Source organism: Hemitrygon akajei, chromosome 19, assembly GCF_048418815.1.
Source record: "Hemitrygon akajei chromosome 19, sHemAka1.3, whole genome shotgun sequence".
Lineage (NCBI taxonomy): Eukaryota > Metazoa > Chordata > Chondrichthyes > Myliobatiformes > Dasyatidae > Hemitrygon > Hemitrygon akajei.
Window position 1 is genome coordinate 18,011,363 of NC_133142.1, and position 265,855 is coordinate 18,277,217.

The following is a 265,855-nucleotide window of genomic DNA, read 5'->3' on the forward strand; positions in this document are numbered from 1 at the left end:
CCTATTTGAAACTATCTGTATTCCTTGGGATGTTTGCTCTGTCTTCTACTGTGAAGACATAAAACATCAAGTAAAACAAAACAATAGAAGCTACCTTATTAAATATATTTAAGACACAGTTACATAGATTTTTGCACGGCAAGGGAATTAATGGTAATGTGGAAAAGGTGGAGCTGAATCCATGTGCAGATCACCCACGATCTTATTGAATGGTGGAGCAGGCTTGATGTCCTACTCCTGTTCCTGTATTCCTGTGTTATTATGTCACCTCTTGCACCAGTTGCACTCTGGTATGAATGGGGGTTTGTTGCAAGCCAGATTTTTCTGGACCAAATGGAATTTTCATTGTGCCAACCTGAGGGAAAAAACCACCAAAATATAAGGAAATTGTGAATGAACTACAGGGTTTTCTATCAAACTTGGGGCCTCTTTGTAGCTTGAACCTAAATGAGGTAAGGGCACCAAGGACTGACGAATGGCAGTGCTGTTTGTACTTCTGTTAAAGTTACTTTGTTGTTCTTGGTTGCTAACCAAAGTGTCTGTTTGCCTCCTATAATTTCCTTCCCTCTCTTTATATGGCTTGGTGGGACTGTCAGTATTTTGTTTCCATTTCTTATCTATCTGAATATAGTCACAATATCACTCCCTGTGCTTTTTCTATCTACCCCTAGACAACCACTGAGGATCCATGGTGTTGTGTAATTAATATTTCAGTATTATCTGAGTAATCCTATATATGTTGATTAAGCTATCTTGTTTGTTTAAATAATTGCTGTTTATATGTAAAAATACTTTAATTGCATACGTTATCACACTACCCTGTGATATATGCTTGCCTCACTTAAAGCAAACTTGAACTACACCTGTATTTCCGTACTCCTTTTATTAATTAATGTTTTTAAGTTACACAATGTAGCACATCTTGGCCCTCATTTTCCCTCACCTATATGTTACGCTCTCACAATATCATTGACATAAATAAAATCAGCCTAAATGCCTGCCTACCTTCTGCATAAAAGATACACTGGCTGAACCCAGATTTGGACAAGCCATTACTTTTTTGCTAGATCATCGGAAGGTCCAACTTGTCATCTTCTGTGGTTGCTACTAACTCTGTACCTACAATATTTCCATAGAGATACTTGTGAATCCTTCAGATACGGGGGTGCTAAACCCTCTAACAACTGTCTATACATGAACAAGACTGGTACAGTTTTGTTAATGTGGCAGAATTTTTTTTTATCTCCTACTCGCTCCATGAGAACCACCTGCTTCAGCTTAGGTCACCACTTACGCTGTTATTTCAACACCTTTGCTGCTGAAATTCTTGTTGCGACGGGCCAAATGGCCTAATCCTGCACCTATGTCATAAGGCTTTTTTCATTGACTGAATTTTCTCATTATCAAAATGATTTTTTATTTCACTACACTCCTGATCCAACTTACCTAAAACTCTGCTAACTAAACTATACTGAATCACCTCTGCTCATCCCTTATACATGATACAACTGCTCTTCATAAGCTGTCTCCTAAGATATATAGTTTTTATCCCTGTGTTCGGATTACCTATGTTTTTGTCCCATTGTATCTTTAACCTTCAGTCCTGTTTCTCCATTCTTCTACCTTTAAGCTGTTATGCACACCTTGGTCTCCTCACTGGTGATTATGTTTTTGGAGTCAAATCCCCTATAGTGGGGGATTTTCCACCTCCCTGTACCTCTGTAACCACTTCCTTCCATTTTCTTTAAGATCCTGTTTAAAACAGAACTCTATGCATTTAACAATTTCTCCTAATGCTTTGAACTTGGTGCCTGTTCCGGACTGTAGTTCTTTGTTAAAGGCATAGTTGTGCTGCATGTTTCTCTTCCTTAAGTCTGGAAATGAAGGGACAGAATTCTGAGTGAGGGCTGGAATTACACACCTGCTTAACAGGATCTAAAAGGTAATTCCTCTTTGACAACCCCTCTTCCTCAAATTGAGAATTTCTGGGATCAAAGAATTTACTGATGCCTCCATGGGAAGGATCTTCTGGGATACATTTCTCATGCCATTTCCAAACTGCCTCAATACATTGCAACAAATTGTGAATTCTGCGCACTATCACTGTCTAATAGATTTCTCCCTAATCTCTCATTTATTCTAATTACAGGCTTGGAATGAAGCTGCAGATACTCCTTGGCTGTGGAGGTGAGGCTAATTAATTACTGTTGCCTGTATTTGCAATCTGTGCGGTAGTTACTACTGCTTTTTGTTGCTAAGGCAGGAAGGTGCATCCTTTCACTTTGCTTGTGTTACATCATGTCCCCTATTGCTGAATAAGTAGTAAGTACTTGTGAATAAAAAGACAATTTACATTTGCTTAGTGCTGTGGTTGACATCTGGATGCTCCAAACCCTGGACATATGCTTTTGGAAGTACAGTTGTCTTTGAAATTTAAGAAATCTGCCCCAGTAACAATTTGATACTGGTTTTCATGATATTGGTTGAGTGATAATGTTGGACAAGCCTTTAAGGAGAATTCTGCTGCTTTCTAAACAGGTCAGGGGTATCATTCCATCCACCTGGGAAGTAGAGGAACTTCTCTCTAAAGGCAGCAGCTTCAGCTACACTGTCATTGAGGTTTTGGACTTATTTAGACTTTCCAACTTGGAGTGAGAGCACTACCCAATGAGATATAACTAACACATCGTCATAATTTTTTGTATTGTGGGATTATTGCATTTGATCATAAGTGCAGAGGGTAACAATTACTTTGGTGAAGCCAGTATTGACACACAATTTTAATGAGAACCTTTCTGTCAACCTCCCAGACACTCCCAACCCCTCATCTCTCGAAAAATGCATCTTAGCCATCTTGTGAAATGGTATTCATTTCCAAAGTGGGCTTTGCTTCTCATATAGGCACCTATTTCTCCAGGTAGGATTCTGCTTCTCCCACAGCTAAATTACAAGATATATTCCCCATTCCTGTACTCTCAATGTGGTTGTCAGTCATATCCTTCTCCAGACTTCCTTCGCTCATTTCTAACTTTGAGGCAGAACACAACCCTGCACCTCCCCTCCCAGCATTAGGTTGATATGGTTGATGGTACCATTCCCTACCCATCTCTATTTCCTAGCTGAACGAAGTTGCATCATTTAGTTTTACCATGTCACATTGCGCTGCAGTGATACGTTAAGAGATGTCTTGCAGCTAGAAAGAGTAATTGTGATGGTGGAACCACATCATAAATCACATCCAGCAATCACCCACACCACCACCCCTAGAGTCCATCAAAGACCCCTTTCTGACTTAAAGTCCATTTTTTATTATATGTGTATGTGTGAAATTTTTTTGTATAAAGCTTTTATATAGTCATTTTATGCTATTTTCTCCTCTCCTGCACTCTCTGTTTCTACCTTATAACTCTTGGTTTGCTGCTAAGGAATGGTTTCATATGTATCAGGCGCCTCACATTAATTACAGTTGTCAGGGATGACAATTCAGCAGTAGCAGGGATTTGAGGAGATATTTCATAAATCTCAGTCAAGGCACCTGAGAGAAAAGTACAGGTACATACAAGCTACCTTTTTGTATCTTGGAGGTTGAGACAGGGAAATAGATAAATGTAGAGATACTAAATATTTTTTAGCATGGTAGAGGTCCCTAAAAGCATTTTGATAATAGATAATTAAGGGGGCTATACGGTGGAAGGACTTAAAACAACCTCTATCATTTGTGGATGATGTAATGGGTGAACTAATGAGCTAAGGACTGAGAATTCTCTGGGTCTGATGGACTACATGTTAAAGGAAGTAGCTACAGATTCAGTGGATTTTCAGTTGCAGAGTAACAAAATTCCCTAAATACTGGAGCAGTCCCAGAGGATTAAGAAATTCTGCAAATGTTGTTGTGATATTCAAAAAAAAGACTTAGGAGTTTATAGAGCAGTTAGCCTAGTATCTGTCATAGGGGGAAATGCTGGAATCCAACATTGAGCATTTAGAAAGCCATGAGGCAAGCAAACAGTCAAAGTTGATTCATGAAAGTGAAATCGTGGTTTATTAAATTTGCTTACAGTTCTTTGAAGAGGTAATAAACAATAGATAAAGGGTTTATTTGGATTCTCAGAAGGCATTTTATAAGGTGCCATGTCACATTTTACACTAATATGTAGCACTCCAGGTAATATACTGGCAGGATAGAGGACTGGCCTATGAAAGGTCAGGACGAGTGACTAAATCTAGGCTGTAGAGTTTCAGGATACAATTTTATCTATCTGAGGTGGCGATCAGATACTTCTTTGGACTGTCATGGCTCTTTGGACTTCTCCACCCCAGAGGCTGTGGATGTGGAGTCATTAATAACATTCTAGTTGGAAATCAAAGGAAATTTGAACTATTTGGATAATCAAGTGATAGGGGAAGAGCATGGGAAAAAGATTTTGAGGTCAAGGATGGATTGACCATGATTTTATTACATGGCAAACTGGGTTTGAGGGGCTGATTGTCCGCCTTCTGTTTTATTTATATTGTCCTAATTCACTTTATCCTTATCTGCCCAGATGGTGATCTGAATCAAAAAATCTGGTTAACATTCTCCTTCCTTAACTTGGCGACAGTTTATGCAATTGCAGCTTGGCCTCTGATTTAAAGCATTCTAATGAAAAGTCATTGATCTGAAATGCTAATTCCTGTTTTCCCTCTTCACTGATGCTACTAAACTCCTAAATCCTTTAAGCATTTTCAGCCATTTCAGTGTATGACATGCAAGCTTAAATGACCTTTAAATTATAACCAAATATAAATTACAAAGCAGGAATTTTCTAGACATTTACTGATTGTTACGTTCCCCAGTAACCGGGTAGTTTTCCAGCAAAGATAGATGGGTCCACCGAAGCCTGATGCTACTATTTTCAAACGTTTTTATTTATAAAGGGGCACAAACGTATGGTTAATACAAAACATTCAGATCATATACGTCATCACAACTCAATCTAAAGCACAGGTATAGTAATAATCAATCAGAAATAAGCTCTATCGTTGTCTAGGGGTAATGTAGATATATATTGTTTACTGGATATTTAAAAGTCTTTTTGCGGTCACTACAGTTCCACCCGCTGCCGTCGTTGTGGTGTCGCGTTGGTGCACTTTTGTTAGACAGAGAGAGAGCGGGGGGATGAAAGAGTTACCCGACAGGTTTTCCAACCTGGAGGAGTTCGGTTTGTCGGAGCCTCGTTGGGGGAATGAACGCTCATCTGTGGCCTCCCCTATAGCTAAGCCGTTCTTCCATTGTGGGGTCGCCAATCCCAGGCAAGGAAAAGGCGCACACGAACCCCACCACCGGCTGTCGCTATCAAAACGCTGTCACAGTATCTCAAGCGCGTCTTCTGGTGCGTCTGAGGCCCCGCCTCGGCAGCCCACCTTTTATCTGACTGGCAGGGTTGTAGATGTCCATCAGGGTGGGGGGGCGAGGCAATCCTTCCCCCATCACCCACCTCACATTGCCCTGAGATTTTGCACGTAGGCCAGTTCCTTATCCCACAAAGGTGTCTCCCAAGACAATGGCTATGTCCGAGGCTTTTGTCTTGTTGAGCAACCAGCCCACATTCCAAACCGTAAGGCTCTCTCGCTCTTGCGATTCTCACAAAGGAGGGGGCTGAGGTCATTACACCTCCCCTTTTAAAAGTTTTTTTACCAGCGGTTAAAAAACAAGTTGGTACAGGATTTTTTTTCCTGGACTCTAACATACTACACAAGCTTTTCTCTTCACAGGGTACTACTGTTATACATTCCAGTCAGTATCTAAACAGGTAACAATTACAGTGCCCCTTTCTTTAATATCTTAACATCACGTACCGTACTAAAGTCTGGTAGCACCAAACTTCAGCTCAATAACCACCTATTTTTATTTATTTTCTTCAGCAACACAACTAAGGAGGTGTGATCTTAGCTTAGGTGCATCTACAAAAGTTTATACAAATACTAATTGTTTCGGTCGTGTTATTTCACCGGCAGGTCTCCAAAAGGGTTGTCTTTATTAGTCACCGGCTTGGGCGCAAACCCGTACAACCGGCGTCGCTGTTTAAAAATGACAATTTCTATTAACCCTCTTCTCTTTCCCGGGGAGTCCCCCCGTGGGGAACTTGAGTAATTTGGCGAGGTACTCTCCCGCCTTTCCTTTCGAGGGTTATCCTCTTAACTCCATGTCCCCAACCTAGTCCATCATGAGAATTTCCGCCCTTTTCCTTAATGCTACACAGGTAGTTAACCCTTTTGTCAAGACCATACAGGCTGATGTGTTTTAGTTCGGCAGCCCACATTCCAAACCGTAAGGCTCTCTCTCGCTCTTGCGATTCTCACAAAGGAGGGGGCTGAGGTCATGACATGATATAGAATTGATTGATAATTTAGTGAACATTCTTTTGAGTAACGTGAGTGGCACTCAGTACTGATAATTCGTCTTTTCGAAAATTAACCTTTTTAGATGTATATCTGAGAAGACAGGCATTCTTTGTCCCTTCTTATTCACCATGAGAAGATTGTGGTGAATTGCCACCTTGACCATCACAGTAGTAATGCACCCAGGGTAGTATTCCACAGGGGATTCCATGATGTTGACCCAGTGACAAGGGAAGGGCAGGGTTGTGCGTGTTCAAATCAGTACAGTGTGCAACTTGGGGATGTTGTTCCCCTGAATCTGTTGCCTTTGTCCTGCTGGGTGGTGGCAGCAGCTGTAGACTTGGAAATGTCCCAGTGAATGCCTGAGAGAGTTGTAACAGTGCATCCTGAGGATGGCATGCACTGCTGGAATCAACGTCAATCAAGTAATCTGCTTTATTCTGACTGTTCCCAAGTTATCATTGCTCAGACAGGACAAGTGAAGTGTATTCTATTACAATCCTGCTTTGCAATAGAGAAGGCAGAATTACTTTTCATCCAGAAATCTCATGTCTAGAATCTGCCTTGCATGGTTGGAACCTTTTTTTTAACCCATGTATGGAGAAATTGTGAGTCTATAGTAATGTTTAATTAAACCATTCTGAGACAAAGGAGGACCAGCCAAGAAAAAAAAACTAATTTTTATTTTTGGAATTAAAATAAGCATTACAGAAAACTTGGGAGTGACTGAGTAATACAGGCAATCCCTGTGTTATGGCTGTTCAGGTAATACAGATATGCCCAAAAATTTGAGAAGCAAATAAAATACACTCTCACAGAATTTATGTAGGAAAAAACTGTAAATAAATCAATGGGGTGGCACCTTAGCATAGTGGTTCGAGCAACACTTTACAGCACCAGCAATCAGCAATTGGCGTTCAATTCCCACTGCTGCTGTGCGTTCTCCTCGTGACTGCCTGGGTTTCCTCTTGGTGCTCCAGCTTCCTCCCACGTTCCAAACGCGTACAGGTTAGTGTTGCCCCTCAAACTGTGTTGGTCGTTGACGTAAATGACACAGTTCACTCTATGTTCTGATGTTTCAATGCACATGTGACAAGTAATCTTCAAAAACAACAAAATGTTTCCTTCAACTTGCGTTTCTTGATGCATGCACAGATGATGCAGCTCCATGTTATGGAAAATCACAATAAGGACAGTTTTGTAAGAATGCCACACCGCCTGTATCCTCCTCTCCCTCATTACTTGAGGTTTACGTAATGTTTCGTTTTTCTCAATATTTGACTGTATAGAAGACTATGTCTGGAGAGATGGATCTTCTGCAGTCTCTCAAATGTAGATGATGGAATAAACTCCTGGAAAAAGTATTACTTGCATCGTTCCAAAATAGAAGAGCGCATGGTATCAGGGCGTGGCACAGCTGACTATACCTGCACAACCTTCAGGGGTCACAGTGGTAAGTGGCAAAAAGCCTGATTTGTTGTTGTAGTAAGAGACAGTTTTTAATTTGTCTTGTTGTATTTTTGTTGATTTGTTTCACTTTTTAAAGAGTAGAATTTTACAGAACAAGAGTGTGGAGAGGAAAAGGTCTGTCTACTGTCTACTCCAAAGCTAAACATTTCAAAATGCTACTGCGTGAAAATTAGTGGAGCTTAATTTTCCAAATTCCTGCAGCCAATTCTATCAACGACTTAGCTAACAAGCTGGAAAACAATCAATGTGGATGGTTTTTCTTCTCAACACATGGTTGTATAATGCAGACCCTGATGTGGAAATGAGTTAAAAGAGCTTTTTGTGTTGTTAAAATATAATCAATGTTAACATATTAAGCTAGAATTCCCATCCATCTTCCCTCTCCCCATCCAGCCACTGAAGAATTCTCTGATCCTAGCTTTATTTCTGGTCCCAAACTCATGTAACAACAGTCGACACACTTGTCATCCTCCCACTAGGAAAGAGTCTTTGACAATTTTTCATTATTTCCCCACAATGTAATTTCCAGAACTCACTTATTTCATTTGCAGCATCCTGTCTCCTGCTGTGGCTTTCAAGTTACCATAGTTCTGTGGAAACTGTTGAGACTTTACTACTTGCCATTCTCCCTGGTCCTCTGGTCTCCAATCTGTACTTAGGCTTCAGTCCCTTGATCTTTGTACTACAGGTTGAGTACTCCTTATCTGAAATGCTTGGGGCCGGAAGTGTTTCAGTTTTCAGATTTTAGAATATATAAGGAGATAGCTTGGGATTGCTGTCATTTACGACTCTGAATTATTGTGCTACTGGTAAGCAGTCTTTGTCTTATACTAGTTCATCACACATATGTACTATGCAGCCTTTCAGCGTGTTAGATTTTCATCAGTGACAATCTCAGCAAACCCATCTATGAACTTATCTGCTGTTTCAAGATCAACAGCCGATTTATCACTGCAAATCTTTAAAAATTTAATGCCCTGCCGTTTCTTAAATTTCTGCAACCAGTTTTCTGAATATTCACAGCTACTTTCAATTTTCAGTTTGTTGAGAGATCCTTGCTTGTTTCATGATCAGCAGCATGTTCATTCCAATGCTGACAAATGCACTCTTTCAATATATGATCAAGATCTTCACTTTTTGCTTTATATAGTGTTTTTCTATTTTTCATTGACTTCTGTTCATTATGAGTGTGAGGTCACTTTTCAGAACTGTCTGGTTTCATATTTCAGAGGCTTTCATAAGGGTTGCTCAGTAGTTCCATGTTCAGGCTCCACTTTTGAACCACTTTCCAGTCTCTCTTTCTGCCCTTGCTTCCATCTCCCATTTCTGTCTTTAATCTACTTACACAGTCATTTGGCTCCTGCTGCAACTGAACTTTCCCTAAGTAGCAACCAGGTTGGTTTTGGTGTTACCTGCAGTGAGGATTAAAAACCGTTGCATATGGGAATTTGAAACGGCTGGGTATTTTGGCACTGTATCTGAACTACTTTAATTAGCCAGGATGGGATGAAGTTGGCATTGAAGAATTGGAAAAAATTGAGCTGCAAAGAAAACCAATCCACATGCTACTTTGTAAATAGCTACTTTGCTCTTAAGAAATGTTATTTATGCTCTTATCTTTTTTTCCATCTTTAAAGGTAGGATCACTGGATTGCAGTACTGTAGTAATCCTGACAATCAGTTTGAAGCTAGGGCTTGGAAATCAGTGGTTTGTACAACATCTACAGACTGTACATTGCGAGCATGGAGCATTCAGGAGGTTGGCTCACTCTTATTTAAAAAACTCCATTTAATGTAACCAAATACTCTTCAGAATTAACACCCTTAACATTCCCAAGAATGAAAATGGGGTATTTTACAATATATATGTGGGTCTCAGGCTATGTTGGGCTCTGTGTTCTCAGTCCACCTAGGTCTTATTGTGACCCTCATCACCGCCTGTTGGATAGTTATGGTCTCTTTGGCTGCACAGCTCTCTCCAGTCCACTGACCATGTTAAAATGGATAAATCGTTGGACTGCAGCCAAAGATAGGGGCAGGGGAATTGGCAAAACACCAGTTTCCATCATATCCAGCAGCTAATGAATGAGACTATGGGATCCAGGTAATTTGAAACACATGGAGTAGGTGTTGCTGATCCCTAACATAAGACACAAGATCAGAATTAGGCCATTCAACTGACCAAGTCTGCTCCGCCATTCAATATTGGCTGATTTATTACCCTCTCAACCCCATTCTCCTGCCTTCTCCCCATAACCTTTGACACTAATCATGTCACAACACCGAGTGGTGTACTGTTCACCCTGGCCAACCCAAAGGCACCCCGAAGGACTCTCTCCTCACTGACCTGAGGTCCATTCTTTACTATGGGATTGCCAGCCAAAATCACCAGTTTGCATAAGGTTTTAGCGAAACAATCTGCAGCAACCAAGAGTGCAAGGACTTGCATTTGGTTTTTGGCATTTAGTTTGCGGGGGAGCAGTGGGACAGCAGTGCAACCAGGTTGGCACAGCGTACAACTTGATTGAATGACCTCTTTTTGAAGTATTGGTGTATATACCTGTGCTTGCTTGGTCTGGATCACCAACAGCATGAAAGAGGATTGCTGACCTGTGGGGGGAGTACCAAATGGGGAACAATGTCAAAATAAGACAGTTTAAAAGATTAGAAAACTACATTAATTGTCAAACATCAAAATGGACAAAATTATAAACTATATTTCATAAATGTTTTAGCCCCTTTCTGTCCCAAGATCTCAACCAAAAACAATGGAAATGCTGGAGATCACATAAACTGTAGCACATTAACTTATGCCTGTCACTTCCTGTATCATTTGTCATGAGTACATACACTGCTGCCTAAGTTAATCTATTCAAAATACAATGAAGAGGTTCTGCTATTTTGTGAACCTAATAGGGATGAAGCACTGTCCCTAAATTTGAAAAAAAAGATGTAGGGGCAATCTAAAAGATTTGGACAACCATTGTACATTTTTATTCTTTTGAAACTTAAGAAGTTGTAAAAGTTATATACAACCTCCTTAAAAGGAAAAGAAGAAGAAGGGATTATTTGCATCATTAAGATAATAAACAGATTAAATGAAGTTGATGTTCAGGGATACTAAGAAAGCTCAAAATTATGATAACACTGTGAAGTAAATTTCAGGTGAAGAGTCAATTATTTTGAGAATTTCGACCAAGTATCATTCAGCGTTTTAAACATCTGCTGCACTAAAGCATACAGTATGAAATCCATTATTTCAGTTCAACCAGAAAAAGAAAAAAAGAACAAAATTTGGTTGTGTAGTTGAACTAGAGTTTTATCCTTTACATTTGTGACATTTTAAAATTGATTTTGCACTTCCAAATAAATGCAGAAATACTGCAAGTTAAAATATATATATTAAAGATCTTTTGCTGGAGGATTCATTACATCACCAATATGGCAGTAATGATCTTTTATTTCAAAGGGCAAGCAACTATGGTCAACAGCAGTACAAGAAGAACCTCTGGTAAAATTATCAACCCTTCCACAACAAGGCCTTGTGATCACTGCGGACTCCAAAGGAAACATTAAACTTTGGAATGGACGAACTGGAGAGGAACTGGCTGTTTTCGCAACTTCATGTACAATTTGTAATTTGGTGACCTACAACATGGAAGACCAGCACTGCTTAACTGTATGTTGTTCATATACTTAATTATCTTTGTGTACTGAAAGTATGGAATATGCTTATCACCTGTGTCTTATTCTAGTCATATACGAGAAAACATTTTGTCAGATACAGTATCAGGCTTACAATTTATTAAACAGCAAATTACTTGCAACATTTTTTGAAATGCTTTATTCTTAGTAGTTCTATTTGTCTTTTTCTACTAACACTTCATATCCATAGTTATTTTGTTCCTAGAGTGGTATTGGATAAAGGGAAGTTTGAAATGGCTGTGATCAGTAGACATAGTTAAATGAGGGAACTGAGACTCCTTAAAACAAAATCATCTGTTGCATGTAGCTATCAATATTTAGCTCCCTCTATTTCAGTAGACTATTAGGAAGTTATCAGTATTAGTTACTCTCACATTTTTAATGGTAGCAACTAAAAATAAATTTCTCTTCCTATATGATAGTCCAGCTGAGAAGTTATGACACTGATTGTCAAATAGACAAGTCATTCAGAAGTTTAGAAATATTCTTTTTGTATGGGGGTTTTAGATAGTTAAGTATTCTACTATGTTTGTCCTCTTAACTTGCCGAAAGCAACAATGCATGTGACTTGATAAAAGGATGGTGTGCTTGACAAATAAGCGGACAGTACAGAATTGATTCTTTAGCAGAAAATGAAAAGACAGGTAAACTTTGTACTCAATTCCAATAAAGGGAATATGGCACCATTTCAGATGAGGCCGTAATCTGGACCACAGACACTGCAGATGTTCAAAAACTGAAACTGAAACAGGACATAGTTCAGCTGCTGGAAACACTCAGCATTATCAGACAGTGGAGAAACAAAGTTAACTTGGCATCGTCTCCTAATGTCATTTTCTGATCTAAAATATCAGATAATAAATTGGAACTAATTCACACTGGTCCAAATTACTTTTTCTGTTTCGGATGTATTCAAAGTGACCTGCCAAATAGGCCTGTTTCTTTTGAGTTTTATTCTTAGTTGATATAACTAATCTTCCATGGTAATTCTCATGGGGAGTAGTTGTAATCTCTCTATAATCAGTGTGAAAATTTATATAATGAAGGGAGGGAGAAAGCTGGAAAGACCTCAGGATCAAAGGGCAGAGGCTTGAAAGGAGATACAAAATCAAACACATGAAATGATTACAAACACACTGGGAGTAAAGTTAATACTGTAACTAAAGGGTGCTGATAAATTGAGAGGACTGCACAAGAAAAACTTGATTGTGGTGAAGATATTCATTAAGAGCATTGAAAAACTGCCTCATAAGCCAATTTACGATGTGAGTAATAATGGTAAAAATATATATATTTATTCCAGATTTACATAATTGTTCAACATATTTCCATAATTTCACTGCTGCAGTTTTAAAAGTACTGTCATTAAAATTTATTCCACTTTAGATGCCACAAAACAATAACTTGGGGTTTGCATTAGTATAATTCAGTGTTCTATTATAAATGTAGAAAATCCCTTATTTCATCATTAGTATTCATTTTTCAGAATATATTTGGAGATTTTTTTTTATACTTCTGTAATTCTAACACTTCCTTGTAAATTTCATGTCCTAAATGTTTCCCAATTTTTTTTTTCTTGAATTCAGTAATTCTGGTATAACAAATATAACAAACTTAATACCAAATTTATCTTTGGTAGATTAAGAATGTAATGTTTATTTAAAATTAGATTTAAAGAAAGTAGCATTGAATAATGTGGTGTTCAATATTTTTCATTGCAGATTGGCACAGGGGGAGGAGCACTTATCACATTAACTATTCCCAATCTCAACCAGATCTCTCGCTTATCACTAATTGATGGCAAACCAGTGGATTTTTTACTGGTTTCATCCAATCATCAATGGATCATTTGTGGTACAAAAAATGTCTCTGCTAAGGTAAACATATACTTCACACCCTTTAAGGTTTTTTACCCATAAAATACTATATACAATAGGGATCTTTAAGAGACTCTTAGATAGGCTCATGGATGGAAGAAAATTGAGGTTTATGGACAATATGGGATGGACTAAGTTTACATAGATCAGCATAATATCATGGGCTGAAGGGCCATACTGTGCTGTAGTTTGTTCTGTTTTCAAATTATGTAACATCAAATTTAATGCTTCAGTGAAATGTCGAGCACTTTGAAGTACTATTGAAATCACATCTGTTGTTTAACCATTATACTTATACACACATTAATGCACAGCAACCTTAATCCAGTTTGATTGAGAATAGTGAAAATAGGATTTGAAATGATGCTGAAATTGCTCTCTTCTAATATTAATTTGGAAAATAAATTTATGATTGGTTTCATGCATGTCTGTAACAGCCATGTGACTCTGCATGTTGTGCTTTATAGGCAGAAGCATTATCTTGAGGTTCAACGGTCTTAAATTTAAAGCTAAATATAGCAGATGGTAAACATTTGAAAGAAAAACAAAGCAAAAATGCTGAAAATAATCAGTTGGCCAGCAGTTCTAAGGGTAGAAACAAAATTAATGGTTCAGCTCAGTGACATTACATCAGAGTATTTCCTGGGTTTTGCCGATCATACTTGTTCATTGCTTGTTACATTGGTTATGAAGGGCTTTGAGTTGTCCATAAGAACTATAGAAGAAGCAAGTTTACCCAAACTAAAATGGAAAAGAATGCAGTTTTTTCATATTTCAGTAGTAGTGGCCACGGGGTAATTAGGATTAGGGAGGTAAGTGCATGACTCAAAGCATGGCATGGGAGAAATAGTTTCTGATTTGTGGGACACTAGCACCAGTATTGCCTCAGCAAGTGTGGTTAGAAATGGGGATTTAGACAAACTAGGAGGGGAGAGGGATCCAAGAAAAGAATATTTAATAAATCTGAAGGAAAATAAAAGAGCAGTGGCACAGAATAATGAGGGAGAAACTGGCATTCAGCACGAGATGGACCGGGCAGGTATTGTATAGAAAAAATATGTAAATCAAAACAAATTCTTTTGAAGATGAGTGGAAGTCCTGTCCGGTTCTGTTTAAATCTAGATTTGGTTCCCTTACCTTCAAAAAATAGTAACATTGGAGTTTGTACAAAGGAGGTTTACTGGGCTAATTCCTGCAATGATTGTGTTGTCCTCTCAAGAGGTTAAATATTACTTGGAGTTTAGAAGAATGATGGGTGATCTCGTTCATCCATATAAGATCCTAAGACAGCTAGGCAGGGTAGATGTTAGGATGTTTTTACTAGGGGGAAAGAGTCTTGAATGATGATACATAATGAGATCAAGTACTGGTCATTTAAAACTGAGGCATGAGGAAGTTTTTTCTCTCCGAGGGATGGTGAATGTCTGAAATTCTCTGCCCTGGTGGGTGGCAGAAGCTGGATCATTAGAAGTATTTAAACTGGAGGTGGATAAGCATTTGATACATCGAGGAATAGAGGGGCATGGAGTAATGTCACAGAAAAGAATTTGAGGCTAACCTAGTTCAGCCATCATCATATTAAAGCAACCCTGAAGGACTCGTAGCCCAAACCTGCTCCTAATTTCTTAGGTTTACAGTAAATTTAATCTATTGTATGTTTATTGATAATAGCTAGGGTCACCTGTCTTGTAAAGACACTGCCCAGAAGATGGCAATAGCAAACCACTTAATGTATGTAGAAAGATTGCCAAGAACAGTCATGGTCATTGACCATGATTGCCCACATCATACAACGTGGCACATAATAATGATGTTAGTCCATTATTTAGAATACCGCAAAGACCTTAAGAGAAAATTAATCTATTTTCTCTTAAGGTCACATCCATTTCATTGATTATTAGTATCACAGAGCTCACTGTCAAACTTGCTCAGCTTTTGACATTGTATACAATTTCCAAGTAGTCAGACTGATGACCTGGCAAATTAATTTACCAAGTTCCCCTTAGTTCTTTTTGAATTTGGATCTTAAATTGGATATCTGGTTTTGTGAGAGAATAATTTAATAATACAATAATACAATAATACAATAATAACAGAATGAGGTATTTTTTAAAAATTGTATATCAACTAGTTAATGTTATTTTTAATACTAGACAAATATTTTGATGGATTAGGAGCCAATTTTATTAAATTGAATATGCAACAAAATGCACATTGTCCAATAGGAGAAACAAAGCTACTAAACCAAAATGCATTCCTTACAGGTATTGCGGACAGAATATTTAATGGATCGTGATGATGATGGTAGACTGCCAGTAGACACCCTACACGTAAACAACTGCTACACAGCTTGCTGGTTACCCAAAGCACCATCAAGAGTGGTTACTGTGGCCAACAACAATGCTATGGTTTCACAAAAAAGTATCATTACTCTTAATGTATGTCAAAAAAGAAAACATAAACTAGAAATACAAGGTATTAAGGTTTTTTTCATTGGCATAAGAATATGAAATGACATTTAAACCTTAAGAATATACATGAAACATTGCTACTGTAAGCACTGTGATTTGAATGGTGGTCATTTTTATTATATTTTATTCAGTGGGTTTCTGCTTGGTTTTAAGCAAAATCAGTAGATCCTTTTGCAATTGTTTGAGTTCAAATTTTCTGTACATTGAAGTTAATCTGAGACCTTCAAATTAACTATTTGATGTACTATAGTCATCCCATGTAATACTTATTCCATCCAAATTATCTCAAAGAGGAGGCAGTTGGGGTACAGTAATTAGCTTCAATGCCAACTAGAATAAAATTTAACAATTCCCTTTTCTAACATAATCAAGAACGTACATTTAGAAACTGGGTGAATATACTATTGTAATCACTGGTGAGATTAAATTCTTTGCTAAATATTCTGCCTTGCTCTTTTATGGTTCATACAAGAACATTGTGCATATTAATGAGGTACTGGGTGAGACCAATGTACTTGGATTCAAGCCCAAATAATTATTATAACCAGTTTGATCTTGCAGCTGTTCAAATTTCAGCATGATTTATAATTCCATAAAGCTGCCAAAACTGATATGTCCATTATTCAGATGTATTTGTTGAGTAAATATATGTAGTTAGGACCTTTTTGCAGTCCATTTCCTCGTGAATAATTGATATTTAGAATGCTGCCATTTTGAGCTGTAGTACACTGCTAACTTTATTCTTTGACATTAATTTTTGGAAGGTGAACAAGTTGGAAGTTTCATTTATGAAGAGGCTGGCAGGAATGATATACTTGTAGAAGGCCACGGGAGTAATACAATTATTATAGCACATAAAACAAAAATGAATCTCTTTTCCATTGATGGGGTACACCTTGCCAGTTTTCAAGACCACAACGATACTATCAGTGGGATTTCTCTGGTATGTTAATAATCCAACAGATTACATCAAGTAATGGTGCTAGTTTTTAAAGCATTTTCAGTGGGTTTTTTTCTCCCCCAAAAAGGATCCTTTCCGTGTGGTCACTGCCTCAATGGATTTATCCCTTAGAGTATATACATGGAAAAGGCAGTCAAACAAATGTCTCCATCTTGAAAGTAATTATCACTTACTTGGAGGATCCCACATGAAGTCCAGGTATTGTCTTATTTTGCTGTTTTCCATGGTTAATAATGGGGAATGATAATATGCTTTTAACATTGTGAAGTGTCAAATGTTGTTATTTTGCAAAGGATTAATCTTTAGTACATTGGCATATGTGACGGGAAATGATAGTAAGGTGAAGGAACCATGACTGATGAGAAGTAGAATATTTATTTAAGAGGAAAAAGAAAACAAAGTTTAGGATGCAAAAATCAAGCAGTGTTCTTGAGAATTATAAGGTAGCTATAGAAGCGGCTTTAAGACTTAAGAGCTAGAATGGGACACGAGAGGCCTTGGTAAGTAGAATTAAGGAACCACCCAAAGCATTTTGAAAGTACTTGAAGGGGATGACAAGAGTGAGGGTAGGACTGCTCAGGGATAGAGGGTAATGTGCCTGGAAAAGGAGAAGATGGGGAAGCTTCTTAATATTTTGCTTCAGTGTTCACCTTGACAAATACAAGATCAGCATAGAAGAGGAACATGTTAAGGTTAAGAAAGGAGCAGTATTGGAGCTTCTGAAAAGCATTAGGACAGCTAAGTCACAGGAACCATTTGTGAAGCAAGGGAAGAGATTGTGGGGGCATTGATATTTACAGCTTCCCTGGCCACAGGTGTGATGCCAGGTTTGGAGGAAGGCAAATGTCATTCTGTTATTCGATACAAGTAACAGGGATAATCTTGGGAAGTATAGTCCAGTGAGCCTTATGGCAGTGATGGGTGAACTATTCAGGAGGATTTACAAGCATTTGAAGAAGCATGGCCTTATTAGGGATAATCAACATGACTTTGTGAAGAGCAGGTCATTCCTCACGAGGCTAATTGAGTTTGTCGAGATGAAAAAATAAATTGATGAAGTTGGTGGTGGATGTGGACCATATATTAGGAAAATGGTTAACAGGGTTGCCCATGGTAGGCTTGTCCAGAAAGTCATGAGACATGGAATCCATGGAGACTTAGGTGCATGGATTTAGAATTAGTATGTTTGCAGATGACATGTTATAAGGGATTTTGACAGGATCCAGAGCTGGGCAAACAAGTGGCAGATAAGGTACAAGGTCAGTAGCCGGATTCTTAGCACTGTGGAAGAAGAGGGATCTTGGGCTTCAAGTCTACAGATCTCTCATAATTCCCATGCAAGTTAAGAGGGTGTATGGTGAGCTGGTCTTTATTAGCAGCGCTATAAAACTCTGGTTAGACCACAACAAGAGCATTGAGTTCAGTTCTGGTCAACTCATTATAGGAAGGGTGTTGAAGCTTTAAACAGGGTTTAGAGATTTAGCAGGATTCTGCCTGGATTAGAGGACTTGACTTATAAGGGAAGGTTGAGTGAACTAGAGCTACAGAGAATAAGAGGCAACTTGATAAAGATAAGTAAGATTGAGAAGCACAAGAGTGGAGAGTCAGCACCTTTTTCCCAGAATGACAATGGCCAATATGTGAGAATGTGAATTTAAAGTGAGCAGATGAATCTTTAATGGAGGTGTCAGAGAAGTTTTTTTTAAATAGTGTTGGGTACCAGGAACACACTACCAGGGATGGTGTATAATAGTAACAGCTAAGAAAGATAGGCACATGGATGCAAGAAACATAAGGTTATGGGGTGTGTAGGATAGAAGGGTTATATTGATTGGGGAGTAGGTTTATACTGTATATGCCAGCACATCATGGACCAAAGGGCCAGTACTGTTCTATGTGATGAATATGGCCTAAGAATCCATTACATTAATTCCAAAGTAAAATTTAAATTATTGCCTTGGAGATAGACCAATATTCTTCACCTTTAACACAGGTAAATAATAAAAGGGCAGAGATTTATCAGGATGGAACATTTCAGTTACAAGGCAGAGATGTCCAAGAGGTTTTAGACACAAGGACATGCATAGTTTTGGGATAAAATGTTAAGAGACCCAATGAAAAATTTTATTCACCCAGAGGATCCGAGTGGGGTGGTGGAGGCAAATATTTTGATAGCACTTAGGCATCTAGATCAGGGATCCATGGACCCTCAGTTAATGGTAGGGGTCTATGGCTGAAAAAAATTGGGAGACCCTGATCCAAATAGATAGACAATACCTTATTATGGGGATGGGATTTGCTTTAAACAGGCGTTATCTTAACTTTTCATAATGCAAAGCTGTATCATCTGCTGTAGCAAGAGACAATGAAAAACATCTTTTCCCGCAAATTCTATGAAAATAGTGGGCCAAAGAGCTTGCTTTTTTATGTTATATGATCTTATTGACTCAAATCACAAACTAGAGAGAATTGAACGATTCACTTTAAAGACTTAAATTGATTCCATGAAGCTTAAAAATATGAACTCTCTTTTCACAGGGGATTTACGAGTGTTGTCTGTGACTACGTAAGCATAGTGGGTGCTGTCGAAACGAAGGATGGTAAAGATGTTCTGAAAGCATACAACTTCAGCATGTAATTTAGTATTTTTAATTGATTTGCAAAGTCATTGAAGAATGAATTCTACAAAATCAAAAGTGTTATCATGTAAAACAGCAAAGCAGGTAATTTTGTAAGTGACTTGACTGTATCTTAGTCACTAAAGTTTTTCTGCAAGATTAAATGTCAAAATTTTCTTGTCCTCCTTATTCCAATTCTTTCTATTTTTAAACCTGATTTGGCTAGTCTCTTTTTTCAATCCAGAACTCTAATTAGTGCCCAGTGGTGTTTGAAAGCAAGGAGTAAATTTTAGAAAAAGGAATTATCAGCAGAAATATAAAAGGTGAATATGTACAGATGTAATAATGGGGAAAAAAACTTGAAAAACAAGTTAAAATATCATCTTGCTGGATATGTAACTATTTTCTCACCTCTACCTTCAAATCTTCAATAATTCACTTTAAACAACAGTTCAAAGTTTCTTTTACCCTTCAGAAATGAGAAAATATTTTTTTCTCATCTCTATTTCAAAATAAAGTTCTGTAGATTCAAGATGGGCATTTTAGTTCTATATTCTCCACACGAGAAAACATTCCATTTTCCACTTTATTAAGAAACCTCAGGGCTTGTATATATTAAGTTGCTTCTGATTTCTTCTGAATTCCACTGGATACAATCAGAACAAATAAGGTTTTCCTCAACAGCAATAGGCCCATTCTAGATAATACTCTAGTAAACCTCTGGCCTGTTTCGAGGTAAGAGCATATTTTCTTAAATATGTGGACCTTGTTACATATAGTATGACAACAATGCTTTTGCCATTGCCCTATACAATTGAAATAATCTCCCTACTCCTGTATTAAGTACTGCTAGCAATAAATAACTTTCCTAATAATATGCATTTTAGCATTTTGTAAATCATGCATCAGACCTCCCTGTATGTACATCTTACAGACTTCAGTCTTGCATAATTTAGATATTTTTAAAAATTTCCTTTCAAAGTGGACATTTATATTTGATTTGCAAGATTTTAACAAGTATTTTAATTCATTCAGGGATAGGGAAAGGGTAAGTGACTGGGCGAACATTTGGCAAATCAGGTGTTTTAGTGGTGGAATAGAAAAGAATTACAGGAGAAATGCAACTTCTCATTCATACACAGTAAATGAGAATTCCAGATAGGAAAAAGATTAAGAATGAGATGGTGTTTAGTAATAATGAATGCCTATTCATACACCATTTCAGCAAAACCTAGGTCTTATCTAACTACATCCTCATCCCATTTATTCCAAACTTAGAGGTGAAGTCAATTTCTGAAATTGTTCATTATATCTCAAGCAGTGAAGGTACTCCAGCTACTTTTTTCCCCCAATAGCCCTCCACACAATAATCATACAATGCAGTTATGTAACCCGTTTCAACTGAACATTTGCTATGGTTGTAAAACACTATTCGTTACAAATCACAAAAAAAAAAACAAATTTTGTAAAAAAAAATTTTTATTGAAATAAAATCTGCAAGTGACAGCAAAAAAAATTCACAAGTTAATACAATTTTCTTTCTATCAAGTCAACTGTAGATAAATTGGTGAAGTTAGCAAAATCAGAATGCAATTATAAATGCAATTTTGGTTAAATATATTCAGAAATTTACATAGTATAGATTCTGTTCCATTATACATCACCTTTATAGAGTAAATACACATTCATCCATTAAATCTGTAGAATGATTAAGATGTTCTTTTATGGTAGTTTGCATGATGCCCTAGGAAAGGCAGCAAGTTGTATAGTTATCTCCTTTGGGCCAAAATCTCTGTCCTCAAACTATGCAACCTACTACCTCTACCCAGGAGCTCACCATATTGTCCACATATCATACTGTAGTTCTTTTCTGTAATAGAAAGTTAATGAACTATTTTGAACACTATATATTGAAATTATCATGGAGCCTCAGCTATCCCATTTTCCTTACTAAAATAACAGTTCACTGCTATCAAGGCTCTAGAGCTGCATTATAAAACATATATAAAGCATATTATAACTTTAAAAATATTATATGAGCCAAAAATAAAATGTTCTTCCCACTCACCATTATTTTTCTCCCTTTACTGAAGGCTCCAAATTCTTGATATTGCAAGTTTATGAACGGATGATCACCCTTTGGTATTTTGCCAAAGTGCTTGAGAAACTCAGCAATAGTCTGTTCAACTGTAGGCAGTATTGTAACTAAGACAAACCCTACCTTCAAGTTACCCACACATGCACTTTAGCAGTAGTAACCTTCCCTGCTCATTCACTCTATCATCTTGACAGAGGTAAATGAATAGAGTACATCAGAAGTATGCTGGAATCTGCTAACTTTCCTCCTTACAGCAGTTCAGTTGTTAACTGGATACTTCACTGTGCCATTCTAAAAGAACAAAATATTGAGACCAGATTAAATGTAACAAAATTAGAGGCTTCGGATAATAAAATTACAGAGGCATTTCAATAAGGTTAACACAAGGGAATACAAGCCAAATACAGAAGATGTGGTAGTCTACAATTTTCACAAATTTACACCTGGATAAAAATAATCTAAAATATGTGATGAAAATAATGTAAAAAGCTGAAATCTGGAGTTAATAGAATATGCAAAAAACTGCACTACATTTCAAAAATTAAAGACAGTGATAGTTATTCCAATTCCTGTGCAGACTTCAAAAAAACTGCAAAGAACACAAGGGAAAAAGTTGAAAGCCAAGAAAATTTGTATATCACGAAGATATTCTGCTACCTTGGGAAAGACAGTAGATTGTATAGTTATCTCCCAGTGTGGGTGTGACCCTAAAACTATACAACCTACTACCTCATCACAAAGTGCAAATTTTATTCCTGATCCGTTCATTGTAAAGAATTAAAGCACTGTGGAAGCAGGTGAAATTCATTACTGCGTGTCAAATCAGAAAAATCAAACTTGTGCATATACAGATAGACATTTTTACATAATTTTGATTAAATACATAAAAATGTAGAAAGGCAACATGATTATTTACTATGTGATTATTTAGAAGTATGGGAATAATTATACCCTGTCCATATCAGGATTTCTGTAGAATAGGAGTTTGCTAATGAATTCCTGTTTAAATGTGTATTTTCCAGTAAGGACTGTTCAGAGAATCAAATCCAGCAGCATTCTTGATTCTGATGTTGAGACCACCAAAAGTATAACAGAAAATAGTCCAAGCTTAGATTGCATTTTTCCGTTAGGAAATACAGCTCACTGCGACACGGATTGCATCAGGAAAACAACTTACAAATGCACACTAACATAGCACACTACTTAACATAGTTTATGAATCCATCGTTTATTTCTAGACCTGTTCAATAAGTGACATTTCTAAAATATGCCATCACACTATTAATATAATTTAGTTACATTACATTCGAAACTTAAATGAATTGGATACATGTAAAATAGTTGATTTACAAATTAATCTTAAAGGTTATTTTGTGCACACATCTGCATTTTTCTCTCTCGCTCTATTCAAAATCCCTTACTATTTTGTTCTCCTAAATGTGTCAATTTTCTAAATTTGAGGCTTCATTATGCATGAACTATAGATACAAAATATTATTCAACAAAATATTTAGCTATATTTGCCACCCAGAAACAAGATGCAATGGTCTTTATATTTGTTATATATCTACAACTCCAATGTCAATATTCTCACATCCTACTCTGCACCCCAATGACAGCTGCCTTAACAATCTAGAATAATTCCCAAACCACCAACATACTTGATTCAAAGTACTCACACCAAATTCCAACCACTGTGCACGAAAATGTGCATGCTACCAACATTCTTCTTTGTGTTTCAGCTCCTTTCCATCAAGTCTGGCACATTTTAGCTATCAGATTTCTACAAACATTTCATTCAAACCACTGCATTGTTATTTTCTACTATCTATGATTTATGTCATCTCTCCTAATTGTCCAGCATTTAATTTCTTAAATGGCTTGTGTCATTTACCATGTTTAAAGCACAATTCAAATGCCACTTTGTACATGTATGAAAATGGTGGCAAATGTGAAATTTGATTCTTAAAGCCCAATTTACAAAAAAAAAGCTGAAGGAATTTAATAAGTCAGGCAGCATTTGTGGACAGAAACGAGCAGTTCATATTTCAGGTCTGTTCCCTTTATCTGGAATGAACACAAGAGGTTGTCATCCAAGAGCCAAAAATATGAAGAAAATGAAGTTACATTTAATATATATTTCATTAACTTCTGCAAGTCTCTTTAGATTTTCACAATAAAAGGTAAGTCAAAGAACTTTCTAAAAATTCTAAATAAATCCACAATGAAATTTAGATAAGACACCTTTTGTTCTACAGCACATTTCTATGATGAAAATAAATAAAATATTCTGAATCTTTGCATCTATAGTCGGTATACATACTAGGGATATAGTACTAAACTACAAAATGAAAACTATGAAATATACTTTAAAATTTTAAGTACAATCTAGAAGTGTTCAGATTGCATAGGATAATAGTTATTAGAAAGAAATCAAAAATGATCATTTTCCAAACACGGGACTATTAGTGAATGTCTATTTGCAGACTACTTAAACCGAAAAGTTAAGTAATTGGCTCTCTTCCCTTTTCAGTAGCACTACATGTTGCAGTCAAAGTTATACTTGGGATAAGATGGGAATGAGAAATGATCACCTCCGTCTTAATAGCACTTCTGTATTCATATTCACTGAAACAAATCCAGTAAGTACAAATGGTTAAAACTACATTTCCCATAATTGCACTCCAAGATGCCACCTAGAGTTTCCTCACATTAAGGGCTAATCTTGGATGGTTCTGGAAATTTTACCACTACAGTAAGAGAGTGAACAATATGCATTTTTTAAAGCCCTTGTTTCAAGAATGGTGGCCAAGATGGCAAGCTTATTTGACATAGTGTTATCAAGCCATTTGAATAAGCCTCATCTTACACTGTAAATCAAAAAGAATGAATTGTCCTAAAATTGAAACTGTAGCAGCCTATTGGAATTAAATGCAATATACTACATTTTTAGATAATGATTAAGCCCCATTGGGAATGATTTGTTAAGATGAGTGGAAATTAAGAAGACATCTGTCTACTATGGAGGAAAATAAATAAATGCACCAGTCAAAAGAACAACACAGATTTTCCTGTTTAGCAATCTGGGATTTGATGTACTATCATAGGATGTGTGAAACAGAAAATCTGAAAATATTTCACAATCACAGTAATGCAAATTAATTGTTTCTAAAAGTGAATAATTATTTTACAATGAATATTTTTGAAATGAACACTGAAATTATTATTTACTGCTTAAGTTCAACAGCCTTACTGCAATTTTAAAGTTGGAAAATTTTATGAACGATATGTTGTCATGGTTAATACAAGTATTTCTGCATCAAAAGTCAAAATAAATCAAACTGATCTCTTAGTAAACGACTACTATTTAAGTGGAGACAAAGAGGCTGCAGATACTGGAGTCTAGAGCAACAAATTATCTGCTAAAATTACTCAGCAGGTCAAGCAGCATCTGTGTGGGGAAGTGAAACATCAAAACTTTCGGTACAAAATAATGATGCTTTTATAAGTAGGGACTGTGAAGTAACAGAATGGATCTTAATTGCCCTGAAGCAAACCTCAGTTGAAATTTTGTTTTTATGCATGACAGGTAAAGTCAGGACTCTGCTTAGCTGGCAAGTTTTTTTTGTATGTGATTCAGTACTACTACATAACGAGTCCAAAAGAATTCAATAGAAGGCACTTAGGAACAATAGCAGCCAAGAAATCAAATTTCAGTACAAGTTAATGCCATAAATAAAAAAAAGAAAAACTTCTTTAATAAATATATACAGTAGCTGGATTATTTTAAAATGAAAATTCATAAAGAAACCTATCTTTCAAAGAGTAAGAGATAGAATACATTAACTTACAGACTGAGATTTTCCACGGTTCCTCAAAACCTTGTTTTAGGTGCAAGAGCTTATCAAGTTGTGAAAAACAGTGGAATTAGGCATAATTCCACCCTCCCCCATCAACTGTTGTTTTTATCTATAAAAGTGGAGAAATAACGAAAAACAGAAAAATATTATTTAAAAATTTAAAGGTCGTGCTCTGTAAGCCATAAACTATATCTAGGTTCTATAATTTGTATTTATAAATTTGGATAATTGTTTCTGCACAGTTCATTTTCACTCAGCCAACACAGTTTAGAATAAAATCTGGCAGCCTTACATTGTACAAGATCATTCAGCTCAGTGAACAGCCATGTTTGTTTTGCGTGCTGTTTTCACTTTCTCTGTACTTTGCACAATCTATGCTGTTGAATATGGCTTTACACCTATATTTTAAAACAATTCAAATTGAAATTTCTGAAAACTGAGCACCAAAAAGGTGGTATTCGCATTTTCAAATGCACATCTGCATTGCAGTATTGTCCCTGGATAGATCACAACCATTCACTCGCCATCTTTTTTTTTTATAGCCACACGAATAGCAAATTACTTTGTTATTTTAATTCATGGAAGTTATTCATTTTATTCTTATTTTAAATAAACTTATTTTTATTTGAATAGAGAAAAAAATGCTTAACGGTTAACAAATTTTTAAAAAATGTCCTCACTAACATATCACTGGCTTTGTTATTACGTCCTTAAGAAATTTAAAACATTTAGCAATTCAAGTCATAACATCTAAAATCAAAAGCATATAAAAACTCATATTTTCGCATACTTGGCTCAGAAATCAAAGCGACTCACTAGAAATGGAAAAATCGTAACATGACGCTGAATGTTTACTGCCAAAATCTGGATACTTGCCGCACTTCAAATGCAAGCCAAATAGGGACAGGGAATCCTTTCCTTGGCATGATTCACTCTGTAGAACAAAACGTGAAGCTGTAAGCTTCTTTTGTGGAACACTGACTGTAAAAAAAAAAATGGGAGATAGACGTAAATGTTAGAATTGTTAAAGAAAGTCTCTTTCACCGATTTACATTAGATACATTTGACAGGTACAAAAAAATCTAAATAACGACAATTCACATATGAATTTTTCCAAACAAAACATACAAATCTTTACACAACAAGCTTTGATGAACAGACAGGCAGCACTTCTGATGCATGCTAACGCCTTTACAAAACTAGCCTCGAATTCATTTACATTAATATTCAAAAGGGCGCATGTCGTTCCACAATCCAATGTGGATACATATACAAATTCCAAAATTTTAAAAAAGCATAAAGTCATCAGATATTCTTTGCCTTCTTACACTGATTTTTCTTTTTTGCTAAGATACAAACAATGAATTTTACTTAATCGTCTATTTATTGTTTGGTCACAGCTTGGCATCTATCCCAGTCTCGTTCATATGCACTCTTTGCACCCCTCTGCCTGTAACCTTCTCCAAAGAATTTGTTTTAGTACTGAGCACAGATGGGAGCAAGTACTTGGCATAAGCAACACCCAAATGGATACAAATTAGGAATAGACTGGCAGCAACACAAAAACGTGAACGTTGCAAGGAACTGGCACGGGGCCTTCCTCGGATTAGCATTTTAGAAGGCGGCGGGATGAGAAAAGAAAATCAAAACAATGCGCCATTACAATACATTTTTAAGCAGAAGAATATTTCACTTGCCTTTGCATCATTTACAGATCAGTCGTACCACAAAAAATGTGCAAGGTAATCAAAGCAGTGCTTGTTTCAGAAAGTGCTGTGATACATATCTATTTCACTGTTTCTAATGAATATCAGTTGCTGGGTAAATCACACAGCAATACACGATTCTAACTACTGCACTTACATTTAGATTATCTCAAGTAGCATAGTAGTTTCATTGGGAACAGCTTGTATCTCAATAGTAACTAAAATATTTCTCAATTTTAAATAATAAAAATTGATCATTTCAAAATTAAAAACATGATCATTAACAGTAAAAAGTTATAAACCACACTAATTGACTGTGCTAACACATTAATATCCTCAATTGCTGTCTAAATTTACATAAAGAGCATTGATCATATTTGAAAAAATAGAAGGAATGTGTGCTTGTTGTGGCTTTGTGCAGAAATCCTGGGCACATGACACAAGAAAAACTATCTTGTTACAGCTTGCTGCTGCTTTTTGTGTTATTGAGTGTGGAATAGGCCCTTCTGGACCTTCAAGCTGCAGCACCCAGCAAACCCCAATTTAAGCCTGGCCGAATCACGGGACAATTTACATGACCAATTAACCTACTAACTGGTACATCTTTGCACTGAGAGGGGAAACTGGAGGACCCTGAGAAAAACGTACACATTCCACAGGGAGGATGTAGACACCTTACAGATGACAACACCCCAAGCTGTTATGGTGTTGTGTTAACTGCTACACTACCGTGGCACCCAAAACCACTATCTTCTGCCCTTATGAAACCACCTTGCTGACTGATGCAACATGAAAACATAATAATATCGATAACTGGGGATACAGCCAGCAGCAAAAAATGCTCATTCTTTTGTAACAAATATTTCATATTATTTTCTTTTTTCACCAAAGTGAATTACATCAATGGATACTTGATGTTTAAAACAAAGTTACATATTTTAGGATTTTGTGTGTGTTGCTTGAATTTCCAGCATCTGCAGATCTTCTCGTGTTTGCACATTTTAGGAACTGGACGATCAGACATTAGCACACTGAAATATCAACACCACTGTGGTATGTATATAGTTAGGAGAATGTCATTGCACTGAGTTGCTATTTTTATGAACAATCTAAAAACAAAGTTGATTTTCAGTTTCTTACTGATTTCTTCTAGATTACTGAAACAATTAGATAAGCAGTTTTTTTAAATGCATCTATTTCAGAAATAATTTTACACAAACGCTGAAACTTATGCACACTTACCATCCTTACTCAACTTCCTAGGCCGAGGCCCAATGCAAAGTACAGAAAAAATACACTTGAGTAGTTGACAACCCAATAGTATGAGCATTTAATTTTCCAATTTCGGGTAACCTTCACATGTACCTCCCCCATCCATCTTTCAATCCTCCTATATTTCCTCTATATCCCAAACTCCCACTTTAGCCTCTCATCACCCACTTTCATCCCCCTCCTCTTCCTGGTTCCATTTACCTACTTCCCAGCAGTTTCCCCTTCACCTATCTCATTCCATGTGCCTTCATCACTCCCCCAGTGGTTCCCATTATCACTATTCTTATCAGATTCCAGCACTAGCAGATACTGTGTTCCTGCTCATCACCCTCTTAGCTGTGTCCGCCTTCACAACTGCCTTCGCCTATCTGGCTCCACTTGCTCTTCTTGTCTGTCCCCACCTCTCATCCACATGGCCCTAAAACAAATCCCTTCAGCCCAACATACAATTCCTCCAGCAGATTGTTGCACATCAACATAAACATATACAAAATTGAAATTATCAAAATAAAAATAATTCTAAAACATGTGGCTGATGTTTAAATATTTGGTACTTTCCATTATTTTATGAAAATCGCTTTCCACTGCGAATTGCAATTAAGGAATAAGCATCAAGTAGGTTTTTAAGGACATAACTGTCTTACAATCAGTGGAGGAGACCTTCTGATCAATTTCCTGGGATGAAAGGACTTGTCTTTAAGAACAAAAGTGATCTCTCAAAAGGAGCGTACAATTTTAGAAGGTGAATGTTGAGAGGTTGTTTTCTCCAGCTGAAGAATTTAGAACAGGTGGGGGAGTGGGGCATCGCAGGGAACTATGTGGCGTTCACACTTCAACTTTTATTCTTGACAATTTGCCCTCCAAACCAAAACCCAATTTATATTCTAAATGTTACAACACCAGATAATGCCTTAATGTGGATATTTTACTCAGTTTCAAAAGCTTATGAACAAAATGCACAAATAAAGTATACAACGAATTGCCTGAAAGCTGAATACATTTTTACTTTTACTGGTAAGTACAAATCCATGGAAATTAAATCTCTGTATGACCTAACATCATAATTACATTTAATCTATAATGATCTGTGTACCACTCAAGTCCGTGTGCTAAAAATAAGACTGTTTCTCTTATCTGTGTTTAGTGTACATTGGCTAAGTAACAAAGGTAAAATGTCTACTCTTGTACTACAGAAATTGAACTAAATGTTGTCTCCTCAATTTGGATACACATTTACGATACTGGCCACTTCCTTCCAGAAGTAAAAACAACAAAAAGCTTACATTATCAAATAGAATATATCAGATGCATATCAAAATATATTATTTAAATACAACATGTTTTGCCCTGCAAATAAAATATATTACAATGATGTCCTTCTGATTCTGTGCCTACTGCTGATCGATTACATCACATCAATGTATTGAAATTGCTTCAGTTTTGATCATTCTTTTGCTTTAGGTGTTATCTGCTTCTAATCTAACCATCATTTTTTGATATTGGTTATTTCATCCTGTTCCTGCATCATTAGAGCTGTTACAAAAATCAAAATTTCCCTTATTCCTTTAATCATTCCTCAATTATCCCTAATATCTGCAAAGATCGTGCAAAAATAAAAACCATTGTACATTCAGCCCCACAGTCTGTGTTAACAGTTTTCCAACAGCCATATAATTTAAATCTATTCTTTTGATTTCTCCTGATAACTTTGAATGTCCCATTTATATCTTGAAATGTGCAGGTTGAAACAGGCAACATAGAAGATATATATATATAATTATATATATATATATATATATATATAAATAAAAAATCCTGCCTCAGGCCCAGTACTTTTGCAGAATGACTGTGACAAAAATCTGCAATCACAAGACTACAACCCTTTCTATCATCCCTCTCTTGAATAACATCACACTAGGACCCACATAACAACCTTTCATACAAATCAAAGAAACTTGGACAGGTAATGGACTTAAGAGTTCAACAGATCCCACCCCCCCCCCCCCCACCACTACCCCAAGACATTACTTAGCTGTGTGCTGTAATTTATATTTGTGCATAAGTATAACAATGCAAGATAGTAATATTAAAAGCAGTTAATGAGTAACGTATGTATTTGCCAGGCTGCATTTCTGCAGTTACTTGCCTGAAGAACGCAGCTAGTAAAGCTATTCTGATAGATTCTTTGAATTCTATAATCTTATTTTATTTCTTCCCTGTGTGTTGCTTACATCAAATGATTTGTATCTTTTCTGGAGGTGTTCCTTTTAGTGCCGTAGGAAGGATACATCCTTCAGTCAGTTCTTTAAAATTCCGCTTATGGATGATCAAGCTCCAATCTGCAGGATTATGTTGATTTTTAAGCATTTCTGTTGGACTGCTGCCAAGAATGCAATCCTTAAATAATGGTTCAGGCTTTTATTAAATTCCCATCAATTGTGCAAACATTTTCCTTGGTAACGGTAAGCACAGGACATTATATAATCAATTAACATCAAAAATATATCAACAAGTTTCCCAAACTGATCATTGGATCTCATATATTCTATGTCATTATTGCAGAATCTATAATTATGAATTCTGACCCAAATAGTTAAAAATAGTAAGCATGACCACCACAAATAATACTGTTCTATTTGAGCAAGCCATCTGAAGAATAGTAAATGTAGAACACTAAAAATTACAGACAAAACCCAAATGGACCCAAAATAAATCAAGAAAGTGGGGATAGAGAGAGAGAGAGAGCGCAAGTGTGGGAGAAGAGTGGGAGATCCTAACAAGTAATCATCAACCCCATCAAACCCCTATTTTTAAAATTTAAATAGCACTTGAAATGTCTAATTCACATGTATAACTTAGTGACTTTAACAATCTTCATACTATATATAGACACTTATCAAAATAGAAACAGCATAACCAACAAGTCGATAGAAGGCAAACAGCAACGAAGTTAATTAGTAATACTAGCTAAATATTTGTACTTAATTGAATGGTTGAGGCCAGGATTAGAATGTTAGGTAGTCTGCAAAATGGATTTATTTCTTAGCTCTGGGTAACAATTCTTTTCCTTCATATGAACATAAAAACAGGACCAAGCAAGTGTGCCTCACAGTTTTCACCATTATAGAGAAATACTTGAATGGGCTTGTAGTGAAAGCAGATTTAACTGTAGCAATTAAAAATGACCTAGATAAGATTCTGAAAGGAGAAATATTAGAGGACTGAAGGAGAAGAAGAGAGACATCTGGATTGCTCTTACATTGACCTGGAACAGACTCGATGGGCCAAGTGCACTCCTTCCATGCTGTAACTATTGTGATTCTGTGAACAAAAATGAAATACTTCTGAAATAGGCTTTATTTTCAAATAACTATTAATGTTTCAGCAATGATATAACTTAAAACTAAGGTTTCATTTTATTAAAAGGATTTAAACAGAGACATCAATAGTGCAGCATGTGTGTTTTCAAGAACTGATTATAAAACAATTACAATCTTAAGCTTTTCCATATTCAATTATGAAATCACAAACTACTGAAATCAGATAATAAAAATGCTTGCTTGAGCTGTAGAGTTCTACAGATGTACTAACCAACATAAAATTTCATTTCCTTTCAATTCTGTATTTATAACTAAAAGTTAAGATTTTGTGATACAAGTCAAAATGTTTTCACCAGCACTTTTCAATAATTCTGTGATTCAAAACCGACATATTTAGACATTAAGGCTGAAGCAAGAATGTCTTAACAGTAATATCAGAAATTTGAAACCTTTTGCTTGCAATTTCAATAAATAGCTTAACTTGCACTAACAGCTAAAGACTAAACATGAAATTGATATTAAGTGAAGGCCAGTCAACACATTCTCACAGTTGAAAAGATTGATAAGATTGAAGGGCTTGCTGATTTGTGACTAAAAAAACAACAGTCATGTCTTTGATCACTGATTCAATGAGTAACAAAGAATGAAGCTTTTGGATAAATTTAGCTCAAGAAAATAAAAAGTACCAAAAACAGAAATGAATTATTAATTATTTTAATTTCTTAAAAAAGCAAAAAATGCTGGATATAGATCAGATCAGGTGGCATCTAGAGAGAATAAAACAAGAGTTAATGTTGTATGTCAAAATGACAAAATTTTCTCTTATAAATATGAGCAAATCTGGATTGATAGCAAAGCACAACCGAACGTCCTGGTTTCTCCAACTTTTCCATTTTAATGGGAATTTCATGGCTACGAGAAAGTGAAGTAGAAAATAATAATAAGCTACACATTTTAGAAAAATGTTTCTTCAGAATAATGTACTTAATTACATAAAGATAATTGTTTTCAGTTACACTTTAAAATAATTTTTAAAGTAGTCTGCTTATTTCATTATTAATAGCTTCGAAATGCCTCTGAACAAAGATTTTAATAGTTCAAAAAGCTAAACGGTTTTGATCGATTACAAAATTGTGAGGATAACATAGTCACCTGTCAAAGGTTCTATCAGTAGTTTCATATGAAGGGCTCATTCTATATTCTGCCCTGCTGAACTCCTTACCTACCATCCAATCATCCAGCAATCCAGGAAGTCACACAATGCCCTGTAACTGCACAATACAGTACAAACTGGAACCAGGTGCACCAGACAAACAAATTCAGCTCTTCAGATTTAAAACAGACACGTGCAGGTTTACGGCAAGTGCAGATGTCAGGAGAGTTATCATATTTCAAACGGAATATTACACCAAGGCCACATCTCAGAATCAAGTTTAATATCACTGACATGTAGTATGTCATGAAATTTGTTCTTTTACAGCAACTGAGTATGTCTTCAAGCTCCCGTACCTCCTCCCTGATGGTAGCAATGAAAAGAGGGCATGCCCTGGGTGCTGGGAGTCCTTAATGATGGTGCCTTTTTGAGACATCGCTTTTTGAAGATCTCCTTGATGCTGGGGAGGTTAGTGCCTATGATGGAGCTAACTGAGTTTGTAACTTTATGCAGCTTTTTCCCTCCATGCCAGAAGGCAATGCAACCAGTTAGAGTGCTCCCCACTCTACATCTGTAGAAATTTAAGTATTTGGTGACATACGAAGTGTCCTCAAACTCCTAATGAAATATAGCCGCTGTCATGCCTTCTTTGTAATTGTATCAGTATGTTGGGCCCAGGATAGATCTTCAGAAATCTTGACACTCAGTAAACGTGAAACTGCTTATCCATTCCATTGCTGATCCCTCGATGAGAATTGGTGTGTTTCCTCGACTTTCCGTCGTAAAGACCACACAATCAATTCCTTGGTTTTACTGATGTTGAGTCCAAGGTTGGTGCTGTGACACCACTCAACTAGCTGATCTATCTCGCTCCTTCATAACTCCTTAACACCATCTGGTATTCAACCAACAATAGTTGTGTGCCCAGCCAGACAGTCGTGGGTGTAGAGAGTAGCGCAGTAGGCTAAGCACGCATCCTTAAAGTGCGCCAGTGTTAACTGTCAGCAAGTATAATCATATAACAACTACAGCACGGAAACAGGCCATCTCAGCCCTTCTAGTCCATGCCAAATGCTTACTCTCACCTAGTCCCACCTACCTGCACTCAGTCCATAACCCTCCATTCCTTTCCTGTCCATATACCTATCCAATTTTTTTTTTTAAAAAATGACAAAATTGAACCTGCCTCTACCACTTCTACTGGAAGCTCGTTCCACATAGCTACCACTCTCTGAGTAAAGAAGTTCCCCCTAAACTTTTGCCCCTCAACTCATGTCCTCTTGTTTGAATCTCCCCTACTCTCAATGGAAAAAGCATATCCACGTCAATTCTATCTATCCCCCTCATAATTTTAAATACCTCCAAGTCGCCCCTCAACCTTCTATGCTCCAAAGAATAAAGACCTAACTTGTTCAACCTTTCTCTATAACTTAGGTGCTGAAACCCAGGTAATACTCTAGTAAATCTCCTCTGTATTCTCTCTATTTTGTTGACATCTTTCCTATAATTCGGTGACCAGAACTGTACACAATACTCCAAATTTGGCCTCACCAATGCCTTGTACAATTTTAACATTACATCCCAACTCCTAAACTCAATACTCTGATTTATAAAGGCCAGCATACCAAAAGCTTTCACCACCACCCTATCCACATGAGATTCCACCTTCAGGGAATTCTGCACCATTATTCCTAGATCACTCTGTTCTACTGCATTCCTCAAAGCCCTACCATTTACCATGCATGTCCTATTTTGATTAGTCCTACCAAAATGTAGCACCTCACACTTATCAGCATTAAACTCCATCTGCCATCTTTCAGCCCACTCTTCTAACTGGCCTAAATCTCTCTGCAAGCTTTGAAAACCTACTTCATTATCCACAACGCCACCTATCTTAGTGTCATCGGCATACTTACTAATCCAATTTACCACCTCATCATCCAGATCATTAATGTATATGACAGAACACTAGTCACCGGCCTCCAACCTGACAAACAGTTATCCACCACTACTCTCTGGCATCTTCCATCCAGACACTGTTGAACCTATTTTACTACTTCAATACCTAATGATTGAACCTTCCTAACTAACCTTCCATGTGGAACCCTGTCAAAGGCCTTAACTGAAGTCCATACAAACAACATCCACTGCTTTACCCTCATCAACTTCCTAGTAACCTCTTCAAAAAAATTCAATTAAATTTGTCAAACATGACCTTCCACGCACAAATCCATGTTGACTGTTCTTAATCAGACCCCGTCTATCCAGATAATTATATATTCCATCTCTAAGTATTTACCCACCACTGACGTCAAACTTACAGGCCGATAATTGCTAGGTTTACTCTTAGAACCCTTTTTAAACAATGGAACCACATGAGCAATACGCCAATCCTCCAGCACCATCCCCGTCTCTAATGACATTTGGAATATTTCTGCTGGAAATATTTCTACACTAACTTCCCTCAAGGTCCTAGGGAATATCCTGTCAGGACCCAGAGATTTATCCACTTATCCATTTCCAAGTAGGAAATGTTATTTTCTGATCTGCAAAGATGGTGGTCTCGTGGTGAAGAAATTAAAAATATGGTTACAGAGGCCCAGGTTTTGGAGCTTGTTAATTAGTAGACAGTATGATTGTGTTGAACGCTGACTTTTTAACAATAAACAGCAGCCCGACATAGGTATTACAGTTGTCCAAGTGATCCACATCTGAACTGCAAGCTAGTGAAATTGCAGCGAGTCCAGATCCTTGCTAAAGCAGGAGTTAATACTAGCCATGACCAACCTCTCAAAGTACCTCATCATAGTAGATGTGAGTGCGACTGGATGATAATCATTGAGGCAGCTCACACTAGTCTCCATAGGAACTGTTATGATTGATTTCTTTTTGAAGCAGGTGGGAACCTTTGACTGCAGCAGTGAGAAAATTAAGATATCCTTGAACACTCCTGTCAATTGGTTGGCACAGGTTTTCAGAGCTACCAGTACATCATCAGGGTCTCACGCCTGGCAAGGGTTCACCCTCTTGAAAAATGTTCTGATGTTGGCCTCCGAGACACAGATCACAGGGTCACCAGATGCTCCAGGGATTCACACAGGTATAGTCCTTTTCTCCTTTTTAAACTGTGCATAAAAAGGTATTTTCACCTGGGAGTGAAGCATCACAGCCATTCATTATGTTAGGTTTCCTTTTGTAGAAAATAATGGCCTGCAAATCCTGCCAGAGCTGACATGCATTCAATTCCATCCTAACCTCAACTGAATTTTTTTTTCGCCACTCTTAAAATATTCTTCCATATGTCGTACCTGCACTTCTTGAATAGTTCTGGATCATCAGTCTTGAATGCCCCATATCTAATCCTCACAGACCACGAATCTTCACGGCTTTCGATTTGGGTATGTCCGGTATGTTCTCAAAAGCACAAACTCATCCACACAGATCTGGAAGAAGTCGGTGACAAAGATGGTGTTTTCATTTGGATTTGAAGATGAATCCCTGAAAATTGCCCTGTCCACCAACTCAAAGCAGTCCCGTAAGCATTCCTCTGCCTCCATCAACCATACTTTTTGGTCTGCACCACTGGTGCTGCAGTCTTTAGTCACACATCTGTCTCTTCAAATAGATGCAAATGATCACAGGACATTTGTTAGGAATCATTCTGGGATTATTAAACAATGGACATGAACTAAAATGAAACTAGTATTTGGGAGATAAAACTTGTATATAATTTAACTTCCAATTAATACTTTGTGGCTAGTGAAACCGATCATTGGGTGTGGAACATTCTCTGTCCCACTGAAATTACACAGGGAAAGATAATGGATGAATGTTGCTGCTATTAACACATTGTTAAAAGGTGTATTCCTGACACTTAAGATTGTTATAGCCGGGATTGGTAACAGTGACAAGCCCCCACTACCTATTAAATGCTCCCAATGGCGTATGCCTCAAATAGCCTCTGACAACCAAGACCAGCTCCTGGCCTTCACGTGTGGCTTAGCTACTAAGTCTGGCAGAACTGTTTCTACTTACAGAAGGGGCAAAAGTGGGTTACTGGCACCTTAAAACCAGTTGCTTTGGGCAGATGGGGCTCATCAGTCATGGTTGGCAGAAAACAGGGCAAAGTGAGTATACTTATTTATTCAGTAAATTATGGGTCAAAGTATTTGGTGAGTACATTTCTAACTTTTCTGGCTTCAGTCTTGTTGCCCTCTGTTCTGAAATTGTTAGGTTGTGTGGGGGGTTGCATTCAAGAAAACAATGAAATGCCACCATCTGTTCCGGCACGTCATGACAGCGTTTCTAGATATCTCCGGTTACCTAGTCTACACTACTCTTGCCCAAGTGGTGTTTTCAAATTTACACTCTGGAGAGCATTCTAGAAAAGCTCCGATTTTGGGGGAGGAAAATGCCATTTCAGTGTGGACGGAGGGTCAAAACAAAGAGAAAAAGCTTTGGTTACGGATTTATCCAGTCTAGTGTGGACATAGCCTTAGATTCCTGACACTAATGCACTGTTGAAGACAGATATGTCTCATCACTTAACCTTCTGGTTAGTTGTATATTCACGGACCCATCCTTTAACACTATCGAAAGGGGTACAGTTTGGACATCCGCAGTTTATATTCATGAGGCTTTGGACACCAGTATTGAATATTCAAAGTGATTCTGCTAGTTGGGGCATGCTACCATTGTAAATATGTAATTCTGTAAATTTACCTGAGTATATTCAAAATGTTAAAGTATGTGATTATAACAACTGAAACTGTAGTTAATTGTTTATTGTCATCTTTGTATTGAAGGAACAAAAAACACTGCTTCAGGAGAGTGTGATTCTTTTGGATTTTCCTGGACATTCATCTGCAGGTTTGCTATGTGAATAAAGACGTGTAAATTTCCCAGATATAGTGCTGTACTTCTCTATCACTCTATACAACTTTACTTGGCCTTAATTTTTGTCAGTCACAACAGGTGCAATTCAAATTAGACCATGGGAGTTCTCCTGGCATCCTGGCTAACATTTATTCATCAAACATATTTCATTCCTATTTCAGAAACATTGCTATTGCAGATTAGCTGATGTTTTTGTACATTGCACCAATGATTACATGTCAGAAATAGTTAATTCATACAGAATAGGGTTAGGATAAATGTAACTGGAACTTCTTTCTCTGTGAATACTCTATGGTGTTGTCCAACAGATATCAGGGCAGTTTATGGGAAGAAGTTGATTATTCTATCACTAGTCACATGAAGAGGCAAGTCACAAAAGAAAATGGTGCCAGGAGAGGAAATTGTACAACTCATTGAACAATAGACAAATAACAGGATATAGCTAACCCCTTCTCCCACATCTCCCCTTCCCTACTATATCATCTTCTTCCCAGCCCTGCATCTAATACTACCACAATACTTCCCTTTAATGTACATACCATTGATCCAATATTATGTCAACCTCTTACACCAAGGTTAAAGGGCCAAGTGTGAGAATGAGGGATGTGACCACAATGAAGAGAAAACTTGGGAAGCAGAGGATTAAAAGCAAGGTATGTGAAAACACAAGAGAAAAAGAGTAAAAGCACAAAAGATATGCTCATTAACAAAATAGGTATAATAATATGGAAATAAATGGGTTTAAAACTCATTTCATGTCAGAGACATAACTACATAGCTACCTAAAATAGGAGATGAGCAAGGTCTCAAAGATAACCAACAATCTATTCTAGAAACATATGAATATGAAAAAAGTATGAAAATCAGATATTAAAAAACAAACTATGACAAAATAGTTTGATATAAATAATGTCAGAAATTTGGCTGTGACATAAAACATGTAGAAATTGTTAAATGGAAATGATATAGATGTAGGCTTTTATTATGTATACACAGCTGACCCGACCAAAATACTCTATAAACAAGAGGAGACCACCGGACACCTTGAACTGCTCTATTATTTAAGGTCACTGCTAAACCTCATCTCTGAATTAGCACCTACCTACAGTACCAAAGAAATCTCTGCTTCCACCACATTTTGAGAAGAGAGTTCCAAAGATTTTCAACCCACTGAGGAAGGTTTTTGGCTCACGTTCCTTAAGTGGGGTAAGCCCTTACATTTTAAACAAAGATCCCCTACTTTTAGACTCTCCCTCAAAAGGGAACATTGCCTTGTCAAGACTTCCTCAGGATCTTATGTTTCAAACATATTCACTTATTTGTCTAATGTCAATGAATAAAAGCTTACCTCATTTGACAATCAACCCATTCCAAATAACTGTACAGTAAACCTTCTCTGAACTGCTTTTAACACATTTCCATTACTCAGTAAATAAAGAGACTGACACTGTAACCTGTACCCCAGATGACATCTCAACAGTCGATATTTAAAAAAATTCCAGGTGCTGAAAATCTGAACGATAAACAGAAAAGGCAAATACTCAGAAGGCCTGGAAGTATCTGTGGAAAGATAAACATGGTGATCTGTCCAAAACATTAACTCTTTCTCAAAGTTCAAAGTCCATTTATTATCAAACCTTGAGATTTGACTCCTAACAGGCAGCCACAAAGCAAAGATACATAGAAGAACCCATTAAATAAAAGAAGACCGTCAAACAACCAATGTGTAGAGAAAAAAAAAATCAAGCAAACAATAAACTCAAGCAAGTAGCCTTTCTCTCTTCATAGATGCTGGGTGACCTGATTGCTTCCAGCACTTTGTTCTTGAAGGTCTCATCAATAACCTTTTTAACCGAAGGTCAGCCTTCCTACTTTTGCATTAATTTCCCCAGCCTTCCCCCAGCAGCAAGTAAATGTTTTTCCCCCCTCATAGTTGTGACATCTAATGCAACACCTTCTCAAAATTTGGGTACAGATCATAATGAATCAAAGATATTGGCAACACGAGTGAATCTGCAGATGCTGGAAATAAATAAAAACACAAAATGCTGGCAGAACTCAGCAGGCCAGACAGCATCTATGGGAGAAGGTAGTGACGATGTTCTGGGCCGAAACCCTTCATCAGGAGGGTCAACGTCACTACCTCCTCCCATAGATGCTGTCTGGCCTGCTGAGTTCTGCCAGCATTTTGTGTTTTTATTTTTTTTAAAATCAAAGATATTGTTGTTTTATAGCTACAGAAGGGCTATCAACAGATGAACTGTCAGTTATTTTGCATGAAAATGGACAATGCAGTCCACCATATTCATACACTAATTAAGTACTTGTCTATACTAAGCTACTTTTTCTCTCGACTCCCATCAACCCTGCCACCCACCTACAATATTTGCCAACTGACCTACCAACCAGCACATCTTCATCTGAGAGGAAACCAGAGCACACAGAAGCAGCTCACGCAGTCAGACAGAACATGCATTCTCCATTTAGGAAGCACGCAGGGTCAAAACTGAACTGATATATAGTGAGCCAGAGATGAAAATAAAATGTAATGGTAAATTAGATCCTAACAGTCCATGCTTACTTTATGTTTGACTGATGAATAGACAAATTTGTCAGAATATAATAATGAAAGCATTATTTAATAACCAATTTTAGGGCCAACAATACAAAGCCATTTAAAAGTTACTACTTCATCTTATTGCTAAACAGTTTCCAACAAGGGCACTTCATGCTCATCAATTTGTTGAAAAACTAAATTTTTTGTTTTAAAGGACTATTTAGTTATTAGCCTATTCAGATTAAACCAGTTACAAGACCTTCATAAATTTTTGCTTCAGGTAACATTTTCATAATAGGAATACAAGTTAGATGTGCACTTGACCAGTCAGACCATCAAAAAAACTATAAAAGGTTTCAAAACATTCTACTGCAAAATAAAATTTGAGGTATTATGACAAAATTACTACTTTTAACATGTCCTCCATGATTACTGAAATGTGCCACCAATTCAATTGAATAATGCCAATAATTACATGTTTGGATTGTAGACCAATTTACAGAGTTTGTGCACAACCGAATCTGCACATTTCATTGGTGAATTACATAATACGAGAAAAAATTATCCATTCCGCCAGAAAAAGTAGTATGATAATAGATAAATAACAATACACTCCAAGACCTATGGTAAAATGAGTCATAAAATAAAAATATATATTGATTAATTATTAAAGCAAATCTAAATATTTTTGGAAGATATTTGTCAGATGCTATAAATTTTATCCATATAGCCACTACTTGCTTTGTGGTATTACAGAAATAAATTTATATTTCATGCTAAAAAGTAATCTCATATACATAGAAATAGAATACAAATTGAAAATATTTTACTTTTTAAAATATTAGGAAGAAATAGTGGGGTCTCAAACCCTCTGACTGAAATGATGATGGAAACAGGAACCCAGATGACAACTAGGAAAAAAATTACCTGCATGAATGCTTGAAGAGCCATGACATATAAAACGCTGCACTAAGAGATGGGAAGCACAAGTAACTTAAATAGCTCTGTCTCTGGCTGGCGTGGACACAATGAGCCGAATGCCCTCCTTTGGTGCTGTCAACTCCTATTTTTCTATGTGAAAAGAGTAAAGTCAGCAGGAAAACTGGAAGAACAACGAACTACCACAGAAAATGTATTATCTTAAATTTAAGTTTTGCTAAAGATTTAAGTTATAAAATCTTAATAATACCCCAAACTTACTGATACTTGAGTTTCTTAACATGCAAACTATTTTATAATTACAAACTAAAATAACCAGAATTTCATTTTCCTAATGATATCAACAGAGCAGGTCCTTGTATTTCTTACATACTTAGTTCCAACTGAATGCGCTGGTGCTGGAAATCTTAATGCCTGTTCAGTATTTGTAAAGCTAGTGATGAAATAGCTTTTGTGAGATTAATACTAAATTCAGTAACTAATTTACAACTCAAAGACTGTATTCAGTAATTATAATGCAATCGTAAATTTTTTTTGGCTTCCATCATTCAATATGCTAGGTATAATAGAAAACTAAATCTTTGTTTTCAATAGCAACCAAAGAAGTGTAAATATTTAGTCATTAGAAGCCTTCTCAAACTCACTTTCCCCATCTAATCATCTTACCATTGTAGCAATTCTCATCAGCATTCAACACCCAAATCTGCCTATCATTTTTTCTCTTAATAGCAAGATACAGGAAACATTTTCCACCCTTTCCTCTTAGCTACCTGGGAACATCAAACATTACAAACTAAACATTTATTTTTGCTTTTTAATTCAGTGCCATATAACATACCTGTGTTCAGGATTGTGGTCCTTTAAAGGACATTTTCTTACCAAATGATTAAAAGTAGCAACTCCTCTCTACAAATTTTGGTAACATAACAAGCGTTAGTTACCTAGGTAGCAGGCAGAACACCTCTTTAAAGCTTAATTGCATCTGCTAAACATTCAGGCATAAAGTTTGTGTAAAAAGGCACCTTCTGTACAACCCATTACCAAACTCTTCTTGTACTATATCAAAGCCAAAGCGGTATCTTTTTACTTAATTGCAATATCAGACTTGAAAGTAAAGTCAAAATAGGTGATGCACAATTCATCTAAAGAATGCAAAAAACATTCTTATCAAATTAATAAATTTATTTTGTTTCACTGTTACAACTCTAGAATAAAGATTAATGCACTTCCTGAAGGATGAGTCAAAAGTTCATTGCAAAGTAGTATTATAAATCATAATTATAATAACGTAATTCCAGTTAAGTTTAAAGGTCACAGTTAAGCTGTGATCTTCCTTGAACAGGAGTGGGCTGCTAGGTTAATTGTGCCTCAGGTAGCTAACGCTTGAAAAAAATAGTATAAATGTGCATGTTTGAGAAAGTAGGCTACATTAAAATTGCGGGGAATGGGAGCAATGGGACTGCTCTTACAACCAATATACTCAATCAACTAAATGGCCTCCTTCTATACTAAAAATTTAAGAAATAATGACTATCATTATAAACGTAAAACACCTATATTCTGTTCCTCTTCCTCTACTCCCCACTCTGGCTTTTACCTCTTCTCACCTGCCTATCACTTGCTCCGGTTCACCTCCTCCTCCTTTTTCTCCTATGGTCTACTGCCCTCTCCTATCAGATTTCATCCTCTCCAACTCCTTACCTTTTTCACTCACCTTCTAGCTACCCCCTTTCCCTCACTTCCATCATCTTTTTATTCCCCTTCCTTTCCAGTCTCCGCCCAAAACGTTGCCTGTTTATTCATTTCCATAGATGCTGCCTGACCTGCTGAGTTCCTTTAGCTTTTTATATGTGTATTGCTCTGGATTTACAGAATCTGCAAACTTTTGGGTTTACCTATACTCAGTTACTAACCAAATACTGATATTCACTTAAACCTGCTGACAGAACAGCATTAAACACTGGTTAATCTACTTATAGATGTCTGCAAAAACATGCAACTTTGCTGCAATGATACAACTTCTCTTAAGTACATGATAGGAAATACATAACCAAACCATATTGGAACCTTACGCTGTGCTGACCACACTAAACATTGAATTCCATGGTCAGTTCTCATTGCCAACAAAAAGAAAAGAATCACATGCTGGAGGCAGTACAGAGAACCACAGAATCTGCACCTTGGTGTCAATATGAATTATGGAAAATGACTGGAAAAATTTTTGCTGCCATAGAATATCTAAAGCATAGAACACATAAGATATATCAAAGTCTCAAGATGATCAAAGGACTAAAAAACACTTTAAATTGCACAGGATGGTCTCGAGACTTGGGGTCAAATTAGAAAAAGACAAATGCAATTGCAATATGAGGAAGTTCTTTTTCACTTGGATTTTAATACAGCAACATTTGAAACCCCCAGATACTGGGTTAGTTTTTAAAAATATGCACTTTAAAAAGCATTTAGTTCCAGGTTTTTCCCTTCAATCTGTCCAAACATTGCAGAAGTATAGCAGGTAGACTGGCAGAGATCTCAACACTCCCTCCACATCCTGCTCCCACCCACTCCAGTAAGACACCAATGGGAATGCCTGCTGAGATTATTTTTGTTACATATTTTTATTTAAAATAACATGGGAAAGGTTCCTACTCCAAATTCAACTCTATTCCAGATAATTTTAGATAAATAACTAATGCATTTATCAATTCATATCAGCAACAGTATAGTTTATTTTTTGTTTTGCAGACTGCCTCAAAAGGGGAACAGGACCTCAAAATTGAATACACTTGATTTACATTACCGTACTTCTTTCCATAGGTTTTACATGCCTATCACGTAGCAAAACCTACTGAGAACTCTAAATGTTTTGGTCTGGCTTTAATGCTTCAAAATCCCAGAGGCTCTAAAACCCTATGCTAATAATGGCAAACATTTGAGGCAAATAAATGCAGTTTAAACACATTTATTGTTCATAATTTTAAGCTATTAATTTACATTCTTGCCAGTTAAAATATCTTAAAAATGAATATTTCACTAACAGACACAACAGTAAATGTCAATATACAATGGACTACTTTAAGCCCAAGACTACATTCTGCCTTTGAATTCTATTATTTCTGAATGGAACAGCTACCATTCACCTAGTCCAGGAGTTCCCAATCTGGGGTCCACGGGCCCCTCAGTTAATGGTAAGGGTCTATGGCATAAAAAAGATTGGGAACCCCTGACCATCTGGCATCTTCCCCCTTCCACCTCAGTCCTAAAGAAGGGTCTCAGCCCGAAACGTCGACTGTTTATTCATTTCTATAGATGCTGCCTGACCTGCGTTGTGTCTGTGTTGCTTTGGATTTCCAGCATAAGCAGACTTTGTGTTTGTAAGTCAATACCATGTTTTTTTCCCCACCCAGATTGCTCCCCAGATTTTAAACTGTACAGTGGTACATCTCTATCTTACTGAAATTCCACAATATATTAGAAGTGAACAGGATCCATAATTCCAGTGGAGGTTGCTCTGGCTTCAGGATAAATGGGCAGATTTTTTTAAAATATAAAAATATTACAGTTTCATGTTTTTAATTATTTAAATTTGTCTTATATGGTTTTGTTTGATTTAAATTTTAATTCTTTTATTTTATTTTTGATAACTTCATTCAACTTTTTTTATATCCTCGACAGCTTTTATTGCCATGTTGGCTGCAAAAGCTGGAAGGGAAATTTTAGTTTTGGGGTTCTCTCTCTACATCATTCATGACAGGAAGGTGCTACAGGGTAACAACATCACCTACTAACTCCAGATCACGTAGATGTGATTAGCTGTGATTACACGCAGCATGACAGCAAAAAGAGTAAATTTCAGTGATATTCAGTGCATTTTGTCTAAATGTCTTTTTGGCAGACTATAATTAAAATAGTTACATATTTCAAAATAAAGTGCATGGATCTTTGAACCATTAACCTGGAAGCAAAACTAATTGTCACAATATACGACTAATTGAGAACTATTCCAATCCTGAATGTACTTACACTGCATTTGTTGTAGGCACAAGAGAACATATTAAGTTTGGTTAAGTTTGATAATAAACATTACTTGGACTTTCCATCTAGAGCTTTTATCTTAATTTTCCAATAATATGGACAGTATGTTTAAAATAAATGGGGTACAAAATGTAATTTTTTAAATAAGTTGTTTAATTAAATTTGTCCAATTAATTGTTTAATTATTGTGTTGTTCATATGCTTTCACCCTGCTAGACCAGGTTCTAAAAATTTTATTTTTCTAGATTCTATCACCCTGCTTTGGGGCAAAATATTGCATATTTAATGGCTTCCGTTAAAAAAACATGAACACATCGTATTTTGTTTAAAATGTGTTCATGGTTTCAACAGAATTAAGCATACTATGCCTAATTAAATAAGTTATTACAATAGTTTATCAAAACTGATTAAAACTTACATGTTCTTATCAGTACACTGACATATGAAAAAGAACAATGGTACAATCACTGGAATAAAACATCTTTAAACCTATTCCAGTCTTTCAAAATTGTATTACGTTTCATTCCATTCTCACATTGGCTTACATTAACATCTCCTGACATGCCAACTACAAACACTTGTACAGACATGACACAATAACTGGTAATGTTCTTAGATGCAGCAATTATTACATTTTATAGCAAGTTTAAATCAAATCATACTGGAACCTTATGCTGTGCTGACCACACTAAAGCAATACATCGTGGTTGAATCCATCCTCAAAATGGTGCTCTTAACTTTCTTGAAGGTCTTAATGATTTTATCTACTTGCCTAAATAATTATGTCCCTTGATTACTAGTTAATCTTAACATGGAATGTTTTCACTGTTCCTTCATTAATTGATCAAAAAGTTTGGAGTTCCTTCAAAATAGACCCTGCAGCGGTTGAAGGAACAACTGATCATGAATTGAGCAAAATGTATAGGCCTCGCCAGTTATGCCAACGTCCCATCAATAAAAGCAGAATATGAATTATGAGCAGAAGCCTCCACCATCAGATTGATCTGTTGTACAGCCTACTGATTTTGTATTAATGTTATGTCAATTACTGTAAGAGGACATGCAACCCAAATCTCTTTCAAATGATCTTGCAGTTAACAAGTTTTTATTACAACTGAATTTGAAAGGCACATTTAAAGTCAATTCACATCAACGCAAACGTGCAAGATTATGTAGATTTTTTTTTTGAAAAGTTAAAATCACCCCTTAATCTTTATTGTATTTATTTTTTCCCTCATCGTCCTTCATATGAGGGAATATTTTAGAAGCAATCTTGCATTTTATTGTTTCCCCATTCATACTGATCCGCTATCTTACCTTCTGGCCGGGATCTAATCAAATTTATATTTCTTGCTGATGAATAGAGTACTAGATAAAGCAACATATTTAAAACACAGGACAGCCTTCACACGCTAGCTTCAATTAAAAATATGCATATCTATCAGATTAAGAGAAGCTATTCCTTCGGATATGTGTCTACCAATCACTAGTCAATAACCTTGTGAATGGTGCATTAACAACTTTTTTATGCTCTTACCAGATTTCATTTTGTAAAAGCCATTTATTCCCACTCAGTGTGCAAAAACTATTTAATCATATGCTGTTTATTCTTCTTCTTTAGAATCAAAAGACAATCCAATTTGCCGCTACGCACAGCAGCAAACAATTGCCCAAGGCCAAGGTCTTCGCTTCTACCTAACTCAAGGGCGGCAGTGATGTCAAGACAGAGTGGCTGACAGATTAATCCAGCGAATCAGAAGCTGCGCTGAAACTAGAACCAGCGAGAAAGGCTCGTCCCCGTGTTAATCCGCGAATCACAAAACAGACAGGGCGGAACATCCGCTGTCAAGTTAGGTTACATACCAGTTCAGGCCAGTAAGCGTGACTGCCCGGACAGTAAAACTGGTGTCGGCGCGAAGCCGAGGATCGGGCGCTTTCCTCCTACCACACCCTAAATACCGATCCCACGCTCCAACACAAGATGCTCACGGCCGCTGTGCCGACAAAAGCTGCAGAGACTGCGCGCGGCCAAAAGTCGGTGGAAACTTTCCGCCTCGCAAAAAAATGGCGACTTTTTCCCAGCGAAAAATGCAGGGTCCTCGAGGAGGGGGGAAAAACCCCGCTCCTCTCAGGCCGGGGCGAAGGAACGTGGTGATTCTAATGAGAACCCGGCTGCGCTCGGAGTAAAAGCGGGCTGGCTGGCGGCGGCCAGCACCATGCCACTCACCTCACACCGCCGCCGAATACCCCGTCCCCAACCCGGGCTCTTCAGTACCCGGATGCCAGCCTCAGTCTCGAGCCCACGAGTATCAGAGGAGCTCCACGTGACCCGAGGACGCAGCATCCTCATCCCTTCGGTGTGCGCTGCTGCCTGGCCCCTGCTCCGTGCCGCTTTGCTCTTATGTAATGACAACCCATGGCGTCAGTCAGAATCTCTCTTTGTGCCTTAAAAACATGACCTCCTCGTTCTACTTAAAACGTGATCGTTTTGAATGTGTAAACGGAATTGCGAAGCAATATTAATTCACGTTATATTTCCTATCTTTTTTTTAAGGTCATGCCTCCATGCCAATCCTTGCGGCGTGGTTTTGGATATAATGATTTTTTTCCCCTCCTTTCCGACTGCAGGCATACGTATTTCGCCATTGTGCAGTTTTATTAACCAGTTGTTGTGCTGGAACCCAGCTCAACACTGCAAGCCAGACAGCGCGTGTGGAAAGAGAAACAGTTTACATTTGAGGTATGCGACCCTTCATTAGAACTGAAAGAGAGAGACAAGGTAGTCTGTGTAGCAGGAAAGATGAGGGAGGGCAATGAATGGGGAAGGCGATTTAGGATGAATCCCCTTCCAGCACTTTGTATTTTCAATTTCTGGTATTTATTTCTTTAAAATTTCACTACATTTATACCTGTTAGTTCATACTACAAAATTCTCATTTATCACACTTGCCTTCTAATTCAATAAACCTGTGTTCTCCTTACATCTGTTTTTATCCCCATCTCTTTTTATCACATTCTGCATGTTAGTTAATTTGCAAACATTGAAATTAAGCCTTACATCAACCAAATCATAACCATACAGCAAAGATACCAATTCTGAAAAACAATACTTAGAATTTTTTGTTCATCTAAATTTGTAAAGACTTATTAAAATTAATTTTTATATCACCTAAACACTTTAGTTCACTTGTCAGTTTATCTCCTCAGTTTGATATTTTCTCCAGTTGTCTGCCATAAACAACATCAACTGTTTCAAACCACACTTCATTCCACTAACAAATTCCAAGGAAAATTTGGCAATTGTGGACAGTCTTAATTCATGTAATAATCTTGGATGCATCTCTCAGTGACTTCCCTACTAGACATAGGCCCCAAAAATGATATCACACCACATCAAATATGATGTAATCATATCACAGTATTCTGCTGTTATCCTATAGCTGCATATAATTCTTTGCATTATGCATATATCTTGCTAACTAGATAGTTATATTTGGTCAAGGTTATGGCATAAAATACAGAGTATGGTGGTAACCCAGTGACAACCTGTACTTGTTTATGAACATCTGACTTATGTACAAATGAGCTCCCATAATATTAAATTCAAAGATCTCTCCCTCCCTTTCCTTGCTGACTTACTCATTGGGAGACTACAGGCAGAAGGGGTTAGGTGCATCTCCACCTTGATGACAAAACAGGTGCATCTCAAGCATCCACGCATAGCTTACTGCTCTCAGCACCCAAGCACCATCTATAAATTCACAGAATGCAGCACAGTTGTTGCTAAAATCTCAGATGGCAACAAGGCAGCTTACAGGAGTGATCAGCTGGTTGAATGGTGTCACAACAATAACTTGAACTTAAAGTCAGCAAGACCAAGGAATTAATTGTGGACTTCAGGCAGGAGAAGTTGGGAGAATATGTACCAGTCTTCAATGAGAGCTCTGCAGTGGAAAGGGCAAACATCCAAGTTCCTGGGTGTTAACATCTCTGAGGATCTGTCCTTGGCCCGACACTTCGACGCAATCGCAAAGGTGGCACAGCAATGGCTCTACAACATTAGGAATTTGCAGAGATTTGGCATAAATCTCACTAACGGCTCACTAATTTTTGTAGATGTATGGTGGAGAGCATCCTGATTGATTGCATCACAGGATGGCAAGAGGCTGCAGAGGGTTTTGGATTGAGCAAGCTCCATCACAGGCACAATCCTCCCCACCACTGAGGACATCTTTAAGACGTGGTGCCTTAAGAAGGCAGCATCCACCAATAAGGACTCTCACCTCTGGGATATACCACTGTTACAACCATCAAGGAGGAGGTACAAAAGTCTGAGGACCCAATGATCTAAGAATAGCTTTTTCTACTCCACCATCTGATTTCTGAACAGTCCATGAACACTTTCTCATTATGTTTTATTTGCAGTATTTATTTTGTAATTTATAGTAATTCTACTGCTGCAAAGCAACATACAGCATCTCATTTCATAGAAAACAGTGATAACACACTTGATTCTGGTTCATAATTGAATATGTACAGTATTTAATTCTATATGTGTTGGTGTATTGTTAGAAGCAGGTAAAATAGTTACTTTTAAAAAGATTTTAGATAGACAAATCTATATGCAGAGAATGGAGGGTTATGGAATACATGTATTTGGCACGGATATCAAGAGCAGAAGGGTCTGTTCCTGTACTGTACTGTCCTGTGTTCTATAAGTATTACATATATGCCACTTTATTAATTTGAAATAATTTAAATCCATTCATAATTGAGTAATACATATTTAAACCTTTCATATTTACTAATTCATGGGATGAGATGATAACTGGCAGGACTAATACTTACCACCTCCCTCCAAATGCTCTTTTACTAAACTACTCGGTAGGTTATGTCAGAGGAAAAGGAATAAGCACATTGGAGTGCCGCTAGTGTGATGTATACAGGAAAAAAATGGTAGCTATCTTTTCCTATAGGATATTAGTCAAGAGATGGGGCTTTTATGACAATCAATGGCCACCATTGTAGAATATCTACATGGCCACCATCTTTTGATGTTTATATTTGTATTGTTATACTTGGGATTAGATTATGTTGGATATGTGGTGGTCTTTACATTAGTTTCACTGACACAAACAAATATTCACACCCCCCCCCATACAAAGGTGAAACAAAATTGTTTCTCTGAGCTTATTTTTGTAAATAAGGAACTTAGTGTGACCTTCATTAATGCAAGGTTGTTTAAACAAGGCAGCAATTGAAACATGATGTTCTGTGAAGTGAACCATGCCCATGGTGCTGATTTCATGTTCAAACCATTATAACATTTTTAAGGGCGTATGCATTTCAGAAATCTCAACAGTTGGATCCATCTTCCATCAGTCTAAAACATTGGCTTCAATGCTAATTCTGTGCTATAACACAGAAATGCATAAGAAAAACAGTGAATTTTAAAAATCTGCATACTGAAGTTTGTTTTTAACTATAAAGTCACATTTTTTTAACTAAAAAGGAGTCCTTGTCAGAAAGCGGTTTTATCTGGCTGAACCAATATTTGAAAAAATGTCATATTCATTTAACTTCCATTATTCACTGGCTTGAAAATTTCAATTGTATATTATTCCACAGATGATTTCACCCAGAGCCCCAGATAAGAATGAGCTTAAAATAGAATACCCTGACCTCCATGCATCCTATTCCTCTGCATTTTGCTAAAGTAGTTCATTTGCTTAAAAAAATTAGAGCGATTTCTTCGATTAACTTTTGAAATATTGTCCAATTAAAATGCTATTCTCAGGCAGCAGGGTTACACATTTTTTCTCTTTAACTATATCTCACCCCCTTCTAAGCTATTTCAAAAGTACACAGAATTTTGGTATGAATCTACTTTTTTAAACTATTTGCACACTTATACAGCCCAAAAGAGGTCAACCAAAGCACCCTCCAGACTTCAAAATTTCTTTTTTATTTGCACTTCCAATGTGATATTTAATTTCAGATAACATAAATAACCTTTGTATTTATCATAATTAGCATAATTTGTTGACAAATTCAGGGTCCCATTAAAACAACTAAATAACTAAAAACACTGAATAATAGTGCAGTGCAAGTGACAGCAAGTTGGGGAGAGAGAATAGAAAGATTCACAATGCTGTTGATATACAGTATATAAAATCTTACCTATAAGTTTTCATGTTGTGATTTATGTTCAGCTATGCAACAATAGCATCCCTGACAATAGTCATGGTGTAGTTAATGTTCGCTATGCAACAATGGCATCCCTGACAATAGTCATGGTGTAGTTAATGTTCACTATGCAACAATGGCATCCCTGACAATAGTCATGGTGTAGTTAATGTTCACTATGCAACAATGGCATCCCTGACAATAGTCATGGTGTAGTTAATGTTCACTATGCAACAATGGCATCCCTGACAATAGTCATGGTGTAGTTAATGTTCACTATGCAACAATGGCATCCCTGACAATAGTCATGGTGTAGTTAATGTTCACTATGCAACAATGGCATCCCTGACAATAGTCATGGTGTAGTTAATGTTCGCTATGCAACAATGGCATCCCTGACAATAGTCATGGTGTAGTTAATGTTCGCTATGCAACAATGGCATCCCTGACAATAGTCATGGTGTAGTTAATGTTCACTATGCAACAATGGCATCCCTGACAATAGTCATGGTGTAGTTAATGTTCACTATGCAACAATGGCATCCCTGACAATAGTCATGGTGTAGTTAATGTTCGCTATGCAACAATGGCATCCCTGACAATAGTCATGGTGTAGTTAATGTTCGCTATGCAACAATGGCATCCCTGACAATAGTCATGGTGTAGTTAATGTTCACTATGCAACAATGGCATCCCTGACAATAGTCATGGTGTAGTTAATGTTCACTATGCAACAATGGCATCCCTGACAATAGTCATGGTGTAGTTAATGTTCACTATGCAACAATGGCATCCCTGACAATAGTCATGGTGTAGTTAATGTTCACTATGCAACAATGGCATCCCTGACAATAGTCATGGTGTAGTTAATGTTCGCTATGCAACAATGGCATCCCTGACAATAGTCATGGTGTAGTTAATGTTCGCTATGCAACAATGGCATCCCTGACAATAGTCATGGTGTAGTTAATGTTCGCTATGCAACAATGGCATCCCTGACAATAGTCATGGTGTAGTTAATGTTCACTATGCAACAATGGCATCCCTGACAATAGTCATGGTGTAGTTAATGTTCACTATGCAACAATGGCATCCCTGACAATAGTCATGGTGTAGTTAATGTTCACTATGCAACAATGGCATCCCTGACAATAGTCATGGTGTAGTTAATGTTCGCTATGCAACAATGGCATCCCTGACAGTTAGGAGGGGGCTAGGCAGGATTGGGGGGGGGGGGGGGGGGAGAGAGTGAGATGGCGGTGGTAGTAATGGTGTGAGGGATTAAAAATTAATATATATTTGTATTTACACCAACAATTTGTTCATGAAGTTTCTTTATCAACTGTAGTCTTGCAGATGAAGAACTGGTAATCATGCAGAGTGTGGCAATTAAAATCTAAAGGTGAGGACACCTGGATTCCATCCCTACTCCCCCACACATTTGTTAGCAATCATTTGCAGAAGTTGAAGACATTATTATCTGCCCACCCTAAAACAAAAAATGATTCTAACACAGGATATTCAATCCAGTGACAGGGTGAAAAGAAAAATAGATCTTATATCCAGATGCAGTATATACTTACAGACTTACCATGACATTCTATTTACTAAATCAATGATGCCCACGCAGGCAAAGTGATTTGGATATTCAGTTGGCAGTGGCTTTGAAGGATGGGAAAATGGAATTATTGGAGATAAGGCTTAAAAATTCGGAGGTCTGAGGGGTATTTTTACATATTTATCTATTCATACAATGTGGATGCTTCAAGCAATGCTGGAATTTACTTTCCAACCTTAATTGCTCCTGTATCAAGGAGACAATCAGTAATTCAAGTTATATATAGACCTATCCAAGTAAGCACATGGCAGATTTGTTTCTCTGAAGAACAAATGAATTAAATAGATATTCAAACAATAAAACCGTGTTTCACAATTTACCAGGCACTATATTTTATTCAATATTTATTTAAGTTCCATTATTTGAATTTAAATTCTTCAACGGTCCCTGAAACACTGCTCCAAAACTCCAGCTGTGAAATTCCAAAAATACACAGCATCTATAGAGATAAAAATCGTAATTAATGTTTCAGGTCAATGATATTTAATTAGAATTGGACAAAGGAAGAAATCAAACTAGAGAAGAAAGATAGGGTTGACCAAACAAAGGGATATTCTAGCTCCTGATTCAGTGACTTAACCTTATTCCTATTGATGTGAAGAGATTCATGACTTGTTGCAATTTTATAGACGAGAATTCTTCTCAGTGATTGTGTCAACTGGGAAAGCTACATTAAACTAATTTCCTAATGGCTAAAAGTTTCTGCCTAGTGATCAACACAGAGTGAAAATGTTACACTGCAATTTTATCAAAAGGGAATCCATTTTTAACCATGCAAAAAATGGACTTCAGGCCACAAATACAATCCATGGATATAGAGATATTGCAGGTAAATGTTGGCACGTTTTAAATAAGTTTTCCCATCAGGAAGACTTTACGTTGTATTATTCAGACATACAATACTGTGCAAAATATATATTTAACTAGGGTGCCTGACTTCTGCACAGTACTGCATTTGTCAATGTGAAGCAGAGAGCATGTTTGTAAATCTGGTGGGAACAGAAGATGTTGGGAATGGTGAAGATGGAGTGGCATGGGAGGAGTGTGGGATAGGTAGCAGAAAAGGAGGGCCAAGTGCTAGGGGTGGTGCAGGTTCAGACACAAACGGCCCTAAGACACCAAGCAAAATCATTTGATTCCAAACAATCAGTTTATTATCATTACAGAATGTCTCTCTGGTGCTTCCCAGTCCCTCTCCTCTCCCTTCCCCTTTTGCCAAACATGATTCCCCTCTCCCTGCCCCCTTCTCACTCTCAGTCCACAATAGAGACCCACGTCAGAATCAGGTTTATCATCACTCACATATGTCATGAAATTGGTTTGTTCTGCAGCAGCATTACAGTGCAATACATAAAATTACTACAATATAATGCAAAAGTCTTAGATACATGAGCCAAATATATTTTTATATATATGTAGACTTTTGTACAAAACTGTACCGTACCAAGCAACAATATTTTGAATTATGTCACTTTAATATTAGACAGATATTCCTATGTCAAAATGCCTATAATCCCATTCATTGTTTCCTTGTAATACCCACAAGATGTATCAAGCTCAATAATTTTATGATTCACTGATCACAGTTCCACCACTCAACAGAATAGTGATTCATATTTTCCACAAAAAGCCCTGTGAAAATACACTGCCTACATAAAACCTTTAATTCCCAATTCACAAATTTTAAACAAAATTAAAACATTTAAAGAGTTATATATTTCCCAATAGCATAATTATATTATTCCTTATTTTTGGCTGGAGTTTCTCAGAATACATCAATGTTGTTCAAGGCCATGAAGTCCACTGTAGGACAACCTAGTCAGTTTCATTCCTCTTTTCTATCCCGGTAGTACTGTAAAATTATTGCCTTCAAGAGCCAATGCAATTTTCTTCTAAAATCAGAGGGAGCAACTTCAAGATCATTACCACATGCTGTGTGAAAAGATGTTTCCACACATCCCCCTGTATCTTTTGCCTAAAACCTTAAATCTGGTCTCTATGTATGATCTGTTAAACAGAACATGCAACAATGTACATGATACAAGCCTTCAGCCCATGATGTATCAATATATATAAACCTACTTCACAATTAATTTAACTCTTTCCTCATACACAACCCATATCCTTCCATTTCTCGTACATCCATGTGCCTATCTAGGTGTTTTTTAAATATGTCCATTGTATCAGCCTCTACCACCAATCCAGAAGGGCATTCTCGGCACCTCTTTTTTTAAAAAACTACCTCTGACACCTCCTTTAAACTTTACTTCATTCATTTTAAATTCAGGTCCTCTGGTATTGGACCTCTGAGAAAAAGGTGCTATACATATACTGAATGACTTGCCCTCCACAGCCAACCGTGGCAATGAATTCCACAAATTTACAACCCTCTAGCTAAAGAATTTCCTCCTCTAGTCTGAAGCTATGCCCTGTCATCCTAGATTCAGCCGCTATAGGAAATACCCTCCCTTAAATCCACTCTATCCAAACCTTTCAATTTTCGACAGGTTTCAATCAGACTCATTCTTCTAACCCCTAGCAAGTATAGGCACAGAGCTATCAAATGCTCCACATATGTTAACCTTTTCATTCCCAAAGTCATTCTCGTCAACCTCCTTTAGACTCTATCCAATGCTAGCACATCTTTTCTTAGATAAGGGGCCCAGTACTGCTCAGAATACTCCAAGTGTGATCAGACCAATACCTTATAAAGCCTCAACATTCCATCCTTGCTCTTATGTTCTTGTCATTTCAAAATGAATGCTAATGTTGCATTTGCCTTCCTTACTACCAACTCAAACAGGATTAGAGAATCCTGCACAAGGAATTCCAAAAATTCATAAAATTCCTTTATTCCTTCTACCAAAGTGCATGACCATACACTTCCCTACAGTATATCCCATCTGCCACTTCTTTGCCCATTCTCCCCATCTATCTAGATCCTTCAGAAGACTCACTGCTTTCTCAACACTACATGCCCCTCCACCTAACTTCACAACGTCTGCAAACTTGGCCACAAAATCATCAACTCCTTCAAACAAATCATTGACATACAATGTGAAAAGAGACAGTTCCAACACCGACCCCCCTGGAACACCATTAGTCACCAGCAGCCAACCAGAAAATGCTCCCTTTCTTCCCACTCTTTACCTGCTGACAGTCAACCAACCTCCTATCCATGGTAATATTTTCCTCTAATACCATGGGCTCTTGTTAAGCAGCCTCATGTGTGGCACTTTGTCAAAAAGCCTTCTGAAATTCCAAGTAAACATCAACTGAATCTCCTTTGTCTATCTTGCCTATTATTTCCTCAAAGAATTCCAACAGTTTTGTCAGATAAAAGGGAAACCATGCTGACTTTGCCCTATTTTACAAAGTGCCTCCAAGTACCCCAAAATCTCCTCTTTAATAATTGATTCCAACATCTTTCTAACCACTGAGGTTAGTCTAATAGGCCTACAACTCCTTTTTCTTGTCTGCCTCCCTTCTGCTTAAAGTGTGGAATGACGTGCAATTTTCCAGTGATCCAGAACGATTCCAGAATCCAGTGATTATTGAAAGATCCCTTCACATTCACTTCAGCTACCTTTTTCAGAACCCTGGGGTGTTGTCCATCTGGTCCAGGTGAGTTATCTACCTTCAGACCTTTCACCTTCCTAAGCATTTTCTCCTTACTAACAGCAACAACACCCAAGAGCAATGAAAACTACTTAATCAGCTTGTCCACCATTTCTTCGTCCCCCCTCCCTACATTACTACCTCTCCAGTGTCATTTTGCAGCGGCTCAATATCCACTCTCACCTCTCTTTTACTCTTTATATATAGTATTGATGAAAGACTTTTGATATCTTCTTTTATATTATTGGGTAACTTCATATTTCATCTTTTTACTCCTCATGCCTTTTTTTTCCAGTTGCCTTCTGTTGGTTTTAGAAGCTTCCCAGCCCTCTAACTTCCCACTATTTTTTGCTATATTGTATGCCCTCTCCTTTGCTTTTATGCCATCTTTGACTTCACTTGTCAGCCTCATCCTCCCTTCAGAATATTTCATCATTGGGATGTAACTATCCCATGTCTTCTAAATTGTTCCCAGAAATTCCAGCCATTGTTGTTCTACCATCATCCCTTTCCAATCAACTTTGGCTGGCTCATTTCTCATGCCTCTGCAATTCCCTTTACTCCACTGTAATACTGGTACATCTGACGTTATCTTCTTCCTTACAAACTGCAGGGTAAGTTCAATATTATGATCACTGCTTCCTAAGGATTACTTTACATTAAGCTCTCTAATCAAATTTGATTAATTACACAACACTCAATTCAGAATTGCTGATCCCCTAGTGGGGTCAACCACAAGCTGCTCCAAAAAGCTATTTCGGAGGCATTCCACAAATTCTCTTTCTTGGAATGCAGCACCAATCTGATTTTCCCAATCTATCTGCATGTTTAAATCCCTCTTGACTATCGTAACATTGCCCTTTTTACATGCCTTTTCTATCTCCCTTTGTAATTTGTATCCACATACTGGCCACTATTTGGAGGACTGTATACAACTCCCATCAGGGTCTTTTTACCCTTGCAGTTTCTTAAGTCTACCCACAAAAATTCTACATCTTCCAATCCTAGGTCACCTCTTTCTAAGGATTTGATTTCATTCTTTACCAACACAGCCACACCACCCCACCCCACCTGCCTGCCTGCCTGCCCTTTTGATATAGATTGTATTCTTAGATGTTAAGCTGCCAACTATGATTTTATTTCAACCACAACTTAAGTGATGCCCACAATATCATATCTGCCTCTCTCTAACTGTACTATAAGATCATCTACTGTATTCTGTATACTGCTTGCATTCAAGTGTAATACCTTCAGTCCTGTCTTCATCACTTTTTTTGATTTTTTTCCCCATATTACATTTCAGCTCATCCCACTGACTGCAATTTTCCCCTATCATCTGCCTGTCCTTCCTCACACTCTCACTATACACTACACCTACTTGATTACCAAGTGACATATCCTCAGCCCTATCATTTTGGTTCCCATCACTATGCCAAATTAGTTTAAACCCTCTAGACTAAAGTTTTGCAGGGCTGAAATGGCTAGCACCAAAGGGCACAGTTTTAAGGTGGTTGGAAGTAGGTACAGAGGAGATGTCAGGGGTAAGTTTATTGTTGTTTTTTAAAAATAAACACAGAGAGGGGTGAGTGCGTGGAATGGGCTGCCAGCGACAGTGGTGGAGGCAATAAAATAGGATCTTTTAAGAGACTCCAGGACAAGTACATGGAGCTTAGAAAAATAGAGGGCAAAAAATAAATGGGTAACCTTAGGTAATTTCTAAGGTAAGGGCATGTTCGGCACAACTTTGTATTGAGTTGTAGGTTTTCTATGTTTTCTCCAACAGCTCTAGTAAACCTGCCCGCAAGGATATTGGTCCCCATCAGATATGTGTAACCTGTTCTTTTTGTACAGGTCTAACCTTCCCCAGAAGAGATTCCAATGATCCAGAAATCTGAAACCCTGCCCCCTTCACCCATTCCTCAGCTAAGTATTCATCTGCCAAATCATTCTATTCTTACCCTCACTGGCATATGGCACAAGCAACAATCCAGAGATTATTCCCCTGGAGGTCCTGCTTTTCAGCTTTCTACCTAGCTCCCTATATTCCCTCTTTAGGACCTCCTCCCATTTCCTAGCTATGTTGTTGGTACCAATTTGTACAACTACTTCTAACCCCTTTAGAATACCATGGACCCAATCAGAGACATCCCTGACCTGGCACCTGGGAGGCAAAATAACATTTGGATGTCTTAATCAGGTCCTCAGAGTCGCCCTGCTCCCCTATCTACGGAATCCCCTATCACTACTGCACTCCCCCCTTCCTTCTGAGCCACAGAGACCTGCTCGCTGCGGCTTCTCCCTGGTAGATCACCACCCCCCGCCCCACCGCAACTGTATCCAAAGCAGTGTACTTTTTTTTGAGGGGAACAATCACAAGGGTACTCTGCAATGGCTGCCTGTTCCCTTGATAGTATGTCTCTCATAATTTTATACATCTCTATGTCACTCAATCTTTTACATCTCTATCATCTCACTGCTCATCCCCCTTCACTCCAAAGAAAAAAGCCCTAGCTTGGTCAACTTGTCCTCATAAGACATGTTCTTTAATCTAGGAAACATTCTCATAAATCTCCTCTCCCCTACTCTAAAAATTCCAAATCTTTTCTATAATGAGGGACCAGAACTAAGCACAATACTACAAGTGTGATTTAACCAGAGTTTTATATAGCTGCAATTTTACCTCACAGCTCTTGAACACAATTCCCTGATTAATGAAGGTCAGCACACCATAAGCCTACTTAACCATGTGTCAGGGGGCTGGAGCAGGGATCCAATCGCAGACCTAATACTGTGCACACAGTGATATTAATTGAGTAACAAATTCCGAGGTACAAAGAAAGTCAGCATCAAAGTTCAGGCAGAGATCAAAACATCCAGGGAAATCTCAGGGAGCTAAGGACTTGGACTCCAGCATCCCTCTGATCCACCACACTGCAAAGAATCTCAAAATTAGAATCAGGTTTATTATCAAGTTCACATTAATTATCATTCAACCATAGATGAATATAGCAAAACAAACAGCATTTCATCAGTAATCACTGACATGTGTTGTGAAATTTACTGTTTTGTTGCAGTAGTACAGAGAAAGATACAAAAATTATAGGTTACAATAAGAAATATAATGATAATAAATATTGCAAATATAGAGCAAAATGGTAAGGTAGAGTTCATGGGCCATTTAGAAATCTGATGGCATAGGGAAGCAAGCTTTTCCTAAAACATTGAGTGTGCGTCTTCCGGTTCCTGTACGTCCTCCCTGATGGTAGAAATGAGAAGAGGGCATGTCCTGGCTAATAAGGGTCATTCATGATGGATGGCATTCTTGAAGCATTGTCTTTTGAAGATGTTCTCAATGGTGGGGAAGGTTAGTGCTCATGATGAAGCTGGCTGAGTCAACAACCTGATGGAGCTTTTTCTGATCCTATACACTGGAGGCTCTATTCCAGACAATGCTCTCCATGGTACAACTATCCTAAGGTTTTTCAGAAGCTCAACACTACCTCTTTTTTCATTTCAAAATGCTCCAGTGCATTAGCATTTAAATAACATTTCCTAGTCTATCTTATCTAAAAGTAATACCTGGGCACACCTCAAGGCTGCATGCTTAGTGTCCTGCTCTAGTCTCTCAACACCCATGAATGTGTGGCTAGGCACAGCTCAAATTGGAATTTCTATTAGATTCAAGATAAGGAATATTTCAAAGACAAGGAATTGAGGGTTAAGGGGGACTGGCACAGTTGAGGGCGCACAGATCAGTTCAGATGATATGCAATACTGGGGCAATTTTTATGGGGTGGTACATGACTTCTGCCCTATTTTCTTCTACTCTTGTGTGATCACATAGCTGTAGAACAGTAACTTATTTTATGTTCCATAAAATTCTGAAGCAGAATCATGATTATTATTACTGACATATGACATTGTTTTGTGGCAGCAGTAAAATGCAAAACATAAAAAAATACTGTAAGTTGCAATAAAAGATAAAATAAAATAATGCAAAAGAGGAATAATGAGGTAGTGTTCGTGGACTGTTCCGAAATCTGATGGCGGAGGGGAAGAAGCTGTTCCTAAATCATTCATTTTGTGTCTTCAAGCTCCTTCACCTCCTCATTGATGATATCAATGAAAAAAGGACATGTCCCAGATGGTGAGTGTCCTTAACGATGGATATTGTCTTCTTGAAGCACTGCCTTTTGAAGATGTCCTCTGCAACACTGGAGTCTCCAAACCAGGCTTGATGCAAGCAGAGAAAATGTTCTCTACTGTAGAAATTTGCTAGTGTTTTTGATAATGTACCATATCTCCTCAAAATCCTAATTAAGCAGAGCTGCTGGTGTGCCACCTTCATGATTGCATCAATATCTTAGGCCCAGAATAGATCCTCTGGGATGTTGACACAAAGGACCTTTAAACTGCTCATCCTTTCCACTGCTGACACCTCAGTAAAGACTGGAGTATATTCTCCCAAACTGAAATGCTTGGTGTTATTCTTGATGTTAAGATTAATTCTTTAAGGAAACTAAACTGAACCAAATGAATCAGAGGATATATATTTGTGGGACAGGAAACTTGCTGAACATTTACTTACTAGCGCCAGTTGCTGCACTTAGGTGGTCGTTAGACACTGTACCGTGCTTAGCGGGAACAGTTTTTAAATAGCATCAGTTGCGTGTGTTTGTGTTCACTGATTTGTCACCGACAGTTGCTGAGAAATAAGCAGCAAGACAGTTCAGAACTATTTTGCTCACTGTGGTTTCAAGGATTCAGACTTGGAGATGCCAGAAATGGCTGGGAGTGAAAATGAAATATTTTCACTACTTCAAGTAGAGACTATGAAGAATTTGAAAGTATTGACAATAATCATGAATATTGCAATTAAATTTAAGATTTGGCAGATTCAATTATTAAAAGGGCAGTCCATTATCTGCACTAGGTGTCTCAGCTGATTTACAGTCAAAAGTACACGGCAGCGTACACTGGACAAATTCCTCTGTCAATAACTATTAGGAATTAATACACAGCTTTATAGTACTCTAGTGGTATTGCTTGTGTTCTAACTTGTTCTGTATTTCATTTAAATACATAATTTTTTACTCAGTTAAAAAGCAGTTTGTCTTTTTTAGACAATTCTAACAATTACCCTGAAGCTTCAGCTAATTGGAGCATCAGCTTAATTGGTCAGAAATGTAGCAGAGGAAGCATATTCATATTGAAAGTGCTGCAAATTATAAGTTGAACAATACATTGTCTCTTTTAGTTGTTTTTATTTACTTGCAGTTTATCTTATTTTGTACATTGGTTGTTTGTCAGTCTTTGTATATGTACAATTTTTTATGAAATTCCATTGTATTTTTCCCCTGTGAATGTCTGCAAGAAAATTTGTTTCAAGGTAGTATATGGTAACATATACATATTTTGATACTAAATTTACTTTGAACTTTTAATTCATCTTTGTCATGCTGAAACTGCTAATTTCATTTTTTTACATACTGCATTTAGTGTTTTAGTACTTTTATATGGAAGAAAGCAATGCAAAGGAAGGGACAGATTTACAAGTACAAAATTCAACATAACATTTCATTATCAGAGTCTGTGAGTTCAGCCAGGTTATAATTTTCCTTAAGTTTGTCAAAAACAGCATAATAAATTTAGCTGCTATCAATATTATACGCTCATTCAATTAACAGAGTTTGTCCAGGAACTTCAATGGCTAAATTTGACCTTAAGATGATTTTGCTGTCACAAACTGATTAAATTTCATTTACAACACTTGTGAAACCAGACCTAATACTCAGGAATAGGCTGTTAAGCTGCAAACAACATTCTTAGCATTTACATGCCAGGCAATAACCACCTTCCCTTGATATTCCACTGCAGTCCATTGCTAGTTTCTGCATCAGCCTGGAGGTAACACTACATTGCATACAAAACAGGACCAGCACAAGAGCAGAATAGAAGCTGAGTTTCTTGTTACAAGTGACTTCTGAAACCCTGAAGTCTTTACACCATCTGCAAACCACAATAACCTCATTTGCCCAAATGAGCATACTGTAGCTCCATCAATAATCAGAAGCATGTAAAACACAACAGTCAACTTAATTTAAGGCACCTCAACCTCCACCCTAAACTTTCACCTGCCCCTTCTGGCATATTAAAACTGCAATGAGTACAACCTTCAGAATTCACTGTAGTTATTCCCTAAAGTCCCTTCAACACCTCCCAAATCTATAAACTAGAAAAATGATGGCAAAGATAATGACAGTGCATTCATGCTCTCCATCCTGTCTAGACTTGGAAATCTATTACCAATTCTTCATGTTTTGTGAAAGTTCTTACCTTTGACCAGTATGTGTAAGTATTTTCATCAGACAGATGACAGCAGTACAAGACAGCAATTCACCAAAGTGAATCAAGGATTGAAATTGATATTGGGCTTGTTAGTGACAGCCACATCCTATAAGCAAATTAAATATCCACTCTCAAAACATCAACTTGGCAGCAAACTCATAGCTGACAGGACACAAGGACAATATCACAGATACGTCTCCAGTATCTCAGAGCACTACATTATGGAGATACATAGATAAAACGCAGTATCAATCTACATATGGATGCACCTTTTCTGGGACAGAATTGAGGGAGTTCCAAATTCTTGGGGAATGCAAAAGGATAAATCACATATAGTCTCCAATGTTTATTGCAAGCATTCTGAAACAGATTCAAAAGCCTTCTCACGAAAAAGATGGGCTGCATCATTCCAGACAAACTGGAGTTCATAAGTAGAGATGATTGCAGGGCAGTTGATAAATCAGTCAATGTGCCAAAAGCCTAGTGTTCCAGTAACAGTAGGCAATAACCCAATAAAATTGGAAACACTTTCAGGTCCACTGCACAAATTAAATAAATTGCATTTTTGGATCCAATATCCAATTTTTGCAAAATCAGCATTTTTTAAACCTCAGTAGCAATTAACCCGCATGATTGCTGTCAATGGTACAAAACATCCATTATTTATCAAACCATATTCAGATTATAGTGTGCCACTTTTCTCCATTGCTGCACAGTTAACTTGGTTTGAATCTATAAGGCTGAACTTAGTGGTCAAGAGGACATGTTTAGCCAGTTGTGCATGGTACTGGGGTCCCATATCTGATGTCAAAGCTGCAAAAAATATATTTTGCATCTGTTAGTGGCTAGTGAGTATGAGCACTGAGTGGGCCAAAGAACCTGTTTTCAAGCTGCATCTCCATATGAGCCTGAAGATATTTAGAGATTCATCAGCATTTTGAGTAGATTCTATGAGTTAACTTCTCAGCATAATGTGTGAGACAATATTAACATGTTTTTAGTCTGCCACTGGAATCTTCAAATTGGGAATTTCCATGTTTGGATTTGCATGCAGCCAAGCCCACCATATAATTGCCAGTTTTTAACCAGCAAAATTCAGTGCACAACATTAAAACACTGAAAAGGATAAATATTTTCTATTTGATTAACATTTATATTATGTAAAATTGCTAAATTATACTGTTTTAATATAATCCTCACACAATCTGGAAACTAGCACTTCTTGAGATCAGGCTAAAAATAATACAAGTGATATATCCAGCATACTTACTTGTGAAAAAATGTAGATGGAGTTATCTCACACCAACTTCAGTGATAATTAAAATACTTCAAGAAAAATTCAATTTAATTCATCCCACCAATAAAAATAATTCAATGCAACATGATGCTCCAAGCATAACACATTTTAAACCCATTTATTAATATCTTACTTACACATTTTATGATATTTAAAATAAATTAAAAATTGAATTATTAGAACAAATCAGAGTTGCTTGGGAATGTACTTATTAAAAATCCTTAAAGCCAGTCTAAACCATCAAAAGTTCTATCTTCATACACTTCCTAATATAATTCCTTATTTAACATTGAATTATAGCATTAAACAAATCTGACATGGAAAAATATTCAGCACATAAAGCATGGTATATTTCAGACAATATTAGTGTAAACATTAAATGACTTAAAATGAAAACACCTTACCACATTTATACATGGCATTTGAAATCAAAGCATTTTCTTTAAACAAATATACCTCATTCTAATTTGGTGGCTAGTTCATGTCCAAGTTCAAAATCAAGTTATATTTTTTCCCATTTATAAACCTTGGTTTTTAAAACCAAATTATGTATTTTTCTAAAATTACAATATGACAACAATCAAGTGTGTGTATTTAAATTCACTCTGATCTAAAATATTGCATAATTATAACACCCTAATTTACAATATAGAGCTTCTATAATACTCACTTTCGTCTTTAACCTTCTGGGGAATTATAATAACAAGAACAAAAAAACTAAATTCTTACTCAAGATATTTGCAAACCTATATTTTGTTCACAATCATTAGTAATTTTGCAATCTGCAAGTTTGGCTTGTTTTTCTTGTAGGATTGACTTTAAAATTGTCTTGAGCGTATTGTAAACTTCAGGACCCTCATCAGCATCAAACCTGACCTAAGGAAAAATACAACAGAACACTTAATGTTAACCAAATAATATATTATAAAAACTAGTGCACAAGTTCATATTACTTCTGGAGCAGATAGTCACATTGAGATTGGACTTAAATACCGTAACTATGAGAAATTTCTTTTTGGGAAAATCTAAATTTGTCTTTCTTTTAAATAATCTTCCTTATAGTTTTCTTAACTCATTGATTAGTTATTTAAATACTGTCCCATGTACATCAGTGTCTAAGTCAGGTCTTCCCAACCTGGTGTCCACAGACCCCTCAGTTAATGGTAGGGGTCCATGGCATAAAAAGGTTGGCAACCCCAGTCTAAGGTCTCTTAATTAGGTGAATGCTTTGACAATGAACATCAGCAGGCAACTTGGCCAAAGGACAAAATTGTCCAAACAATATATCATGATTAACATATACACAACTCCAGTAGCAAATCCTATATAGCAGTCAGGAGCTTGAACCTTGGTCAAATGTTCACAATCACACTGAATATCCAATAAACCTTATAAGAAACTTCCAGTTATAATCATGTCTCTATAAAACACCACCCACTTCAAATAATTCCAGTCATTTATTTAAAAAAGCAATTCTAGTTTAATTTGTAAAAAAAAAATCACCTATCCAATTGCAACATCATTCCAGTTTCATATTAACCAACAAAATTCATCGAGTATGCACAAGAAAAAAATGCAATTGGGTACTAGAGAGAAAAAAAAACCCATTATATTGGTAAAATGATCAGCATCCAAGCATCTATTCTATATAGACAAGTGAACCCAGAATACTTCATAATCATTGAAAGGTGGGTCATTATTTCATCATCCAATGAAAAGTTCCCACTGCTTTGTTCTGCTAATTAAAAGTATGCAAAATTGCAATCTGGAACATATTATACTGTATTTTTTCATTTATAATTCCTTCTTAATTTGGTTTGACATGGTGTATTCCAACTACCACTTTACCACAACTTTTAAGAATTTATAGAACAGTACAGGATAGGAATAGACCCTTCAAGCCCACAATGTTGTACCAAACCAATTAAATTCGTAATCAAATGCCCAACTAAACTTAATCCTTTCTGCCTACACAATATCCATATTCTCCTGTTCCTCCACACTCATGTGCCTCTCTAAGAGCCACTTGAAAAGCCCTATCAAATTTGCCTCCACTATCACCCCAGGGAGTGCATTCCAAGCACCCATCATTCTCTGTGTAAAGAACTTGCTGCAACAAAGTTATTCCACAGTGAGGTAATGTTGCAGCTATATAGGACCCTGGTCAGACCTCACTAGGAGTACAGTAATGTGCTCAGTTCTGGTTGCCTCACGATAGGAAGGATGTGGAAACTATAGAAAGAATGCAGAGGAGATTTACAAGGATGTTGCCTGGATTGGGGAGCATGCCTTATGAGAATAGGTTGAGTGAACTCAGCCTTTTTTCCTTGGAGCGATGGCAGATGAGAAGTGACCTGATAGAGGTGTATAAATGATGAGAGGCATTGATCGTGTAGATAGTCAGAGGCTTTTCCCCAGGGCTGAAATGGCTAGCACAAGAGGGCACTGTTTTAAGGTGCTTGGAAGTAGGTGCAGAGGAGATGTCAGGGGTAAGTTTTTTTTTTTTTACGCAAATAGTGGTGAGTGTGTGGAATGGGCTGCCGATGACGGTGGTGGAGGCGGATACGATATGATCTTTTAAGAGACTCCTGGACAGTTACATGGAGCTCAGAAAAATAGAGGACTATGGGTAACCGTAAGTAATTTCTAAGATAAGGACATGTTCGGCACAGCTTTGTGAGCCAAAGGGCCTGTATTGTGCTGTAGGTTTTTTATGTTTCTATATGCAGCATTCCATGGCACAGATGAGCAGCTTTCCAAGTCTGTGTTCTGGTTATGAACTATTAATTCTATACATCCTGTAGTTTTTGATCTCATAGTTTTAAGCACCTGCAAATCTATATAATATTCATTTCTATTAGTGCATTAAAAGCATGGTTGTGCTGCCTTTATGGCAGTTATTTAGTTTATAATATTTTCGCGTAGTAATTTGTTAGCATTTTTTTAGTTAAAGTTAGGATTGTTTAAATCAATTGATTTGTCTGTAATACATTGCAGCTGCGATGACGTCACATCCGGGTTCGCCGCGTCTTGTGGGAAATTAACGGTTTGAGATTCACGCAAGGGTGGGGGTCACTCACATGTGCCGCCATAACGCCGACTAGGGTCTCTCTATGCACCAAAGACACAGTGAAAGCAACGCTGTAAGTCATTAGATAATCGATATTTTGAGTTAAAATGTTAACGCCGATTCTGTTAAAAGTAACGACGGTCGGTAAGGTTTACCTTTTTGTCAGTTAAAGAGTCGGGATAGTTTGTATTGAAGTGTATCTAAAGCAGCCAATGGAGCAGCTAGATTCTGACTGTATGCTGCACTTTAATGTAATGTAGTTATTGTAGTTTTACCTTTGCAAGTATTCACAATGTAAATGTGATATTTAGAAGGAAACAAACACTGTACCAATCTTGTATTGTTTTTCAACAGTTTTCACCATGCGTTAATGTGAAGAGTGAACAGTAAAAGGTTAATCTTACTGCGGTCTCGTTTGCATTGATTCTGGTTTATCTCGACGTTTACCTCGGCGTTACGTCACACCCGAGCGAGAACGTTACAATGGTCATTATCTTCTACTAGTCTATTCTCTTTATAATCTGGATTGCTATTGTAAAACATAATAAACTATCATTTCTAAATGCAAGTCACTAAATATTATAATATCCTAAAATGTATTAGCAGAAACCTATATAAAATTTTAATTACCCATTTTAGAGACATGGATTATATCCTCTGACAAATATTTTGCCAAACAAAAACCAGTATACACTTTAAAATTAGTTCTTAAATTGTTGATTTTTCAAAGCTACATTAAATATAATTTCAAATCTCCTTTTGAAAATAAATTGACCAACTGGTTAAGATAAACCATTCAAACACTTTCACGATACAAGTAATTAATCATGTTTGATAATTGTGACATTACTTTTAGTACTACATTCAAACACTTCTCACTGTTGCTACTTAGACAGGATCACTGAATCACTTAACACTACTTCAAGATTTCCATGTTAAACTATGCATGTGGGGAAATCCCAAGTTACCATCACTTTCAAACATAAACAGGCCAAACACACTGACAGTATTGCTATTGATATTGCGTGGAGCAAAGCTGAAAAGGGCATGTATCTGTGTAACTGTTTATAACCTCAGTTGTCCCAAACCACATTATATTCAATGTATGAAAGTATGTAGCCAATTCGTCCACAGAAAGCACCTTCAATAAGCAACTTAATACTGTATGACCAAATAATCTGTATAAGGAACTGGATTGAGGGATATCAGGCAGGTTACTGGGGCAAATTCCCCTTTTCTTCTAAATATGCTCTGGAACAATAAATGGTGACTTGATTTAATGTATCATCCAAAGACGGGGGTCAAAAGCAAAAGGAATATGATAATCAAACTTAATGGTAAAAATACAATGACTAGCCAAAGTTGATCATCAACTATGCAAAGAACAGATTGTTGAATAACATCACTTTTTGCATTAAAGTAATTAGTTCTGGCTGCTGATACAACATCTGAAGCATCAACAATTAACTTATGTGGCAATGCCAAATAATCATTTAGAGTGCCGAGGGTACTAAATGCCAAGTCATATCTATTGAAAGTCAGATGCAGAGAATTAATTGATAAGATTTGCATTGACCAAAAGCAATGAATTACCAAACAAGTTCACAGACTTTGTTTGAATCTTTTGATTACTTCTTGTATCAGATTTGCAGACTAGGTATAGGGATAAGGCGGCAAAGGGGAAACTTCCAACAGAAATGGATTCAGCATTTAAACCTACAGTGGTAATCAATTCTCAATAACCACCTCCACAGTTATTCACTAAATCTTTAGAATAATGACACTAAATCCAAGTACAGTGGATTCTGATTAATTAGTCCATCGGTTAATGGAAACAGCTGGTTATTTTGGGAAGCTCTGAAAGAACAAAAACGAATTGAGAAAATAACTGGGATTTCCTTCATTTATTTGGGTCACTATGCTGCTTAACTGGGACAGGAAACTGTTGCCAAACAGTTTCTAACTAGCATCAATCAGACACATAAATTTGTATGGCTGTACACTATTCAGTGCTTAGAGTGAACAGATTTTAAACAGCATCAGTTACATGTGTTTGTGTTCAAAAGCAGTGATTTTTGTCACAGATAGCTGGTGAGAAATAAGCAGCAAGACAAATTAGATTTGGTTAGCTCCCTGCTTTTGAAGGATGCAGGCTTGGAGATGCCAGAAACAGCTGGGAGAAAAAAATGAAACAATTTCACTACTTCAACAAGTTAGGGACTATGAAGAATTTGAAGCTATCAACAATCATCTAGAATGTTACAATGAAAATGAAGATTTGCAGGATGAAATTGTCGAAAGCATTTGGGAAGCGAGTCCATTATTTGCACTAGATATCTGTACAGTTAATCAAAATAACAGTGCAGTGTGTTAGTTGTCTGTCATATTCGATGATGACAGTGAAACCTATGCGGGACATTTTTTAAAGTGGAAAAGCCCTTGCACTGGGAAAATTCCTTTCTCTCAACATTGGAAGTCCAGGTCCTGTGGTACGAGTAGTTGTCACAAACTAGGGTCTTCAGTGATTGCAGGGATAACTGTGACTTGAGAATCAGAATCAGGTTTACTATCACTGGCCTATATGTCATGAAATCTGTTATTTTGTGGCAGCACTACATTGCATTACATAATAAAAAATCTATAACTTCCAAGAAATACAGTATATAAAAAAATTAAATACATAGTGCAAAAAGAAAGGAAAAAAATAAGTGAAGTAGTGTTCGTGGGTTCATTGTCCATTCATAAATCTGATGGTGGAGCAGAAGAAGCTATTTCTAAAACAATGAGTGTGTGTCATCCTCCTTGATGGTAGCCATGAGAAAAGGGCATGTCCTGGATTTGTGGGGTACTTACTGACTGATGCTGGTTTTTTAAGCCATCACCTTTTGAAGGTGTCCTTGATGCTGGGAAGGCTACTGCCTATGATGCGGCTGGCTGAGTTTACAACTTTCTGCAGCTTTTTCTGATCCTCTGCAGTGGCTCCTCCATATGGTGATACAACCAGTTAGAATGCTCTCCATGGTACATCTGTAGAAATTTGTGGGTGTCTTTGGTGACATATCAAAGCTCCTCAAACTCTTAATTAAATACAGCCAATGTTATGCTGTCATTGAAATTACATCAATATACAGAACCCAGGATAGATGTTCAGAGATTTTACACCTAAGACCTTGAAAATGCTCACCCTTTCCAATGCTGATAATAAGGACTGCTGTGCATTCCCTCGATTTCCCATTCCTGAAATCCGCAATCAGTTCCTCGGTCTTACTGATGTTGAGTGCAAGGTGGTTGCTGCAACACCATTCAATCAGCTGATCTATCTCGCTCCTGTGTGCCTACTCATCATCATCTGAAATTCTGCCAGCAATAGTTGTGTCGTCATCAAACTCACAGATGGCATTTGAGCTGTGCCTAGCACACAGTCGTGGTTACAGAGGCAGTAGAGCAGTATGTGCTTTATCATGCCCTTCGCTCCCCATAAAGCTTTGCAGAACTACCTTCTTGGGTGTTGGATCTCACTGATGATTTCATCTGCCCAGTCTGCTGTAGCTGACTTCACATGCTATATCCTTAATTCACTGCGGTATGAGGCCCTCTGGCTTCCTTCAGCCTACCTGTTGAAGCAGTGTACCGGGATGTGGCAATTGTTGTATGCAAACAATTGAAGCCTCAGGTGAGAGCTGAGTGTCTGGTGGGGATCAGAGGTGCGTGAGCCAGCCAGGAATGCTATCCATTCCTAAACACCCCAGACACAGCAGCATACGCTGGTTGAATTCCTCTGTCAATAACTGTTAGGAACTAATGCAGCTTTATAGCACTGTAGTAGCTTTGGTAGTGTTCTAAATTGTTCTGTATATTATTTGCATACATGATCTATTACTCAGTTAAATGATAGTTTTTTTAAAATTTCTTTTAAATTATTTCCATGAAACCTCAGCTAATTGGAGCAGCCACTTAATTTGGCCAAAATGTACTGGTCTCAAATACAAAAGTACAGAATCCACTGTACTTTTAACTTTCTTTTCAAAAGACAACCAAGATTTCATAGAGTTGAGTAGAATCCGCAAGGCATTCTTTGTGCTGTTCTTGCATCAGGAAAGAGGCAGGACTGGAAGCTCAATGTTCCAGGATACAGATAGTGAACATGTGACACAGGTGCTGGTAAAAGAAGAGGGGGATTTGCCTTTCCTCCTCTTTTAAAAGAGGACACAGCAATAGTCCTAAGAGAGGATATTCTGGAGGGATCATTTAGTGAGGCCATATGGGTAGAACTGAGAAATAAGTAGGGGACAGTCACTCTGATAGGATTGTATTACAGGTCCCTCATTAGTCAGCAGGAATTGGAGGAGATATACAGAGATTGCATCCAGTTGTATTTAAAAATATTTGTTCCTTTTTAATGTTAAACTATATTATCCAACACATCGCTAACTGTACATAATGTGGCCAAATTATTCCTCAACTAACCATAGAAAACTAAAAAATACATGAAATGTTTATTTATCTCATTACATTTTAGAGGCATTTTAATGCATGAATTACTTCCTTCATTGGCCTCCATAAATAACTAACTTCAGAAATAATTCATCAAATCTGCAATATTTTGTGACAACGTGAAATAAAAATGTTACCTCATAAGCACAAGCTCTTATTTCAATGCAGATAACTAAAAGGATAGTCAGGGTTAAACACTGAAACAAAATACAACATCTCTGTAAACTCAATATAATATTTAGCTCTTTTTCTAAGGTGCAGTACTTGCCTTTGTAAAAGCTCTAATTGCCCGAGTAAGTATAGCATCTTCTACATCAAATGGCAAGTCACGCAATTGTGCCATACAATCAAGAATGCAAAGCAGTGACTGATATTGATTCTGGTTAAAGTAAAATAATAAAATACCATGTCAGTAAAGATATTCTGCTTTTATACATATTAATGATTAGCATAATAGCATAATTATACTATTTTATTGTAATATCCCACACTTCAAGCAAATGAATCACATTTTACATACAATTATATCATAGCCTGGGTCAAATAATTATTCTATCCATATACAAATATGTATGTGTAGAATAATTTTTGACACAGGCTATGATATAATAGTTATACCTTATAGGTTTCAAAAATATTTCTATGGCCTATTTAGTAGGTACGCCAGTACACCTGCTTATTAGTGCAAATATCTAATCAGCCTGTCATCTGGCAGCATAAAGCATGTAGACATGGTCAAGAGGTTCAGTTGCTGTTCAGAAATCAAACATCAGAATGGGGAAGAATGTGATCTGGGCAACTTTGACCATGGAATGATTATTGCTGCCAGATGGGGTGATTTGAGTGCCTCAGAAACTGCTGATCTCCTGTGATTTTCATGCACAACTGTCTCTAGTATTTACAGAGGATGTTGCAAAAAACAAAATAAAAACCCAGTTCTGTGGGGGAGGTCACTTTGTTAATGAGAGAGATCAGAGGAGAATGACCAGACTGGCGCAAGCTGACTGGAAGGTAGCAGTAACTCAAATAACCATGCATTACAACAGTGCTGTGTAGAAGAGCATCTCTGAATGCACAACGTGTCAAACCTTGAAGTGAATGGGCCACAGCAGCAGAAGACCATACCAGGTTCCACATTTGTGGCCAATTTATTAATAAAGTGGTGCCACTGAGTACATGTATGAAATAAGTAACACAATCACTCACCATTCTTCAAAACTTCAAAATGTTTGTAATTCAACATTTCCTCATCAAACTATTAGTTCAAAATTTACATTGGCTAATACATAAATTGACAATACATAGCTCTAAAAATATAAGGTAGTTGAAAACTTACATTAAAGAAACAATAATTTTTGCATTGCTGAATTATATGCATGCAAATTCACTAAGCCATAATTATTGGCATAATTGCATTTTTAAAGCCTATATACATTTCAGTTTTTATTTTAATTGCATAATCTGTTCTAATCTTCCATGTGGCTTATCATTCCAACAAATATTTCTTAAATAAAAGAAGCTTTAAGACGTACCAGTTAGTTGGTTAATTGATCCTTGTAAACTGTCCTGTGATTAGGCTAGAATTAAATTGGGGTATTGCTGGATGGCATTGCTCTAAAGGTTGGAAAGGCCAATTCCATACTGTATCTTGATCAATTAATAGATAAGTAAAATTCAATATATGCTCCAATTTATTTGCTCTGTGTAAAGTTTTGGAAGTTAGTGGAAAATTGTCCTTTTTACTTCTTGGATTGCTACATTAGAATATTTTACTGCAATTAGCTGCTCAACCAGTTTGTCAACATCACTGTTGTTGCACTCCAAGAATCCCTCAGAATAGGTGCCTGATAGAAACTGACATTGGAAAATTAAGATGCCCACCAGAATCATTGGATTGCCAATATCCGTCAAGGCCAATGATGAGCACCCCACCTTTCCACTGAATCCAAATCAATTCTATGCATTCTTGAGTGTAATAGAAAGCCTAGTAAAAATTTAACTTATGATGATAATCCGTAGACACCCATGCAAAGAAATGTTAGATTACCTTTTCTAGTGAGTAAAAAGCTTTATTGGGATCCATATATTTATGTGCTAGGGCTTCTATATCTGCCCTACTTATAACAGGTTCTTTCAGCTGTTCAAGCCAGGACCACATAAGACTGCACAACACATATGGATTCTTCTCCGTACAGATCCTTTCCCAAGTTCCTTCTCGGACATTTAATTCATGCTAAAACAAAATTAATATATTGGTTACAATTAAATGTAGCAATAATCTTTTTCAGATTTGTAAATTTTGTCTTCAATATTGCAATACCATTAAAAAATAAATTAATGTGCATATGTAAATGAGAGCATATAAGTAATAGTAAATCAAAGCACAAGTTTAAATTGGTTTGCAATTCCATGTACAATCAACCCTGCACTACAGAAGTTCCGGTAACAGAAATTCGCCATACAAAATTCACAAATCACTACCAAAAAATCTGGGATTCAGTACATCCCATCAGGCAGAAAACACAAAAGCTTAAGAATACATGTCACCAGGCTCAAGCAAAGCTTCTATCCCGCTATTATAAGACTCTTGGATGGAGTCTCTATATGCTAAAGATGAACTTTGATCTTTCCATTTACCTTACGGCCCTAACACTTTGTCTACCTGCACAGCACCTTTTCTGTAATTGTAGCACTACATTTTGCTCTGTTTTCTTTACCCTGATGTACTTATGTATGAATGAGCTATCTGGAGGGCATACAAACAAAGCTTTTCTCTGTAACTCTCTGTATCTCAGTACATGTGATAATGAAAATCTAACTACTGATTGAATAAACCTCTTCTTCTGGCTGCTTGTTCCGGGATATACTCACAACCCTCTGTGTGAAAAAGTTGCCCCCACTCCCTGTAAAATCTATGTCCTCTGGTTTTGTACTGTCCGAGCCTGAGGTAAAGACTGTTATCATCCATCTTATCTATGTTTTTTAGAATCCTAAAATGTCACAAAACATATTTTTAGGTTATAGCTGGAATACCAAAGTTATTAACGCCTTTTTAGAAAAAGGCAAGAGGGGAAAGATCCTTTATCTACTAACAAACAAGCAAATTTGTAATTAAGAATTTCACTACAAATGTAACTTTAACTAATAATCTAATTAAAATTTTCATGTTAGCTTGAGATGGTTCTTAAAATTTAGTCAACAGAGGCTCACTCAGGATTGAGAGGAAAAGCTTAAAAGGAATTATTCAATCAGTAGATAATATAGGACGCAATGCTATTCAGTAGAATATTAATGCATTTGATCTAGTTTAAAATTAAAAAGTTTAAAAGAACATACAGTAAGGCCAAAGAAACACAAGCATAGAAGGTATCTCCAATTGAAAAATATAGATTAGCATAAAACATGAAGAAATAAAGGACTTGGTTCTACACAAGTTTCACCTTCAATTTTCTGGGCATGAATTGCTGAACAAGATCAGGTAAAATGGAATTCAGGAAAGTTCTCTTACAAAAATATAACCTGATCAACAAGTTTATTACTTCAGCTATGATTCCATAGCAATTTCTGAAGTAGTAATAGTAGGTCTGGAACAAATCCATTTTTAGGAATAGATAGGACATACATGCTTCTTTGAAATATTCCATGTAAAATTAACTAATTGTATAACTGATGAAAACTGAATTCACAGGAGTGAAACCCCAACATACAGCTCTGGGGAGGACAATCGCTTATGTAAGGAACTCACAAAGGAATGCAATCAATAATGCAATATCCATGCTATAATGAACCATCTCCACTGACTCCACTGGTTTTCTCGTTGTGAGTGTATTCTAGCATTAAGTTAGAAAAATATATTTTAAAAACTGCAGATGAAGAAAATTGGAAATGGGAACAGAACGTACAATAAATACTCAGCAGGTCAAGCAGCATCTGTGTACAGAGAAACAGCTAACATGTCCATTCAAAAGCAACACACACAAAATGCTGGAGAAACTTAGCAGGTCAGGTAGCATCTATAGAAATAAGTAGTTGACGTTTTGGATAGGAAAGGAAGCAGAAGGTGCCAGAATAAGCAAGAGGGGAGAGGGAGAGGAAAAGGATGATGAGGACAAGCTAGAGGGTAAGAAGTGAAGCCAAGTGGATGGGGGAGAGGGGGCACAAAGTAAGAATCTGGGAAGTCATAGGTGGAAAAGGTGAAGGGCTGAGAAGAAGTACTCTGATAGGAGAGAAGAATGGGCCATGGGAAAAACTAAAGGAGGAGGGGCACCAGAGGGAGGTAATATGCAAGTGAGGAGAACCGGTAAGAGGCCAGAATGGGAAATAGAAGAAAAGGAAAGGGGGAGGGGGAAATTGGAGAAATCAATGTTCATGCCATAAGGTTGGAGGCTACTTAAATAGAACATGAGGTGTGTTCCTCCAACCTGAGAGTGGCTTCATTGTGGCAGAAGAAGAGGCCATGGACCGACATGTCAGAACAGGAATGGACTTAGGAATTAAAAAGCTGGCCACTGGGAAAACACACTTTTTACAGATTGACTGACGGTGCTCGACAAAGAGGTCCCCTACTCTACATCAGGTCTCATTGGGAGCACAGGCTTCAGTAGACAATCCCAACAGATACTCAAGTGAAATGTTCCCTCACCTGGGAGGAGGCAAATGGCCATGGTGAAGTGGCACTTCTGCCAATTGCAGGTATAAGTGCCAGGAGGGGGATTAGTAGAGAGGGATAAAGGGACAAGGAATTCACAGAGGGAACAATCTCTGCAGAAAGCGAATAGTGTGGGGGAGGTAACAACGTGTTTGGTGGTGGGGTCCCGTTAAAGATGGTGGTAGTTGCCAAGAAAGATGTATTGGATGTGGAAGCTCATGAGGTGGTAGGTGAAGACAAGAAGAACTCTATCCCTGTTAAAGTGGCGAGAAAATGGGGTGACCATGGATACCCAGGAAATGGAGGAGATGTGGGTGAGTACAGCATCAATGGTAGAGGAAGGGAAACCCCGTTCTCTGAAGAAGAAGACATCTCTGATGTCGTGGAATGGAAAGCCTCATCCTGAAAACAGATGTGGTGGAGATGAAGAAATTGAGTAAAGCGAATAGCATATTTAAGGAGACATGGTGCAAAGAGGTATAGTCAAGATAGCTGTGGGAATCGGTAGGTTTATAAAAGGTATGAGTATACAGTTTGTCCAGAGAGAGAGCGAGAGCAAGACAGAGTGCGAGCGAAAGAGAGAGAGATCATAAATGGACCACGTGAACTTAAGGATAGAAATTGAAGGATAATATTAATGGGTTCAGCATGGGTGCATGAAGCAGCACCAATGCAGTCTTCAATGTGGAGCAGAAAGAGTTGGGGAGCATTATCAGGAAAGACTTGGAATATAAACTATTCCAATCAAAGACTTCTTGTCAGAACTACGGAAAAAAGAGAAAACAAGTTGGTTAAAGTTGAAGAAAAGGTGGAAGATGAATAGATTGGACAAAGGGAATATCTCTGATCATTTAATGTCAGGATTAGACCATAAAACCATGATATAGGAGCAGAATTAGGCCATTTGGCCCAACATGTCTGCACCGCCATTTCATCATGGCTGACCCATTTCCCTCTCAGCCCCAATCTCCTGCCTTCATATCCTGACTAATCAAGAGTCTATCAACCTCTGCCTTAAATATATTAAAATGACTTGGCATTCACAGCCGCATGAGGCAATAAATTCCAGGTTCACCACTCTCTGGCTGAAGAAATTCCTCCTCATCTCCATTTTAACAGGATATCCCTCTACTTTAAGGCTGCACTCTCTGGTTTTAGACTCCTCCCACCCTAGAAAAAATCCTTTTCACATCCACTCATTCAAGGCCTTTCAACATTCAATAGGTTTCAAGGAGATCCCCCGCAGTCTTCGGAATTCCATGAAGCAAGGCATTAGCATGGAGGTAACAGCAAGCAGGGTCGTCCAATCAATGGGTAATGAAGGGTAGTTAGAGAAAGAGAATAAGAAGAGAATATGTGAAAAGCAGCCCATACACCTACCACGTGAATTCATTTTTACTAACCTTACACTGTCTACATCCTGCCCCAGGTGGATATGAAGCTTGCGCTCAATGAACAATGTTCCATGATCAGTAGACTGAGTACACTTGAACTGAGATTTGTTCATCGTAGCCAGCGACTTCAACCAGGCCGCTTTTAAGAATGTGCTACAAAAATAATAACCACACATCTTCTGTCCCACCAGGGGCCCATATACCCTTGACCACTGCTCCACCACCATCAAAGATATCTGCCGTTTCATCTCCAAACTGCATTTTGGAAAATCAGACCATCAGATTGTGCTCCTTTCTCCTGCTTACAGACAAAAGTTGAAATGTGAGGATCTGGTGCAAAACGTCATACAGTGCTGGTCTAAGGAAATATACAAGCTCCTGCGTATGGAACTGCTTCAGGTTGGTGGACTGGTCCATATTCAGTGGCAACCTAAATATCACTGCCATCACAGACATCATCAGCAGGTGTGTAGAGGACTGTGTACCAAAGTCAATCGAGTATGCCCCAACTGTAAACCATGAAAAAAGACTAGGTGTTCAAATCAGGTGACTCTGACCTATACAAGAAATCTAGGTCCTCAAACTAGACTATGAGACAAACCATCAGTTGTGGCAAGGCTTGCATTCTATAACAGTGTACAAAAGAAAGTTAGGCAACAACTCATCTCTCCCCAATTGAGTTCAATGCATTCTATGCACATTTTGAACAGTCAATGAAATAACATCACCTGCCTCAAAAGCCTTCAGTGCACCTGAACCCATGGTCACTATCACAGACATCAGATTAGCCTGCCTGAGAGTGAAGCTGAATAAAATGACTGGCCGAAATGGAGTCCCTGACCACGTCCCCAGATCCTGTGCAGATCAGCTGCAGGAAGATTTGCAGATATCTTTACCCTCTCTCTGCTCCAATCTGAGATTCCCATCTGTTTTATGAAAACCAAAGAAAAAAAAAGAATCCTAACGACCGCCATTTAGTGGCTCTGACAACCATTTTCATGAAGTGTTTCTAGAAGCTAGACGTGGCACACATCAGCTCCAGCACTCCAGTCCCATTTCAGCTATTGCCAAAACAGGGCCATGATGGTCACCACCTATAGCCCTTCATTCATTTATGGAACATCTGGATTACAAAAACACCAACACCAGACTCTTATTTATTACTACAGCTCCATTTTTAATACAATAATTCCAAATAAACTCAACTCCAAACCTCTAAACCTAGGACTTGGCATCCCCCTCTACAAATGAATCTTTGACTTCCTGACCAACAATCTACAACAATAAGGCGATATGATTATCTTCAGCCTTGGTGTTCCATAAGTTTACATCCTTAACTCTTTAATTTATTTCCTATACACTCCTGACTGCATGTCCAGTTTTCATGGATGCTATGGCAAGAAAACGCATCAAAATCTCTATTTCCCCAAAAGTCTAAGGAAATTTGATGATCCTCACCAATTTTTACAGATGCACTATAGAAAGGATCCTATCTAGATGCATCACAGCTCAGTGAAGTAACTGCTCTGATTCAGTGCGGCCCAGTACATCACAAAACACAGCTGCTCCTCCATTGACTGTGTCTGCTGCTTCCCACTGCCTCAGGAAAGCAGGAAACATAATCAAGCCTAAAGGATCCCTCCCCACAGTTCATTATCTCTTCTCCCACTTCCCTTCAGGCAGAAAATTTAAGGACATGTATCACTAGCCTCAAGGTCAGCTTCCATCCCAGTATCAAAAGACTCTTGAATAGTCCTCTTGCAACATAAAGATATCTTGATCGCTCAATCTACCTTACTGTGGACCTTATATTTTAGTTATCTACCTGAACTGCACTTTCTCTGTAACTGTAACACAACCTTCTGCATTCAGTTTTTCTTCTCCTTTTCATACTGTTTCAATTATGTATGGATGAAGGGTCCTGATGAAGGGCCTCAGCCTAAAATGTCGACTGCTTATTCCTCTCCATAGATGCTGCCTGACATGCTGAATTCCTCTGGCATTTTGTCTATATTATTATGTATGGAATGATCTGGCTGCATGGCATGCAAACAAAACTTTTCACTGTATCTTGGTACAATAATAACCAACCACCAACCCAAACAAAAGAACATAAAAACAACAAAATGAGGGCAGATAGAACACTGAGTTGGGATATTTGCAAATTGCAGAGACCTAGAACATGCCAGCATGTGCTAACAGAAAGAGAAAAACTGAGCCACTATTACAGATAGACAAATCAATTTTGATTAGGACAAAATGGGTTTTTAATAACCTTTCAGAAGTTAGAAAACTTCATTAAAATTCAAAGGCTAAGCAGCTTTAAAGATAACTTCTAATTATCTAAAATTTTGTCCAATCATCTATAATCCTGCTAAAAGGTTTAAAGGGGCAAGGTTTCAGGTTCGTGAATCATCGGGATCTCTTCTGGGGGAGGTATGACTTTACAAAAGTGAAAGGTTGCACCTGAACCCACAACCAATATCCTCACAGGCAGATTTGTTAGAGCTGTTGGGGAGGATTTAACCTAATTTGGCAGTGGAGGAAAACCAGAGCGAAGGAACTCAGGGCAGGACAAAGGATAAAAAGTCAAGTTAGTCCGTCAGCAAAAGCAGGCAGATGACAGGACAAAATTGCAGCCAGCAAGGTGAGTATCAGTACATTAGGGATGTAGAATCAAAAAGGGTAGCAAATAAAGTACTCTAAGTGTTATATCTCAATACATGGAGTATGAGAAATAAGGTGGATGATCTTGTTGCACTATTACAGATTCAGGTATGATGTTGTGGCCATCACTGAATTATGGCAGAAAGAAGATTGTAGTTGGGAGATGAATGTCCAAGGTTACATGTTGTATCGAAGGGATAGGAAGGTAGGTACAGGGGGTGGTGTGGCTCTGTTGATAAAGAATGGCATCAAATTAGTAGAAAGCTGTGACATAGGATCAAAAGATGTTGAATCCTTGTAGGTTGAGTTAAGAAACTGCAAGGGTAAAAGGACCCTGAAGGTAGTAGCTCGATGTGGACCACAAATTACAGCAAGAAATAGAAAAGGCATGTCAAAAGGGCAATGTTATGATAGCCATGGGAGATTTTAACACGTAGATCGATTGGGAAAATCAGGTTGGTATGGATCTTAAGAGAGTGAGTTTATTGTATGCCTATGAGATGGCTTTTTAGAGCAGATTGTCATTAAACCTACTGGGGAATCAGCTATAGTGGATTGGGTGTTATGTAATGAACCGAAGGCCAGCGGTCCCCAGCCACCGGGCCGCAAAGCATGTGCTACCGGGCCGCGAGGAAACGATATGAGTCAGCTGCACCTCTTTTCATTCCCTGTCACGCCCACTGTTGAACTTCAACAAACGCGAGGTCATCAGTCGCCTAAACGCAATGATACCCTAGAGGGATCACTGGTTGGCCTTGGGTAACCGGCAGCCTCGCACGGCCAGCGAGAAGTGCCATTGACACTGGCCTGGAGCATGGACAGATGGGCGCCACCTCTAAACCTGTTTAGCACACCAAATGTTTGTGGGGAACCTGGTGCTAAAATATTCGTAAACGACCTAATTCGGGCTCAGGGTTTTGTAAGTAGCACAGCAATTACCTCACTGTGATCTACTGAAAGTCATCCCTCGAGCCAAACTTTTGTGGGCCAATAGATCCTACCTACCTAAGGGGGGGGGGGGGGGGGGAGCGCGTCCTGTCGTACTCATCCTCGCTCTCCGGACTGCGACCGCCACGGTCCCAGCACGGGGACCACCTTGTCCTCTCACCCCACCCACGACCAGCCGCACCTGGCCAAGGCATCTGGCGGCGGGGGGGGGGGGGGGGGGGGGGGGCGGGAGACTGGAGTTCAGGCCCAGAGGCTGTCTAATGAGGCAATGCAGCGCTCAAAACTGCTTTGGTACCTTGAGTCCAAGCACCCTGCACTTAAAGACAAACCTGTTGAGTTTTTTGAGCGGAAAAAAAGGGAGCAAGCGGGACAGAAGCAAGTGCTGATAGTCACGAAAACTAAATTGCAGAATAGACTGGACATAAGGAACCCCCTTCGAGTATCACTGTATTCCGGTTGTGATTAACACCCACCCCACCCCCGTCGGCCGGTCTGCAAGAATATTGTCAATATAAACTGGTCCGTGGTGCAAAAAAGGTTGGTGACCCCTGCCGAAGGCCATTAGGGAGCTTAAGGTAAAAAGAACCCTTAGAAGGTGGTGATCACAATACAAGGCCATAAGACATAGGAGTAGAATTAGGTCATCTGCACCGCCATTCAATCATGGTTGATTTTTTTAAAAATCTCCTCCTTAACCCCAGTTCCCAGCCTTCTCCCTGTAACTTTTGATGTCATGTCCAATCAAGAACCTATCAATCTCTGCCTTAAATACACCCAACAACCTTGTCTCCACAGCTGCATGTGGCAATGTCGTAGACCAGGGGTTCCCAACCTGGGGTGCGAGATGGAATTTCAGGGGGTGCGACAAAGAGTGGCTTGTGTCCTTGAGTGACGAATCACGAGTCATCACTCAGCCAGCTGCCAGTGTGCCTTGAGAAGTGGTAGTAACGTTTGTCCCAAGCACGCTCCAATCTGCCGCTGCCCGAGTCGAGAGAGATGTAAACTCACTCCAGTCTCCCACTGCCCGAGTCAGCATTGAGGATTCTCATTACTGTTACCTGGGAAGTTACACCTCAGAGTCGAGGAGTCTCATCATTGTTAGCTAGGTTACATCTCAGAGTTAAAAATACTCTCATAACGCCAAAATCTTTATATACCCTGAATCAACCATCAAGTAATGACTTCGCGTTAAAACCAAACCCGCAGACAGTAGGTAAATTATTCAATTATAAAATTTTAAAAAGCCGCATTTTGATAAAAAGCAGCTGAAGTCATTCATTCATATTTGTCTCAATGCATTAAAGAAGTTTTTGAATTTCAAAGGTTTTTTTCTCTTAAAAGGTTTTTTTCTTGAATCATTGATAATTTTGAATTATGTTAGTTGAGGAGGTATCATGGTTAGCACCGAGGATTTTGAATTGTGTGATGGGAGTTCATATCTCCAGTAATCATTGGAAATAGGTGTGTAAATTCAATAGAGAGTGGTCTAATAATTCACGTTGCGTCCCCGTAGCATTTCCACCTGACGATTTATCTTGGCTTAACCGCAGATAATATCGTAATATAATATTCGAAAGCGTATTTCTCGTGATACTTTGCTATAGGCTTGTCTGGTTGAGTAAAGCAGTCATCCCTGACTTAGTCAGATAGTTTTTCTCATATTAGCTCATATTTCTCCCTTCATTAACCCTTCATCATGTCAAAAAGAAGGAAATGGAATGATGACTATGTGTGCTTTGGTTTCACTTGCACAACTGGAAATAATGGCTTGCAAAAAACCCAGTGCATTCTTTGTAGCATTGTGTTTTCCAACTCAAATCTGAAGTCAGCCAAGCTTCAAGAGCACTTCAAGAACAAGCATGACGGAGCTGATGTTGAAGGACATGATGTTGAATCATTGAAAACCAAAAGAGCTCATTTTGATTCACAAGGAACTCTTCCAAAATTAGGTTTCATTTCTGTTGAAAAACCACTATTTCTTGCTTCATACCAAGTGGCATATAAAATGGCCAAATCCAAGAAGCCCCATACAATTGCAGAATATCTCATCAAGCCATGTGCACTGGAAATGAAAACAAGCAAGAAAAAAATTTGAACAGGTGTCCCTATCAAATAATGTCATTCACAACTGAATCAGTGATTAGAGTGAAGATATTTTGGACCAAGTCATCTCAGATGTCAGAGCTGGTCCTCTTAAAATCTCTATTCAGTTGGATGAGTCAACTGATGTCTCCAGTTGTAGTCAACTCATCACATTAGTGAGGTATGTCAATGATGGTGCTGTGAAGGAAGATTTCCTGTTTTGTAAAGATCTGAAAACAAACACAACTGCAAAGGATGTGATGCAGCTGGTGAAAGATGTCTTTGCCAAACATGATTTAGATATCAAAGTCATTGGTTCTGTTTGCACTGATGGGGCACGTGCAATGCTTGGAAATAAATCTGACTTTTCTCCATTGATGAAAAAGGAGATTCCAGACTTGCAAGTTACCCATTGGTTTCTTCATCGACATGCTTTGGCATCAAAAACATTGCCTCCAAATTTGAAGAAAGTCGTTGATACTTGTGTGAAGATCATCAACTGGATCAGGGAGCGTGCTTTGGACCATCGCATCTTCAAATCATTTTGTGAGGATCTGAAAAGTGAGCATTCAGTTTTGCTTTTCACAGGAATTCACCCAAATGCTGGCTTACTTAGCTGACATTTTCACTCGTATGAATGACCTGAGTCTTTCTTTTCAAGGAAAAGGGATAAACATATTGAAGGCTTGTGAAAAGTTGAATGCTTTCAAAGAAAAGTTATGCCTTTGGCATCGAAGGATGGAAAGAGGCAGTCTCTCAAATTTTCCTTCACTAGAAGAGATGGTCGATGATGCTGGATCCATAACTCTTACTGTGCGTGAAGAAATTGTGGCTCATTTGGAAATGTTGTCAGAATCATTTGATGGATATTTTGCTGCTGGAGACCTGAAGATTTCAGAAGAATGGATCATGAATCCATATTCCTACAATTTGGAGAAAATGTCAGATGATGAAGAGCTGAAGGAAGATCTTATTGATTTGTGGACAAATCGAGCTCTTGAAATGCAATTTGAAAGCAAGACTTTGGAGGAGTTTTGGTGTGCAGCGCTGGACATGTTCCCAAGACTTGGTGGAAAAGCACTCCGTGTCCTCACTCCATTTGCAACAACATACTTGTGTGAATCTGGATTCTGTTCTCTTTTGTCAATCAAGACAAAATCTAGGAATCGCCTGAATCCACAGGCAGACCTGCGGATCACAGTCAGCAAGAAAGTTTCACATTTTGACAAAATCATGAATGAGAAGCAGGAGCAAAGAAGTCATTGAATTTTATGTTCACAATTGGGATTGATTTTACTATTTACAATTTTTTCTGAATAAATTAGAATCTAATTGCTCAGTTTATATTTGCATTTTATGCACTGAATTAAAAGCTTATTTTTTTAAGTTCAGTTTGTTCACCCGCAGTATTGGATGTGGTTCAAAAATTAGAAATTAGACTTCTTCATCTTCAAATGTGATATTACTTTTGTAGGGGGTGCGAACATTAATCAAACATTTCCTAGGGGTGTGGAGCATAGAAAAGGCTGGGAACCACTGTCCTAGACTCTCTCACCATGGGAAACATTCTTTCCACATCTACCCTGTCTAGGCCTTTCAACATTTGGAAGGGTTCAATGAGATCCCTTTCTTCTGAATTCCAGCGAGTACAGACCCAGAGCCATCAAACATTCCTTGTATGATAACCCCTTCATTCCTGAAATCATCCTTGTGAACCTCCTCTGGATCCTCTCCAAGCCAGCAAATCTTTTCTAAGATGAGGGGCCCAAAACTGTTCACAATACTCAAGGAGAGGCCTCACCAGTACCTTATAAAGTCTCAGCATCACATCCTTGTTCTTGTATACTAGACCTCTAAAATGAATGCTAACATGGCATTTGCCTTCCTCACCACCAACTCAACCTGCACGTTAACCTTCAGGGTGTTCTGCACAAGGACTCCTAAGTCCCTTTGCATCTCAGATTTTTGGATTTTCTCCCCGTTTGGAAAATATTTATTTCTACTACCAAAGTGCATGGCCATGCATTTTCCAACATTGAATTTTATTTGCCACTTTCTTGCCCATTCTCCTAATCTGTCTAAGTCCTTCTGCATCCTACCCATTTCCTCAACACTAGCTGCCCCTCCACCAATCTTCATATCATCTGCAAACTTAGCAATAAAGCCATCTATGCCATTATATATAGCATAAAAATAAGTGGTTCCAACGCCGACCCCTGTGGAACACCACTAGTCACTGGCAGCTAACCAGAAAATAATCCTTTCATTCCCACTCACTGGTTCCTACCAATCAGCCAATGTTCTAACCATTGAATGAGTTGAGCTTGAAATTTGATAGGGTGAAAATAAATCTGATGTAGCAGTACGTTGTATATTTGGAATTTCAGAAGGACTTTGACAAGGTGCCACACATGAGGCTGCTTACCATGTTAAGAGCCCATTGATAACTTCGTGGCCTAAGGTAGATGGAGATAATTTACACAGCTCTTGTTACATGCACGCGCAGTTCAACTCTTTGAGTGATTATGCAGAAAGTTTGAAGTTAATAACTCATCTCTTTTCACCTTAGACCACAAACCCTTGCTGTGGACCACTTCTGGAGGTCCAAGACACCGACTTCTACAAAGAAGGGATCCGTATGCTCCACGACCACTGGACTAAGCGTGTAAATGTAGGAGGGGACTATGTTGAAAAACAAATGTGTTAGGTTTTCTAAAATTGACTCCTTCTACCTTAAGCCACAAACTTATCAATCACCCCTCGTATATCAATGATTTAGATGATGGAATAGATAGCTTTGTTGCCAAGTTTGCAAATGATACAAAGATTGGTGGAGGGGCAACTAGTGTTGAGGAAACAGGTTGGCTGCAGAACAAATCAGACATTAGGAGAATGGGCGAGAAAATGTCAAATCAAATACAATGTTGATGCATGGTCATGCATTTTGGTAGCAGAAATAAATGTAAAAACTATTTTCTAAACAGGGAGAGATTCCAAAAATCTGAGATGCAAAGGGACATGGCAGTCTTTGTGCAGAACACCCTAAATGTTAACTTGCAGGTTGAGTTAGCAGTGAGGAAGACAAATGCAATGTTAGCATTCATTTCAAGAGGTTTAGAATACAAAGTGGGGATGTGATGCTGATGCTTTATAAGGTACTGGTGAGGCCTCACCTTGAGTATTGTGAACACCTTGGGCTCCTCATGTAAGAAAAGATGTGCTGGCATTGGAGAGGGTTCAAAGGAGGTTCACAAGGATAATTCTGGGAATTAAAGGGTTATCATATGAGTAATGTTTGATGACTCTAGGTCTATACTCACTGGAATTTAGAAGAATTAGGGGGGATCTCATTGAAAGGCCTAGACAGAGTAAATGTGGAAAGGATGTTTCCCATGGTGGGAAAGTCTAGGATAAGAGGCCTCAACCTCAGGATAGAGGGGCCTCCATTTAAAACAGAGACACAGAGAAATTTCTTTAGCCAGAGGATGGTAAATTTGTATAATTTGTTAGCTGAGGAGGCCAAGTCATTGGGTGTATTTAAGGCAGAGATTGAACTGATTCTTGATTGGACACTGCATCAAAGGTTATGGGGAGAAGGCTGAGGAGGGGATAAAAAAAAGGATTCAGCCATAATTGAACGGCAGAGCAGACTTGATAGACCAAATGGCCTAATTCTGCTCCTATGTCTTATGGCCTTACAATGAATTTCAGATTTGCAGTGGAACTGTTCCAAAATGTATTCAATTCAAAATAATTCAGCCCCTAAATGTGAAGGAGTTTGACTTGTCAAAACATTTGTTAAACTGTGTAAACACAATCTGTGCAATCACCAGAAGAGTGCATGAATAATATATGCTTTCAGGATGCTGGTTTGCCATCTTCTTGTCATGTCTTTATGGAGATCAAAGTCATAGTGACATTTTGAGAATGAACTCATGTTCAGAAATAAATTCATAATGTCACAGATGGTAGTCTCAATTTAATGGCAATTCATTCAATAACTCTTAACTTAAAAAATAATTACATATAAAATGTATATACCCATCATCCTATTTATCAGTTGTAGATTATCATTTGACATTACTTATATATATATGATTGATGCACATCAACTGAGCGGCACTGCTTAATCGTTCTTATTAACATGATGTCTGGTTTTGGAAAACTATTGATTGCAATTTATTCAAACCCACTCTACAAACTGAAAAAGATCTAGACCAGGGGTTCCCGACCTGGGGTTCATAGATCCCTCAGTTAATGGTAGGGGTCCATGGTATAAAAAGGGTTGGGAATCCCTATCTAGAACATAACATCATTGAACTTACTGAAGACATATGTTCCATTACATATTTTGGATTATAAAATAACAAAGAGCTTTGTTTCAGCCCAGATTTATGGTCAAAAATTTCTTCTTGCCACCAGCTGTAAAGATTAATCTTGAAATGAGTGATTAATTTAAATTAATTAGTCACTCATCTAGCTTCACAGTCTGTAAATATTTTGTCTGCAACTACTGCTTGTTTTCCTTCACTTAGTTAATTTTCTATCTATACAAGCATTAGTCTTTCTATCCAGTACACCTTAATTTTATTAATAAATCTTTATGTAGTAAATTAACAAACCCTTAAATGTCCATATACATATTAACTGAACTGCACTCAATCAAGCTAGTCAAACACAATTTTGCTTTAAAAAATTAGTGATATCTTTCACAAATTAAACCTTAGTAAACCATGGTAATAGATAGTAAATTAAGCTGGAAACCACAAATAAATTATGTCAAAGCAAAAATGTCAAAATCTATTGCAATACTGTACAAAGCGCAAGATTTCTTAAATCAGGAATCTTTGTATACATTATACTGCTCACTTATAGTCCCATACATGACTTACTGTATAGAGGTATGGGGAAATACATACAAAACAAATACAAATTCAATTCTTCTACTCCAAAAGAAAGTTAGACGAATTGTAAATAAGACAAGTTATTATGAGCCAACCAATCCACTATTTATTGAACTAAACACTTTAAAATTCAGAGATTTCATAGATTTCAAAATAATACAAATTATGTATAAAGTAAAAAACAGACAGCTACCACTAAGTATCCAAAGGTTGTTTAAAATGAGAGAAAGTCAACATGAATTGAGAGGAACATGTATACTTCAAAAACAAAGCATAAGAACAAATGTAAAAAACCACTGTATTTCAGTCAGAGGGGTGAATTTATGGAACAGTTGTAGTAAGAATTTAAAAACATGCACTATACTTAACAAGTTTAAAAAATATTTTTAAAGTATTTAATTAACAAATATAAAATACATGATTTAAAATGAATGGGAGTAATGTAAATAAATAATATTTGGAATTGAATTATGTGTTAAAAGATTATGAAATTTTTTGTTTCTGATGTGATGATTGACACCAAATATGTTGCTGTATAAGTAAGAGGGGTAGGCGTAATAAGCTGTAGCTTCAGCCTGCACCCTTTTGGTCTGTTTTAAAGAATATCTATGTTTTTTTTGTGATTTTGTCCTATGAAATTATCATTGTAAATGATGCTTTTTGTTATGTTTGTACTGACCGAAATAAATTAATTTCATTCATTCATTCATATTCTTCCAAGTGCCAGTTTCTTTCTATATTTAATTTGCTGAAACTTCCCACATGCTAAACACCCGATATCCCTTTTTTGAGTAGAATATAAAATTTACAGTCTTCCAGAGGATTGGAGGATTTTGACCAGAGACTCAAACACTTCTTCTACTTCCCTATAGAAAGGATACTATCTGATTCATTTTTCTTTATATGTTGGCAATTTTACTACTATTATCTAGAACAATGTAACTGACACATGTTAGATTACATCATAGTACAAGAGAGAAACTGCAATATAATTTCATCACTTGCGCCATGATACATGCTTTGCAGGACGAAACACGGTCTATCATCTGCATCAACTAGGTCCTTAAACTGTAAAGTTAATAGAAACACTGGACAGAACTGGGGGGAGGGATGCAAGGCATCTTCAACAAAATTATCACAGCCTTTTGGATATTTCTACCTTTTCTGCTACAATAACACTGATGGCATCTTATGTTTTTAAAATGAAAGTATTTGCAAAATATTCTGATGCCTCTAATGTGTGAGCAAGTAGTAGAATCTGGGAGGGGAGGAGGGGATGTTCCTGGCAATCTAAGGTAAATAAAATGAGAAAATGGGTGTTTATTGGTTGACGTGAATGGTTGGCCATGGGTTTGTTTCCATACTGTATAATTTTACAACTGTTCTGAGTTGGAAATATATCACTTGTCCTTTATATCACTGGGTCTAACTCTTGAAATTCCCTTTTTGTGGAATGAATAAACTAATATGGCAAAGAAATAGGACACACGGTAGGAGTTCAAAAGGTGGTGAAGAACAGAAATACATACTAAAACTAAGTCTCCAGGCACTTGGGTGGGTGGGGGGGGGGGGTGGGTTCCGGAATGCATGCATTTTTACACAAGTAATCTGACAGGTAAGACTGAAGAACTGAGGGTAGAGATTATGGGACTATGAAATTGTTGTAAACATGGAGAGTTAAAAGATGAGGAACATTGGCAACTCAATATTCAAAGGTATAGTATATTCAAGCAGGAAAGGATGCAATGTAAAAGTGAAGTCACAAAGTCTGTTACTGTAGTAAAGGAAAATATTCTATAAAATTCCAGAAATGGGTAGAATTCAGAAACAGGTTAATAACTAGTCCTCAAAACAATCAACAAAAATAGAGAAGGTAAAAAGGTCAGCAGAATATCATGGGAAGGTATGAATGTAAATGACAGTGAAGTGTTAAATTCACAGGATAATAACAGTAGGAGATTCCAAATTCTTTAATATTAACTAGGGAGCAACATGAAAGGATTGCAGGGGCAAGATTTTTAAAATGCATCTATCAAAGTTTTGTTCAGAGTCAGTACATACATTGTATTAGATTAGAGCATTGAAAATATGCAATACATACAGGAGTACAGAAATACTGGAGAGAAAGTTTATTTTGGAGGACGAAGAGGGGGAATGAAATTTCACCGTTAGGCAAGATTAAGGTAAATACTCCAGCATTTTATAAAATATTGCCCTCATCATCAACCTATGTCACAACTTTTAGGCACTTATACCTACAAGGCCTCTCTATTCTCCAATAATCTATAGGAACCTACCATTTACTGCTTTTTTGTGCAAGTCCTGTCCTGATTAAACTTAACAAAGTTCAATACTTTGCACTTGTCCAAATGAAGAATCAATTTGTTAACCTTTGGTCCACTTTCACTGCCCACTATAACACCAGTTTTAAGAAATGCATAAAACATAGCAGAGTAGGACCCTTTGGCCCACAATTTTGTGCCAACCTTTTAACCTACTCCACAATCAATATAACTATTCCCCTCTACATGCCCCATAACTCTCCATTTTTCTTTCATCCATCTCTGTATCTAAGAGTGTCTTAAATGTCCCAAAGTCTCAGCTTCTACCACCACCCCCAGCAATGTATTCCAGACACTTAGCATTTTCTGTGTGAGAAAACCTACCTGACATCCCCCCAAACTTTCCTCTACTCACTTTAAAAGGATGTTCTCTGGTACTAGCTTCTGCCACTCTGGAAAAAAGTTGTTGGCTGTCCACTCTATCTACGCCTCTTGTAATCTTATACACCTTTATCGTTACCTCTGATCCTCCTTCGTTCCAGAGAAAAGCCCGAGCTCATTCAATCTTTCTTCAAGACATGTTCTCTAATCCAAGCAGTATCTCGTAAACCTCCTCAAACCCCTCTCAAATACTTCCACATCCTACATTCAAGTTCAACTTTCCAAAGTGTGTCACATCACATTTTACTGGACTGATCTCCATCTACCACTTCTCCGCCCATCAATGCATTCTGTCTATGTCCCTAGTAACCTACAACAACCTTCTACACCATTCACAACAGCACCAACCTTCTTGTCATCTGCAGACTTACTAACCCACCCTTTCACCTCCTCATCCAAGTTATTTATAAAGATCACAAAGAGCAGGAATTCCAGAACAGATGTTTGCAGAACACTATTGGTCACCAACCTCCAGGCAGAACACATTCTATCTACTAAAAGATTCTGCCTTTTGTGGGCTATCCAATTCCAAATCCAAATGCTGCCAAGGTTCCATCGATCCAATGCTTCATGATTTTCTGAATAAGCCTTCCATGGGAAACCTTGACCTTGAAATTTGGTGCCATTCCACAAACATTAACTATGCCAATTACATTCTCACCCAAATTGTCAATGTAGATGACAAACAATAGTCAACCTACCATCAATCACTGCAGCATACTTCCGGTCACAGAACTCCAATCTCAAAAGCAATCCTCCTCTACCACACTCTGACTCCAGCCACCAAGCCAATTTTGTAGCAAATAGGCCAGCTTACCTTGAATTCCATGTGATCTAATCTTCCCAACTAGCTTACGAGGAGGCACCTTGTCAAAGGCCTTGCAAAAGATATGCAGAGAACATTCCTGCCCTTGCCAATTTTCTTCACAGAACTTAAATCAAATTTGTGAGACTATGATCTCAAATGCACAATGTCATGCTGACTATCCCTAACCTGTCCTTGCCTTTCGAAATATAGGTAGGTAGATCTTGCTCATCAGAATCCCCTCCTGTAACTTTCCTTTCACTGATATTACATGCAAAATTTCCAAATTTAAAAGGGTAAAATGGACTAAAATAAAAATCAGCAAAATCATTAGTGCTCTCATTGTTTGACTAATGAATGCATAATTATTTTCAGGTCATAATTCATAAATATTTTTACTATGTGTTACTATAGAAGGTTTTAGTCTTTTTTTTTGAAATGATTTGGTCCTAGAACTGGCAATAAAAGTTTTTTGTTCTGAGCATCATTGATTAGTGGCTTAATTATCTGTTTATACTGTGTAGTAACAATCTCCACATTTTGCTTGGACTATTAATTCATTTATGCTCTATTCATGTATTGTTCTGTAATCACATAGCATCAGACTGGAAATCATAAACTACAAACTTGAATGTCCAATGGGTTCTATACTTGCCACACCTTCACAGTTCAAAGAACAAATGAAAGAGTTTCACAGTAATCAATAGAAACTAAAGATTCTACTATGAGAATGCAATAAAGGTTTGGTGTCGTGGACATTTGATAATGGTGATTTTGGACCTCAGATTTATCATCACTGATTTGTTTCCTTTGTGATGCTACTCAGCCATAACAAGCAAGATGGAACTGTTAGTAAGAGACTGTAATGAAATGAAAGAGTGGTTGATATTTAGGAACCTTTTACAGTGTGCGCTGGTCAGAAAGAAATAGAGCACACAGGAGATGGGTATTGATCACTGAAATTACATTAAATTAACTCATAAATGAATTGCTAAATTTTCTATTTTGAGTTTCAAAATATAAACATTTTGTAACTCACTTGCCAGGTTTCAACTTTATCTATGAGATCTTCATCAAAATCCATGCAAAATGCCAGAGCTTTTCCCGCCGCTAATCTTTTTTCTTCAATGCTCATTTCTGAGAGTAAAGTAATACGTGGAATACCTTCCTTGGAGCTGTTAAATTTTCTTTCTTTGTCCTCAATCAGAAACATGTTTTTATCATTTTGAGAGGTTTTATCTATAGCTTTTTCGCAGAGTGGAGAAAGAGAAATATTTTCCTTAGTTGCACCAGCTTTCTGCTTACTCAATGTGTTTACCTTGGGACATTCCTCCTCATTAATTTTATTCGTAGCATGAGAAGAAGCAATAACTGTATCGGATGTCTCAGAGATCAAATATTTCAGTGCAGCAGCTGTAGTTGATGACCTTAAGGAAAATGTTCCATGGATCTCCTTTGGCAGTTTCCTTCTCAGAAAAAGAGGAGATTCTATCTTTTGGTGACTTGCATTTTGACATTCCCAAGGACTAGACTTTACAGTAATGGAAGGACTTTGCTTAATAAGACATAGTTCTGGTACTTTCAAAACAGATGAGCTGATCTGGTTGGTATCCATCCATTCTGGACTCGGTTGTCTAAGATTAAGCTGAGGCAAACTTTGCTGATGGCCAGAGAAAGTGTTTTGTGCAGATGCTGTAAAAGATGCCTCACTTTGCTCAGCAAAGAGTTCAGCTCTCTGAAGGTCTGACTCACTGTAGCTGAGGCGCTTTCTCAGCTGGGACATAGGTTGAAGGACATCTGCATTATGCCATTTGAACAGAGGGTCAAATTCTTGCTCACTAACCAGTACTGAATCACTAGGAATAAGTTCTGTTGCCGATACCATGGTGTGCTCAAAATGATCCCCCATATCAAAGCCATGGCTATCTAGTTTTTTATCCAGTTGAATTATAGCCATCTGTGAGACAGTCTTTTCAATTTCTGCTGAAAGATCAGGGATTTCAACACTATCTTCCTCAATCAATTGCTTGTTTTCTGCAAAGTCCAGTAACAATTTACATGCCAAGTGAATTATTTTTGGTACATGTTTAAGTTGGCGGGCTTCATAACCATGGAGCAGATGGCGCTGACGGATGAGGTACTGAGAAACTGTAACAGCGTGCACTCTTGGGTCACAGCAGGAGAAAACATTTCGCAGTGGAATTAGAAATTGGGAAAATTCCCGGATACACATCAACTGCCCACGGGTCTGAATTGCATTTGCTCTTTTAGCACGAACAAAAAGTATTGCTTGGTCTGCACTCATTCTTGTCGCATAAACCAGGTAGCAAGCTGTTAAGACTCCTAGGATGACATCAGGGAATTTCAAAGTTAAACAATGTTATTCAAAAGAAAGTCCTTCAGTAAGAGAAACTTGAAGTATAGAATAGCATGCCGCATAAAGTTCTAATATTCAGATAAAACATTTCCAAATCAAAAAATAAGAATAGTTTAACATTGAATAGTGGAATTTTTTAAAGGTAGTTCTACTCTGTATAGAACTAGTAAAATAAAATTGAAGATAAATTGAGCACAAAGGGGATGGATTAAAAGGCCTAGGGAGAGTGGACATGCTTCCAATAGTGGGAGAGTCTAGGACTAGAGGGCACAGCTTCAGAGTACAAGGACTTACGTTTAGAATAGAAATGAGGAGACATTTCTTTAGCCAGAGTCTGGTGAATCTGTGGATTTCATTGCCACCAATAGTTTGTGTAGGCAAAAATCACTGGGTATAGTTAAAGCAGAGATTGATAGATTTTTATTAGCAAGGGTATCAAAGGTTATGGGGAGAAGGCAGGAAAATGGGTTTGAGGCGGAAAATAAATCAGCTATGATTGATTGGCAGAGCACTTAATGGGCTGAATGGCCTAATTCTGCTCCTATGCCTTATGGTTTTATGAGATTACTTTTGCCTTTATGGTCAATACATAAATAAAGCCAGAGATCCAGAAGTTGTCAACCTTCTCAGTCAAAGAGGAAAATACATTCTGTTGACACAAAGAGAGAAACTGCAGTAAAAATTTGACAACACACTGTATCTTCCCCCAACTCTCCCAAACAGACTAGTTGAACTACTGAGTTTTTCCATTAAGAATAATGCTCAGATTTGAACCTTCTACTTATTGGGACCAAAGGTAGATTATACAAAAAATAAAGTTATACTGGGCTGTATTTATGCAGGCTATTTACCACTTGCTTATTCTAAATGATTACTTCTACTCTAAGTTTTATTTTTTGGGTGTGGGGTTAAGACACAATTCAATAAATTTGATTTTATATTGAATATTAGGGACAAATATATCCACAGAAAATAAGCAACACAAACACTACCAGTCGATTTCTTACCTGTCCTTCCAAGTCCTGCATGGCAGTGAATAGCCACTTTTCCTTCTTGTAGAGCAAAAGCTATAACTTTGACCATATCAAGGATGGTGGTGAGGGAAGCCACACCGTAGTCTTTCCACCCAAAATTGTAAAAATATACTGAAAACATGAATTAGAAAGTATTTTAAAATAAATAAATGTAAAAAGTGAATGGGGTAATCAATTTGTATTTGAATGTCCATTTTCATCCAAACTGAGATTTTCTTTTTAAATTTAATAGGCCCAGAAGGACCTATTCTGTACTGTATTACCAAATAAATAAGTAGTACAGGCAAAATTGAAGTAATAAGAAATTTGGTGTGCAGGGACAAATCAAAAGCAGACCGATATCCATCATCATTTATTGATTGTTCAATAATTTATGGTGATGATGTAGCAGAAGGCAGTTGTACCAGAAATTATCTTAGTGCTCCATCATAACATCATCACTATTACAGCATAGCAGGAAGAAAATACAGCTGATTTTTAAAGTATCAGCTGAGTATTGGTATAATTTTTAACATAGGGTCTGCCCCATACTGGAACATACATGATAGGCATTTAAATTCACGCAGTACATGTGTTCGACCTAATCTGGTTCTCTAATCCTAAAGATTATCAACACATAAATATACCCCAAACAGATAACATGATGGCTACACCAAATTACACCATAAGACCATGAAACACTGGAGCAGAATTAGGCCATTTGGCCCATTGACTCTGCTCCACCATTTTATCACGGTTGATCCATTTTTCCTCTCAGCTCCAATCTCCTGCCTTCTGAACGTATCCCTTCATGCCCTGACCAATCAAGAATCTATCAACCTTTGTCTTAAATATACATACAGACTTGGCCTCCACAGTTGCCTGTGGCAAAAAAAAATTCACAGATTTATCATCCGCTGGCTAAAGAAAGTCCTCCTCATCTCCATTCTAAAAGGACACCCCTCTATTCTGAGGCTGTATCCTTGGGTCACAATACTCCAAGTGAGGCCTCACCAGTGCTTTATAACATCTTAACATTACATCCTTGCTTTTATATTCTAGTTCTTTTGAAATGAATGCCAATGTCGCATTTTCCTTCCTCACTACAGACTCAACCTGCAAGTTAACCTTTAAGGAATATGCATAAGGATTCCCAAGTCCCTTTGCACTTCAGTTTTTTGTGTTTTCTCTCCATTTAGAAATTAGTCAACCCTTTCATTTCTACCAAAGTGCATGACCATGCACTTCCTGATACTGTATTCCATCTGCCACTTCTTTGTCCATTCTCCTCATCTGTCTAAGTCCTTCTAAAGCCTTTCTACTTCCTCAAAACTACCTGCCCTCAACCTATCTTCATATCGTCTGCAAACTTTGCAACAAAGCCATCAATGCCATCATTCAAATTATTAACATACAACACAAGAAGAATCATAATATTACAATCCACATAGCTCAAAGAATTCACTTCCTGAAAATAAAGTCACCAAAAAGGTATGTCAAATGATACTGAAGGTGTGTGATGTTTAAGCATTCACCTCATGTGAGGGTGAGTACTCAGGCAGCAGCAATCATGATGCTCTTCCTCTATTAACCCACCTTCAGTGACTGTAATTTCTGGGTCAGAACCAACTGCAATTAACTTAACCTAATTTACTTCATGCCTAAATCTCAGCAAATCTGGTGGAAAGTTGTACAGTCTTTTCACTGACCCCAATATCCTGATTGAAGAAAAGTCCAGAGATGATGCCCCATTAGATACTTCCTGTACCTAATAAAGTGGTCAATGAGGCTATGTTCATTGTCTTCTTTGGCTGTAACCCATCTACTTCAAGATGTGACACGTTATGCGCTTAGAGATGCCCTTCTGCACACCACTGTTGTAACACATGGTTATGTGAGTTACTGTTGCCTTCCTGTCAACTTGAACCAGTCTGACTTCTCTCATTAACAAGGCACTTTCACCCATAGAACTGCTCCACACTGGATATTTTCTGCACCATTCTCTGTAAACTCCAGCAACTGTTGTGCATGAAAATCTCTGGAGATTAGTAGTTTCTGAGATACTCAAACCACTCTGTCTGGTACAAACAATTATTTCACAAAGTAATATAGATCATATTTCTTCCCTATTTTGATGTCTAATCAGGACAATGACTGAACCGCTTGACCATGTCTGTATGCTTTTATGCATTGAGTTGCTGTCACATGATTGGCAGATTAGATATTTGCATAAACAAGCAGATGTACAGGAGTATCTTATAAAATAGGCATTCAGTGTATGAATGCATACTGAGAGACGAGATTTATACAATGGCATGCAAAAGTTTGGGCACCCCTGGTCAAAATTTCTGTTACTGTGAATACTTAAGTGAGTAGAAGATTAACTGATTTCCAAAAGTCATAAAGTTAAAGATGAAACATTCTTTTCAACATTTTAAGCAAGATTAGTGCATTATTGTTCTTTTGTACACTTTTAGAGTGAAAAAAGGAAAGGAGCACCATGTAAAAGTTTGGGCACCCCAAGAGATTTGAGCTCTCAGATAACTTTTACCAGGGTCTCAGACCTTAATTAGCTTGTTAGGGCTATGGCTTGTTCACAGTCATCATTAGGAAAGGCCAGGTGATGCAAATTTCAAAGCTTTATAAATAACCTGACTCCTCAAACCTTGTCCCAATATAAATGACATATTTGCACAAGTTGAACATTGTGTGGGAAAATCCTTATATGCAGATGATGGGGCTTTATGGGTGAGGGAAAGAAATCTAATTTATATACAAAGGGAAATGCAAGATGCAATTAATAAAGTGGAGGAGTGGGCAAATAAATAGGGTTTCAAATTGTCTATAAGTCGCAAGTGATATGTTTCTCAAGAAATCACAAACCAGTTTCTGTGAAATTATATAAACAAAAATTAGAGCAGGTAAAGGTAATTTGGTTCCTTGGTTTGTTATCTGATAAGAAACTTTCATGGAAAAAGCAAATTGAGAAAGTTACAAACAAATGTAAAAAAAAAACAATTTATTGAGGTGTCTTGCTGGACAGGATTGGGGTGCTAGCAGATTATTGCTATTAAATATTTATCAAGCTCTAATGAGGGCTACATTGGATTATGGATGTGTAGCATACATGTCAGCTGCAGAAAGTAATTTAAAAATGCTGGATGTTGAGCAAGCTCAGGCCCTCAGGATATGTAGTGGTGCCTTCAGAACACCACCTGTATCAGTCCTTCAAGTCGAAACGGGGGAAATGCCATTAAGACTTAGAAGAATAAAGTTAATGCTACATTACTGGGTTAACATCATGGGGCATAACTATTCACATCCAGCTAAAGCTATACTAAAAGACTGCTGGGAACATAATAATTCAAATTATAATAGCTTTGGATGGATCCGGGATGCAGTAGCACAAAAATATGGTCTACACGAGCTGGAATATAGCCTTACAGAGTTCCATTATCTGATGTTCTTCCATGACTCTTTACAATACACACAGTGGATATAAACCTGCAACAACTTTTTAAAAAGTCTAACTGTGGAATCAAACTGATAGTACAAGAATATATAGACCTGCATCTTAGAAATAATTAGTAATATTTACGAATGGATCAAAAGACCCTAGCTCTGGCCACACAGGTATTGCAGTCTACATTCCTCAGTGCAAAACTAGCACTAGGAAAAGAACATCAAACCATTTATCAGTGTATACAACAATTAATGGCAATATTGAGTGCATTATCTTGGATAGAAGAAAATAATGTCAAAAAGACTGTAATTTGTTCAGACAGTTTGTCTGCATTAATCTCTATCAAATCAAGAAAATCAGAAAGTAGACACGATATTTTATTGGAGATTCTATGCAAGTTGTATATACTGACCGAAAATGGGGTAGAAGTAAGCTTCCTTTGGGTTCCTGCTCATTGTGGTGTGGAGGGTAATGAAAAAGTGGACATTATAGCTAAACAATCACTCAAATCATCTATAATAGAGGTCCAGATCCCTCAAAGCAAAGCAGAAGTCAAAAAGCATTATAAAAACACGTATTGAGGAGACATGGCAGAAACACTGGGATGAGAGTGAAACAGGGAGACAACTGTACAAAATACAAAGGCGAGTCAAATACCAAAGAATATCAGGTGGGCATAGAAAGATAGAAGTGATCATCAGTCATTTAAGAATTGGTCACACAAGTCTTAATTACACATTATACAAAATAGGGAAATATCCAACTGGGTTGTGTGAATACTGTAATCAACCAGAAACAGTTGAACATGTATTGATAAAATGTAAGAAGTATGAAAGAGAAAGAGTGAAGATGATAGGAGCACTCAAGATAAACAAAAAAAAACTGCTGTGGGTATAGAAGACATTTTAAGTGGGAGTTCAAGAGAAATACGGACCTATATCATGAAGTATCTGAAAGAATCTGGTTTATTATATAGAATTTAGGGAATGCAATTCTTTTCATTCCTCCTGTTTATCAAACGATCCACACTCCAGTCTAGTAGGTGGCAGTAATGCACCTTAGAGCTGGTTTGCCAACCGCCATAAAACAACACAAGAAGAAGAGGAAGAACCTTGTCCCAACAATCAGCAGCCATGGGCTCCTCTAAGCCTAGCACTCTGAAAATTAAAATATGTGATGCCCACAAAGCAGGAGAAGGCTATAAGAAGAGTGCAAAGCGTTTTCAGGTAGCTGTTTCCTCAGTTCGTAACGTAATTAAGAAATGGCAGTTAACAGGAATGGTGGAAGTCAAGTTGAGGTCTGGAAGACCAAGAAAACTTTCCAAGAGAACTGATTGTAGGCTTGCTAGAAAGGCAAATCAAAACCCCCATTTGACTGCAAAAGATCTTCAGGAAGGTTTAGCAGACTCTGGAGTGGTGGTGCACTGTTCTACTGTGCAGCAACACCTGTACAAATGTGACCTTACTGGAAGAGTCATCAGAAGAAAACCTTTCCTGCGTCCTCACCACAAAATTCAACATCAGAAGTTTGCAAAGGAACATCTAAACAAGCCTAATGCATTTTGGAAACAAGTCCCATGGACTGATGAATTAAAATAGAACTTTTTGGCTACAATGAGCAAAGGTACGTTTGGAGAAAAAAGGGTGCAGAATTTCATGAAAAGAACACCTCTCCAACTGTTAAGCACAGGGGTGGATCGATCATGCTTTGGGCTTGTGTTGCAGCCAGTGGCATGGAGAACAGTTCACTGGTAGAGGGAAAAATGAATTCAATTAAATACCAGCAAATTCTGGAAGCAAACATCACACCATCTGTAAAAAAGCTGAAGATCAAAAGAGGATGGCTTCTACAACAGGATAATGATCCTAAACTCACCCCAAAATCCACAATGGACTACCTCAAGAGGCACAAGCTGAAGATTTTGCCATGGCCCTCATGGTCCCCGGACCTAACCATCATCAAAATTCTGTGGATAGACCTCAAAAGAGCAGTGCATGCAAGACGGCCCAAGAATTTTACAGAACTGGAAGCCTTTTGCAAGGAAATCCCCCAAACAAGAATTGAAAGACTCTTAGCTAGCTACAGAAAACGTTTATAAGCTGTGATACTTGTCAAAGGTGGTGTTACTAAGTACTGACCATGCAGCATGCCCGAACATTTGCTTCGGGCCCTTTTCCTTTTTTGTTATTTTGAAACTGTAAAGATGGAAATAAAAAAGTAATCTTGCTTAAAATATTAGTATCATCTTTAACTCTATGCCTTTTGGAAATCAGGTCATCTTTTACTTGCTTAGCTATTCACAGTAACAGAAATTTTGACCAGGGGTGCCCAAACTTTTGCATGCCACTGTATATCCATAGCCAACACATTAGCTTGCCTGCAAACCTGTTTGATATATCTAGACATGTGGGGGAAAGTCAGCTCCAATCTTACACATATATTTTCTAGCAAAAGGGGAAACTTAGGGAATAATTATCATAATATGACATTTAGAAGGGCTTCTAAAAGAATAAGAAATAATCAAATGGGAAAATACTTAAAAATTGTTAGGTGCTATTTCAGATGGCTGAAAACTGATTCAACTGTGATGAACTGGAATTAAAGACAGGCTAACAAAACTATAATAAAATAATAAACTACAAGAATAGCTTAACTACAATGGGTAAATTTTCACAAGGAAACAAGTTAGTAGAACAGGAGTCATAGCTCAATGAATGACAAAATAAGAACAGTAAGTGAAAGGAATACAAAAATAATAGGGAAAGTGCAAAAGTAAACAAACTGGGAAGAGATTACATAATAGAGTACATGAATGATAAAAATGGGAATCCAAAAAATCCTACAGGCAAAGAAAAAAGGAAACAAAAGGATCAAAAAGGGAACAGAAATAATAATGGTTACAGGTCTTTGAAGATGGCAAGGAAGGATGAGAAAAAGTTGTAGAATTCTGGACATGTCGAGTGGAGACATGGAGTGCAGAGACATGGCGCTATGCTAAATGTCTCTGGAACACTGATTAGGTTTTAACCAGAATAGTTCCAAGTATATACATTGTAAGTTGTGGACCAAATGCACGTAACTAAACTTCTATAGGAAGGTTCAAGTTCAAGTTTATTGTCATCCAGCTGAACACATACAACAAAATGAAACAAAGTACCTCTGGACCACTTGCAACCACAAAACATATAACACACACAGCACATAAATCAAAGTATTACCATAAATAAGTTAATAAAATAGCATGCATCACAGGTAAACTGTAAACAATAGAGTATACAATAAACAGCACTCTGACCTAGTGATAATATCTCGGTGGTGGCAGGGTATTCATTACTCTCACAGCTGAGGGGAGAAACTTTTCAACAGTCAAGCAGTCCTAGTTCTGATGCTTCTGCACCTCCTCTTGACAGTAGTGAGTTCAAAAGATTGTGGAATGAGTGGTGAGGATCCTCAACAATGCTTTGGGCCCTTCGTCTGCAAAGTTTCCAGTAAATGTCACAAATAAGGGGGAGTGAACCCCAGTGATCCACTCAGTGATTTTAACTATCCTCTTTCAGGTCCTGTGGTCTGTTGCCTCCATATCACAATGATTGCAGCCAGGTACTCAACATGGTGAGCTAAAAAGCCTGTTGCTGTGCTTTATAACACTGTAGTTTAGAAAGGATATGAAGGCTTTGGATGCATGCAGAATAGATTTTAATGGAATGGTTCCAGAGATGTGAAACTTCAGTTTTGTAGCATTGGAATAAGAAAATTATCAGAAATACACAGAAACATAGAAAACCTATAGTACAATACAGGCCCTTCAGCCCACAAAGCTGTGCTGAACATGTTCTTACCTTAGAAATTACCTAGGGTTACCCACAGCCCATGTACCTGTCCAGGAGTCTCTTAAAAGAACCTATCATATCCACCTCCACCACTGTTGGTGGCAGCCCCATTCCACGCATTCACCATTCTCTGTGTAAAAAACCTACACCTGACTTCTCCTCTGTACCTACTTCCAAGTACCTTAAAACTGTGCCCTCTCGCGCTAGCCATTCCAACCCTGGGAAAAAGCCTCTAACTATCCACACAATCAATGCCTCTCATCATTTTATACACCTCTATCAGGTCACCTCTCATCCTCCATTGCTCCAAGGAAAAAAAGCTGAGTTCACTCAACCTATTCTCATAAGGCATGCTCCCCAATCTAGGCAACATCCTTGTAAATCTCCTCTGCACCCTTTCTATGATTTCCACATCATTCCTAGTAAGGCGACCAGAACTGAGTATAGTACTCCAAGTGAGGTCTGACCAGGGTCCTATATAGCTGCAACATTACCTCTCAGCCCCTAAACTCAATCCCACAATTGATAAAGGCCAATGCACCGTATGCTTTCTTAACCACAGAGGCAGCAGCTTTGAGTGTCCTATGGACTCGGACCCCAAGATTCCTCTGATCCTCTACACTGCCAAGAGTCTTACCATTAATACTATATTCTGCCATCATATTTGACCTACCAAAATGAACCACCTCACACCTATCTGGGTTGAACTCCATCTGCCACTTCTCAGCCCAGTTTTGCATCCTATGAACATCCCATTATAACCTCTGACAGCTCTCCACACTATCCACAACACCCCCAACCTTTGCATCATTAACAAATTTACTAACCCATCCCTCCACTTCCTCATCCAGGTCATTTATAAAAATCACGAAGAGCAGGGATCCCAGAACAGATCCCTGAGGCACACCACTGGTGACCGACCTCCATGCAGAATATGACATATAATCAATCTGGAGATATAACCAATCTAACATCATTAAAATGACTTGTCTTGCCAGTGTTAGGTGATGCATTTTGGAAAGTCAAGCCAGCATGGGAGTTATACTTCGAACGGCAGGGCACAAGGACGTGTAATAGAAAAGAGGAACTTAGAAACACAAGGGCACAACTTGTTGAAAGTGATGTCACAGGGAGACAGGGTGGTAAAAATGCACTTAGCACACTGGCCTTCATCATTCAAGGGCATATAAGGGCATTGAAGTATAGGAATTCTTACATTATGTTCAAATTGCACAAGCTGTTGCTAAGTATGCATGGAGTACTCTCTACAATTATGGTTCAAAATTCAAAGTAAATTTATTATCAAAGTACATGCAAGTCACCATATACAATCCTATGATTCATTTTCTTGCATGCACACTCAATAATTCCAATCGCCATAATAGAATCAATGAAAGGCCACACCAACATTGCTGACAGCCAGTGTGAAAAAGACAACAAACTGTGCAATACAAAAAGGAAGAAAAAAATAAATAATAATAAATGAACAAACAAACAAACAAACAAACAAACATGCAATAAATCTCGAGAACATGAGATGTAGAATCCCTGAAAGTGAGTCTATAGGTCTTGGGAACAAGTGAAGTTATCCCCTTTGGTTTAAGAGCTTGATGGTTGAGGCTAATAACTGTTCCTGAACTTGATGGTATGAGTTCTGAGGCTCCTGTATCTTCTTCCTGATGGTGGCAGCAAAAAGAGAGCATGACCTGGGTGGTCCCTGAAGATAGAAGCTGCTTTCCTGAGACCTAACTCCATGTAATTGCTGGGGATGGCTTTACCTGTGATGGACTGGGCCACATTCACTACTTTTTGTGGGATTTTCTTTTCAAGAGCATTGATGCTTCCATACCGGGCTGTGATGCAACCAGTTAATATACTCCCCACCATGCATCTATAGAAGTTTGCCAAAATTCTAGATATCATGCTGAATCTTCAAACTTCTAAGGAAGCTGAGGCACTGACATGCTTCTTTTGTAATTGCACTTGTGTGCTGGGCCCAGGATAGGTCCTCAGAAATTATAACAGAGGAATTTAAAATTACTGATCCTCTCCACCTCTAATCCCTGATGAGGATGGACCTCCAGTTTCCCCCTCCACAAGTCAATAAGTAGTTCCTATTATTGGTCATCTTATTATAGGAAAAACATGGCTAAAATCGAAAGTGTGCAGAAAAGATTTACAAGGATGTTGCTCGGTCTAGATGGAAAGGTTGGCCAGATTGGGTCTTTATTCCTTGGAATATAGAGAATGAAGGACAATTTTGCAGAAATTTTTAGAAACATAGAAAATAGGTGCAGGAGTAGGCCATTCGGCCCTTCGAGCCCCCACCGCCATTCAGTATGATCATGGCTGATCATCCAACTCAGAACCCTGTACCTGCTTTCTCTCCATACTCCCTGATCCCTTTAGCCACAAGGGCCATATCTAACTTCCTCTTAAATATAGCCAATGAACCAGCCTCAACTGTTTCCTGTGGCAGAGAATTCCACAGATTCACCACTCTGTGTGAAGAAGTTTTTCCTCATCTCGGTCCTAAAAGGCTCCCCCTTTATCCTTAAACTGTGACCCCTCGTTCTGAACTTCCCAACATCGGAAGCAATCTTCCTGCATCTAGCCTGTCCAATCCCTTTAGAATTTTATACGTTTCAATAAGATTCCCCCCTCAATCTTCTAAATTCCAGTGAGTATAAGCCTAGTCGATCCAGTCTTTCTTCATATGAAAGTCCTGCCATCCCAGGAATCAATCTGGTGAACCTTCTCTGTACTCCCTCTATGGCAAGAATGTCTTTCCTCAGATTAGGGAACCAAAACTGCACACAATATTCTAGGTGTGGTCTCACCAAGGCCTTGTACAACTGTAGTAGAATCTCCCTGCTCCTGTACTCAAATCCTTTTGCTATGAATGCCAACATACCATTTGCCTTTTTTACCGCCTGCTGTACCTGCATGCCCACCTTCAATGACTGGTGTACAATGACACCCAGGTCTCGTTGCATCTCCCTTTTTCCTAATCGTCCACCGTTCAGATAATAATCTGTTTTCCTGTTCTTGCAACCAAAGTGGATAACCTCACATTTATCCACATTAAATTGCATCTGCCATGAATTTGCCCACTCACCTAACCTATCCAAGTCACCCTGCATCCTCTTAGCATCCTCCTCACAGCTAACACTGCCGCCCAGCTTCATGTTATCCGCAAACTTGGAGATGCTGCATTTAATTCCCTCGTCTAAATCATTAATATATATTGTAAACAACTGGGGTCCCAGCACTGAGCCTTGCGGTACCCCACTAGTCATTGCCTGCCATTCTGAAAAGGTCCTGTTTACTCCCACTCTTTGCTTCCTGTCTGCCAACCAATTCTCTATCCACATCAATACCATACCCCCAATACCATGTGCTTTAAGTTTGCACACTAATCTCCTGTGTGGGACCTTGTCAAAAGCCTTTTGAAAATCTAAATATACCACATCCACTGGCTCTCCCCTATCCACTCTACTAGTTACATCTTCAAAAAATTCTATAAGATTCGTCAGACATGATTTTCCTTTCACAAATCCAATTTTTTAATTATGAGAAATTTTTAAAATTTTAAATTATGAGAAGCACAGATGAGATGGATACTAACAGGTTTTTCCACAGGGTAGGGGAGTCCAGAACTAGGAGGCATAGATTTGGGATGAAAAGGGAACAATTTTAAAGGAACCTGAGGGGAAATTTTTTCATGCAGAGGATAGTGAGTATATGGAATGAGCTGCCAAAGGAAATGGTTGAGGAGTTCATATCATATACAATACTATCATTTAAGTAGTATTTGGGTATTTACATGCAGGGTCAGAGCTTTAGGGATATGGGCTGAACACAGGAAATTGGGACTAGATAGGTAGGTAGCACAGTAAGCCAAAGAGTGTGTATCCATGCTGCTTTGCTCTATGGCTCTAAGAATAAGCTGTACAATAGTTCCTTTTATTAACAACAATGGAAAGCTGTTCTATTCAGATCCAGTTAGCAAGACCAAACACAGAATGAATACCGTTTTTCCTTAATCATAATATGACGGGGCTGTAAATCTGAAATACAAGCAGTAAAGTTTGGAAACATTGTAGGTCAGGCAACATCTGTAGATAGATTAAAAAAAATAATTCACACTTTAGGTTGCTGAGCAACTATTGTAAATTTACAAACCAAATATCTTATAAGTTGCAGAGAAGGGAATAGATAATGATAATAAACAGAAAGTCGGTGATAGGATGGAGATCATGAGGGACACATATTGTTGCGGGTGCTAATAGTGAATCTTATTAAATACTGCTGATCTGCTTAGAAGAAAACAAATAGGAAATGAGTGAGGATTAGGGAGAGGGAAAAAAAACAAAAAACTGCTATAACTGTGAAATATAAAACATTGGAGATTCCGAAAAAGCCAAAAGAAAATATTAAAGATACTAATCAACACAGACATCATCTGTGGAGAGACAAAAGCAAATTTATTAATATAGGTGTATACCTTTTAGAACTGATCAGTTTTGCACCAAATGGAAAAATTGATTATTTAAAATTGGTGAATTCAACATCCAGCCCTGAGAGCTTACTTGTATCTAGTAGGAAAATGAGGTGCAGTTCCTTTAGCTTAAAGCTGAGCTTTGTTAGCTCTGTCCAAAAGAAGCAACAGTATACTTATACTTCCTCTAATTTCGTAGTCATCACAATGTGGTCACATGTACACTGGGAAAACCAAACATAGAATGGGTGATCACTTTGCAGAGCAGTTCTGCAAAGTTGACCAAAACTTCCAGTTGTCTGTCACTTTAATTCACCAACCCACTCCCATCTCAGTGAAAGAAGTCAAAACAGAGACCAAAATGGAAATGACATGAAGAATTAAACTGGAACTCCAATATCGCATTTAATAATTCAGCATAGCCAAACTTTCCACCTTGAATCAGAACTGTCTGGTTTCGTTGAGAAGACATTAATCTGTAATGTTCATCATTTTCATCTCTCGGGATATGCCTAGTTACCTGTTGAATGCTTCCGTCTATTATTTCCATCAACTGCAGTGTTCTGTATCTCAGTTACTGCATCCTTTTCCTCCCTTCCCTGTTGTCATTTATTTCCTATCTACATCACCTCCAGAAAACTCAGCTGTGATTATTTCTTCAGATGTTCTCTCAGCTGGCACTGCCACCACTTGCATCATTCAATCATCTTGACACCTACCTTAACCACAAACATACACTTTGTTCGCACGGCCCTTCTTTTCTGAACTTAAAATAGGTTTGATTTCTAACTTTTCCTACCTTCCCTTTCTATCAGTTCAAGAAAGGAGGATGCCAACTATTTGTTTTTGTAAGCATTGAATGGGGTTGGTCAGCTTACATTACAAGCTTCTCAGAAAGGGTAAAGAGCTGACTACAACTGTTTCTATGGTCAGGGCTTAAACAAGTACCCCTGGAGAAGTGTTATATTGCCACTCAAATTCTTAACTGCCAAAATGAAATTTCAAAAAAAATGTAAGTCAGCCAGATCCTATGTGCCCGTCTTATGTATAATATCCTAGATTTAAAGGATATTAATATTTTCAGAGAGATACTGTGTCTACTTAACATTGGAGAGAGCTCTAGATTTCCCCTTCCTGAAGTCCACATTCAATTCCTTGGTCTTACTGATGCTTACTGCAAGGTTGCTGCTGCGATACTACTCAACCCGCTGATCTATCTCGTTCCAGTACATTTCTACGTCACCATCTGAAATTTTGCCAATAGTCGCGCCATTGGCAAATGTAAAGGTACCGTTTGAGATGTGCCTAGTCACACAATTGTGGGTGTAAAGGAAGTAGAGTAGTGGGCTAAGCACACATCCTTGAGACGCATGTACGTCGATAGTAATGAGGAGATCCGCACATACTGTGATCTTCCGCTGAGTAAGTCAAAGATCAAGTCAAGTCAATTGTCATTTCAACCATAAACTGCTGGTACAGTACACAGTAAAAACAAAACAACGTTCCACCAGGACCCTGGTGCTACATGAAACACAAAACTACATTAGACTACATGAGACAGCACAAGGCTACATTAGACTATATAAAACATAAAAACTGCACTAGACTACAGACCTGCACAGAACTACATAAAATGCACAAAACAATACAGGGCAGTACAATAATTATACAAGCAAGACAATAGGCACAATAGAGGACAAATTACAATAATAAATGATGTAGATGTCAGACTAGACTCTGAGTATTGAGGAGTCTGATGGCTTGGTCCAGGTGGGTGAGAGCCAGGTGGAGGGTGGTGGCGATGGTGTCGTCTGTTGAGTGGTTGGGACAATATGCGAACTGCAAAGATCCAGTTAAAGAGGGAAGTACAGAGGTATAGATAGGGTAGAGAATCGCAATCTTTTTCCCATTTAGGGGAGATCAAAAATAAGAAGGCACAGGTTAACTTAATAGGAATTAGTTTTAAATGGAATTCAAGGGCAAGTGTTTTAGTAGGAGTTGATATCTGGAACTTGCTGCCTCAGTTACAATCACTACATTTGAGGCTATGTCCACACTAGACCGGACAATTTTGAAAACGCTGGTTACGCGTAAAAATGATAGGCATCCACAGGCATTTTTGAAAATACCTCCATCCACATTAAAACGGGTATTTGGGCGAATCTCCCCCTACTGGGCATACGCAGGACACATCTACAGAAAACAAGCGACATGTTTCGTGTCGAATCTCGCCGTGAAGGACTTTTGCCTGCATTAGGTCTCTCCTTGTGCATTTGTCCAGTTACAGACTAGAAAAACTTAAGAGGAAATTGCCAAACAACGGACAGCTGTTGGCTCTCCTGCAGGAGGACTTAAAACTAAAAAAACAAATACTGGAGTGTATGCAGGCAACCAACAGGAATTCACGGACAGTATTGGAAATATTTCCTACAGCCATAGTCTCTTCACCGATGAACAGCTACAACAGCTACAACAGCTACAACTAAATGCAATAAGGCTTGTTACTGGACAAAAGTGAAATTTGCTGTTACCTCATTTGTTTGCCTTTACTTTTGCCATGTCTTTCTGTATTATTCTGCTGTATTTAACATGTGCAATAAAACAAGTTACTGGGCAAAAGTGATTTTATTTTTACCAGAGTAAAAGTGAAACTTACAATTTTCCTTTTTTGGCTTTAGCATTTTCACATCTATGCCAAACATAAGCTACTACATAAAAATTACATTTTGGAAGTAGTGGCAATTGCATCTACTGAATATTTGTACAAGCAATACATTAATAAAGCACCTTGTTGAATGTATAAAACATGTCTGCATCAGTGTTAAGTTGTATTTCCATAGAATGGTACATTAGGTTGTAACATATCTATTGTCAGAGAAGTACTTGCATAAATAGGTAAACCATCTTCATACAAGCCAAGACAGAAAACAGGGCAAAGTGAGTTTACTTATTTATTCAGTAAGTTATGGGTCAAAGTATTTGGTGAGTACATTTCTAACTCTTCTGACTGTACTTCAGTCTGTTCTGAAATAGTTAGGTTGTGTGGGGGGGTTGAAATTCTGTCATACTGCAAAGCTGCAGTAACATTCTGCTCAGGGACAGTCTCCTGAAGCCGTCCGCCATTGTTGTTGTGGTGTTGGAGGTTGCCTTCAAGAAAACTATGAAATGCCGCGCTGCCACTACCATCTGTTCCGGCACATCATGACAATGTTTTTAAAAAGCTTTGGTTACCCCATACACACTACACCAGCCAATCGATATTTTCAGATTTAAATACTCTGGAGAGCGTTTTAGAAAACCTCTGTTTTCAGGGGAGGAAAACATCATTTCAGTATGAACAGAGGGTCAAAACAAAGAGAAAGAGCTTTGGTTACGGATTTATCCGATCTAGTGTGGACGTAGCCTAAGAAACATTTAGGCAGTCAGTTAAACAGGCAAGGAGAGACCTAATGCAGGCAAAAGCCTTCATGTAGATGGACTAACAGATCAGCATGGACATAGTGGGATGAAAGGGCTATTTTTGTGTTGTACAACTCTGACTCTATCGTCATTAAGAAAAATTAAGACAACAAGCTATATATTTGTTTTTATTATAGAAGTATATGTGTATTAGTAAGCAAGATTTATTGCAATTAACATAGGGCCTTGGAGGCATCGCAGCTGGGAAACGACACTCTAGGGGCAGATTTATTGAGTAAAGCCAAGAAAAAGACAAGTGAATTTTTGAAAGTTGCATGGGATAATAAAGGAAGTTGTAATTATGGTTGGCAAATTAGTCATGATGGCGAATAGTGGAGAAGGCTTAGAGCGAAATGCCCTACTACTTTTTATAACATTTTGTACTAGAACTTTAGGAAAGTCTTGTGAAGAAGAAACTGTTGACAGATTACCTACTGCTGTGCAAGACATTGATTGCAGCTCAACATCTCTACAAGCATTTTTACACCACTGATGAACTATAAATTAACTGAAGCCAGGTGGTGCACCCTGATGGGTGCCAGAAAGGTCAAGTCTCAAGTAATATTTACTGCAATCTTAAATGTTGATTCTGTTTGCTGTAATTGATGGCATATGACAGTGACAGCACCCTGCTTAGTTCAAGTTTTCAACATACAGGCTACCTAAAATTGTACTGCCTTCCTAGAGTTACTGACATATTGATCAACATTTTCCTTCAAGTGACATTTTACAAGCAGTCCAAAAAAAAGAGACTTAGAGAGGAAACCTAATTCCATAGACCAGGAGGAAAGGATTAAAACATTCTAAAAATATTACAACCCCCCCCCCCATATAGATCTATAGCATGACATTTTAAGCATTAAAATGAAAAATAATTTCTAGTTTAGAATTTGATCTATAAACTATAAAGACAAACATTAAGTCACACTTGTCCACCAACCAGTACAAATCAATAGGACATCTTTTAATTATGAATGAACAACAGGAGACTTACTTCCAGCCTCCATGAATACCTCTGGTAGGTATGTAAATCCACTCTCTGTCTCCAAAGGATTACCACAGCGTGCATGTTCCCCAGGACGTTGAAGGTTAATTACTGTCTTTATACCATGCCTGAAGTAGGGAGTAAATTGAAACACCAATTAGATTACTAAAACTGAGAATGATATAATCAAATTCATGTTAAACAAATACACAAATTGTAATAACAATTTATTATATCACATTAGTGTAGAATTTGAAAATAAAAAAAAACTTCTAAACTATTCACCTCAAAGTGATATGCAAATAAAGGTACATATTGTAGTTAAGGTACTAATTTTAAGCCGTGTTTGGAAATATAACAAATTTATCTCAAAACCAGACCATCAATAAGGCAAGTTCTTAACAGTGGAAAACTCAACTGCTGGATTTCCAGATACATACCTACATGAATAACCCAAAATAACAAGCCATATGAAAGGAAGGGAAAGGAAATTCTATATATTTTGGTGACACTTTTAGAAATTATATTTTGAAGAAAAACTAAACCAGCGCTTCAATAATTTTACAATGATTATGATGATATTGGTAAGTTTAAAGAAATGAAATACAGGAACTAACGTAACCCTCTACATTTAGAGGCAGGCAATTTACAGTGCCTTGAGAAAGTATTTTCACATTTTACTGTCTCATTTTCTAAATTTAAAATATATTGAAGTTAGACTTTTTTTAAACTAATCTACAAAATACTGTGCATTATGACAAATCTAAAGAAAAATTCCAAAACCTGTCAACAATTTACTAAAAATTAAAAACCAAAATTGCAAGGCTGAAAAAGTATTCATCCTCCATGTAATTACTACGCTAACTTTCCTCAGGTGAAATATGCATATTACCTTCCCAACTCATGCAAATTGTAGAAAATTGGAGTGTCACCTTTTTCAATGAATTCATAGGAATAAATATCACCTCGCTCTGTAAGGTTAACACATCAAACCAAAATGAAGACAAAAGACAAGTCAGGAAAATGATAATAGAGAAGCACAAATCTGGAGAAGGATATAGGCCCATCTTAAGGGCACCAAACATAGGCATGAAACTCAGTGCAGTCCATCGTGAAAAAGTGAAAAAAATAAGAAACCACAGCTCCACTGCCTAGGTCAGGCCACCCCTCTAAACTTATTTGCCAGAGAAAAATTGCACTTGTGAGAGCGGCTACTATGATGCCAATAATCACTCTAAGTGAGCTGCAGAAGTCAGTGGCTGCAAATGGAGATGAAGTTCATGGATCCACACGATCTAAGGCCTTGCACAAAAAGGGTAGCTATGGAAGAGTGACAAGGAAGAAGCACTGGCACATCCTTGCCCATAAAGACTTTGCAAAGTGTCATTTAGAAGAAACTATAAAGGAAGAACGTCTTGTGGTTGAATGAGACTAAAATGGAACTTTTTGGCCTCAACACTAAGCAGTATGTGTGGCATAATTCTAATACTGCGCATCAGCCAGGTAACACCATCCCTACTGTAAAATATGGTGGAGATAGCATCATGCTAAAGAGATACTTTTCAGCAGCAGGCTGTGGAAATCTGGTCAGAATTGATGGGAAGATGAATGCTGCTAAATCCAGAGAAATCGTGGATAAAAACCTGCTAGCCTCTGCCAGAAAGCTTGAATTAGGGAGGAAGTTCGTCTTTCTTTGGAGAATGACCCAAAGAACACTGCCAAAGCAACCATGGAGTAACTTCAAATGAAGAAAATTGATGTCCTAGTCAGAGTCCTGACCTTAACCCAATCAAACATCTCAGGCAAGACCTCAAAACTGCTATCCACTGCAGTTCCCCAACTAACCTGGCACAGCTTGAGCAATTTTGTAGAGGAATGGGCAAATCTTGCTCCATCACATTGTGCAAAGCTATTAGTGACTTATCCAAATAGACTTCTGGCTGTAATAGCTTCAAGAGATGGTTGAACTAAGTACTGAGCAAAGAGGAATGAATATTTTTGAACTGCTGACATTTCACTTCTTGATATTTTATTTTTTCATGCTTTACAATTTTCCCTGTTTTTTGGGCTTTACAGTAAGGGGAAACAGGAGCATGTGATTCACAAATAAAAATTCTCAGTTAAATAGATCAAAATCCCTGTTTGTAATACTCATTTATGTGAATAAAGGTTTGGGGGCTGAATACTTTTACTACACACTATATACCGGTATTATAAAAACAATCTACTGAAATTAACAGTTCCACCTAAACATGAAGATTCAAATTGCTTGTAGCAAAATATTATGGTTCTGATGAAAGACCTACATCTGAAACATACAGCAATCATTTTTCTTTGTAGTTATTGACAGATTTGCTTTGAATTCCCAGTATACATTTCTGCTTTAGATTTTCATTACTCACATTTCCCTATTTCTAAATACCTTGATTTTAGCATGAAAATTGTCACTGACAAGATACTTTTAAAATAAAAGCAGACAATAGATTATTCACAAAGATAAGGGAATCATAACATCACTCATCCAAAGGGGAATGTATGTATTGTTCAATTATATGCAGTTAAATAATTCATTGCTTTGAATTATTCCCAAATTTTTTTTTGCAACAAACTGGTCAACTCTATTGCTGAATGCAGATGAGAAATTTAGCCTTCCAAAAATGATTACTAATTCAATTGCTCTATGTGATAGACACGAAGTAGATTATATACTGTATTGAGTTCTTCTGATTAGGTTGGACCATTTACTGAGCAGTATTGTACAATATGTTTGGGCAATATGCGAACTGAGTGGGAGTCCCTTTGCTTAAATAGTCTGCTGCTGCTCATTGTTCAAACATATGCATTAACAAAAGCCACTTAGGTAAAGAAAATAATGATTACAAGCATTTTGGAATATACTATAGGTTGTATTATTCCTTGCAGAAAAACAGTACAAATTGGGAAATAAAGGTCCTCCTTAAAATCTGCATTGTTGAACATTAAATGATACCTTTTAAATTGTTCAATAATACCATATTTTTCAATAATTTCTGTGGAGGGACGAGCCATTGCCAATATGTTGTCCGTAATCCTGTAATTAAAACATTATTAGACTTAATAATTAACTGCATTTTGGCTAAAAAGTACTCAGCAAATCACTAGTAACTACATTTATTCATAAAAGGATATGTACTTCGTTATTAACAATATTTTACAATTTTTTTAAATATTAAGCAAAGATTTCAATCATGAACTACTTACTATGCCTTTAAAGGAGTTACATAGGAAAGAACAAGATAGCAGCATTTGCCACGACCAAGCGAAACAGTATTTGAACCCATAATTGTGTTATGGCTTACAAAATTCCAAGCTTCACCTGAAGTTTGGAGTACCCTTCTGCATACTACGGTCACACACAATTAGCATATACATATAGTAGGTATAGTCTACTCTTTGAAGGAAAATTTGCACTAAGCTCAGTGACAGGGGTGGTGACGGCAGAATTGCTCAATAGAAGGGAGATCATTCAAAGGATTCAATACTTCAGTCTTCACTTACATTTTATTAAGTTGACTCTACATTATCTCCTGATGCTAACATATACAAAATTTTACAATGCTCATTTTTGAAGGTAGTGGAAAAGAAGGACAAATTACAGAAAAAAACAATAACTCTCATGTAAGATTATCACTTGGTGCCAGAATTAAAATGCAATAATTTGATATGAATCATCTGAATCTTGAGGCATTTTGGACTTTTTTTTACAGCCCACTGTGAGCTATGTTGATCTGATGGTTTACCATGGTGAAAATACCAACTGCAATCATGCATTACAAAATGTTGATTTAATTAGTATGTTTCTTTTAAAAACGACTAAAATAATAAAGCATTGAAATCCTTTTTTAAAATAAGAAACTGTGCAAATTGAACAAGAAAACACAATAGTAACTGGCCATTCAACCCCTGGTGCCTATGAAAACATTCAATGTTCATGGCTGACATTTAAGTTCAGTATATCCATCCTGGACAAATCCAATATCCCTTGATTCCCTTGGAATTTATAAATCAGAATCAGGTTTATTATTACTGACATGTGCCATGAAATTTGTTATTTTGTGCAAGCAGTATAGTGCAAGTCATAAAAAAAACTCGAGATTACAATAAGAAATAAAATCAGTAAGTGGAATAGTGAGGTAGTATTCATTAACTGCTCAGAAATCTGATGGCACAGGTAAGAAGCTGTTCATAAAATTTTGAGTGTGCATTTTCAGCTTCTTGTACCTCCTCCCTGATGGCAGAAATGAAAAGAGGGCATGTCCTGGATGGTGAGTATCCTTAATGATGGATGCTACCTCTCGAAGCACTGGCTTTTGAAGATGCCCTTTATGGCAGTGCAGGTTGTGCCCATGATAGAGCTGCCTAAGTCTACAACCATTTACATCCTCTTTCGATCCTGTGCATTAGAGTCTCCATTCCAAGCAGTGACGTTTTGAATTTACTATCTGTGTAGTGTAGACGTCAGCATATGCTATTACAGTGCTAGCAATCCGAGTTCAATTCCTTCTGCTGTCTATAAGAACTTTGTACATTCTTCCCATTACTGTGTGTGTTTCCTCCCACATTATAAAGATATACAGGTTAGGGGTAGTAAGTTGTGAGCATGATGATGTATTGGCACCAAAATCGTGGGGACACTTACAACGTATTTAGACGGTGTTGGTCGCTGACACAAGCAACACATTTCACTGTATTTCAATGTATGTGTGACAGAACATCTTTATTCTTTGTATTTTCTTTAATCTTTCCTTTATCTTTAGAATATGCTCAGCTGAATATACTGGCTAACAGTAAGAGTACATGTAGATTATGAAAAATTCTCATATTCAGTAGTAGTCAGTTATACTTTGGCTGAATATAATTCTTTCAAATAGTGGGATGAAAATTTGGGTATGGTAACCTTGTGAGTGATATGTTAGCACTTATAAGAAAGACAGTTGAATACACTCGCACAGGGACAAATGTGTATTTTGTGAAATAACTTTTCCATGGCAATATCTAAAAAGGCTGCAAAAGTATACAAATGGAATCCATATTTAATTTTCATTTCTTTCTCTTAAGAGTTATTCATACAATTTTCTTTTTAAGGATGCTTATGAATCAACATCTACAATCCTAATTGGGCAGTACATTCCATTTCAAAGTATTTCTTACTCCCTCATGTGCATATCCAATCTCCGCTAAAATACACTGAATCAAATCACTTCAACTACTCCCCATTGTGGCAAGTTCCACACTCCCCTCTATGCTTCAATAAAGAAGTTTCTTCTAAATTCCTTATGGGATTCTTGATGAATCTCTAATACATAAAGTTCTAATTATGTTTTCTGTAGATGTAGAAAAATGGCCTCTGAATACATGCAACAATCTCCATGGCCTTCTTAAGTCATTAGAGATGCTTATTCTTTATGAAAACAGACTTCTGAGGATTATTAAACTGGCATGTTAATTGTTTTCTTTTCTGCGTGTGCTGCCAGATCTTTTACAAAAAGCAACTTTTTCTGCTTTTGCAGATGCTGAAAATCTGCTTTTAAGAAAATAGCAAACACAAGAGATTCTACAGATGCTGGAAATCTTGAACACAAAATGCTGAATGAACCCAGCAAGTCAAGCAATTTATCTATAGAGGGGAAAAAATAGTCAACATTTCAAGTCGAGACCCATCATCAAATGAACTTTAATCGTTCACTCCCCTCCACTGATGCTGTCTGGCATGTTAAATTTCTCTAGCATTTTGTGAGTGCTGTTTAAGAAAATAGCTACATCTGGTTAATTCCATGCAAGGAGCCTTTCGAGTTATTTGGGTAGCTAATTTGGGCCTTGCTCCAAAAATGTGCATCACTGACCCATAAAATTTCCAAGCTTTCTATCCTCCAGTTTCCCAAATATATCCAGCTAAATGTAACATTCATCCTTTGAACTATTCCACTAAATCTCTTCTGTACTTTCAACAAAGCCATTAGAACTTTCAAAGTTTCCAAAGATATTGACCCAAAATTTGAAATAATGAAAATTTGCAATAACAAAAATGAGAATAACATTATAATGGAAGGAATTTAACAGTAACTTCCAGTGCATCTCGAGCAAAGTTTAATGTGGAAATTAGAAAATTACTGAGACTGATTCCTGTTCCACCTTCTAAGCGGTTAGCTGCAGTTTCTCTCCTGCAAAACTTTCAAGCTTAAGCATTTAATGAACTGCCTCAATGTTAAAAAGACAATGACAGCAATATTTTCCTGGGCCCAATGCCTGGAAGTGCCATCTGATTCTCTAAACTTTGCTTGTCTTGTCTGGATTTGTTGGTTTCATGACCTAAAGCAACCTACAGTACACCCCAGCTCTCTGTTCTGAGCAGAAGCAAGTCCTTCAGCAACGTACTGAGGATGCCTAACTCTTACATTTTTTTTCCCTGATAACAAGCCATGCCCCAGTTTTACAGCCTATCAAAGCTGAGTAGTTAATAACAGTAAAATACCTAACAGATATTTTGAACCATAAAATGTGAAAAAAATCAAAACAAATATTTTAAAAACAATTGGAATATTTTCAAAATGAAGCTAGTATGATTAAATAAATAAATATATATCTTTTTTGCTTTATAACCACAGCCCTACAAACCCCACAGAAATCAATAGACTCTCAATGGCATGCCAAAGAAATCTTCACTGTGGTGAAGACTGGTATCGGCATCTGGGATAACTATCAGATGCATCATTCAACATTGAACAGTTCATGAACAGGTCCCAGATTTGCTTCCATTTGCTGTGAATAACCAATAAAAACATGGGAGAACCTGAGCAATGGCAAGGCTTCCAGGCGGTATTGTGTCTCAATGAATGTGCTATTACAGCTAACTTCTTTGAAAATAATATGGACCTTCAACAAGTTACATTCACAAAAATATCTTGAAATGAAGAATAGTTAAACAGGTCTAACAAAAGAGCTCACAGTACAATATGTTTCTCCAACAAATTTGGGCCAGTATTTTTAAACAAATTATTAAATATCTGTCCAACACCATGGAATTACATGTGTATTTGTATCTAATATGGAACAGAGACCAAATGATTGTGTAGAGCCTTAGCAGACCTTGAGAAACCCCACAGGTTTTAGTTAAGGAAAGTACTTCTTGATTCATTGCCACTATAAGAAACAGCAATTACCGCACACAGCAAGTTCACACGAATAACGACGTGATAATGACCAGGAGGAATGCTGAAATGAAAAATTATTTTAACAAACATGCAATAAAACTAACATGGCCATCTTACTTTTCATTTAATTGATTTCACTGATTGCTTTCTAAGGTGAAATTTTAAATATTCATATAAAGAGCATTCCTACAAATTACTTCAAATTGCAAATAGTAAAACTGTAAGATCTACCTAAAGACAATTAATATGTACCTTAATAACGAAAGGAAACTAACTTTTGAAAATAAATGTTTCTGACTAAATGTGGTTTTAAATATTTGCATATTACTCTTTTTTGTAACATAGGAAATTTTTATAAACTTCACAAAATATAGATTTAATGGTCTATTAAATTGCACAAAACAGTAATTCATTTATTTTACTGTAAATATCAAATTACATTTGTCAAAACAAATGCTGCTTCAAATAAATTTATTAAAATTTACTGCTAAAGTAAGTTTTATTTGTACAGTATAGGAATTATGGTGAGTATGATTTTAAAAATAAAGAAACCAATAAATAATACCATGAAGAGTATAAGCCTTTAAGGGCTTGTTCCTCTTCACTCCATCGGGATGGATTCTCATACTTGCATGCTCGACCACCACATGCCATAGAGCACTGCATTTGACCAGGGATAACATGTCGTAATCGTTCTCCCATTTTAGTATACTTGGCTGTTGGGCGTCTCATACTGCCTAAGATAATAAAGCAGAGAGACAATTAGGCAAATTTCAAATATGAAAATCAATGCAACCCTTAAAAGTGAGTTTATATAATGAAGATATTTTCAAATATATTGAATTACAAACATTTATGGTGTGTGCACATTATTTGAAGAGACAAAAATATTGAAGGATTTAAGGTAAAAATCCAATAACCTGATATGATTAGGAATTTTGTGGCACAGGACTAGCAGATTTTCCAGAGTATTGGATACACTTTTAATTTATTTTCAAATACTGTTGCAGAGTATTATAATAGAATCCCAGTGAACTCATAAAGTTTCAAGGAGCATGGCAAATATCACCTTGTAGACCAGATGCCAAATCATTGGGATTTCTGAATAATTGCATAATGGTTATCAAAATTATACTGTAATTCACAGAATTACAAGTGAAAATCAATATATTCACAGGACTAACTTTCAGCAATGAGTTAGTACTGATACAAATTTTCAAACTCACAATGCTAGCCTGTGGTCTTGAAGTGCAAGACAGCAGACCTTTATTTCAAGCTCCCCACATTTTTTCTCCTAAAATTCACATCATGTATCCAAAAATGTAAAACTCAATTTCTTTTTAATATATGCCCCTTAATATTTAGCTTATGTCAGAGTTCTGAGCTATAATTTACAAATGGCTATTTTACAGGTGCCAACTTGGTTTAAAAAGGAACAGTTTCAACCTCTATATCACTCAAAAAAAAATGCATGCAGTGATGGATCCAGTAAATGAACTGAACAATATTGCAGTTTTAAAATTATGTACATTTCTATATTGCTAATAAACTATATTTACTCATCATTACTTTTTCTTGGCGATGAAGTGTTTTTGGCCTCTTCAATACTAACTGAAGATACTGCAACCATAACCTGGTGAGTGGAAGATGAGAGCATCTCTATAGCTGAGCAGCGACGTCTATGCAAAACTCGAACCAAGGTATCAGAAGCAGAATCTCTCCGACTCTGAATGAAGCTGCTCAAATACTCCACTGCAGAATGCCTTCTAGAAGATCTCTGCATGGTGATGTGCTTCAAATACTGAAGAAGTAAAATTGCCGGCAGACAAGAGTTGCTTATGAAATCAACAATGTTGAAGTACGTACAATCTGATGATATTATGATACAAGTACATCAGCTCCTTTAGAGAGTCAATAGAGTTTCCATGGTAACAACCTGTGAAGCCAATTATGTTAGCCAATGGCTGCAATCTTCTATTCAATACCGCAGCTTGGGACAATTACCATTCTACTAATAGCCAATGCATACCACAGTCAAATAGAAAAATTTTGAAATTGGTTCATAGCACATTCAGAAGCTTTATATTTCTGCTTACCAATGCAGCACGCAAATGAGGTAAACCCATTATTCCCAGATTTTGTGTGTAATTTGAATATAGTCAAGTTATAGGCAGTTTTCTCACAAAACGCTAATTTCATCAAATGACATAACAGTCAACAAAATTCATACATTGTTTCAATTAAATAAACCTTTCTAAAATTATTTTCTATTTATACTGGCAGTGCTGAAATTACATTAATCTAAATGATGCATGCTGCTTGAATTATATGAATAATAAGAGGAAAATCTATTGCAATAAACATCCAGTTTGAGAATAATTTTTCACCATTTTGAATCCTCTATCAAAAGAAAAATCATATCAACATCCAGATTACAGTCTTTTATTGTTACTGGACTAAATATCAATATTTGGGGCAGTCCTGTGCTCCATTTCCTTTCATTAAATTTGAAAGTAAACCTTACTGATGCTTGTAGATGTTAAAGCAATCATATTGGTCCAGAATGTTTAAATGCACTCTGCATTGGTTATATGAAAATATCATAAATGTATTAGTGTTGAACCATAACACTGTTGTCTTGCTCTGGCAATTTAGAAACATCCAGCATTAATTTTTGTAACATAAATCTCCTTCAAGTAGCCTGTCAACAAAGATTATAGATTTTGTGTACATTACTGTTGAATGCAAAATGCAATGAGATAGAAGCTATTAAAAAGCACTGGAAAACTACTTCAGTGCTTACCTAAGGCGGCAAAAACTTGGAGCCTTCAACTGCCCAGAATATCTGAATAAGACCACAAAAGTAAAATATGCTGTGCAACTTTAAAACCAACTTATTTAAAATTTGGAATGACTACATTGTCAATAAGACAAACTCAATTTTTCTCCTAAGATATAATGAATAAGGTATTTCAGCCTGCTATTGCCAATGTGCTCTCACTTCATTAGCAAGCTATTGGAAAAAGTAGCTTTCTGGTGTAGCGTGTAGCTTCTACACTGATTGAGCCAATTTTTTTTAACTTGCTTAAGTACAATACATTAAATACATGATTAACTTTTCAGGGCTTTCTATTTCATGTTCAAAAACCTAGTTTCAGGGGCTTTACAATGTAATTTCTTCATACCTATAATTGTTCAAGCATGGAAACTGGTACTGGCAGTTACTGAGACAGACATTACTACAGCTTTTAGGGAAAGTTTTAATTAATACAGTACATCCTGGTTAATTGGGCCATCCGTTAATCAAGGCTGCTGCTTATTTGGAACAATTCTTAAAGAACAAAACCTAATTGAAAAAAATAGCAGGGATTCCCTTTGTTTATTTGGCACACCAGGCAGCTTAATTGGGGCAAGAGACAGTTGCCAAAGTTTCTAACTAAGATCATCAGTCAGACAGACAGACAGACACATACTTTATTGATCCCGAGGGAAATTGGGTTTCGCTACAGTCACACCAACCAAGAATAGTGTAGAAATATAGCAATATAAAACCATAAATAATTAAATAATAATAAGTAAATTATGTCAAGTAGAAATAAGTCCAGGACCAGCCTATTGGTTCAGCGTGTCTGACACTCCGAGGGAGGAGTTGTAAAGTTTGATGGCCACAGGCAGGAATGACTTCCAATGACGCTCAGTGTTGCATCTCGGTGGAATGAGTCTCTAGCTGAATGTACTCCTGTGCCTAACCAGTACATTATGGAGTGGATGGGAGACATTGTCCAAGATGGCATGCATCTTGGACAGCATCCTCTTTTCAGACACCACCGCAAAAGTCGCATATACTTTTTTTTTTAAAAAGTACAAAGCAGCTTCTTTATTTGACAAAACAACAATAAGCATGCATCATATTGAGGCCTTTTTGGGCAAAAGGTCTGGTTGGCCCAATGTAGAGCTCAATATTTAAAGTGCTAAATATCAAAGGATAATTCCATATTTACAATATATCCCCAATGCCTTCTTTGAAACTACAGACAAACTTCACACCTGATTCACACCCACACCACAGACATCTAAATGAATTTTAATCAGCGTTGTCTGGTCTGTGATTCAAGGCTTTTGTTCAGAGCTGCATTTAAATTAAATCTACAATTTATATTCAGATTTGAGATCGGTGGCTGAAGTCATTTGCTAAATGTAAATGTGCTAAACCACAAAATCACTCTAACACTGAGAAAAGGTAAAAAAAAATATGGAGGGAATAAATGTGGGTTTTCAAAAAGTGAATGATCTATGATAACTAATGCTGACATCAGAATAATAACAACTTGCTCAGGCATCCATTTGGCCTGAATTCTTCCACTGAATCTTTGAAACCGCAGTATCCTTGATTACACATCCTTGCTTTTGGTCCATATTCTCTGCTAGTTACTCTATAAAACTTCCATTCTTTTTTCAATCTTTTTATTGACTTTTTAAAAAAAAGTGTATACAAACAAGAGGAGAATATCTCTGGTATATATGTCAATAGCAGTACATACAGAAGGTAAAATAAACAATATCAGAATCACACATAGTGAGTATAAATTTGATATAGAATTTACAATTCTCCTCTTATCAATTTATGAAGAAAGGAAGGACTATTAGAAATTGTTGCATATACTTGTGTGGCCGCTAAACACTACACAATGCTTACAGGGAACAGTTTTAAATAATGTCAGTAACATGCTTTTGTGTTCAAAACTCTATGATTTTTGTCACCGATAGTTGATAAGAAATAAGCAGTAAGACAGTTCAGAACTATTTTGCTCCTGTAGTTTCAAGCATTCAGATTTGGAGATGCTGGAAACAGCCAGAAGTAAAAATGAAACAATTTCATTACTTCATCATTAGGAACTATGAATAATTTGAAGGTATCACCGTTCATCTTGAATGTTACAATTAAAGTTAAGATTTGGCTGATGAAATCATCAAAAGTATTGCATGTAACCAGCCCATTATCTGCACTAGGTGTTTGCACTGAATCAAAAACACACGGCAGCATACACTGCGGGTGAATTTCTCCTTTTATAACTATTAGGAACTACAGTTTTATAGTACTGTAGTAGTATTGTTAGTGTTATAATTTGTTCTGTATTTAAATACATAACTTATTATGCTATTAAATGGTAGTTTCTCTTTTTACATGTTTTAAACTACTTCCATGAAACTTCTGTTAATTGGGGCAAAATGAACTGGTCTCAACATGTCCCAATTAACCAGAATCCACTGTATTTGAAACAAAAGAAAATCCAATGGTACAGAAAGTGCATGTGGCACAGTTATTAGTTTTAAATGGGTTTAACAAGAAAGTCACTAAAGGGACAGTATTGCTTTGTAACACACAAAACACTGGAGGAATTCAGCTAGTCAGGCAGCATCTCGGGAGGGGAATTTTGGGTGAACATTTTGGGCCAAGACCCTTCATCAGGACTGGAAAGGAAGGAGACAGAAGCAGGAATAAGGTGAGGTGGAGGGTAAGAAGTACAAGCTGGCAGGTGAAAGGTGTAACCAGGTGAAGGGGAAGATGGGTGCATGGGGGAGGGAGATGAATTGAGAAGCTGGGAGGGGATAGGTGAAAGAAAAAGTAATCTGATAGAGGAGAACAGTTAACCATGGGTGAAAGGGTAAGAGGAAGGGTGCTAGACAGAGGTAATTAGGAGCAGAGAAAGGGTAACAGGACAGCCAGAATGGGGAATGCAAAGGAGAGAAAGGGAAGGGATGGGGAAATTTACTGGGAGTTAGAGAAATCGATGTTCATGCCATCAGATTGGAAGCACTGAGTATGCTCTCATCGTGGCAGCAAAGGAGGCCATAAACTGATGTGCCAGAATGGGAAGTCGAACTGGAATGGGTGGGTTGCTACCAGGAAATACCATCTTTTGTGGCTGATGGAGCGAAGGTGCTCAATCAAGCAGACCCCCAATCTACATCGGGTGTCACCAATGTAAAGGAGGCTGCACTGGGAGCACCAGATAAATAGATGACCCTGACAGAATCACAGGTGAAGTGCCACCTCATCTGGTAGAACTGTTTGGGGTCCAAGCAGTGATGAGAGAGGTAGGGTAGGAGCAGGTGTTGCACTTGTCCCACTTGCAGGGATAAGTGCCAGGAAGGAGGTAGGTGGGGAGAGATGAGTGGTCACACAGAAAGTGGAGAGTGGGAGAGAGGGTAAGATGTGCTTAACAGTAGGATCCTGTTGCAGATGCTACAGAGAATGATGAGCTGGATATGGAGGCTCGTGGGGCGGTAGGTAAGGATAAGGGAACTCTATCCATATTAAGGCAATGAAAAAAATGGGATGAAGCTGGATGTGCAGGCAATGGAGGAGATGAGGATGAAGGCAGTATCCTCATCTGCCTTCCCTGCCTGCGGAAGGGAAACCCCGTTCTCTGAAGGAGGAGGACATCGTTTTCTGAGAACAGATGCAGCAGAGATGAAGGAAATGAAAAAAGGGAATAGCATTTTTGTAAGTGACAGGGTGGAAAAAGGTATAATCAAGATAGCTGTGAAAGTCAGTGGGGTTTATAAAAGATAATAGTAAATTGTTTGTCTTCTGAGATGAAAACAGAAATATAGAGAAAGGGGAGAGGTGTCAGAGATGGACCAAGAAAATTTGAAGACAGTATGGAAGTTGGAGGCAAAACTTACGAAACTGATGAGCTCTACGCGCAAAAAGGAAGCAGCACTAATGCATAGAAAGAGTTGAGGAGCATTACCAGTGTAGGATTAGAACATGGACTGTTCCACGCAGCAGACGAAAAGCCAAACATAGCTGGAGCCCAAGTGCGAGCTCATGGCCATACACTGAGTTTGAAGAAAGTGGAAGGAACCTAAAGAGAAATTGTTGAGGGCACCATATGGAGGAGCCAGTGGCAGTGAGAAAGGTCTCAGTCTGGAGGTGGTAGTGGCTAAGGCTGGGAGCTGGAATCAGAGTTGAAAACAAAAGAACCTGCAGCCTGGAAGCAACTGCAGCCATCAGAACTGGAGCTGCAGGTGGCAGGATCTGCAGTTTGGAAGTGGCTGGAGCTTCTCCATAGATGCTGCCTGACTTGCTGAGTTCCCCCAGCAGTTTGTGTCTGTAGCCTCATTTAGTATCTGTATCCTTGCCAGTATTATAACACCCCTTCACCAATGATTTAGGCCTTCAATGCCTTTTCCTCTCCATCGGCTCCATATCTGGTGGTAGCTACTCCTGCCTCATTGTCAAGAACTTACCCCATGTCTTTGCAAAACTCAGCTCTTCAACATAACCTCAAGTCCCCATTCTTAATCTGCATAATATGAAGCATCCACACTCTTAGTGAACCATCGAGGCATTTTCTCCCCCATCAAAAGTACATCTATGCATATTGCTATATAGTTATCAGGAGATCATTACTGATAATCTTGATAGTATTAACCAACTGTTGCAAGGTTTACTTTTGAGTTCACTCAGAAGTTTATGATATAATGTGATTTTAAAAAGACATTTAAAATTTTCAATCAGCAGAAGTAAAATCTGTTGGAACAATAACTTGCATTTTAACAGTAAACAATTCAATTCATTTCAGTGTTAGCTGTTACAATATCATTGTTTCTGTTAAAATTTAAGCTGCTTTATTTCAGAATAGTTAAAATCATTACAATGTGAATGATCTCAAACACAATTTTTAACAAAAAACAATTTAAGTCATAAAAGTGAAATTTTGCAAAAATATTTTGTGCATCATTATTTTGTTTCCAAACTATAAATGTACCTTTTAATTTCTATGGGGGAATGGGTCAGTACAGTAAGTGCATGGAGACAGTACAACTTTGAATAATCTTAACTGTGATAAGACAATATGAACTTGAAACTTTCATAAATACTCCCTTCAAAATATTCCCTCAGTCATTATACACACAGATGCAAACTCATAGTACAATCTGACCTAAAGCACAGTCTAGCCCACTGTGCATGTCAGATCCTCTCACTAAATTAGTTTATGAAGGACATTTTAAATCAATTTATTTTCATCAGAATTTCTTCTCATGCAGTCTACAACATGCAATGAAAAAGTTTCAATGTAACAAATGTTGTGCTTGTCTTGTATCAGAATATCCAAAAATCTCCAATAACGTAGTGATTAACACAATGCTTAATAGTACCAGCGACCTGGGTTCAATTCCCACCACTGTTTGTAAGGAGTTTGTACATTCTCCCTGTAACCACATGAGCTTCCTTTGAGTATTCCAGTTTCCTCCTACACTCCAAGGACATACCAGTTGACAGGTTAATCGGTCATTGTATTTTGTCCCATGATTAGGCTACGGTTAAATTGGGAGTTTTAAATTGAATTGAATTGACTTCATTTCTTACATCCTTCACATACATGAGGAGTAAAAATCTTTATGTTACGTCTCCATCTAAATGTGCCATGTGTAAACATAGTACTTTATAATAATTTATAATAAATAGAAGTCAACATAATATAAAGTACACATAAATCAGCACGAGTGTATCAGTCTGATGGCCTGGTGGAAGAAGTTGTCCCGGAGCCTGTTGGTCTCGACTTTTATGCTGCAGTACTGCTTCCTGGATGGTAACTTCTAGAATAGATTGTGGTTGGGATGACTTGGGCCCCCAATGATCCTATGGGCCATTTTTACACACCTGTCCTTGTAAATGTCCTGAATCATGGGAAGTTCACAACTACAGATGCGCTGGGCTGTCCACACCATTCTCTGCAGAGTCCTGTCATTAAGGAAGGTACAGTTCCCACACCCTCTCAACCCCAGATCCATTGATGTCAATAAGGGTTAGCCCATATCCATTCCTCCTGTAATCCACAACAAGCTCCTTTGTCTTTCCAACATTGAGGGAGAGGTTGTTTTCTTGACACCACTGTGTCAGAGAGGTGATTTCTTCCCCATAGGCCACCTTGTTATTGTCTGAGATAAGGCCAATCAATGTAGTGTCATCAGTAAATTTAATTAGCAGATTGGAGCTGTGGGTGGCGATACAGTCATGGTTATACAGGGAGTAAAGGAAGGGACTCAGTACGCAGCCTTGCGGGGCTCCTGTATTGAGAGTCAGAGGGTGGAGGTGAGGGAGCTCACTCTTACAACCTGCTGGCGATTTGACAGGAAGTCCAGGATCCCGCTGCACAAGGCAGGGTCAAGGCCGAGGTCTCTGAGCTTCTAGTCGAGCCTCGATGGAACTGTGGTGTTTAATGATGAACTGTAGTCCAAGAGCAGCATTCTCACATAAGCATCCTTCTTTTCCTTGCTGAGCAGCGAGGATCGAAGAGCTAGAAAGACCTATTCCACACTGAATCCCAATAAATAAATAATAAAAACCAGCAGTTTAATTTAAATTTACCTTTATCTGAAGTTACAATATACCTCCTGTGTTCCAATGAAGAGTAAGATGCCTCTGGATGCAAAGAAATCCTTGTAGCCATGGCAGCATCTGTTGGAATACACAATCATATCTATAATTTACTTTATCTGCTTGATACACATTTTTACTCATTCTCATTTTTTTCCTCTAAATTCATTTATCTACATTTGTAAATGAAATCAAACAAGATAAATTAACCAGGAAAAGGGTTCATTGCTGTCCATCCCTAAGACCTATAAGATATGGCTATTTGACCTGACCTTTTATATTGGGGGGAATGCTTATTTTTCAGGATCTCAGCACAGGAAAAAGATGCATGGGCATGATGAGTCAAAGGGCTGATTTCTATGCTGTATGATTCTATGTCTCTTTACTCAAGAAGCACTTTGCACAAGCAGTCATATAACTAAGAACTTATCTTAACTGTAATGTTATAGAATATGAAAATTCCACAATAATAAATCTCAGTTTTGCCTCATTATCAATACTACCTCAACCATCCTCTCAAAAATAACACTATTGCTTATTCACTAGATCTTAGTGCTCTGGAGTGCAGAAAGAGATGGCAAAAAGAGCAATGGCATCACAAGAGGCAAGCATGGGCCAAGTTAGGGGTCAGTGACCTTCAGAGCAGGGTAAAAAATAAGGCAAGTGTCAAGATTTCAGTCTGCCCAGCTGGTTAAAGCAGTCCACTTACTGGTGGAAATTGTTCCACATACTAGATTTGGTCACGCACGGAGACCACGTAATCCCAGCATTGTGTGAGAGGGAGCAAAACAGAATGCAACCCCACTTCCCAAACACTGTTGTCTAGTGCCACCCAGCAAGTATAAAATGTTTTTGAAAAATATTGGGTGCTGATGTGGTTTAAACTTTTTTAAATCTAGAAACAAAAACGCATGCCAATTTCTGCAAATTACTGTTTTTTAATAAAATTCAGTATATTTTTCTATATATGTAATATCCTGTCCATAACGTAGCTACAGAGTCTCATTCTCGACCAATCAAATGCAGCAACTATTAGCTAAATTTTCAGGAGTTCTTATCCACTATTGAAAAGACATTAACAGTACACTAACCCTGAAAAATTAACAATATCTCTCTCCCCCACAGATCTATCACTAAAGTGCTTTCAGCATTCTCTGTTTTCATTTTAGATTTCTAGCAAATGTGCCCTTTTTCTTTGCCACTGGGTTACAGACACTTCAGCTTTACTCTTTGAAATTTACTGTATAATCCTATCAATCAACTTTAGAAAAAAAAATAATGCAGCTTGACGCTTCCACTCTGACCCCAACTCATCTAATTCATGTTTATTTTTCTATTGCTCTGTAAAGCTCCTTAAATCATATTAAATCAATATAACAGGAGAAGCAGCATTTTTATACCCAGATTGTATACCAGATTAGACATTTGTTTTCTTTGATTGACTTACCATTCACATACATTAGAACCACATCAGAACTTATGTACATAGAAGAACTTATATCTATTTTTCCCTCTCCCTACGTACTTTCTGTATGGGAGTGAAATTATACTGTACTGTGTAAAAGTCTCAGGTATATATATATATATATATATATATATATATATATATATCTTTCTAAGGTGGCTAAGAATTTTATATAATACTATAGTAAATTTATGTATTGCACTGTACTGCTGCCACAAAAAAAAACAAATTTCATGACATATGTGAGTGATGAACAATCTGATTCTGATATGGGTCTCTGTTGTGGACTGAGAGAGGGAAGGGGGAAGGGAGCCAGAACCACAAGAAAGACATTTTGTAAGGATCAATAAATCAGTTGTTTGGAATCAAATGACCTTGCCTGGTGTCTAAATGCTGGTTGTGTCTGTACCCACGCCACCTCTGCCCTGGCACTCCTTCTCTGCCACCTGTCCCCTACCCCTCTTACAACACTCCACACTTGCCATTCCCAACATCCTTTGCTCCTGTCAGATTTACAAAGTTGCTCTCTTCGTCATATTGACAAATCCAGTACTGTGCAAAAGTCTTAGGCACCATAGCTATATATATGAGCCTAAGATCTTTTTGCACAGTACTGTATGGCCCAGACAGCATTACTGTAAGTAAATTAAAAATTTAAATTTAAGAGTGTTAAAATTAAAATTTAAATATGAGCATTTAAGTGCTTAAGTGAAGCTTACTGTTGTTCAAAAAATTTAGAATAACATTATTAATTACAGAGAGTTATAGACTGAAAGTAGCCAAGATACATTCAGTCAGTCAGTAATCAGGAATGGAGCTTTAGCTAAATCCAGTGATTCCCTCCTCCAATTGTTCTTTTTGACAAAAGTTATTCCAATTGCAATACATCTGCACATGAAAAGTCTGATACTAAAACAGATTTTGGGGGTCAATAAAAACTGCAGCTTATCAAAGAGTTAATGGTAAAAACTACTATCACATTACCGAGATTTACTTTTGACTAATTTCATTATTGCTGTATCTTTCCCAAGTGTTTTAAAGTAATGCAAATCATAGTAGATTGACAATATACTCATAGGGTTTAAGTCTAAAAGATTTGCCATTGAAACAGTTATCCAAAACTTTCATATGAAGGCAGCAAACTAGCAAGGGAGCATCTGAAAACCATTCAATCAACTTTAAAGAACTGCAGAGATCTGAAAAACTTAAGAGAATAGCAAGTCCTTACCCCTTAAAACCTTTAGAAAAAAAATCAAAAGATAAAAGAGTCCCTGGTAAGATTTTATCATGGTTGAAGTGAAAAAGATGCTTGAAAGGTAACTAGCAAATAAAATAAATGAAGGAAACTGATACTGCAGACACAAATCTATAAATGCCCACCATTTCCCGATCCCTACAAAAGGCCAGAAAAGTGGAAGTGGTGCCATGTACAGTGCTTGCAAGTAGCATTCCATAGAAACATCACAAAGGCCACCACTTCAACAGACTTAGAAAGTACTCAACAGGCCGTGATGTGAAACTAATCATTACTTGTTGACCAGTCTCATACTGCAGCTTCACATTAAATTGTGAACAGTAAGATACCTTTTACTGATGACAGAGACACATGGAAGCAGATAACCAGCCCTTACCAATGTAAAAAACACTTGAAATATGAACGCCAGTAGCCAATTGTTTATGAACTATGCTGTTGTTCATTCGTTGAATGCCACACAAAATAGTGTATAATGGTCATGAGCCAACATTCATATATTATGTGTCAACGGGCAGTTCCAGCTTCCTTAATTGTATTCAGAAAATGTCTCTTAGACAACATACTGCATACTTACCTTCACTTACAGATTTAGAAGTGTCTGTTTGCACTGGCTTAGAGTAACGTGTAAAAGGAAGACAAAAAAAAAGACGAGAGATAATGGAATCTGAAGCAACACACAATATGCTGGATGAAGTCAGTTGGTGAGCAAGCTTCTATAGCAGCAAATGAACAGTCAACATTTCAGGTTAAGACCCTTCATCTGGACTGGAAATCTCCTGATACTTCCCTTTCCCAATACCGGTGCCTGCTGTGGTTTGGTTGGTAATAGCTCTAGCAAGATTGGGACTATTAAAAAATTCAATATCTTTTGACTTTAAATTGTTTATCAGTCACACTGCATTGGAATTATGCCACTTTGTTCTTACAAAGAAAAATCTAATTAAAGAAGATTGCAATTGGTCATTGTTCTGGAAGTGACTCACTGATAGGGATTTTAACAGTCAGAGATGCCACCCATATTGCCATAATATGCTCTTTCTTAGGTTGAGTAAAAAGTAAAAAGACTGTAGTGTTTGTATGCAGTTTCAAGTTCTGGTCACTGGGTGACACTGGAACACTGTTTTTCTTCTGAAATATGTGTTTTCTACAATGCAAGATTATCAACCAGCTATTTACCTGAATTGCACTTATCCATATCTCTCAATTTCCAGTACTTCAGGCAAATGAATAGAGGTGTTCAAATTTACTAAATGATTAAGCAAGACCAGGCAGTTTCCAGTGAATGGACTGGTTTATTAGAGTCATAGCAACAAACACCATGGAAACAGGCTCTTCACCCACTGAGCATGGGCCAATCAACAACCATCCATTTTCAACAATCATACATAAATTTCATTTTTCAATTTCTCAACAACTCCTCCCAACTCTACCATTCACCTACACAACAGAAACAACTCACAGCAGCCAATTAATCTACCAACCCAAACATCTTTGGCATATGGGAGGACACCAGATTACCTGGGAAAACCCACATGGCCACAGGATAAAAATCCAAATTCCACAGACACCTGAGGTCAAGATGGCACCTGGGACCCGGGCATCATGAGGCAGTAGCTCTACTAGTTATGTCACTTTGTCACACTGTCCGATCTAATCCTTCTCCTTCAACTTCCCATACACTGTAATATCCCATCCAGTCTGTATCCCATTTGCAGTAATCATGAACAACATACTATGAATCTGAAAATGTACAATTAAAACAGAAAATACTGCAAGTGCTATGCTAATCAGGCAGCATTTGTGGAAACAGAAATATAGACATATTTCGTTGATGATCTACTGAAATGGGAAAGTGAAAGAAATAAAAGAAATGGTAGCAAAAAGGGAGAGGGAAGAAAACAAAGATAATTCCAAGATAGTAGGAAAGAAAGAAATATTAAAGGCAAAAAGAATGATGAAAAACAGAAGTGAATGTTATTGCAAAATTGAAGGATCAAAATGTGTTAAGAGAAATTTTAAATCAAAATCATTAGTTATTCTCTAAAACTAAAAATAGAGGCAATGATAATGATTTGAAATTGTTGAACTCACTGTGAGATCCATAATGCTCTGAAGTTTTAAAAATGAATCACGGGATCCTGGTGCAGCTTAATACTTTACTGAAAGTGAAGAAAGCCAAAGATAGAGATCAAAGTTTTAGCAAGGAAGAAAAGCAACCAATAACTCAGGGCTATCTTGCAACATGAACACAGCAGAAAGATGTATGATCCTTCCCTGCTCCAGCATTCAGGGAAATCTTGATCGATCTGATCTTTATCACAGTTCCACTTTCCTACCTATTTCCAATATTCCTTGACGGAAAAAAAAACTATCTCTGCCTTAATTCAATGAATGATTATCTTCCACAACAGCAGAAAATTTCAGAGGTTTATTGCCTTTAGAAGAAGTCCTTTCTCACATCTGTCCAGTGGTGATCTCTTATTCTGAAACTCTCCCCCTAAATCCAGATTTGGCCCCAAGAAGAAACATCCTTTCGGAACGAATAAACTTTCATTGGGCTTCCAGCTGGGTAAAGGTATCCATTTTAACTGATGTTTCGATGACAAACTCTGCCATCTTCATCAGGGATGATGTTTAAGCATGTCTAGACTGGTGGTATATAAAGCCCCATCATCCACCCCTCCTGATTGGTTAGTCCTCATCCAATCAGGTTTCTAATATCACACCTTGTTTATAACCGAATTCCAGTTTGTACTTAGAGCGAGACCTTCATCTTTGTTAAAATTCTTTTCCTTTAGTTTTATTTCAACGGCTTCCTTCACCAGTCTATCCCAGGCACAGTAGTTTTATGCTGTCAAAGTCAATCGTATGGCCGCTGCGAATGCAATGTTCTGCTACTACCTATTTCTCCAGGTAACCCAAATGGATACACCTCCTATGCTCTTTAATATGAGTTTCCATTGTGCACCCCGTCTGACCAGTATATGCTGCTCCGCATTCACAGTGAATGCTTTACCGAAAGCAAAGAAAGTCGAAGGCACAAATCTTTTAACAAAGTCAAAGGTCTTGCTCTAAGAAAGAACTGGAATTCAATAGTAAACAAGGCAGGACAGTGGAAACCTGATTGGATGAGAACAAAACAAACAGGAGGAACAGATGATAGGGGTATATATACCACTGGACACAAATGTGCTAAGGCATCATCCCTGATGAAGATGGCAGAGTTTGTCATCAAAATGTCAGTTAAAAATCGATACTTATAGCCAGCTGGTAGTCCTGGAAGAGTTTATTCGTCATATACACCAGGATAGCACCAAATCCCTTTTCATCCTTTCAGAATCTACCCAGTCTTGACCTCTCCGAAATTAATACACTCAGTGGCCATTTATTAGATACCTCTAGTGTGCTCTTCTGCACACCACTGTTGTAACACATGTTTATTTGAGTTACTCTCGCCAGCTTAAACCAGTCTGGCAATTTTCCTCTGAACATTCTCATTAACAAAACATTTTTGTCCACAGAACTGCCATACTCTGAATGTTCATTGTTTATGCTCTGTACTCTAGAGACTGTTGTGCATGAAAATCCTGGAGATCAGCAGTTTCTGAGATACTCAAACCACCCTGTCTGTCACGAACAATCATACCACAGTCAAAGTCACTTAGAACACATTTCTTCTCCACTCTGATATTTGGTCTGAACAGCTGTGCGTCTTGACCATGTCTGCATGCTGCGTGCTGCCACGATTGGCTGATTAGATATTTGCATTAACAAGCAGGTCTATAAGTGCACCTAATAAAGTGGTCACTGTGTGTATATTATTAGTAAAATTGTTGTGTCTTCACAACTACATGTTAATTAAATAAAGGCATGCACACAGGAGATGGCTTTAACTGGTATATTAACATTGCAAAGAGAGAACAATGCACATGCGCAGACAACAGATCATTTGCAATCATAAGGGGAGTCACTGCTCTAAAATAGATCCACACATTGCACTTTCTCTCCCTTTAGAGTAATGTAATATAAAAATTGCATATGTACAAAACATTCAATATCCCCTTCACAAACCATATTCAAATAAAAATGCTTTCACAGTAACAGTCCATACCTAACTTCACTGTCCTAAAGATTCAGCCTTTTGGGTGGTGTTCTGTTTCTTTCAAGATAGCACCTCTGGACCTGTGCAGTGACATCAGATTCGACAGGTGTCTTATCAAAGACAATGTTCTTGGTTGCCAGTGTCACATTGCTGTTAGTGAAATGGTCATCACTGAGAGGCAAGTCTGCTGGCTGCAATGCATTTGTCTTGTTGGATGCAATCAACTCAAGTGTGTTCTTCAATTGCGCATCAAGTATTTGGTTCACATGACATCTCCACATATGGTCTCCAACATCCACTGTGAACATCAGTGGTCCAGTTCTTATAGCTATCCTACCGGGATATCCTCTTGTCTTCTTGGTAATCACGTGCCAGAGCTTCCTGTCCAACCTTGTATCCCTTGCAGATTCACTTGACAACTGGCTGAACTGCTTATACTGCACTTCTCTCCGTAGATTGGTGTTACAGGAGGTCTATGCAAGTCCTCAGATTCCTGTTCATGAACAGCATTGCTGGTGCTTGATTTGTCATCTCATGAACAGAGTTCCAATACACAAAAAGGAAGTTATCTACCTTGTGCTGTAGAGAAATGTCCTCTTTGTCCTTAGCTTTAATGGATTTCTAGAAGGTTTGGATAAAACTTTCAGTTAACTCATTTGTTGCTGAGTGGTGAGGAGCTGACTTAAAACGTCTGATGCCATTTTTCTTCACAAATAGTCTGAATTCCTCTGATGTGTATTGTGTTTCGTTGTCACTCACAATTCGTTCAGGTAAGCCACTTCTGGCAAAGATAGCCTTCACAGCAGAAAATGTCTTTTTTGAGGTGGTTGACTTCATTGGTATAACCTCCAGCCATTTCAAATGAACATCCACAGCAATCAGAAACAGGGTGTCCATGAATGGCCAAGCAAAGTCAATACGTAATCTTTGATATGGTGATGACGGCCACTCCCATAATAGTGCCCTCGGGGTGCATTTTGAACTTTGTAGCACCCGAATAGTTTTTAGCCAAGTTTTCAATCTGTTTATCTATTCCCAGCCACCATGGATAGCTCCAGGTGAGACTCTGCATCTTGACTGCACCCAAGTGTCCTTCGTGCAGATTCTCTAACACTCTGGTGTGCAGTTTAGAGGGAACCACAACATGAGATCCACACATCAGCATTCTTTGACAACCAACAGTTGGTCTCATCTCACTGACAACTCTGGAAGCATACAGTTACCATGAGCTAGCTATCCTTGCATGGTGATGTCATAGACTTTTGACAATGTCAGGTCATTCCTTGTTTCTCTTTGTATTTCAGAAGTTGTTACCAGCAACCAGTCTGCTAGTGCTATGTGGAACACTTCTGCTGGGTCTCCACAGTATGAAGAATTTTCTTCTTCAGTTGCCAACAATGGAAAATGTGACAAGCTGGCAGCGTTGCTACATTGTTTGGTACCGTTGAACTCTATGCCTTAAGAGTGGGCTCTTAGGAACAGTGCCCAAAATTGTATCCGGGTAGCAGTCATCACTGGAACTTTCCTCCTGGGATTGAAAATGGACACAAGGGGCAGGTGATCTGTCACTAGAGTAAACTTTTGTCAGTAGAAGTAGTAGTGGCACTTCTTTTTATTTCCCATATTAGATAAAGGGCCTCTTGGTTGATCTATGCATTCTGCACTTGTCAGTGATCTTGATGCAAATGCAATCAGACGTTCAAATCCATCTTTCATAGAATGTGACAAAACAGCCCCAATGCCATAAGGGGATGCTTCGCACACCAGTCTGGGCATTCCTGGGCAGGGATGGATCATAATGGGCTAGTAGTTCATTGGATGTTATGATTCTCTTTGTTTCATTGACTGCTCCTTCACATCTTTCTGTCCATTCCAACTTTGCTCCTGTCTGCAACAGTGCATCCAATGGGTGCAGCACGGTTTGCGGGAAACCGATTACAGTAATTTACAAGGCCCTAGTATGACCTGAGTTGACACGTTTTCTAGCTTGGGTGCCTGTAGCACTGCTTCATTCTTCCCTTGTAACTTACAGAAGCAATGCTTGTCAATGACATATCTACAATATGAGATTTCCTTCTTGAAAAACTCAGATTTCTCTCTCTTTTTGCACAGACCATACTCACTCAGTTTGTAAGCACTTTACCAAGGTTCTGGAGGTGCTCCTCATCATTCTTGCCAGTCACAATATTATCATCAAGGTAACACTATGTTCCTGAGATATCTTGGAGCACCTGGTCCACTGTTCTTTGCCAAATGGCTGGAGCTAATACAACATCAAAGACGAGACGATCATACTGGAACAGTCCCTTAAGAGTGTTAATTGTGAGGAACTTCCTGCTTGACTCCTCAATCTCCATTTGCAGATAGGCTTGTGACAAGTCAATCTTTGAAAACCTCTCCCTGCCTGCCAAAGATGCAAAAGTCTCTTCTATTCATGGCAGGGAATATTGCACAGTACACAGCACCAGGCTGATGCTCACATCGAAATCCCCACATATGCGAACGGCTCTGGCCTTCCCTTTCTTGATCACCGGGACAATGGGTGTGGACCAATCACTCCACTCAAACTTGGAGAGAATTTCAGACTCTGAAGTTCAGCATCCACTTTAGGTGTAAGGTAGTGGGTGTGCTTTATAGAATCTTGGTCTTGCTGCTTCACTCAATTCAATTCTGGCCTTCATGACTTTGAGTTTACTAATACCCTTCCCAAACACCTTCTCATTAGCATTAAGCAACTATGCCATTCTCTGGTTAGTACTACCATTTGGGCTACAGTTGCCTGTTGATGCCACATTGACAGCTTTGATTGAGTGCCAGTCTAGTTGGACTTTTTCTCAATTATCCACGTCCAAAAAGTGTTGACCCTCCACTTTTCAATACATAAAGCTCTAACTGCTGCGTTTGGCTTCCATTCATCGCATTCACTTTCAGTTTGCCTTTGGGAGACAGTTTTTGCCTGTGTGGGTCTTTAGCTTCACTGGTATCTTCTCTAATGATAGTTGTTGTAGTCAGCCTCTGGAACTATAGACAACGCTAACCCTGTATCCAGCTCCATTTTCAGTTTTACACCAGATACAACTATTGTGATCATCCATATGATTCTGTGATCTGCTTCAGTAATACTATGTAGTTCTAGGCATGACAGTTCACCTTTGTCAGACTTTATGTTGACTGATTCTGTTGTACACTTCGTCCCTTTATGCATTTTCTTAGTTTTGTGTTTGAAATTTTTCACACTGTGTGCTTTTTTCTCTTCGGTTGTGCTTTTTGTCTGACTTGCATACTCTCCATGTGACCTCGTCAGAGACACTTTATGCAAACTTTTTCTTTGAACCAACAGTTATTTGCATCATGGGAAGATTTGTCACATCGATAACATTTTTGACTTTTTGCACTACTCAGGCATATTTTGTGCATTTCACATTCTAACCTCCTTTTCTGTAGTTCTGCTGTATCCTTTGCTGTAGACTCTAACAATATTGCAACAGTCAATGTCCATTCTAAGGTTAGGTCTCTTTCTCCAGTAGCCTTGTTTGAGTGCTTTGACTATGCATGTCACTTACAAGCCTGTCCCTTAATGCATCAGAAAGTCCATCTCTAAAGTCACAGTATTGGGGAAGTTTGCGCAGTTCTGCAATGTATTCAGAAATGCTTTCATTCTTTGACTGATTCCTTTAGTAAAATCTAAGCCTATCAGTTATTACCAGCAGTTTAGGGCTCAAGTGATTTTGTAACATTGTAACAATTTTGTCAAATGTCTTGCTTGCTGACTTTTCAGGGTTACTATGTTGCTTCAGAGACTGTCTGTCCTTGCACCCATTAAGCTAAGAAGCATGGGGCTTTCTTTTCATCATCCACATTGTTCATGCTACAACACAGTTCAACTTTTCAACAGACAATTCCCAGTCTTCATTAGCACTATCAAAATTCATCAACTTTTCCGACTAAAGTCATCACCATGTTATTTTCACTTTAAGTTTGTTAGTTCTGTGACTTTCATAGTGTACTGTGCACTATTACTCACTCATCCTTTTATTAGTGTCCACGACGGCCTACTCTGTACTGTTTAACTCTTGCTTCTTGTAACTGTCGGTGATGTTCCAGATATTTTCTGATGTTCATCTTCGTACTTGTCAAGGGCAATGAATAAGTCAATGAACAGAAACCCTTTCTTCAGAACTGCAAAGGAAGGAGGCAGAAGCCAGAATAAAGGGGTAGGGAGAGGGGGTAAAGCACAAGCTGGCAGAAAATATGTGAGTCCAGATGAGAGGGCGATAGTAGGTGGGTCGGTGAGAGGGATGAAAGGGAATGATGCAAGAGGCTAGGAGGTGATAGGTGGAAGAGCCAAATGACTGAGGAAAAATGAATCTGGTAGGAGAGGATAGTAAACCATGGAATAAAGGGAAGGAGGTGAGCAACCCAAAGGAGCTGATGAGCAGTTCATGAGGGCAGGGGAGGAGAAGAGAAGGGGTGAGCAGGCCACTAGAATGAGGGAAAACAAAGATGGCAGGGGATGAAAACAAACCAAAGGGGAGTGGTTATCGGATGATGGAAAAATCAGATCAGAAACAACCAAGACAAAATATGAAGTTTTGTTCCTCCAACCAGGGTCTGGCCTCATCAAGGCATTAGAGGAGGTTGTGGTAGACATGTCAGTGTGGGAATGTGAAGTGGCCACTGGAAAAACCTGCCTGTCCTTCTTTCCTCTGGCACCTGTGGTTAGAGCATTCTAAATACCTGTCCAGGGACCCTGCGATTTCTGCACTAGTCTCCGACAAGATCCAAGGTTAATGCACTTGTTATTTAAGAAAGGCATTAAAAGTTTGCTGGGAAATTACAGACCTGTGAACCTGACTTCAGTAGTGTATAAGTTATAGGAAGGTACAGTGCCTATAAAAAGTATCCACACCACCTCCCCCCCCCCCCCCAGGAAGTTTTCATGTTTCACTGTTTTACAATGTTAAATCACAGTGGGTTTAATTTGGCTTTTTTGATACTGATCAACAGAAAAAGACCCTCTTATGTCAAAGTGAAAACAGATCTCTACAATGTGATCCAAATTAATTACAAATATAAAACACAAAATAATTGATTGCATAAGTGTCCCCTCCCCTTTAAAATGACACACCAAATCATCACTGGTGCAGCCAACTGGTTTTAGAAGCCACATACAGTAATTAGTTAAATGGAGATCACCTGTATGCAGTCAAGATGTTTCAATTGACTGTCATAAAAATACACCTGTATGTGGAAGATCAAACTGTTGGTGAGTCAGTATGCTGGCAACAACTACACTGTGAAGACGAATGAACACTCCAAGCAACTCCACAAAAAGGTTATTGAAAAGCACAAGTCAGATGATGGATACAAGAAAATTTCCAAGTCACTGAATATCCCTTATAGTGTTGTCAATCATCAAGTAATTAAAAGAATAGGACACAGCTGTAAATCTGCCTCTAGCAGGTCATCCTCAAAAACTGAGTGATTGTGCAAGAAGAGAACTGGTGAGAGAGGCCACCAAGAGATCATTTGACAACTTCGGAGGAGTTACAAACTTCAGTGGCCAAGATGGGAGAGACTGCACATACAACTGTTGCCCAGGTGTTTCACCAGTCACAGCTTTATGGAAGAGTAGCAAAGAGAAAGCTACTGTTGCACAAAAACTCACATTAAATCTTGGCCAGCGTTTGCCAGAAGGCATGTGGGAGATTCTGAAGTCGACTGGAAGAAGGTTCTATAGCCTGATGAAACCAAAATTGAGCTTTTTGGCCATCAGACTAAATGTTATGTTTTGCATAAACCAAACACTGCACATCAAAAACACACCATCCCTACTGTGAAACATGGTGGTGGCTGCATCATGCTGTGGGAATGCTTCACAGCAGCAGGCCCTGAAAGACTAGTGAAGGTAGAGGGTAAAATGAATCCCGCAAAATAAAGGGAAATCCTGGAAGGAAACCTGATGCAGTCTGCAAGAGAACTGCAACTTGGAAGAAGATTTGTTTTCCAACAAGACAATGACCCCAAGTATAAAGCCAAAGCTACACAGGAATGGCTTAGAAACAACAAAGTTAATGTTCTGGAGTGGACAAGTCAGAGTCCAGATCTCAATCCAATTGAGAATTTGTAGCTGGACTCAAAGTGCTGTTCACTCACGATCCCCATGCAATCTGATGGAGCTTGAGCAGTTTTGTAAAGAAGAATGGAGAAAAATTGCAGTGTCCAGATGTGCAAGACTGATAGAGACCTATCCTTACAGACTCAAGGATGTAATTGCTGCCCAAGATGAACCTACTAAATACTGACTTGAAGGGGGTGAATAATTATGCCATGAATTATTTTATGTTTCATATTTGTAATTAATTTAGATCACTTTGAAGAAATCTGTTTTCACTTTGACACAAGTCTTTTTCTGTTGGTCAGTGTCAAAAAAGCCAAATTAAATCCACTGTGATTCAATGTTGTAAAAAAATTTTTTAAAAAAAGAAAACTTCCAAGGGTGATGAATACTTTTTCATGGCACTATATTCTAAGGGAAAGGATATATAAGCACTTGAATAGAAAGGACCTCATTAGGGATAGCCAACACGGCTTCATGCTTGCTAGGTCACATCTAAACAATCTTATAGAGTTTCTCAAGGAGGTTATCAAGGAAAGTTGATGAAGGAAAGGCAGTAGATGTTACCTACATGGACTTCAGCAAGGCCTTTGACAAAGTCCCACAAGGGAGGCTGGTCCAAAAGGTTAAGTCATTTGGCATTAAGGATAAATCAGAAAACTGGATTCAACAATAGCTTTGTAGGAGAAGCCAGTGAGTGGTAGTAAATGTTTGTCTCTTTGGCCAAAGGCCCATGACTAATGGTGTGCCACAGGGATCATGCTGGTTCCATTATTGTATGTAATCTATTTTAATTATTTAGATGATAATATAGTTAACTAGATCAGCAAATTTATGGATGACACCAAGACTAGGGGGACACGAGGAAGATATGTAAGCTTGCAGTTTGATCTGAGACCTGCTGAAAAATGGAAGATAGTGTGAGGTATTGCATTTTGATAGGACAAACAAGGGTGAGACTTGTACACTAAATTGTAAGGCACTGAGGTATGTGGTAGAACAAAGTTATTGGGAAATACAAATCTGTAATTCCTTGAAAGTGGGATCACTGGTAGATTGAATCATAGCGAGAGCTTTTGTCACACTGGTCTTCATAAATCATTGGACTGAGTACAGATGCTGGGAAATGATGTTGAACTTGGATAAGACATTGGTGAGGCTGAATTTGGAGTATGTGTGCAGTTCTGGTCCCTTATCTACAGGAGAGGTATCAAAAAACTTGAAAGAATGCAGAGAAAATTTACAAGGCTGTTGCTGGAATGTGAGGACCTGAGTTATAGGGAATGGGTGATTAAGTTAGGACTTTATTCCCTGGAGAGTAGGAAAATAAGGGGAGATCTTACAGAGGTATAGATAATTCTGAAGGGAGAAATGCATAATTTTCCCCGTTGGGTTGAGTGAGACTAGAACTAGAAGTCATAGATTTAGGATGAAAGGTAAAATACTTAAGGGGAATCTGAGGGTGAATGTCTTCAAACATTGGTGGTGAGAGTGTAGAATGAGCTGCCAATGGAAGTGGTAGATATAGGTTCAATTGTAACACTTAGGAGAAGTTTGGATAGGTACATGGATAAGAGAGGTATGGAAGGCTATGGTTCAGTTGCATGTAGATGGGATCAGGAAGATCAGTGTGGTTCAGACTGATGGACTAAAGGGCCTGCTTCTGGTGCTGCAGTGTGCTATGACTTAATTTTCTCTACTTCTGGTCTACCCATGTCCAATCACATACACGCTTCTTTCAAAAACAACCCCCAGTTCTCAGTTACCCAGTTTTTCTCTTCAGCCACTCAGCCCTATCTGCCTATTGCCCATACACTTAACCTAAAGGGGCCTGTATCCCTTCCCCTGTTTCCATTTGCCTCTCATCTCTCTCTTCCCACTCTTATCTAGTTACACTCATCACTTTCCTGAACTTTGGTCAGGGTATCCTAAAAGTCAGCCTCCTCTCCAATAAACTTTGTCTACACTTTTTTGCTTTCTCAGCGAAGCAGTCAGCATAATCATAGACCCTGCCCATCCCTGACCTTCTCTCATCTACTCCTTAATATCAGGTAGAAAATACAAAAGCCTGAAAATGCATACCATCAGGCTCAACGAAAGCTTCTATCCTGCTTTATCAAACTATTAAACAGACCCTCTATGATAAAGCTGGACTCCTGACCTCACAGTTTACCTCATCATGGCCTAGTCTGTCTGCACTGCACTTTCTCTACAACTCTTACTCTGCATTTTGTTATTGTTTTTCCCTTGTACTATATTGATGTACTGATGTGATGGAACAATCTGAATGTTATGCGAAGTAAGGATTTTCACTGTACCCCAGTGATAACATTAATAATAAATCAAAGTTGTTGACTAAGGCAAAAATATCTTACTAAAGAAAAATCTCACTGTCATTTCACTAAAGTGACAGCAGAGTCTATCACAAATATGTTACATCTGTCTGCAAATACAATTAATCTAATTTAACAGGAATTTCAATGTCTGCTGCTTTGTATGAAATCTAAAAGGATCTTTTCAAGTTGAACAGCAATGAAAGCCACTATTCCAGGAAAACCATCAATTTTTGATGCAATTCACAACTGCATCCCTACGTATGTAGCATTTAAACAAAACCTGCGTGGAACTTGGGGGCACATCTATTCTTTGTTACATAACTGCTAATAATAAGAACAACATTAAACCTTTTCATCTATCACAAAACATTTTTATGATATAGTTGCAGTGTCTTAAAAGGGAATGGTCAAGCTCCAAATAATACACCAGTTTTTAAAATTTAAGCTGTCCTCAACTATGCAAAAAATGAAAGTTTTGAATAGTCACAAAATAATACACCACACATACATAAACAAGGCAGAGGGTATTTCAATAAGCTGCATCTTAAATTAAGTGTTTTATTTAAGCAAGTCGCAATTCATTATTGATTTTTTAATTGAAAACTATATTGACAATTCAACATATCCAGGCCATTGGCAAGAACATCCTAACCTGTGAATTCTCTGCCTTCCCCTTACTCACCCCTCCCAACTGGCGCAAAACCTTAGCAATGCTTAGCATTGAAGAATCTATTCCTAATAGGCACCTTGAGAACAGCCTCAAGTGGTCAAGACCCAAATCGTTCAAAAGCCTTAATCTAGTTTCTGGTTTTCTTTCTACAACACAGGGTAGTGAAATATATTAATAAATGTGGAATCAATAAATAATGAAATAAATAAAATGATAAAATATCAAAAAATATTATTGTCTGTTGCCTAATTATACCTCAGAGTAAAGCCTCTTCATGTTAATGTTCATCACAAATTTTTCAGTATCTAGATATTTAAATGGAAATCAGCTCTTTTTTATTCTTAAGTGGTCTCCAAACTAATATATTCAGTAGTGCATATTTCAAATTAACAGAGTTATATTCCTGGAGTCTTTAATTATTACACCAGCATAACCCCATAGTCTTCTGTCTGCAGAATAGGCTGTCTTCAGGTAACATTAAGAAATGTACCAAAGCCATATTATGTCCTTCTACTATCTACTTACTCCATTTACATAATTGTGATGTTGACCTTCACCCTCATAACTGCTGAAGGATTACACTGTAACATTTAGTGATTTACTGTTTACACCAGGGGCTCCTAACCTGGGGTCCACAGACCCCTCGGTTAACGGTAGGAGTCCAAAAAGGTTGGAACCCGTGGTTTACACAAATACCGTACGCTTGTTCTTATTGTTCATAGACTCTTAATAAAGGGCTTCTTACAATGTTTCATCCAAATGTCATAATCCCAGTCTGATTTTTGAAACATTAGCTCAACAAATCAGGCCTTTCACAAGGACTCAACGGACTTTCTGCACTTTTACTAAGGTATGATATCCTTAACAAAAACATTCACCTTTTTTATATAGATGACAGGTATAAATTTGATAATATTGTCTAAAAGAAAATTATTGCCAAACTGAACCCCATAAGCAACCATGTGATCACTGTGGCTGAAAAACTGGCTAGAATTTTCATATGCAATATATTTATTCAAAATGTTAGACTGATTTGCTGGAACAACATGTTGGATATTGAACACTTAACTTTAAATCACAGTCATTGAGTAGTCACTTTCTAAATGTTATGCTAAAATGTGGAAATGTCAGTTTTCTTTCTCACTTTGGAATTACTATTAACTGAGAGAGAGCAATATTTTTCTCAAATGTGAAGCAACATGTATTCATGAGCTCAATTACGTGGTGTACAAAACTTGCTCCTCTGAGTGATGTATTCTGATATTTCAAAGTTCTAGGCAAGAAAACTCAAAAAAGAACTTAGCACCTTCTCAACCTCAAACTCAACTAATCTATGGTATTGTGCGCTTTACTTACAAGATCTGTAATTTTGAAATTATCTACGTCCAAACCCAGGCCATTAATGTATATCAGGGAAAAACGGAAGTGACTCCTGGGAATTATATTCTCCACACTGAAAAATCACTTGTTCAGTACTGCTATCTGATCCCTAAGCCAATTTCTTAATTCTTGTTGTCATTGGGCATTTCTGTCAATGGCACCTCCACAGTTTAAAGCCATCCTCTTTGTTCCTGCTGGGCCCAGCATCCAAAACAAACTACTTAACAGTTAAGAAAATCAGTGAAAACCCTACTGCATATAGATGCACTAATTTAAATATGGTTTCCCAATTTGGATCAAAACACTAGAGGATGCAATTCTATAGAATTTTAAAAAGAAGTTTCGATGGATGAAGCACTAAATTAACTAGAAGCACATGGAGAAATAAGAGTTATTACCACATTCACATTTCTTTGCAATTATAAACTCCCCAGATTGCTTTGTTTATACTTAAGCTGACGCTGATACTGGTTCTGGGCAGACAAATTTGAGAGACAGCAGAGGTCAGTATTGAATTCCAGTCGCTGGAGCTTATGGTGGCAGCAATAATTGCTGCAACACAGTTCAATGCTCTACTATAACATGTTTCTTCAATTCCACTCCTCTTCCTCCAGGCACTACTTGCTGTTTGTCTGTTTACTGGTAGAAGACAGGTGAAATGTAAGCATTATTGTCTCCGGTGTCCCTAAGTATGATGATTATTCCACTTAAAGCTCATCTACCACATCAGCTTCAAAGGAATTCATACACTGAACCAGTGTATGTTTGTTCAAGCCCAATGTATTAGGGTTCATACATTTAGTGATTTATGGGCAAATTGAATTTTCAAAATATATTAATATAGTCAGGGTTATTCTTTACAGATAACCCTGCTGTTTCTTTGTTTTCTGACAGTTGTAGCAAGCCATTACTTGACATGACAGAAAGAAAATGAATTGGGGAATATTACATGATTACAAAGATAGTACAGGACTTAGGAGTGCTACAGTATAATGGAAAATAGGATTGGTAGATAAATTCACCCAGAAAGGCAAAGTTCAAACCATGATGACAACAAATTTAAAAATAGAAAGGATGAGATAAATGAAAAGAGGGTAACTTAATTAAAATACTTGGACTAAAATGTCTAAGACTGCAGGAGAATAAAAATAGTAAAGCTGCATAATTTAAGGTGACTGGGAGATAGGGATCAACAGGGTAGTGTCAGCAGATGGACAAAAGTGCAAGAGAAAAGGCAAATGATTACTCGGTATGGATCAGGATATTAAAAAGAGCTGTAAATCTCGACCTTAAATTGGAACCTTTTTCAAGGAAATTACCCATTCTGTCCCCATCCAGTGATTAAAATTGTACATTAAAATCTAAGAATTACAAACAACATTGGTACAAACAATCTGAAAAAAATTAAAAACATTTCCTCAAACAGCCATAATTGTTTCTTGTTTTAAGACATTACAAGGAGCAGATGTGCAAATTATACAATGCATTACTTTTCAACTAGATATTATTACTTATTTGTCCAAGTTCCCTACCCTTTAACTGGACAGTGTGTTAATTTAACATACAGGAAGAACAGGTCAGGCACTTACTAATATTAAACAATTTAAAATGACCTAACTTTACCCGAGTACTGCAAGAATTTCCTTTCTGCTCAGGTCTGCAACCTGCTTTAATAGCAAAAACAGTTAACAGTCAGGGAGGTCTCAGTCAATCATGAGAGTCTGCATGTCAGAAACTTACTGAACAATTCTAGATTTGGATATAGCATTAAGGAGGGTCAAAAAAGCAATTATAATTACATAAAATTCTGAATTAGTAAGGCCTTAGAGGAAAAGCCATTATGCGAAACAGGAAAAATTAAGCCTCTGTTCATGTTCACATAGTACAAGGATGATACCATTTAATTTAAAAATCATATGAATTTGTTGCTTAGCAGCTTGCTTCTTTAAACCTTGGATTTGCAGTTATAATGAAAATTAATTATTTTCTCTGTCCGCTTCCACCCACTCCAATCCAAATTATTTCTAATTCCAATTAAATGAATTTATTCAGTCATTCAGCAAGCCTTAATTTCCAGTGAAGAAATTTCAGTGATGTGCTATTAAAGACTTGATAGAAAGCAAAACTTGCAGATGTGAAGCAAAATGCTTTCATAAAATGAAGTAGTCGATAAAGGAGGTTAATGAGAGGTTTGTAAACATAAACCCAAGTTAGCTGGTCTGTATGAAGAATTAATCTGTATAAATTCCAATAAATAAATCTGTACACTTAACTTGGAAAGTTTCCAGCCAATATTGCAAGAATTTAAATAATACAATAACAATCACCATATAGATAGTATTATCCAATGCTGTCTGTATTCACATAACTGAAATGCCTAAACTGAGAATTAAAGACACTAAATGAGAGATGGTGGTGAAGTAATTAGCTTTTATTTAATCATTCAGGACAAGTAGAGCTTGGGAACCCCACCATTTCCATGTCCCTGTCCAAAGTCAAACAATCCTGATCTAGAAATGTACAGCTAGACATTTCTGTTGCTTAGTTGAAATTCTGGAATTCATTACCTAAAAATAAAGAGTACTTCAAAAAAAAAATCAGCAAGTCAGGTCTTGAGCACTTATCATTGATATTATGGAGAAGAATTAAAGATTGAGAATACATGCAGGTCATGTCAGTAACATTAAAAATACACAAAATACAGGCAAAATAATCGTTCTTGGGTAGGATTTTGAAAATGAGACCCCTCTAATATACATATGGGAGAAAATTTGCTTTAAGGTTAAACCTTCAACAGTTCAATTTACAAATATCAAATCAACTTCATCTTGACAAAAATGTATAAATCTTATTATCTTATAGCCATACTCAACTTTGCCTATATTAGAAATGTACAACATAATGATCCATTTAATATTTTAGGTTAACATTTAGGAACATTCAGAAGCTTAAAGGTTTATTAGGTCAGAAAAGATAATGGCAATAAATCTCCATCCTTCCTATACAGTTGTAATATTACTACAATGAACATTTAATTTCATGATTGGCCACTATTGGAACTAAAGGTTTGGTTCTCTTAACTTTGAATCTCAAAACTGCTAAGTTATAAGTTGTGCAGTGAGGTTTGTTATAAGATAATTGGAAGAATGATCACCTCAACTGCTGAAATCACAAATACTAAAGTTCGACAAGCAACAGTTTTAGGAAATGGTCAAAATATAAATGATGCCAACTGCTAGACTGAGTAAAGTGAAAGACATGTTGCATAATGCTCCAAGGGAATAACAGCTTACAAAATCAAAATAGTTTTCAGATTTTCCACTTTAAGAGTTTCCCCCCTTTGTGAATATAATTAAAATATAATTTGAATGTTCTTGCATCTCTCAAAATGATTAATAGCTGCAAATTTCCCACCAACACAACCAATCCATCTTTACCATGCAGACTCTGGATCAGGTGCGTGGTTTCATAGCAATTCTAACACAGAATACTTTCTAAGAAATGGGATCAGACTGCTGATGGGCAGAACACAGCTGTAGTGGGCCTGACAAAAGCTCGAGTGTTTCTGCAATGAAAATAGAAGTTTTAAGTTTAAAACTGATGTTGAACATTGTTAGCACCAGCATTGCAAAAGAAAATGTAACACTTACTAAATAAAATAATAGCCAAATCATGGCTGGCAAGACTGTTCTTTAAAACCCATTCATATTTACCCTTAAGAAGGTGGTGTAGAGGCAATGCATTTTGCAGAGTTTTAGCATGAAAGCCAGTGTACAACCGGTAGAAGGAAGGAGTGACAGTGCAGGATGCTGTGCGGGATGCCATTCAAGTAGACTGCTATGTTTTGGAATGGCATCAGGTTGCTGGAGTTGAAGTCTTCCAGTGAGAGTATTCAATTACATTCCTGACTTATGCCTTGTGTGGAAAGATTTGGGGGAGTCAGGTGGTGGATCATTTGCTGCAGAATTCCTAGACTCCTGCAACTAGTGTATTTATGTAGTTGGTCAACTTCAGCTTCTAATCAATCATGGACTCTCTCTTGTGGGGATGTTATTGTCTTTTTTTGTCACACAATAAGAATTTTTCTCTCCATTTATCACCTATGCTAAAACATCGGCTAAGATTTGTTTCATAGACATGGGCTACTTTATTATCTGAGGTCTTGCAAATGAAACCAAAATTTTAATTACAGTATTGACTTCATGATAGATGCCGGTTATATGTGAAGCAACAGAAGTTGATTGGGCTCAAAATATTATCCTAAACATCTGCTGTAGAGTTGAGCTTGAAATAACTGATCTTGACAACACAAGCATTTTCTGTCATGCCATAATGATGACAATTGAGAATTTGCTCAGTGATTTCAATATTACTTAGGATCCTTGATGCCACATTTAGTATGACACTTGATGGCAAGATATATTACCTATCTCAAAACACTTCTGAAATAAATTTAACTTTGTCAATGTTTGGATCAAAGTTATAATGAAATTGGAAGCCATGTGCTCCTGATAAAACTCAGTGAGCAATTTATTGGTGAGAAAATGTCACTCAAGGGGACAATTGTCAACACTTAATGTTTTACTCCAGATTCTGAAGAACTCATTGGTGGAACATAAACTTCTGATTTGCCTCTCAATCATGTGTCCATGCTTCTGGATTACGTAGAGTTAGAAATACTGACAATACTACCACAACTAAAATAAACATGATCACCTCACTAGAATAAACTTGTTAGGCCATAAACAGATCAATCAAAAAATTTACAAGCACTTTGAGTCACATTTATAAACAAGTTCATGCCAAATCATCCTCATTCTTTCATTTACTGGGAAACACCAAACCTCCAAAGAAACACTTCCTTAATTACCATAACTTACTCTCATGGATTATTACACAAGAAGTGTACACATGCATCTTAAACTAAAATTATCCCCATTCCTGTTTCACTTAGATTTAAAATCACTAGCTTCCATATAGCTCTACAACTCTCATACAAATTGCACAGCCTGTAACTGTAAATCTTTGAAGGTCTTAGATGTGACAATTCCATGATCTTATTCATGTGCCAAATTCACTGTTTATATTAAATAAACAAAACTCAAAAGTGATCAAAAGAGAAATTTATAGATTCAGGAAAGCAATTAAATATCTCCAGTAAGATTACCAAATGAGGTAGGAAAGAGGTATGTTTTAAAATTTAATTGCACAAACCTAGGTTGTACTAAGTTATATAAATTAGCTCAATCATTATTATTATTACTTAATAGACTTCTGAACTTGTTTGCAATGGGGTATGCATGGGGGAGGGGTAGAACATAATTAGATGGGAAACCACCTCATCAATTTTAATTTTTATTCCAGTACAATTTGAATGAGATCTCTGGGGATGTGTCCACAAACCCAAATACATTTATGATAGGAGGCTTGCCAAATTCATACTTTTAAAAAGCAAGAAAGGATAACAAAATGTGAAAAATACTACTTCCTGGCAAATTCTAGAGTAAGGAGACAGAAGAGGCAGAAAAATACAAAGATCAGAAGCAATCACATTTAGGTCAGTTATCGCTCTGGAATAACCCTGCAATATGCATTGGGAAAAGAATGGTGTACTGGAAACAAAGGAAGATTAAAGGTGTAAATACAGTAGGTGATCTCTATGAGAATGGGATTTTTATGTTGTATGTGGATTTGCAGAGGAAATATAACTTTGTAGATAAAGGGAATTTCTGGAAGTATTTAAAAATAAGACATTGTGTTAGTAGCATATTCAAGAATGGTGGCCCACAAAGTAACCCTTTAACTGTATACTTTACAACACCACAGGAAGTTCATAAAGCATCAGTGTTTTATAAAATGGTCAAGCACTCTGTGGGTGAACCGTGTAACAATCTCAAAGCAGTATGGCAGAAGGATCTTGGAAGCGATATTGAAGATAATGAGTAGTCAAATATTTTATCAAATGTGGGTACACATATTAGGGAAGCGAGAGGGAAATTTATTCAGTATAAGATAGTACACAGATATTATTGGACACCAACTAGACTGTACAAAATGAGGATTGTTGATAATCATTTATGCTGGAAATGTAAAAATGAGGTGGGCACATATTTTCACATGATTTGGAAGTGTTCCATGGTTCGTCCATTTTGGTGTAAAGTTTTTGATTTGTTGGGGAATTGGTCAGGTCCTACACTGCCCTTGTGCCCACGCCTTTGTCTCCTGGGTGATAGGACAATGATCCCTAATGTAAACAATGACAAATTTACTATTTTAAAGGTGGGTTTCATCACAGCTGCAAGACTTAAATCGCAAAACTGGAAAAAACCCAGATGTCCCACTGTGAGGGAATGGACTGAGGAAAATGGTTAAGATTTCATCATATGAACACATGTTGGGAAGAATTAACAGTGAGGGGAAAGTGCAAGATGCGCGGGATCAATTTTGGTTGTATACTAATTTAAACTTAAATTAGAAGTTTTTTTCTGTTTCTTAGTTTTGTATCTTTTCCTGTCATGGGATGGCTGTGTAAATATGTTGTACTGTATCTGCTCTATGATATGCAGCGCTACTTTGTAAAATAAGAATAAATAATAATAAAAATTTGAATTACAAAGAAAAGGTCAGGAGCAATCTAAGAAAAAGTAAGTAGGTTAGAAAGCGGAGCTTCTAATCAAGAAGAATTTTGAAAGCACCAATGTTTCTAGTGAAAGAAGAGGTGGTAACAAAAGAAGAACTGAAGTAACACAAAAGAAGCTATAAATTGAACTATCATGACACAAAACGTACTGCCTGAACTCATGGTGGAAACAGGTTCATGTTGACTTTCAAAAGGAATTTGATTAAATACTTAGAGTGGTTAATTTTGCAAAGGTAAGGAGGTGGGACTAATTAGCAAGCTCTTTGAAAGGGTCAGGACAGGCATGATGGGATAAGTAGCCTCTTTATCTACTTTTTATTTTGTCATCTATGAACTATGTATCAAGTTTCTTCTTATCTAAGGCTTTGTTTGGTCAGCCACAAAATACATAGTTAACAGCATAATATCAAATTCACATTAAAAGAAATATTTTCATGAAGTTTCTCTTCCTTCCTAATTATACAAGTACTGTAAAACTTCGAAATCATAATAGTTCAGCATTGGGCTTATCAGGTTACCACACTCCCTTTAACACACTTAGATACAGAGGCTACCCTAAAGGAATGAAACAACTGCACTTCTCACATCCCAGAGTAGTTTAAGTAGTTTCAAAATGTTGCAACACTGGAAGTAGGTCATTAACTTTCGCAAAACAAGGTACCTGAGAAAGCAGTGTGTGTTCTCAATGACAATACAGGGGGATAAAAGACTAGACGTCACAGAAACCATATCAACTCTTCTTCAAAATATAATGGTTAGTTATCAATCCAAACAGCTTTAATGTTTCTTTCTAACATCTTAAATAAGATCTCCAAAATTTTATTCAAATTTTCTTACACTTTCTGTGAAAGAAATTAAATTGATGATACACGAGGAAAATTCTGAGTTCATTTCAAGTCAAGTGAAGTCAACTTTTATTGTCATTTTGACCATAACTGCCGGTACAGTGCATAGTAAAAATGAGACAACATTTTTCAGGACCGTGGTGTTACATGACACTACAAAAAACTAGACTGAACTACATAATTTAAAAAATCACAGAGAAAGCTACACTAGACTACAGACCTACACTGGACTGCATAAAGTGCACAAAAACAGTGCAGGCATTACAATAAATAATAAACAGGAGAGTAGGGCAAGGTGTCAGTCCAGGCTTCGGGTATTGAGGAGTCTGATAGCTTGGGGGAAGAAACTGTTACATAGTCTGGTCGTGAGAGCCCAATGCTTCGGAGCCTTTTCCCAGACAGCAGGAGGGAGAAAAGATTGTATGAGGGGTGCATGGGGTCCTTCATAATGCTGTTTCCTTTGCGGATGCAGCGTGTAGTGTAAATGTCCATGATGGCAGGAAGAGAGACACCAATGATTTTCTCAGCTGACCTCACTATCCGCTGCAGGGTCTTGTGATCTGAGATGGTGCAATTTCCAAACCAGGCAGTGATGCAGCTGCTCAGGATGCTCTCAATACAACCCCTGTAGAATGTGATGAGGATGGGGTGTGGGAGATGGACTTTCCTCAGCCTTCGCAAAAAGTAGAGACGCTGCTGGGCTTTCTTTGCTATGGAGCTGGTGTTGAGGGACCAGGTGAGATTCTCCATCAGGTGAACACCAAGAAATTTGATGCTCTTTATGATCTCTACCGAGGAGCTGTCCTCGGGGAGTGGTCACTCCATGCCCTCCTGAAGTCAACAACCATCTCTTTTGTTTTGATCACATTAAGAGACAGGTTGTTGGGTCTGCACCTGTCCGTTAGCCACTGCACCTCCTCTCTGGAAGCTGACTCGTCGTTCTTACTGATGAGACCCACCACGGTCGTGTCATCGGCGAACTTGATGATATGGTTCAAGCTGTGTGTTGCAGCACAGTCGTGGGTCAGCAGAGTGAACAGCAGTGGACTGAGCACGCAACTCTGGGGAGCCCCCGTGCTCAGTGTGATGGTGTTGGAGATGCTGCTCCCGATCCGGACTGACTTATCCACCTTAGATAGCAGAATGGCCTTCATCTAACATCACTTGAGTTTAACAATTCATGTGACCTGGCAGGGCACTGAAAACTTGTTCCAACCAACTGGTTGGAGTGTTCAAGGACGTCTTCAACCTACCACTCCTGCTGGCACAGATTTCTCCCTGCTTCAAAAGGGCATTAAACATACCAGTGCTCAAGAGGAGCAGAGAAAGCTGCCTCAACAAATATTACATGGTAGCACTCACTTATAATGAAAAAGTGCTTTGAGAGGTTGTTCATGGCGAGAATTAATTCCTCTCTGAGCAAGGACTTGGACCTGCTCCAATTTAACTACCATCACAACAGTTCTACAGTGGATGCAATCTCATTGGCTTTCCAATTAGCTTTGGACCACCTGGACAACAACAATGCCTATGTCAGGCTTCTGTTTATTGATTACAGTTCAGCATTCAACACTATCATCTCCTCAGTACTAATCAACAAGCTTTACAACCTGGGCCTCTATTATCCTCTGCAACTGGATCCCTGAGCATTGGGAGACCACAGTCACTCTAAATCAGAAATAACATCTCCTCTTCACTGACAATCAACAGAGCACTTCAAGGATGAATGCTTAGTCCACTGCTCTACTCCCTCTACAGTCGTGACTACATGACTAAGTACAGCTCAAACACCATCTATAAATGGCAACTGTTGTTGTCAGAATTTCAGATCAGCTGGTTGAGTAGTGTCACAATAACAATCTTGCATTCAACATCAGTAAGAGTAAGGAATTGATTATGGACTTCAGGAAGTCCATATACCAGTCCTCAAAGGGCTGGCAGACAGAAGGGTGAGTGGCCTCAAGTTCCAGGGCATCAACATCATAGATAATCTATCCTGGGCACTATATATTGATGCAACCATAAAGAAGGCATACCAGTAGCTATAGTTCATTAGGAATTTGAGTAGATTTGGTATGTCATCAAAAGGTCTAGCAAATTTCTACAAATGTACTGTGGAGAGCATTTGGACTGTTGCATCACAACTTCATACAGAGGTTCCAATGCATGGAATCGAGAAAGCTGCAGAGGATTGTAGACTCATCATGGACACTAGCCTACCCACCAGTAATTTGCACTGTTTGTTATAATGGCTTCATGTATACAGAAAATATTTGGTCAACAGACACCCCAACATCCCACTCTTACAGGCATTTAGAGATGAATAGGATTCACATTTCAAAATAAACATTTATCCACATTTAAGGCAAGATGTTAAAGGATCCCCCTGATGGATTCACTCTCAAGCATGGTAAAGTTCAAAATGTACTGGATAACTAGATGGACACCTCTAACAGATGGCCAATTTTAATTTATATGTTTTTAAGTGACTCTAATCATGCATGGGCACTTGATATCTGTTTTTTCTTTTCATTTTTTGGTAGTGGTATTGGTTTAATATTCGCACATGTACCAAAACACAGTGAAAAGTTTTTCTTAAATACAGACCAGTTCATTAAACAGTGCATTGAGATAGAACAAGGTAAAACAATAACAATGTAGAATACGATGTAACAGCTACAGAAAAGTACAGTGCAGTTAAGCAATAAAGTGCAATATCATAACAAAGTACATTATAAGATCAAATCCATCTTATCATAATAGATTCAATTTAATAGACTCATTACAGTGGGTTAGAAGCTATCCTTGAGCCCTGTGGTATGTACATTTGTATCTCCTGTCCTATAGAAGAGGGAGGAGAGGATGTCTAGGGTCGGTAGTGTTGTGGCTGTGCATAACTACATATCGATTAAATAAAAAGCACAGACACAAAAGATGGCTTTAACATTGCAAGAGAGAGAGAGAAAGAACAATGTGCATGCATAAACAACAGCACATGCACAGACGACAGATCAAAACATAGTGCTAAGGGGGATCTCATTGCACTAAAAGAAATAGATCCATACATCACACTTTCTCTCCCTTTAGATTAAAGCAACATAAAATTGTATATGTACAAAACATGCTCTTGATCTTTTCAAGGATTTCAGGTTCCCTGGCCCCCATCATCTTACTTTTACTTTTATTTCTGTCCAGCAATTTTCATTCACTATATCGACAACTGCACTGGTGCTGCTTCCTGCACCCATGCTGAACTCATCAATTTCATCCACTTTCCCTCCAACTTACACCCAGCCCTCAAATTCACCTGGTCCATTTCTGACACTTCACTTCCCTTTCTCGATCTCACTGTCTCTATCTCCAGAGACGGCTTATCCACAGATGTCTATTATAAACCAACAGACTCTCACAACTACCTAGACTATACCTCGTTCCAACCTGCCATTCATAAAAATGCTATCCCCTTCTCTAAATTCCTCCATCTCCACCGCATCTGCTCTCAAGACGAGGCTTTTCATTTTAAAACATAGGCAATGTCCTCCTTTTTCAAAGAAAGGGGTTTCCCTTCCTCCAACATCAACGCTGCCCTCAACTGCATCTATTCCATTTCACACACATCTGCTTTTACCTCATCCTCCCACCATGCTACCAGAGATAGGGTTCCTCTTGTCCACACCTACCACCCCATCAGCCTCCACATTCAGCACGTAATTGTCCAAAACTTCCGCCACCTCCAACTGGATCTCACCATAAAACACATCTTTCCTTCCCCCCTACTTTCTGCTTTCCGCAAGGATAGTTCCCGATGTGACTCCCTTCTCCATTAGTCCCTCCCCACTGATCTCCCTCCTGGCACTTACCCTTGCAAGCGAAACAAGTGCTTCACCTGCCCCTATGCCTCCTCCCTCACTACCATTCAGGGCCCCAAACAGTTTTTTCAGACAAGGCAACACTTCACCTGTGAGGCTATTGGGGTCATATATATTGTGTTCGGTGCTCCCAGTGTGGCCTCTTGTATATCGGAGAGACCCGACGTAATTTAGGAGACTGCTTTGCCTAGCATCTGTGCTCTGTCAGGACCGAGGGACCAAGGGTCTAGTGAGATGGAGGAACTGAGGGAAATACATGTTAGTAGGGAAGTGGTGTTAGGTAAATTGAAGGGATTAAAGGCAGATAAATCCCCAGGGCCAGATGGTCTGCATCCAAGAGTGCTTAAGGAAGTAGCCAAAGATATAGTGGATGCATTAGTGATAATTTTTCAAAATTCCTTAGATTCTGGATTAGTTCCTGAGGATTGGAGGGTGGCTAATGTAACCCCACTTTTTAAAAAAGGAGGGGGAGAGAAACCGGGGAATTATAGACCGGTTAGTCTGACATCGGTGGTGGGGAAAATGCTAGAGTTGGTTATCAAAGATGTGATAACAGCACATTTGGAAAGAGGTGAAATCATCAGACAAAGTCAGCATGGATTTGTGAAAGGAAAATCATGTCTGACGAATCTTATAGAATTTTTTGAAGATGTAACTAGTAGAGTGGATAGGGGAGAGCCAGTGGATGTGGTATATTTAGATTTTCAAAAGGCTTTTGACAAGGTCCCACACAGGAGATTAGTGTGCAAACTTAAAGCACATGGTATTGGGGGTATCGTATTGATGTGGATAGAGAATTGGTTGGCAGACAGGAAGCAAAGAGTGGGAGTAAACAGGACCTTTTCAGAATGGCAGGCAGTGACTAGTGGGGTACCATAAGGCTCAGTGCTGGGACCCCAGTTGTTTACAATATATATTAATGATTTAGACAAGGGAATTAAATGCAGCATCTCCAAGTTTGCGGATGACACGAAGCTCGGCAGTGGTGTTAGCTGTGAGGAGGATGCTAAGAGGATGCAGGGTGACTTGGATAGGTTTGGTGAGTGGGCAAATTCATGGCAGATGCAATTTAATGTGGATAAATGTGAGGTTATCCACTTTGGTTGCAAGAACAGGAAAACAGATTATTATCTGAACAGTGGCCAATTAGGAAAAGGGGAGATGCAACAAGACCTGGGTGTCATTGTACACCAGTCATTGAAGGTGGGCATGCAGGTACAGCAGGCGGTGAAAAAGGCAAATGGTATGTTGGCATTCATAGCAAAACGATTTGAGTACAGGAGCAGGAAGGTTCTACTGCAGTTGTACAAGGCCTTAGTGAGACCACACCTAGAATATTGTGTGCAGTTTTGGTCCCCTAATCTGAGGAAAGACATTCTTGCCATAGAGGGAGTACAGAGAAGGTTCACCAGATTGATTCCTGGGATGGCAGGACTTTCATATGAAGAAAGACTGGATCGACTAGGCTTATGCTCACTGGAATTTAGAAGATTGAGGGGGGATCTTATTGAAACGTATAAAATTCTAAAGGGATTGGACAGGCTAGATGCAGGAAGATTGTTTCCGATGTTGGGGAAGTCCAGGACGAGGGGTCACAGTTTAAGGATAAAGGGGAAGCCTTTTAGGACCGAGATGAGGAAAAACTTCTTCACACAGAGAGTGGTGAATCTGTGGAATTCTCTGCCACAGGAAACAGTTGAGGCCGGTTCATTGGCTATATTTAAGAGGAAGTTAGATATGGCCCATGTGGCTAAAGGGATCGGGGGTATGGAGAGAAAGCAGGTACAGGGTTCTGAGTTGGATGATCAACCATGATCATACTGAATGGCGGTGCAGGCTCAAAGGGCCGAATGGCCTACTCCTGCACCTATTTTCTATGTCCGCCAGAACATGAATTCCATTTCCCATTCCAATATGCCCATCCATGGCCTCCTCCACTGTCTGGATAAGGCCACACTTTGGTTGGAAGAACAACATCTTATATTCCTTTTGGATAGCCTCCAACCTGATGGCATGAACATCGATTTCTCAAACTTCCAGTAATGCCTCCACCACCCCCCTCTTTGCCATTTCCCATCCACTTGTCCCTCTCTCATGTTATCTCTTTGACTGCCCATTGCCTCCCTCTGGTGCTCCTCCCTCCCCCCCCCCCCTTTCTTACATGGCCTTCTGTCTCTTTCACTAATCAACTTCCCAGCTCTTTGCTTCATCCCTCCCCCTTCAAGTTTCATCTATCGCCTAGCATTTCTCTCCCCCCTCCACCCACCTTTCAAATCTACTCCTCAGCCTATTTTTTCCTCCAGTCCTGCCTAAGGGTTTCAGTCGAAAATATTGACTGTACTCCCCCCCCCATAGATGCTTCATTTTGTGTGTCTTGCATGTTCCCCCAGCATGTTCCCCAGCATTTTGTGTGTCTTGCAATTTACAAAGCATTCAATTTCCCTTTCATAAACCCATTTTCCAAATAAACATGCTTTCACAATAACAATCCATAACTAACTTCACAGTTCTAAAGTTTGTCTTCTGGGTGGCATTCTGTTTCTTTCAGGATAGCACCTCCAGACCTGTGGCATCAGGTTTGGTACGTGCCTTGTCTAAGACAACGTTCCTGGTTTCCAGTGACACATTGCTGTCAATGACATGATCATCACTAGGAGGCAAGTCCGGTGACTGTAATGTGTCTATCTTGTTGGATGCAATCAATTCAGATATGTTCTTCAGTTGAGTATCTGGTCCACATTACATCTCCATGTATGATCTCCAACATCCACTGTGTACATCAGTGGTCCAGTTCTTGTAGTTATCCTACTGGGTGTCCACTTGTGTTTTCGGTAATCACACACCAGGACTTCCTATCCAATCTCGAAGATCTTTGCTGCTTTACTTGGCAACTGACTGAACTGCTTATTCTGCACTTCCCTCTGTAGATCTGACTTCAGGAGGTCTATGCAAGATCTCAGATTCCTGTTCATTAACAGCATTGCATGTGTTTGATATGTCATCGCATGAACAGAGTTTCAATACACAAAAAAGAGGTTGTCCACCCTTGTGGTATAGAGAAAGGTCCTCCTTGTCCATCACTTTAATGGACTTGAAGGTATGGATTAACCTTTCAGCTAATCCATTCATTGCTGGCAAGGAGCCGACTTGAAATGTCTGATGCTATTTTTCTTCATAAACAGTTGGAATTCTTCTGGTATGTATTGTTGTCCATTGTCACCCACAATCTGTTCAGGTAAGCCATTCCTGGGGAAGATAGTCCTCAAACCAGAGACAGTCTTTGCTCACATGGTTGACTTCATTGGGACAACCCCCAGCCACTTCAATTGAGCATCCACAGCAATCAGGCACATGGAGTCTATGAATGGCCCAGCAAAGTCAATATGTACTCTTTGCCATTGTGAAGACATCCACTGCCACAGGTGTAACAATGCCTGTGGGGTTTTTTGAACTTTTTGGCATATCGAACAGCTTTTGGCCAAGTCTTCGATCCATTTATCTATTCCCTTCTCAAACACCTTCTAATTAGCATTAAGTAGCTGTTATAGCCTCTGGTTAGTGCTATAATTGGGCTGCATTTGCTTATTGTTGCCACACTGACAGCTTTGATTGAGTGCCAGTCTAGTTTGATTTTTCTCAACCATTCACATTGAAAAGTGCTGATCCACCACTTTTCAATAAATAAAGTTCTAATTGCTGTGTTTGGCTTCCGTACATCACATTTCCTTTCAGTTTGCCTTGCGAGACATTTTTTGTCTGTGTACATCTTTAGCATCACTGACGTCTTCTCTAATGATATCTTAGAAAGTAGTCTGTTGTCAGCCTCTGGAATCATGGAAAGAGCTGATCCTGTATCCAGTTCCATTTTCAGTTTTACACCAGGCACAGCTATGATAATCTAGATGATTTTGTAATCTGCTTCAGTTACACTATGCAGTTCTAGGCATGATAGTTCACCTTTGTCAGACTCTGTTGTCTGATTCTGTTTTACAATTGGTCACTTTATGCATTTGCTTAGTTTTGTGTTTAGGACTTTTCACTCAGTTGTGCATTTTGTATGATATGTACATTCTCTCTATGTGACCTTGTCTGTGTCACTTTCTGCAGACATTTTCTTTGAACCAGCATTTACATCATGGGAGGATTTGTCACATCGATAAAATTCTTGGCTTTTTGCACTACTCAGGCACATTTTGTGCATTTCACATTCTAACCTTTTCTGTAGTTCTGCTGTAACCTTTGCTGTAGACTCTAACAATATTGCAATGGTCAATGTCCATTCTAAGGTTAGGTCTCTTTCTCCAGTAGCCTTGTTTGAAATGCTTTGACTATGCATGCAACGTACAAGTCTGTCCCTTATTGCATCAGAAAGTCCATCTCTAAAGTCACAGTACTGGGAAAGCAATTCTGCAATGTATTCGGAAAGGCTTTCATCTTTTGACTGGTTCCTTTTGTAAAATCTAAATCTCTCAGTTATTACCAGTGGTTTAGGGTTCATGATTTTGTAAAATTGTAACAATTTCATCAAACATTTTGCTTGCTGGCTTTGCATGGTTTACTAAGATGTGTAAGAGACTGTACATTCTTGGGCCCATTAAGCTAAGAACTATAGGGCCTTTCTTTGCTCCTCCATTGTCCACTTTACAATACAGTTCAATCCTCTCAATATATGACTCCCAGTCTTCATTACACTATCAAATTCATCAACTTTCAAAACTGAAGACATCACCATGTTTTTTTCATTTTAAATTCAAGCATATCTTTCATTGTTACTATGCACTATACTCGTGCATTTGTTAGCATCTGTGTTGGCCGTCTCATGCTGTTTAACTCTCACTGTTTCATTCCGTAACTGCCAGTGCAGTTGGTGATATTCTCTGACATTCAGATCTCATCCTCATCGCCAATTTGTTGTGTCTGTGCACAACTACATATTGACTAAATAAAAAGCACGGATGCAGGAGGTGACTTTAACTGGTGTATTCACATTGCAACAAGAGAAAGAACAATGTACATCCACTGACAACAGTGCATGTGCAGACAATAGATCAAAACACGGTGCTGGGGGGGGGGGGAGGTCATTGCTCTAAAAGAAATAGATCCATACATTAGAGGTAAAGACTTCGATTATGCTGGCAACTTTACTGAAGCTGTGAGAACTATAGACTCACTCTCTACTGACACTCACAGTGAGACCACAGAGGAGAGGTTGGTTTCTATGATATGCTGAGTTGTGTCCACAACTTACGGCAGTTTCTTGCAGTCACTGGCAAACCAGTTACCATACCAAGCCACTATACCTCTAGATCGGACACTTTCTAAGGTGCATTGATAAAAGTTGATAAGGTCACACAGCACAATATGGAATCCTTGCTAAATGTGAGCTTGCTATCTTTTAGCTTCAAATTCTAATCTGAAGACTTTCAATTTTTTTCACTAGTATTTATTTTTCTTGTTTAAAACAAAAATCCTAATGCACCTCTACCTGTTTTACCTCTACTGTCTTAGAAGTTTGCAAATATTCAGCATGTCACCTAAATCGTTGACAAACTTCAATGAATGGGCAGTGGAGAGTACGTTGACTGGTTGCGTCACAACATGGTGTGGAAACACCAATGCCCTTGAAAGGAAATGTCTACAAAAGTTAATCACGGGTAAAGCCCTCCCCACCACTAAGCACATCTATGTGGAGCACTGGTGCAAGAAAGCAGCACCCATCATCAAGAACCCCCACCATCTAGGCCATGCTCTCTTCTCACCGCTGCCATCAGGCAAAAGGTACAGGAGTCTCAGAACTCACACCACCAAGTTCAAGAACAGTTATTAACCACAACCATCAGCCTCTTGAACCAGAGGGGATAACTACACTCACCCCATCACTAAACTGTTCCCATAACCTAGGGACTCATTTTCAAGATCCCTACAACTCAATTTCTTGGTATTTATTGCTTATTTATTTATTATTATTATTTTGTGTTTTTTCCTTGTTTTGTATGTGCACAGTTTGTTATCCTATTGTGGGCGGTCTTTCATTAATTCTATTGTTTCTTGGATTTACTGTGTATGCCGCAATGAAATAAATCTCAGGGTTACATATGGTGACATATATGTACTTTAACAATAAATTTACTTTGAACTTTTTGACTGGCATAGCTCAATTGCATCCAAATAAACAAGCCCATCTGACAATATTAGAAATGTAACTTGAATTACTTTGCCAAACTACCTGCGTCTCAATATCACCAAGACCAAGGAGATGGTGGTGGACTTTAGGAGATCTAGGCCTCATATGGAGCCAGTGATCATTAATGGAGAATGTGTGGAGCAGGTTAAGACCTACAAGTACCTGGGAGTACAGTTAGACGAGAAGCTAGACTGGACTGCCAACACAGATGCCTTGTGCAGGAAGGCACAGAGTCGACTGTACTTCCTTAGAAGGTTGGCGTCATTCAATGTCTGTAGTGAGATGCTGAAGATGTTCTATAGGTCAGTTGTGGAGAGCGCCCTCTTCTTTGTGGTGGCGTGTTGGGGAGGAAGCATTAAGAAGAGGGACGCCTCACGTCTTAATAAGCTGGTAAGGAAGGCGGGCTCTGTCGTGGGCAAAGTACTGGAGGGTTTAACATCGGTAGCTGAGCGAAGGGCGCTGAGTAGGCTACGGTCAATTATGGAAAACTCTGAACATCCTCTACATAGCACCATCCAGAGACAGAGAAGCAGTTTCAGCGACAGGTTACTATCGATGCAATGCACCTCAGACAGGATGAAGAGGTCAATACTCCCCAATGCCATTAGGCTTTACAATTCTACCGCCAGGACTTAAGAACTTTTTAAAAGCTATTATTAATGCTTTTTGAGATAGTGATTTAGATGCATATCATATTTTTTACTGAGTTAAGTATTGTATGTAATTAGTTTTGCTACAACAAGTGTATGGGACATTGGAAAAAAAGTTGAATTTCCCCATGGGGATGGATAAAGTATCTATCTATCTATCTATCAATTTAACTAATTCAGATTTATCTCACTTTGTCTATCAGTATACTTAATAGCAAAATTATATACCTTCAAATACTTAGCCTAACACATCTCTAATGCTTTCATTAAGAGAAGAAAGATATCCCTTACATAACAATTATATTCCATATCTGATTATGAGTCACAATTACTAGAGAAATCCTTATATTTCAACTATTAAAATAGTTTTCTAATGAAAACTAGCCATTAGTTAATTTCATAGTTCTTCATTAGGCTGCAGCCTGATAAGATATCCCATATATTTGGACTTAAATTGGCTAAGTATATTCAAAACCACTTGAAAATGTAAATTCCCAGATTATACATGCAGAGCAGCCCCTAAAGATGTAATGTCAAGTTTCAAGCTGTGGGGCCCATAAAGCCAAGCTTTGGCCATAAGACAGCATTTCTCCATCCATATGGAAGATCACATTGGTTCAGATTATTTAATGGCCCAAGTTATTATAAGGCAGCACTATGCATTATCTATCTTAATATCAACAGTTGAACATGGGCTTCAGATCTATTGTCTGATCTGGTCAAATTCGGGGAAAAAAGTGGATAAAATGAAATCACCCCAATCCACACCAGAAAAAAACATGTAAAATTAATTTTCACATAGAGCATTTATTCAATACAGCACCAGTCCAAATACACCCTAATGATAAACAAGATATATGCAGCAACATTAGTGTCAATCTTATTACAGCATCCTAGATTATTTTATAAATTGAGAATAAGTTTAGTTTTTAGAATGTCTATTCAAATTATGCTTCAATGCACATTTTAGCCAACATTCCTATTTTACTAGCAATGTATAAATCAATTTGAAATTGGAAAAACCTGTAGTTTTACTTCAGCATCTAGTGAGGTGGTCCAATGCTCTAAGCTATTCCTGCTTTTCAACCATACTGAAGTATTTAAGACTCTCATAAAGACCTTAATTCATACAAAGTTTTGAAATGGGTCAATCAGTAATTACCACACATGGCTCTGGCCAAAAAAATAAACTCTCCTTTTACTTGTACAGATTGACAGTAAAAGAGCTTGCATCTGTTTAGTAGGTAATTATGACACACCTTTTTAGCCCCAATTCAGTAAGGGTTATATTCAACCTACTTCAAATAATTCATATAAAAACACCAGAGCAGTGGTAGTTATTTTTCCATCATATGCTCTATTTTTTAGAAAGCTATCGTAATTCACTCCAACATTAATACTTGCAGAAACACAATTGACAAAATATTCCAAACTGTAAATTTTCAGACTGAATATATGCAGCCACTTATAATCTAGAAATTTTGGATTTTCAAAAGTAAAACTTTGATTATATCTTAAGATATAAATCTTTTCTCTTCACAGCAAAATTCCTATAAGTGTCTGCTTGCTAAAATTTTACAACAGACATGCTAACATCATTATAATTAAATTCAGTGATGGGGCTCATCACTATCAACGATGATAAAGCCTACAAAGAGGAGATGGAAGAGCTCGAGGCCTGGTGCCAGGCAAATACCTTATTCCTTAATGTCAACAAGACAAAGGAGATGGTTACCAACTTCAGGAGAACTCACACCACTTACACCCCTTTTTACATCAGCTGCACAGCAGTGGAAGCTGCTAGCAGTTCCAAACTCCTGAGACTGCACATCACACACAACCTCTAATGGCTCCAGAAAACACACTACACAGTCAAGAAAGCTCTACATTTTGAGGAGGCTGGAGAGAGCTGCACTTTGCACATCCATACTTATGTCATTCTAATTCTACAAATGTGTAGTAGAGAGCATCCTGACAAACTGCATCACTGTTTGGTATGGAAACTGCACTGCAGCAGACAGGAAGGCTCTACACCTGCCAACAAAGATACACCTATCTAGAAAAAGGTGCTGGAAAAGGGCAAGTAACATCATGAAGATTCACACACCCCCTGCTCACAGACTGTTTGTCTCACTTCCATCAGGGAGACTAGCATCTATGCCAGGACCACCAGACTCAAAAAGTTACTTTCCCAAGCAGTAACACTGATTAAAATTCCCACTCCTACATATATCAGTCACTTACATACAGCTTAGTCTCACTTTATGGACATATAATAAATAAATATATAGATAGATAAATATATATATATATATAAATAAACTATCTTATTTATTTATATTTATTGTTCTTTTTATTATTATTCTTGTGTTCCTTATCTTTTGTGAAGCAGGGGGTTGCATCAGATCCAGAGTAACTTTCCTTCTCCTTTACACCTGTGTACAGGAAATGATACTAAATAATCTTGAGTCTTAAAATACATTAGCAGCATTCCCAATGCAAAATCTAATGCATCTTATTGATCACATCAACTAAGCATAAGTAAAAAATTAACAAAAATATTTTAAAATGATTGCTACATATTGGCAAATCATAAAATAATACATTTTTTCTCTTCATTTTATGAAGCAAAAAAGTAAAATGGCTAAATACCTCTCATGATCATGCTGTAACAAGTCCAACCCATACCAAAACATCTGTTCACTGGCAAAGTCAGGCTCTGTGTTGTTTCAATAGCTCTGGCATTCACTTACCAAAATCGAGTATGAAATACTCCAGTGGACTGCTTCTGTTAATGCAATTATATGGAGTCCCAGCCTTCCAATAAAGAAACTGGAAGGGTGAAAGAGGGGAGCACCCTTATGTTTCAATTTAGCTCAGTTCCTCACCAAGAAAATTACTTCTGTTTCTTCAAGTTCCAAAATGCAGCTGCAGCTTAGTACAACCTGTGACTAAATTATATGTTTAATCCAATGGTCTATGTTATGATAATATTCCCGTCAATACAATAGTTTCTTGGTTATATAACTTTTTCCACATGAAGTTAATTATATGCGAACACTTCTTACCAGGGCATTAACCACACTAGTAATTTTCTATAGCCAGCAACAATAGTTCCTAGCACTTGAACTAAAATGCACACTTAGAAATTTTTTTCAATTAAATTATGGATTACTTTAAATATATTTTAGGGGCCTTTGTGGTTCATACAATCTACACATCAGAGCTTTGATTGCCTTACAACCTAACAAGAAATATCACAGCTAGTTAATTTTCCACAGTTTAAATAACATACTAGTTGATATTCCACTTCTCCAAATTAATTCACTGCTACTTACTGCAAATTATTACACACATCTAACGAGAGGAAAATTTCAATAGGAATCATTCAACATCTGGTGGCTTAGGAGATAAAGATGCCGACAATGACCAAGGAACCACAATTTCAAATATTGACTCTATTCAAATCATTTCAAACATGTCCACAGAATATTTGTTATAATAAACTACAACCAACATGGTTTGAAATGCTAATGGAAAGAGTAAGACCAAAATGAAAACTAGTTACAGTGGCATGCAAAAGTTTGGGCACCCCTGGTCAATATTTCTGTTACTGTGAATAGCTAAGCGAGTAAAAGATGACCTGATTTCCAAAAGGCATAAAGTTAAAGATGACACATGTCTTTAACATTTTAAGCAAGATTACTTTTTTATTTCCATCTTCTACAGTTTCAAAATAACAAAAAAGGAAAAGGGCCTGAAACAAAAATTTGGGTACCCTGCATGGTCAGTACTTAGTAACACCCCCTTTGCCAAGTATCACAGTTTGTAAACGTTTTTTGTAGCCAGCTAAGAGTCTTTCATTTCTTGTTTGGGGGATTTTCGCCCATTCTTCCTTGTAAAAGGCTTCTAGTTCTGTGAGATTCAGGGGCTGTCTTGCATGCACTGCTCTTTTGAGGTCTATCCACTGTTATGATATGGCAACAATGAATATAAAATTGAGACAGATTTTTATAAACAAAGAAACATTTATTAAATACTGCTCAATAAAAAAAATGAAAAGCAAACAAACGTCTAACTGAGCCAAAAGTTAACTGCTATACGGCAACTCAAACAGTTCTTAAAGCGATAAATGTGAACACAGTTCTTAAAAGTGGTAAAAGCAGAAGTCCAAGTGACTTAGACAGTCAATTAGGAGAGACATTCCTGAAGTAACAAATTCCTCGACGATGTGACATTACTGCTGATCCCAGCCAAAACATGCCTTGCCTGAAGGATTTACAATGAAGGAAATAAAAATGGCTTAAAGAACTGACCTTCGCCTTGGCGAATAACACTGCTCCAATCCTTTCTGCTCTTACAGCAGGGATTATCTCAGATGCAGGTTACTATCTCTTTGAACGAAGATTAAATAAGGTCGATCCTGTATTACTGCCGACAACACCACTTTTCTCGATCTTTCGGGTTTTCCGTACTTAGATAAATTCTTCACTCTCCGACTGGACTTTAAAATTGGCAGCATTGTGAAACTGCCAGCAATAACCTTTGAGACTTAAGGCAGAATGTAAAACTCTACTTTAAAACAAAACTGCGTCATGAAACAAATATGCAGCATAACGGAGTCACTGATGAATTAAAACGACAAACTGACCTGCGTCACAGCAAGGCTTCCCTGTTTTATACCTGTTGGAAGAGGCCATCACATGACCTCACTGGCAGGAAAATTACATCATGTGACCTCACACTGGCAGGAAAATACATCACCCCACCATCACAAGACCATTACATCATGCTCACCTGATACTCAATTACATCATGCTCATGTGACAGTCACAAGATACCCACTGAGTATGTAAAACCACAGATTTTCGATGATGTTTAGGGCAGGCGACTGTGAAGGCCATGGCAAATCCTTCAGCTTGCGCCTCTTGAGGTAGTCCACTGTGGATTTTGAGGTGTATTTAAGATCATTATCCTGTTGTAGAAGCCATCTTCTTTAAACCTTCAGCTTTTTTTTATAGTCAGTGTGATGTTTGCTTCCAGAATTTGCTGGTATTTAATTGAATTCATTCTTCCCCCTACCAGTGAAATGTTCCCCATGCCACTGGCTGCAACATAAGCACAAAGCATGATCGATCCACCCCCATGCTTAACAATTGGAGAGGTATTCTCTTTGTGAAATCCTGCACCCTTTTTTCGCCATACCTGCCTTTGCTCATTGCGGCCACAAAGTTCTATTTTAACTTCATCAGTTCACGGGACTTGTTTCCAAAATGCATCAGGCTTGTTTAGATGTTCCTTTGCAAACTTCTGTCGCTGAATTTTGTGGTGAGGATGCAGGAAAGGTTTTTTTCTGATGACTCTTCCATGAAGGTCATATTTGTGCAGGTGTTGCTGCACAGTAGAACAGTGCACCACCACTCCAGAGTCTGCTAAATCTTCCTGAAGGTCTTTTGCAGTCAAATGGGGGTTTTGATTTGCCTTTCTAGCAATCCTATGAGCAGTTCTCTCGGAAAGCTTTCTTGGTCTTCCAGACCTCAACTTGACCTCCACTCTTCCTGTTAACTGCCATTTCTTAAATATATTACGAACTGAGGAAACGGTTACCTGAAAACACTTTGCTGTCTTCTTATGGCCTTCTCCTGCTTTGTGGGCATCATTTATTTTAATTTTCAGAGTGCTAGGCAGCTGCTTAGAGGAGCCCATGACTGTTGATTGTTGGGACAAGGTTTGAGGAATCAGGGTATATATAGAGGAGGCCGCACCGGGAGCACCGGATGGAATAGATTACCCCAACAGATGCCTCCTCTACATTGGCGAGACCCGATGCAGATTGGGGGACTGCTTCATCGAGCACCTACGCTCCGTCCACCACAACAGACAGGATCTCCCGGTTGCCACTCACTTCAACTCTCCTTCACATTCCCATTCGGATATGTCCATACATGGCCTCCTCATGTACATGGCCACCTAATGGTAGTAGTGAGGTTGGGGATGGCTTTAAACAGGAAATTAGAAATGCGTGCAATAAAGGAACAGTAGTTATAATGGGTGACTTCAATCTACATATAGATTGGGTGAACCAAATTGGTAAGGGTGCTGAGGAAGAGGATTTCTTGGAATGTATGCGGGATGGTTTTCTGAACCAACGTGTCGAGGAACCAACTAGAGAGCAGGCCATTCTAGATTGGGTATTGAGCAATGAGGAAGGGTTAGTTAGCAATCTTGTCGTGCGAGGCCCCTTGGGTAAGAGTGACCATAATATGGTGGAATTCTTCATTAAGATAGAGAGAGACATAGTTAATTCAGAAACAAAGATTCTGAACTTAAAGAAGGGTAACTTTGAATGTATGAGACATGAATTAGCTAAGATAGACTGGCAAATGATACTTAAAGGGTTGACGGTGGATATGCAATGGCAAGCATTTAAAGATCGCATGGATGAACTACAACAATTGTTCATCCCAGTTTGGCAAAAGAATAAACCAGGGAAGGTAGTGCACCCGTGGCTGACAAGGGAAATTAGGGATAGTATCAAGTCCAAAGAAGAAACATATAAATTAGCAAAAAAAAAAAGCGGCACACCTGAGGACTGGGAGAAATTCAGAGACCAGCAGAGGAGGACAAAGGGCTTAATTAGGAAAGGGAAAAAAGATTATGAGAGAAAGCTGGCAGCGAACAAAAATACTGACTGTAAAAGCTTTTATAGATAAGTGAAAAGAAAAAGATTGGTCAAGACAAATGTAGATCCTTTACAGTCAGAAACAGGTGAATTGATCATAGGGAACAAAGACATGGCAGACCAATTGAATAACTACTTTGGTTCTGTTTTCACTAAAGAGGACATAAATAATCTTCCTGAAATTGTAAGGGACCGAGGGTCTAGTGAGATGGAGGAACTGAGGGAAATACATGTTAGTAGGGAAGTGGTGTTAGGTAAATTGAAGTGATTAAAGGCAGATAAATCCCCAGGGCCAGATGGTCTGCATCCCAGAGTGCTTAAGGAAATAGCCAAAGAAATAGTGGATGCATTAGTGATAATTTTTCAAAACTCCTTAGATTCTGGATTAGTTCCTGAGGATTGGAGGGTGGCTAATGTAACTCCACTTTTTAAAAAAGGAGGGGGAGAGAAACCGGGGAATTATAGACCGGTTAGTCTGACATCGGTGGTGGGGAAAATGCTAGAGTCGGTTATCAAAGATGTGATAACAGCACATTTGGAAAGAGGTGAAATCATCAGACGAAGTCAGCATGGATTTGTGAAAAGAAAATCATGTCTGACGAATCTTATAGAATTTTTTGGAGATGTAACTAGTAGAGTGGATAGGGGAGAGCCAGTGGATGTGGTATATTTAGATTTTCAAAAGGCTTTTGACAAGGTCCCACACAGGAGATTAGTGTGCAAACTTAAGGCACACGGTATTGGGGGTATGGTATTGATGTGGACAGAGAATTGGTTGGCAGACAGGAAGCAAAGAGTGGGAGTAAACGGGACCTTTTCAGAATGGCAGGCAGTGACTAGTGGGGTACTGCAAGGCTCAGTGCTGGGACCCCAGTTGTTTACAATATATATTAATGATTTAGACGAGGGAATTAAATGCAGCATCTCCAAGTTTGCGGATGACACGAAGCTGGGCGGCAGTGTTAGCTGTGAGGAGGATGCTAAGAGGATACAGGGTGACTTGGATAGGTTTGGTGAGTGGGCAAATTCATGGCAGATGCAATTTAATGTGGATAAATGTGAGGTTATCCACTTCGGTTGCAAGAACAGGAAAACAGATTATTATCTGAACGGTGGCCGATTAGGAAAAGGGGAGATGCAACGAGACCTGGGTGTCATTGTACACCAGTCATTGAAGGTGGGCATGCAGGTACAGCAGGCGGTGAAAAAGGCAAATGGTATGTTGGCATTCATAGCAAAACGATTTGAGTACAGGAGCAGGGAGGTTCTACTGCAGTTGTGCAAGGCCTTGGTGAGACCACACCTAGAATATTGTGTGCAATTTTGGTCCCCTAATCTGAGGAAAGACATTTTTGCCATAGAGGGAGTACAGAGAAGGTTCATCAGATTGATTCCTGGGATGGCAGGACTTTCATATGAAGAAAGACTGGATCGACTAGGCTTATGCTCACTGGAATTTAGAAGATTGAGGGGGGATCTTATTGAAACGTATAAAACTCTAAAGGGATTGGACAGGCTAGATGCAGGAAGATTGTTTCTGATGTTGGGGAAGTCCAGAACAAGGGGTCACAGTTTAAGGATAAAGGGGAAGCCTTTTAGGACCGAGATGAGGAAAAACTTCTTCACACAGAGAGTGGTGAATCTGTGGAATTCTCTGCCACAGGAAACAGTTGAGGCCGGTTCATTGGCTATATTTAAGAGGAAGTTAGATATGGCCCTTGTGGCTAAAGGGATCAGGGGGTATGGAGAGAAAGCAGGTACAGGGTTCTGAGTTGGATGATCAGCCATGATCATACTGAATGGTGGTGCAGGCTCAAAGGGCTGAATGGCCTACTCCTGCACCTATTTTCTATGTTTCTACTACCATCATGAGGCCAAACTTCGGTTAGAGGAACAACAACTCATATACCCATCTGGGTAGTCTCCAGCCCCTTGGTATGAACATCGAATTCTCAAACTTCCGGTAATTCCCTCCCTCTCCCTTCCCCCATCCCACCTTCACTCTGTCTCCTCTTCTAGCTGCCTATCACCTCTCATAACTCTGCCTTCTTCTACTACCCATAGTGCTTTCCCCTTAGATTCCTTCTTCACCTCTCCTGCCTATCCCCTCCCTGTTTCCCCTTCCCCACCCCTTGATCTTTCCTCTGATTGGTTTTCCACCCTCCCCCCATCTTCTTTATAGGGCCCCTGCCCCCCCTTCTTTAGTCCTGACGAAGGGTCTCAACCCGAAATGTTGACTTCTTTCAACGGATGCTGCCCGACCTGCTGAGTTCATCCAGCTTTTTTGTACGTCTTGACTCTAGCACCTCTCCTTGCTCAGAATGTCAATGAAATTCAGCATAAACCCAATGATTAACCAATTTTTAAAGATCTAGATGCATTACAGAATCACAGATTGGTATGGCAACTGCTCTACCAAAGGCCATAAGAAATGCAAAGAATTGTAAATATGGCCCAGTCCATCACACAAGCCAGGCTCTCCTCCACTGAGTCTGTTTACACTTCTCACTGTCTCAGGAATAAGTCAACATATTCAAAGACTCTTTCCACCCATTCTCTCTCTCCTCTCTCCCATTTGGCAGATGATACAAAAGGTTAAGAGCATATACCACCAGGGCCAAGGACAGATTCTAACCCACTACTACCAGACTCTTAGACAACTTCTCATACGCCAGAAGTTGAACTTCTGATCACCCAATCTACCTTGATACAGCCCTTGCACTTTTATTTGTATACCTACACTGCACTTTTTCTCTAATACTTTATTCTGCATTCTGCTTTTTTTTCACTGCCTTAATGGAGGAGGGAGGAGGATAATTTGAGTAGAGTACTTATAAATAAAAGCATTTTTAAACAGAACCTAAACAGTTTGCCACATTTACACAGCATCTTTCACACTTTTAGGTCTTTCTAAAAGCATTTTACAGCCAATGAAAGTGCAATCAACATTATAAATGTAAGGGGCAAACTTTCATTTTGAAATGACAATTCATGTACATTATAATGCACAAACCATACAGGAAATATACACTTATCTTCACAATTTTATATGATATGGGGACAAAGCAAGATATTCCGCATTAATCTGTACAGAATCCAGCAAATCCTTCTAATCCATCGGCACTATAAGTAACACATGGGAGTCAATGTATCACAATTGGTAGACTTACCAAGCACTGAAACACAGTAATGAATATTGATATTTACCATATTCCTTTATGATCAAGGTGGCCATTCAGCCATTCAATTCTGCATAGGCTCTCAGAGCAATTTCCATTTATTTAGTAACTGCCCCATTTATTTCAAAGCAACTATTTGTTCTCATTATCAACTTCACTTCCGTGATTCTCCAACCATGTGCTGGGGATAATTTACAGTTGCCAATTAAAGATGTGATAGGAAACTTTTTCAATCTCACACAGATCATGCAACTCCCCAAGACAGAACCAGAGGCTTTGAAACTTTGATGTCCCAGTGTGCCACACTGCTGATGCAAACTATTTGAAAATAAATAATGACAACCATTATTTTTACTCAACCTCGCAATGAAGGATCAACTTCAATTAAAGATCAATGTCTAAGTTTCAAAGTACATTTATTATCAAAGTATGTATACAGTATACAACCCTGAGATTTGTCCTCCCACAGGCAGCCATGAAACAAAGAAACACCATGGAACCTGTTTAAAGAAAACATTAAACACCCAAAATGCAAAAGAAAGACAATCAAGCAACAAAAAAACAAGCAAATAACACACAGAATACTAAACATCAAACTGCAGAGTATCTGAAACAGTCCACGAGTGATAGCCACCAAGTCAGTTCAGTCAGTGCTGTATCAATGACCAAAAGCTTCAGCCACAGAGCCAGTGCTGCACCAAAGCACCTCAGTCAAATCACACAAATAGCAAAAAGAGTAACCAGAAACAGACTGTCAATCCTAAACAAAACATTAGTTCCATAACTCAAGGTAGACTTAATGGACATTTTGAAATAAGTGAGATAAATATTGGCAGCAAACAGAGATTTGTTAGTTTTGTCTAATTTTACTGGCTGGAAAGTGCAGAAGGTATATATATGAATTCTTAGCAGGGTAGCAGGGAAACAAATGAATGCTGCCCAGACAACAGTAATGTTAGAAGGACTCTGGTAATATTAGCAAATGAAAGGGATAATTTGGTTTGGGGCATCAAGATCTTCATCTCAATTTAGCAATGAAACAAAAGTAGGATTAGAAGTGAGCAGAATTGTGAAAAAAGATCAAATTAATGGAATCAGCATAGCTGTAAAAGCAACTTTAATGAACTTTTTTCGGAAGCCTGTACACAGATCCAATTAGCAAAAACTCAACTGTGCTAAACTTGATTCAGAGCCCAGGATTGCTTCAAGCTCAATGCTATTTTTAAAGCAAGTGCAAAAGATTACTGAAACTCAATTACAGCTATACATATTTTGCATTTGAAGTTAATTGATCATCAGCACTATTTGGCCAAGTGTGGTCAAACTACAATCCAAAGAAAATAGCACGTGATTGTGGTATTCCCAGGCCATTGTGAATAATCAATTAAAAAAAGCCATATTTTGTGTCACAAAAGTTTGAGTAAATTATTTAATGTTGATCATGTGCATAGGTCATGTATTTTGGACATAAGACAGTTCACATTTTAATTTATTCTACATTTAAGTAAATTAATAACTTTGCAGCTGCAGAATAGCAAACCATAAAACCTCTGTTAGAAAAACATAATTGTTTTGTTCTTTCATATCTTTAATATAATTCTTACTTTGGACAATAATTTAGAAATTGAGAGATTGTTTTTGTCATCTGTTCCATTTTCTATCTGATCATTTGTGTCAGACATCAGATTAATGACAAAACAAATTCGTGTCAGGCAATGGCTCGAATTACACAAGCAAAAAATAGGTGGTTTATTAGTTTTCCCAAACAGAATGAGAGGCCCTTTAAGGGATGGTACCGAAATATATACGAATAATCCCCAGGTAACAGATGGGTTCTATTTGTACAAAAGATTTTAAGTCGATTTTATCCATAAATTGGAAAATACACAAAAGTCATTGATATAGTAACAATACCTCAAGAGCACAGTAATGAATGGAATTAAAAACAAATAAGACTGATAAGAAAGAGAGACAGGAAACTAGTTCCGCCATTCGTTAGAGTGAACATATGTTCGTACATCAGACTTTAGAATTTTATGTTACGGGAGCTTACTCAAATATATGAATATCTGTAAGATGAGCATTCATAACCCAAGAGCAGTCGATAATATTAACGAAAACTTTGTTTCAAATTATCGTAACTGAAAAAATTAAATCAACAAAGTATAATCTTATTAACAAACAGAGCCATGAACAAACTGCATCTAAACAACCTCATACATAACCTACCTTCCAATTTTGCTTATTGTCATCAGGAAGGTTCTCAGGATAGCTATTACAGAAATGAGTTTGTCATCAGTTCAGTTTGAAATACATTCTAAAAACTTCCAGAGAATACTGTTAATCACAAAGTGTTGTGGCCCCTTACAAAGTAAATTCTAAAATAAATATAAGCAAAAATTGATCATATTTATTAAAGGATGAACAGAGCAAAAACCTGCCTATGTCAGAACTACTAAAAAAGGATAAGAACAATACGAGTCCAAATAATGCTTGATCACGTCTCACATTCACTCTCACCGCTGTCCCTCCATCCCAACATCATGGTGCAGATAACTCTTCTGATTCCACAGCTCTCACGGAGTTCAAGTCCAGGGGTGATGCTCCTGCCCCGTGGGATTCTTGAGAGGTGGATAGGACTCAAGTGACAGAATATGAGGCTCTGCCTCCCAGACTGTCATGATTTCTTTTTAGCAACTCATGCTGCCAAAAGTTCTTTCATCTATGCAAATATGCTTACAAAACAATTGAAATAGGTTTAAATAATTTTTAAATTTTGCATATTTAATTAATGTACAAGAAAATTTACCTCTTACTTATCACAGTCAGTGATCCTATTCAAAAAATAGAGGATATGCCAGATATACCAGCCAGAATTGGTTCCTCAGCCGAAGAACTTTGTACTCCATTGCTGAAGTTAACATCCAGTGTAATTTGCAGGCACAGAAGTCAAGAGCACTTTGACCTACAAGAAGAATCTCTTTGGTTGCTCTCTCCTGAACTGCAAGCAAAAACTCAATATATTTCAACAGAATCTTTTTTTTAAAACAGATCATCTCTACAACTGTACCAAGGATAATACTACCTTATCCAGAATGATAATCAGACCAAGTTGTCCTTAAATTTAATTGATTAACAAGTGTTATCATTTTGCAGCACAAGTACTAATAATAGTGAAAACAGAGAGGATCATTTAGGTAGGAGGTAAGAAATCAGACATTAATTTGCTCTGGACTTATTACCACTGTTTTCATAGTCTCCAATGTCTCTTGAAATTGGTATTTCTTGCATGTGCTTCCTGTTGGTATAGCTGCTAACAGTTACGGAATACAGAGTGACGAAGAATTCTTTACAATGTCAAATACACAAGCTTCTCTCTAGTAGAATATTGTAGAGAATACAATCAAACTAACTAGTTTGAAATTCAACTTCATTTTCAAAATGAACCAAGTAGTGCAATCAATTTTGTTAAGTGTTTTAAATTTTCACCACCCAAAAATTGAACCCAATATTTCAGTATCATGCTGTAATATTAGCTGTCAGTTTGCTATGTGTTGGATCACGGAAGCGTGATCGTCACATCCACGAAGATAACCACAACCAGCCTTTTCAAAAAATACATTTGAATCTTGATTTTCATTTGTACAGACCAGATAGTAGCTCTGCTCAATGTAGACAGAACATGTATTTGGTATATACTTGTGCCAAGTTGGTTTCATAAATTGTGTATATTTTACAAGGAAATATCATTGCAATGACATTATTACAGCCTCATCTACCTTCACCCACTGAGATGGTTTTGCCCACTCTGTTAACAATTCATCATCTATGCTTGTAGTTATTGGAAAATAAATTGCGGGAAATACCACCAAGGCAGGTAGCATCCAGGGAAAGAGAAAAAGAGTTATCATTTCAGAGTAATAACCCTTCATAAGAACTAGAGGAGTGAAACAACAAGCATGCTTTCAGCTGCAGACATGGGGAAGGAAATTGGGAATTGCAGAGAATGCCTGTGATAATCTGGAAATCAACTGTTTTAGGAAAGAAACTGGACAAGTGGTTGATATGTCAGTGGAGAAGCACTTCAGAAGTAACCATAAATATATTAGTTTCAATATAGTTATAGAAAATAAGTAAGACTTGTCCACAAGCTTAAGTCCTAAATTGAGACAAAGTTAATTTTGATGGCATTTGGCAAAAATTTGCAAAGATTGCATAGGAGAGACTGCTAGTAGGTTAAGGGACATTTGGCAAGTGGGAGGTTTTCAAATGTTTTTTCGTTCCATCTAAGAGCGATCTTTCTGGAAGAATGTGGATAGAGGAAAATAAATAAAGAAAGTTGGAGTAAATGAAAGTGAAATGAGGCCATAGGGCAGAAGGTACAGAAACATTAAGTCCCAAACGACCAGATTCAAGAACAGCTACTTCCCTTCAACTAATCAGTTGTTGAACAAACTAGCAAAATGCTGATCAGCTGCAGTTTAACAACATTATGACCACTTTGATCACTTTGCACTAAAATGGAATTTTTGTGTTCTTTCGTGTAAGAATTATACATAATGTAAGTTTAATTTATGTTTTTCCTGTGAATGCTGTGCTTATATGATGCTATGTGCCTGTAATGCTGCTAAAATAAGTTTTTCTCTTTCTTTTTATATCTTTTTATTAATTTTAAACAAACATAAGAGAAACATAGATACAGAGAGTTTGAGAATACATAATTAATAGGTTAAAGTATAAATACAAATAGATGATCATCCATATATAACCTCCCAAACTCATAGTGATTACGAAAAAAGGAGTAAATAAGAAAAAAAAACCCTCCAAAAAAAACCTAACCAACATGGGCCATTGCATTATGTCAAATATACACAGCAGCGTCAATAACTCCATACCTCCATACAAATAATTAAGGATAATAAAAGTAAGGTTTAGGAAAAGTCAGTTTCGCTTGTATGAAAATGTTGAATAAATAGTCTCCAAGTTTCTTCAAATTTAATTGAAGGGTCAAAAACAACACTTCTAATTTTTTCTAAACTCAAATAAGAAATAGTTTGAGAAAACCACTGAAATATTAATTTCAGTGAGGATTAATTGAGGATTAATTTCTTTCCAATTCAATAGGATAGATCTTCTAGCCATTAACGTAACAAATGCAATCATCCGCTGAGCTGAGAGGGATAAACAACTATTATCCACCACTGGTAAACCAAAAATTGCAGTAACAGGATGTGGTTGCAAGTTTTTTCTCATTGCACCTGTACAAACATGTACTTGTGACACAAACTTAACTTCAACAATCTCAGAATTCTGAAATAAGAGAATGCTGGAAATACTCATGGATCCATAGAGTTATTAGAAATAGCCATAGAGCAAAGAAACAAGTCCTTCATCCCACTATTGCCCATCTACACTAATCTCATTTGTCTGCATGAGGGCTATATCCTTCTATGCCTTGCCTATTTAAGTGTCTACCTAAATGCTTCTTAAACATAGTAATTGTATCCAATTTCACTATTTCCTCTGTTAGTATGTTCTAAATATCAAACACCGAGTAAAAAAAATTACTCAGACCGCTTTTAAAACTTCTTCCTCTCACCTTATATCTAACAGCACTTATTTTTAAAACTTAGCAGGTCAAATTGCATCTAGATCATCAGTGGATTTGAACTGTAAAGGTCCAAATTCAAGTTGTGATCTACATGAAGTAAATTGAACTAAAGATATTTGCTAAGGAAAAAATTGTGGCTGTAGAAGCAAGTTTCAGTTACTATCTTGTCAAAAAGGGAAACTGAAACCATTGAAAATGAGCAAGCCAAAAGAAACAGACAAAATCTTGTCAGGAGACAACTGCTTCTTGAAGTGGGAATTTGTGGATGGAAATTAAACAAAAATTGAAAACCAAAATACTACAGATACTGGTCATTAATGCACAGAATATTAATGTTTCTCTCTCCATTGATGGTACTTCAAATGCTGCATAACCCCAAAATTCTGTGCTTTAATTTCAGATTATCACCCTTTGTTTTTTAATAGCTTGGTAAATTTACACTACCAATTGCCCAATTAGCTAAAACTTTTATTCCTTTATAAGATTATGCAGAGGTATGGTAATAATGTCTACTCATTATTAGAAGAATTGCTTCCTGCATTCAGTCATGGAAATCTAGTTCAACCAAATACACTAAAGCCTCTCTACTCACCAAGCCCATTTTGAAACATCTTCCAACCTCCACCATCTATTCTGGAACAACCTAGATGATTTCATCCATGTTGAACACCATCCTAATTTGGAAATAAGTTGCTACTACTTCATGTTAACTGGGCCTAAACCATAAAACTCCCTATCCAGCAGCACCCTGGGAGTACCTTTACCAAAAAAACTGGAGCACTTCAAGCCAGCTTACCATTCAATGGTAATTACAGATGGGGAATAACAGCTGCATTCATGAGCAATACCTTAATTTAGCAAATAATTTTAAGTGTACAGGTTGTCTCCAGCTAATTCAAAGAGTTTGCAAGTCACAAACCAAATTTTCAGATAGCAGAAGATCCTGCAGCCCTGCAGCAGCTGACAAATCCATACCAGTGGTCTTCCAAACACTAATCCTATGTAAGGACTTTATGCAAATCGGGCATTTGTAAAGTAGGAAGGACTTCCGTGAATCGTCATTCTCAACTCTAACAAAGGAAATAGTTTCTCTGCACCTCCCAATCTACAGTCTCCTTTCATCACTGAAAAATACTGATTACATGACCCCCACCAAACATCTTCACTCAAGGAACAGAATTTTAAATAGTCTGACTTCATAATTGAATCTTATAAGCCCTAACATTATCCTTATGAATCTGCACTTTACTTCCTTCGGAGACCAATGTTTTATTCCTTTGATTGTGTCCAAAACTACAGACAGTGCTCAATTAAATCTCTACAAACAATAACTTACCCCTTATATCCCAGATCCCGTGAATGAAATTCAAGAAATTTATTTTTGTACATAAATAAACTGCCCTTATTTCTGATGGAAGAAATTAAGTATTTTCTGTTGCAGAGAAGGGAAGATGGAGGGAACAAAAGGAATGGCTGTGATAAGATGGGACAAAGAGACTTATGACACAAATAGTACCTGTACTTGATATGATTAATCAAAGTAGATCTATCTAGTGGAGATGAATGAAAACAGGAAGACAGAAAACATGCTGAAACTATAGATGTTATATCAGAATCACAATCAGGTTATTATCACTGTCAGGAAATTTATTGTTTTACTGTAGCAGTAAATTGCATGAAATAAAAATTACAACAAATTACAAAATAAATTGTACAAAACACAAATAATATTGTTTATGCACCATTCAAAAATCCAATGGAGGAGGGGAAGGAGCTGTTCTTAAAATGTTGAATATGGGTCTTCAGGCTCCTGTACCTCCTCCTAGGTGGCAGTAATGAGATAAGGGCATGTTCCAGATGGTGAGGGTCTTTTTTAATCTTAGTTTATTTAGTGATACAGTGCAGAGTAGGCCCTCAGCCCTCCAAACTATGCCACCCTAGAACCCCCAAGAACCCTAATTTAACCCTAACTTAATCATGAGACAATTTGCAATGAACAATTAACCCACCCTTTTTTGACTTTGGTCTGTGGGAACCCAGGGAAACCCCTTGCATTCTATGGGGAGATTTACAGACACTCCTTACAAACAGCACCGGAAATGAACTCTGTACTCCAGTGTCCCAAGCTGTAAGAGAGCCACGCTAACCATTATGTTACCATGTCGCTTAATGATGGATGCTGCCTTCTTAAGCCACAGCCACTTGAGGATGTCCTTGGTGATGGGGAGGGGTGGCCATGAGAGAACTGGCTGAGTCTACAACCCTCAGCACTCTTGCAGTACTGTGCATTGCAGCCTCCGTATCAAGCGGTGATACGACCAGTCAGAATGCTCTCCACCATATATCTATTTCTTATTAAGTACTACAGCATGGCATATGCCCTTCCAGCCTTTCAAACCACTTCAGCCCAGCAACCCTGATTAACCCTAACCTAATCATGAGACAATTTACATGACCAATTAAGCTATCTGGTACATCTTTGAACTGCGAGAGGAACACTGTTCCTTGGGGAAATTTATAGAAATCTGCAAGAGTCCTTGGTGGCTCTTAATAAAGTAGAGCCACTGAAGTAGAACCAATTAATTCCTTGATCTTGCTGACACTGAGTGCAAGGTGATTGTTGTGGCACCACTCAACCAGCCCACCTATCTCATATCCTTGCTGCCTTCTGAGATGCTGCAACAGTGGTCTCATCAGTGAATTTATAACTGATACTTGAGCTGTGCCTTGCCACATAGTTGTGAGTGTAGACAAAGTAGAACAGTAAGCTATAGAGAGAGTTAAATTTACAGTATACTGCAGTATTTGAAAATCCAAAATAAAATAACGCTGGAAATATCCAGAGAAAAGAACCACATTAACTTTACAAGGTTATTAACTTTTATTAAAATTAACAAATTCTGATACAAACTAGAAAGACTTAATTCAACAACTTCACTCAGTCTCCACAAGGCATTTTACAACCCTTTGAAGATTAGGTGCTGTTCTGGTCTAATACTGGGCTTCACGGTAAAAGATCAAAAGGCAGACAAGTCAGAGTGAGAATTAAATGGACAACTGGAAACTGTGTTCTGCAAAACAGTTACCAATCCTGTGTTTGTTTCTTCCCTCCAAACAAACCACACCACTCCTCCCTTACTGAGCACTAAACGTAGCACACTGAGTGAAAAGTTGTACAATTGGTACTTCACTTTAAAGGGCTGCATGGATATCAGAATGGTGGAAATAAAAGAACAATGCATGTTCCATCTCCTGAAGCTACATGAGCTAGTACCATGAAAACATGGATGCATGTTGGAAATGGAAGAATGAATCATGGAGTCAATAGAAAGATTCTGAATGTAAAATATCTTCCTGATGTTGGCATTACATTGAATGTGGAGGAATCTACAGAAAGTGGAGGTTGCTGATAGAAACCTATTCTTGATCAAGGGAAGGCAGAATTACAGGGAATGAAACAGATGGAGTCAAAAGCCCATTTGATTATGATAGAGATGATGATGCAGTTCAGAATAAAAGGAAGACATGTTGGAATTATTCTGAGGGAAGTGCCTTCATTAGATATAATTAAACCGGAGAATTCTTACAAGAATGCAAGAAAATGCAACCATGGTATCTATGGACATGTAATAGTCCATACCTATCAGTAAGATGGAGATATCAAAAAGGACAGAATCAGAATTAGCCTGACGCCAGTGGTGGGAAAGATGCTGGAGTCAATTATAAAAGAGGAAATTACGACAGATTAGCCTGACGTCAATGGTGGGAAAGAAGCTGGAGTCAATTATAAGAGGAAATTACGACACATTTGGATAGCAGTAGAAGGATCAGTCCGAGTCAGCATGGATTTATGTAGGGAAAATCATGCTTGACTAATCTTCTGGAGTTTTTTGAGGATGTAACTACGAAAATGGATAAGGGGGAGCCAGTGGATGTAGTGTACCTGGACTTCCAGAAAGCTTTTGATAAAGTCCCACATAGCAGATTAGTGGGCAAAATTAGGGCACATGGTACTGGGGGCAGAGTACTGACATGGATTGAAAATTGGCTGTCTGACAGGAAACAAAGAGTAGCAATTAACGGGTCCCTTTCGGAATGGCAGGCTGTGACCAGTGGGGTACCGCAAGGTTCAGTGCTGGGACCGCAGCTGTTTACAAAATACACTAATGATTTAGATGAAGGGATTAAAAGTAACATTAGCAAATTTGCCGATGACACAAAGCTGGGTGGCAGTGTGAAATGTCAGGAGGATGTTATGAGAATGCAGGGTGACTTGGACAGGTTGGGTGAGTGGGCAAATGTATGGCAGATGCAGTTTAATGTGGATAAATGGAAGGTTATCCACTTTGGTGGCAAGAACAGGAAGGCAGATTACTATCTAAATGGAGTCAAGTTAGGAAAAGGGAAAGTACAACGAGATCTAGGTGTTCTTGTACATCAGTCAATGAAAGCAAACATGCAGGTACAGCAGGCAGTGAAGAAAGCTAATGGCATCCTGGCCTTTATAACAAGAGGAATTGAGTAGAGGTCCTTCTGCAGCTGTACAGGGCCCTAGTGAGACCCCACCTGGAGTACTGTGTGCAGTTTTGGTCTCCAAATTTGAGGAAGGACATTCTTGCTATTGAGGGAGTGCAGCTTAGGTTCACAAGGTTAATTCCCGGAATGGCAGGACTGTCATATGTTGAAAGATTGGAGCGACTGGGCTTGTATACACTGGAATTTCGAAGGATGAGAGGGGATCTGATTGAAACATATAAGATTATTAAGGGATTGGACACGCTGGAGGCAGGAAGCATGTTTCCGCTAATGGGTGAGTCCAGAACTAGAGGCCACAGTTTAAGAATAAGGGGTAGGCCATTTGGAACAGAGATGCAGGAAAACTTTTTCACCCAGAGAGTGGTGGATATGTGGAATGCTCTGCCCCTGAAGGCAGTGGAGGCCAAGTCTCTGGATGCATTCAAGAGAGAGTTAGATAGAGCTCTTATAGATAGCGGGGTCAAGGGATATGGGGAGAGGGCAGGAATGGGGTACTGATTGTGTATGATCAGCCATGATCACAGTGAATGGCGGTGCTGGCTAGAAGGGCCAAATGGCCTACTCCTGCACCTACTGTCTATTGTCAGAAATGCAGCATGGTGGAAACTGGCAGCAAAATGTGATGAAACTCAAGTTCTGTACTGAGCAGAAATAGTATCAATTGTCCAATCAATATATCAGGCTCTCCAACCCCAAGCAGGACTTGGAACAAGTAGGATGGTTCCATTTATATCACAATGAAACAGTAACAGCATGGAGCTAAGTATTTTTTGTAGCTACATTTACACTTGCACTACTAATGTAGCATGTTACTCTTGATGTTGTCTCCTGAAAATTGCAGGAAAGAAAATCAAACTCAAAATAGTGATCATTTTGTACAGTAGCTCTAAATAAAGTAATGTGTTACTTCAATTTTCCATCCCACCCAACCTACTTTTGGTCTCTATTCTTACTCTCAAGGAATAGAACTTCATCTTCCAATGAGGAAGGTTACTCTCCTCAGGAGTCAACCCACAAATTCAACTATTTCAAATAACCAGCCTTTCCAGTTTTACAGCAGCATTGGCAGCCACTGTTTATCAGGCTAATTCCTAATATTAAGAGTTTGCCCGATCAAGAGAAACTAAACAATTTTGGTCTATACACAAGTTTATAAGAAAGAAGAGTGACTACATAAAGATTTTAGATCTTGAAGGAGCATGACAGGGTAGATGTTGAAGTATTTTAATCAGAGAGAAAATCTTAAACAAGGGGATAAGGGAGCTATCTTTTAAAATAGAGATACATAGACATTTATTTCAGAGGACGATGCATCTCTACCCTTGAGAGTTGTGGAGACTATAACATTAGACGACGTGTGTGTGTGTGTGCGCGCGCGCGTCTGTCTGTCTGTCTTTCTCCACAAATGCTGCTCAACTTGTCAGATATTTCTGAAAAGTTAAAATTTTCCATTAAAATTATATTTATTTTTATTCTGGAAGTTTGGCTAGATTTACTGAGCCCTCTTCAACAAATTTAAAGATGTTTTCTTTTACTGAAATTCTAATTGTTCCATTCTCCCTGTGATAGGAAATCTGGGTAGCTAGCTTCTGGCACTAGTTCAGAGCAAAGGACATGTGACAAAAACAACCATTCATCAAAAGCAATCTAAGAAGAAAAAGGTACACTATTTGAATGACAGAAGAGACTATTGTTTTTCTTTGTGTCTACTCATACTGTAGGTATGTCCAAAGAAAAATTTGAAAGGACACTGTGAAATTGAATCGTGATCTTCAAGTGCCAAAGCAATAATATGTAAAAATGCTATGCAAATGGTGCTAATTAAACACTTGAAACATAGTCTAACGTATTTATGGAAGCATATATTCCTGCAAAAATCTAACAAAGAAAGCCTTATACAACTTTAAGTTCAACAAGCTTCAGTTTCTTTCAGATTGTGGCATAGAGCAGTATAAAATTTTACCAAAAAGACAATAATAGCTTTGTATAAACTATTAACAACAAAACATCAGAGTTTTGTTGAAACTCTATTAATACACATTCAAGTTTTATGAATACAAGTATAGATTATAGTCAGCTTGCTAAGAAAGGCACAGTATACAAATTGAGCATTTTTCTCATAGATCAGCATCATTTATCAATGTGATGAATGTTCCATTTGTAAATAAATTCATAGATCTTACATGCAATTTCATCTACTTGTGTATGTAATAATATTCCTAATTCAATTGCTGAATGAATACAAACAAACCATCAAAAAAAATACAGAAAAATGATTGAACTTATTTTAAAATATACAGTAAGCTCAAAGTGAATATCCAAATGTAATATTTGGAGAGAAAACCAAATGGGACAAAGGCCTACAAATAGCAAATGAACAGCATAATCAAAATGATGTTTAGCTGGTGTAGATGAAAAAGAAAAATGTTGACCAGAAGATCGAAAGAACTTCCCTGTTTTGAATAGCATAGAATCCTTTATTTCCACTCTGAACAACAAGAACCTTTCAGAATATTCAAACCGTGACTAAAGTACTTACTAAGCTTAGATATTGAAGTCAAAATAGTTTTGTAGACAATTTGTTGAAAATACGTACTAAGTAAATTTCAATCTCCTTTGTTGTACTTGTATTGCCCAGGTCATTCGTAATATTTTCAATAACTTCTCATTTTATATTACCATTGGCATTTTACATGAATATATCATGCATCTGACACACAATTACAAATATTTCTCCACAGCAATTGTATTAACAAGCTTCTTCACTTGCCCAACTAAAGAAGGACATGCAGTAAACAGAAATAATCCACAATTTGACTATTCAATGGGTCTCTGAGTTACCAAGTGATAATTGCTGTTCAGTTCACAGAAACACTGTATAATATCTTAAAAAGTTAATTAAAAGTATAATACAATATTAATAGACAAATCATAAACAAGAGAAAATCTGTAGATGCTGAAAATCCAAGCAATGCATAAAATGCCGGAGGAACTCAGCAGGCCAGGTAGCACCTATGGAAAACAGTAGTCGACATTCGGGCCGAGACCCTTCATCAGGACTGGAGTAAATAAGATGAGGAGTCAGAGTAAGAAGGTGGGAGGAGGGGAGGAAGAAACACAAGGTAATAGTGAAACCAGGAGGGGAGAGGGGAGAAATAAAGAACTGAGAAGTTGATTGGCCTCCAATCTGATGGCATGAACATCAATTTCTCGAACTTCCCCATACTCTTGCCTACCTTACCTTCTTACCTGCCCATCACCTCCCTCTGATGCTCCTCCCCTTTTCTTTCTTCCATGGACTTCTGTCCTCTCCTATCAGATTCCCCCTTTTCCAGCCCTGTATCTCTTTCACCAAGCAACTTCCCAGCTCTTTGCTTCATTCCTCTCCCCCTTCCTGGTTTCACCTATCACCATGTGTTTGTTCCTCCCCTCCCCATCTTCCTACTCTAACTCCTCATCTTTTTTTCTCCAGTCCCAATGAATGGTCTCAGCCCAAAATGTCAACTGTACTCTTTTCCATAAATGCTGGCAGGAGTTCCTCCAGCATTCTGTGTGTGTTGCTGGAATATTAATAGAATGGAATGGAACAATATCCAATAATCTGGAAAATTTGTCAAAAGAGCACCAAAATCACAAGCATGCCGCATTACCAGAGTTTCACTTTTAATCACATATTACCACAGGGCGGAAGAATATATACAATCCAACAAGATAAAAGAGAATAAAAACACACCTCTACCGTCAAGATGAGGCCACATGCAGGTCGATGGAGCAATACCTTATCTCCCACCTAGGTAGCCTCCTACCTGCCGGCATGAACATTCAACTCACAGACCTCCGTTGATAGCCCTGCCCCCACTTACCCCCATCCCTATCTATTATTTTAGTCTGGTTCTCTTTCTCTCTCTTTTTTCCCCCCTCACTATAATCTCTCCCCAGCCCTACCTTTCTTTCTCTTTTATTTCCCATAATTCTCCACCTTCCCCCAGCCCATTTCCCTCCAGCCTATCACTTCCCAGCTCTCTACTTCATCCCTCCCCCCACTTCTTATCCCCCCCCCCCCCCGACCATCCCATGTTACTTCACTCCTGATGAAGGGTTTCAGCCCGAAACGTTGTCACTACCTCCTCCCATAGATGTTGTCTGGCCTGCTGAGTTCTGCCAGCATTTTGTGTTTTTATTTATTTCCAGCATCTGCAGATTCACTCGTGTTGCCTGAAGATAAAAGAGAAGTTTGTAGTGTGCTACATTATTAGCACAGACAGAGTCCAATCCCTATTGACACTGCACACCCTGTGCATGCTTTTCCTCAACAGTGCATATTACAAAGCCACACTGTTCATAGCATCATAGAAACATTCAGCACAGGAACTGGTTCCCTTGGCCCATCTCCATGCTGACTACAATATCCATTTATGCTAGTCCTATTTGCCAGCATTGGGGCCTTATACTTTAAATCTTTCCTAACCAAGTACCTACCCAATACAGCTTAAATTGAGTAACTATATTTGCCCCATCACCTCCTCCATTCCAGATATTCACCACCTTCTGTGTGAATAACTTAACTTTCAAATATTTTAATTTTTCCCCTCTTGCTTTGCACCTGTGCCTCTGTTTCGAGATTCCCATCCTGATAAAAGAATGCTATTTATGCCCCCGCGATTTTATAAACCTCAATAAACCTATGTTCCACTGAGAAGAAACCCTCTATCAGAAGTTCTTTTCTAACTATAGAACACCATACCAGGAAACACCCTGGTACATCTTTTCTGCACCCCCTCCAAAACTTCCACATCCTTCCTGTAATATGACAACCAGAACTACATACAATTTTTCAAAAGGTTTATATAAAAACAACATGATTTCCTGACACAAGAGATTCTGCAGATGCTGGAAATCAGGAGCCACACACAAAATGTTGGAAGAACTCAGCAGGTCATGCAGCATATATGTAAATGAGTAAACAGTCAATATCTTAAGCCTGGAAATGTTTCATCAGGACTGGAAAGGAAGGAGGAAGACTTCCTGGATTTCATCACTCAACACCCCAACCAATGAAGGCAAGTAGGTCTTCCAATTTCAGAGAAGTATCAACTTGCATACAAAGAGCACTCAGTAGATGAATGCTCTGAAAAAAGATCCTTCCACTTACAGTATAGTTTCCTCTTATATTTGACTTCCCAAATTGCAAAACGTCATGCTTGTCTAGAATAAATTCCGTTTGTCATTTCTATGCCCACATTTCTAAATTGATCTACAGTATAGACTCAGAGGCCACTTTATTAGGTATACCTGTACACCTGCTTATTAATGCAAATATCTAATCAGCCAATCATGTGGCAGCAACTCAAAGCATAACAGCATGCAGACATGGCCATGAGGTCAGTTGCTGTTCAGACCAAACATCAGAATGGGGAAGAAATTTGATCTACATGTCTTTGACCATGGAATGATTGTTGGTAACAGGAGGTAGGAAAGGTACTTAATGAATACTTTGCTTCAGTATTCACCAGGGAAAAGCACCTTGGCAATTATGGGGATGACTTACAGCAGACTGAAATGCTTGAGCATATAGAAATTAAGAAAGAGGATGTGCTGGAGCTTTTGAAAAGCATTAAGTTAGATAAGTCACTGGGACCTGATGAGATATAGCCCAGGCTACTGTAGGAAGCGAGGGAGGAGATTGCTGAGCCTTGAGCAATGGTCTTTGCATCATCAATAGGGATGGGAGAAGTACCAGAGGACTGGAAGGTTGCAAATATTGTTCCCTTGTTCAAGAAAGGGAGTAGAGATAACCCAGGAAATTATAGACCAGTGAGTCTTACATCAGTGGTGGGCAAGTTGTTGGAGAAGATCCTGAGAGCATTTATGAGCATTTGGAGAGACATAATCTGGTTAGGGTTAATCAGCATGGCTTTATCAAGTACAGGCTGTGCCTTATGAGACTGATTGAATTCTTTGAGGATATAACAAAACACATTGATGAAGGAAGAGCAGTGGATGTAGTGTATATGGATTTCAGTGAGGCATTTGATACAGTTCCCCATGCAAGGCTCATTCAGAAAGTGAGGAGGCAAGGGATCCAAGGAGGCTTTGCTTTGTGGATGCAGAATTGACTTGCCCACAGAAGTGTGTTTGTAGATGGTTCATATTCTGCATCGAGATCGGTGACCAGTGGTGTTCCACAGGGACCTGTTCTGGGGCCTCTCTTCTTTGTGACTTTTATAAATGACCTGGATGAAGAATTAGAAGGGTGGGTTAGTAAGTTTGCTGATGACACAAAGGTTGGGAGTGTTGTGGGTATACTGGAGGGGTGTCATATGTTACAAGAAGACATCAACAGGATGCAGAACTGGACTGAGAAGTGGCAGGTGGAGTTCAACCCTGATAAGTGTGAAGTGGTCAAATTTGAAGGCAGCATATAGTATTAATGGTAAGATTCTTGGCAGTGTGGAGGATCAAAGAGATCTTTGGGGCCCACGTCCATTGGACACTCAAAGTTTCTGCTCAGTTTGGCAGTGTTGTCAAGAAGGTGTATGGTGTGTTGGCATTCATCAATCATGTGACTGAGTTCAAAAGCTGTGAGGTAATGTTACAGCTATACAAGACCTTGGTCACTCCCCACTTGGCGTACTGTGTTCATTTCTGGTCACTTCACTACAGGAAGGATGTGGATACCATAGAAAGAGTGAAAAGGAGATTTACAAGGATTTGCCTGGATTGCAGAGTGTGGCTTATGAGAATAGGTTGAGTGAACTTGGCCTTTTCTCCTTGGAGCAACTGAGGATGTGAGGTGACTTGATAGAGGTGTACAAGATGTTGAGAGGCATTGATCATGTGGATACCCAGAGGCTTTTTCCCAGGGCTGAAATGGCTAACACAAGGGGACATAGTTTTAAGGTGCTTGGAAGCAGATACACAGGGGATGTCAGGAGTAAGTTTTTCCACACAAAGAGTGGTGGGTGTATGGAATGTACTGCCACTGACAGTGGAGGAAACAAGTATAATGTGGCCCTTTAAGAGACTCTTAGATAGGTACATGGAGCTTAGTAAAATAGAGGGCTATGCGGTAGGGTAATTCTAGGCAGTTTCTAGAGTAGGTTACATGGTTGGCATAACATTGTGGGCCAAAGGCCTGCAATGTGCTGTAGGTTTCTATTTTCTATAAGAGATGGTGTGAGTATCTCAGCAACTGCTGATCTCTAACAGTTTTCACACACAACAGTCTCTAGAGTTATACAGAATGGCGTAAACGAAAAACTTCCAGTGAATGGCATTTCTATGGGTGAAAACATCTTGTTAATGAAAAAGGTCAGATGAAAACGGCTGGACAGATTTAAGCTGACAGAAAGACAACAGTAACTCAAATAACCATACGTTACAACCATGGTGTGCAGAAGAGCATCTCTGAATGCACATCACAACAAACCCTGAAGTAGGTGGTCCACAGCAGCAGAAAAACACATAGTACCTACTTTATTAGGTATAGGGGTATATGTTCTGAATCATTTGACAACTTTGCTCACTATCCACAGCACCAATTTTTGAGTAGTCTATAAACTTACGAATCAGCCTACCTACATTTCCATACAAAGAGAAGTCCCAATACTGATCCTTGCAGACCAATGGTCACAGACCATCTGTCAGATTAATATCACCCCCACCACGTCCCTCTGTCTTCTACAACCAAGCCTTCTAGTACCTGATCCAGGGCTAATGAAGAAACAAACATCTCAGAGCCTCAGCACTCGCCTATCCACTTTCGGGGATAGAACTTTTCAGGCTCTGGGGATCCATCCACCATTAGCCAGAGGGTGGTGAATTCGTGGAATTTATTACCATAGGTATTGTTAAGGCCAGGTCATTGGGAGTATTTAAGGCAGAGGGGGAAAAGGATTAGCCATGATTGAATGGCAAAGCAGACTTGATGGGCCAAATGGCCTTATTCTGTTCCTGTGTCTTATGGTCTAATGAATTCCAGTTTTGTTAGTTCTTCCTCATGCAGATGTTTTCCAGTATGTCATTGTAACTCTCAAGCCTCCATACCTTTCTCCCTAATGAATACAGATGAGATGGAGATCCTGGAGAACAAAGACGCATATGTAAGGCTCCTTTTCGTTGACTACAGCTCTGCCTTTAATACCATCATTCCAAATAAACTGATTCCTAAGCTCCGGAACCTGGGTCTTAGCACTCAGATCTGCAGCTGGATCTTCAACTTCCTCACAGACAGGACCCAGGCTATAAAAATAGGTGACAAGCTCTCCTCTACAATCACTCTGAGCACCAGTGCCCCACAAGGCTGTGTACTCAGGCCCCTGCTGTACTCACTGTACACCCATGATTGTGTAGCCAAGTTTCCATCGAACTTAGTATATAAGTTTGCTGATGACACCACAATTGTAGGCCTTATCTCGGGTAATGATGAGTTTGAGCACAGAAAGGAAATTAAGAACCTGGTGGCATGGTGTGAAGACAATAACCTATCCCTCAATGTCAGCAAGACGAAGTAGCGGACCACACGACCCCATTTACATTGGTGGTGCGTAGGTGGAACAGGTCAAAAGCTTTAAGTTCCTCAGGGTCAATATCACAAATGACCTGACTTGGTTTAACCAAGCAGAGTCCACTGCTAAGAAGGCCCACCAGCACCTTTACTTCCTGAGAAAGCTGAAGAAATTTGGCCTGTCCCCTAAAACCTTCACTAATTTTTATAGATGCACCGTAGAAAGCATTCTTCTAGGATGCATCACAACCTGGTATGGAAGAAGCTGCAGCAGATCGTGAACACAGCCCAGCACATCACACAAACCAAACTTCCATCCTTGGACTCACTTTACACCGCACGCTATCGGAGCAGTGTCGCCAAGATAATCAAGGACACGACCCACCCAGCCAACGCACTTCTTGTCCCTCTTCCCTCCAGGAGAAGGTTCAGGAGCTTGAAGACTCGTACGGTCAGATTTGGGAACAGCTTCTTTCCAACTGTGATAAGACTGCTGAACGGATTCTGACACGGATCTGGGTCGTACCTTTCAAATATCCGGACCAGTCTCTCGGGTTTTTTTTGCACTACCTTACTTTCCCTTTTCTATTTTTTTTAAATTTGTGATTTATAATTTAAATTTTTATTATATTTACTATTGATTTGTACTCCAGGGAGCGTGAACTACAGAATCAAATATCGCTGTGATGATTGTACGCTCCAGTATCAATTGTTTGGCGACAATAAAGTAATAATAATAATAATAAAATCTCACTCATATACACTACACCTTCCCTGATTTCTTTAAAATTCTACTGTGATTGCTCTCACTTTTCAATTTATACTGTGCCCTCCATTCACCCCATATCACAGAAGTGCAGTGTTCACAGAGCCCTCAGCATTGTCAAGGACTTGTCTCATCTGTCCCACTATTACTTTGACCTCCTACAATCAGGCAGAAGGTACCTCAGTATAAGAAACAAGGACTGTTAGGCAGAAGGTACCTCAGTATAAGAAACAAGGACTGTTAGGCTGGGTAACAGCTTCTTCCCCCAGGCAGTGAACTTCTGAACACCCTGTACCACCCAGTACACATTATTTATGACAACAACAGTAACATTATAACGCTGTATATTTAGCTATACATTCGGCCCTCCTTATCCGCGAGTTCCTCATGCGCGAATTCAACCAACCACGAATCGAGAAAACCCGGAAGTGCTCTTCCAACACTTGTTGTTCGAGCATGTACAGACTTTTTTTTCTTGTCATTATTCCCTAAACAGTGCAGTATAACAACTAGTTTACATAGCATTTACATTGTATTAAGTATTATAAGTAATCTAGAGATGATTTAAAGTATACGGGAGGATGTGTTACCGTGTATCAGGATCGGAAAAAAATCGCAAGTTCTCTTACTATGTAAGTCGGAACAGGTACATCCGGTATTATTTAGTGTCAGTTAGTCAAACGTTTGTCTTAGTATATAGTATATACTTCACCTTTCTATGCATATAAAACACTTAAGAACGTATGTTTCATCACCAGGCTCGGGAAGTTCCCGACTTTGATCAGTGACAGACCACTTCCGAGCATGCTCTCCTTCCATGCCTGGTTGATGTGGAGGATCAAAAACCCAAAACCCAATAATTAAACCATTGTGTTGCTTAGTAAAATTGCAGGGACTTTCTCACATTATCCTTTAAAATTGTTCCGATCGTTGACCGACTGTAGCCTAACACTTTTCCAATGACCGATGGCGTTTCACTTCTTTCCGATTGCTTTATTATTTCCAATTTATTTTCAATTGTGATCGTGATTATTTTTGTGAACAAAAACACTGTGGATTCAGAGCTCGGCCGCTGCGTCCTAAGGTCGGCCCCATTGAGACAGGTTGAATAAGGAAGGGACTTGAGCATCCATGTTTTTTTGGTATCCGCGAGGGGTCCCAGAACCAATCCCTCACGGATAAAGAGGGCCGACTGTATACACTTTATGTCAATTTGTATATCTACAGTATTTTTATTATCTGTTAATAAAATAATATGAACACAATAATATGTGCTGTATGTGATATATATACTGTGCTTTGCACCTTGGTCCCAGAGTAATGTTGTTTCATTTAGCTGTACAAATGCATATGGTTGAATTAAATTAAATTTGAGCTTAAGCTTAATGAATTGATTGCACCAATAGACAGCGCCCAATTCATTTTTACCTCTTATTTTCCTTAGTTCCATTCAAACTGATCATTCAAGCCAAAGTTGTTTCTTTCCATTAACTTTTTCCATCAGAACTCACTGTCCACTTTTTCATCATGCCTTTTTAAAAGTTAAGCGTCTTGGAAATGCTAACATTTCAAACATAATCTTTGTAATGATAGCAAGTGCAAGGAGGCAAAAAAATTACATTAAACTTAACAATCAGCCACATATGTATTTCAAAAGTTGTGAATAGTCTGTGACTACTTAATTAAAAGGACAGGAAACAGAATCAAAGCAAAACTGGAATTCCTATCCTTTCTATAGCTGAAGTTTTAACTTACAAATGTGGTTTTGCTCAACTGTTGAGAACTCCACAAAATACAGAGCTTTGTTAGCAGAATCCAAGCAATCAGAAGTTTCAGAAGATGCTCAGATATGTTACCACTGGCTGTTGTGTACAAGTTGATTTGATAAAGAAGTACAAGCTTCAATTGTGGTCCGTCTCTTTCTCTGTTATACAACTGTCATCATACCTAAATAATGATTCTAATGTTTTCTTTCCCCAGCTAGCTTGGACTACAAATCACTATGAAATAGCACTAGTTCAGCCTCTGAAGAGAAAGCCAGAATCACAGACAAACCCAGGATCATAAATGTAGCATATATGAGAGCTGAGACAAAGGCTCAGAACTTCTTCATTGCAACTTACACCAGAACTTCAAACTTTAGAATAAAACTGAGTTTTAAAACTGAGATTTAAAACTGAGCATCCTTTTTCAAAAGCACTCTTTAGTTTCATACTTCAACACTGGAGAATATATGGACAACACACAGCCAATCTTTCTACTTTTTTTCCATACTCACTTCAATTTCCAATATACTTTGATTTGACCTTGAATGCATCATAGCCTGTCAACTGCACAGAATATGGTGCAACATAAATTAGTCAAAAACTTACCCTCCTCATAGAAAAAAAGTAAAACTTCAGAGCTTATCAAGCAATTTGATCAGTGGAGGGTAAATACACTAACAATTATTGCCCTTACTTTTCTCAGACAACAAAAATTCAAGAGATCTGATCAGACGCAGAAAGCTAACATATTCTCTACTTATTAACTATTTGGAGGACGTCATAAGCTTAGTCTCCCAGGCATCAGACTTTCCCACAATGAGAAAGATGATGCATGGAACCTATGTTAGGAAAACAAAACAACAAACAAGGCTCTTACTCTTAGTCCCCATCTAGTTCCCTCAGGAAAAATGCAAATCATTATTACTTTCATTGACCAAGAGGAACTTCATGGTGTTACTGTTCCTTAACTCTGGAATTTAATCATGCAAGTTGATAATGAACAGCCAATTGATTACTTTAAAGTCATGAATTATGACATAAAAGCAGCTTTCAATTACTAAGATCTTTACAAATCAATGAGACAGCCACTTAAGTCCGTATCAGAAATCAATTTCAGGGTGCCTACATGCAGCCGAATTAAGCTTCATCACAGGTTAACAGAAATCGAGTTTTATTTTTAGAAGTTGAAATATAATAGTGCAGTAATGCATCTTTTAACATCCGCCAGAAATACAGTAGCCGCTTCTAAGGTTTCCCATATATAAATATTTCATTAGTACATACAATATAGTTGTGTTTACAACGATCTATTGTAGAGTTTCGGGTCATATTTCCATAATAAAAAAATCTCACATATTCAAACGTGATAAGACAAAAAGGGGTGTCTGTTTACATGTCACTACTGACAGTATTACAAATCGTTTCAAAAGGGAAATAAACATGGAATTCAAAATCGTTTTGTCACGGTTATTTAAGTAGAGAAATTCAACACGGAAACAAGGGGTGCCTACAAAAAACAGCGTCGGCTGTCAGTCAAGAGCAACCCGCCGGCGAGCCGGGCCTCGGTGTGCAGGCCAACCGGCCCTTTAACGGCGCCTCCCCCGGTGTCATCCCGGGCAGCCTGCGCCTTCGCGTTCCAGCCGCTGCTCCCTGCCCATGGCTCCGACCACCCCCTATTAAAGACTGCCTGACCGCCCACCTACCTCCCTGCCACCGTTTCAACCGCAGCTTACGATGGCCCAGCGGCTACCCCCGCCGTTACCGGCTGCGATGGCGGCCGCCTCGCCGACAGAGCCGGTCCCGCCGCGACCGAGCGCGAGCTGAGTGGCGGTCACGTGACCCGGCGCGGCTGGGGAAAGATCTCGCAGTTTCGGGCATGATGTACAAACCAGAATATTTCCCGAAAATGATGATTTATCGGTGAATACAAACTCCTAATTAAAATATCATACTCGTAGATACCGCGTACAAAGCCCCTCTGTAAAGATTTACATTTATGCTGCATTTTGCATGTCTCTCTCATAATATTCTAAAGCAGTTTGAGGCGGTGTTAAAGGTAACAGCAAGTACTTCGTGCACATCTCTCAGGGAAAGCAATCTAAATAACCACACAACCTGCATTAGTAATACAGTATTAATTAGTGATTTTAAAAAAAGCCATCACCAAAGATAATTACCCTGCTCTTCGTAAAAAAGTGCCGAGGCATTCACTCAAAAGAATTATCAGGCCTTGGTTTTATAGTTAATGCGGAGGTCCCTATTTAAGATAATGCGATACCTGTTCTGTGCAGGAAGTATATAATGAAGAGAAACTGGAAGGAAAAAGAAAGTGAGAATAGCCTCTTCTTCAGTGTGTAATTCCTCTGAAATTCCACATCACATGGGACGGTATTTCTTCCCGACTGCATGTTGGAATCCTTAGAACAGCAATGTTAATCTGACCTAGCAGCAGCAGCAGGGAGAGAGGAAAGTGTTTAGAAATTACCTACCCATCTCAGTAATACAACAAATGACAGATGTTCACGATCCAACCTCCTCTGAAATTGGTGATCCACAAATCAGATCAATGCTGTCGCCAGGAGGAAAATCTAACATTTCTCTAATCAGGTTTATGTTTACAAAACAGTAGACATATCCTTAATTAGCTTATACCACGGACCAAGAGATGACTTCGCACGCATACTTGAAAGACAGACTTTTTTTTAAAATGGGGTTTTGTAGAGGAAATTGGTAAATGGATACAATTACGCTGCCCATACATTAATACCAGTCAGAAAGCTTTCTGACCAAATTTGAAGAAATGTACTGTTCTCTCTTTTTTGTCTGCTTGTGATACATGCGGAGCCTTTTCCGGAAGTCCATCAGGAAGAAAAGGGCATGATCGCAAATAGCAAAAAGCGGAAGCAATCATGTTAGGACAACTTTTGTAAACGGAGCATCTCCCAACTCTCAAATACACTGCTCCGCTGCTGGTCTAAAGTTTACTCACTTGTGGAAATAGTTCATATTAGTTTCAGTCAAAAAGGGACGCAAGATGCTGCAGATGCTGAAATCTGGAGCAAAAAAAAACAAGCATAGAGGGATCTCAGCACTACAGGCAGCATCTATGGAAGCAAAAGGATAATTCATATCTCAGGTCAAGGCCTTGAAACTGCAGTTTTTTCAGATGTCTTCAAAACTACACTTGTCAAACCCCTTTGTGAAAAGCCAAACATTGATGGTGAGGTAGTAGCTAACGACAGGCCCACATCAAATCTTCCCTTCCTGGGCAAGATTCTTGATAAAGTCATCTTCAGCCAACTCCACAACCCTCTGAATAAGAACAACAGTCTAGAAAAGTTTCCGTCAGGCTTTAGAGAAAACCACAGCACAGAGACGGCCCTTACCAGAATCGTCGGCGCTGATGCCAACAGAATCCCAGTTCCAATTCTTCGAGATCTAAGTGCTGCCTTCGACACAATTGTCCACAGCATTCTCCTAGATCGCCTTGAGAACTGGACTGGCCTCTTCAGTAGGGCTCTTAATTGTTTCCATTCATATATCTTAAAGAGAATTTTTTTTGTCTGTCTTGGAGGCCAAATTTCTAAGAGATAAAATGTACCTTTTGGTGTGCTCAGGGAAGCCGTCTTGGTCCCCCCATTCTTCTCCTTATACATGCTCCCTTAGGAGGCATCACTAAAAGCATAACTTGATTTTCACAATTATGCAGATGACACATAATTGTATATATCAGTTGAGCCTATGATAATAACACCCTGATTTCTTGTATGCGTGCAGTAAACAAATGGAACAGCAATAATTTCCTAAAGCTAACTGTAGACAGAACTGAAATACTTCTAGTTGGTCCCAAAGCCAAAAGAGATAACCATCTTAATAAGCAACATGCAAAATATGCTGGAGTAACTCCTCAGGCAGGCAGCATTGATGGAAGAGTACAGTCGATGTTTCAGGCCGAGACCCTTCAGCAGGACTGGAGAAAAGGTAAGTCAGTGTAAGAAGGTGTGTTGTGGGGGAGGAAGAAGTACAAGGTCGTAGGTGATAGGTGAAACTGGAAGAGGGAGAGAGTTGAAATAAAGAAATTGGAAGTTGATTAGTGATAGAGGTAACAGGCTGGAGGAGGGGGAATCTGATCAGAAACGTGGTCTCCTCTACTGCCAAGATGAGGCCACACTCAGGTTGGAGGAACAACACTTTATATTCCATCTAGATAGGCTCCATCCTGATGGCATGAACATTGATTTCTCTAAATTCCTGTAATTGCACCCCCCCCTCCTTCACCATTCCACCATCCCTGTATCCCTCTCTCACCATATCTCCTTACCTGCCCATCACCTCCCTCCGAGTGTTCCTCCTCCTTTCCTTTCTTCCATGGTCTTCCACCCTCTCCTATCAGAATCTTCCTTCTCCAGCCCTTCATCACTTCCACCTATCAAATTCCCAGCTCTTTACTTCATCCTTCCTTCTCTCCTGGTTTCACCCATCACCTATCAATTGTAGTTCTTCCTTTCCTCGCCTCCACCCTCCCACCTCCTCCCACATTCTTAGTCTGACTCCTCTTCATTTTTTTCCAATCCTACTGAAGGGATTCAGCCGGAAATATTGACTGTTTACTCTTTTCCATAAATGCTGCCTGACCTGCTGAGCTCCCCCAGCATTCTGTGTGTGTTGCTTGGGTGTGCAGATTTTCTCGTGCTTGTGTTGACCTTCTTGATAAATTTGGGAATTTGGCTCCCCCTGTAAAATCAGAAGTAACAAGTCTGGGTGTTATTCTTGATTCAGATTTGAATTTTAATTCCCACATAAAGAAAGTGACAGGAGCACCATTTCTATATTTAAGAATATTGCAAAGGTACATTCATTTCCTTCACGTAATGATACTGAAATTCATGCCTTTATATCGAATAGACTGGATTACTCCAATGCACTTTTTATTGGCCTTTAAAAACAATCTATTGGCAAACTTCAATTCATTCAGAAAGCTGCTGTTAGACTTTTAACCAAAACCAGGACACGCTGTACCTGATTCCCGTATCTTTCAGAATTGGTTTTAAAGTTCTCTTACTTGTTGTTAAAGGTCTTAATGGTCTGGGACTGGAATACATCACAGAATCATCTTTGTTTTATAATCCTACTCGACATCTCAGATCTTCATCCACCAATCTCTTGAATTTAAACAGTATCCCTCAAAAGATAATTGAGAAGCCAACTTTTATGAACTACGCTCCTAAACTGTGGAATTCAATACCTAAAACTATAAGGGATGCAGACTCAGTTGACACTTTTAACCGTCAGCCCAAACCTATTTATTTAACCTTGCTTTTAACTAATATCTTTTTGTCTTTTATGTTCATGTTTATTTTTAGTTTTATTTTTATTTTATCTTCATGTTTGTACTTTGATCCCATTGTACTGCACTTTGAATTACATCATCTGTTTAAAAAGTACTCAATAAAGTTATTATTATTATTAAAATATTGTTTCTCAGCTCAAGCCAAGTACATTCATTTCTCAATTGCAAGGACCTTTGTTTAGTATTGTGGCTTTCTGAAGATTTACATAAATAGTGCTGTGTAGAACTGACTGTTTAATGCTATTTTATAGTGACAATAGACATTAGACAGTAGGTTCAGGAGTAGGCCATTCGGCCCTTCTAGCCAGCACCGCCATTCACTGTGATCATGGCTGATCATACACAATCAGTACCCCATTCCTGCCCTCTCCCCATATCCCTTGACCCCGCTATCTATAAGAACTCTATCTAACTCTCTCTTGAATGCATCCAGAGACTTGGCCTCCACTGCCTTCTGGGGCAGAGCATTCCACATATCCACCACTCCCTGGGTGAAAAAGTTTTTCTGCATCTCTGTTCCAAATGGCCTACCCCTTATTCTTAAACTGTGGCCTCTAGTTCTGGACTCACCCATCAGCGGGAACATGCTTCCTGCCTCCAGCGTGTCCAATCCCTTAATAATCTTATATGTTTCAATCAGATCCCCTCTCATCCTTCTAAATTCCAGTGTATACAAGCCCAGTCGCTCTAATCTTTCAACATATGACAGTCCCGCCATTCTGGGAATTAACCTTGTGAACCTACGCTGCACTCCCTTGATAGCAAGAATGTCCTTCCTCAAATTTGGAGACCAAAACTGAACACAATACTCCAGGTGGGGTCTCACCAGGGTCCTGTACAGCTGCAGAAGGACCTCCTTACTCCTATACTCAATTCCTCTTGTTATAAAGGCCAGCATGCCATTAGCTTTCTTCACTGCCTGCTGTACCTGCATGCTTGCTTTCATTGACTGATGTACAAGAACACCTAGATCTCATTGTAGTTCCCCTTTTCCTAACTTGACTCCATTTAGATAGTAATCTGCCTTCCTGTTCTTGCCACCAAAGTGGATAACCTTACATTTATCCACATTAAACTGCATCTGCCATACATTTGCCCACTCACCCAACCTGTCCAAGTCACCCTGCATTCTCATAACATCCTCCTGACATTTCACACTGCCATCCAGCTTTGTGTCATCGGCAAATTTGCTAATGTTACTTTTAATCCCTTCATCTACATCATTAATGTATATTGTAAACAGCTGCGGTCCCAGCACCGAACCTTGCGGTACCCCACTGGTCACAGCCTGTCATTCTGAAAGGGACCCGTTAATCCCTACTCTTTGTTTCCTGTCAGACAGCCAATTTTCAATCCATGTCAGTACTCTGCCCCCAATACCATGTGCCCTAATTTTGCCCACTAATCTCCTATGTGGGACTTTATCAAAAGCTTTCTGGAAGTCCAGGTACACTACATCCACTGGCTCCCCCTTGTCCATTTTCATAGTTACATCCTCAAAAAACTCCAGAAGATTAGTCAAGCATGATTTTCGCTTCATAAATCCATGCTGACTCGGACTGATCCTTCTACTGCTATTCAAATGTGTCATAATTTCCTCTTTTATAATTGACTCCAGCATCTTTCCCACCACTGACGTCAGGCTAACCGGTCTATAATTCCCTGTTTTCTCTCTCCCTCCTTTCTTGAAAAGTGGGACAACATTAGCCACCCTCCAATCAGCAGGAATTGTTCCTGAATCTATAGAACATTGGAAAATGATTACCAAAGCATCCACGTTTTCTAGAACCACCTCTTTAAGTACCCTGGGATTTAGACTTTGGGATTATACCAGTTGTAGATATTACTATTAGGACAATGTATATCTGGTTCATGTTCTATCATCATTCAATTCCCTTTTTTAACTCAGCATACCTATGGTGTTTATCATTTGTTGATTTCAGCATGTTATGTGTGTTTGAATTGGCTATATCTAATATGTAAGTTGTTCTTGCTTGTTTACTCTGTATTATTAATTCTGGATGGTTATTATGGTTTGTCCTATGTGTAATAACCAAACAGTCGGAATATAATTTGTGAGACTCTGGGTCTAAAATTAGATCAGGCTTGTATTTATACTAAGGTATAATTTATTTTTTGAGTTTGTGTTTTTTAAAGCAAGATTTTGGTGAATAATGTTTGCCACTTGATTGTGCCTGTGTAAGTAATCAGATTGAGTTAAACCGTTGCAGGATCCTGTTATATGTTGGATTGTTTCTGGTTTCTCCTGGCATTTTCTGCATTTATTTTCTTGAATTTGTTCATTTTATTATGTATTTTTGAACATTTTTTGTGCTAACTGCTTGGTCCTGTATTGCCACAAGCAACACCTCTCTTTCTGGGACGAGATCTCCAATTCTGAGCCAGGCATTCAACACTTCCTTGTTGACACCCAGTCTGTACAAATCATGGAGATATCTTATTATTATTATGAATGTACTAATAACAAGAATGCATATTAAGTAAATCTTTGGACAGAATTTTACTGGTAAGTGTTAGAATGTTTTGATGAATTAACACCACTTTCCTTGCGAATGGAAGTAAGTTTTGTGAGCCCAGTAGCAGAGCACAATCTTGCTGGAATTCTATAGTATTTGCACAAGGGAAATTTCCTTCCAAATCTTGTGTCAAAAATCTCATGTAGCAGCAAGGAATAAGTAAGAATATGAGAAGTTACATTTTGCAGTCAGATTTTTTATCACTTAAGTGTTGTATTCAGCAACATTATAATAGCTTTGACAGATCTGACAGATGGGGACTTGGCTTCACTGTCAATGGCTTGCTCAATCACTTCAAGGGAAGGACTTTCTGGCATTCTGAACTACATGCAGACCAACTCTCTGTGTTTCGTGCATTAGGACTCTCAGGTCCCTTTAACACAAGAAACAAACTGTTGGAGGAACTGAGCAGGTCAAGCAGCGCCGGCAGAAGCAAAACCATGGTCAATGTTTTGGGTCTGAGAACTTGCATCAGGACCGAGAGTGCAGAGGGAAGACATGAGAGGGAGGGGTATGACAGCAGCTGGAAGGTGATAGTTGGAAACAGAGAAGCTTAACAAAAAGGCAGCTGGACCAGGTGGGGGAGAGCTTAGTTTAGAGATAGAGGCTGGCGAACGTTAGGTGAAAACAATGGTTTAGGAAAGGTAGACCATGGGAAAAGAAACCCAGGTGGGAGAGGGTAATGAATCAAAGGAAAGGGAGAGCAGTGGCAGTGGGCAATAATGGAGAAGGTGAACAGAGGAAGAGAGAACATAGGTAGACAGTTTGGAGTAGGAAAAGGACACAGACAGTATGTGTCACATGACAATGGAAAATTCAGCACTCATACTATTGGTCTGCAGGCTACCCAGGTGGAATTTGAGGTATTGTTTTTCTAGTTTGCATTTGGCCTCACTGTGCCGGTGGAGAAGGCCAAGGACAGAAAAGTTGGTGTGGGAATGGCAAGGGGAGGTAAAGTGACATGAAACTTTAAAGCTCAAATGACCATTGCAAAACATTGATCATCCCTTTACCTCCACAGATGCTGCTCAGATCTGCTAAGTTCCTCCAGCAGGTTATTTTTTTTGTTCTAGATTCTAGCATCTGTGGTCTCTTCTGTCTTCTTTACACTTGAAGAGGTAGTTGTGGAGGCAGATATTGAATACATTCAAGGCATGGTAATACAGATCAAGGGATAAGTAGTGTTTCCCATAGGCTTGACATTGATACAAAAAGGCTTCCTTTCTCATCCAGTTACCATGCCGACTTGCTGGTTGGGATCTTGGAAATAAGACCATAAGATATAGGAAGGAGAATAAGGCCATTTGGCCCATTCAGTCTCCTCTGCCATTCCATCATGGCTGACTTAGTATTGCTCTGAACCCCATTCTCCTGCCTTCTCTCCGTTACCTTTGACAACCTGACTAATCCAGAACCTATCAACCTCCGCTTAAAATATGCTCAATAACTTGGCCTCCACAACCATCAGAGGTAATGAATTCCACAGATTCATTAACCTCTGGCTAAAAAAATTCCTCCTCATCTCTGTTTTAAATGAACTTCCATCTATTCTGAGGTTGTTCCCTCTAGTCCTAGACTCACCCACTATAGGAAACACGTCCACTCTGTCCAGACCTTTCAATATTCGATAGGTTGCAAAGAGATCTCTTCTCATTCTTCTAGACTCCAGTGAGTACAAGCCCAGAGCCACCAACTGCTCCTCATACCTTAATCCTTTCTTTCCTGGAATCATCCTTGTGATTCTCCTCTGCGCCCTCTCCAATGACTGTATATGTTTTCTTAGATAAGGGGCCCAATACTGCTCACAATACTCCAAGTTACACAAGACAAGAACCTACACACCAATAACAAGGATTGTATAAGGATGAGTCCCACTGAGAAAATTTGAGGAACCAGAGAATAAATTAAAATGCCAAATCTCAAAGGGAAACAATCTAGATTAGCAGGTAAACTATGTAGAACTGACATTAAAGTCAATCAATAATCTATATTAATGGCAGTAAAAGTAAGAACATAGAACATAGAGCAGAGAACATAGAAGCCTAAAGCATATTAAAGGCCCTTCGGTCCAAAATGTTGTGCCAACTGTGTAACCTACTCTAGAAACTGCCTAGAATTACCCTTCCACATAGCCTTCTATTTTTCTAAACTTCCATGTACCTATCTAAGAGTGTCTAAAAAGACGCTGTTGTATCCACCTCCACCACCGTCATCAGCAGGGCATTCCATGCATCCACCACTCTCTGCATGATAAACTTACCCTGACATCCCCACTGTGCCTACTTCCAAGCACCTTAAAACTATGCCCCCTCGTGTTAGCAATTTCAGCCCTGGGAAAAAGCCTCTGGCTATCCACACAATCAATGCCTCTCATCATCTTATACATCTCTATCAGGACACCTCTCATCCTCTGTCGCTCCAAGAAGAAAAGGCCAAGTTCACTCAACCTATTTTCATAAGGCACGCTCTCCAATCCAGGCAACATCCTTGTAAATCTCCTCAGCACACTTTCTAAAGTATCCACATTCTTCCTGTGGTGAGGTGACCAGAACTGAACACAGTACTCCGAGTAGGTCCAACCAAGGTCTTATATCGCTGCAACAGTAAGTGTCATGATGCTTTGTTGCCGAGTTTGCAGATGATACAAAGATAGGTGGAGGAGCAGGGAATGTTAAGAAAGCAGAGAGTGTGCTGAAGGACTTGGACGGGTTAAGAGAATGGGCAAGGAAGTGGCACATCGAAGACAGTGTAGGGAAGTGTACGGTCATGAACTTTGCTAGAGGAATAAAGGCATAGACTATCTTCTAAATGGGGAACACATTCACAAAACAGAGGCGCAAACAAACTTGGGAATCATGCTGCAGGATTCCTTCAAGATTAGCTTGCAGATTGAGATGGTAGTAAGGATACCAAATACAATGTTAGCATTAATTCTGAGAAGACTAAAATATAAAAATAAGGATATAATTCTGGGGCTCTATAAGGTGGTAGTCAGACTGCATTTGGAGTATTGTGAGCAGTTTTGGGCCCCTTATCTAAGAAAGGATGTGCTGACATTAGAGTGGGTCTAGAGGTTTATGAGAATGACCCTAAAATGAAAGTGTTAACATGTTAAGGAGCATCTGATGCTTCTGGGCCTACTCGCTGCAGTTTAGAAGAATGTGGAGGAGGACCTCTTTGAAACCTATGAAATATTTGAAAAGCTGAAATAAAGTGGACTAGAGAGGATGTTACCATTATGAGGAAGAGTCTAGTACCAGAGGGCACAGACTCAGAATAGCAGGGCATCCCTTTAGAGCAGAGATGAGGGAGAATTTCTTCAGGCAGAGGGTGTTGAAACTTGGGAATTTATTTCCACAGACGTCAGTGGAAGCTAAGTCATAGAGTATACTTAAATCATTCGTAACGATGTTAAATGTTATGAGGAGAAGGCAGGAAAATAAGATTGAGAGGGAAAATGAATCAACCATGATCAAGTAGCAGAGCAGAATCTATAGGTTGTCTTATGACCTAATATTGGGCACAAGTTGGTTCAAGTGCAGACACAGGCCCGAACTGTCAAACGTTAATTTTCCTCATTGGATGCTGACTGAGCTGCTGTGTTCCTCCGGCATTTTGTGTGTGTCGGTTTAAATGGAGCTCATCCCAATGGAATGGTTTCTCATTTCTCTAGTTCCTCTATTAGCAATGCCCATGAACTCAAACCCACTTCTCCCAGCACTCTAATCTTATTAACTCTGTGCCAATTTAAATGTGACTCAGGTAACAATCCAGAGATTATTATCTGTTTGGATCTGAATTTTAATTTAGTCCTTAGCTGCTCTAATTCCATCCGCAAAACCTCTTTCCTTGTTCTTCCTACGTTGTTGGTATCCACATGGACCATGACAACTGGATCTTACCCCTCCCACTCCAAATTCCTCTGCAGCTCCACTGAGATATCCTGAACCCAGACACAAAGCAGGCAATAGAACCTTCAGGATAAACAACTGTTTAGCATACAGTGTAATTCTTTATGCACAAGCAGAAAATGTCTGGAGATTATATATTTTGTATTATGTTCATTCCACTCTACCTCAGTACAACTATACCGAAATGGGAAAATTAAGGATTCATGCATTTGCAGAAACTTATGCTTCATCGCTTCAAATATCATTCAATTGAAATCTGAAATAAAGATAGATAATGCTGGAAATACCTTCTAGCCGAAGCAGCATGAAAAGCCCTCAAGGACACAGATGCTATAAATCTGAAATAAAAGGTTCCTGATTTACTGACCTTCCAATATTTTCTGTTTTTATTGCAGTAGCAGAGAGCATCAAGCATAGGTTGGGAAATACCATCTCACTTGAATACAATACAAAATAGTTTCACTATCTATAAATTTCAAAGGGGCAACTAGGGCAAAGTGCTGTCTAAATGCCATTATACATGGTGTAATGATATCTGCTATAGCTAGCCATCTGAATTCCTTGGCATAAATTAATCCTACTTTGCACAGTATCTTGCTGTCTTTTGCATAGCTCATTTGGATTTACAGTGTTTTAGAGTTAAGAGTTAAATGATGTGATGAATAAGTAGTGTTTTTCTTTTCAAAAGTTGGTGACATTTCTGTTAAGTAAGGGTCTAAACCAATTCTCATTCTCGCGTTTTATTCTTTTACCAACTGGCTACAATATTGTTATAAATGATTGATCTTAAATGATCACTCCAGTGTTATCAGGTAGACCTCAAGCTGAAAGAGAGTGTTTGAATGTTTCTAGAAATTGTTCACATTTGTTATCATCTCTTTTATGTGGAACTTTAATGATTGTCAAGGCATTATGTTGATATTTACGTAGTATTATAACAATACCTTCACCTTATTAATAAAGCTAATGTGATCACTCTCATACTCTGCGATATGATCAATACAGAGATACGTGTGTGTAGCTCAAAAGATCCACATTGGACCTCAGACTACTCAAAACTCATTTGTTCTTTTCATCAGAATATTGAATACCTGACTGTATACAGTTTGACAACTCAGGTTCAGATAGATTTCAAATTAGTAATGTGATTTACACTAGAATAGGTGGGGGAGGTGGAGGGGGGGAGCATTGATGCTGCTTGCTGCTGCTTTGAATGGGGGAGGGGCTTTGGCGTTACTTTTTTCTGTCATTCAGTTTTTGGGTTTTTCCTTTGTTTCAAGGATGTCTGCAGAGAGTGAGAATTTCAGGTTCAATGTTGCATACATCCTCTGGTATTAAATGGAGCCATCAAAACCATTGATACAGGGCCTTTGTTTAGATCCTATCTTTCATTGGTATCATTTCAACTGTATTCTGTAATTTACGGTGTGAGCATTACAGAAAAAAAGCAAAGCTTTTCAGTCTACTCAAACTGAAAACTAAGACAAAAGTGCGGTAGTCAAGATCAGAGAACTGAATGCTAAGAGCTCTGTGCTTGTTGTCCAGCCAGACAATGCACTTCATTGATTATTGGATTATTGATCCTAATCCACCACCACCTTCTCATTCATTGTTAGTGTTCTGTTCACTCTTGTGGGACAAAAGGCCATATGTGTGTGTGTGTGTCTCTCTCTCTCTCTCTCTCTCTCTCTTTCTCTCTGCAACCAGAGATGACAACTTGCCACTGGAAAACCCATCAGACTTTGGAATGTTGGCTCCTTTGAGACTGATAATTCTCTTGATAAAGCTCTCAATATGTGCATTGGAAAGGCAACTGCCAGTATTGACCAATTATCAAAACAGCTATGGAAAAATTACAAACTCACCCTCAGGTCTAAGATGCTAATCAGCAAGGCTTACATTCTTAGCATTCTGCTGCCTAATAGTGAAACGTGGGTTGCATGAAGCTGCCAAAACTGGAACCTCTGCAGCTTCTACCTTTAATATCTGTGGTGTGTTCTTGGCATTCCACGGAAGGAAAAAAATGTTTCCAACACATCACTCCTCTCAGAAGTAAGGCTGCCAAGCATCCTATAGTTATCAAGCTATGACTTCGTTGGCCTGGGCTCAGGCACAGATGTCCCCAAAGACATTCTGTATGGAAAGTAATCTGAGCCAAAAACACAGCAGGGTGCTCAAAGCAACCTTTTAAATGATGTTAATAAAAGACATATGACAGCTTAAGCATTGATTGCAACATGATAAACCACCTAGTGACAAGCAAGTGGTATTATTAGCTGTAGGAAAGTACTTGTCATATGGAGAACAACGACTCCAACAGTTCCATATTAGATGCCAGTGCTGTCACATCACTAATATATAGATCATTCTACTTCAGTGTAAATGGGGTTATTATTGTCACATGTACTGAGATACAGAGAAGAAAAACTGTCTTGCACACCATTCATACAGATCAATTCATTACAGCGGGTGCATTGAGGTAGCACAAGGTAAAACAATAAAAAGTGCAGAATAAAGTGTTCCAGTTACAAAGAAAGTGCAGGGCAGATAGACAATAAGGTATAAGGTGATAATGAGGTAGACTGTGAGGAGGTGAGTCCTTCTTATTGTACTAGACAACCGTTCAACAGTCTTAATGCGGTGGGATAGAAGCTGTCCTCGAGCCTGGTGGGTCCTGCTTTCAGGCTTTTGTATCTTCTGCCCGATGGGAGAGGGGAGAAAGAATATCCAGAGTGGGTGTGGGTCTTCGATGATACTGACACTTTTACAGAGGCCAGAGGGTAGACTGGCTTCTTGATGTGCTGAATTGTGCCCACAACACTCTTTGCAGCTTCACGCAGCCATAGGCTGACCAGTTGCCATGCTAATAGGATACTTTCTATGCTGCAATGATAAAAATTAGTGAGGATCAAAGGAAACATGACAAATTTCTTCTTCACACATTTCACACACCTCAATACCAAACTGATTTCACAAACTATTGACTCACTTTCAAGAACTCTTCATCTCATGCTCTTAGTATTATTTTTTTTGTGTATTTGAAGTTTGTCTTCATTTTCACATTGGTTGTCAGTCTTTGTTGTTGTTTTCCACTGATTCTATTGCATTTCTTTGTTCTGCAAGAAAATGAATCTCAGAGTAGTGACATATACACCCTTTGATGATAAATTTACTTTGAACTTTGGAATTTTCATTGGTATGACAATGCCACATGGTAGTGAGACTGTAGAGTGAGTGAAAGGTGAGTGTCAAGTCAAGTCAAGTTTATTGTCATTTCAACCATACACTGCTGGTACAGTACACAGTAAAATCGAAACAACATTTCTGCAGGACCCTGGTGCTACATGAAACAACACAAAACTACACTAGACTATGTGAGACAGCACAAGGCTACACTAGACTATGTAAAAGAACACAAATACTGCACTACACTACAGACCTGCACAGGATTACATAAAGTGCACGGAACAGTGCAGGGCAGTGCATTAATTTATAAACAAGACAATGGGCACAGTAGAGGACAAATTACAATATAATAATAAATGATGTAGATGTCAGTCTAGGCTCTGGGCATTGAGGAGTCTGATGGTTTTGGGGAAGAAACTGTTGCACAGTCTCGTCATGAGAGCCCAAATGCTTCGGTACCTTTTGCCAGATTTCAGGAGGGAGAAGAGTTTGTATGAGCGGTGCGTGGGGTCCTTCACAATGCTGTTTGCTTTGCCGGTGCAGCATTTAGTGTAAATGTCTGTAATAGCGGGAACAGAGACCCCGATGATCTTCTCAGCTGACCTCAGTATCCGCTGCAGGGTCTTGCGATCCGAGACGGTGCAATTTCTGAACCAGGCAGTGATGCAGCTGCTCAAGATGCTCTCAATACAACCCCTGTAGAATGTGATGAGGTTGGGGAGTGGGAGATGGACTTTTCTCAGCCTTCGCAGAAAGTAGAGACGCTGCTGGGCTTTCTTGGCTATGGAGCTGGTGTTGAGGGACCAGGTGAGATTCTCCGCCAGGTGAGCACCAAGAAGACTACGGGTTGTCTGTTGTTCCGAGATCAGGATTACAATGAAAGCATAGTTCAATGGGAAACAATGAAAGGAAAAGCCTGAATTTCCTACACCGGCACTACACAATAGCAAATCCAGAGTGACTATGCAGGTGAATGGGCTCTTTTCCTTCATTATCTTGGCCACTGTTGTGCCTTGACAAATAAACTGAGGTGCATAAATTTGAAGAGACGCTTGGCTAATGATGGAATAAGCAGTTAGAGCCCAATGATTACAAGAAAACATCTTCAATGGAAATGTAAACTTAGTTTTATGATCCACAGATGGTGCTTCAGAACCACCCTTCAATCATTTAACCTCACTGCCCCCTCCCTGCCACAACACCCACCTCGCATCTGATGCTTACCATCAAAAGAAAGTTCTCAACAGAGATTGAAATGAGTATGCACTAGAATATACTATCATTCTCTTCTCTCTTACAGGACAGCTCCAGATAATCCAAAGCAGTATAAAGGAATTACACTTGATAAAGTAAATCCTTGACCTGTTTCCAAGCACTTATGTTCAGAATCAGGAAATCTGAAAAAAGAAAAATATCATGAATGAAGATGCTTATTTACTTTTCCCACTTTAATTAAACCGATAACTATCATCAACCAGATTCCGTACTTCTGCACACATTATATTTAGCGTTAATTTCCATTAATGATAAACAATCTACAGCAGCCTGCATACAGCACTGATAGAACTCTGAAATTATTTTCCTTAAACTGAGGCAACCAAATTTTACTGTGAAAGTCTATGTGGAAACTATGCCGAAGAATTCATATCATGTTCCAGTAACATCTAATTTTTACTGGAAGTACTGTATATCATCTGATCGTTGTTTTCCAGTAAAATTACATCCAGTACTTTAAAAGAATGCTGAAGATATTTGTAGGAAGAACAACTAGATTCAATCTTTTTATAATTTTTTTTATCATATATGACTTTCATGGACACTCCTTTGCTTAGAGTGAGTATCATTAATAAATGCCTTGCAACCATTCATCTTTTCATCAAGTCACAGACCCACACCAGTCTCATTATATTTGATAGTCTGAAATTATTGGGTGTGTATACATTTCAATCCTGAAATGCCATACATATCTTTACATTTCTACTGGCTCCAACATGAATATTAACTTAAAGGTTAGCATCACACAATCCTATAAGGATGGTAAATTTCATATTCCAGAGCTGTTGTTTCATCAACAAGTAAAGAATGAAATGATTACAGAATAACTTCCATATTAGAGAAACTTAATTGGCAGTGTAATAAATGTTTTTGCAATTATATTTTGGACTGTCTTAGTGAGAATTTTGACAACTATACTGATTTTTTAAAAAGCTCCTTTAATTAAAAAAAAAGTGTAGACAAATTTATATCAGAAGCTTATTTTGAATATGGGAAAAACAACTGTTCAAGGGTTAATTTTCTGTTACCACAATATCTGCAAATGACATTAACAAATAATATCTCAGAGGCTTACTTCAATTTTTAATGATACTGTGTCTCTGCAAAAAGCTTTTGAGCCAAAAGAGCAATCAGAGTATCATTTATAATTTATTGACACACTAATAACTTTTATTCCTCCAAATGCAGGGCTGAAAGAGTTCAGTGAGATTTGTGAATTATTTTCTATAAACAAATGCTTGATATTTTCAAGCCCATGCCGCTGTGAATCTGGTAACATTATTCACATAAGCAACACACATAAAATGCTGGAGGAACTCAGCTGGCAAGGCAACGTGTATGGCAAAGAGTACACAGTCAACATTTTGGGCTGAGACCCTTCAATAGGACTGGAAAAAAAGAGAAATCAGAGTTAGAAGGTGGTTATGGTGATCAATTTAATTGAGCGTAGGTCATTGTGTACTAGTTCAGTTGTCTACAAAAGAAATTTTAATGAAAAATAGATTTTTGCCTCCCAGTCATTATTACCCAGCCCCAGAAATTTGATCTCCAAGATTCTCAAGTGAACACTGTGAGGGAAATTTAATTGGTATAAAGCTACAGATAATCTGAAATAAGCAAATTTTGATTTCCTGTCAGATTTTCACTCCTCTAAAAAAGAACAGTCAAAAGTCATCCAGTTTTTTTACACAAAATATTGAGATAACTTGAGTTTCCAAGCGTATTAATGCTTAAAATTTTGAACAATTCTCATTTTAGAAGCAAAACTAAATATAATTGTAAAATACAGATTTTTTGTTAAGAGCAATTAAAAACTTACTCATGACATTCTTCATGAAAGTTGCCATAATTGGCCAAAGTAAAAGTAAAAATAATCAATTGTTTTCTTCCTCTCCTTAATGGCACATTTTATGTTCCGATAACTGCAACTAATATTATCACGATATTAAATAAACTCTGGAGTATACTGGGACCTGAGCCCCTTTCTTTGCTGGCACTCACTTATTTTAAATTCCTAAGAACTGATGTCTATATGATTAACCTTTCAGCTTATAACAGCAAATCCAATTGTGTCATGCCAAAAGGACAATTAGAGATTGAGAAGAAACAGGATGATGTGACTGGCTTGATTTAGTAACATAAATTAGAGGAATAGGCTCACATGTGTTGATCTCAAATTCCAAATCAAACAGACAGTGAGAAAGCAGCTTTCAGGAAATTGTGTTGAATTATACAATGCAACATTTTCTTTCTGACCACAATCCTTGACCTCTTGCAAATATGGCTCCTTCTGTAATGAGCTCCTTGGGCCTGTGCGGGGTGCTGAAGAGTGTTGGGCTCCAAGGTTTTTAGAGCAGCGGAATTTGTTAATTATTGTTTAATGAGAGTTCCTTGTGTTGTTCTTGAGTGACCCGCTCTTTGTAATGCAGTCTCCTGGGGCTTTCTGTTTAGACTTGTTAAGTTTACTTTGATAGACTCCGGAATTCTGTGCTCTTTGTATTATTTAAGCGGGCACCCAGTCAGCACTAATTGCGGGGTCCTAGCTTTGAGAATGTTACTTCTCACTGAGCCACTGATGTTCTTTTGGAATTGTTATGAATAAACTTTCGTCACCGTCTCTACATCAGAGTCTTTCCTTCCTCTGCACTTGGGTTGCGACATTGTCAGAGCATATACAGTATGACAAAAACGTTGGGGCTGATATTGGAAGACAGGTAAAGATATGAAGTAAAGCTGAATTTTATCTAATTCAACTTTTCATTTGCTACCAATGTATTTAAACAGTGTCCTACAAACACAATAAAATTAATGACTAGATAGTTTGCTTTTTTTTATGTAGGTTGAGGTCTGCATTGGCAGAATTCCCTTTTCCTAATGGTGACATGAAACATTTTATGTTCCTCTAAAAGCCAGGTTTTAGGTTATTTCAATATTCTAGCTAGAGTATGCTTCAAGAAAATGAATCTCAGGGTGGTATATGGTGACGTATATGTACTACAATAATAAATTTATTTCAATCCTTGATCTGCAGAATCCCTTGGGTCTAGTGTTATTAACTAACAAATGCAGACAACTTCAAAATTACAAAATAATGTATCAGGCAATATTGGAAATGAGGTGAAAATGTGTGTTCCACTTCACAAAATACATCAGCACGTCATGGATTTTAAAATTAAACCACATACTTTAAAATAACTGAACTAATTGTTGCTTTTTATAACAAATGCACAATTGGTGCTTTGTACATGATTAAGATGATGTTTTGTGACAAAAGTAAAAGGAAACTTTAAATAATACATCCTTATCACCCACAGTATATTGAAGAGAAGTATACTATTTCTAAGATTCAAAGATTCCAAGTACATTTGTTATCGAAGTATGTATGTTGTATCCAACCCTGAGATTTGTCTTCCCACAGACAGCCAGGAAATGAAGAAACACCACAGAACCCATTCAAAGAAAAGCATCAAACTCCCAACATGCAAGAAAATCAATAAATCACACTATCAGTGAAAAACACAGAATATAAAAACATCAAACCACAAAGTCATTGATACAGTCTTGGAATATTCAGTTTAGTTCAGTTCAGATGAACTTAATGCTGTGTTGTTTGTTGACTGCAGGCCACAGAACCAGTCCACCCCAATCAAAATCACACAAAATAGCAATTAAAAAAGGAATAACCAGAAATGCATCATAACATGAACTACTGAGTCCAATCCACTAACTGTGTTACAAAGGTGCTGCTGAGCACATTCTTTCCAAAACAAAAGCACAGTTGAGATATTAAAAGCATAGAAGCATTGAGACTTGCACATGATTAATGTAATGGAATTAATAGAGATGAAGAGTCCTTCAAGCCAACCAATTTTGAAGGAGACATGAATTCCGGAGGGAAAAATTTGATACATTGTTGGTAATATTGTAAAATAATATTTGTACTCACCTTTGAATGATACTGTATATTTATACAGGCATTCCTCAGTTTTCAAATTTTCTAAAATGCTATTAACTTGTTTGATTTGCCAAGCTATCTTTTTTCTATAAACAACATACGTCATTCTCCATGCATAGATTTAATTGTACCGAAGTTCTCATACTGCCTTTTGCTCAGCATTTTAGATTTACAAATCTTTGCTAATTATGTTTTCATGAAGGCATTCCTTTCATAAGTCAAGGAATGGCTGTACAGTAATCCACTTTGTTGAGTATCTTGGAGGCCACTACATACCTACTTTTGATCACTGCAGTTTAGTTCCACTGATGAGAGGAGCAAAGCAGGCTTCTGGTATGAGTTTCAGAAGTGAGCAGGATGACACTAGGGATGATAGTTTATTTTTCACTGTGAGTCTGCACAAATAATTTGTTAGATATCAATACTATCTGAGAAACCCTTTTGATCTCCAGGTGAGAAAATATAAACAGAGCTTCTTTAAATGATTTGGGAGTGTCTGGAATGCTGCTGCTAGGTATAAATCTGGGGTACAGTAACCAGACAAGTAGCGTGAGCTAATGCATGACATTGCCACAGAAAATCAGCTACAAAATAAGATGCCAAGTGAAAACCTTATCTTGCATAATGTTCATACCAGTCAAAGCTTTACACGGTGCATTGAGGAAGAGTCAAAACAATAACAAAATGCAGAATAAAGTGTAATAGCTTTATAGAGACAATACAGTGCAAGTAAAAAATATAGCACAGGATCATAATGAGGTAGATTGTGAGGTCAAGAGTCCATCTTATCATACTATGAAAGAAATAATATTGTAGATTTTATATACCTGTTTCAGTGTTCTATGCTGTACTTTTTTGACAATATATGTGCTAATTTTCTTTTCTGCTGATGCCAGGTCTTCAAGATTATACTAGAGCTAATGATACAAATAAGTGAAATGCTGTAAAGGAAGATAAAATCTGCAAAGTTCAGTTTGTAAATTTGAGGGTGTTTTGAGGGTTTTTTTCTCCTTAGTTCTTTTGTAATTGGGATATTTTTTACTACAAAGTTGAACGCGATCTGTCCTCTAAAATCTTATTGTTGCTCTGTTCCAAAGCAAGGATCTGTTGATTTTGGCAAAATTAGACTCACCGCATTCAGACAGATAACTCTGCAGAAACTACTGTTCTCTTATAGACAACACTATAACAGCTGACAATGAAAAGACAGACACAGGACTGAGACAGCATGCTGCATTTAATCATAAAAATAAGCCAAAACCACAAACATAATAGACATTTTCAGATAGGCTACAGTCTTTTAGAAATCATAGTTCAATTAAAATTGAAGCTGAAATTGTAAAACATTAACAAAAGAAAATACTGTGTCAAGCGTATTGTTTGATTCTGTATTTTCTGTTGAAGAAGGCATCACTGGCCCCTAACATCTCACATATCTCTGCAGCATTCCCTTTATTTTGTTCATGAAATATTAACAATGCAGCACAGATGGTTTTAATTCTTTTAAGTCTTTCCAAAATGTACACAGCACCAGTAATAAATGGCAAGATAGATATTTTGCTGAAATCAGCCTTCAACAATGTTGTTAGAAAACTGGGGATTTATTTGATGGGGATCAAAACTTATTGAAACATACATTCTATCGTTGAAGCACTTGTAATCATTTAAAATTTATGATATTGGAAAGCTCAAATGTAATTTTCTGGAGATAGTACAGCCTTTTCCAATTCAAAAGTGTTGGCACTTTGAAAATGTCCAACTACTATTATTAACGGTAAAAATACTCTGAATCAGGCCATTCTCTATATACTTCCGTAAATTCCATTTTAAATGTTCAATGCCAAAAGATTAAAATATAAGATTTGCACTGAGGACATGTTTATTAACCTAGGTTCCATTTCAATTACACACACACACACACACACACACACACACACACACACACACACACACACACACACACACACACACACACACACACACACACACACACACACACACACACACACACACACACACACACACACACATTATATATATATATTCATACGCATCATGAAACTTGGAATTTTCTTTTGTTGGAGAGTAAAACATATTGACCATTACAGGGAATGGAGGGATATGGACCACGTAAAAGTAGAAGGCATTTAGTTTAATTCGGCATCATGTTTAGCGTAGACATCCTGGCCGACGGACTTGTGTCCGTGGCTAATGTTCTCCATCTATCCCGTATGGATATTTTTAAAAAGTGACTTTTTATTCTTGTTACATCAGCTTATTCTGATTCACCGATTAATTTTGCCAGAGTTGAGCTGTTTCAGAGGTCCTTACAAGAGTTACCACCTGGGTGTTCCGGCAAAATAATTAAATATATGATGTGATTGGCAGACCAATTAACTGAGCAGGTCGATCTTGAATCTTGAAGAGGTGATGCACCGAAAGGGTTGGACGCGGGAAGGCTAATAACCAAGCAAACCGTCCCAAACACTCCAAATAGTCTACATACAACTGAGAAACGAAAGAATGAGAGAGTCTCGGCCCGAAAAGTCATCTGTTTATTCATTTCCATGGATAATGCCTGACCTGCTGAGTTTCTCCAGCATTCAGTGTATATTGTTTTGGATTTCCAGCATCTGCAGAATTTTATGTACTTGTGTATAAAAGCCTAAATAATACCTGGCTATAGATTTTCATGCCTACGTTTATAAGTATGCTTTTTATAGAATGCATTTATTCATTTTAATTTTCAAATGGCATTGTTATTTGCGGTAAGGAAATATGCTCCTTTATTTAAGAAAATACTAAGCGCCAAATCTCATCTGTAGTAATGCTGAAATCTTGTTTCGTATTCAAAGGAACGATTTGAATCACAGTTGGACAGTTTCAGGATAAGAATATGTAGAGCGGTTTAAAACCGTCTCTGACCAGTTACCAGCAGTGATAGGGTTTGTTTTACGACCTCGTTGGACCAAAGATGCTTCAAACTATCCAGTTTCGTACGTCAGAAAAGACAATGCGTGACCATAATGGAACCAAAAGACAAACTTTTCCACCTGAGAATGCGATCATTCCCAACCAGGATATGTTGTACTTAAACAAGAATTTTGGTTAGAAACTTAACAGCTACAGCACTCAATGTTTCAACACTTTATAAATATTTAGGCAAGTAATTTTTCTTTTATTGACGATTTCCATTTATGGATCAGAAGCAGAATTCATTGAATAGTTTGTCCAAAGGAAGCTCATTTATTCAAATTTCTTTGTGGTTTAGTTGGTTATAAACCCTGATTTATAGTGGGAATTAAAAATACGTTTCGGCAAATACGATGTCGAGTGAAGAGGGTCGGAGTTAAAATTCTAAATTTTCTTGGAGCATCCAAGATAAACAGCGATTTCAAAGATGATTTAAAATTCGTTCATATTTTCGTTAAGGGCTTTTCAGAAAAGAGGAAAGGTTACGGAGGACAGGGGTTTTCTTTATTTCCCCGTGTGGACATTCATCCAAAGTCAGCGCTAGGTCCTAGGAACGTCGTTTAGAGAGATGCCTATTTTTGTCTGGTTAATTTTGATTTCTCCAATTACCAAATAAAGAGATTAATTGCAACGTAATAACTGGATTTCAGCAGGGACACAAATGAGTCAATCAAACATTGGCAACTCTGGCTTCTTCAATGTTCAAGGAAAAGTGACATTTGGGATAAACAGATTGCTAAAATTAATTGAATGCGCATTAAAAACGGGGCATTCTAAAGAAACAGTTAAACAATTCTCTACTGTGAAGTATTATTGTTTTGAAAAATTGGGTTGAGATAAGTATCATAATTAGAAATTCCAGAAGACTTTAACGAGGAACAGTTTATATATTCATCAGGGGCATTCTAATTCTTTTTTGTTTTAGTTTTGATCCTGCGAGTGAAAATAGTTCGAGATCTTATGTCATCTAATTCGGTAATGCAACGATTCTTAAACAATTCGATAAAACCGGCGATTAAAATAATACTGTGGGTGCAAACGCTAGGTGAAACAAATGATACGCCGTTATTTTACAGCTAATTTAACAAGCAAATCATGTAAACTTGGGTCCCATAAAATGCACATTTTGGCATTTTCAATTTTTCAAAATTCTAAATTACCCGAATAATAATTGTTACATTTTCCGTATGAAGATATGGTCACTAATCTATTACAAAAGGCACACTTTAAGCGAATTTTACATATTTTATTATTATCGGCTTGTGGGTTTCTTTTTAAGAACCATTTTGATAACAACTGTTGATAACGATTTTTTTTCAATTGCGTTTTAGCCATATAAAATTAAACGGTTTAACAAACGTAGCCGAAATTTTATTTTAATTAGATAATTCAGTCGGAGAAACGCAAAGTGAACAAAATGAAATAACAATTAACAAAGGTTCATCTTCATCAGAAATATTCTAATCTTAAATACAACTAGACAATATTCTGTGCTGTGGCCCAATTATTTATCTGGAAACTTTTATTTGTGGATTGTTTAGATTGATTTGAGGCAACATACACTTGCTTTTGGACGAGTATACTAAAGACAGGTTATATCGTCGGCAAAAACGCGCAGATGAAATCCCATTGCCAATCATTAAGATGGGTGCATTGTCAGATAGTCTATTAATTGTCAACTAGTCCGAAATGCAATTTCAGAGCACCTTCACCGGCATCTAAGTCGCAATTCTTCTCCCAATGATGATGAACAGTGCTAAATCTACAAAATGGTAGGCAAGGCGCCAAACGTTTGATCAAAATCACACGTTCAAGTGATTGACGCTTTGATATCGAAACCTGACATCAAAAAATTAAATATTTTAAATTATCGTGTAAAAATACCCGTGGTGCAAGGAGTTTTCTTAACTTTTGTATCAATCAGATTCTGTTAAATGTCCGCGCGAAACAGCTAGAGTATAACAAACGATTATAGGAAAAATGAACGGAGATTTCAGTCTTGCTAAATCTTGGATTCTAATAACAAAAATAAAACCAACCTACCAAGAGAACCGGGCGGAAGCCCTGATTAGACGACGATCCATTCATTGTCTGCAAACAGATTCCAGATTTTGAGATATCTTACTAGGAAGGGATTAGCTGTGAAACACTTAGTTGGTAGCCAATAATTTCATAATATGCCAGTCATTTTATGGACACGAGTTTGGACTTTTCTGGGAACTATATAATCAGAAAGTATTTTTTTAGATTGGAACTACAGTACTTAATCGACATGATCTAGTACAAAGAAAACATTTGCTCAAGGATTTTGGGGATTTTTCCGTATAAATATTATAACACAATACTTAAGTAAACACTATTGTATTACACCACGGATGTATTATGCTTTACTAATTAGATAGTTGGCCACTGTCCCGAAGGATTGCATTTATTTTTACCTAACGCGCTTCAAAATTCACGTATCGTTTAGTACGCAGTAATTTAACTAACCGTGTTACTTCATAGTGGCAATGCCACTGTAATAATATTTTCACTTAAGTCTTACACCTCTCCTAGAAAATCCGAACTAGCCATGGGCTTGCTGCTGTGAATAGAATGAACATTCCGACTTACTGTAAACGCTCGGAGAAATGCTGTCAGTTGAACTTACAATTGCTGACACGTTTTTGAATCCACCAGACAACTTTGTATAATACCGTTCGTCTATCTTCCGGATAACAAACACAATCTATTTCTTAAGGCTGATAGCCACAATCAATTTGTTCAAGAGAGACACATATATCTGCAACAAACAAAAACATATTGACAGTGTTAATTATTTACTGTCCACAGCGGTTAATGACATGCAGTTGTAGCTTCCGATGAAGATTTATCAAAAATAAAACTAAAACTGTTCTAAATATCAAAGACAAATTATAATAGCCCCAAATAAATTATTTATATTATATCTTATACGCTGACAACTTAACCGAGAATTTTATCTTTAAACAATACGTTCTTGTTTTGTCTTGTAATGTGACAGCAACATAGAAAAACGCAACATGTATTCGACCTGGCCACTCCAAGCAATAGGAGCTGCAGAGTGGCCATCCGAGCAAAGCACACAAAATTGTCTTGAAATTCACCATAATTAACAAAGTAAAAAAAAAAATTCTACTTCTCTATCATTCTCAATCTGTAACTAATTTTAGATGAGAAAGACTTGGATATCCAGGAGCTAATTAACTACCAGCACCAGATATTCTTGGATTGAAGATCGGCAAGCATCATGGGAAAAGCTACAGCTTTGCAGACACCTGGGGGACGAAGCCATAAAAAACTTCTTGACCCAAACATAGAACGTACAGGCCCTTCGGCCCACAATGTTGTGCCAACCCTTTAACCCTGCCTCCCACATAACCTCCGCCCACCTTAAATACCTCCATATACCTGTCTAGTAGTCTGTTAAATTTCACTAGACTCGGGCAGTGCATTCCACGCACCAACCACTCTCTGAGTAAAAAACCTTCCTCTAATATCCCCCTTGAACTTCCCACCCCTTACCTTAAAGCCATGTCCTCTTGTATTGAGCAGTGGTGCCCTGGGGAAGAGGCGCTGGCTGTCCACTCTGTTTACTCCTCTTAATATCTTGTATTAATAACATTTGAGGCTGGAAAATCATGGAAGATCTGGCAAATCATGGACAACTATAACAACATAGAATCTTTAACACTGTAAAGATATTCATGTTCCAAACATTCAAGCATCCTGCTGAGAACGAGGTATCAAAGCAAATGTATCCCGGACAGAAGCATTCAATGTTCACTGTACAGACCAGTTCAAAGTGTTCCTCAGCTGATTTTGCCCATGGCATGAACATGCACTACCTCCATTTTACAATAACCAGTTGCTCCAGCCTCTCAGCTGCACAGATTCAGGCAAAAAATTAGGAAGATCAGATGTCAACTAGAATAAAGAAAAGTTTCTGGTCTAGATGGTATTCTTGCTGGAGTTTAAGCTCATGGAGAGAAATCCCATTGTATGTTCACATCACCTCCCGTGCCTACGAAGAGAAGGAGATGCCAGAGGCACAGTGATACTGGCCATCTTTGAGAATGAAGACAAGTACAGCTGGGTAACTGTAGGGCGGTTTCCTTGTTGCCTGTAATTAGGTGATCACTGTATGGGTCCTTCTCAGTTGCCCAGGAACTGCAGCACTGCTGCCTGAAATGTATGTGAATGCCAGTAATGTAGAGATACGAGAGGCTGTGAATGTTGCAACCTGAAGCAAAACAAAACAGGCTGCTGGCAGAATTTAATGGGCCAGGCAGCATCTGTGGAAGTAAGAGGATAATCAACATCTTGAGTCAAGAAGCTACATCAGGAATAAAAGTGTAAGTGGGAGATACCTCGTACTAAGAAAAAAGGGAGCGGGTTGAGTGGTAGCTGGCAAATGACATGTGGATCCAAGTAAGCAAGGGTTGATGGGCGAATAGATTCAGGTAGAGAGGGGATGGAAAGGTAAAAATGGAGAGAGGCTGGAAAATAATACAGTAAATGTGGATAACAGAGACTGCAGATTATGAAATCTGATGAGAAAGTGATGAGTGGAAACAGATAAGGGAGGGTTGATGTGCAGATGGGAACAGTAGAAGGAAGTGATAGGAGGCCCATTGGGTTAAGTATGTGGGTGTTAGGCAGGTGGAATGGGGGATGGGAGAGAAAGGTACTGCATTAGGGGTTGGGGATGGTTTGAAAGAAGGATGTATGTGAGAAGAACTGCATGAATCAGAAGAAAAGAGGATGGAAGAGGAAGAGTGTGAGTTCTGTGATCATGCCATTGGCTTGTAGATGGCTCGAACAGAATATGAGGTGCTGTTACATTACTTCATACTTGGCTTCAACCTGGCAAATATTTAGGGACACATTGGACATATTCTGCTCTACACACCATCTCAAAAAGAAATGATATATGGTCTTTTTTTAACTTTATTAGAAATAAAATTGAACATCTGCCGTTGAGGGACTGTGGATTCGGTATTGAACAAGAGCGTCTACAACTATGAGGTTTGGCTCTGCCCACTGCACCACTGTGCAAAGTCGAACAAGGCTGTGCCCTACTTCAATGTTTTTCTCAATCTTACCTGCAGAAATGCTCCAACAAGCATCCCACTGGAACAGAGCTATTCTCCAGGACAAATAGTAAACTGCACAGCTTGCACCCTCTCCATTCCGGAAACAATGTTGCCCCAGATTCAGTCGGAGCTCTGCAGTGTGCAGCAACGCATGCTTTCGCGCACATTTGGAGAATTGCAAGTCATTGTGGCCATACTCCCTCAAACATACAAGAAAATGAATCTTACGCTGCAAAACTGAGATTCTGTCCCAAACTAATCCTACTGTACTACATAGGTACTCAACAACAAAGTTCCGTGATTAGACTCTAGACAGCACTCTTATTCCCCTACCTCAGGAGCCACCCCTCAAAGAAAGCTTACATAAACGATGAAATTCACTATCACCTTCACTGTTCGGGCATATCCTTTGGCTGAGTGAGGATTATCATCTCAAACTCAGCACAAAGCCCATTTTACCAAGCTGCAGTGATTCTTGCCTCCCGGTACGCCTTGGAGACATTTACTGTCAACAACACACTGAAGAGGTAACACCAATGTGTTCTTCACAGACAGCATAAACAAGGCGGTCAGTATCCTTTCTCCGGCCAACCTGAGTGTCCTAATCACACTCGCCCTGTTTGGATGGACAAGTTACAATGTTCACTTGCCCAACAACTACCACCAAAACCATGAATTAGATCTCTGTCACGTAAGCGATTATCTGACGGACAGAGAAAACGCTTCAACGATGATTACAAAGTATTCTTGAAGCAATGTAATATCATCATGCACTGGTCCCTGGCCCAAGACGGTTCACCATGGAAGTGGCGGTTCGGGATGAAATTGAAAAGCCTGCGACTATTCGCCGCGGCCACACAGAAGCCCTGGATAATTGCTGGAAGAAGCACAAACAACTCTTGCTCCAACTGACAGAGTGTTGGGATCCAACACCTGATAAGCCACCTAGGAGCTGGAGAGGCCGAGAGACTGCCTGAGGAGGAAAAGAATACCGAATTCTCGTATATTTAAAATGACTGAACACCATTTAGAACTTCAAAATTTATATTTTAAAGACCATTTTTATTATTACAAATTTCATAATATTCTATCTTAATATTTAATGGTACTCACCAATAAACTTACAGGAACTTCTTTACCGATAAGATGTAACCGCAGAACAAAGAGAAATGGTCAAATAAATTCGTATTTCAATCCTTTGGCATAAAATTTTGTGGTCTTGTAATATTGGTCCTGTGGCGGAAAACCATTTCTAACAACATATGTATATTCTATTCACAACATAAAGAGAATCAGGAGTGCGAGGTCAACTCTAATGTAATTATTCAGAACCTAAATAGCATTTAATGCCAGTTGTCGCATTAAGTACAGCTAATTATTTGATAAGCCGTGTTTTACTTTTCTCATAGAATGCATTATGCTTGGCCCACTAATATTTAATAGATATATAAACACGTGGCCCATCAGCTCCTGAGCCGCACGCTTTAAAGCGGGAAATGTAAGATAACTTTACTCAACGTTGTAGCTCTCACACAAAAAAACTCCCAATTGGAATTAGATAGTTATATGAATATTTGTCGGCTTGCCAGTCGTCCTACAGCGAGACGTGTAGTTTAACTGTTTACCTGAAACTAAGGTGCATTATTCAATTAATACTAATTAGAGGGCCTGAGTTCTTGGAAGTATAACTTGTTTAAATTCCCTGTCGTCATTACAGTTAAAAAGTTCATCGGGAGCAATAAGTTCTGGGAATCGAATCACACTTGATGTATTTTAATTTTACTATGATTTGAGATTCCTCGTCTCCAATACGACTTTCATATTGCAGCTGTTAATCTCAAACCAGGATTCAGCAGTACATGGCCCGGGGAGTTTACATCCCGTTCACACTATCCTAGATCCCGTCTGACTGAAGCTCCAGTTTTCCCTTACATGAAAACACGCGCTGTTATCGGTGCAAGCTCAACCGTTTTCGAATGGGTGACAGAGCCAGAGCTGTCAACATAAACATTCCCGCGGCTAAGGTTTTCTAAAGAGATCTAAGCAACCTTTTTACTTCACGTAAGTTACAGAACATTTGCACGCCATACTTAGCGAGTTTCTGAAGTAGCTCCCTTTTGCGGTAAAGCAATGTAAACAAAGATGATGGCATATTGATGCAACATCTACATCGGCATGTTCAAATATAACACTTTCGCTTTCAAAGGCATACCTGTGGCTCTTCAACAGCGACTTGAATAGGAAAGGTGGATGCCACCTCCAAAGGATTATTTTAATATCACCCTAGCTGAAGAAAATGTTTAAGGGTGTATTTAAAATAGTACAGCATATTGAAGCATAACGTTGTTCGCGTGGGTTGTTGAGGTAACGCGCTACCAAAGTTGCGAGAAATCTCGGGTTTGGTTTTGGTTGTAACTGTGTGAACAAGGCCTCCAACAGGATGTGTGTGTGTGTGCAATATTAATAAATTGCGAAATGAACATACGGGTTCTAAACTCAACATCTTCTTTCATTGTTTTCTCTCCACACAAAAACATATTGCCTCAACCAACCCCTGAAGGGGCATTCCTGTCACAGCATTCGCCGGGCAAACAGGTTTCTCTTGTATTTCCTTTTTGCAGTTACTTGCGATTCGCATTTATGGCTTCTATGTCCGGCCTTGATCACAAATGCAAACAATTTTGCCCTTCGTAATGCTGAGGTCCTTTAGTGGGCCACGATCTCAGCCTTGCTTTTCAGAGGAAGAGAAAAGAACCTACGTCTCCTGTCAGGTATAATCTCTGACTTTAGCTTGCCATATAGGTAACGCTTAGAAGTGTATTCTGCATCCGTCATTGGTCTGGTTTGATCCCATGCTACAACAATATAATGGCCACGGAGATGCGAGGATGTGTCTGCCGAAGTGAAGCGGGGATGTCCTGGAAAGGCCCTAAACTCACCTTTTCATGCGAGGAGACAAGAAAATGTCCCTATATATTCTCGGTCATAATAAGTCTCAGTTCAACTGGCCGACACTTGCGTTAGAGTGTAAGAAGTGCCCTTCAGAAATGAAGTCATTTTAAGGTGTAGGCTGCAATATAATTGAACCTGCCTGTTGTCTGAACATTGTATTCAAGGACCAAGCAACGGTAATATTCTCCGTATGTAGAAGATTTGCGTCATAACGGGGAATGTTTACAAGCCCAACTACGCATAAGTTCCATTTCTTAAAACTCTAATACTTCCAGTTTTACCATGGTTCATATAAATGGGTCTTAATCATTATTTTATTCACGTGTGTATGAAATTGCCAAGTTATTTACATTTACATAATTAAAGTTATCAAGGGAAGCAGGAACAAAGCAAATGATCAAATAATTGTCAGCGATCGTGAAACCAAAGAAGCTGGAATACTATTTAAAATCATGTAATTTCTTCTCAAACACTAGTCATTTCTTCTTACATGTGTGCAGTGATTACAGAGACACCTTCCTAAAATTCCAGTTACTGCTACGGCACAAAGTCATTTTGTATTCTAATATTAAAGGGGACTTTCAAGATATAATTAATACCTGCGGCTTTCAAACCGACATTCTCTCGTTATCTTCCCACTCCTGAAGTCGGGAACCCGAGGAGGGACACCTTTCTAAAGAAACAAGTCATTCTTATCCATTGTGGCTTTCACATATGGCATGAATTAACCGCCGTCAACATTCATTGGTTAGCTTTTCCGCTGTACTTTTCTACCGAGCGCGTTGGGGGAAAGTGAACGCAGAACAGTAGATTATAGTTCCTGCGTGCTAATAAAGCATGGACTGGAGTTTTTACGGAATTTAATTTGTGACTAGATAAATATATAATTCAACCATAAGAAGTCTTCTCTGTGGTGTGATTCAACAATGCAGGGATATAAAATGTATCGGGCAAACAGTATCAAAATCGGTGTGTTGACGCACATTTTCTCTAAAAACTGTTAAATACGTTCACGTTATTTATTACTAGTAAGGGAACTTTAGTACTAGACATCTTTTCCAAACTTCCGGAAAAATCAAGCACGGTTAAAATGCTAAAGTGGAAGTTTCATTGACTAATTGCCCCATGCTGTTGCCCTTGAGCCATGGTTTTCTCTGGAATACGGTAGAACTACCCAGCGCGGGTCATTTCCAATTGCAAACACATGTTGCGCAGGTATGCCCCTGCTGCAGTGGGCACGCTGACTACCCACCCACATAAGCACAGTGCTACAATATCGCCCCCACACCTACTATAAATATTTTGTTTTGTAGGATTAGTTATCACATGCATTGTAATCTTATTCATAATTTTGGCAATAGTAGACCTGAGCTACAAGCTCGAACACAATCAAATAGGCAAAGAGATATTGTCTAGCTATTATGCCCCGATTTTGCTCATTTTAAGGCGAATTTAAGAGTAATAACAACGGGGGACACCTTTGGTTTAACTGTTGACTTCGTCTCTTCTTTATAGTACGCTGTTTGTAGGTCGTCTGGGGAGCTTTGAAACATATCCTTTCAAAAAAGGGCGCGGAAAATTCGTCTTTAAATGGTCTTCGAAGTGTGACGATTGTACAAAGATTCACACTTTTGTCCAATTAACAGAGATTCACACGGTAAGTATTTTTGTCATTGCCAGCGGAGTAATTCCGATGCTATTTCAAATAAGGAACATATCTAGAGAATGATGGGATACCAGCAATGCAATATGCACTCTTGGACATAATGGAAACCTCGAACTAATTGTTTATGTGCAAACTAAAGGCGGAATTGGCCATACAAAAAAGTTTTGAAGTTTTAACCTGCTTCAAATGGCCCCTGTTTCTAATATCCTATATATTCTTATCAATAACCGCATCAATTTATGTCGTGCGTCTATCGCATTAAAACACCCAGAGCTCTTCAAAGGAACGGAACCGAAGAAAATATATTTTACTAAGTTACTTGGACAGCATACTTGTTGATCTTCTGCTGCACTGGCTTCTAGCGATTCTTTTGAAATTAGTCATGCTTTATGAAGAAATTAGCCGATTGCATGAAACTGAAAATTTACGAATCCAGCATTACAACAGGTGTCCAAGTTTTTTTAAATCAACCACCTTGCTTTAAAACAGCGAGTGGCAGAGAAAAAAACTACAATTGCAGGAAATGTAAAATACACTCGATTAGTAACATTTGATTAGGCCAGAATGTTGTACTTGTACTGCGCAGTTAATAATAATTAGTCACATGCAATAATTTAGCGCATCCTTTCTATTTCTTTAAGCAATATAGAAATTTAGAAAGTAGAATCAATTGTTCGAATATCCATTTATGGATTATTTCAGCATTACTTAACTTAGAAAATGTTTGTTTCTTTATTCTGATGTCTCTAAAATTCGGCACTGCACAGGTAGCATTTGCGTGCAAGTTCCAATCCTACAAGAAGTACTTTGTCTATGCCAAAAGCTCGGGAGCTGGGCTGCACCCGGTGATGGTTTCAGATTTTATCAAGAAGCATTGGACGGATTTAAGTCGCTTTAAAACAGAATTTTAACGAATGACGCTAATGTAGAAGTAACTTAGATTGAACAGAAATTTCGGTGTAAGTGTTATTACTCACAATATGTGTTTAACTATTATTGAGGGCATGAACAGAAAATGGAAATAGTGGATAATATATATGCAAATAAATTAATAATATGTAATTAATTAATATATAATTAAACTAATTAATACACAATTCTGCAGGCTGATGGAGCAGTTTTATTCCCCAGGTAGCTTAAATTATTTATTTCCTTTTGGTATTCAATGTCGTATCCTTCATAAAGAACATTTCCTTATCATGCCGTGAGGTGATATCACACTGAAGTGAACGGAATGCAATTCATCTGGAGGGAAGCATTGGCCGCTCTCGAAGTCTGCCCATAATATACTCAACTTGAAGTGTAACTCATCGGAAGAGAAATGTCATATTAATCGTTGGGACAAAACAAAATGCAGAAGTTAGAACATTGAAGATTTAAGTTGGGGGGGGGGGGGGTAATAAGTATCTTCTTGCTTAGAAATGCTTTACTTGTCCAAACTCTCGAAAATACACTAGTGGTGTACTTTAGTTTTAATTTCCATCATCAATTGGAAATTATACTTTATCGAAGTCACCTCTTCGGCTGTTATTATTTTCTGTAATATACAACACAGTCAAGCATGTAACTGTCAAACTGTGTTCACTTTGCCGGTGCAGAGCTGAGTAGTCGCTATAGAGATTTTTTTAAAACTTTAACCTTGTTGCTTATTCTACACCGCATTGGGAAAAAAATGCAAACCAATTAATAGATTCGTTAGAAAAACAAGAATCAATAAATACAACAGTCGAATAAATTAATAACTATCACATGAAATATGCCACTTCTTTGAAGGAAATAAGATTCACTTCGAGAAAAAAGGAATTTTGAGGCCGGAAATACTGTAGTTATCAGTATCAATTAGGCTAGTTGAGGTGGAAGTTTCATATGTTCATTTACACAAGAGAGTCTGCAGGTGTTGGAAATTTTAAGGAACACACACAAAATACTGAGGTACACAGCAAGTCAAGCAGCATCTATAGAGAATAAACAGACACCATTTCGGGCCGAAACAGTCGACACTTATTTTCCTGTCACAAAAAAGAGAAAGTCTGCAGATGCTGTAAATTCAAGCAACACACGAAATGCTGGAGGAACTCAGCAGGCCAGGCAGCATCTACGGAAAGTGTACAGTCGACGCTTCGGGCCGAGACCCTTCATCAGGACGGGGAAAAATAAAGATGGGGGGGGGGGGGAAGTAAAGGTGAGGGGAAAAAAAGAAGGGTCTCGGCCTGAAACCTGTACTCTTGGACCTGTACTCTTTTCAATAGATGCTGCCTGGCCTGCTGAGTTCCTCCAGCACGTAGTGTGTGACATTTATTTTCCGTTATGTTCACAGATATATTCATTTCCTTTCCGCAGTTTTCTTTATGCCTCACTATGACATTCCACTTAAATCACAGGACGTAGGCCTACTTTATTGTTCTACCTGTAAAAAATTGACCCAATCTTTCCTCATTTTTAAAAATCCATACTGAAGTTTTCCAAAAACTAAAGGATTTCCCCGTGAGTTGTTTTAACGGACGTTCTTAGCAATCCTGGGAAAAAAAAGATCACATTACTAGGCTGGTTAAAACAAACGATGGATTTGAAGTTTACAGGCCGGAAACAGCAAAAGTAAAATATTGAGGCGAACCGCGTGCATTTGATGTAGAAATGGAAAACTGGGCCGTCCTCACGATCGTAATGAGGGATTGCGTAAACTTAAAAAGTAATTCTCTCGAGCAATGAACAACTTTCTGACTACAGCCAAGTATACAAATTTCTGGGTTTGAACCTATTGAAAATTTACCATTTTGAATGAAAGGAATAAAGATACAAAATGTGATAGACTCGCTTTTATTCATTTAATCAAATAAAGGGTAAACAAGACATTAATCAAAATTTGCCCACGTGTCAGATGCCCTAATTATGTTACCAGCATAATATATTATTCTGATAGTTGCACTACATTCCATGGGGACTTATAACTTTGATTTAAAAATTGACTGGTGGGTGGGGGGTAGAGGACGACCAGATAGAAAAGTTAGGGTGAGCCGGAGACGTTTGGAATCTCTGTTTAATGCTCAGCTTTTAGCGTAAACACATTAGATTCACTGTAGCATTACAAGCTGTCAGGTTTCATAATTAAAATAAAATTTATAGATAGCGTTTATCTATTTTAAATTAAAATGTGTATTTTCTTGGCCGGCTTACTTGGAGATCCGTCGCTAGATGCGACTGCACACAGTTTTTCTATTCTAATCATTGATACGGAGAAGGGTCAAAATTGGGCAGATTTTCCGTTTACAATGTCACTGAGACGCACGAAAGTACTCATATGATTTTTAATGAATGTGAAGTGTATTCGTAGTTCGCAGTTGCTCGATGTTTTCAATTCGAGAGAACAAGCAAGAAGAACAACTATCTTGGAAAAGTGAGCAATGTTTGAACGGCGTAAACCTTATATAAAAAGTAGGAATAAGCTTTTGCCCAACCCTCGCTGAAATATACATAGCGGCAGTGAAATTTCAACCTTGCACTCAGTTGTACTTTCAATTAATGGAATATGAATTGAATGGCGAAAACGTATTTGTGTTACTTGCATTGCAGCAAATGTTACAGGTAGAAGCTTCCCGGTAGGCACCATCTCCGACTTCCAGTCAAGGCTGCTTATTATAGATTCCCCAATCTTCTATGACCATTGCAACCTGGCTGCCTGCTATTTCAAGACGTCGAATCCTTTGTGGAACATTTTCGTTTGACACCTTTTAGAAACTAAAAATAGAATGTAATTATTTATAATTCGAGGAATACCGGATATAGGGTCGGGGTTGGATCGAAGGAAGTAGAATAAATTGGTCCCAACAAGATAATTGGGATGATAAAGTTATTTAGTCCTCGCATGGTGCAATCTTTTCTTTTAAAGTGCGTTTGCTAAAATACGCCCGGCGTGATATGCTTGGCGGTCTTTCGGAAGAGAGACAAAAGAGAAGCAAAGTATCGGACCGGAGTGCAATGACCGAACGCATTCGCATTGTTTCAAAATCCTACGGGCCGTGATTGCCAGGAAATAATACTGAGCCTGACATAACGCACAGAAAACATGTTAGGCTGTATGTTCTGGGGGAGGGAATAAATGTTTACTTGTAACCAGTCATCCACATTATCGGCCATCCACGAGGTGGATTTCAGACACTAAAGTTTCTGGTTGAATACCTCGTATGTAGTTTCAGCTTTGCACTTCGAAACCACTGAATGATTGTCAGTGGCTACAAAGCATTGTTTAACCAGAAGGAGATCAGCGTCTCCTTTCAGGATGCTAACTGTCTAACATTCCCCCGTTTTGACTGAACATTCAACAATTGCCCCCGCAGAAATGCATTTGGCGTGTTAGTATCAACGGTTCTACCATTACTTACAGCCACTCTCGAAACGGGCAACCCGCGGAGGACATTACGGTACTTTAAGACCAGAGAACAGTGGAACGAAACTGGTGATGAACACCGCGATGATTAAATATTTTGGATTCTAGAGAAATGAGTCTTAGGCATTAGAGTCGATGTAACCAATTATTAAACAGCTGTGATATATACTCGCTACAGAAGCAGGCAAGTGGCATTGTCTGGAATACCGAACCTCCATTTTCACTATTCGAATGCGGCCCCTTTTAGGAGGGAGGACCACGTGACACGGGAAGCTCAACTTCGGGATAATATAAAACACAAATCTTAACTCGCTGTTTGTTGCGCCATTGGCCGTGCAACTGGTTAGAAAAGTTAACGACGCAGAGCTAAGTAAATAAATTAGAGCCATACGCCGAGAGTCCTCTACGGGATGGGAACACGGGCTTCTGAACGAATACGGTTATTAGGTGGTGGCTTTCAGTAAAGTGCACTAAGTAGGCAACAGCAGTTTAGTAAAAGGCAATCGATGCGCATTTCCCTTATGTTTATTGCCATCAATTTTTTTTTTCTAGCGCGCTCAGGTTTTGGTAAATTTACACTGTTTAAGGATGGGAGGTGCTAGTTTGGAAGCAGGAATCCGCGCAGTATTTGCCCGCAGTCCAACTCCTGTGGTTGCGGGCGGGATGTTTTTCAGTTAATGAAGAGCCAGGAAAGCAGCGATAGGCTGTTTGAAGCGCTGGGTGGCTCCTTCTTGGGCGGAGGGACAGAGCAAGAGATTGAGAGAGAGAGAGAGAAAAAGAAGGAATCACGTGAGTTAATGATGCTGCAAACCTCCCAACTCTCGCTCCCTGCCGACAAGATCGAACGGCTCAGAAATCCGGAAAAGCTGCAAATCAACGCGAGTGAATAAGCAATAACGCGGCCGATCGAGCCAGCGACTCGGAGAAAGGTTCACGCTCTTGAAAATGACCACTCACTTTGCATCGTAAGAGAGAATCTGCGAAAATGAAACTATTTGTCACGTCGAAATGAAAAACCGCTCTCGCGTCGGGCACTGAGAGCTTGGAACGTGGGTATACAGTGACGGCCGGAGCAGCGCCTGGGATTCAACCTGCTTCGCTGGCGATTTGTCTTCCTGCTGGTGGATTGTGGCGTCGATAAAATGATGCAGCATCCCCTGGAGCTGGGGGCTCATTATCTGCCTCACGAGCCGATCCATGACTACAGGTCACACCGGTACAGGAGCTTTATGATCGAGGAGATACTGACCGAGCCCACGGGCTCAGGCAAAGCCACGAGTGGGGGCGAGCTCCTCAAATTCGGTGTTCACGCTCTGCTCAACAGTCGGCCCTACCACAGCCATCTAGGTATTGTGAAAACCCCCTCTTCCGTCTTTCTTTAAATTGGCATCGGTAGACCGTGATTTCTAAACCATTCCTTAGTTTCTTGAAAAGTATTTCTAATTGTAACAAATTTAAAGAATTGACCACCATCGGCCGCCGCTGCTCAAACAGTCTAGGACAAGGATGGGCCATTTCGTCGCTAGGATATCCACTCTGCCATTGAATGTATTGTACCCTTGGGTTAAAGAGCATGCAGAGATAAGTACACAATGTAATGAAATTATCCCAATTAGACAATGTTTGTAGGTCGCGGTAAATAATCTGAAGAGGCCTAGGTGATGAAATCCAGGCAGGTCGAAAGCCTTCCTGAGAACTGCAAGCTGACAGCAAGATTCACTTTAAGACAACGAATTTCACAAGTCACATTATTTTTCTCTTATTATTGACTCAGATCATAACCATATTTGTGTAGAGTAAACAACATTTCCCAGGTCGGAAATATATGGTTTTAAAGATATTCTGACCCAAAACCCCAGTATAATCGAACCGTTTAATTTAAAGAGTGCAATCTAATCGCTTCCAATACACACACACACACACACACACACACACACACACACACACACACACACACACACACACACACACACACACACACACACACACACACACACACACACACACCACGCGCGTATAGCTGATCCACGTTATACCAAACTTACGCACTCTCCAAAATCAACATTCACTTTAACTAACAAAAAAATCCACAAAATAGCTCACAGTCAGATATTACAATTCTTTTAATCCATATCCCAAGTGATGTTGTTACTCATTGCGAAAAAAAACAGTGAATGATGTGGTAAATAGAATAGTTTCCTGTTTCCTGCTGGGTATGAAGGCAACTTTCTAGTTCCATTGCAATGAATACTGTTATGTACTTTGCTACGAAAGGAAATTAAGCAGCATTCCAACGAGGGCAAATCATTAATAGTTTGTGTGATAGAGTTTAAAAAATGCTTAATGCCACATTGTAATCATTTTATTAAATAACTATAGTGAACGAATGTGAAATATTAGTTATTTTCGAAAACAAAATTTAAATATTAGTGCAGTAAAACATTTTTTCATATAACCCCGACAATGTAATTCATCCGGAACTAAACAGAAATGTACTGTATTTATGTGTTATCAAAGGCACGCAGAAAACGCAATTTAAAATGTTACGGTATTTCACTAATTGAATCTTTTAATATTTAATTAGCATCTTTAAGATCAGTGAAATATTAACTGTAACACTGTGCCCGAAATGCTTGCAGCAGGCCTGAAATCAGATCATGCTGGAGTTTTCAAGTTTCCGTTGGGCCCGCTCTCATGCAGTCTTGCTGCTCCTCTGGGTTCAGCCTTGGTATCCGGAGGATCGAGCCTGGGCAGTGGTCCCGGAGGTCCCCATCTTCCGCTAGACCTGCACCTCCGCTCAAAGCTGGAACAAGGTCCAGAACCAGGAAACAAGGCGAAAAAGGGCAGGAGGAGCCGAACGGTCTTTACTGAACTACAATTAATGGGTCTCGAGAAAAGATTTGAAAAGCAGAAATACCTTTCAACACCAGACAGGTAACTTCGAACATTTCACAGACTTTAAAAATCCACACAGTCTGTACTGCTCTGCGTTTTAGGATTTAATTTACTGATCTCTCAATAGTTAATTATGAACCCCATTATAATAGTTTATTGAATTGGAAGCTATCGCGTTTCGCACCAATAAAGAGGAGCAGAGGGAACGGGTGGGGTGAGGAGGTGAAATAATAAAAAGAAATGAAAGAATAATAGAAAAAAATATACAATATGGTACTGCAGTAAACTAAATGTTTTAACAGGAGCGTACCGAATCAGCGCCAGGCATCAACGCCATTTATTTCATCTCTATCAGTGACACAGGGTCACACCCAATACACAGTACATTCTCTCTACCATCTAAACATGTAGTTTCGAACAGCAGAGAAGGTATTTCGCATTACGGGTTGTGTGTGTGGGGGGGGGGGGTCTCGTCTGTTTTCAATTGAGTAGTGAGGGGAAGCAGTGTAAAAGGAATCACAATCGAAGTCACTTTCAGCAGCACCAGCCACTAACATTCGTTTCAATTGATTTTCAACGCGCAATGCTCCTTTAAATATCTGCACAATCTTTAAAAAGTGAAACAATTATGAATGGATACGTCCACTAATATTTTCAGTTTTCTGAAACTATATTTGAATTTTCCCCAATATATTTGCTTGTTTTTAAATGCAGAATAGATCTGGCAGAGTCTCTGGGTCTTAGTCAACTTCAGGTGAAAACTTGGTACCAAAACCGAAGAATGAAGTGGAAGAAAATAGTAAGTATTCTAGACAACGCATTTCGGATGGCAGCACTTAGTGGTGACGTGTTGATAAGTATTCTTTTTTTCTTGAAAGGTATTGCAAGGCGGGGGTCTGGAGTCCCCGACAAAGCCCAAAGGTCGCCCAAAGAAGAATTCCATTCCTACAAGTGAACAACTTTCAGAACAAGAGAAGATAAAAGAAGGCGAGAAACAGGTGGAGAATTCTCCATCACCTTCCGAAGTGAATCAGGAAGAATAAAGCGTAAAGAGAGCGAAGCCGAACTATTGACACGCATCGGATGATGATGCCAATTTATTGACCTTGAAGTTCCAGCGAGCCACGGTTTTAGCGCGTCCTAATGTGGAATTTACACCCGAACCGTAAATGTCAGCTACCAAATTTGAAATCAACTGTATTTTTTCTCTCTCTCTCCAAACACCAGCTGATGGAACCTTCCACTAACAGATTCGCCATTGTTGTATTTTATTAAGTTTGGAATTTGGATCAATTTCCCATTGACTTGGAAGTTGTTGCAGAACGCATATCCGATTTTTATGAATTTGCTTTCAGTCCCTACACAAGGTTATCCAGAAAGAAACTGAATATTGCTTAGTGGATGAGCATGATCAAATTTCCGTTCGTTTATACCTAATGTAGCATTTTAGCGCCTTTCTTACACAAGTCTGGCTGCACAAAATTAAAACTCAGAATCAAAGTAAGTTTTATACTTTGCAAACAGTCTTTCAAACGCGTTCTTTTTTTTTTACAAATGTCAGTATTGTTGAGGGAGATGCAATTATCGTGACTTTATTTTAGGTTTCAGCCTATACTTCTGTGGTGCCTCTCTGTCAAGTTAGTTTTATAAATATTTTGACCAAACCAATTCGATAGTAGGTAGACTGTGTTATGGTTCATTGCAGAAGAGCCACAGCTGCAGTAGCAGATTTGAAGTGTTTGTACCAAGTACCGAATTTATAAATGATTTCATACACTTGTGAAAGATAGGAGAAACTGTAAATAATTCTTGCAGCAATGGCTGTGGCGTTATGCCAAGAAATGTGCCTTATGCCTCTCGGAAAGGGAAACTACAAACGTTGATATCTAATTAAATGTGCCTGTATTTTTTAAAATTTATATTTCCGTTTATGCTACCCTTACACAGATACAAACAATAAAAGATTATCTGTCCTTGTATTTATTTTTTTTACTTTGATGCTCTTTAGAAATTCTGTGCGCGCTTAGACTGGAGAATATAAATCATTTTAATTAGAGGCGGATTGGTATTTTATATTCAAGTTTAATCCTCAGGGTACATGTGGTAAAACAATGTTATATTTATATTGAACATTTCTTTCATAGCATTCCTTCCTTTAGTGCCAAAGCACATTATAGAATTGTTTAACCGACTATAACTATTTGGCATTTTGCTTGAGGAACAGATTTATGCTCAGAGTGGATATGAAGCAGATATAAACGGTTCACATTCCACCCAGTTAAAGACGAGAAACATATGACTAACTTTAGACGAAACGCACGATATAAATACTTGTTCTTTCTCATGGAACACGCCGTATGTTCGGTTAGTTGCTGCCTTGTTTACAGTTTGTAGTTATACCTCCTCCCTTCACCTATCATAACCGGCGGGACTCAGTGTAAGCCATCGCTTCATTCTAATTCATTGGCTCCATCGATACCCGTCATTTAAAACTATTTTCGTCCTGTTCGATCGATTCCATTCCATTGGGATCAAGCTGCCAGTGATGGCCATTTGTTAAGACCGAATAAACGCAACATTATTTGGAAATTGCCATTGAACCCAAAGTTTAGTGATGGCTGTAAATACATTTAAAATCGCTAACATAACTAAAGGCTCAGGAAATGAAGGATTAATTATCAGTGGCATGCACTGCGAGCTCTGTGTAGACGTGAAAAAGCCCAAGGAAAGATTACGAGTTTATTAGGTCCTTCAGCTGAACCAGTTGACATTAAGAAGACAACTATTACAAAAACGGAGAGGGGTGCTGACAAAATTGAACTTGGTGTGTGCGTAGGGCGTTATTTTGCCGTTACGGGTCTATGATTTACTCTTAAACAGTCCAGTGCCACGTGACCTTTGCCCGCTCAATTACTCAAAAAAAACTTAAACGTATAAAAGTCAGTGTCAGTCAAAAACATTACACATTGAATAATGATAAGTGATCTGTTGGAATAACAAACACACGGGACTTCTGCAGGTAGATGCCTGGTTGAGAACAAATATATCTGGCATTTTGCATTTTTGTTAACATTTTAGAATGACAAATCAGTTTTTGATAATGTAAAGATATGAGTATGTTATAGAATAGTCGATACACTATATTTATGGATTATTGCTGACGTATACTTCAAACAAAACCACACTAATATAAATGATTAAATATTTGGTCACAATGCCGACCATCTCTCTGTTTTCTTTAACATTTAACCCAAAGCGTTTTGAGGTTTCACTAACTTCATTACATTGTACAAAAATAATTAGAACATTATCCATTTCGTACCCTTATGAGTGACATAAATGGTAACAGTTCAAAGAAAGGATACACTGTCAGAGATAATCCTATTCATTACATAGAATGCAACAATGTAAGAAACGATGAATTCTGGACTCCATAACTTCATAGGCAAACACAATGAGTTCTGAATTAAGATTAAATGCATTAACTGACGAAGTATGTTTGCAATTTTATCACAAATTATTATTTAAATGGCAGTTGAACTTTGAAAAAGTGAACTTGTGTTAAATGTAAACACTGAAATACCGCAGAAAATGTTCATATTTGCAAGATAGTTCGAAGACGAATTCGATTTACTGCGTTCAGATTCGAGTTCACTTCACACATTAATACGCGTCTGGAAACGTAATTCTCACAAATGAATGGAAATCATTACTTTTTTTCAAAAGTTAACGGAAAAATACCAACGACAATTAAAAAATCTTTATAATATTAACGAATATAGTCATTACTGTCGGCCGGATATCGTTAGTAATTCAAAGTAAATATTATCAAATGGAAATGCGATTTTGTTATGCAACGATAACTAATCCATATCATCCATTTTTCAACGTATAACTAATTAGGAAGGTCAATGCCTATCAATACAAAGGAAATACAATTTATTGTCCGAAAATGTTCATTCATTCTTCATTTGAATATTCTCCATTGCGACTAGGGATAGAAGGAAGAGGATAATCTGGTAATGTCAAGTGTGAGAAACTACTTAATTAAAATAGGATTATTCGCGATGTTAACGGAAAAAATGCCTTAATAAAATTGACACCTAGTTAGCAACCACCCGTTTTATTCAAGGCAATTCAATCAATTTACATTTCTACCGAGTCTTTCGCCGCACTAACAAAACTCCGACCCAGTGAACTCCATTGTTTTTCAGGGACAAATCAATTATACTTCAGTGGATAGCTGGACAGAAGTGTTCGCGAGTAAAACGAAAATGGACAAAAGGAAATTTAAAAAAATTAAAGAGGAAAGGGCGGTGGGCAGAATCTCCCACTACCAGTTGGTACTTTAGGAAGTTCGCCATATTTAAAGAACTCTGAAAATTTGAGAAGTATTAACTTTTCCCAAGAGTTAGGTTGACAAAAAAAGACAAGGAACCCTGGGGGTGAGAAGGTGAAAAGGTACACTATACTGGTGTGGAGAGGAAAGATTGCCGTTGATGTGATTGACATTAACAGAATAACAATGTCAGCACTGTGCTCCTGTAAGAGGATTCAACCTGATGGTTATCAGATGAGCTACTGGCCAAAGCCAGTGAAATCAAACACAGCTGGCCAATATTATGCCAATGTTCTATTACTTAGTAATAAAGCGGTATCCAAACCGAACACTCATTTGGTATTTCTAAACGTGCACCTTTTGGGAAAAGAACCTATTGGCTTTAGAGTGAGCCAAACTGCAGTTTCCCAACTTTCATAAGTCTATGTCCAGCGCAGGAATTAAGGTAAAACTTTAATTCTACAAAGGATATATCAGATACCAAATTCAGTCCGTGAGTAAACCATTAGAAATTACATTTGAATTGTATTTGGAACTTACAAATACCCCAGGTATTTGGTCAAAATATTTAATAAAGTTAAATCTTGGCAGACGTATTTTCTTAGCTTTGCCACAGCGTCCTGTTACTTACATTAACTCATACCTGCTAGGAAATATTAGATGTGGGAAACATAGTATGGAGATAAACTTTTATTTTTGTACGTGATATTCAGTCTACCCATGAGCCATTCAGGTATGTTACCGATTCGGTCACTTATTTCCAAATTAAACAATAATGTTTAAAAAAAACAGTCATGTGAAATGACCGTCCATAGCAGGATTCAAATCAAGGCATGGCTACAAATTACACAGATCGATACACAACTGCAGCGCAACGCTAATGAGAAGGGCAGAGTAAAGGTGACACATCACGCAATAACGGTTGGTATGCAGAGAGCACATGCTAGAATTAATGCAGTGGGATGATTAGGTTAAATGGGCAATTAACCTTTCATTTCATTGGAGAATTTCTCCTAATTTGGCCTAATGGCTAAAATTATTACGACTATTTAGTAGAATGATTGTAATGACATAACCCCCTTTTCTCTTAAAACAAAAACATTCCGAACTCATCGTTAAGAAAATAATCAAGGCTTCTCACAAGAGGGGAAAGGAGAACGGGCTGTTTACTTCTGGAACTGTCATTCTGGCAAGTGTTTCTGCCTCCTATTAACGTCATGTCATTTTCTTCGCTAAAGAACATATGCCATAAAGCACAATCCCATACGCTTTCATTAAGTTTCATTTGTATGCAGTGATTTGGAGAACCTCACAGTTTGGGTCTGATACTGACCACGACTCTGTATCTTCGTTCTACTGCAATACATGATATTTGGAGACTTCTCAACCGTCAAATGTTGTTTCCGCTCGGGGAGGTTGTACCACGCAATCCCTCTGCCGCCTTCAGACTAATTTCAGTTAATGAAACATTTTGAAAGTAACATTATATCAGGGACAATCTTCCCCGCAACTCGGCCCGATTGTAGCATCAAGTATGTTTACATCGATATACATTTGTGACAATATATAATTTAAACACACTTGATATTACACAGAAGAGCTATCCTGTCAAAATGTACTGCCATAGAAAGTGTCATTAAATAATTGGTTTAAGCGTCCCTGATAGGATGAGATTTATTTTAATTTTGTAAGCATCAATTCCTTCCATAGTCGTTATCACACTGATTAGTGTCCATTAACTTCAACAGAATTAAACTGTGTTTCAGGCACATTAGCCGCGGAGCTGCCCTCATTGCGATAGAGAGCTCCCTTAAATAGAACTTTATTTGTGGGAAGCGTTTAGCGTTGGCCCAGCATGAGAAAAGCAATACATGAAAGTGCAATTTCCTTTCCCCACTGCCAGCACGAACATTGAAAATATTTTGAACAACAACCTCATAATATCAAAATAATATCCGCGTTAAATTATTAAATCTGGAATAATTTAAACTGCAATTATCCGCGGGCATGTATTGATTCAATGTGGGAAAGAGTTCAATAGGATATAAGAAATAATTGTCTCCTATCTGAGTTTGAACTGTCTTAAATGTGTGACCGATTCGGAAAAAAATATAAATTATCTGAGGAAAAATAATATGATTAATTCTTGCCCTTGTTCCGCTTACACGGTGTTTTTCTATGTTACGCAGCAATGGTGATGAGACATTTTGAATCACGCCAAGCATTTCCCAAGCTATGGATGCCAGAATATGAAAAGTATTTTTTAAGCTTTCAAGAGTCCATTATGTTACTAAGCCAGTTACAATACTGTCATTCATAAAATCTGTTTCCTGCCATGTTTTGTGTGTGTATGTATATATATATATATATATATATATATATATATATATCCTCAAGGCATTGCATCCCGAAGGCTGTTTTCTCTTTACTTTCACAAAAGTGAGGCGCAGAAGATAGGCCATTGCCCGGGTTCCGTTGTACAAATTACAGTATTTATTTCTTCAAGGTTTGCGCATTAACTGAAGACATCTCGAGACGTTACAGGAAGAAGCAAACATTCTTGTCTGGGTGTTTCACAGACACCGAGTACATCTCGTAGGAATAAAGATGCACAGGAACAGTGCAAGTATTCTGCAGAATGCACCCTAAGTTATGTTTTAAAATATAGAAAGAGTTCTAGTATTGACTACAATGTACCTTCTCCCACAGCGTATTCACATTTGGTTAAATAAACCGGATCCCTATATTCCTCTTCCCACTCCTGTTCGAGTATCCAGCACCTTAATGTTCCTCTGGAATTAGTAGGCGCTTCGCGGCTGTTGACAGAATACACCGTCACTTCATCTTTTTCCCTGCATCCCAGGATGACACCAAACTTTATGGTGGGAAAGAAAACGCACCTAAAAACTTTCTTCTAAAATAGTCATTTAAAAAATCTCGTTTCCCATCTTCACTCAAAGAAACCAATTTGCCCAAGGTAGCAACATGTGATGTACAAAGATTTGCCAGCCCTGCGCGGATTGTAAAATACAAGTACTTAAACAGCACGCTGAATGGTTCGCTTGATTTTATAAGCTTCATTCTTGCGTTATCTGTGGTTAAATTCGGCAAAATAGTTTTTCTTCGGTGTTTTTTAAATAATGATTTGAAATGGACTTTGCCATCCGCAGTTTAAAATTGCCTGTGGAGAGTTTTATTAAAAAAAAACGAAATTCCGATGATGAATAGGGACACTGGTTATAATTACCCACCCTATTATTTGGTTTCTAATGCACTGCGATTGTCTGATGGAGCTGGGGGGAACTATTTCGAGTTTCTGCGCGGATTAAAGTATCAGAAGCTTTGTCAGACTTTTGGAAGAGTCCTTGTCATTCAGGCTCCTGAATTAAGCCTAAATTAGTTTGAGAGTTATTGGTCCATCAGTGATTCATAATATTTGAGGTTCTTAATTCTTGAGCCAGATATAGTCGCTGCCGTCAATATCTCAGAGCCTGTGAAGTTGACTTACGCCCTGCTCATAGTCACTGTCCCTTCTTCCCGCCTCACCGTTTCAGAGAGGCGGGAAATGCTCTGAACAAAAAATAATTAATGTATGTCGCCTGCTCCTTGTACTACGAAAAGATGCCAAGGTGATTGTTTTACAACCATGTTAGTACTGAGGCAAGCCACTGATCCCCAAAGACAGTTTGAACATTTGGATGCGTAGGGGCTTAAACCCGGAGCTGCCCTTGTCTTCAGAAGTGGCATTGCGTTCTATAACTGACTGTGGAAAACAAGCTGTGCTAAATTCAATCATCCAACCGGAACCTTGGATAGAAATGGTATCAAAACAAAACATTTACGCTCTTTTCCAGAAGTAATTATTATTAAACTAGCACAGTACGAGAAATTGATTCATCTACGCACTTGTCTTGAAGGGCAGCAAGATAACTGGGTAGTCAGTCCCCGGGGTGAAGTGCTACGTTCTCCGAATCTACCTTCAGTACTTGATGGCACCTATCAAAGCGGGACCGAGAGTCCTGAGTCTTCAGGCGACAGACAGGCACGTTGTAAATCTCTCCAAGACTCCACAAGCATTCATTTAGATCTCTTGGGAAAATGCTTTCTGATTCTCTTTTGTTTAAACTCTTTTGTTGTTCCAGCCAAGCCCTCAAGTTGAAATTAATTCTATTGAAATTGACATTGCTGACTAAAATCAAAAGTTTTAAAAAAAGACCACACTGTAATGTTTTTGCGTTATAGAGGCCATCACATTTCCAAAGGCTCTTAATCTACAAATAAATTTAATAACCAGTCACTTTAGGACAGTGGATGAGAATACAATGCGTTAATTGTTAACATTTTCTGGTATTAACCGGTGCTAGATGTTCCACCGTCGCCTGAAGTCGCAAAAGTAGGCCTCCACTACGCATCTGAAGAACCGTTAGAATTTTACACAGATAAACTTTCGCCGGATTTAACGATCGCATACTTATAACGAAAAAGTGCGTCTGTGTGACAGGAATTGAGAGTGCCGGTTGAGCTGTTTCTACGTGGATAGGATCAATTAGAAAACTGAATTATTCTATATTAATATTGTGCTGTGTGCAGTTCTTCATATTTTATACAGCGATTGTTAACGGAAACAGATCTACACCGAAATATGTTAGAATGTGTAGCACAATTGATAGCCTTTTTATTTTAGTTGTTCTTGTTCATGTTGGACTAAAATGTCACCCAAATCATTCTTTATTAAAACTAGCTCCTAATAATAATAGTTATCGTAAATTTATGCAAAAATAAGCAATATTTCGACTCACTGTAAATCCCAAACCTTACAAATTATTTTAATAAAGCTTTCTTTTTTTATATTTTATAGTTCCCTAGAGATATAATCAGAAGTCTAATAAATCCTGTAGTACACATTTGGAAGGAAAACACACAAAAACTACTTTTTTCCCCCATGTGGCAGCATAACATAATTCAAAAACAGTCAGTTCTCAAGTACTGCACTGATTTATATCAGGAGTAACCCTTTTATAACACGCCCAAGATATGCCACTCTAAGGTCACATCTTTTTAAAATACTAGTTTCTAATTTGAAGCTCTCTAACAAAAGCACAGGAAAATATAGATGTATGCCTTCATAATATGTCAAATATTAGGTGTCAGTGGCATAAATTCCTGAAGAAGACATTTGCACATTTACAGATATTGCCAATGTTTTATCATTTTTTTAGATATTGTAGGAACCTTTTGAAAGTAAAAATAAGAAAATACAGTTACCAATAAGAACATTGATTTGTTCTGCATATATGTTCCTACTTATTTCACTGTTAGTTGGCAAAAACTTCATTTTGGAACCAAATGTTGTAGTGGCATCATGCCCATTTCTAAGCTTGAGCACATAATATGGACTATCTTGAAATACTGATGTTGTACTGAGTCAGTGCTGTACTGTCAAACATATCAAATTATATACAGTTTGTTAAATCTGCCTGTACCCGAGATTCAGATGTTAAAGAAATGATTTACAAAGCTATTTGAAGAACAACAGAAGGTTCTGCCCTTTTCACAGTACATTTCCCTCAGTCTATATGTTAAAATATAATATATTCCTTTTAGTCGAGAGCAGGGGATTGACTTTAGAGGAAAATAAAATGAACACCAGATAAAATTATTGCAGTGTTTACCAAATACCTTCATAAAAATTATGAGAACCCCCCCCCCATCAATACTTTTGAAGAGGTGTAATAAGGAACCATTAAGATACAAGTTGCATCACTTTGATAGTTTTTAAACATTGACTTTGTATTTGTGAGCTTCATGCTGAATTGCCTCTGTGTGATGAACTGAGACAGAGACTGTGGGCCCACTCCGGCTGCTCCCGGCCCTGGCTTTGTGGACTCAATTTTGCTCTGAATGCCAATGCTTGCTTTATTGTTTGCATGATTTGATCTGATTTGTGTTTTTCTTTGGGTGTTGGGTGTTGGTCTTTTTTTAAAATAAGGTACTTTTGTGTTTCTTGTTTTGTGGTTACCCATGAGCAGATGAATCTCGAGTTTGTATAATTTATACATACTTTGATAATAAAATGTACTTTTTGAGCTTTGAATTCCACAGACTCTTCTCAAACTGTAATTAGCTGCTTACATTCTATGGTATATATTTATAGCAAAACCATCAGCACTAGTTGACATCATCTAAGAAATGTATACAACTTCAAGATTTCTGTTCATGCCTAATTTAACAGGAAAATCCTTTATTTTGTGATTCACTGTTGCATTATTTCTTTACAACAATCAAGGGAATTCAGCGAATTGACAAAATAAAACCCCTGATATTTATGTCTGGAAAATAGTCTAAAAATGTCATGTATTTTTACATAAATTGTAGGTGAGAGTTTTAAAGTACTGTATATCGAGGCTTAATTACTGTTTAACAAACTTGCTTCACCCTAAAACCTAATTTTATGTGTGTAGATTAAAATTTCCTGTCATACATATTGCAAAATATAATGGATTTTTAAATAAAATTGTCAATACTAATATGTATTTAAGCTTTTACTTTAACATATACTTTCCATTCTTTATTTACATTCCATTCAAAGTTTAACAAGTTAATTGAAAATGCGTTTTTTCTGTCTTTAAGGATTATGCTATATGGTTAGCTGCTCTGTCTTTTTGATGACATTAGAGCTGCTGGTCAGCAGGGCACCCTTTCAAACAGCATCTAACAGCAATAGGCATAGATGTCAGCATTAGGACTCAAAATGTAAACATTTACCAGCAATTTTCATTCACCCTAAATTTCAATGTATATTTTCTCCACTATATTCATTCAATAGTCGTATGAAGTTAAAGGCCACTTTTTAATTTACTTACCACAGGGATTACTAAATCTATGTAGGGATTTTCTTTTACTCTGTTCTGCTGTCAACTGTAAATCTGAGCCACCGAGACAGACAACACAATTACCACCAGTTCAAATGCAACCTTTAATTCAAGTTACGTCTGAATGTCAGAAAGTAGATTTTAATTTCAAATGTACATTGAAGTTTAAAGTTGCCAATACCTGGAGGTACATGTTTACATTTTTCTGAGCTCTAATGTCTGTACTTCTACAAAATTAAAAAAAATCTTTCTTGTGTTAACTTATTATTTGAATTGTACTGCATTTTGATTTGGTCTTTAAAACTTCAGTGATATTAAAATATGTTGAGCATAGCAAAGTAGTGAATTTTGCTGACTCTTTAATTGGAGATAATGAACTATAGATTTTTAATTTATTACTGAAGTGGCCTTAATTAAAGAAGGGATCTCATCCACTATTCTTCATAAAGCCTTTGTACCTCCTACAATAATTACAAAATGGCCTCATAACCAATAACTACATTTATAATGGTTATCTTTTACAAAGTTGCTTTTGTTTAGAGTAATATAATGACGAACTTTGAAAGAATTAGAAGCCTTCAGAGGTCTCATATTTCAAAATACCTTCAATTAACATCATTTAAACAAGTTATAATTTCTTAAAAGAAAACCAAGTGTTCTATAACATTCAAACCATCTGTCCAATATGACGTCATGGATATATAATAGTTAGATTTCTCAATTTGTTTTCTATGGGACCGATCTTAAATATTGCATCTTTGATTTTTGTTGCTTAAGTGCAGAGAATATCCACTGTATATAATAGCTTCAACAAGAGTATTCATGTAGATAGGTATTATATTCAATCTTACAGAAAATATACGCATTGAAGCTATTTACTAATCATCTTTCCAAAGTAAATATTTTATTCTTGTGGCCCAAAACAGCATAATTATAATTTTAAAATAGTAACTAGGAGACTGCACCATTAATTTCAGTATGCATTGCAAAAATCCAAGTAATATATTTCAGTACTCATGAGACTTTTAATCAGACTAGAATATTGGCATAACCCAACAAACAAAGACCAGGTTATAAATATTCTGAGGCTTCTTTGTTTGAGCATAGTTATTGGAAATGGAGGATATTTATTTTGGTTTCCAAATGACTATAGCATTTCTTCCACTATCCTTCAGAGCTGCAGTTTGCCACTGATTCACAGTTCTGGAGATGGGTGACAGTTCCAGCCCTACTCCGATTAGTTGTTGTCATTAATGGCATGGAGAATGTTGTTGAAAAGCATGCTGAACAATTTTGTAGCATACACAAAAATCTCTTCAGTGGAGCAGGTAAGTTCAGTCAAATTCAAAAAGTGTGCGATGCCTTTGATGCGAAAGGCCACAATGGACAGCATCTGACCTTCTGTGTTACCTCACACATTGACCTTAATGTTATATCAGCCATGGCTGATGTACAACCAACAACTCCATTCATTTGACAGAGCCACCAGCCTTCATTAGAAAAGTGTGCTCGGGTTAAATTTATTGTTTTTTTTTTACTTAACTAGATGTTAACTAGATTTATTTTAGAATTTGTAAATTTCATATATTTATGGACCTAAGAACTTGAGAAGCTGGGAGAAGGAGCATGCCAGTTGGCCCCTTAACCTTGCTCCACTACTCAATATGACCATAGCTGATCTGTTCTAGACCTCCATTCCTTCTTGGCACCAGCAATTTCCCTGTTAGTTCTGAACAATTACTGACTTCCCCTTTCAGTCCTTTTATGATCTAACTTCCACAATTCGGGGTTAAAGAATCTAGAGATTCATCACTCTCTGTAAAGGAAGACGTTCCTGTGTATTGCAGTTTTAAATGATCACTTCCTAATCTTGTAACCATGTCCTCTCAGATACATTTAAAACTTGTGGGGGAAGCCTTTGACAGCAGTGCAGTTTCAAATACTGACAGGGCACTGCTTGGGAGAGGACCTCTAGCTCCACCACCTGAAGTCTGATGACCGCTCACAGCCACTTAATATTTATGGAATACTCAGCAGGTCAGGCAGCATTCGTGATGAGAGAAACAATGCTTCACACTGCAAGTCATTGAACTTTTATTTTCAGAAGCTGCTTTGATGAAAAATACTTGAACTGCCCAATCTTGATGTATCACACACCATGAGATGATGCGATTGCTGGCAATTTTCTGCCTGTTGTTTTTGTATGTTCCTAAGAAGCCAAAATACAGTATCAGTATCAGTTTCTTCCCTATGAAAAACAGTCTGAGAATAAATTGACTAACCCTCAGATCTAACTTTCATAGCCAGGTTTTAGACAGAGAAATAAAATATTAAACATAAATATCAAAGTTTTTATGAGGATAATAATTTAAAGTTTTTCAATCCTTTGTACTGCCATGTAGAATATTCTGAAAATGTAAAAACTAAAAAAGACATAGAGATTTGTTTAGACTTGTGATGTAATTTAGAATGGAATGATAGAATAATTGCAGCAAGACTAATCAATTGGGTAGCATATTAAACTGAAACAGTTATCATCAGCTACATTGTTTAGTTTCACTCTAGGTACAAATGAAATATTTTATCTATCAGCGTGTAGTTTTTCTGTAAGTTACTAGAAATTATATGCACTTTGAAAATATAAAATAACAACATTTTAGGTTTGGATGGGAATACATAGAGGCCTTTGAAAATATTGATTTGAGATGAGTGTAAATACATTTCCGATAAATTAGAAAGTAATTAACTAGTTTTGTATTCATACTTCAATAAAATCGAGGAAGGCATCTTGATAGTGTGTGAGATAGCAAACATTAACCATTGCACAGTGCATAAGTTATCACAACCCTGTCTGGGAGACCAGCTTGTAAAAGATATTGCTTTTTTAGCCTACATTATTTTACACTTACACAGCCTATATATTTAATATATTTTATATGTTTATATTTCTTAGTTCAACCCAGTTTTGCAATAAATGTCACTTATTTTATAAGTAACATTTATCTTAATCTTTTACTATTAAGTACTCTGTTATTAAAACCAGTTTTATGGAGCACACTTTGCTGAATAAATATATAAATAATGACAAAACTGCATATTTCAAAGGTGCTTAAGATTAATTAAAGATAGGTTTCCACAAGGAACTCAAGGGTGTAAATCAGGACAACACATTAAAAATTAAATTTGCCTTTTACTCTAACTTGTATAGGAACCAAAAATGTGTTGGATTTTACATGTTGATCTCCAGATAGGTTAATTCTGAATTTAAATCTATTTGCTCTCACTAATGTTTTACTGAGGACATATTTCATACCAGGGACTGCCGTGCAAAGATTTTTACACATATTTCTGATTAATTTTTACAAATTTACACAAATGGAGTTTTTGTAATACTCATTGCATTGCAATTTAATACAATAATAATAATAAGTACTTTATTAATCCTGAATGGGAAATTAATTTGTTACAGCAACAACATTTAAAAACTCAAACAACAGTGTGAAGTCTTAGCTAATAATAAAGTACTGAATAATAACACACACAATAATAATTTACCAACGTGCAATAGTAATGTACAAAATAATAAAGCAGAGACTATTGTACTATGATGTGTGTCCTCTTGTCGCACAGAGATGAACTGTTGTGTATGCTTATTGCATTTGGTAGGAAAGATTTTCTGTAACAATCCTTGTGCCAGTGGAGCTGAATGAGTCTGTTCAAAAGGGTTCTCTGCTGCTTATTCAGTAGGTCATAGAGAAGATGTGCCTGATTGTCCATAATGGATATCAGCTTGTTTAGTGACCTTCTCTCCACCACTAACCTGAAAGAGTCCCGGCTGTAGCCAAGGATGGATCAGCCTTTTGATGAGTTTATTAAGTCTTCTTGCATCACCAGCACCGATGCTGCTCGCCGGCACAAAGCCGCAAAGAAGAACGCACTCACTGCGACAGAAAGGTAAAAGATCTCCAACATCCTGCTGCACACATTGAAGGATCTCAGCTTCCTTCGGAAATAGAGTCTGCTCATCCCCTTCTTGTAAACAGCCTTGGTGTTGCTGCCTTTAAGTTGAGTGAGAGGAACTTAAATGCTGGAGTGACTCCCTGTCAAACCTAGGCAATAATAAAATATAAAATCAAAGTTACTTAATAATATTATTTCAGTTAAATCTCTCAATAAAGGAAATCTTCCACTTTCTTAGTTGACATGAATATTGCTAAAATGTTGAGGATTATAAAGAGCTCAAGTGCGATTCTATCTTGCATAAGTCTGCTCTTCTTTTTACATTCAACTGGCTGTAATCAAAGCAGAAGTGATTCCTACTGATTGAACAGTTTTTAACAGTCAGACATTCTTATCATAAAAAATACACCCCTTCTGAAAGAGAAATTAGAGTAACTCCCACTACTGTGTTCATATCATGGAATTTTAACATCATGCTTTGAATCTGTCTTGAAACTCGCAAGGAATAACACCAGAGACAATTCAGTTTAGAACATTGAAGATGAGTTACTTACTTCTGTTTATTCAGGAAAATGCAATGTATCTCTTGGATGAATGATATCACATGGTTAGTTATGCAATTAGTATCCTGCCTGCATTTCCAAATGATACTTTGGAAGTACAGCTGGTACGTTTAATTCAAATTATAGACTTAAAATCTCTTTCATATAAACCAAGAATGACATGCTGGTAAGCAATTGATTAAAAATACATCAAAAAGTAATAGAACCACATGCCAAAACTTTTTAAAAACTGAAATAACAAAGTACACTGAGGATCTTGATTAAATACCTTTCCAAGAATATTCTGAATTACCCAATGGTTTCAATCAGGCAAATTCCAAAATAAAACAGTGTCCAGAAGAAAACTAAATTTCAAACAGACTGCAGACAATTTGCTAATTCTTACTGGTAAGTGCATCCAATAGAAAAATATTACATTCATATATGTTATTGAATATGACTATTGTTCCATCAATGTCTCTTTGGCCATCCTCATCTTTTACAAAAACCACATAATCCATAAAGGCCCTGGTTCTGAACACTGTTAACTTGGCAGATCTGGCATGAAAAGTTGCAAAAATACCCTATTACCCAAGGGAGAAAGAAATCACTTCCAAATACCAAAAGCAACAACCACTGTAAACTGTGTAATATGTAAAATATTAAGTTGCATTCTAATTTTTTCTGTATCTGAAAACTGCACAACTTCAAAAATGGTGAATTTCAATGAGGGTCCTCCTGCCACATCTTCAACACAACAATCTAGAAAAGAGGGACAAAGTGCACCATTGGCTTTCCCAGGTTACCCAATGTTATTTGTATGGAAAATTATGAACAATTAAGTTGATGAGTATTCAGTTCCTCTGCAGATGGTGACAGAAAGTGGAAGGGCTGGTAATCTCCCCACAACAATATTTCAGGCTGTACATACAGGAAAAGAGAGGGGAAAATTAGAGAAATCCTAATTTTATGAATCAATGGTAATTTTCTACATTTATTCAGATCTCCTATTCTAACAAATTAATTAGATAATAGGAAAAGGTCAAAACAATTGAAGGTAAGGTAAGCATCTTTGTTAAATTAAACAAAGAATTTCAGATGTCAATTATTTTCATTATCTTTTATCATATATTCTGTCTGTTACTACTCCACAAAAATATTACTGGAATTAAGTTTATTCGAGGATTCTTGGGACTTGTGAAGTAACAGATGGTCACAGTTATATTGTCCTAAGAATCACTGTCCCATGTGACTGAGCTCTCAAAGGAGTTGTGTGCAGCATGTACATTTTTTAAAACATTTGTTATTAGCAATTCTTTGAATAAAGAATTTTATAACAAAAGAAACATTTATAAACTGACAAAACACAGCAGAGCTTTTTTTAGATGCTAGGACTCAAAGTTAAAGTATCACTTATCGCACTGTTAAGCCATTATTCTAGAATATTATTGTTCAAATATGTAATGCCAGCTGTTTGTTGCTATAGAAACAGGGAACATAGCCCAGAATTCATTCCATTCTCATTACTGTATGGCTCTGAACTTTAAAGTTTTACAACAATGACTTGCATTTACATAGTGACTTAAATATTAAATAAATGGCACAAGACAATCTATGCATAGACATAATGGAATGAACGTCCAGTTAAAGGAGGAGAAATTCATGATGTGCTCTAGCCTTGATTTTAAGGATGTTTTTCATAGAGAAGTTTACAAGAGAACACAAACCATGTGTTGGGAGATAGTGCCACCAATGCTGAGAAAAAGTGGAGGGTGTGATGGTATTAGGTTTGCTGACTGTGAAGTTCTAAATTCAAATGAAGACTTTAAGCCCTGTCGGATATAAATAGACACGAGTACTCTCACTGAAGGGAAATTATACCATAACTACCCAGCCTTCAAAGATTAGTTCACTTTCCTGTTTATTCTCCATGGCAAGTTTCAGCTACCAATACCAACTATTTGAGCGGTGGGTCTCCTCTCTTTAACAAAGAAAAGATACTTCTAGCTAATAATGTAGTTTAAAACACAGTTCATTTTTATTCAGTGGTACACACTTAATTCCAAACAATACTCATAAAGCACATTTAAAACTCACAGGATTTCTATCATATACATTTCCAAATTCTCACAGAGGATTTCTGTCTTATAAAACATTTCCAAATTACAAACTATTTCTAAAACACAAAGCACAAAAGACAAAGGATTTCCAAAACACAGGTACAAATCTTATAAACTAGAGAGGCATACCAATGATGCAGACAAACAAGTCATCTGTCACAGAGACAGAAGCCAGAGGAATGGATTCTAGTTCACCCCATGTTTCCTCCGGGTTTCTTGATGTTCCTTACCCCATTCAAGTAAGTATGAATGGCTCTCTAAATTTATATACCCTTTACTCTATTTGGGTGGTGACATCACACATATATGATATTTCCTTAGATACCCCTTTTAAACAAATGGTCTAAAAGCATCTTGGAGACATAGACCTCAGCTTAACATTCACAGTTCACAATTAATGCTGTAGAGCTAACTTCCTTGAGTACATAAGCCTCCTAGCATTGATAGATCAGTTATTATTATGCTAAATGATAATATCCATCCAGTCTGCCAACTTCCTTGAAATAAATAACTTGGTCAGCTTGTCTGTTTTGAAACAAGCCAAATTAAATAACCCTGCAATAAACCAGGTAAAATGAGCTACATCTGCTTCTCTACAGATAGAGCACCTGCAAAGCTTCTCACTAGACAATACATTGTTTTAACTTCAGACTGATTACTGTTTGAATCTTACATGTTAGGAACTGAAGACTGACTCCCATTTATGACCAGAAGCTGAACAAAGCAATATTAGTTGGAATCATAAACAAAAGAAGATCTGCAGATTCTAGAAATCTGAGCAACACACACAAAATGCCGGAGGAACTCCGAGGGCCGGCAGCATCTATTGAAAAGAGTACAGTCGATGTTTTTGGCCGAGATCCTTCATCAGTACTTGGAAGTTTACTTACAAATACTTGTGATTTTACAAGTGGTAGCTGAGTGCTTAGATAGCAAACTTAGCAAATAACCAAGAGGCCTAGGAAGAGAATATTCATCACAAGGGGGATAGTAATATATATGATGTAAAAAATATATAATGATTAGATAGGGAAGGGAGAGTGAGACAGGCTGGTGAAAATTACAAGATTTGGAAGCTGTGACTGAGTTCCAGGAGAGAAGGCCAGTGAGTGTGTGGGCAACTTGATGTTCAATATTGCTTTTATCATTCCCTTGAAATTGAAGTTACCTTAACAACAAGTTTGTTGTTAACTGTGTCACAAGATGAAAGGAAGTAGGGTATTCAGCGAAGCAAACAGAAAGGTTAGATCTTTGTAGAAAGAGAATGTGGCAACAGAGATGTTAATGGAAAGCAAGTAGATTGAGGGAGAGGAAATATTACTTCCAATGTTAGCCAGTAAAGAGACAAGAGAAAAAAAACTCGATAGCCCAATGGGATCTAGAAAGCAGGAGATGAATCTTTTGAACACAATGAGTCGAGGAAAGCAGAAGAATGATTTAAAAGAAGTTCATAGGTGACATTTCAATTATAAACCTCTGTAGATTTGACACTGAGAATCTGTATTGATTTTAGCATCCTAACTGCATATGTGACTAAAACAGCTAAAAAAAAAAATAAGGTGGTTGTATCACCTCTACTGAGTTTTTGAGAAGTAGAGAGATATATTGAGACTCCCGGATTTCAAGGTCCCAATGTCTTAAGACTTTACATCGCAAATTTGGTAGCAAGCTAATGTTCCTCCAGCATTTTTTGTGTGTTGCCTGGATTTTCCGCATCTGCAGATTTTCCCTTCTTTGTGTAATGACAGTATCTACTATTTTCAGGCAAGTTATATGCAACTGCAAATACTAATATATTTTAGGCCTGGCTCCATTCACCTCACCTATAGTCTAACAGAGGTGTCTGGTTGGATGTTCACTGAGAGTATTGGCTTGTTGAAATATTTTCCAGTCTTTGGGCTGCACTCATAAAGTTATAGAGGACTACCACATGGAAATGGACCATTTGACTCAACTGGTTCATGACAAGACATCCATCCAGGCTGTTATAATTGCAAAGAAGGATGACTTTATAAGAGACAATTAAATGAAAAAAAAGGAAAAATAAGACAATAATGTTTTTTTCAGAGATCAATTCGAATTAGATATTTTGGGACAGGAAACTATTTTCCCCCTAAATGACTAGGCAGAGTAATAGTTTGGCTTGGTCTAGATGAGCCAAACTGTTTGCTTCTGTGGTTTAGTGCTCTATGGCTCTATAAATTACCTTCAAACTACTAAACTGACAATATATTTAAAACAAGAAATTTTCCTTTTTGAGGAATGAACTGAGGAGATATATTACTTGATTTTTGAAGTTTTCTGTAATAATGGCACAATGTTTTAATGATTGAAGTTTTAACTGGCAGTTTTAACATATTAGCATTTTGATTCATCTCATCCTGAGCAATTAAATAAATGAAAAGAGTATTCCAAAGCTTATTATTGCAACTTTTAAAGTAATGATTACACTTTATTTTGTAATTCAATAACCTTCATTTAATTTTAGTAAGCATCACAGTTGCTCATATAACCTTGATGGGTCTAGAATTCCATTTAGGTCTGGAAGGACAGTTTATACAGTGCACAGTCTCTAATCACCAGTAATAAGGTTCACTATTACAGAGGATGACAAACAGGAGATGATTTCTGATTGGGATAGTGTGGTGAACTACATATACCTGTCTGGACACGCCCCCCCCCGCTGCCTGCTCCTGTGGCTCCTCCCACGGACCCCGGTATAAAGGCGATTGGAGACACCGCCCCGGCTCAGTCTCCAGGATGCAGTGTGGTGGTCAATTGCACTGACGCCTAGTGGGCTGACACCTCCAGTTAGGCCGGAACCAGCACAACCACCGTCTCCGGTGCAATCACCACCGGCACCTGTGCAATCACAGCTGGTGCTACGTAGATCGCAGCGACAGATTCGACCACCTGATAGACTTAACCTGTAAATATACTTGTAAGAAACTTCGCCCCATGGGGACTCTCTTTTAAAATGAAGGGGGGGGGGGTGAATGTGGTGAACTACATATACCTGTCTGGACACGCCCCCCCCGCTGACTGCTCCTGTGGCTCCTCCCACTGACCGTGGCTCCTCCCACGGACCCCGGTATAAAGGCGATTGGAGACACCGCCCCGGCCTCAGTCTCCAGGATGTAGGGCGGTGGTCAATTGCTGCTTATTCTTTCTTCCAGTCAATAAAAGCCGATATCTCGCCTCACGTCTCAGAGAGTTATTGATGGTGCATCAGATAGAAAACACCCTGGAGTAAAGTTTTATAAGAACAGATGGGACAGGCTCTTGTTCTGTGTGAGGCAGGTACCTGGGAAATACAATTTACCGGTAAAAATGAGTAAAACATTACGCATATATTTTCACTCTGTCTACAGTATAAGCTTTATAGAGAGCCCCAATCCTTGTTAAAATGTTGTATCTCTGTTGAAACGACAAACTAAAGGATTGAGCATGAAGTCGAGGTTTTGAGAACAAAAAGATCATGGTAATAATTAAAAATAAATAAAATGCAGTTATAATTCTTAAGTTTGTCTTTCAAATGCAATGGTATTATTTTTCTGTTGGTTTCATGGCTAATCTAGAGTGCCTCTGAATCAAAAGGTGTCCATGAAAAGGGACAAGGTTTAAGTAAGTCAGAATTCCTACTTCTGATTGATGGTCATTTCTGCAAAGTGGTCAAATGTCAATGCTGCAGGAATACAAATCATGCTTTTCCTATGCCAGGCTTTGCAGTGGCAAGCTTCTTGATTCTTCCACAGTTTAGAAACAACATGTAGAAATGGTACCATTTAGAACAACTCTATGTGGCTAACCTGGAGGAAATTTTGCAACCTATCGAGTTCAAATTGATTTCCTGACCTAATCCTATGAAGCAAGACATCCACTCTCAGAAAGCAAGAGAATAGTTAATGCAGAGAAAGCATAAAGTGAACTTAATGTACAACAGTTATGGTTTCCAATTCCCTGTTACCAGCACCTCCTGTAAAACTATCTCCCATGAAGTTTGGGGATATAGATTTATGATGCCTGACTTTATGCAGTTGTAATGTAAAATGTCATTTTATAACACAAATATATTTATTAAGAATGCTACCATTTTGAAACACAATCAAAAGGTCTAAACAATGTTAGGCAAAAGACAGAAGAGAAATTAGGCTCCAGTTATTGTATGGTCAGTAATCAAGTCAAATTTTGGTGATGAGTTTGGGTCACCCATGTTCATGAACCATTGAACTATCTATGTTGAGATGCTCTTGTGTTAGATTATGTCATAATTCCATAATCATAGAACAGTACAGCATATAAACAGGCCATTTGGCCCATCCATTGCACACTATGGTAATGCAGCGGATACTAGTAGTAATGTACTCAACCTTACTCTATTACAGCTCGGGGCGTTGGATTTTGGAGTTCAGTCCTGGTGTCCTCTATTAGTATTTGTATGTCTTTCCTGTGGAATGTGTGGCTTTCCTCTGGGTACTTTCCACAGTCCAAAGATGTAGGTTAATTAGTCATTGTAAACTGTCCCATGATTTATATAAGGCTGTATTGCTGGCAGAGCAGCTCGAAGAGGGTTTAGGGCCTATTCTGCAAAGGATCTCTAAAATAAATAACGTAAATCTAGTCCATGCTGAACTATTATTCTGTCTGGTCTCATTGCCCTTCATACCTCTTCCATCCATGTACTTATCCAAACTTCTCTTTAATGTCAAAATCAAACTTGAATCCACCACCTCAGTTGGTAGCTTGTCCCACACTCTCACCATCTTCTGAGTGAAAAAGCTTCCCCTCATGTTACCAGTCCATACACCTTTCACCCGTAAACCATGACCTCTGGTTCTAGTCTCACCCAACCTCAGTGGAAAAAGGGTGTTTGCTTTTTACCCTATTTATGCCCCTCATAATTTAGTATACCTCTATCCAGTCTCCCCTCATTCTCCTATGCTCCAGGGAATAAAGTCCTAACCTACTCAACCTTACTCTATAACTCAGGCCATTTAGTCCCAGCAACATCCATGTATGTTCAGGATTTTGACTCAGTGACCACAGATAAAGGGCAATACATTTCCAAATTATGAAGATTTACAAATTAGAGAGGAAATTTCAGGAGACAGACTTCTGATTCCATAATGGCTATAACATTCTGGGTGGTAGATCAGAGGGATCAGAAGATGTTGCTGCAGAAACCTGGATTAGTAGCAACTATGAAGGTTTTAATGCTACACACAGTTCTCAAGAGATTCGGAGGGAGGAAGATGACAAGCTAATTGGAAGAGCTTCTATGACCTAAACAATGAACCTTCTTTAAGGTTGTTGGAACTGCAGCAAGTGCAGGCTTCCCATCACAGTCATGACTTTTGCCTTGTAAGGAATGGGAAGAGATCAGGAATTCAGGAGCTGAGTCACTAGGCGAAGGATACCATCCTCTAGAATTCTTCTGTATCCATGATGTTTAAGCAGCTGGTCCATTTGTTTCTGGTTAATGGCATTAAAGGGATTTGAAGGTCAAAGGGATTTGGTCAGATACTCTGTTGTTGGAATTGGCGTCTGTGGTGAGAATGTTAGTTGCATGTTTGTTGCCTGGGTCATGCTGCATGTGCATTTAAACTATTTCAATACCTGATATGAACAAAACAGCGTGGAATCATCTGTGAAGATTCCCATTTCTGACCCTGTCATGCAGAACTGGTCATTGAGGAAGGACATAGCCATGAAGCATTTTGGCAGGATGCCCTAAAGCTAAGATAATAGTTCTCTAGAAACCGCTGTTGCCTTTCTATCTTGTGGGAGGGCCAGGTAAGACTGATGTTGGATTAGGTTAAAACGTTGCCACATTTATTAGAGAAAATATAGGGAGTCTTTTGGTCAAGTTTGTTATTTACTTCTGGTACCAATTGGACAATGTCTTTCAGAAAACTTCAAATGGCAAAACAATGCAAAGGGATTAATTTTGATGAGAAATTTAATCGTTTTATCAATTCTATTTAATCAGCACAAAAATATCAATTTTCAAAGTGGGAGTCAGCATGAAATGTAGGGTGATTGGTTCACCTAAGAGAATTTTACATATGTACCAATGTGCAAGTAATGTCAATATTGCAGAAGTATGGTCACAATAAATTAAGCATAAAACTGAGGTTATTTCTTCAGTTTATTGCCCAGTAAAAGTAAGTTCCAAACTATTAACATTGGAGAGTCAATGCACCATCATAAATATCACAATCCAATATTCTGAGTCACCAAGCCAAAAAATACAGAAATGATCCAAAAATAACATTGCCATTGAAAGGAAGCTAATCAGAGGTTACTGCTACAACTGTAACACCAATGACTAAACTGAAGGGAATCTGGACAAGGTGGGCCTAGATTCCTTCATTTTAGACATTGGGACTATGGGGTCCATTTCAACAAAGCAAGAAGAGTAAGTTCCAAAGAAAGGTAGCTATCCTTCCTTAAAGAGTACTAAATCATCATTAAACAACGTGAGAAGTGAAGCAACAACATCTCTGTAATGATCAGAAGGAACAATACAAATGAAACAAATAATTATTACATTTTTTTGAGGGATAACCTTAAATGAAGGAGCATTCCATAATGCGCAAAATAGTACTAATTTCAGACTGTGACAACCATAAGTAGGCCAGATATATTCAGCACCTTACCAGATTCCCTTTCTGGTAATTAATTGTAAACCAAGATAAATAAAGTTAAATGTTAATGTTGTGTTCTAATAACTCAGAATTATTCTCAAATACTTTTGCTAAAATTTCTCCTCAGAACTTAGTCATATTTTAATTACTGGAAGCAAATACAAAACCTGCAGATGCTGGAAGTCTGATTTAATTATTTTAATTATTTATTACTAACTGAATTAAGCTGGCTTCCTTAATTTCTCATTTGTTCAGTCTCTTTCATTGCATTTTCTTATTTCTCTGCCTCTCTACTTTGTCATTCCACTTCACTTAATTTCTCTTCAGTTGATTAATTATTTTTAGTCTCTCAACATCTTGTCCACTACAATAAAGCATGAAGCACTTCGAGAGAAGTTCAGATGGAGAGTTCTTGGGATGTCCAGGAATAGGATCAAAAGGAGACTGGAAAAAGAGAAGAACCGTGAGCCAGACATGACCTCAGTCAAATAAAACTGCAGCGAGTAGCAAGCGCACAGATCAGATTTGAAATGCAGAACTTGTGGCATATAGTCTTGGAAAATTGGTTGTATAAACATTTATTTCATTGGCATAAGTATAACATTGCCAGAGTATAAAATCTAGTGCTCCTGGGCTCAAAACTATCATAAGAATTTGGTGCAAGTTCTGAGAAACTGCCACTTCCTGCTTTACAGGAAACAATAAAAACTAACCAATGGATGATGCCTGGAGGCAAGCCTTTACTTTATGATAACTGTTGATTTGTGTGTTGGGGCTAATCAGTACAGAGGAGTTACGCTAAGCTGTGTACCAAGAAAAGAACATGCACCCCAACAAGTCAAGGATAGTCTGACATGAACCCTACCCAAGAAACCCCCCTAAAACTGACCTCGATCTTTCTCCGACATCCAGTCCCATGTACCCTGGTCCCAGGTGCCTCCCTAACCCGCACAATAATTCACTAAGGCATTTGCTGAGTGCAAATGCCTAGAAAATGATGTGACGAGTTTTTATTGGATCCAGCACCAACACACATCCGAGTCCTCTGTACAAAATATTGAAATTGGCCAAATGAGATTTGAAACAGAGCAAAGGTGGTTCACACCCAGTAACGTGAGCTAAAAGGGGACCACACTCATTTAGCACAGCTGTTGTCGCTCGGTTATGTATCTATCACAGCAGGTGTTAGCCCTTAATACAAAGTTCAAAGTTCGAAGTAAATTTACTTTCTAAGTACATATATGTCACCATATACTACCCTGAGATTCATTTTCTTGTAGACATTCACAGAAGAACAAAGAAATATAATAGAATTGTAAATAATTTCTTTTAATGTACTATAAATCACATGTTTCATTATTCAAAGATAGTAACTCTGGAGTGGCAGCTGTTGGCATTTCTGTAAACCCTGACATGGAGCACTGTTAGAAAGTCATGACCATCAGGACTACAGATATATTGACCCTTTTATATCTGTGAATCCCACAGATCAAGCAAATTTAGAAACAACATTACAAATATATCAAACATTGCAGACTCATAATCAGAATATTAAAAATAGAAGATAGGTAATCAAAGATGAAGCCCGCACTTGCCTTTATTCCTTTCTTTTATCACTTTCAACACTTACTCCCTGAACGTCATTCCATGGACTCCATCCTCCTGTTTGCAAGCACAGTGGATTCTGCTTAATTGGGACACATTGGGACCAGTACATTTAGGCCTAATTAAACGGCTGCAACAATTAGCCAAAATTTCATCAAAATAGTTAAAAAAGCAAACTACTGTTTAACTGAGTAACAGAACTATGCATTTAAATGACATACATAACAAATTAGAATACTTTCAATACTATTACAGTGCTATAAAGCTGTGTTTTAGTTCCTAATAGTTGGTTTGGTGGCTGTCTGTCATATCTGACAAAGGCTGGAAGCCTGTGCAGAAGGATTTTAAAAGTTGAAATGCCATTGCAACTACCATTGGGCAGGAGGTACAGGAGCCCTAGGTTCCACCCCACAAGGCTCAGGAACAGTTATTACCCTGTAATCATCAGGCTCCAGAACCAGCGTGGACCATTACTCTGAATTGATTCTATGACTTACAGACTCACTTTCAAGGAGTCTTTCCAACTTATGTTCTCAGTATTATTTTTATTTTTTCTTCTTTTGCTCATTGATTGTTTGTTGGTCTTATTCTGCTTATGTCTAGGTTTTATAAAATTCTGTTGTAATCTATTGTATTCCGTTTTCCCTCAAATGCCTGCAAAAAATGAATCTCAGTGTAGTATACTGTAACATGGGCATACTTTGATAATAAATTTACTTTAAACTTTTGACTTTAATCCCATGACACAAGCTTAGTTTACAGCTCTTCTCTCTCGTACATCACATTCCTTCACGTCAAATTTGGTGACCATAAAATTAACTGCCTGGATGTGAAGCAGCTTCAACTCTGTGTCATTTGTTCTAATAACTACTTCTTTGGTTTGGTGTCAATTTTCAATAAGTACTTAAGTTGGTTTACAATTTTAAAGATGCAAGTTGTTGTCATTAGCAAATCAAATATAGAGAGTAAATACATTTCTGTATTTAGGAGAAAATATTTTAATGCACAACAAGGCAGGATATAATTGAAAATCCAAATGGTGAATGGGAACTCTGTCCAAAAAGCACACCTCTCGCACTTGAGGCAAAGATGTGTCCACATACAGAAGCTGTTGTGGGACTGCAATCAGTACACTGTGCATGATTGATACAGTTCTTCTGGTTTCAATGTGTACAGCAACTTTAGTCATACACAGGATTACCCTAGGAGTTTTCATTCCATTGATGGATATCTATCTTTCATATCGACCAATACTGTCACCCTCACACATAAATCTCATAGCTGCACATGCAGCTATTCAAATACAATAACCAAATCAATGGTGCATTTTGAGAAGTCTAATAATGGCAGGACATACACAATGAATGGGAATCTTGCCAATAAGCCTGGCCACAGTATGAAACAACATGGAGGAATCCACTACCAACCATGACGGTGGCTCGTGCAGAAACTGGAACTCATCCATTCCAACATGAAATAATATGCCTCTAAATGCACATTTACAACCAATAATAAATACAAATTCAGCAACCAATTTCACAGTCTCCTCTACAACACAACCAGCAGCCATCTAGTGCCGTAGCAAAAACTTGAACTCCAGCTCTAGATATAGACAATAGGTGCAGGAGTAGGCCATTCGGCCCTTCTAGCCAGCACTGCCATTCACTGTGATCATGGCTGATCATACACAATCAGTACCCCGTTCCTGCCCTCTCCCCATATCCCTTGACCCTACTATCTATAAGAGCTCTATTTAACTCTCTCTTGAATGCATCCAGAGACTTGGCCTCCACTGCCTTCTGGGGCACAGCATTCCACATATCCACCACTCTCTGGGTGAAAAAGTTTTTCCGCATCTCTGTTCTAAATGGCCTACCCCTTATTCTTAAACTGTGGCCTCTAGTTCTGGACTCACCCATCAGTGGGAACATGCTTCCTGCCTCCAGCGTGTCCAATCCCTTGATAATCTTATATGTTTCAATCAGATCCCCTCTCATCCTTCTAAATTCCAGTGTATACAAGCCCAGTCGCTCCAATCTTTCAACATATGACAGTCCCGCCATTCCGGGAATTAACCTTGTGAACCTATGGTGCACTCCCTTGATAGCAAGAATGTCCTTCCTCAAATTTGGAGACCAAAACTGCACACAATACTCCAGGTGGGGTCTCACCAGGGCCCTGTACAGCTGCAGAAGGACCTCTTTACTCCTATACTCAATTCCTCTTGTTATAAAGGCCAGCATGCCATTAGCTTTCTTCACTGCCTGCTGTACCTGCATGCTTGCTTTCATTGACTGATGTACAAGAACTCCTAGATCTTGTTGTACTTCCCCTTTTCCTAACTTGACTCCATTTAGATAGTAATCTGCCTTCCTGTTCTTGCCACCAAAGTGGATAACCTCACATTTATCCACATTAAACTGCATCTGCCATACATTTGCCCACTCACCCAACCTGTCCAAGTCACCCTGCATTCTCATAACATCTTCCTGACATTTCACACTGCCACCCAGCTTTGTGTCATCAGCAAATTTGCTAATGATCATAATTTGCTAATGATATTAGATCATAAATAATACCCAGGGGCTTCACAACATTAATGCAGTTTGTTCTCCAATGGATCCATATCCTTGACAAATACGGGCTCTTGCTGGGAGCCCTTCACCCCTTCCTTCCGGTTCTCTCTGCTTGTTCTGGTTCTAACAGTGGCCACAGAAATGTCTATGTCCAACAAAGTTTGGAAGCTAGTGGCCTATGGATGAGTTTCAAAGGGCCAAGGTGTCTTCTGCATTGGTCCAATTAATACATGTAGATCAGGCAAAATCTTAACCAAGCGCAGGAAACTTCCAAAACTTATAGAATCATACAACAGCTGAAATAAATATTTCTAGAAACTAATGGTAATGCTTGGTCTTTTTAAGGAGGCAGTGAGTATGCATTCAGGATGTCAATCAGGCGCTCAGTAGTGCAAGCGTTAAGAAAAGCTGCAGGCTGGACTCTGAAAACCTTTGTAGCTCTAGAAGCATATCAATAAATTACACTAATCAACGTCATGATCTAATTCTTCTGCACATATTTTGGTGAATGAGTCATGGACATCAGTCCCAGGATGTTCAAAGTTCAAAGTAAATTTAAGTTCAAGGTAAATTTTGTATATGTCACCATATACAACCCTGAGATTTATTTTCTTGCGGGCATACTCAATAAATCTATAGAATAATAACCACAACAGAATCAATGAAATACTTCCCAACTTGGGTGTTCCACTAGGGTGCAGAAGACAACAAACTACACAAATACAAAAATAAATAAATAGTAATAATAATAAACAACTAAGCAATAAATATCAAGAACATGAGATGAAGAGTCCTTGAAAGTGAGATCATGGGTTGTGGGAACATTTCAGTGATGGGGCTAGGGAAGTTGGTTGAAGTTATCCCCTTTGGTTCAAGAGCCTGATGGTTGAGGGGTTATACTTGTTCCTGAACATGGTGGAATGAGTCCTGAAGTTCCTGTACCTTCTTCCTGATGGCAGCAGTGAGAAGAGAGCATGTCGTGGGAGGTGGGGGTCCCTGATGATGGGTGCTGCTTCCCTGCGACAGCTTTTCATGTCGATGTGCTCAGTGATTGGAAGGGCTTTATCTGTAATCAGTGTTGTTGGCATATTGTAGCTCAATAACTGAGATTGGAGTATCTGTTACTCAGACTGTATCCACAATATTTCATATTGTTGATGTGCCCATGAACTGCACGAACCACATAATGCCTATAACAGGAGTCCAATTTCACTTTCAAAATCATGTGAATTTGTAACCGAGTTGGCATTCTATAGGAAACATAAATGAAAAATTCCACTTGAACTGAATATAATTTTAAGCCATTTCTTTTTAGCAGAGAATGTAACCAAATGTGCTTGTTCAGATAATATATTTTCAGAATTTTTGTGCACTAAGTATCCATAAGCCTCAGAGAAGAAAGACTCTTCACTGAGCCTTAATACTCTCTATGGTTAACCTACTTATTTCACAAGTGGCCCAATTTATGTCTTTGAGGCAATGAAGATGCGACTCAATGCTTCAGCATATCATTTGAAGCTATGACTCTCCCTTCCACCTGCTTCCATTTTTTTCTTGGCAGAAAGAATATTCTGAACCAATGACCAAGGCACACAGAGCATACAGGCACACAGAGCATACAGGCATACAGAGCATACAGGCACACAGAGCATACAGGCACACAGAGCATACAGGCACACAGAGCATACAGGCACACAGAGCATACAGGCATACAGAGCATACAGGCACACAGAGCATGAAGGCATACAGAGCATACAGGCACACAGAGCATACAGGCATACAGAGCATACAGGCACACAGAGCATACCATATGGCTTTCCATGAGCTTGATGCCATTGAGTTTCAGGAGATCTGAGAAAAGCAAGTTCATCTTCTCCTCTGCGGGAAGGTTACCAACAAAAACTGAATCCAAAAAAACAAAATGATGAAATCAATGCGGAAGGATTAAGCAGAACCTTTTTCTCCCCCCAGAAAGGTGTTATGAAACCATTAGCGATATCAGTGTGGAGATGAAGCACAAAGAAAAAGGCCTTTATTCTGTAAAGTGGGTGTTTATGAAGTCAAAGGTGCAGCACTTAATTTGAAATAAGAAATCAGGACAACTGG

At 38.1% G+C, this 265,855-nt stretch overlaps 3 protein-coding genes across 10 annotated transcripts in view; 2 read left to right on the forward strand and 1 right to left on the reverse strand.

Moving 5' to 3' along the window:
• Window positions 1-19,665, forward strand: part of fbxw12 (F-box and WD repeat domain containing 12) — a 21,131-nt gene extending 1,466 nt beyond the window's left edge. The window contains exons 2-10 of the mRNA XM_073072176.1: window positions 2,150-2,187; window positions 7,671-7,834; window positions 9,489-9,610; window positions 11,321-11,530; window positions 13,278-13,433; window positions 15,698-15,908; window positions 16,669-16,847; window positions 16,933-17,063; window positions 19,404-19,665. Coding sequence (XP_072928277.1) covers window positions 2,150-2,187; window positions 7,671-7,834; window positions 9,489-9,610; window positions 11,321-11,530; window positions 13,278-13,433; window positions 15,698-15,908; window positions 16,669-16,847; window positions 16,933-17,063; window positions 19,404-19,503 — 1,311 coding nt within the window. The 3' untranslated portion in view covers window positions 19,504-19,665. The remainder of the gene's footprint in view (window positions 1-2,149; window positions 2,188-7,670; window positions 7,835-9,488; window positions 9,611-11,320; window positions 11,531-13,277; window positions 13,434-15,697; window positions 15,909-16,668; window positions 16,848-16,932; window positions 17,064-19,403) is intronic.
• Window positions 19,666-64,477: 44,812 nt separating this feature from the next.
• Window positions 64,478-197,295, reverse strand: ptpdc1a (protein tyrosine phosphatase domain containing 1a). Of its 7 annotated transcripts, none has more exons than XM_073072171.1 (10): window positions 197,169-197,295; window positions 128,322-128,411; window positions 119,505-119,676; window positions 114,739-114,819; window positions 111,759-111,877; window positions 95,506-95,643; window positions 93,161-94,464; window positions 73,998-74,183; window positions 72,219-72,329; window positions 64,478-65,262 (listed from the first exon to the last, which is right to left on the reverse strand). In XM_073072171.1, exons 2-10 carry the CDS (start codon window positions 128,401-128,403, stop codon window positions 65,116-65,118), a joined length of 2,340 nt encoding a protein of 779 aa, XP_072928272.1. In that variant the 5' UTR covers window positions 128,404-128,411; window positions 197,169-197,295; the 3' UTR covers window positions 64,478-65,115. The 7 variants fall into 7 exon arrangements, 6 of the variants coding, with proteins under 6 accessions (XP_072928272.1, XP_072928271.1, XP_072928273.1 ...); XM_073072170.1 differs by lacking the exon at window positions 197,169-197,295 and adding an exon at window positions 196,594-196,694; XM_073072172.1 differs by lacking the exon at window positions 197,169-197,295 and adding an exon at window positions 196,653-196,665.
• Window positions 197,296-232,590: 35,295 nt separating this feature from the next.
• Window positions 232,591-237,065, forward strand: barx1 (BARX homeobox 1). Of its 2 annotated transcripts, none has more exons than XM_073072179.1 (4): window positions 232,591-233,540; window positions 234,836-235,127; window positions 235,803-235,887; window positions 235,967-237,065. In XM_073072179.1, exons 1-4 carry the CDS (start codon window positions 233,336-233,338, stop codon window positions 236,129-236,131), a joined length of 747 nt encoding a protein of 248 aa, XP_072928280.1. In that variant the 5' UTR covers window positions 232,591-233,335; the 3' UTR covers window positions 236,132-237,065. The 2 variants fall into 2 exon arrangements, with proteins under 2 accessions (XP_072928280.1, XP_072928279.1); XM_073072178.1 differs by having other exon boundaries at window positions 232,594-233,540; window positions 234,833-235,127.
• The last annotated feature ends 28,790 nt before the right edge of the window (window positions 237,066-265,855 follow it).

What these genes read in the sequence shown, in the direction of transcription:
- barx1 (XM_073072178.1), top strand. Translation starts at nt 233,336, where the DNA reads ATGATGCAGCATCCCCTGGAGCTGGGGGCTCATTATCTGCCTCACGAG. An exon ending in GCCCTACCACAGCCATCTAG is followed by an intron (nt 233,541 to 234,832) that starts GTATTGTGAAAA and finishes AAATGCTTGCAG; the next exon opens with CAGGCCTGAAATCAGATCAT. An exon ending in TACCTTTCAACACCAGACAG is followed by an intron (nt 235,128 to 235,802) that starts GTAACTTCGAAC and finishes TTTTAAATGCAG; the next exon opens with AATAGATCTGGCAGAGTCTC.
- ptpdc1a (XM_073072175.1), bottom strand. Translation starts at nt 120,722, where the DNA reads ATGCAGAGATCTTCTAGAAGGCATTCTGCAGTGGAGTATTTGAGCAGC. An exon ending in GGTATTCATGGAGGCTGGAA is followed by an intron (nt 95,644 to 111,758) that starts GTAAGTCTCCTG and finishes TCATGTTTTCAG; the next exon opens with TATATTTTTACAATTTTGGG. An exon ending in TGCAGGACTTGGAAGGACAG is followed by an intron (nt 94,465 to 95,505) that starts GTAAGAAATCGA and finishes ATGTCATCCTAG; the next exon opens with GAGTCTTAACAGCTTGCTAC.